Source organism: Lycium barbarum, chromosome 2 (genome assembly GCF_019175385.1).
Source record: "Lycium barbarum isolate Lr01 chromosome 2, ASM1917538v2, whole genome shotgun sequence".
Taxonomy (NCBI): domain Eukaryota; kingdom Viridiplantae; phylum Streptophyta; class Magnoliopsida; order Solanales; family Solanaceae; genus Lycium; species Lycium barbarum.
In genome coordinates this window covers 139,339,150-139,627,507 of record NC_083338.1, presented here as the reverse complement: position 1 = coordinate 139,627,507, position 288,358 = coordinate 139,339,150, and the positions used below count along the sequence as shown (strand labels likewise).

At 35.0% G+C, this 288,358-nt stretch overlaps 18 protein-coding genes and 2 long non-coding RNA genes across 51 annotated transcripts; 7 read left to right on the top strand and 13 right to left on the bottom strand.

The window, feature by feature from the left end:
• Positions 1 to 23,016: 23,016 nt before the first annotated feature.
• Positions 23,017 to 24,538, bottom strand: LOC132627597 (zinc-finger homeodomain protein 2). Its single transcript, XM_060343021.1, has 2 exons — positions 23,988 to 24,538; positions 23,017 to 23,918 (listed from the first exon to the last, which is right to left on the bottom strand). The coding sequence occupies exons 1-2, from the start codon at positions 24,199 to 24,201 to the stop codon at positions 23,434 to 23,436; spliced, it is 699 nt and encodes a 232-aa protein (XP_060199004.1). The 5' UTR covers positions 24,202 to 24,538; the 3' UTR covers positions 23,017 to 23,433.
• Positions 24,539 to 27,669: 3,131 nt separating this feature from the next.
• On the bottom strand, positions 27,670 to 30,603 carry LOC132629018 (uncharacterized). The gene is made up of 2 exons (XM_060344763.1): positions 30,151 to 30,603; positions 27,670 to 27,675 (listed from the first exon to the last, which is right to left on the bottom strand). Exons 1-2 carry the CDS (start codon positions 30,601 to 30,603, stop codon positions 27,670 to 27,672), a joined length of 459 nt encoding a protein of 152 aa, XP_060200746.1.
• A 42,221-nt stretch (positions 30,604 to 72,824) lies between these two features.
• On the top strand, positions 72,825 to 78,323 carry LOC132629015 (uncharacterized). Its single transcript, XM_060344762.1, has 13 exons — positions 72,825 to 73,163; positions 73,552 to 74,379; positions 74,613 to 74,622; positions 74,858 to 74,867; positions 75,043 to 75,418; positions 75,513 to 75,617; positions 75,705 to 75,830; positions 76,175 to 76,306; positions 76,385 to 76,911; positions 77,007 to 77,154; positions 77,339 to 77,637; positions 77,785 to 77,979; positions 78,098 to 78,323. The coding sequence occupies exons 1-13, from the start codon at positions 72,825 to 72,827 to the stop codon at positions 78,321 to 78,323; spliced, it is 3,321 nt and encodes a 1,106-aa protein (XP_060200745.1).
• Positions 78,324 to 78,520: 197 nt separating this feature from the next.
• Positions 78,521 to 80,608, bottom strand: LOC132629014 (uncharacterized). The gene is made up of 4 exons (XM_060344761.1): positions 80,004 to 80,608; positions 79,167 to 79,720; positions 79,030 to 79,088; positions 78,521 to 78,955 (listed from the first exon to the last, which is right to left on the bottom strand). The coding sequence occupies exons 1-4, from the start codon at positions 80,606 to 80,608 to the stop codon at positions 78,521 to 78,523; spliced, it is 1,653 nt and encodes a 550-aa protein (XP_060200744.1).
• A 3,831-nt stretch (positions 80,609 to 84,439) lies between these two features.
• LOC132627596 (transport inhibitor response 1-like protein) lies at positions 84,440 to 87,952 on the top strand. Its single transcript, XM_060343020.1, has 3 exons — positions 84,440 to 85,337; positions 85,678 to 86,176; positions 86,455 to 87,952. The coding sequence occupies exons 1-3, from the start codon at positions 84,760 to 84,762 to the stop codon at positions 87,217 to 87,219; spliced, it is 1,842 nt and encodes a 613-aa protein (XP_060199003.1). The 5' UTR covers positions 84,440 to 84,759; the 3' UTR covers positions 87,220 to 87,952.
• A 4,931-nt stretch (positions 87,953 to 92,883) lies between these two features.
• Positions 92,884 to 103,790, bottom strand: LOC132627594 (uncharacterized). Of its 27 annotated transcripts, none has more exons than XM_060343010.1 (6): positions 103,415 to 103,790; positions 100,130 to 100,213; positions 98,779 to 98,889; positions 96,003 to 96,096; positions 94,880 to 94,967; positions 92,884 to 93,591 (listed from the first exon to the last, which is right to left on the bottom strand). In XM_060343010.1, exons 1-5 carry the CDS (start codon positions 103,429 to 103,431, stop codon positions 94,881 to 94,883), a joined length of 393 nt encoding a protein of 130 aa, XP_060198993.1. In that variant the 5' UTR covers positions 103,432 to 103,790; the 3' UTR covers positions 92,884 to 93,591; position 94,880. The 27 variants fall into 27 exon arrangements, 11 of the variants coding, with proteins under 11 accessions (XP_060198993.1, XP_060198995.1, XP_060198991.1 ...); XR_009577914.1 differs by having other exon boundaries at positions 92,898 to 93,591; positions 94,880 to 95,047; XR_009577913.1 differs by lacking the exon at positions 92,884 to 93,591 and adding an exon at positions 94,455 to 94,720 and having other exon boundaries at positions 94,880 to 95,047.
• Positions 103,791 to 104,690: 900 nt separating this feature from the next.
• On the bottom strand, positions 104,691 to 114,858 carry LOC132627592 (uncharacterized). Of its 3 annotated transcripts, XM_060343004.1 has the most exons (8): positions 114,574 to 114,844; positions 110,233 to 110,311; positions 106,631 to 106,891; positions 106,438 to 106,536; positions 106,080 to 106,121; positions 105,770 to 105,899; positions 104,930 to 105,031; positions 104,691 to 104,830 (listed from the first exon to the last, which is right to left on the bottom strand). In XM_060343004.1, exons 1-8 carry the CDS (start codon positions 114,612 to 114,614, stop codon positions 104,757 to 104,759), a joined length of 828 nt encoding a protein of 275 aa, XP_060198987.1. In that variant the 5' UTR covers positions 114,615 to 114,844; the 3' UTR covers positions 104,691 to 104,756. The 3 variants fall into 3 exon arrangements, with proteins under 3 accessions (XP_060198987.1, XP_060198988.1, XP_060198990.1); XM_060343005.1 differs by lacking the exons at positions 110,233 to 110,311; positions 114,574 to 114,844 and adding an exon at positions 107,155 to 107,289; XM_060343007.1 differs by lacking the exon at positions 104,691 to 104,830 and having other exon boundaries at positions 104,925 to 105,062; positions 114,574 to 114,858.
• A 1,113-nt stretch (positions 114,859 to 115,971) lies between these two features.
• On the bottom strand, positions 115,972 to 121,372 carry LOC132627591 (rhodanese-like domain-containing protein 6). Its single transcript, XM_060343003.1, has 7 exons — positions 120,987 to 121,372; positions 120,748 to 120,846; positions 120,291 to 120,332; positions 119,962 to 120,091; positions 117,473 to 117,574; positions 117,318 to 117,378; positions 115,972 to 116,429 (listed from the first exon to the last, which is right to left on the bottom strand). The coding sequence occupies exons 1-7, from the start codon at positions 121,233 to 121,235 to the stop codon at positions 116,309 to 116,311; spliced, it is 804 nt and encodes a 267-aa protein (XP_060198986.1). The 5' UTR covers positions 121,236 to 121,372; the 3' UTR covers positions 115,972 to 116,308.
• A 13,486-nt stretch (positions 121,373 to 134,858) lies between these two features.
• On the top strand, positions 134,859 to 146,041 carry LOC132627588 (bet1-like protein At4g14600). Its single transcript, XM_060343002.1, has 4 exons — positions 134,859 to 135,045; positions 135,941 to 136,064; positions 144,684 to 144,740; positions 145,578 to 146,041. The coding sequence occupies exons 1-4, from the start codon at positions 134,987 to 134,989 to the stop codon at positions 145,737 to 145,739; spliced, it is 402 nt and encodes a 133-aa protein (XP_060198985.1). The 5' UTR covers positions 134,859 to 134,986; the 3' UTR covers positions 145,740 to 146,041.
• A 1,752-nt stretch (positions 146,042 to 147,793) lies between these two features.
• On the bottom strand, positions 147,794 to 148,640 carry LOC132629013 (uncharacterized). The gene is made up of 2 exons (XM_060344760.1): positions 147,867 to 148,640; positions 147,794 to 147,811 (listed from the first exon to the last, which is right to left on the bottom strand). The coding sequence occupies exons 1-2, from the start codon at positions 148,638 to 148,640 to the stop codon at positions 147,794 to 147,796; spliced, it is 792 nt and encodes a 263-aa protein (XP_060200743.1).
• Positions 148,641 to 153,940: 5,300 nt separating this feature from the next.
• Positions 153,941 to 155,791, top strand: LOC132627590 (uncharacterized). The gene is made up of 3 exons (XR_009577911.1): positions 153,941 to 154,390; positions 154,556 to 154,611; positions 155,325 to 155,791. It is a non-coding gene; the product is annotated as an uncharacterized LOC132627590 (long non-coding RNA).
• A 37-nt stretch (positions 155,792 to 155,828) lies between these two features.
• LOC132627587 (uncharacterized) lies at positions 155,829 to 157,593 on the bottom strand. Its single transcript, XM_060343001.1, has 2 exons — positions 156,418 to 157,593; positions 155,829 to 156,271 (listed from the first exon to the last, which is right to left on the bottom strand). The coding sequence occupies exons 1-2, from the start codon at positions 157,435 to 157,437 to the stop codon at positions 155,870 to 155,872; spliced, it is 1,422 nt and encodes a 473-aa protein (XP_060198984.1). The 5' UTR covers positions 157,438 to 157,593; the 3' UTR covers positions 155,829 to 155,869.
• Positions 157,594 to 159,459: 1,866 nt separating this feature from the next.
• Positions 159,460 to 174,307, top strand: LOC132622932 (small ribosomal subunit protein eS21y-like). Of its 3 annotated transcripts, XM_060337641.1 has the most exons (5): positions 159,460 to 159,541; positions 171,578 to 171,664; positions 172,865 to 172,959; positions 173,073 to 173,205; positions 173,938 to 174,303. In XM_060337641.1, the coding sequence occupies exons 3-5, from the start codon at positions 172,910 to 172,912 to the stop codon at positions 174,001 to 174,003; spliced, it is 249 nt and encodes an 82-aa protein (XP_060193624.1). In that variant the 5' UTR covers positions 159,460 to 159,541; positions 171,578 to 171,664; positions 172,865 to 172,909; the 3' UTR covers positions 174,004 to 174,303. The 3 variants fall into 3 exon arrangements, with proteins under 3 accessions (XP_060193624.1, XP_060193616.1, XP_060193610.1); XM_060337633.1 differs by lacking the exon at positions 171,578 to 171,664 and having other exon boundaries at positions 159,478 to 159,541; positions 173,938 to 174,302; XM_060337627.1 differs by lacking the exon at positions 159,460 to 159,541 and having other exon boundaries at positions 170,976 to 171,664; positions 173,938 to 174,307.
• On the top strand, positions 159,830 to 170,161 carry LOC132622927 (uncharacterized). The gene is made up of 3 exons (XR_009576045.1): positions 159,830 to 160,302; positions 166,494 to 166,544; positions 170,049 to 170,161. It is a non-coding gene; the product is annotated as an uncharacterized LOC132622927 (long non-coding RNA).
• A 1,018-nt stretch (positions 174,308 to 175,325) lies between the features above and the next one.
• LOC132629012 (vegetative cell wall protein gp1-like) lies at positions 175,326 to 176,246 on the bottom strand. Its single transcript, XM_060344759.1, has one exon. It carries the CDS (start codon positions 176,244 to 176,246, stop codon positions 175,326 to 175,328), a length of 921 nt encoding a protein of 306 aa, XP_060200742.1.
• Positions 176,247 to 182,699: 6,453 nt separating this feature from the next.
• LOC132622919 (purine permease 1-like) lies at positions 182,700 to 185,221 on the bottom strand. The gene is made up of 2 exons (XM_060337608.1): positions 184,420 to 185,221; positions 182,700 to 183,113 (listed from the first exon to the last, which is right to left on the bottom strand). Exons 1-2 carry the CDS (start codon positions 185,131 to 185,133, stop codon positions 182,790 to 182,792), a joined length of 1,038 nt encoding a protein of 345 aa, XP_060193591.1. The 5' UTR covers positions 185,134 to 185,221; the 3' UTR covers positions 182,700 to 182,789.
• Positions 185,222 to 198,456: 13,235 nt separating this feature from the next.
• LOC132627586 (purine permease 1-like) lies at positions 198,457 to 202,686 on the bottom strand. Its single transcript, XM_060343000.1, has 2 exons — positions 201,895 to 202,686; positions 198,457 to 199,000 (listed from the first exon to the last, which is right to left on the bottom strand). The coding sequence occupies exons 1-2, from the start codon at positions 202,579 to 202,581 to the stop codon at positions 198,629 to 198,631; spliced, it is 1,059 nt and encodes a 352-aa protein (XP_060198983.1). The 5' UTR covers positions 202,582 to 202,686; the 3' UTR covers positions 198,457 to 198,628.
• Positions 202,687 to 230,575: 27,889 nt separating this feature from the next.
• On the bottom strand, positions 230,576 to 233,176 carry LOC132627585 (purine permease 3-like; the record flags this gene model as incomplete). The annotated part of the gene is made up of 2 exons (XM_060342999.1): positions 230,576 to 231,088; positions 232,397 to 233,176. Coding segments are annotated over 2 exons (1,152 nt in total), but the record flags the coding sequence as incomplete, so codon positions are not given.
• An 11,513-nt stretch (positions 233,177 to 244,689) lies between these two features.
• LOC132629011 (uncharacterized) lies at positions 244,690 to 245,820 on the bottom strand. The gene has a single exon (XM_060344758.1). The coding sequence runs from the start codon at positions 245,818 to 245,820 to the stop codon at positions 244,690 to 244,692; it is 1,131 nt and encodes a 376-aa protein (XP_060200741.1).
• A 13,001-nt stretch (positions 245,821 to 258,821) lies between these two features.
• Positions 258,822 to 262,748, top strand: LOC132627584 (protein DETOXIFICATION 27-like). Of its 2 annotated transcripts, none has more exons than XM_060342998.1 (8): positions 258,822 to 259,420; positions 260,190 to 260,731; positions 260,832 to 260,918; positions 261,004 to 261,060; positions 261,309 to 261,547; positions 261,790 to 261,908; positions 262,040 to 262,130; positions 262,214 to 262,748. In XM_060342998.1, exons 1-7 carry the CDS (start codon positions 259,106 to 259,108, stop codon positions 262,124 to 262,126), a joined length of 1,446 nt encoding a protein of 481 aa, XP_060198981.1. In that variant the 5' UTR covers positions 258,822 to 259,105; the 3' UTR covers positions 262,127 to 262,130; positions 262,214 to 262,748. The 2 variants fall into 2 exon arrangements, with proteins under 2 accessions (XP_060198981.1, XP_060198980.1); XM_060342997.1 differs by having other exon boundaries at positions 258,840 to 259,420; positions 262,413 to 262,748.
• The last annotated feature ends 25,610 nt before the right edge of the window (positions 262,749 to 288,358 follow it).

Here is a 288,358-nt window from a genome sequence, read left to right as displayed (position 1 = left end):
AGGCAAAAAAAGAGACTTTTTCTTAACGACGGAAGTAATATTTAACAAAAAATCTAATAAAGCGCAAAATTGCTCAATTTCAAACAGTAAAAGTAATTTGATCGTTTTTCTATTTTCTGTAACTGAACTACTTTAGTTATTTCCTCTTATTTAATTTGGAACACAAGCTAGCCTTTGTGACACACGTTTCTTGTTTATTAGTACTACGCAATTGATTGACCTTTTCTTCTTTAATTTTATTTTGTTTCATTTGTAATTCCCACAACTGAAACCACATTCACATGTCAAATAAAAAACCGTCCCCATTAGTCTTTTTGTGTCGTGTGAGATATAATGTACGTAAGATTTATGAGTATTCTCTTTGTTTCTTGGCTTACTCTATACATACAGGTATATAACTGGTAGCAGCTTGATTCTTCCAGAGTTGTCGTAGCTATTGAACACTTTCATCGTGTAATTATTTTGATCAAATGTGGCAAATCATTGCAAAATTCTACGAGAGAAACGTGTTTGATTTAATTTCGGGGAGGTGAGAATATATGTTTGATTCTCTGATTGGTGCATTCATTCTGCCAAATTCTTACTAGCTAGTTGACCTCCAATCTATTGTAGTTTCAAAGAGGCAATTTTTATCAACAACACTTTCTTTTTTTATTAATAATAATTGAGAAACAGGTCAAATTTATTCTTGTATTATATGAAATGAAACAACTTTGGCATCCATTAAACTTTTAGTTTAACATTACCCATGGTTAGGAATTATATCACTACTAAAAACAAGCTATTTAGCTACTTGGGCTTACCGAGGGACAAATTTCATGTTGCTATTCCGAGGGACTTTACCACGGCGTCCCTCGAAAAAGTCAAATATTTAATTTTTAATTATTTTTTAAAGATACCGAGGGACATCTATCTGTAAATTATGCGACTTTTTTAAAGTCAACATTTAATTGACTATACTGAGGGACTCTCTCGGTACATAATAAAAAAAAATAATCTAAGAGAGACCCCCCTTAATATAAATATAAATATTTTGAATTTCTTTTTTTCTGTACCGAGGGACACCGTCAGTATATTAATAAAAAATAAATGAAAATTAAATAAAATGTACCGAGGGAGTCTCTCGATAGAGTAGATATAATTATTTTGAGTTTTCTTCTTGAAATTGCCGAGGACGTCTCAAGGTAAATTAAATATGTAAAATTGAGTATTTAATAAATAATTATTTTATATTTTTTTAAACAAATAATAGCGATGGTGTCAATTGGTAAGTCCTTCGGTAATTGTTTAAAGGTGTTTTTCTTCCTTTTTTCAGTTATATTACCTTTCTAGACTTATCCTAAGAAAATTAAGTAGTACCACTTATTTATTGTACTGAGTAAAAGTGTATAGTGATAGCACTCTAAAGAATGTTATAAGTGATAAGTTTAAAAAGTGATAGTATAAATATAGGTGTTTTTAGTGGCATCCTTAATAAAAGTTAATGATTATTTAGCTTATAAATTGACAATGGTTAAAGTGTGTTGTATTAGAGGTATTGTTAAGTAATGTTAGTGATTGATAAGTCTATTACATAATAATTCCTGTAAGTAGAAGGATATTAGTGGTATTCTTAAGTAATATTACCGATTGATTAACTTATAAATTGATAATTACACTAAGCAGTAGTGCATTAGTGGTATCTTTAAGAAATATAATTGATTGATTAGCCTATATGCCAATAATTACAGTAAGTGAAATTGTATTTGTGATATTCTATTATGTTACAACTACTTAATGAGTCTGAATGATTATTAAAGATATGTAACAAAGTCTTAATATCATTAACATGTCGATTAAATTTTTTCTATAAAGATGGCAGCTCACCGCTTCCTCCATTTAATTATCGCTACAGCTACGGCTTCCCCCATCATTATCAGTTATTGTCACTGACCACCATTATTAACTATCACTACTCACAACCACCGTCATTGTCAATTACTATAATCAACGTACAATGCCACTAGTCATTATTTACAATCATCACCCACCAACCACCATTTTTACAACAACCATCATTCATGACTACCTGCAATCACCACAATCAGTCACCACTATATATCGTCAATCACCGTCATCATTCACCACTATGTATCTTCAATTACCGTCATCATTTACCAACATTATTAGCTATCACTATCAATCGCCACCACCAACTACTACCATCAACTTCTACTACCAGCATTCATTACCACTAGCTACTACCTGCAGTACCACCATTAGCCGACACCATGGTCAAGTCACACCCACAAGACCACCTCTAGTCATTGCCACTACCAACCTTCATATAATATTTTAAGAAATATTTTATTGATAAAATATTAGATTAATTTTGTATTGTATTAAATTTCATACTAATTTTTTTAAAATAAAGACATATTTTACACATTCATATGTCATAAAGCAAACAGTCTTAACCTCTTAATAATGTAGTATTCAGACCTTAACACAATAACTTAATATTCATATGTGTATTTAGATTCAAACATATAATTCTTAATGCATATTTAATATTATGATGTGCGTTCAGATTCTGACGTCTTAATCTTAATAAAAACAAATGAGGCCTTAGTTATTATGAGAAAACAATATTATGAAAAAAATTGTATAAGTTTAGTGATTCTTGTTTTGTTTGGAGATAATTTGATTTGACATTTCCAAACAAAATTTTATTTTTCACTCTTTGATGATAAATTCATCTTTTATTAAAACAATCTCAATTTTGTCTTAACAAATGTATAAAATATCTTTTGTTAAGTTAAAATTTTATTCAACTGGTGGTTCGATCTAAAATAGGCTAATTTAAGTTCTATATTTTTTAAAGTGATTTTTTTTTGCAAGTTTTCTACAGAATTCTATGGATATTATCTAAATTTAATTTTTTTATTTACTTATTATCTAAAAGATTATAAATAGTTTAAAGATTATAAACAAAAAAAAAACTAAGGCCAAAACAAAAAATACTTAGGCGCCAGAACAAAGTGAAGCTAAAAAAAAGTTGAAAAAAAAAAAAAAAACTTAAAGGAAACTTGCAAACAGCAGGAAACTTAGGCTCCAGAAATTTAGCAAAAAGAAAGATCAGAACTTTTAACCTAGGTTTTGTTCAATTTGTAAGCTGACCCATTCCATTTCCACCAAATTTAACTTTTCCTTTTCACGAAACCAACTGGAAAAAAACGAAAAAAAAAAAAAAAAAGACAAGGCACCACTTCAATTACGAACTGAGGGAAGCTAAGAGACAAGGCAGCATATTTAATTGGCATTTAGAAGCTTTTCTCTGAGAAACCCCTTGTTTTTAATTCGTCCAATTATTTCATAAAATTTTACAATTAAATTGGTTATTGTGGTCACAACTAAGGTACTATGGTTATATCCACTTTTCCCCCTCATTTGGATTGTGGAAAATTGGTTGCAATAGCTTATTAGAGCTATGCAAATGTTAGTAATATGAAAATCAGTTATTTGAAAATCTTTTGTATTATTTTACGTAGGAATTATTTACTTATCTAAAGGGGTTTAGAGTTTTTATGTTGCTCCTGCCGCTTCTCTCTCTATGGTGTTGTTATGTAGCTCTTGACTGTTGGTGTTGTTACTTGCTGTGTTTTTCTGCTTTCTTTTTATGTATTTTCTTCCACTATGATTTAAATAATAACATAAAGGATACTATAATGTAGTACAGTACTTATATAAATACAGTGACTTGCACTAAAGTATAATAATAGAACTCCTTTTTCTTTTAAATAAAAAATAAAATAAAGATATGATCTACTATTGTTTTGATGAATTTTTTTATAGTCTATATAGTATCAACAAAAATGGGAAAATTTCAAGAGTACATCTTTGTTCATATATGATCACTCTTGTCTAGATGAGTTATTTTTACTGGTGCTGCTTATAGTTCTTTTGTTTTTTCCTAATTTTAAAAATAAAATATATTTTGAAAAGCCTAAAACACTATTTATTTAGAAACGGAAGGATCATCTATTTTGAAAACAGTATGTCAACTGTCCATCGTGTAATCTTTTTAATATTAACTATGCATGAAATTCTATATTGAATTTGGTTTATTTACTAGATCACTAAAGTTGTGTATTAGATGTAGAATTATCCTATGCATCGTAAACTATTGATGTGAATTTGTTATTTGTACATGTAAATGGAAAAGGAACATTGTAGATGGATGTATGATAGGGTGTTACCTAATCGGCGAGGGTTGAGGGATGAATTTAAGCAAAGCGTTAAGGGGTTATTAATCAAGCAAATTTATTTTGTCAAAAGGATGGGACAATTAGGTGTCCTTGTGCAGATTGCAATTGTATAAAGTGGTTAAAATTGGAAGATTTTAGGGCTGATCTTTGTTGTAAGGGTTTTATGGACGACTATTATGTTTGGACTAGTCATGGAGAAATTGAGGGTAGTGCCAGTAATATTTGCAATCATAATTTTGTTGTTGGTGAAAGTAGTCAAGATCTTAGATTGCATGAAATGGTTACTCTTGGGATGTACAATGAGGGTAACAACCAACAACCTGTTGATCAACCTCCCAATGAAGAGGCACATCGTTTTTATGCACAATTAGAGTCTGCTAGTCGTCCATTTTGCGAAGGCATGTCGCACTCTGCGTTGTTTGTTGCGGTTAGACTGCTAAGTATTAAATTGGGTATGAATATTTCTATAGCTGGCATGAACGCTATGATTGGGCTTATGAAAGAACTTAACCCGAACTTAGACATACCCGATGATTACTATAAAGCAAAAAAAATTAGTTTCTAAATTAGGTCTCTCGTCTATGAAAATTGAATGTTGTGAAAAAGGTTGCATGTTGTATTATGGGGATGATGTAGATTTAGAGAATTGCAAAGTTTGTGGAATAATTCTTGTACTTCCTGTCTAACTTGAAGTTATACAGGAAAATTGGCAAATGTAAACGGTTTGTGAAATAAAAGAATAGGATTGAGAGATCTATATGTGAGGCCTATCTCGCTGCGGAAACCTCTCACTTCTCTTCTTCTTATTTTGAGAAACATGTTACGTGTTTGAGAAATAGGCTAACTTGAAACGATCAAGGTGAGAATGATCCTTTGGCCCCGCCAACATCCATATTCAATCGACCGGGGGGGTTCTAAAACTACTAAAAGAAGACTTCTAACTGATATGGAGAAAAAGTCAGCCACAACACCTGTATTGTTGAATTTCCCGGAAGTTCAACCATATTATAAGTAGGTTTCAAATTATATTATTGAGTTTTTCAGAATAATCCATACTAATATGTCACTGACAAGCGTTAAATGTGTTGGACAGTTTGTTCGTGGGTATGTATGGTTATGCTCCTGTTTATTCCGAGTTTAGCGAGTGGTTCAAATGTTAAATCTTATGTATGTGTTAACTTATAAAATTCAACTACATTTCATTTTTTATAAACTATAAATATTTGCTAACTTTTTACCACTAGGTCCATGATCCAAATAATGGCATAGCTGACCAATTTCTGAAAGATATAGCTTGGGGACCAAGCCCTTATGTCGAAACGATGAAAAAATACAATGTCAATGATTACAAATTCCGTACTGAAGAAAGCTCCAAGCATTATAAAAGCAATAACAGCGGAGTCTGGGTTAAAAGGGACACTAACAATCAGGATGGAGATATTGATTATTATGGTGTGCTCCAAGAGATTTTAGAGCTAGAGTATCCTGGTTGGCCATACAAAAAGTTGATACTTTTTTGTTGTAAGTGGTTTGACCCAACACCAAAAACTGGTATAAGGATAGACCCACATTACAAAATTGTTGAAGTCAAGCATACAAGGCAGTATGGAAGCTATGATCCTTTTATCATTGCACAAAATGTTAAGCAAGTGTATTATGCTCCTTATCCGTTGTGTAGGGATAAATCGGATTGGTGGATGGTTATTAAGATAAATCCTGTGGGTCGTGTGGAAGTCGAGAATACTTTAAATGTTGCATACCAAAATAACATATCGAGTGTTCAAGAAACAATGGACAGAGAATTAGAAAATGAATTGGAGCACCCTGACCAAATATATGAAGAAATTGATCTAGAAGAAGGAACTTCCATGGCAAATAAAGAGGAAGAATTATCTGTTGACAACGAGTACTCGTCTTATGAGGAAGATTTCGCTGACAGTAGTGACATGAGTGAAGAGGAAAAATTACCTATTGAAAATGAAATAAACGGGGAGGAAGAAATAAGCGATGAGGAAGAATTGTCTGTTGAAAATGAAATAAGCGAGGAGGATTAATTCATTCATTCCTTTTTAGCTCTAGTTTTTTATAGTAATCATTTATTTAACTCCTAAATAGAAAAATGCTATAGTCAGGCAGTAACATACAGTGAGCATATGATATTACTCTTCTATACTCTTTTTGTACATTATGGGAGAAGATGAAAAATCCACTCCAATAAAAACAAACTTAATCCTCATTATTTTAGTTTTAAAAATCTCATTATGCAATAATTATCTAATTTATGTTCTAACAATCTCAGTTTGCACATGGCATCAGGTGATAAAAATGAGCGACATCAGAATAGTAGTTTGTGTGGGAAGAATAATACTCAGAGTAAATGGAAATCAACAGTGTCTACATCAAGTCAATCTCCTTCTTCCATCCCACCGTTGCATCCTACTTCACAGGGCCTTACTGTTGGGTGTGGAATTGGCCAAACAAGTCAATTCTTTTGTTCACATAGTCGTGATGTAAGCGCTTACCTTATGATAGTCGTGATGTAAGCGCTTACCTCATCATAGGAAATTCATTCCTATAAATAGGTAGCTTATGGTTCATTTGTAAAACACACCAAATTGAAGAAGACAACACATCCCAAAGAGAGAGAAAAATCTAAGAGAAATACTCTTAGTGAAAGGCCTAAGTAAGTGAAGGTCTTTGAGAGAATTTTCTGTGGTAAAATTCTTGAGTGTAATTGGGATTGGGGTTGTGAGGTTGAGTGTTGTAAACACTTGTAATATTTCTTCTTTAATAAGATCTGCAGCAGCAACGTGGACGTAGCTCTCACATTGAGGGTGAACCACTATAAATCTGTGTGTGTGCTATTTATTCTTCGCTTACATCACGGCGTAAGTAGGTTCTGTTTAAGGAGGTTGGTATTTAAGTGGTCCAGCTGTGACCCTCCAATCTTTCCTGGGAACCTGCTTACAAAGGTCGGATTTGGGATTCAAATCCTAACAACTGGTATCAGAGCAACAGGTTGTGTTGTGATTTAGAAACGATGGGAGGCGAAGATGGTACGACGCACGGCATCGGTAAATTCGATGGTACAGACTTTGCGTTCTGGAGAATGCAAATTGAAGATTATTTATATGGCAGAAAGCTTCATGAACCTCTGAGTCCGAAACCAGAGGAGATGAAGCAAGCAGATTGGAATTTCCTCGACAGACAAGTTCTGGGAGTCATTCGGCTGACGCTGTCGAAGAACGTTGCTCACAACGTGGCAAAAGAGAAGACCACCGCAGATATGATGAAGGTATTGTCTGACATGTATGAGAAACCTTCGGCAAATAATAAGGTATTTCTCATGAAGAAACTATTTCATCTAACGATGATGGAAAATGCTCATGTTGCTGCACACGTAAATGAATTCAATACCATTGTAAATCAATTGTCATCGGTAAAAATTGACTTCGATGATGAAGTACAAGCTCTAATTTTGTTGGCATCCCTACCAAATAGTTGGGAGCCAATGAGAGCAGCGGTTAGTAATTCTGTCGGCAGTGACAAACTAAAGTTCAACGATGTTAGGGATCGTATCCTTGCTGAGGAGGTGCGCAGGACAGATTCGGGAGAGGCATCGACGAGTTCTGCTTTTAATGTTGAAAACAGAAGCAGAAATTATGACAGAAACTACAACCGAAATAGGGGCAGATCGAAGTCAAGGAATAGCAGGGGTGAATCCAGACCAGGACGAACACATGAGTGTTGGAACTGTGGAAAACCAGGTCACTTCAAGAAGAACTGCAGGGCGCCAAAGAAGGAGGACAACAAGGGGGCTGGAATCAACGCTGCTACGGAAGACATTGGCGATGCGTTGTTGCTATCGGTTGACAGCCCGATAGACTCTTGGGTGCTTGACTCAGGAGCGTCCTTTCATACCACCCCACATCATGATATAATGACAAACTACGTGGCTGGGAATCTCGGCAAAGTTTATTTAGCCGATGGAGAGCCGCTAGACGTTGTTGGCACGGGAGACATTAATTTGAAGATGTCAAATGGATCCTCATGGAAGATTACAAAAGTTAGACATGTTCCAAAGCTGATGCGAAACCTGATTTCAGTAGGTCAGCTTGATGATGAGGGATATGATCTCAACTTTGGTAATGGGTCTTGGAAGGTGGCGAAAGGTGCTATGGTAGTTGGCCGAGGACAGAAGATTGGCACTCTCTACATGACGGATAACTGTCGTGATATTGTTGCTGTGGTTGACAACACAAAGAAGACAGATTTGTGGCATTGTCGGCTTGGGCATATCAGCCAGAAGGGGATGAAGCTGTTGGTGACAAATGGCTTAATTCCGGAGCTGAAGACGGTGGACCTTTATACGTGTGAGAGTTGCATTCTCGGAAAACAAAAGCGAGTAAGCTTCTCAAGTGCAGGCAGAGAGTTGAAGGTCGAAAAGCTGGAATTGGTGCACACAGACGTGTGGGGACCTACCACTGTACCCTCCCTTGGAGGATCACACTACTACGTGACCTTCATTGATGATTCAACCAGGAAGGTATGGGTTTATTTTATGAAAAATAAATCCGATGTGTTTAGTGTATTCAAAAGATGGAAAGCCATGGTCGAGAATGAAACAAACCTCAAGTTGAAGTGTTTGAGGTCCGATAACGGCGGAGAATACACTGATGGTGATTTCAAACGGTACTGTGCCGATAATGGGATCAAGATGATGAAGACTATTCCTGGAACGCCGCAACAGAATGGAGTAGCCGAAAGAATGAACCGAACGTTGAACGAGCGTGCTCGGAGTATGAGAATACACTCTGGACTGCCCAAGACATTCTGGGCAGATGCAGTCAATACCGCGGCCTTCTTAATTAACCGAGGACCGTCAGTTCCCTTGGATTTCAAAATTCCAGAAGAAGTCTGGAGTGGCAAGAAGGTAAATCTTTCATTTCTGAAAGTGTTCGGTTGCTTATCATATGTTCATAATGATGATACGGCTAGAAGCAAGCTTGATCCAAAATCAAAGAAGTGTTACTTTATTGGCTATGGTGACACCGAGCTTGGGTACCGATTTTGGGATGAACAAAATCGGAAGATCATCCGAAGCAGGAATGTTGTCTTTAACGAAGAGGTACTGTACAAAGACAAGCTGCAAAAGAATTCAGAATGTCAGGACAAGGAATCGTCAAATAGTCGATTTGAGGGACTTTCCGGCACCTGAGCCGCAGCCAGGTACAACCGAGGCAGAGGAACAAACAATCCGAGAAGATGCTGATGAAAGTGCTGATTCTGAAACAAATGAACAGACGCCAATCACAGAGCTGCGTAGATCATCCAGGATCAGGAAGCCGCTTCACAGGTACTCTCCATCCCTCAACTACATTCTACTCACTGATAGAGGGGAGCCGGAATGTTATGAAGAAGCAATGCAAGTCGATGAATCGACTAAGTGGGAGCTGGCAATGAAGGATGAAATGGATTCACTATCGGCAAATCATACATGGGAATTATCCGAGTTGCCAAAGGATAAAAAGGCATTGCAAAACAAATGGGTTTATCGGATAAAGGAAGAACCCAATGGAAGCAAGCGTTATAAAGCAAGGCTGGTTGCAAAGGGATTTCAACAGAAAGAAGGCATTGACTATACGGAGATCTTCTCTCCCGTAGTCAAGATGGTGACTATCAGAACTGTTCTTGGGCTGGTAGCAAAGGAAAATCTACATCTGCAACAGATGGACGTGAAAACTGCATTTCTTCACGGTGATCTAGACGAGAAAATCTACATGCGACAGCCGGAGGGATTCAAAATCAAAGGAAAGGACAATCTGGTGTGCAAACTTCAAAAGAGTCCGTACGGACTAAAACAGGCTCCAAGACAGTGGTATTTAAAGTTTGACAGCTTTATGAAGAAAGCTGATTTTTCAAGGTGCGAGGCAGATCACTGCTGTACATGATACTGCTACTCTATGTCGACGACATGCTAATCGTAGGAGCAAACCTACAGGAGATTGATCGGTTGAAAAAAGGGTTATCGGAAGAGTTTGCAATGAAGGATTTGGGAGCTACAAAGCAAATCCTTGGGATGAGAATCGACCAAAGCAAGGAGGGCATCAAACTCTCACAAGAAGAATATGTGAGGAAAGTTATCAAAAGGTTTAACATGCATGATGCCAAGCCAGTCAGCACTCCCTTGGCTGGACACTTTCGGTTGTCAAAGGATCAGTCGCCGACAACCGAGGATGAGAAGAAGCAGATGGACAAGATACCTTATGCATCTGCAATCGGTAGTCTTATGTATGCAATGATATGTACAAGGCCAGACATTGCACATGCAGTGGGAGTTGTCAGCCGATTTATGAGCAATCCGGGAAAGCAACACCGGGAGGCTGTGAAGTGGATATTCAGATATCTGAAAGGCAGCTCGAGTTCAGCTCTGTATTTCCGAAAATCAAAAACAGGATTGCAAGGGTATGTTGATGCTGACAACGGTGGTGATATTGATAGCAGAAAGAGCACATCCGGGTATGTTTACACCTTCGGAGGTACTGCAATCTCTTGGCTTTCCAAGTTGCAAAAGATAGTAGCTCTCTCTAGTTGTGAGGCTGAGTACGTTGCTGTGACGGAGGCCACAAAGGAAATGATGTGGCTACAATCTTTTCTGCGGGAATTGGATCAGGACCACGAGGGAAGTGTGCTATATTGTGATAGCCAAAGTGCCATTCATTTGGCAAAGAACCCGGTCTACCATGCTCGAACGAAGCACATACAACTCCGGTACCATTTCATTAGATCAGCTTTGGAAGATGGAGCGCTAGTGCTTGAGAAGATCGCAGGGAGTCAAAATCCAGCAGACATGCTGACAAAGGCAGTGACGATACACAAACTGAAGCTATGCTCAGCTTCAGTTGGCCTGCACGAAGTATGAAACTAGGAAAGTGCTGCTGCATCGATCAAAGTGTGAAGACAAATTAAAATTAGTCTTCAAGTGGGAGATTTGTTGGGTGTGGAATTGGCCAAACAAGTCAATTCTTTTGTTCACATAGTCGTGATGTAAGCGCTTACCTTATGATAGTCGTGATGTAAGCGCTTACCTCATCATAGGAAATTCATTCCTATAAATAGGTAGCTTATGGTTCATTTGTAAAACACACCAAATTGAAGAAGACAACACATCCCAAAGAGAGAGAAAAATCTAAGAGAAATACTCTTAGTGAAAGGCCTAAGTAAGTGAAGGTCTTTGAGAGAATTTTCTGTGGTAAAATTCTTGAGTGTAATTGGGATTGGGGTTGTGAGGTTGAGTGTTGTAAACACTTGTAATATTTCTTCTTTAATAAGATCTGCAGCAGCAACGTGGACGTAGCTCTCACATTGAGGGTGAACCACTATAAATCTGTGTGTGTGCTATTTATTCTTCGCTTACATCACGGCGTAAGTAGGTTCTGTCTAAGGAGGTTGGTATTTAAGTGGTCCAGCTGTGACCCTCCAATCTTTCCTGGGAACCTGCTTACAAAGGTCGGATTTGGGATTCAAATCCTAACACTTACTACTAAGAGTAAAGGGAAATCAACCGTGTTTACATCGATTTCATTTCATTCTTTTATTCCACCAGTGCATCCTCCTTCACAGGGCTCGTCATTATTTTCACATTCTTTCTATATTACTGTACCTCCCCAAGGATATAGCTAGATGCCTCCTCCGAGCTATAGCTCGATGCCTCCACAGAGTTATCTCAGGATTTCAACTACTGCCTCTTTCTACAATATGCCTCCCCCAGGTTGTTCCGCGATGCCTCCTTCTCATATACCTCCACGTAGTATGCATTCAGCTTACCTCGCTACCATAGAACAACGTCCATCTCTAGAGGCTACTCGATCAGCCAGTCCACGCCTTTTTAAGCTAAATATTGGATCGAGTAATTCTAAGGCATCTCCTAGCCCTTCTTCGACTCCGTCTTCAGTTGATGGTCCAAATCTTCCATCACCTGGAAAGTTAGATCATCAACGGAGGATGCGCATCACTGCTGATGGAGAAGGGTTAGCTTATTCTTTTATTATATTCTAATTCCTCTATTATTTTATAATTTTTGAATTAATAATTTTAAATGCTTTAAAATTGTTGTCTTGCAGGTTTTATCCCTCCAGGCCAGCTGCAAATGCAATTTCAACAGTGATCCAGAAACTTTATAATGGTACCTTCGCGACGTGGGGTGAAGTGCCATCTCATGTGCAACAGGCGATCTTTAATGAGTTTATGGTATGTACACTTTGAATCACAAAATGGATTAAATGAGTTTTCTTCTCTAAAGATGGATTGTGGATGAGCTATTGTTGCATTTACTAGATGCTCTACAATGTGGTTCTCTAATCAGTGTACTTCAAAGAAAACAACACCCCGTGATGAAAACAGTTTGGAACTGAATTTAAGGAAAATTACCAGTAATTGAGTTGTGTTGGCTAGAATGGATACTAGACATGTCAGCATAAGGTGAAAAATCAGATTTGAAGTTATGTGCTAATTCTAAAATATCTTAAAGCACCATGTTGCTAATTCTAAAAATCAGATTCTGATAAATGAGATCCCAATAAACACAATACTTTAGGTGGTTTGCAAAATGTATTATCTGTAATATTTATTATGTTCAACTCACATTTCTGTTGAGAGTTGGTCTCTTCCAGAAGTTCTACTGCATAAAAGGTGCTGGCGTCAGTTGATTTGATGTTTGTTACTATTTTGTTTGCAGAAAAAGTGTACATGGAACCCTGTCGAGGATCATGTTATTAGAAGCAATTTTACAAAGAAGGCGAGTGGTCGATTGTCAAACATTTTTTCTGACGCTCTAAGAAATGGTCTAAAGCCTGGCTGGCTTGGGGCAGATTACTGGGAAGAGCTTATACGATACTAGAATATGCCGGAGTTTCAAAAGAAGAGCGCCCAAACAAAGGCAGCTCGAAACTCTATGAAGGGTGGCTCATTGCACACTTGTGGTTCAATGTCCATGGGGACAGTTAGGAGGAAATTGGTAATTATTTAAACATTTAGATGGTAGCAAATTCAAATAATGACTTAATCAACATTAACTATATTTATTTCATTTGCAGAAAGCTTCCCTTGGTAGACCACCCACACGTCATGAGGTATGAAAGGAGACCCATACGAATATCGAAGACGGAAAAGAAGTTTGGGTTGAGCCACGGGCAGAGGATACCTATGTAAGCTATAAACTTAGAATATATTTGACTAGTGCTATTGTTTTTATGGTTAATAGTAAGACTCAACTTCTTAATTTTTAGTTTTCTCTTCATGTTATTCCCTCTTAAGTTCATATATATAATCTCTTAGTGATATTATCTTGGATAAACTTTTGTAGTTTTTCTGGTTGGTTATTGATGTTTGCTTACTGGATAACATTTAGTTCTAGTGATTACAATTGTTATTGTTCATGGGGCTGATTTGCATAAATTAACAACACTTGTGTATAATGTTCGTATCTACATTAAATCAAATCAAGCCGAGCAAGTTTTCGATTTATTAAGTCGGTTTGACTCGATTTACCGGTTCGGATTGGGTTTTCGATCTCATTTGAGCACCCTTACTCGTGTACATTAGCAGCTGCAATAAAAATGAAGGAAATGGCCGAGTTGAAACATTAAAATAACTATTGAAGTTTGAGAATCTTCAAGAAATAATACACAACCACATTAATATTTGACATTTGTTGAGTTCTCACATTGGTGGGTGAAATCTTTGTGTGTGCATTATTATGTAGTTAAGTTTTGCATTTGCTATTTGTTTTAGGTTATTCAGGGTGTTAAGATTGAAGTTTGATATTTTTTGAGATGATATCTTTCTGCCCAATATTAGTTTTGAACAATAGAAGAGCTACTCCAGCATTGAAGATATGCCCTTTGGTTTCTCTATTGCTGAATATAATAATGTAACTTCTCCTTTTGCTTGCTTTGGCTATTTGTACAGTCAAGCTAAAGATTAAAATAACTCATTTGTCCAAGTTTGGGCCTTTAATCTATAAGTTACCTTTAACAAGTGAATTTATGGGGTACATTTCCACACATATATAAGTTGCTCTTTCTTTTCCTTTTCTAAAGAGCTTAGGACTGTGCTTCTTGAATACTCGTGTTTCGGATGATTGTTATCACATGGCAAATCATGCTATATAATAATTTTTTTGTATACCACACTCATTTAGCTAGATAGGTGTCTGCTTTGTTGCATTTTTTAGGTTATGCCATATAAATGGAGCTAAAGACACTTTTTCATGTTCACTACATTTAAATCTCGTTCTTTCCCCCAGTAAAAAACATTTAGATCTCTTTCTATCATAAGACATACTTGTTCGTTCCTGAAAAGCCAGACTGTCACAGTACTACTCCTGGTGTCATAGTTTACTAAATATAAATGATCTTACCTGACTGATTTTACAATATTCCCTAAATCTGCACAATCTCTAAAAGAACTTCTTGTTTTGACATTAAGCACCATCCTGTTCGAAATTAATTGCTCATTTGTGCAATTTTCTACTGAGAGGATATCTGGTATTACTTGATATTGAAACTGCACAATTATCTTTTGTATCCAGTTTTGCAACCCTCTGTGTGGAACCTTCTGGGGTTGATCCAAACCAAATGTTATCGGCTTGTTTATATATTAAATTTTACTTTTAATGTAGAATCGGTATAATCAATCGATGAAGGAGCTCATTAGGAGTCAGCCGACCAATGATCAAGGCAATCCAATCATGCCATCGGAGGAACAAACTGTCTCCTGTTGGTTGGACGTGGCTGGCGGCGTCTATAAGGGAAGAGCGTATGGCTTTTGCTCTGAGAAGAACTTTCACCGCCTCCAGTGTGGATTGTAAGGTATAAGGAGTTCTGCCACTGTGTCAAATGGGCAGCTTGAGGAGATGCGACACGAGCTTCGGGAACTTGCTAGGAATTATGAGGAGGAACAGAATAAAAGGTTGGCAGAGGAGCGACGTCGGATAATACTTGAGTCAGACATCAAAGAACTCAAGGCCCACATGTGTAACTTGATCAGGTTGCCCCGTTCTCCGCCCCGAGCCCCGATCATGATGATGGAGAGGATGTAGAGGATCTAGGGCATGGAGACGATGAGGATTATAAGAATAGAGAGCATGGAGACGCTGAAATGGATTATTAATTAGGTGTCAATTGTTAGTTTTGTTCTAACTTATGTTATTTTGGATTGTTTCAAGTCTAGTGGGAAGCTTTTGATATATGTTTGCATAACGTCAAAGTTGGTTGGATTCGTACGAGGTTTTTTGGCTTAATTTTAATGTTTGAATTATTTCGGAGTATTTTTACTATTGTTTTGATGGCTATTATCAGTTGCGTTTCCGTTTCTATTGAATTAGCTATTGAAATCTTTTATATAGCAGGTGGTGCAGTAAAAAAATAGACACTGCTTGCCAAAATAATATCAGAAATACCGAGGGACTTACCGATAGAGTCCCTCGGTAACAAGTGTAATTGCAAATCTCAGATTTCCAGGTTGCTGATGGACGTCCCTCGTTATTTTTCAAATATCAAATTACTTTTTCTTTAGCTTACCGATGGACATTTCTCAGTAAACTGGAAAATATAATTGTTAAATATTTATATTTATCGAGGGTCGTCCCTCGGTGTATTTAAAATTTTAATTTAATTAATTTTAATATACTGATGGATGTCCCTCGTTAAATAATATATAATAATATATCAATATTATATATATATATATATTAAGTACCGAGAGTCGTCTCTCGGTATATTTAATTTGCCTGAATATTAAGGAATGAAAGTACCGAGGGAGCTATGAGGGAATCCTTCGATATTTGCCGAGAGTGTCCCTCGGTATTATTTACCAAGGGTCAAAATTACCCAAAGGCCTAGTACCGATGGCGTCCCTCAGTAAATCCTAGTTAATGATGGACGTCCCTCGGTAAATTTCATAGGTAAATCATGAATTTTTAGTAGCGCAACAGTCTTGTTTTTGTGAGAGAATAGGAAGTCCTAGGTACACAATCAGCGGGGAAAAGATACAATGAATCTGATTAAACTTTAGAATAGTACTTTAGAATAGTTTTTGATAAGTAATTGGAAGGAACATATATATGAAGGTTCGACAAATAATAAATTGTCTTTTAAGAGCCCACTTCTGTGCAGATGTCAATGGACTGAATCGTAAAAGGTTCAAATTCGCGTGGATTAGACCAATCAAATAACCTTGACTTGTGAGAGGGTTAAGGTTCAAATCATGCATTTAATTAGGAATGACTCCGAAGTTCCATCATATGATGTAACCCCTCCTATGATCTCTTATCATACCTTCTGTTGATCTCTTATCATACCTTCTGTTGATCTCTTATAATAGCACTTTTATAACAAATCAAAAGTTGAGCGATAAATTTGGAACTTTTTCCTTAAAGAATTTGAACATGTGAAGTCCACTCATTTTATATGAAGCGTTGTTAATGAAAATGTCAAATATGAAATGATTTGCTAACGATAAAGTACCGGAAAAAAAAAACAAAAGTGAAATAGAGTGTAAAATTGAGTAATTTCAAATAATACATGATAAATTTAAACCTTTTCCTTTAAAATTGAAGAAAACTTTTCCTTGAAAAGCCTAACTTATACTATTAATTAGCATTGACTACCTTCCCCATCCTTTAAAAAAGCAAAAGCATATTTTACACGCATATAATCATTTGAATCAGAGTCAAATTTGGCACGCGTTACAATCAAATATTGTCGGTAACTTAACAGTGCAAATTCTTGGCTTGCAAGTCTAGCTAGCATTCTGGTTTAGAGTCAAATATTGGCCCAACACACTTGGTCATCCATGATTTTTTTTTTTTTTTTTGGGGTGGGGGGGGGGGGGGTGATTGGACCACCTCTGTACCTTTAGTTCAGACCCCGTCATTAAAATCCAAATTGTGGCAGCTCGAAGTTTAAAAGAAACTAAAATCTAAATAGACGCCTACCCAATGCTTAAACTAGAAATGATCGGTGAATATACAATATAAGTATAATTTATGTATAAAATGTGTATAACCATATATATAATTTATGTATCCTGGCTTGCAAAAGTAAATGGTTAATTCAACAGACTTCGTTATAATTGATGAAACTTCGAAAAATGTACTGGCTGCAACTTAATGATAATGTCATTAGTTTAATTTATGTCTACTGGTAATATATGGAGTAATTTTTTATACATGCAAGGCCACAATATTTATTATTATTATTTTTTTAAAATATATATATATTTTTATTACATAGGGGGTAGGGGAAGGAGAAATAGAGAATTACAATGTGGGGATTCGAACCCTCACCAACAAAGTGAAAATTCAGGTAGTCAACCAACTGAGCTATTGGATCCCTACAACCACAATATTTATTAGAACTATGTATATTACGCCTAATTTTGAAGATTTAGACAGCATGGTAAATAATTTATTATTATAAACACCAAATTCAAATGGTGAAAATAATTTCTTTTTTAAAAAATATAAAATAAATTGACATATTTCCAAAGAACTAATGTGCTTCTTCGATTTTTGCGTTACTGTTCATAAGTAATTGAACGGACAAATAAAGGTTTTGGACTAACAAATTGTTTTGGGCCCATTCAATTTCCAAACTTGTTGAGAGGTCAATGGAGTGAATTTTGGAAGAATATGTAGCATGAAAACAGTTGGATTTAGTTGAAATTTGGTGTGATAATTAGATGATGTACCGACCAAATTAAACTAGGGTTCTTGATGTTAGGAGGATTAGGTCAAATCATGGATCTTAGTTTTAAATCCAAATTAACTCCATCACATGATGTAACCTCCTATACATACAATCTCTTAATCTCAGAACTAGTCACATTCTTTGGTTTAAATTAAATCAAAATCCCTTTCTATCAAGTATCATCACATGAGGTATCCCTCTGTCTCTGTGAAGTAAACCTGATTAGACTTCTAGGACTAACAATGTAAAACATGTGAAAGATATTGTATTCAATATAGAGCCTATTAGCCATAAGTTAGGTATTTAATATAAGTGTTAAAGTATATGAAAAGTAAAAGAGATAGCGTCCAAATTTTGCCCATGAATTTTTTAGTTCAAAATTTCATCCGTTAATAATTGAGGTCAAATCTATTACAAAGGTAGTAGAAGTACTACATATATTCTTATTGACTAACAACATAACTTATCAACGGGTGGACTTTTTCTACAAGGGATAAAACGGTCAAATTTGTCCTTAAAGTATGCAAAATGATCAAGATCTGCCCCGAGCATTGCGAATAAACCAGATTTGGTACAATATTTTTTTTCTCAATCACCATCCCTCTATACCCATCATCACCATAACAATTAATTATCTTCACTCTTAAAAACACAACTTGAAGACCACTGTTACTCCACCACAGAAAGAAAACGTCATGTACAAGGGGACTGAGGGGGTGAGAGAATAGGAAGTCTTAGGTACACAATCAGCGGGGTAAAGATCCAATGAATCTGATTAAACTTTAGAATAGTTTTTGATAAGTCATTGGAAGGAACATATATATGAAGGTTTGACAAATAATAAATTGTCTTTTCAGAACCCAATTATGGGCAGAGGTCAATGGATTGAATCGTAGAAGGTTCAAATTCGTGTGGATTAGACCAATCAAATAACGTCGATTGGTGAGAGGCTTAAGGTGCATTTAATTAGGAATGACTTTGACGTTCCATCATATGATGTAACCCCTCCTACGATCTCTTATCATACCTTCTGTTAATTTCAGAACCTAACGTTTTCTTTTCTTTTGGTTCAGATCAATAAACTAAACCTATATTGACTAGCGTGGTTAACAAAAATAAAATAAAGTTTTTAAATACATTACTAGTATATTGCACCTTGTATTTGCACAGCTCAAGTAATCTAACTTTAATTTAATTACAACATAAAGTGAAGATATATATGTGATAAAAACTTATTTAGAAGACATATGTCTGTTTCCTCTTACAGAGTCATTCTTTATCCAATTTTATGAACAGATTGCCCTTCAGGCTTCAAATATCAAGAAAATATATCACAATCTCTGAGAAAGTGCAATGTGGTGTATTGAAAGTAAAGTAATGTTTTTGGGGAATCAAGTAGATGCTAAGATCATTTACTAGCAGATGAGAAGAGTGTAGCCGAAGATTTATTTTTTCGTGCAAACCATAATTTACCCAATTTCCGTAAGACGATGTAGAAATAAATCATGGACGTTTCCAATCAAATTGGTGGGGTGTGGGTGGGGGGGGGGGGGGGTGGAGAAGAGAGCATCAATTGTGGAATTAAAAAGAAGGGAAAAGGGTCAAATTTGTCCCTCTACTATGGGAAAATGATCAAATATATCCTCCGTTGTAATATTGGCACAAAGATACCCCTGTTGTTAGTGAAATGATTCAAATATACCCCTCATTCGTTAGGGTTGTCCAAGCTGGACACCCAATCCCCCATGGCACTAACTTTTTGATGAGGTGGACGCCATGTGCATGTCACCTCACCGCCCTAACTCATATTACCCCTCCCTACACTTCTTCTTCCCCCACTAGAACCTCCTCCCCCTCCACCACCATTTCCACCAGTCCACCTTCAACACCATGACCACAACCATTTTCACGACCAATAATAAATTTTCATCAAACACTAGAAATTTCTGTAATTTGGCCTGTTTTTGTTTTGTTGAAATTATTATGTTCAGTGGAAGTTAAATTGTGTGTACTCTTTAGTGCTAATTTAGTTAGAAAATTATGTGGTATATCTTTTCCACAGAAAGTAAATGATTACGTTAGTCATATGGACAACTGCATCAAGTTTCAAACAGATAAAGAAAAAAAGGAAATGGTCAACTAGACTACAATCTCAAATTCAGTTTCTGTACAAACTGGGTTATAACATTAATTAAGGGGTTTAAATTATAGAAAAATTATCGAAAAGTGGATTGATGGTGGTGGAGGGAGAGGAGGTGCTAGTGGGGAAGAAGAAGTGGAGAGAGGGGTCAAACAAGTTGGGGAGGTGAGGTGGCATGCCCCATGGCGTCCATCTCATCAAAAAGTTAGTGTCATAGGAGATTGAGCGTCCACCTTGAACAACCCTAACGGAGGATGGTATATTTGAACCATTTTACTAACAACCGGGGTATTGTTGTGCCAATATTACAACAAAGGATATATTTGATCCTTTTCACATAGTACAGGGGCAAATTTGACCCAAAAAAAATCAATTTAGCCGCGTTTTAATTTATGTGTCTTATTGTTACAGCGTCACTTTCTAAATTTAGTTATTCTGTAAATTCAATGTCCTATATGGTATGTTTAAGATCACAAGATTTAAAGTGCGGTACTTTTTTAGCAAATCGACTCAAACAAAAAAACTGACTTCATTTCTATGATCCAAATTCATTTTAAGCTTCCGTAAAAAACCTAAAAGGTCTAGAGAATCGCGATTATTTACAGTTCATTGATGCTTCTAAATTTGTCATAATCCGTCGTGTGACTTGCTTCTTTGAGTTAGTAGCTTCTAAGTAGTAATTTTATGTCTGTTTCCCATTAAATGGTACTGACACTTCTAACTAAATTTGTCAAAACGGTATTAATTAAGAATCCAAAAGTAGAGAAATAAAAGCAATAACTAAATCTACTTTATTTCTTTTTCCTTTTGTGGCAGATCATCCCAACCAGACGGAAAAATAAAAGAGCATCATTATCCTAAAGACACCAAATTCACATGACCAACAGGTACTTTACTTGAAAACGTTATAGAAAATAGTTTGATGAAATTGGTTAATGGGGTTCATAAAAGGACACATATTGCAGACTAAGCATTATAAAGATTATGGAGATGATGAAAAGATATTGGACAGGACACAGTATATTGAAAGATGACCACATATTAGAAATGGAAATGAGCTGTAATATTATTGATCTCTCAGAAAACAAAAATCATTATTGTCTGTTTTGGGTATATGATGAGATATGGGGAAGAAATAAAGTGCCCCACATGTTTATACTGAAACAGAATAAAGCAACATGAGACCGAGCTTGTGATAATTTTTCCGACAGTTTCTTGACTAGACCAGTCTTTCTCCAACATAATATTGAACTGCCTCATTTCATCCATCCATGATCCATGTTATAGTTCAACTCCTGCCCACACTTTTTATTGACAATAGTGGTGTCTCGTTTAGAAATGGTTCCAAGATTTAAACATTATGAGTTCGAGTTCGAAATAATATAATAATTCATTTACACCCATGAGTGTGGCATAATGATTAATGAAGTGGTTGCGAATCATGAGGTATCAAGTTTAATTTGCACAATTATCTGGTGCTAGTGTGAGATAGCAAGTATGCAGTGAAATTAATCAAGGTGTATTTAAGCTATTCCGAACACCACGATTATGGAAGAAAAAAAAAAAGAAGATAAAACCATGACTTATTCAATTTATTTGATTCGAAATATATTACATTTATACTTATTAGTGAAACTTCTAAAAATATATACTAGATTATGAGCGAAATTACTATCTAGTCCCGTAACTGATGCACGACATGTCTACATCTGCTTATGGTATCCCAAGCTTTCCAGCATCCCGACTATTTATTGTCTCCTACTAGTACATGTACTGGATAACTCTGATCTTTCAGGTTCGGTTCTTCTTAGTTGGGTTGGGCGGGTTATGTTCGATCAGAAATGCAGTTTAGGTAAAACTCCCACTCACAACTTCTCTTCTTCTAGCAACTCGATCCCCCCTCTCCCCCCCACCCAAGACAACCTCGTTATCGTGGGGTACAATTACACAGATACATAGTTGATAGTTCATATAGGATGTCAAATGATATTCACATACATGTTAGGATGTACGGAAGTATTTAGGTGCTGTTGCTGGTTGACTGGTTCATGCATGTTTTGGATTGTAGGGATCAGAAGTAGAGTGGTGTTGTTGCTGGTTCATGCAAGTGTGTGTATATATTGAATATAAGCACAAGTTAGGGAAGATTCTAATTCTTATTTTTTTATGAATAAAATATCTGGAGTTGATTAAAGAACATATATATAAGACGTGCCATAAATGTGATTAAATTTTTAACTACCAAATTAAATGCATGAAAGAAGCCAATAATTCTAAGATACCAATTCAAAATAGGAGCATACTTCAAGACCAACCATGACCCTAATAAAGACAATACTACTAATTCAAGAAATTTCTCTGTTATTGATGAAGTAGTAATTGTTACATGAAGGTACAATTTGGTGTGCATTGAAGAACTAGTAGTAGCGTTACATGCTATGTTTACAATTTGCAGCCTAGGCCAGCAGCTTTAGTAACGGATTCTTTAATTCAACTTAGAATATACAAATATTCTTCAAGAGTATGAGAAACAAATTAAAATGCGGATGCAAATGAAGGTGGAAGTTGAGAGGTAGGGAAATTAATGTAACACACAAAAACAAAAGCTTTGAAGAGTGCTAAAAGTAATTAAGGCACCCGCCCGCAATGGAGCATGTGAAGAAGAGAACACATTGACAGATGGGAAAACAAACTGTAACCTTTGCATGTTCAACACGTACCATTTCTTCTTCCACGATTTCTTCCTTCACAAATCTGATCATATATCATAATAATAATAATAACAACACACTAGCTATATATAGCTGATGTATCAAAACGTCAAAAAGAACACAGCTTCAGCCTTCATTTTACAAGAAATAATAAATAAGTATGAAGATTAATCAACACTCAAAGATGCATATCTTATAACTTAATAATGGTGCTAGCAAGTAGCAATGGTTGAATTACTTGCAAGATCGAACTCATCATTGCACATAATTAAGATACCCAATAACACGTAAAAAAATTCGAACTCGAAGTGGACAAATACGGAAAGAAAATGATTAAATAAAGAAGAACCAAGCTGACTAACGTAACAATGTCTAGCTAGTAGGAACCCTAAACAAGTTACTCATCAAAATGTTAAAATCTCGTACAACAAATCCTTGGCTGATGATCTAATTAATTAAACTAAGCTGCCGTCTTCCAATTTTCCTCCTAGCTCCATCAAATAGATACATGCTTTAATCTCTTTTACCATACAAAAGGTGAAAAGCAAAAGCATATATAGTGAAGAAATTCTTTTGTTATTTTTTTAGGGTTTTTTACCAAGAGTGTGCTTGTTGTTGTGCATCCAAACTTTGAAAACATGGCGTTTGACATTTGTCTCTCTACAAAACTGCTGCACTAATGTCTCATCTTGCTTCTGCATACGCCAACCCAATCTCTCAGCAAATGACAACATTTTATCCTTTTGGTCTGCTGTGAATTTTGTCCTAAACCTCTTTCTTGAACCACCTACCCCACCACTACCCCCACCCCCACTACTGCTCGGGTTCGACATATCTTCGTCGTCCCTAGAAGTTGATGGCAGTGCCAACGGTCTTTGATGGGGTGGTGGGGTGACGTGTAGGTACCCGGAGGGGTGGTGGGGGGTACGGTAGGATGAAAAGGGAGAAAATTGGGGGTGGTGGGTGAGGTGGGGTGGTGGGGTGTGGTGAAACACCTCACCTTCTGCCTCCTTCCTGTGGAAATTTCGGTGGCAATTACAAGCCGCACATTTCAAAGCATCCATGGTACCTGTCGAGACATAATATAAATGAAAATAAAATAATAATTTAAGCTTTTAGATGAGATGATGAGGTGTACCTTCTTCACCGGCCGGCATGAATTCGCCACATCCATCAAGGGCGTGGCTACCTATGCCGACCGCGTGGTTCTTCAAGCACTCTCTGTACCTAACACTATTTTTTCTGACAATACTAGTCGAAACGCCTTCATCTCTAACTGAATTATTTCCTGGTATTTGATAAGTTTCCGCAGCCGCGGCAATTTCTTGTTCCTGCTCCTCGTCAAATTCCATCTTTGATTCTCTTTCTTCTCAACCGCCTTCCTCCCACCTACACTTCTTTTTCCTTTTTACACTATATGTGTTGTGTAATTTTTTGTAATTTGACTATGTAAAAAAATCTACATCATCTCAACTCAAGAAAAAACAGATCTAAAGTGGGGTTGTATTATATAAGAGAATTTTGACAGTGAGAGGAGGAGACAAAGGGAGAGAAAAGAGAGAAGAGGGAAAATGATTAGTGATGAGAAAGATGAAGATCAGTGAGAAGATAAGAGAGAGGAGGGTGTGGACATCAATTACCCAACTCTGCAAAATTAAAGAAAAAAAGATGGTCACTTTTAACTTGATTCTTGATGACATAATTCTCTTTCTCTCTCTTAAAACCCTAATATTAGAAAGTAACAATTGCTATTAATATTACTCATTCGTCTCATTTTAAATGTCATCTTAATTCTTTTTATGCTCATTAAAAAAAAGTTACTAATAAATACAAATAAGTTATGCTTATTTATTAGATAGTTTTTGATAGTTAAACAGCATTAACAAATAACTATTTTAGTTGGATAAATTGTCAATTTTAAGTTGAATTTTTAAAATGATACTAATTATTTGGAGATTATTTTTTGAGCTAAAATGACAGTTAAAATAATGAGATGAGAGTAGCTTTTTAACCTTTTTTTTTTTTTTTTTTTGGAGGTGATTAGTGGAGTTTTACTGCAGTAAAACATGTGATCCCTGGGGTGAGAGCATCAAACGTGAATGCTCCTCAATGGCAATTATCAGAACAAAAATAATTTTGGCAAAGGGAGGTAAAAGCGAAAGGATTCTGAAATTACTTTACAGTATGCACGAGAATGGAAATAAGATGGCGTGTCTGCTCAGTATTTCTGGTTAGTGACGTCTTGTACACCTGCAAAAAGCCTGTTTCTATGGAAAATTTAATTTTCTCTAACAAAAACAATCTTTAATTTAGATGGCCTAAAGTTTGAAATAGTATAATTAATTTAGACAAAGTTCTCTACCATTTATACATGTGGTCCGGATTTTGTGTTTTTTTGGGTGTCACTGTTTAAGTTAATATATGAGTCAAAGTACATTTATGTCAACCTAAACAAAATATACCATTACCTCATGCTTTATTAAAATAAAAAATAAGCATTAATTCGCTAAGAACAGGAATATCTCATGTAAAAGATTGTTATCCGCTGAACTAATGTAATCTGATTGATTCTAAATTACTCATGACTGTCCATTTTAAGCATCACTAAGTACTTATTAAGGTAAACATTCATCTAGTTTCGAAGTAATCTGATATATGTAACTTGTAAGCAAGTACTAATTCTATACTAATTTAAAGAAGTTAAGTTTCCTTAATTAGTAATTCAAATAACGTCATACATTATCGCACCACATATGCAGCAATGGTACCGAATATTTACTAAGACTCCGACACAAAAGCAATATCGTCTATGAGAAGTTGAAAAATAAATGGAGACAAAAAAATCAAGTGTTTTCTTTTTGTCTGTCTAACTTGTAGTAGTAGATAGAGTTATTTGATAAGAAAATTAAAATCAACAAGAATGGACAATGTAGTCCTCTCCTAAGCAGAGGCGAATCTGACCTTAAAGCTATAAGTTCATCGTGAATTTGGCATTTTCTTTCAAATTTTATAATTGTATTAACACATTTACAATTTTTTATAAATATTTTATTGTAAAAATAAACATTATTAATATAAATATACATTATTATAAAAATTCATAAATTTTAAATTCTAAATTTATCTCTAGCCGAGGCAAAGTACAAAAGGAAAGAAATGGTGGTTGAGAATGAGGAAACAAATCAAAGAAAGTGAAACGGTGGGAAGAGAGGGAACTTGTCGGCATTTCTGGTAGCTGCTTCCATCACCCACACACTATGACGCCACCACCTTCCTATTTTTAGCAATCTTATTACTAAGATAAGGGGGGGGGGGGGGGGGGGGGGGAAGACCTCAAAATAATGCAGAACGCTGCATCGCGGACACTACAGTGATGACATAATTGTCGATAATAAAACTAATTTAACAATCCAAGTTCAAAGTAATAGGTAATAAATTAGTGTAAATACATTGATAAAGAATATGTGTACTGGTGATTAGGTTCAGACAGAGTTCTTACTAAGCGTTTGGCCATAGATTCCAAATAATTTTCACTTTATTTGAAATTTATTGAATTGGAGATGAAGATGGAGTTGTGTTTAATTATACGTTTTACAAAAAATATTTGAAATACTATTCATGTTTGAATGTAATTAAATACAACTTTAAAAGTAAAAAGTTGAAAGAGATTAATTCCGTGATTATTCTCATTGATTGAATTGGTAAATATACCATAGTTACAATGTCCTATTAGGATACAAAATATACTAACCTAAATTAGAAGATTTACAAAATATTCTTTGACTACATATTTACATTATTTATCACACCCCCGCAGTCGAAACGGGAGGTTTACGAACGCTGAGACTGTCCAGAAAATCCTCAAATAAGACCTATGGCAGTCCTTTAGTGAAAATATCGGCGAGCTGATATCGGGACGGAACATGAAGGACACGTACGTGGCCGCGCGCCACCTTCTCACGAACAAAATGGATATCCATCTCAATGTGCTTGGTGCGCTGATGTTGGACTGGATTTCTTGACAGGTAAATGGCACTGACATTATCACAATAAACCAAAGTAGCCTTAGGGACCGGACAATGTAGCTCCAAGAGTAGGTTACGTATCCAGCATGATTCAGAGACAACATTAGCAACCCCCCTATATTCTGCTTCCGCACTGGAGCGGGAAAGAGTAGGTTGGCGTTTTGATGACCAAGATATCAAATTATCTCCCAAAAACACGCAATAACCCGACGTTGAACGTCGTGTGTCAGGACATCCCCCCAATCAGCATCAGTATACGAAATCAAATCAGTAACTGAAGATGGGTAGAGATGCAAACCATGATCAAGAGTACCCTGAATATACCGAATAATCCGTTTAAGAGCAAGCATATGCGTATCTCGTGGAGCATGCATATGAAGAAAAATCTGCTGCACGGCATAAGAAATATCCGGTGTGGTGAAGGTTAGATATTGAAGAGCACCTGCAAGACTCCGGAAATGAGTGGGATCTTCACAAAGATCGCCAGAAGCGGCACTAACCTTCAGTTTAGTGTCAACCGGAGTGAAAGAAGGCTTACACGATGACATTCCTGCACGTTCAATAATCTCTGTAGCAAAACTTTGTTGTGAAAGAAACATACCACCCTTGTGACGGGTCACCGCAATGCCAAGAAAATAATTCAAAGGACCTAAGTCCTTCATAGCAAATTTTGAGCCAAGAAGGTCCATAATAGAACAGCGGAGAGCATCTGAAGAAGCAGTAAGGATAATATCATCCATATATAGCAAGATGTAAGCCAAGTCGTGCCCTTTGCGGTAGATGAAAAAGGAGTGGTCAGACCTGCTATTAGCAAAACCAATTAAATAAACAAAGTCAGCAAATCTTTTATACCAAGCTCGTGGTGCTTGTTTAAGCCCATATAAGGACTTGCGCAACAAACACACATAATCGGGATGAGATGGGTCTCTAAAACCCATTGGCTGATGCATATATACTGTCTCCTTGAGCTCGCCATGAAGAAACGCATTTTTGACATCCAACTGATGAATGGGCCAATGCTTAGATAGAGCTAGACTTAAGACAGTGCGGATCGTTGCAAGCTTTACGACCGGACTGAAAGTCTCTCCACAATCAATGCCAACCTGCTGTGTTTTTCCATCACCTACAAGACGGGCTTTATGCCTCTCAAAATCACCATAAGACTTTTCTTTATGAGTAAAAATCCACGTAGACCGAATAACATTCACATTAGGTGGACGGGGTACTAAATCCCACGTCTTATTTTTAATAAGGGCATCATATTCATCATCCATGGCCAATTTCCAATTCGGGTCACGTAGCGCATCCAACGGTTTTCGAGGTATGGGGGACTTGGTAACCGTCGTATGTAGATTAAATGGGTGCTTGGGCTTAAAAATCCCGCGCTGACTATGAGTGACCATGCGTGTTTGGGTATTGGGCTGCTGGACAGGAGAAGGAATGGCTGAGTTTTGTGGGCTGGTGGGGCAGAGATGCGGGCTGGTCCTGTGTAGAGGAAGAGGCACGCCGCTGCCCAGGTGAGCAGGGGTCGGCGTGGGCCTGATTCGCAGGCAGCCCAGCAGACCGTGGCGTGGGCAGCTGGCCCAGAACAGGCGGAATAGCATCAGGCAGCGGTGGAGGGGGACACGGCAGCGGTGACGGGCTGGTGGCGAGATGACGGACCAAGTACGGGGAAAGGCCATCATCAAGGAAGTCATAAGTGGTGGGAGTTGGAGTGTGGATTTTGGAAAACGGAAATTGAGTCTCATCAAATAAAACGTGACGACAAATAATGATTTTATTTGATGACAAATCAAAACATTTGTAGCCACGATGGTTTGGTGGATATCCCAAAAAGACACATGGAGTTGACCGAGGTTGCAACTTATGAATAGTAGTAGACGGAAAAAGGGGATAACATAAACACCCAAATACTCGGAGATGAGAATAAGATGGTTTCCGTTGGTAAAGGACTTCTAAATATGATTTGTGACCCAATAGCTTACTTGGTAAAATATTAAGGAGATAAGTCGCCATTTGCAATGCATGATGCCAAAAAAAAAATAGAGGAACGGAGGCATGAGCAAGAAGAGTCCGGATGACATTATTTAGTGAACGAATTTTTCTTTCGGCCTTCCCATTTTGAGAGGATGTATGAGGACACGAAAGACGGAAAGACATCCCATTTGACGCACAAAATTTTTCGAATTGACTATTAGCATATTCCCTCCCATTATTGCATTGGACATTCTTGATAGGGCGTTCAAATTGAGTAAGACTATGAGCCTTAAAATCTATGAATTTTGAGTAAACATCAGATTTTCTAGCCAGAGAGAAAGTTCACAAATAGTTGGTAAAATCATCCAAAAACAGAACATAATAACGATGCCCCATAGAACTCAAAATGGGAGAAGTCCACAAATCACTATGAATAATGTCAAACGGAAATAAAGTTTCGGAAATAGAACTAGCAAAGGGCAACTTAACATGTTTACCAAGTACGCAAGAATGACAAATACTAGATGAACTAGAACTATTACATTCAATGCTTTTATTGTGCCTAAGAAAATTCAAAATAGAAGCACCCGGGTGGCCCAAACGATCATGCCAACGTGTAGAAGACAAGGCAGCAAAAGTTGATGGTGAATTGGTGGGATATTTGAAGGTGGATAATGGATAAAGAGCACCCCTACTATGACATCTCATGAGAGCCATCCCCGTCCGAAAATCCTTCACAGAAAACCCATAAGGATCAAATTCAACACTAACAGAGTTATCAGTAGTAAATTTACGAACCGATATTAAATTCTTTATGAGTTTTGGAGCATGAAGGACATTGTTTAAAAATAATGGAGGGTTCGGGGGAGGCAATTTAGCATGACCATAACCTTGAATTGGAATTGAATTACCATTACCAACAACAATGTCAGTGTTATGATTGCTCAAATTAAAATAAGACGGGAGAGTACCTTTCGTGGATGTCATATGGGATGTGGCGCTGGTATCCATATACCAATTTGGATCGGGTTGGCTCAACGTCATCGTGTGCATGGACGATTCAATATCGGTCGGAGTCCACTGCGTTGTTGGGCCGGCTGCCGCATACGCTTGCTGCTGTGGTCGCGAGCCCAAAATTCCAGGTTGGGACATCGACCTTGGGCCAGAAGACGGAGGCTGCCACTGCTGCTGTGGCCGAGCCCACTGCGTGGTGGGATACGGGCAAGGGGGAGCCCATTGAGGCATCCACCCCCATGGCCACGGTGAAGATGTGTGCTGCCACTGCTGCTGCACCGGTACCTGCTGCCTGTCGCCGGAGCCACGACCACCAACGCGACGGCTGCCACTGCCGCCGCCAGAACCACGGCCACCACCTGCCTTTTTCCCGCCGCCAGAACCACGATTCTTGTGGTTATTTTTGCCCCTATGATGGTGGGAATGACTCAAATTTTCCAGAGAGGCAGAGTCATCAAATTCTCGTTGGGAAGCATCCACCATAGCCTTCGGCGAGTCATCATGCATTTCAGCCAACGCCTTTTCCTTAAGACACAAACTCGACCGAGCTTCGGAGAATGGAGGAAGGGGCTTACTTTGACGAATATAAGTGCCCACGTTCTTGTACGCCTCAGTGAGGCCAGCCACCAGTTGAAGAACGAGGCGGTTGTCAGTCACCGGAGCCCCCACACTCTTGAGTTGATTGGCCAGGGTCTTGAGTCGTTGACAATAGGCCGAAGCGTTGGGAAACTCCCGCATCTTGACATGAGAGAAGTCGTGTTCCAAGGCAACGGCACGGGAGTTCTTGTTGTCCTGAAAAAGATTACGGAGGCGATCCCAGGCCTCCTTTGCCGAGAGATCTTCTTCGATGATCGTATGCAATAAATCAGTGGAGATGGTTGCATACACCCATTGAAGTACCGTGGCATCCAAAGTGGACCATAACTCCTTTTCGTCGTCGGTGGAAGGATCTTTGTCCTTTCCGGTTGGGAGGATGTGGGAAAGGACACGGTGAGACCGGGCATGAAGCTTGAACAATTCAGCCCAAGCCGAATAATGATCCGTTTCCATCTCAAGAGTGATCGGAATGTGATTCTTGATGTTGGAGACAGCCAAAGCAGGGTGGAATTTGGTGTCTGCCATGGATGGAAGGCAAGAAAAGAGGACGGAAAAATAGAAGAGGAAGGAGGAGACTAGGGCAGCGGAAGAGGAGGTTGTAGAGAAGGAAGAGAAACCCTAGCTTCTGATACCATGAAAGAGATTAATTCCGTAATTATTCTCATTGATTGAATTGGTAAATATACCATAGTTACAATGTCCTATTAGGATACAAAATATACTAACCTAAATTAGAAGATTTACAAAATATTCTTTGACTGCATATTTACATTATTTATCAAAAGTAGATTGCAATATGTTTTCCAAACTTGAAATACAACTTCAAGTTAAATTTGAATATGTTTATGACCAAACACTGATTTCGAAATACAGTGAAAATTTTATTCCAGAAAAAGTAAATATGGTCAAAACGGGTCCTTAATTAATTATATTGGACTGAATATGCAGTATCTCCTAAATAAATAGACCAACATGGTTTTAAGAAAATAAACAAGAAAAAAGAAAAAAAAAAAAAAAGGAGAACACATTCATGGAAATTCTCCAAATGGTTGACCTTAATATAACTATATTGTCCAGTATTTTCGGTATTGGGAATTACATTTGACAGCCTGCACTTCTTAAATTTCTTTACGTCAATGTATGTTAGATGAGGACGCCCTTGTCTTTTTTTTTTTTTTTTTTAATCAAAAATACCATTAGGTGACTAAATTTTGTTAACAATAAAAAGGAAAGAACAAAAATATGCAGTTAGAGGACATAAAAGGTATACTCTCAAATTTCTACATTACGAATTTGTGTACTTAAATCATGCATGTTTACAATTAGATCTATGTACTTAAATGTATTTACTTATTCTTTTTTCCTCTATCTGTTTAAATTTCGAAAAATTACTGTTTAAGTGACAGTGGTGACAAAGGATCAAGTGTACCAATCAATAAAAACGCGGATGGGTTGAAACCTGTCCAACAACTGATCACTAATAATCTGAAATAAGAGTCCGTAACTGTTGCATCAATTTTTTTGTGTCATTTCCCATGTATTTTAGTGGACTGAACTTTCTTTTTCATTTCACAATTACATCATTATCTCCAATTTATTCACCACTATTCTTTTAAAAAACCAACATACATAGTGTAATATAACAAGTGGGGTCTTGGGAGGGTAGAATGTGCGCACACCTTATTTTTATCTTGGTTGGTAAGAGGTTATTTCCTTTAAACCCTCGACGCAAGTAAAGCAAAAATACTGTAATACGAAAACATAAGCAATCTTCTTTTCTCGTCCAAAAAGTTTAATATCACTTTCTTATATCAAATTAGGACATTTTATTACTCTCTTCGTTCTAATTTTTGTAGAACCGTTTGAGTAGGCAAAAAAAAAAAAAAATTGAAACTTTGTGGTCAAAAAGTAGTCTTAAAACTTTGTGTGCTACAATATAAAAAGGTAACGTTTTTATTTCGGAATTAAAAAGAAAAATACAATATGAATAGGGACAGAAAGAAGTAGTATATTATAGTAAAACTTATACAAATAACCACCTTTTAACAGCTTCTAACAAGTTATAGCTATAAGTTGAAGATTTACAATTCGTAGCTGCTTTTGGCTGTATTTCAGTTGTATCTTGTGTTTTTTAAATACAGCGTGGCTGTTGAATAAAAAAAAGGCTATATTTATGGCAATAAAAATCTTTTTCAAATTATATGGTAATTTGTATTAATGGTTCCATGATTCACGCAAACCACATGAGGCGCCATTACAGCTAATGTCTCTCTATCAAAATCACTTCATTCAAAAGTTTTTTGCTGGTTTTTTTGTATTCGGTTGTATTTCACGTTTTTGAAATACACGAAAATACAAAATTTGACAGAGTAAAAATAGGCTGTATTTATGGAACATATTCTCTTCTTTTATTTTAAATGGTAAGTCAAATTAAATCAACCATGTATCACGCATAACGACTGAAGTTCCATAACAACCCATGTTTCTCTCTCCAAATTACTCCATTCCAAATTTTTAGAAATACTTCCAAATACAGAAAAATATACACTGGAATACAATGAAATATGGTTGATTATTTAAGAAATATAAAATTGTAGTATGCGTATATACAATGGAATACAATGAAATGTATTAGAAGTTGTTTTGTAAATTAGAAATACATTGAAATATAGCGAAATATACTGAAACAGTACACAGAAATATACTGAAACAGTACATTAAAATATAGCGAAATACACAGAAATATACTGAAACACCACAATCACAAACCCTACCGAACCACCACAACAACTGGAAAAACCCTCCTCCTTCCTCCGCTGCCTTTCTTCCGATTCACCATCCTGCTTTACTCCAAAAACCCTATCGAACCACCACAACAAACTGGAAAAAACCTCCTCCTTCCTCCGCCGCCTTTCTTCGATCCACCACTGTCCTCCTCCACTCCAAAAACCATACCAAACCACCACCAAAAACCATTAATACATAAAGCATATGGAGTTCAGATCTGAAGAACTAGAACCTTAAGATTTTTTACGAGTTTGGAGATGGAGATGGTAGTAATAGTGGTGGTGGTAGTGGTGGCTCCGGTGAAACCCACTTTTCCCTCTTTTTCAGATCTGAGTGTATTCTCATATTTGGGGTCGTTCCACCACCGTCGCTGCCACCTCATCATCATCAACAACAGGAGCAATGGCAGCGGCATCGACGACTTTAGTAGCCGCCGGAGTAAAGTCATGGTTGTTATTCGACTATGAAGCAGCAACAACGATGTTGCTACAGTTTCTACGAGCTTTAACGCTCAGTTGCCTCACGAAGTTTGGCTGAAGGAGAAGAGAGGTCGGAGATCGAGAAAAGGAGGGAGAGAGGCGGCAGTGAGGGGAAGGGGAGAGAGGAGAGAGAATTTTTTTTAGGGTTTGGAGAAGATGATAAATCTTAAATATGTAGTGAGGGAGAATAGAGAGGTACATGTATTTCAAAAGTTATTGGACCAATTATGAAATGTAATTTTGGAAAATAAAGCTACAAAAATTAAATAAAAAACAAGGTAGTTATTATTCATAAATAAGTCTTAGAGATAGCTATGGCAAGTAAATTTTCCTATATTATACCGTTGCAAATGCCCTTTCCATCACAATTTGTGACAGGTCTCACAAAATGTAAGATCAATTACTTTAATATTAACGATATGTGATATTGTAGACTCCTTTTCATGTCCACCATAAGATGGTATTTGAGTTTGCACATACAGCGATACGCATTTTAGCTAATGTGTTACATTTGTATTAATTGAAAAAATATGTGCTAAAGTAACGAATGAAAAACTAGTTTAATACGTCAAAGTTCTAAAATTTTGATAATAGTACGTAGTAACAGATTTGAATTCTTGAAAGTTGGATTGAAAGTGATGGCTTAAATGAAACAAAATGCTGCATAAGTTGAAATAAATACCATAAAAAATGTGATCGAAGAAGTATTTGAAAAATCAAACAATTCCTAATTCTTTGACTGTGATTTCTCAAGTACTGTTGATATTTTAACAACCATTCTAATACTTATATTTTACAAAAAACAAAGGAAGTGACTGTATAATTTTTCTTTATTTTTTTATTTCAGGCTTTCTTTTTTGATGGCGTGGAGGTGGGGTTAGAGTAAAGGGGAACATGGATTGTGACTAGACGTAAAAAGCAGACCTGGGAACTTCTGACTTTTTATCTCCATTTTCGTCCCTCTTTTCTTGCCAGCCTCCCCATTCCCCCAATTTTATTTTCAATTTCTTTTCATTAGTTTGCCTACAGCTATGTTCGTTGTATTCTTCTTGTCTTCATTACTCCATAAGATATGGTGCTACATTATTTAATGCTCCTTTCATGTGTAGTATCACAAAAGAAAAGTGATATTTCAAATTATATATTACCTCTATTTCAATTTATGTAACAACAGGTTCTCCTTAGCCCAGTTGAAAAGAATGACAATATTTAAAATTTGGAAATGATTTTTAACTTAAACTTCTCATTTGCGCTTCATATATAAAAACTTTTACCATCACACAAATATTATTACTCATATTTATTATGATAACAAGTTTCAGGAGTCTTATCATTTATTTATTTTTTTAACTTTATGCACATCCAAATTTTGCTATAGAAATTAAAATAGAAGAACTACCACATAAGAAAATTTAGGGAATAAAAGGAGAAAAGGTAATTGTTTTGGAGCCGAGATCATAATTGTTGTGAATGGGGTAATTGGGAACTTTTTTATTTACATATTAGTCCCTGAGGTAATAACATTTCTATTGTAGTCCTTAGCTTTTCTTTATATTCTGTACCAAGGCTTTGTAAGAACCATGTTGAATGAGAAATCAATTTTATCCTTCTTTTTTTCTCTGTTTCTTTTCCTTGATTTTCCTTAGTTAATTTTCATGGCTTTTCCCATTTGGGAATCGCAACAATTGGTATCAAAGCCAACGTTTCTCGGCCCCAATTCCGCAGCGATGCTCCATCGCTTTTATTGTCATTCACCGCGAAGCTTAGCTACTGCATCCATTCCCGAGGTCTATATCCATGGTTTACCAATTCCATGTGACGTTCAAACAAGCAGTAGGGAGCAGCAGATTCCGTCAGATCTGTATGCACATGGAGGCTTCATTAACCCACATGCATCAGATGTGGAAGGGAGTGGGTTCCAAGCCGGCCAAGCAAATATTGCTTCAATTAACCCAGTTGATGCATATGCACATGGAGAACTCAGCTCGTACATACCGAGTCACAATTATGAATTTACCACAAACACAATTATTGGTGGCCAGTTTATTGATATCATTTCGCAACGACAGAATCTGTATTCGACAACCACAAACTCGATTACGGGTGATGAAATTGTCAGTAGCTGTCAATATTAGGATAATCTTTATCCAGGGTGGAAGTTTAATGTCACTACTGGTCAGTGGCATCAGCTGGATACATACAATTCAGGGGTAAGTGCAAATTCTGTTTCTTCTTGTACTATTTCTAAAGAAACATTAGAGGTCCCTTACTTGCGGCAAATTAGTCACCTTTTTGTTGAGAATCTAGCCGTGGGTGATACCAAAGAAAGTGTCACCTTGCCTTCAATCCCGATAACTGATGTTATTCAGAATGAAGTAAATGAACAAGCTACTCATTATGAGGACCGCCTGTTTGATAAATGTTCTCACAGAACAGTAGATATTTTTCAAAAGCTCCCAAACAATGGAGGTGACCTAATGAATAGGGGCCAAGAGTGTCGAGTGTCCAATGAGACTAAAAAAAATTATCACTAATGAGATTTTGTTTGAAGAATTTGGAAAACCCGAAGAGGAGAAATTAGAAGATAATGGATATCAAGTGCTCGATCAAATTCTTCGGTCATATGGAATTAATGGGACGGATATGCAATGGGATGAAAGTGAAGGAGATGAGCCTATGGAGCTTGAAGATGGTGTGGACGAGTTGGAGGTATCTTACCAACATATCGAGGTTAATCATGAAATTAGTTATGCACGTGTGGATGAGTCGGAAGAACCTTATCTACCTATTCTAATGGGGGTTCAACCCAGAGAAACTGGCCTCACAAAAGTCATTACGACAGAGGTGGAATCCGACACTGAAGCAGGAGACTCAAGCTATGTGGCCAAGGCGTTTGACAAGAGATCCCCAGCAAATGAAATCCAGTCACTTAAACCATTCATTTATAACCAGTCGCTCTTCACTTATCTTAGATACCAGGAGTTGTTAGTGTTGACTGCCACTAAAAATAAGCTTCAGACTCAAAACAATCATACTCTGAGAGTAACTTTTGAACAACCAAGAAAGAAAGAAGTGACGCGTATAATTAATGATAACATCTGGTGGCTACAATATGACTTTGGCTTGTATAATGGCAATTTGCTTGACACTGAGCAAATAAGATAACAGTTGGTTCATGTCCCTTCTAAAAATTGTATGCACAGCACCTTCGGGAGATGTTTCATGAAGCATGACGTGATCATTCTTGGTTTTCAACTTCAAAAGATTGTGAGAAAGGATATAGTTAATCCTGAATTTTATTCACTTGCTCTACATGAAAATGCTCTTGCTCATTTGATACATGACACAGTCTTTAATATCAACATTATCGTAGTAGATACTAGAGATTCTGTATTTCTTCAGAGAGATCCAAATCATGTTTCATCATTGAACTACATTGCTCGAGGTGAAAAGTTACAAGGGGTAATGAAAGTTTCTATAGAAATGCAGATGCAACCTAAAGGGGTATTAGTGGTGAAAAATGAATCTAACATGGATGATGTTGAGCTTGGATTGGAAAGTTCTCTCATGGCTTGCAATGAGATTTCAGACCCATCTTTGGCTTGTTTTGGCAATTGCGACAACCAAGTGATTGTTAGGGGTAGTGTGTTCGTTGAATCTGCATTATATGAGGTTATATTAGACTATATTCATGGTTGTAGTTGGTTTGATACAGGGTAGAGTTTGAAGAGGCTCAGATTTCGTGATCACAATGTGTTTGCACCTACAAATCTCTTTTCGCATGCCATTTGGGATACTGTTAAGCTGAGGCTTTTGCTTAAACCGAGTTCTTCTATAGCGGAACTTGGGATATCATTGACAGATGGGGATCAACATACACTCGAAGAATCTTTTGATGGGATTAAGAAGGTGTTCGTTGGACGGCAGATTATTGAGGATAACGCTGAAAGTTTAAACGAGAAAATGTCTTATTTCTGGTGTAAACTGAAGGAGGTAGTTGGCAAAACTGATGGTCAAGATGACCAGAAGGTAGTTGGTATTGCTATTAAGGTAACTGACTTGTATTGTCACAACATTAGTTTCATTAGCACTTCATCCAGTTATTTGAAAGATGACAATGGTGTTGCAACTCTATTGATTTATAGTCCTCAAAAGAAAATTAATGAAATAATGATGGTCTTTGATCTCAGATATGACACTTACAATGAACTTTTTAATCAGTTCAACGATGGTGATTTCGCGTGGCTCTCTACCTTTTATGTTATCTATATTGATTGTGATGAGTTTGAGATGATGCTTGAGACACCAGCGATTCTGATTATATTTCAAGATGGACATGTCAGGATGTGTGTAATTGAAAAGAAGAATAGCTATGGTGTTGTGGTGAGTAGTATATTTCTTAATTGCGATGGTGCAGTGTTAAAATTGAAGAGAGTGGGCAAATTGGCAAGTTTGTTTAAATTTTCAAGGATTATTCAGAATGAATTGAATGGTGCAGCTAGTCTTCCTATGCCAATTTGCAAAGTTGCAATGGTCCAACAATATTACAATAATGCAAGGTGTGTTTGTAATGATACAAAGTGCACGACAACCTTAAATGAGATTGAAATACAACTTCTACCTATTTCTTTGTTGCTGGTTATTGCTTTGTCCACTGAGAGTAGCAGTGCAGTTGTCTGGGTATTTACTGCTCATATTCATCATAGAAGTGAGCAGCAGATAACATTGTTGGAAGAAGCTAATACTGATGCTTTTCAATATGGTCTTCCTTGCAAATATATTGGTAAAACGCTAGCTCCTTAGCAGTGGTCTGTTGTGCAGAAGTAAACCATAGGTTTGTTACTTCCTTGACTAATGAATTCGAACAAAAATTGGAGACGGCAATTTTGATTTTTGATCCTGGAGGTGGTACTTTGGATTGGTCACTTTATGCGGTTTTTGAGAACATACCAATCTTAGGGTTGGGGTGCTCAAAAGCTACATGAGACCAAATTTGTTGCACTTATCTCCACTTCAACTATATATCTCAGTGGTGAAGTTTATGTAGCTACCACCTATGTGTTAGGCAAGAAAGCTGGTGAGAGGAATATTTTCATCTTTGATCCTGGAGGGAGAACAACTTATGCTGTGTTCTAGTTGAAGACGTTGTAATCCTACATAGATGCATGGAATTTCTTCTTTGGTTACACTGCAGATAGAAGCCCACCGGTTTGCTGCATTTCAGTCACAAGCTCGCAGTTTTCATGAGCACCATTTCTAGTTTTTCATTTCAACCTTGAGGTCAAGGTTCTTTTAAAAGGGGGATGGAACGTTGTGAATGGGGTAATTGGGAACTTTTTTTATTTACATATTAGTCCCTGAGATAATAACATTTCTATTGTAGTCCTTAGCTTTCCTTTATATTTCGTACCAAGGCTTTGTAAGAACCATGTTGAATGAGAAATCAATTTTATCCTTTCTTTTTCTCTGTTTCTTTTCCTTGATTTTCCTTAGTTAATTTTCATGGCTTTTCCCGTTTGGGAATCGCAACAATAATTTAGAATACTCTAAATTGAAAAAGGGTTCAAGTTAATTATGAAGTGAAGAAAGAAAAAAATATGAAATAAGATAAACAGGACGAAATGAATTGTAAGATTCGTTGTTGGATATTTTTATATTGGTGGATTCATAGGCCTAAAAATGATAAAGAGCTTGAGCCAACTAATTCAAAAGAAAATAAAGAATTTCGTACTTATCATAGGGCAGCTAAAAAATGAATGATAGCAGGATACCTGTAGATAGTTATAGGATTATTCTTTTACATTTCTTGTCAAACTAAATAATATATAAGAATTCATGTATAACATATAATCTCAATCAATGAAAAGGAAAATTTCATGAATCTAACATGATATAAGAACCTCTCACAACTATTTAGGATTCCAGCTTCTTTTTTTCTTCGGCCTTTCATATTTAATTCAAATCCTTCATAGCTCTCTTTTAATCAATGAGGGAAATTCCAATGTTGCAGTTGATATTACAGACGCTTCATATCCTTTTTATCTTCACTCATTTAACTCACATGGAATGGTTTCACTCATTTAGCTCGCATGGAATGGTGTTAGTCAAATTAGTTTTTGTTGAAAAACAATTATGGTTGTTGGTGCAAAGTCAATTTTCAACCACAAGAAGATTTGCTTCATCGATACAATCAATCAAGAAACTCAATCTGACAAAATTTCTTTAACGAACTTTTTAAAAACTAGTTGATAGTGTTCTTTACTCCAAACCAACAAAGGATATCAAAGCAAAATTGGAAGCTCGGTTAGGTCAATGTGATGGAACCTGGTTACATCAGCTCCAAAAGAAATTAAATGAACTTGTTCATGAAAGCTCATACATGGAAAATTATTATGCTATACATAAAAAAGATCTAAATCACTTCAGAATGGGAGATTGATCCAGTACTTAATGGATCTGAATGAGACATATAAACTTGATAAAAAGCAATAATCTCATGATGAACTCTCTTCCCAATGACACATAAGATTATACACTCTTGATTCAAGATGAAAAGAAAAAAGAGGGCCGGTCTCATGAGATCTATGCCGGACATCGGAATCAAACGAAGGTCGAAGGACCATTCGATTCATTACGGGGCATAACTGCGTACCTCTACAGAGATCTGTCGTTAACTATTTGACTAGGACACATCCAATTTAAAATGTAATCCCAACCACCTTGAATTCATATTAGAGGGCATCCTGCTGAATTTGTATTCCCCACAATCTAACAACAATTCTATCAGAAATTTTGGAGATGAAAAATTCCAGGACAAATTTACTAGGAAGAAGAATAATTTATTCAGCAGTTATTTAGAAAATTAGGACACACAATTGGCAAATGTTATAGGATTATTGATTTTCAGTATATTAAGTTCATTAAGACCAAGAAATTTTAAGAAACTCCTCGCGGTAATGCTTCCATGACAAATAACAATGCAGGACATTGATTAGTTAATGGGTGGGTGTGGGGCCCGGGGGGGTGTAGTGGAGATAAATTCAGGAAAAGGAATCACGTTGGAGCAATACTCTCAACCAGGGGCGGAGCTACATAGGGCCCACGGGGTTATCTGAGCCTCTTTCGGTGGAAAAAAATACTGTTTATACGTGATTAAAATTATTTTTTATGTATATATTGTAGATATTGAGCCACCTTTAGCTTCTTCGTATTTTTTTTTTTATATTTTGAACTCTCTTAATGAAAATCCTTGTACGGCAGGCACGGCTCTCAACTATTTCAATATGTGAAGATTGGTCAACACGTTGAACAAATGTCTGAGGCAACTACTATTGTAAGGTGTGCAGGTACAGTGCTATCAGAACTTAATGCTATTTATTATTTCTCTGTTTTTCATCATAAATCCTGAATTACAGATTCAGACTTCAGAGGCATCAAATATATGACCTCTGATTTCTTTGTTTGTCAACATATTAACTCTTCTTATTTCTAAATTTTCCGATTTATACAAGGTGAAGGGTTAGAAAGTATGAGAATGTACACATGATTTTACCAGAATTAACCGTCTCTAATGTCTTACTTGTACGAAACGTTTCATTCACTTTATTATTTGTTCATAAGCTCGATAAATACTTCAAATTTACTTATTATTCACTGTCTATGATACTATCTTACAGGTCAATGATAGTTGGTGAGAAAGATGAATTTATAAAGACGCGGAGTCAGGATTCGAAGCTTGTGGGTTCAGGGTTCTAATTCTTTAAAGTTACTGGGTTCTTAAATAATTATTTATATATATTTGACAAAAAATTTAATATAAATATATGGATCGGATAAAAATTACTGGGTTCGGCCGAACCCACACCCAAAGGGCTGGCTCTGCCCCTGAATTTATATATGTCGCTTCCCAAATCTATCTCTTTTAGCTTAAAGTTTGAGAATGAGAAATTTTTTTCTTTCTACGATTTTTCAGTTTATTCATGTTTATGGAAAAACAGTATCTACTTTATTTTTTCTTTCAGTCATTTCCTAAGGATGCAAGCATATGAGATGGTACAATTGCCTTGGACTGAAATTTCCATCCTCATATTTTCCTTTTGCATAGAATATGATTGTATTAACTAACACTAATATGGGCTTTTAAATCACACCATCCAATAATGGCACCAACGGTGCAAGGCAACACAATGAGTATATACTATATAGTATATGTGTGTCTATTTGTTCCATAGGCTACTAAGCATCAAACACAAACATCCTTCTCTGAAACCAAACTTAATGAAGAGCTCAAAACCCCTATAGCAGGGCACTTCTCTTCTTCACCAAATAGAAAACGGAAAAGGGCCAAAATTACCCCTGAACTTTGGGAAATAGTTTATTCATACCCTTCATTATACTTTAGGGCCAATTATACCCTTACCGTTATACTATAGGGTCAATTATACACTTATGTCTAACGGCTGCCACATGGCATCATCCCAACCCTTCAAAATTATTTTACCCTCAAATAATTTTTTACCCGCTAAAATAACCCAACCCGTCCCGGTTTTTTTTTCCAGCCAAACTGATACAGATATTTTTTTTTTTGCTGAAAAAATTATCCGTATTAGTTTTGCTGGAAAAAAAAATAATTCGGGTCGGGTTGAGTTATTTTAGTGGGTAAAAAATTATTTGAGTGTAAAATAATTTTGAAGGGTTGGGATGATGCCACGTGGCAACCGTTAGACATAAGGGTATAATTAACCCCACAGTATAACGGTAAGGGTATAATTAGCCCTAAAGTATAACGAAGGGTATGGATGAACTATTTTTCAAAGTTCGGGGGTAATTTTGACCCTTTTCCGAATAGAAAAACTATTGCTACAATTCAAGGCTTGTCTTTTGTATTTATTATTTGTTTAATCATCAAATTGAATTGGATGAATCACATTAATAGAGATTAAATTTGACACCTCTACCGCTCTAATACGTGTAATGGACAGATATTGGATGCTATATTTGACTACCCATTTAGTCTAAAAGATTTGCTAGCTATTTCGCGTGGCTACACTCCTTGTAATGATCATTCTATGAGTCGGTTATTGGTTACACTTACACCGTTAAGGAAATTGAACAAATTGATACCCGCGGCCCAAACCAATAACTCATTAGTCATATAAGTCTAAATTGTACGGGCAATTCGCAGAATTGCCCTTCTTTTGGGGTGGTCTTTAAATTTTGCTCCTCATATTTGAAATCTTTAAATTTTGCCCTTCGCTAAATTTCATGGGTTTCAGGTTCGAACCCCCACACAGTCAAAATTTTAAAAAAAAATCGCAAGGCAGAGTTTAAATTTCGCTATGCCCCCATCGGCATACACTTGTGAAGGAATTAGCAAAGTTATGCCGGACCCGGCATACTTATGCCTTATGGGCAGACTTGGCATAAGTATGTCAGTTCCGGCATAACTTTGATAATTCCTTCACAAGTTTATGCCGGATCCGGCATAAAAGTTTGCTCATTAAAAGTATGCCCCCATCGGCATAAACTTGTTCAGGAATTACCAAACTTATGCCGATGGGGGCATACTTATGCCTTATGGGCAAACTTTGCCTTGAAGCATATATATGTATTTTTTTTTTAACTTTTCAAGGTAAACCTTTAGTAATGCCTTAACTAAAAGTGTGCCCATAAAACATAACTAAAAGTATGTCCCATAAGGCGTAAGTTTTCCTTAAGGCATAACTAAAAGTTTGCCTTATAAGGCAAAGTTTAAATTTTGAAATTTGCCCATTAAAAGTATGCCCCCATCGGCATAAACTTGTTCAGGAATTACCAAACTTATGCCGATGGGGGCATACTTATGCCTTATGGGCAAACTTTGCCTTGAAGCACATATATGTATTTTTTTTTAACTTTTCAAGGTAAACCTTTAGTAATGCCTTAAATAAAAGTGTGCCCATAAAACATAACTAAAAGTATGCCCCATAAGGCGTAAGTTTTCCTTAAGGCATAACTAAAAGTTTGCCTTACAAGGCAAAGTTTAAATTTTGTATGCCCCCTCCGGCAGACTTTTAGTTATGTTTAACTAAAAGTATGCCGAAGGGGGCAGACTTTGCCTTGAGGGGCAGACTTTTAGTTATGCCGGATCCGGCATAACTTTAACTTTTTCTTAAAGATTGTATGCTGGATCCGGCATACACTCCCCCAGTCCTGCCTTGCGAAATTATTTTTTTATTTTATACCTGAGCGGCGGTTCGAACCCAGAACTTCATGTATTCGCTCATCTTTCCAAGCAAAGGGCAAAATTTAAAGACCACAAATATGAAGGACAAAATTTAAAGACCACAAATTTGAGGGGCAAAATTTGAAGACCACCCCAAACGAAGGGCAATCCGTGCAAAAAAATGAAATTGTACTCAAACCGTTATCCGATAACCCAATATCAGTAAATTAATTACATATTTTGGGGTCAAATTATCAGTACGGTTCAATTTTGAATAGCTTTATGACAAGTTCACCTTCTCTTAAGGCGAGTCCGGAACATAAATGACCCAATAAAAAACGAATTGAACTAAAATACCTCAAGAAAAAAAAAATGTTACCAAAGTTCCTTAAACGCGTCTTTTTTATGCGTTATGTAAAAATGTGTTAACGTTTCCCGTTTACATCTGTTACACGAGCTTTTAAAAAAATTATAAAACAAAAAAAACTACATAACGCAGCAAAATGTTGCGCTATGCTGACACATAATTTAGTGGTTTAAGAATAGGTTGTGTTATGATAATTAACCAAACTTGTCTACTTCTATTCTAATTATCACTTTTTTAGTTTTACTTTTAATATCCTATAGAAGTTTGTTAAATTTAATATTCTAAATATTAGTTAAAGTTTTAAATGTTACTACAGTTTTATCCAACATTGAAAGACATTTTCAAGAAATTTTTAATTTTCAAAGGGCATAAAAGGCGATCAACATTTTGAGGATATTTTTATCGTTCAATATTTTAGCGTTACAACATTCATGTTAATTAGTTTTAGTAATTTTTATAAACTAAAAGAAAGTAAGACACTTAAATTGGTGTGGAGGGGATATTATTTTTCTTAAGCATAAGCTAAATCTTATAGTATTTTTTTTTTACCATAACTATAATTATTTTCCATAAAAGAAAGTAATACACTCAAATTGATACCGAAGAGATATTGTTGTTCCTAAGCATAAGCTAGGTATTATATTTTTGCTATCTTAGAAATGATTGTAATTATTTGTAAATACTATATTTTTCGGTTGCCCTAAAAAATAATTATAATTATTTTCTAAAATGAAAAGTATGACACTTAAATTGATATGAAGGTGATATTATTTTTAGTAAGCATGATCTAAGTCTTATATTTTTGGTTGTCTTAGAAATGATTATGATTATTAAAAAAAAAAAAATGTAAGACACTTAAAATTGATACTAAGATGATATTATTTTCTTAAGCATAAGCTAAAATTTACATGTTTGTTTAATCTTAAAAAATAATTATAATTATTTTTTATAACAAAAGTAAGACATTTAAATTGACACCGAGAGATATTATTTTTTCAAAGTATAAGCTAAGTGTTATATTTTTGTTGTCATAGAAAATGATTTTATTTTCTAAATTTATATCTTCGATTGTTTTAAAAAATGATAATTTACGATTTTTAATCATTTCAATTATAAGCCATTGCATGAACTCATATTCAATTATGAATTAACCCCTCATACGACAATTCACCATTTCCTAAGATTTGCGCGGCTCCACCTCATGGATTCAGTCATTTAGTGAAATTTTGGACACATGGGCGAAGTCAGAGGCGCTAGCGATTCATCAATATTCTCTTAGTTTAAAATTATACCGCATGTGTATAGTGGCGGAGTCAGAATTTTCATGCAGAGGATTCAAAAATTCTAAAAGGTAAATACACGAAGAAGTCAGGGGGTTCAACATCTACTATATATACATAATAAAATAATTTTATCTTTGAAAATACACTGTAATTTTTCTCCGAACCCCCTCGAGCTAATGTGGCTCCGCCCCTGCATGTGTAACCTTAAAATTATGTCACTCTATATACATACAGTCAGTCTTCTCTATAACAGTCATTTACTATACAATAATAGACTTTTCTTTTTAATTAATTGATTTTTCATGTTATGTTATATTATATGTTCTCTACAACAACATTTGAGCATAGCAGCTAAAAGATATTCAGACAAACGACGTCGTTATAGAAAGTTTTTACTGTATAAGGAATGTTGAATCCCATTGGTTCATATTTTGAATTTCATTTGTAAAAATTCTGCTTATATTGACATATATATATGATGTCTTTTGATTTCAATATGGGAATGGATTATATTTACCCCCTATCATATTTCTCTACTCAACAACCAGTATATATTGCCGGCCTAACCCACTGAGGAACAGAAAATTAATATGATGAGGTCTAACTGTTACCCTAAGCTTGATCAAAGATTCATAGTAACAAAATCACCTAGGATAATTTCTTACAAAAAGGAACTTAATTCTAAGAAGAGGCAGAACATGAAATACTACTCTTAATTAATTACTTCTCAGTCACATATTATAAGTGTACAGAAGCTTTCAAAAATTAGATGGACAATAAAATTGCAAAGCTAGGGACAATGCAGCACAAGCAATTTAAGAGCCAACTGCTATACATGCATTTCAAATTATTAAAGGTTTACTGCTCCACAGAGATCAACATTGCCTACTAAGATAATATTAAGAGGTCTAATAGGTCAAGACATATTCGGATCTTACGTAGACTATGATGCATTTCATTATAGAAACCAGGTTCCCAGTAGTAGCTTCATTGTGTCTGGTAATCAAGTGGTTATCCCTGTAAAAAGCTACTCTCCATCTTTATTTACGTGAGGTCGTTAAAAAATTTACGATTTTTACACTACGTACACAACAACCTAACAAAGCTCATATGAACAATAACTTTTTTCTATTTTTTGTAATTTTTGGCCGATATGTGGTGTATAATCACTGTATATATAATTTGTGAAAATTAGGCTGTATAGATTATAAAACAGATTATACATTATTTTACACTTGGTATAACTAACTATACACTGACGACTGCTCAACCTGCTACGACTATGCGGGTGAAAACTTTCTTAATTGACAGGTTGAAAATGTTAAGATCCCAAAATTTTATTCTACTATATAATTACGTTGGGATTGGAATGTGACCAGCTAACCGTCTGTGATGGCACCTTTTAAAACATAACCGTTTTCTTTAAAACTATTCAAATTTAAATAAATTGTTAAGACTTGGCGAGTAAATATTTCTATCCGTCTACTGAAAATATTAAGATACCAAAATTTTATTCTATAGAACTTTAGAGTAGGAATGGCATTTGTGATGGCACCAAATTAAACTGGTGTTGATATTAAACTTTAGACTTGCGCTGATGATGCTCCATCTTCTTCACGTATACACTTTTATGCTTTACATATATAGATTTTTGATGTGTTTCTAAATTATCTATGCATCAAGTACGATAGATAAAATAATTATACAGCATCATGAGAACTCAAACTCTGAAAAATTGATCTAACACATTTTATCATTGGTATCAAATTCCTATAGCTGATACATGTAATAGTAATAAATTTTCATGCTTTTTGAATTTCATTTAAAATGTACATCATATTTTACCACTCCCACGCACTAAAATTTAAAAAGTCAGCACCATTTTTTGATGGATCACACAAAGGCTGCCTGAATCCAAACCTCTGGGCTTAACCCATAATTTCCAAGTTCAAATACAATGTTGTTTGGCCCATGAAAATTGGGCAGAATGGACTTCTTTTGCCCTTCAAATCCCGCAGGTCTCAATTGACATAAATATACAACCCGTAAATAAAATTGGCATGTTTGTGACCAAATATTTTATTTAGCCATGAAACCTAAAAGAAATGGCATTGAATAGCCATTTGTGTATTCTGCCGGCTTAAAAATAGGGAGGGAATATTTCTTCCTCCCTAATGCCACACTATTCACTCCCCCCAAAAAAGGGGAATGAATATCTTTTAATATATTTGATTAAAATCTCTTATCAATTGTAAAAAAAAAAAAAAGTATATATATATATACTTAAAGGTTTTTTTTTTTTGGGACAACCACCATAGGTGGGGGTTGGTTAGGTTATCCCCGTCCTTTTCATTTCATCGAGCCACAGAGTGAAGAGGTGGGATAAATTCCCAATCCTCTTACGAGTTACATGGAGGATGAATATTTCATCAATGTACAAGAAGATCCCTGCCCATGTCTTAGAGACATTGCCAAGTCCTATACTAAAATTGGAGAGATTCTCCAGAGCTAAGTTAGTAGCAGAAATGCTAATATAAAGAACTAGAAAGGACATCGTGTACAAATTGCAGTTTCTAGGCAAAAGAGAAGTCCTTGGCATAAGGCTTGATTCAGCACATCCCTTATATTTTGCTGATACTTGAAGGTTATCCAATTCATAGGTTGATATTTTTATTCTTTTTTATACATAATAAATATACGTTGTTTAGAAGTATAATAATTAGAATGTATACATAGTACTTTACATTATATATAAAAATGTACACATGATACTTTATACTATATAACATAATGTATACATGGTACTTCACAATATATATCAGAATGTATACATGGTACTTTTCTTCTCTATCGAATTCCCAGAATGTATACATGGTAATGTATATTAGAATGTATACATGGTACTTCACAACATATATCAGAATGTATACATGGTACTCTTCTTTTCTATCGAATTCCCAGAATGTATACATGGTACTTTATTTTAAAATATATTGCATCAGAATGTATACACGGTACTTCATAATATATATACCTAAATGTATACATAGTACTTCACAATATATATATCAGAATGTATACATGGTACATCACAATATGACAAATTAAAATACTCTGACTCAGCAAAACGTTCAAAATCTATATCAATTTTTTTCGGTAATTTTGGAGATGGAAAAATACATAAACCCCCCCCCCCCCAACGTATACTCGGATTAATTATGACGCACCCAACCTTTGCGGGGGACCTATTACCCCCCCCCCCCCGGCCTTATTTTTTCTGTATTTTTGTACCTATTTTGGCTGACGTGGCACCAAAAAAAAATTAATAGCGAGTGAAAGCGGTAAAAATAGTTTTTATATTTAATAAAAAATAATTTTTAAAAAATTATTTATATTTTATCCTCTCACCCACCCACCCACACCCTCCCTTTCTTCCACATTTCAATTGTTAAAGCTACTAATTGCAATTTATTTTTCTCTTTCTTCTTCTTTCTCCTTTTTCTCTTTCTTCTTCTTTCTCCTCAACCACCCTCACCGCCTGCTGCCATGATTGAACATAGCCCAGTTCGTGAAATCATGGGCAGTTCGTGCAATTTCTACATTGTTGTTAAATTCCCTTCCCCATGAATTTTCATGAAATTTAACAAATGGCAAGACGAACGGGTTGGACAATTTCCATGAAATTTAACAAAACAATAATTTCCATTGTTGTTAAATCCCAGCCCATGATTGAACATAGCCCAGAAAGGAAGAAATTGCACAATTTGTCCTTCAAATGGGTGGGGCAAGACGAGCGGATTTTGGGGGGGGGGGGGGAGAGGGGGCAGGGGGCGGCCTGAAATAACGAAGAAGAAGGGGGGTTTATGATGAAATTGAATGTGTGTGTTAATGGAGGAAGAAAATGAGTTGAAGAAAATGGGTTGAATGTTTCTTGAAAATAAGCTTTTTATGATTGATGATTAAATTGAATGTGTGTGTTAATGGAGGAAGAAAATGGGTTGAATGTGTGTGTGTGTTAATGGAGGAAGAAAATGGGTTGAATGTGTGTGTGTGTTAATGGAGGAAGAAAATGGGTTGAATGTGTATATGTGTTAATGGAGGAAGAAAATGAGTTGAATGTGTGTGTGTGTTAATGGAGGAAGAAAATGGGTTGATGGATTTCTTGAAATGAAGAAGAATGAAGAAGAAGAGTTTAGTGATGAAGAAGACAAAATTAATGGTTTAATGGTTAATTAGTGTAAAAATAATTAATAGAAGAAAAATCAAATGAAAAAAAGAAAGGAAAAGTGACAATGACGTGGCACCAATGTGGCGGAGAGTGTGCAACACTCTCCACTGTGTAACTAGGCATCAATTTTTTTTTTTGCCACGTCAGTCAAAAAAAGGTACAAAAATATATAAAAAATAAGGCCAGGGGGTAATAGGTCGTCCGCAAAGGTTGAGTGCGTCATAATTAATCCAAGTATACGTTGAGGGGGGATTTTATGTATTTTCCCTTTTGGAGATTATCGGTATTAAGGGGGAAATTAAATATCTATATAGATTTTCTGATATGCTACTAAAATAGATGGAGAGATTAGCGTGTAGTGTGACTTATTTAAGGATAATAACATTAAAAGAAGAGAGAGAAAATCAGTTATAGATCCTATTTTTTGGTGAACGAATTGGCTGGATAATGCCAAACATTTTAAGGGAAATACATATTTGGTTATGAGATGTCAATTTAAAAACATGTAGGCTTTTTTATGCCAACTAGTAGCCCAGGTTGTTATGCCATGCCAATTTCCCATTTTGCCCTTCAAATGGGCTGGGCCTTCGACAGTAAAATTTATGGCGAGGGGGGACCATTTTGTTTTTGCACGGATTGACCTTCTTTTGGGATGTTCTTTAATTTTAGTCCCTCAAATTGGTGGTCTTTAATTTTATCCTTCACCTAATACCCCGAGGTTCTAGGTTCGAATCTCAGTTCAGTAAAAAGAGAAAAAAAAATCGCAAGGTAGAGGTTTGGATTCACAAGGTAGAATTTTGCCAGAAGTTAAGGTAGAGTTTTGCAGCTTTGCGATTTTTTTTTTTTTAATTTTTGACTGAGCGGGGGTTCGAACCCGAAACCAAGGGGTTCTAACGAAGGGGAAAAATTAAGGACCACCGATTTAATGGATAAAAATTAAAGACCATCCCAAAACAAGGGCATTCCTGCGAATTGACAGAAGTTATTTAGTCATGCTGCATGCGGGACATAACTTGTGAATATTATGATGCGAAAATATAAACTTATATTTCACAAAAAAAAGTTATTTGTTATGAGAGACAAAAATTGAAAGACCATCACAAAATGGGGCATAACTGCCAATAAACCCTTATTTTCAGAAATTCATCTCTTCCTTTAGTTCAAATTTTTAGAGCATCAGATAGTATGTTATTTCCCTCAAATAAAACATTTAATTGAAAATTTATTGTAATAGACTCCTATTTATTTCTTTGTTTCTCTTTCTTGATTTTAAGAAATTGAGGATTAAGAAAAGGTGGTCGAAAAATCTGAAGCCACACTTTAGAAATTTGTTCTACATTACCCATAACCAGTATAGTGGTTATGTGATTTTTATTTTATTTTTTCCCAGTATAGTGGTTGTGTGAATTGACACCACTATAATTTTATCTTCAAAAATTACTTAACGACTATGCTTTGATAGCAACACTAACACTATAAAGTGGACATATGAATATCTGATTTCTTGGAATTGCCAAATTCCCAAATAAAGCAACTTCCAAGTATTGTGATTTGCAAGCTGGCTAACTGCTGGATAGCCCAGACCAGAATTTGTGTTTTTGTTGTTGGCCCAATACCAAGGTTTGTCATGGAAAATAATGGAGATTTTGGATTTTCTGGTGGACTGCTAAATTGCATTTTGTCTATTGCCTTTGCTAATTTTTAAATGATTGGATTTAAATACAATTGAAAGTTATTTAACCTGTAATAGCATGTCAATTATTATTTTATATGATTTATCAATTAAGGGGTCGTTTGGTACTTTGGTTACTGAGATAAGGGGATTATCGCAATATAAAATGTGAGACTAATTTTGTTCAGTGTTTGGTTGTGGTATATATTAAAATCATGGGATTACCTAGCTCATATAGAAGGTAACATTATCTATCTTGATTATAATTCCAAAATTATAATCCTGAGATAACCTCTAGGTTTGAATCAAACGACTTGTTAATGATTATTAAGCAGTTTATCTATAAATGACTTGATTGTATGAATATTCTTTTCACTTCCTTCATAGAATTAATTAAATTTGTTTCTTTAGTGAGTGGGGAATTTTTAGAAAGTGTAAGTAAGTTTTCATTTAAAGCATTCTCCACTTTTTAGAACTTCACCTGCCAGAAATCTGTCTTTTCATTGTCTTTTGGTAGCAATATATAGCTCCCTTTTTTAACTAGCCTGATAGCCTAAAAAAAGCTTACTCTAAACACCTAAAGCACCAGTAAAATCAATGCCTTCTTTTGTCTTCAATTTTCCCCACTTTTGTGCTTTAATTTCTGATCAACTTTTTCTCTTTCTTCAACTTTCTATTGTTTGGCAGTGAGGAAAAAAAAACAAGGAATATAAAAGAAAAATTCTCACAATGATAAGCCAGTGAGTGGTCGTTTGGTTTAAGGTATAACATGAGTTATGCCGGTATTAATTTTTATACCACGTTTGGTATAAGGTATAGATTTATCCCGGGATTATTTTATACCTTGTACCAAACGTGGTATAAAAATTAGTGCTGGAATAACTCAACTTATACCTTCTTAACCCACTTATACTGGTATTATTTTATACCATCTTTCAGATGGTATAAAATAATACCAACAGATGGTATAAATTAGTCCCGGGATTGTAATCCCGGGACTATTTTGACCTCAAACCAAACGACCACTGAGAGTATTGAATGAAAAGAAAAAGAAAAACTAAAACAGTGCTTAATTAATTAAGATTTGAAGTCAATAATCGCAATTTGCGCATGACTGAGACAGGATATTAGGGTACTGTATTTTCTTATAAGCTTATAATTAGTATGCTCATAATGCTAAGTGGCTAATTATATTAGGAAATGATGACAAGAGAATCAGGACCATTTCTTTATCTGGTTTTTACAGTACCACTTTTCTTTCTTGTCTTGAATTAAAAGTAGAGTTGACAAAGCTTTCACCTCATGATCCTTAAAGTTTATCACTAATTTGGAGAGACTATACTCTTCCTAATAGGTTAATTTTTTTTGTTACTCTTGTCATTTCTTTTCCTTAATTTAGTATCATCTCTTTTCCTTAATTTAGTTTACTCTACGCATAACAGTTGCTTAAATTCTTCAACTTTTAACCTGCTATCACAATTAAATTACTCTTAACTGTTCATATGGCTAGTCTGAAACCCATACAAAAGAACAAATAATTGAATTAATAGTTTTAACTTATATATACTGACATTGTAAATAATTTTCATTTTATCATTGTTTTTTAACCTATTTCAATATGAAACTTGCCTCATTTAACAGCTTACTAATCCTACTAGTTATGAACCGTTACTTGTCGCTATCTTTTAGATAAATTGATAGTTTAAAATTCTTTACACTATCATCACACTGCTAAAAAATATAAATTTTCGACAGATTTCGTCAAAATTATCAGAAACATTTTGGATGGACGTTTGGTCAAAAATCTCATAATTCTGATGGCATTATGACGGAAATATCTGTTGAAACTTGGTAATTTTTTAACAGTGTCGTTTATAGAATTTAGACTCATTAATTAAATATATAGACGTTGATTCGTCTCTGTCTCTTGCTATATAGGAGTAGTAGTTAGACCCTTGCATGATGTTGAAGAAGCAGTAAAATATAATAGAAAACACAATCATGTCAAAGAATTACATGCTTGTAAGTGAAGTGGGATCAATGATAACCTTGCCATTGTTCCCTTTTAATATATTATTAGTAGAACAAGAAGCCGCAACATTAATTGCATATCTTTTTCTGAAATTTTGATTTGAAACCAACTACAATTTCTTTACGAGCTGATAAGATACCATGATTAATGAGATAATCATATTATAGTTACAAGTTTCATTTCTTATCAAACTTTTGGGAATTTTTTCCCACATCAAATTAATTATCAAATAGCAGCCACTCTTTGATTCTTAAATGGCCCACGTAATATTGCTCGAAGATTTATCTAGGCCTGGTTATCGTTTGGGGAAAGATCATGGATGCCCCCTTAAATAAAAAAAATTACCCGCCCTCATCTCCATTATTTTCATGCTCCCCAAAAAAGTTAAAGATATTTATCCGAGATGCCCCCAGTTATGATACCAATATGGTATATAAATATACTGAGATGGTATCATGGAAGATGCTTCAGTCTTTCTTTTAGTCTTCCGTGATACTATCATGGTATATAAATATACTGAGATGGTATCATGAAAGATGCTTCAGTCCTTCTCTTAATTCTCCATGATACCATCATGGTATATAAATATACTGAGACGGTATTATGAATCATCATGTTCATTTATTAAAAATGACACACTTTTTTCGAAAAAAACCCTCTATGATACCATCGTCTTATATACATACTAGCAAACTATGCCCGTGCGATGCACGAAGTCTAACATGATTAATTTAGTTACTCACTTTAGTTAGTCTTTATGGTTTGTATATTTTGCAAAGGATACTGCGATTCTCCTTAGTGAGCATCTATATATTTTTTTTTCTTTCCTCTTATTTTTCCTCATAATTTCTCAATTGTTGTTAAAATTTATTTTACGGAAAAAGTCCAAAAATACCCTCGAACTATTGAAAATGGTGCAAAAATACCCTCTATCCACCTTTCAGCCTCCAAATACCCTTACCATCCACCTATTGGGTCTAAAATACCCTTATTGCTAACAGAATCTTTTCATTAAACACGTGACATTTTTTTATTGGTTGGCTTATAAAATTAATTAAACTAATTAACTTTTGCAATATTGACCGGATAACCCAAGTGCCCCCCAACCCCCGACTCGACCCCCCCCCCCCCCCCCGCGTGCAAAAAACTAATTTTTTTTTAAAAAAGTTGACTTTTTTTTTGCACCCCCCCCCCCGACGCAAAAAAAAATTAATATTTTTGAAAAAAAAAAGTTTTGACCTTTTTTTTGGGTTTTTTGCACCCCCCCCCCCCAAAGCCCGCACCCTACGCCCCCCTCCCCTCCCAGCTAAAAGAATTCCACCCCGCACCTCCCCCCCCCCCCCCCGGCAAAAAAATAAAAGCTTTTTATTTTGTGGAATGAACCATTTCCTTTCTTTTCGTGGAAAGAAATTATGTTCAAGTAAGCAAATATGTCAAAAAAATAATTTTTTGGGAGGGGGTGGGTGGGGGTTAGGGTGCGGGGTGGGGTGCAAAAAATGGATTTTTTTGACATATTTGCTTACTTGAACATAATTTCTTTCCACGAAAAGAAAGGAAATGGTTCATTCCACAAAATAAAAAGCTTTTATTTTTTTTGGGGGGGGGGGGGGGGGGGGGAGGGTGCGGGGTGGAATTTTTTTAGCTGGGAGGGGAGGGGGGCGTAGGGTGCGGGGTTTGGGGGGTGGGGGAGGGGGAGGGTGCGGGGTGGAAAAAAAAAGTTGACTTTTATTTTCAGCTGGGAGGGGGGGCATAGTGTGAGGGGTTTGGAGGGGGGGGGGTGCAAAAAATCCAAAACAAAACGTCAAAATTTTTTTTTTCAAAAATATTAATTTTTTTTTGCATCGGGTGGGGGGGGGGTAGGGGTGCGGGGGAGGGGTAGGGTGCGGGGTGGAATTTTTTTAGCTGGGAGGGGAGGGGGGGCGTAGGGTGCGAGGTTTGGGGGGTGGGGGGAGGGGGCGTAGGGTGCGGGGTTTGGGGGGAGGGGGGCGTAGGGTGCGGGGTTTGGGGGGAGGGGGGCGTAGGGTGCGGGGTTTGGGGGTGGGGGGCGTGGGAGGGTGCGGGGTGGAAAAAACAAGTCTAACTTTTTTTTTTCAGCTGGGAGGAGGGGGGCGTAGGGTGCGGGGTTTGGGGGGGGGGTGCAAAAAACCCCAAAAAAAAAAACGTCAAAACTTTTTTTTTCAAAAATATTAATTTTTTTTGCGTCGGGGGGGGGGGGGGGGAGGGTGCGGGGTGGGGTGCAAAAAAAAAAGTCAACTTTTTTTTCAAAAAAAAAAAATTTTGCACGGGGGGGGGGGAAGGCGGTCAGGTTGGGGGTTGGGGGGGCACTTGGGTTATCCGGTCAATATTGCAAAAGTTAATTAGTTTAATTAATTTTATAAGCCAACCAATAAAAAAATGCCACGTGTTTAATGAAAAGATTCTGTTAGCAATAAGGGTATTTTAGACCCAATAGGTGGATGGTAAGGATATTTGGAGGCTGAAAGGTGGATGGATGGTATTTTTGCACCATTTTCAATAGTTCGAGGGTATTTTTGGCCCTTTTCTGTTTATTTTATTTTGGTTATGTCTGCCTCTTTTTATATTTAGTAAGTTGACAATTCAAATATTCTACATGTCAAATTAATAATCACAAGATTCAAAAGATATTTTATTATATTATACACCTTTTAAATTTAGAACCACAAGATTCAAACGTCTATCTTTATTTCTTAAACTTCGTGTCTAATCAAACGTAGACACTTAAATTGAGACAGAGGGAGTATATGCCAAATGAAGGAAATGAAAGGACAACTGAGACACTGCAGACACGTGGGGACTTAAAAAGTGAACACACATGAGGTAGTATTAATGTTAAATTTCTGAAATGTACACATATTAGTCCCGGCTTAAAGTATAATTTCAGTTGCTTTTTCTACAACTTATTGTTGCTATGTTCGTCCACCTTGGGCGTTTGTTGTTAAATAAATAAGGTGTCTTATTTTGGTTATGTCCGCCTCTTTTTATATTTAGTATGTTGACAATGCAAATATCCTACATGTCAAGTTTATAATCACAAGATTCAAAGGATATTTTATTATATTATATACATTTTTAATTTAGAACCACAAGATTTGAAAGTCTATCTTTATTTCTTAAACGTCGTGTCTAGTCAAACGTAGACACTTAAATTGAGACAGAGGGAGTATATGCCAACTGAAGGAAATGAAAGGACAATTAAGACACTACGGACCAGTGGGGACTTAAAAAGTAAGCACACAAGAGGTAGAATTAATGTTCAACTTCTGAAATGTACACATGTTAGTCCCTGCTTAGAGTTCAATTTATGTTGCTTTTTGTACAACTTATTGTTGATATGTTCGTCCACCTTGGGCGTTTATATATAATAAGAAAAATATAGAATAGAAAAATAGACATATATTTTTAGTAATGTGGCGAAAAATAGACATATATATTTAGTAATATGGCCAAGTAAATATGAGACGAAGGGAGTACTTCATTTATTAGTCTCAAAGAATGTGAAAAGTCAAGTATAGTAATGTGGCCAAGTAATAAGGGACAGGGGGAGTATTTTTTTTTTTTTTTGGGGGAACCACCCAGATCCAAAATCAGATCCTGGGCGGTATTTTATTAATTGCAAAACAAAGTACAATGAGGGGGGACTTAAACCTTACCCCTATCAGTATGAAACTGGACGTTCCCAGCTTTATGCATGCTTATGTACAGAGCCTATGTGCACTAAATGATGCATGACTCTTCTACACAAGGAACTATAACCTATATGAATACTAAAATATGCATGTTGCCCATGTACAGTTTCCACCCCTCACTTATTTTTAGTTAGTGTTCAATGGAAACTGTATTACAATAGTTCTACTAATGCATCCTACTCTACCTTATTAAGCTACAAAGTTCATGAGGGGTCGAAATAGAAATGAGTACTGTTTTGAGGTTTGCTTCTAATGCTTGGCAGCCCCCATCTATCTATGTTGATGATGCATCTCACAGATTTAGGCAACTCCTGAAAGCTGTTGAAGACCATGGTGTCATTGGTATTGTGGCTCAGTTGGGCAAGCTTGTCTGCGACTTGATTTGCCTCTCTTAGACAGTGTTTTGTTTGTATCTGATGATGGTTTAACAACCTTTGTATCTAGTTCACTATTGGGCTGATGTTCCAAGGGGATTTGATTTTACTTTGAATAGCCTGAATCAATAGTAGAGAATCTGCTTCCACTATTATGTTGCTCCAACCATTAGTCAAACATAACTCAATACCAAACTGCAGAGCTTTAGCTTCAGCCCAGTTGTTTGTTCCCTTGCCCAAGTTAATAGTATATGCAACTAATAGAAGCCCTTTGTCTGTTCTAATAATCCCCCCCACCCCCACAATCATCTCCTCTACAGCTTCTATCACTGTTTAGTTTAATCAAACTAGGAGGAGGTGGATACGATTTAACCATTTGGTATTTCATCATTGTGGACTTACTATTTAGTCCAGAGGAAACTAAGTTGTAATGATCTGCATAAGATGAGAAGTTATATTTTCCATAGACTGGCTGAAACTGAAGTTTATGAAGCTGAATCTGATATTGCATCTTGCCTTCCATATCTTCCAGCAAACAATCTGAGGTAAAATTCCTTTAACTAGTTTAGCTACTGGATTCTTAGCCTGCATTGTCCAGCAGTTTACCATAATTTGCCTTAATGGGATTTCATGAACTTTGATACCTAGAGGTCGACATGTTCCTATCCATAGATCTTGAGCCAGTTTACTTTGGCCAAACAGGTGTTTCACTGTCTCTATCTTGTGAACTGAGCAACAACAGCATATTGATGGTCCATGTATCTTGAATCTACCAATATTGTCATTTGTGGACAACCTATTTTTTATTACCCTCCAGAAGTGGAAGTTAGTTTTGAGGGTGATATTCTTGTTCCAAGTTCTTTTGTCATGCCAATCTCCTACAGCCTTTTTCCTGAGCAGATTCCAAGCTGAGGAAATAGAGAATCTGCCTTCTAGATTTGGGATCCATATAGCTTTGTCTTCTCTACCATGAGTGAAGTTGACAGTAACATTTTGGATGGCCAACCTCACTGCCTAAGGGACTCTATACCCTACTCTATTCCAATGCCAAGTACCATTATCATGAACTTCATTAAGCTTTATGTTGTTGGGGATCATATCATCAGGGAGGAGTTTATATAGTGCACCCTCCCTGGTCCAGTTGTCAAACCAAAAGGACACCTGTCCCTGTCCTATTTGTCAAGTGATGTTATTCTCCATTTGAGATATGATCCTGCACATGGCTCTCCAGGTTTGTGATTGCACCCCTGTAACTTTCCTAATAACTAGATTGGACCTGGTGCAGTATTTTGCCATTATGTAGTCTTTCCAAAGAGACTTTTTAGTTCTTATACTCCAGCATTGTTTAGCAATAAAGGATTTGCTGACATCTCTCAGGCATCTAAAGCCTACCTCACCCTCTTCACAGGGTAGGCACATGCTTTCCCATTTCGACCAATGATACTTATTTACATTCTCATTGTTGTTCCAAAGAAATTTGGCAATTGTAGCCTCAATTTTCTCAAAGGTTCCTTTAGAAGGCTTCATGGCAGCCAGTAGATGAACAGGCATTGCCAACAAAACATGTTTGATCAGGGTGATCTTACCCCCCATGGATAGAAATTTCGAATGCCAACTATGAATCCTTCTTGTAATGGACTGGACGATTTCAGAGAAGAAAATAATCTTCATTCTTCCAACCAAGAGGGGGCAGCCAAGGTATTTTATAGGCCATTCTTTTTTGGTCATCCTAGTGAGGTGAGTTACTCTATGCATCAGATCCATGTTAGCCTTAGGGGAGAATGCTACACAGCTTTTGTGTTTATTGATTATCTGACCTGAAACATTTTCATAAACAGTCTAGTATCTTCAAAAAATTTCTAATATCAGCTGGCTTACCTGAAGTGAACAGTATTATGTCATCTGCAAAAGCCAAGTGAGTCATGATTGAGCCTTTATTGGGTCTGTAATAACCTGTAAAGTTTTCATCTAGGACAAGATTGTTAAGCATTCTCGAAATCAGTTCTGCACATATGATAAAAAGGGCAGGTGACAAGGGGTCACCCTGCCTTAAGCCTCTGTTGGATTTCAAAAAGCTATTTCTAGTTCCATTTAAGACTATGGAATACCAGTTATTGGAAACATGCCTATAAATGATATCTATCCATTGTTCATTAAAACCAAATTTTCTCATTATTCTATAGAGGTAAGGCCAAGCTACTCTATCATAGGCTTTGGCCATGTCTAATTTTAAAACAATATTACCGTGTAAGTTGGGTTTAGAGATATCTTGAACCAGTTCTTGGGCAAGTAGAATATTATCAGTGATGGATCTACCTTGCACAAAACCACTCTGGTTTGGAGATATTATAGTAGGTAAAATTTTGCCTATTCTTAAAGAACGTGAAAAGTCAAAAGTAAACAAATAAAAGTGCACGAAGGAAAATAAATATGTGTCAGAGAATTAAAATTGAAGTGCATACATGTATACATGAGAAGAGAATAAATATTCAGCAAGAACGTGAAAAGTCAAAAGTGAATAAATAAAAGTGCACGGAGAAAAATAAATATGTGTCAGAGAATTAAAATTGAAGTGCATACATGTATACATGAGAAGAGAATAAATATTCAGCAAGAACGTGAAAAGTCAAAAGTGAACAAGTAAAAGTGCACGGAGGAAATAAATATGCGTCAAAGAATTAAAATTGAAGTGCATACGTGTACACATGAGAATAAATATTCAGTACCATGACATATGTCCACGTGTAATTTATTAATTCTTAAAGAAGGTGAAAAGTCAAAAGTAAATAAGTAAATGTGCACGGAGGAAATAAATTTATGTAGGAGAATTAAAATTGAACTGCATACTTCTATACATGAGAGGAGAATAAATATACAGCAAAAACATGAAAAGTCAAAAGTGAACAAGTAAAAGTGCATGGAGGAAATAAATGTGTAGGAGAATTAAAATTGAATTACATACGTCTATACATGAGAAGAGAATAAATATTAAGTGTTATAACATATGTCCACGTGGGATTAAAAAAAAGTTGGTTAAAGTGTACAAGTTATATAGCTTTTGATACAAGCATTCATCCGTGTACAATTTATAAAGCTTTTGGTACAAGCCGTCAGCTGTGTTAGTCCCTCTTCCACACTTATATATAATAGAAATACCGTGATGGTATCATGAAGGACTGCTTCAGCCCATCAATGAGACACTCCTCAGAACCATGGTACCATCCTGGTATATAAATATACTGAGATGGTATCATGGAAGATTACTTGAGTCCTTCTCTTAATCATTCATGATACCATCGTCATATATAAATATACTGTGATGGTATCACAGAGCTGAAGGGGTTTGGCCAAGGGGTATGCCGGGTAAATACTTTCAGCCTATGGGGGTAGAAGCGAAAATAGTTTGGGAGGGTGCATGAGCGGGTAAAATTTTTGTATTTTGGGGGCAATTAGTGATGTTTTCCCTTATCGTTTTGCCAATTTATTTAAGGATAACAAATTCTTTTTTCTTCGGTCAGATTTAATCTAACGAAAAAAACCAAGACATGAACGTTACAAGCCAAAGGTTTTGAAACAAGAAGGACTCGCAGGAAGTTTAATTTGGTTACACTGGATAATATAAATTTTATTTTGTTGTAGTATTTGATATTCTTTAAGAAGTGTACACACGATATAACATAATCTAATTCTTGAAGTTCTCCTATTAGAAGAAAGGGCTGGTATAGATTTTTACTGTTTTATCACATTCCTATTTAAAATATAGGGCGTTCGATCGATATGTTCATGAAATGACTAGGAATTTTTTTACTGTTGCTTTTGTTTGTTGAATGATCTTGGTTAACTTTTTGCTTAGTGCCGATCATATGCAGTGTAGAAGAAAGGTCAAAAGAAAGAAAAGAAATCATGCGTTAGTAGTCATCAATTCTAAGATCTTCCACTTACAAGAGTCAATAAGTCACATTTTATTCCTTAATATCGAAAGAAGATATTTGTGTAGGATAAGTCTAAAACTGCACTTTGTGGAATTGGATTGCACCGATTAAATTCAAAAGTTTTACCAATTCTGAGTGAGATCATTAATAAATAATATAGTAAAAACTTGCTCATATCGAATGTTTACAATATATCAATATGTATGCCTTATATTTGTATATCGACTTCTAGCATTTAATCAGGGCGGATAAATATTTATCATTATAATATCCGGTCGATCCCCTGATAATTAAGTTATAACTATGTTTGTAGACTTATTGCAAGCCATTATATAGGAATAAGTCCTTCAAAGGGATTTGATGTGACATCGATCCATATTCCTTAATTGAAGAGTTCCATTGAAAGCATGGTGATTTCACAACCCTAATAATTTGATGGCTTTGGGTAGAATTTGTTATTCACTATAGTTTACGCGATGAGAATAATCGCATGAGGCCTTGCCATCTTCCCAATTCTTTAAGCAAAAGTGAAGCAATTTTTTATTTATACTCAAAACATATTCCTTTCCTTCTTCCCATGTGAGATAAAAATCCATTCATTCACCATTCCCACCTAACCCAAAGATCATGAGATCAAACCCAGTCACATAAAAACAACGACAACAGAATTCAAATAGGAAAATCCTTGAGATTCATAGTGTATTTCCACATTTGAAATCTGAGACAATGAAGAGACTACTAAGGTTTTGGAAATTGACATGTCATAGATTAACCTTTGAATTTTAATATTGGAACCATGTCATATTCCCTGTTTTCTCTTAGATTAATTGGTGAAATTGGACTAGGTAGTTTGTTTGAGATAGAGCAAAATGTGACGTTTGTCAAGTATCAAAGTAAATGATAACCCTATTCGTATCCTTTTTCTCAATAACTAACATATTTCGAGAAATTAAACGTAAAGCATGTTTTGAGACAATTGATAATAAGTTACACGAGTTTATCTTGCTGTGATTTTCTTAAAGAGTTACATATGATGGACAAGTTTGCAGTATATTTGTATTTCATATGTTTAATGAAACATCTATTGTCTGTGTAAGAAATTAAAGATGTAACTCAAAGCATGAACACCAAATATTAGATCGAGAATTTTGTGTACCTTTTCGTCGAAATTACAGAAAATCGCACTATGTTTCACTAGGAAACGGACCTTGTTCCGCGAACTAAATTTCTACAATTGTGTTTTATAAGCTTTATTGCTCGTCTTTAAAGTTGTACACATAATTATTATTTCCTTAGTTTACATATTCCAGATTCAACAGCCCTCTAGGACAACTATGTTTTTCTTAAAGACTAATTAGAGTCAGTATGGTCCTTGTGAATTTGATTGAGTTTTGAGATTTTGGTCATAAATATTACTAATACTAGTTATGTGAGGCCCGGGAAGATATAAAAGTAGATATTTTAACTAAAGAAATATAATTTGTGTTAGTACAAGTGTACAACAACAATAACAACCACCATATACCCATTGTAGTCCCACAAGTGGGTAGTTATATGAAAGCAAAATTTGCATTCCACTCCTTTAATATTTTAACTTCCATTTTGATGAAATTATTTACTTCAAATCAAATGTGGAGGCAGAATTTGACATTTATAACTTATGTATCCTAATTTTCTGAAGTTATTTAGCTCTAAATAAATAATCTATACATAGTTAATGAACTATTAAGACAAATACATAATTTAACTTGTCCAGCGGATGGAGCTGCTCCTCTCTTAATTAGGAATTAGGAGTTCGGCCCGGGCCCAAACTCAAGATATAAAAGTAGATATTTTAACTAAAGAAATATGATTTGTGTTAGTACAAGTATACAACAACAACAACAACAACCATATACCCATGGGTAGTTATATGAAAGCAAAATTTTCATTCCACTCCTTTAATATTTTAACTTCCATTTTGATGAAATTATTTACTTCAAATCAAATGTGGAGCTAGAATTTGACATTTATAACTTATGTATCCTAATTTTCTGAAGTTATTTAGTTCTAAATAAATAATCTATACATAGTTAATGAACTTTTAAGACAAATACATAATTTAGCTTGTGCAGCGGATTGAGCTGCTCCTCTCTTAATTAGGGATTAGGGGTTCGAACATGGATATGGAAAAAATCTTTGGAGGAAGCGCTCCCCCCGAAGAGGCGCGATACAGTGCGAATTATCTGGATTAATTGGGATCAAATGCGGATATCGAGCACCAACCAGAAAACCAAAGAACATGAAAAATGAGGTAGGAGGTTCGATAGCTTTTCAAAAGTAGACCTTAAAAACAAAAAACAAAAAAATTGACTTAAATAAATAAGATTAGGACCTAAAAGTAATTAATTAAAAAGTTTTAAAAAAAATGGAAATTATTGTGAGGACTACAAAAGTCCCCAATAGCTTTTGAAAAGTAGACCTTAAAAACAAAAAACAAAAAAATTGACTTAAATAAATAAGACTAGGACCTAAAAATAATTAATTAAAAAGTTTTAAAATAATTGAGAAATTATTGTGAGGACTACAAAAGTCCACACATTTGCTCTTATACATAATAGTAATCTTAACTTGCTTAAACTATATTGAAGGTTGAGTGTGGGGATTATTGGGATTAAAGACCCGTTAAGTGATTGGGCTTTAAATTAAAGTGGTGTGAATGAGAATTGGAGGGAAATGAGTGCAAAGGCACTTTGTCCTACATAGGAGAGGGAAAGCATTTGTTATGTGCTTATATAGAGAGAGACACTTCTTCTAGCTCTTAAAGAGTTGAGAAGAAGGTCTCCCCTCGCGCCGTGATCGTCGCTCGACTTTGGATTTGGATTTGGTTAAATGATCTGATTGATTGAACAACTTTTTGAACCAAATTTATTTAATTCATTTTTTCATTTCTGATATTAATTTTCACAGAAAATATTAATTTAAATTCGAACAGGCACCATACCTATTCTGAACAGGTATTCCCGCCCAGAAAAATGGCTATAAACAGAGGCAATGCCTTATTTTCTGCACTGAAAACATTTTGCATACTTTTCTGCAAAAAAAAAATTATATAGAGTCTTGCTGTGATTTATTGCCCAATTTGAGATCGACAAAGTCGTAGACGTTTGAGGTACTGCTACTTCTGCGACAGGTATATCTGTTTTATCCTGGAAGAAACTAATCTATAACCTCAGGTACAGTAGAGGGATAAAATTCCTTAAGGAGACACAGGGATATCCGTTTGAGGTACCGCTACTTCTGACTTTAACATTTTTTTTTTCTTTCTTCGAAACAGAATCTGGTTTTAATAATTTACTACTTTGAACACAGTTTGCTAACAAGCTTCAGGAATTTAATTTATAGATATTTATGTGTTCATCTCCGTTCTGTTTTGAAGATTAAAACCTTCCTGGTTTTCTACTCCTAGCGTTGGAGACTAAAAATCTTCAGATTTTCTACTCCGCTTTTGAGATTAAAGTTTTCGTAACTTTCTACTCATTTGTCCCCTCGATTTGAAAAATATAAAAACCTTCATCGAATAATTAAAGTTTGGGTTTCAGTTCGAAGATATAAAAACTTGACTGATTTATTAAAGTTTGTGCATTCAGTTTGAAGATATAAAACTTCACCGATTTTGTTAATCCTGTTTGTGCTTTTCAACAGAAATGGGAGCCAAACTCCAAATATGAATGCTACTGCTACTGCCATACCAACCCCGCAATTGGCTCTACGAGCAATGTTGCTTCCTCCAGTCTAGTTGTACTGGAACCGGCTCCGACAGATAAGCCCGAAAAATTCATCGGGATTGATTTCAAAAGATATTATTTTATTTAACTACTTTAAGCCTTCAAAAGTTTATTAAGGAGGAAGTTCCGATTTTGCCGAAATCAACACATGATAATGAACGTTTTGTTGTAACTGAGGCTTGGAAGCACTCAGATTTTTTGTGCAAGAATTATATTCTTAGCGGACTAAAGGATGATCTTTACAACGTCTATAATAATGTGGGAACTTCGAAAGAACTATGGGATGCATTGGAAAAAAAATATAAAACTGAGAATGCCGGATTGAAGAAGTTTAGAGCGGCCTAGTTTCTGGACTACAAAATGGTAGATGACAAGTCTGTTTTTACTCATGTTCAAGAGTTGCAGGTTATCATCCACAATCTCCTTGCTGAAAGTATAAGTCTAATTAATACTTCAGTCAAAAGTATTAAGTGTGTCGTTATTTATATATTATTTGTTGTAGTTTTAGTGATTAACGGGGCGTTTCAATTTGCGGCAGTAATAGAGAAGTTTCCCTCTTTATGAAAGGACTTCCAAAATTAGTTGAACGAGAGTAGATGACACCGGAAGATTTGATCGTCCAGTTGAGAATCGAGGAAGATAACAAGGCAGTAGAAAGGATAGCTAACAGAAGATCAGCAATAGGGGGAGCACATATTATTGAAAGTGCTCAAATGAATCCGGAAAAGAGAAAAAAGGCGTCGGGACTAAGGCAACAAGAAGAAATTCAAGCGAAACTGTCACAATTGTGGGAAAATCGAACACAAAGCTGCATATTATCATGCTCCGAAGAAGGAAAAGAATAAGGGTCAAACTAATATGATTGAAACAGATGAGGGAGTTGATGACTTGGATGCTATGTTGTCTGAGTGCAACCAAGTGGGAAATCCTAAAGAGTGGTGGATTGATTCTGGCACCCTTGTCATATTTGTGCTGTTAGAGAAGCATTTGCTTCATATGCTCCCGCCGGATCCGACGAGATCATTTTTATGGGAAATTCTGCAACGGCCAAGATTGAAGGTTATGGAAAGATATTTCTGAAGTTTGCCTCTGGCAAGGTGGTGACTCTCAACAACGTCTGTCATGTTCCTGAAATTAGGAAAAACTCAGTCTCTACCGGACTTCTAGTGAAGAATGGTTTTAAGTGTGTTTATGTTTCAGACAAAGTTGTAATAAGTAAGAACGAGATGTACAAAGGGCCTTTACAAACTGAATGTAATGGTCGTTGATAATAATAAGATTTCAGTTTCGTGTTACTTACTTGAGTCAAATGATTTATGGCATTCACGTTTAGGACATGTCAATTATAGGACCTTGCGTAAAATGATTAGTTTGGACGTATTGCCTAAGTTTGAATGCAATCAATCAAAATGTTCAATCTGTGTTGAATCTAAGTATGTTAAATATCCTTATAAGTTAGTTCAAAGGAATTCAAGTCGTTTAGACTTAATCCATATACATATTTGTGACATGAAGTCAATCCCATCTCATGGTGGAAAGAAGTATTTCACAGCTTTTATTGACGATTGTACGCGATATTACTACGTTTATTTACTTAATGGTAAGAATAAACCAAATGAAGCATTCAGGCAATGCAAAAGTAAAGTTGAGACACACTTAACAAAAAGATTAAAATGTTAAGGAGTGATAGATGCGGCGAATATGAATCTTCTTTTAAATAAATATGTTTGGAATATGACATTATTCATCAAAAGACTGCCCCTTACTCGCCACAATCCAACGGAATTGCCGAAAGGAAAAGTAGAAAACTAAAAGAGATAATAAATGCCCTGTTAATAAGTTCTTGTTTACTCCTGAACTTGTGAGGGGAAGCTATCCTAACAGTTAGCCGAACGAATACTCAATCGAGTGCCCCATAGCAAAACACAATCTATTCCATATGAAAATTGGAAAGGAAGGAAGCCCAATTTGGAATACTTCAAAGTGTGGGGGTGTTTGGCTAAAGTCCAAGTTCCTAAACCCAAAAGGATAAAAATAGGACCTAAAACCGTTGATTGTGTTTTCATAAGATATGCCACAAATAGTAAAGCATATCCATTTATGGTTCGCAAATAAGAAATCTTGACATTCACGTGAATATGGTAATTGAATCAGATAATGCCCACTCATTTGAAATATACATCCGTATAAAAGGGAATGTGAGTCGTCTAGCAAAAGATCCAAACGACCTCGGGAAGAAACAAAGGAGAATATTCCTGGTGAGAATAATCCAAGACATAGCAAATGTCAAAGAACATATACTTCCTTTGGACCAGATTATCTAACATTTTTATTGGAAAATGAGCCTTGAACTTTCAACGAAGCTATGTCTTCATGGGAAGCTCAATTTTGAAAAGAGGCAATCAATAGTGAGATAGAATCTATATTGAACAACCATACTTAGGAATTGGTTGATCTTCCTCCAGGAAACAAACCCTTAGGTTCCAAATGGATTTTCAAACGGAAAATGAGAACTGATGGCACTATTGATAAATATAAGGCCAGACTAGTTGTTAAAGGGTTTAGACAATGGGAAGGTCTTGATTACTTTGATACATACTCGCCGGTAACGAGGATTACATCTATTTGGGTGTTAGTAGCATTAGCCACCGTGTACGGTCTTGGAATCCATCAAATGGATGTAAAAACAGTCTTCTTAAAAGGAGATTTGGAGGAAGAATTCTACATGGAACAACCCAAAGGGTTTCTAGTTCCCCGGAAAGATAAGAAAGTGTGTCGACTTGTTAAGTCTCTTTACGGACTAAAATAAGCACCCAAACAATGGCATGCAAAATTTGACCATACAATGCTGTCAAATGGAATCAAGATAAATGAGTGTGATAAATGTGTCTACATTAATAACACGCAAAACCACGTAGTCATTGTTTGTTTGTACGTGGATGATATGTTGATAATGAGTAACGACATTGCTAACATAAATGCCACTGAGCGCATGCTTGCTAGTAAGTTTGATATGAAAGACTTAGGAGTTGCTGATTTAGTTTTGGGAATTAAAATCTATAAGACTCCTCAAGGTCTAGCATTATCTCAATCTCATTATATTGAAAAGGTACTTGAAAAGTTCAAGTATTTGAACTTTAAAATTGCAAAGACACCAATTGATGTGAACTTTGCTCTTGCTAAGAATAAATGTGAAGGTTATTCTCAATTGGATTATGCCAGAGTGTTGGGAAGTTTGATGTATATCATGAACTGTACGCGACCTGATATTGGGTGTGCTATAAGTAAACTGAGTCGCTACACTAGTAATCCTGACCAAAATCATTGGCTGGCCATGAAATGAGTTTTGGGGTACTTGAAACGTACTCAAAACTTTTTTTTTGCATTATAACAGGTACCTTGCAGTTATTGAAGGATACAATTATGCAAATTGGATAATCGGATCAACTGAAACTAAATCCACAAGTGGATACGTTTTTACCATGAGTGGAGGAGCAGTGTCTTGGAAGTCTTCCAAACAAATATGTTTTGCCCGCTCTATAATGGAGTCTAAGTTTATAGCTCTAGACAAAGCCGGTGAAGAAGCTGAATAGCTCTGAAATTTCTTAGAAGACATTCTGTTTTGTCCTAAACCGTTGGCTCCCATATGCATACATTGCGATAGCCAAGCGACAATAGGAACAGCCAAGAACGTCAGCATACCGAAAACTCTCGTCACATACGACGAAGACATAATACCGTTAGACAACTACTCCATAGTGGAATTATCACAATTGATTGTGTTAAGTCAAGAGATAATGTGTCGGATCCACTAACTAAAGGACTAACTAGAGAGGTGGTTGAAAAATTATCGAGGGGAATGATACTACGCCCTAGGACAAGTCATCGTGGCGGTAACTCCACCTAGAAGACTGGGGATCCCAAGATCTAGGTTCAAAGAGATCAAACAAAGTCATCGATGACGGTTCAACATTGTCAAAATAACTTTTTTTTGTCCATTTTCGTGATGAGACAATGGTCATTACCAGGATGAACGGGATGACACATTTAGGAATTACCTATGTAAGTGTGAAGTGGAAGCCGCTTCAACGAGAATTCTGTAAGGCCGATTGTCTACGCACTTATGAACCAGACAATGTTCATGGCTGAAACGAAAAAAAACAATGAGAATCAAAGACAGTTAAAAGGTTAATTGTGTGACATACGGTTGTCTAGGTATACACCAAAGCTCGACGGTTCAAAGATATCAAATCTACCTATAGACCGAATATATCCGACATATATTCACTATGAAGTTCAAAAAGAAATCTACTTATCCAGATACAATTAATCCTTGCTTACAAATCACACAGTTTTTCTTTATTCATGTTTTTCATAATATAGTCATTCTCCATTCATGTGGGAGATTGTTGGGAAAAAGACCCATTAAGTGGTTGGGCTTTAAATTAAAGTGGTGAATGAGAAATCGAGGGAAATAAAAATGGAGGTAAATGAGTGCAAAGGCACTTTTTGTAAATGCACTTTATCCTGCATAGGTGAGGGAAAGCATTTGTTACGTGCTTATATAGATAGATAGTTCTTCTAACTCTTAAAGAGTTGAGAAGAAGGTCTCCCCTCGCGCTGTCGTCATCGCTCGACTTTGGTCAAATCATTTGATAGATAATCTTTTTAAACCAAATTTATTTAATTCATTTTTCCATTTCTGATATTAATTTTTGCGGAAAATAATAAAGAATTCCCAGCTATCATTTTTTTATTTTTCATTTTCCGAAAAGGCAAGGCATTTCCTAACAAGCACCATACCTATTCTGAACAGGTATTTCCGCCCAGAACAGTGACTATATAAACAGAGGCAATGCCTCATTTTCTGCACTGAATTTTATTAGCATTCTGCATACTTTTCAGCAAACAAAATTATATCAAGTCTTACTGTGATTTGTTGCCCAATTTGAGTTCGACGAAGTCGTAGACGTTTGAGGTACCGCTACTTCTGCGACAGGTATATCCGTTTTATCCTGGGAGGAAGTAATTCATAACCTCGGGTACAATGAGGGGATTAAATTTCTCAAGGCACACATTGAATTCTGATGTCTCGGATATTATCTAATTTCTGCCTTTAGCCTTTTTAAAATAGAAGCTGATTTTAGTAATATACTACTTTGAACACAGTTTGCTAATAGTTTTATCAGAATAGAAAGAGTTGAATGATTATTAGTAATTGTGACTGAATTAATCATTTTATAATGCTCATACAAAAAGGGAAGAGTTCATTAGGCTAAATAAAAAAAAAATATGGTGAAAAACAAAAAAATTAAGGGCCCAACGACCATGAATTATTTTCACTTTTTACCGGAAAACGTTTTTACTTTATTAGAAAATCAACTTTTGACCATGGAAATTCTAAATACAATATATTTGGAATTTGAGAAATACCAAAAAACTGGTTTTCACCTTTTCACTTTCAATACAGTGAAACAACTAAATATTATTTGCAAAAACTATAACCAAACATAACTTTTTCTTCCACTCCAACTTCAACATACTAAGGCCCCGTTTGTCCATAGATACCAAAAAAAAAAAATCACTTTTTTTTTGGAATTTTGGAGTTGAAGTTGGAGTTAGAGTTGTGTTTGGCCATAATTTTTAAAATTGTAGTTTTTGGTGAAATGTAATTGTAAAAAAGTGAAAAAAGTGAATTTTTTTGAAAAATAAGTTTTTGATATTCCGGAATACAACTTCAAGTTGTATTTGGAATTCTCATGGCCAAACGCTGATTCAGGAAAAAAGTGAAAAAAAATTTGGAATAAAGTGAATAATTCTTATGGCCAAACGGGGGCTAAGTAGGCGTTTGACCATAAGAATTATTCACTTTATTCCGTTTTTTTTTCCACTTTTTAAAACTTGTTTTTCAATTTTTTTCACTTTTTTACAACTGTATTTCACCAAAAATTATAATTTCAAAAACTGTGACCAAACACAACTCCAACTCCAAAATTCTAAAAAAAAGTGATTTTTTTTTGGGTTTCTATGAGCAAACGGACCTAAATAAAGTGAAAAGCATTTGATTTTAATGGCGAAACGCCTACTAATTAAACAGTTGAATCCAAAACAGGACACATAGAAAACGCTAATATTATAGCATGCTTGCAAGAAAAGGTCACATTCAGTTAACAATCCACCATTTTTTTTTTTTTTCTCACCGTTTCTGCTGTCTCCTTTATTTAATTTTCTTGTACTAATAGTAATTTCTTTTGGATCCGAATAGTATGCATTATATTCTTCTTCTGCCTAACATAATGTGAAAAGGAAGCAACCGTACGATATAGAAAAAGATTATAAGCGAATCAAATGCAGTCAAAAACTTTTTTCCTACCCCACATAAATGGCGCGTGCAGAACACATTTCCTATTTCTCAATTTTGGAGTGGTATCTGACTTTGAATAAGATTATTAAAGTACATAGTAAAGTAACAATAATAGATAAGATTATTTATTAAAGTTATAAATATGTCGATTATTACTATTTTCTTGGGGGTGGGGTACGGAAAATCCTATGAGTTAAGTCAAAATAACAAAATCAGATCATTACAAAAACAATTAAGCTTCTGAGAATAAAGTTTAATTATCATCGACGATAATTTTTACTATTATGCACTGTTGTCTCGTGGGAGTAATAATAATAATAATAAATCATCACTTTTTTTACACCTTACTCTTTTTTTAATTTCTTTTTGTACTATATGATTTTGTATTCTAGGATTTCAAAATAATTTCATGTAATTTTGATATTTTCTCTTCAAGTGTTGCTCGTATGATTACAGCAACAAAATATTACTCCTTAATTTTCACTAAAAATCTTGTTTATGTGATTTCAAGTCTTTTTAAAATACTTGGTTAGTTATTTATAAGTATTTCATCAGAAATATTTAGAAGATAGAAATTAAAAAAAAAAAATGTTACATTTTTTTATGAGATCACCATTCTAATCAGAAATTTTGGGTTCGAGCAATTAGAATATAGAAACCCTTATCACAAAAAAATGAGATCAAATACTGATTATTTCAAGGAAAATTTACTGGACATAACTACCTCTAAGACTTATTTATTAATAATAGCTACCTTTTATTTTATTTATTGTTAATAGCTTAAATTAATTTCAAAATTACCGGTTGTAACTGATCTACAAGCGTCTCTGTATTTCCCTAAAGTTACGGCCCATGTTCCCCAATAACTCCCAATCTCTTCTCTTTTCAAATTAATTTCTCTCCCATCTTCAATATCTTCAACCGTATTATACGCCCATTATCTATCATCATTATTATCACGATTCCATCTTCCTTAATCGTTACCCACACAGTGTAGGTAACGAATTTTAATAATTTATTAGAATTTTTTTACTTTCTTTGTTATATTTCTCTATATTTATTCTTATATTTCATCGTTTTCTTTGTTTCTTTTTCATTCCTTTTTTTTTTTTTCTATTTTCAGCCATTGTTAGAGTCTTTAAAACAAGATCTAATTATCCATTTTAATGGCGGAAAAAGATACTCCAAGTAGGAATACTCGAGGTAGTCCTCATGCTTATGATGGTCCTAGTTTCTCTTTGGGATTTTCACAACAACAACTTCCAATTGCAGGAGAATTTGCTAAAATTGCTGCTGAGAAAAGAAGCAAGAAGATTCATGACCCATCAAGGATGCGTCAACTTCCTCCAACTGAAGTTCCAAAACAGAGCAAGCCAAAAGATGACGTACCAGTAAAAAAAGGTTCTAAAGTTGCTCAACAAAATAAGAGAAAAGTAACCAAGCCTTCTTTAGACGTTAAGGGTAAAAATGTTGTTAAAGATGTAGATCTGGAAGAGGATGAACAGGTATTGATGAAATTTTTCGATTTTGTTGTTTTGTATTTCACTATATTTCTGTATATTTCGACATAATTGGCTATGCAATTCAGTATATTTCCGTGTATTTAATAAAATCTATATGTGCATCAACTGTAATTTACATCATATACAACATAACTGTGGAAGTTGTTTTTCGTGGTTAATTGTATTTCATTATATTTCTATGTATTTTCACAAGTACATATGTTTACTATTCTGTACTTATTGATTTTAAAAGATGTGTTAGTTGTGTTATACAATTTTTTTTTTTTGTGTGTATATTTTTCTTGGATATGCAATTCAGTATATTTCTTGTGTGTGTCTATGTTTTATACAATTGTTTCAGCCTTAACTTAGTGTTGCATTTTTATTTTAGGATCCTAAATTCTATGTTAGGAGTCATCCTGAAGAGGCTCCATCGATGCAACGGTACACTAATATCGAGGTGTTCAAAGATATCAAGAGTAAGCTAACTGTTGCACAGTTAGAGATCTTTTCCAAGACAATATTTGGGAAATTCCTCGGAATGCATCACCTGGAGGTTCAAGCACAAATTTTTAGGTCCTTCATGGTAAGAGAGCTCAAGGAGAGCACTTCTGATTGCTTTACAATTGATATAAATGGTACCGTATTGAGATTTACCATGAAAGAATTTGCCCTTATGAGCGGGCTAAATTGTGTAGCCGATGAAGGTGAATTTACATACGATGAGGAAAAATCGAATAGGATTATGGATGATTATTTTGGTGGAACTAGGAGTAAAGTAAAAAGATTGGAGTTCATTGATTGCTTTAAGAATAAGTGTTGGGGAGATAATGATGAGAACGCTGTTAAGTTTGCAATTTTGTTTTTTATAAATACATACATCTTTTGCGGTGAGCCTAGGAAAACGAATATACCAAGGGTTCATTTTGAAGTGGTTGAGGATGGAAGGTATGTAGATTATCCATGGGGCAAAGAAGCTTTTAACGAGTTGATTAGAAGCATCAGCAAGAAGTATTCTGCCACAACACAGTATTATAGGATCCATGGGATGCCACTGGCTATGCAAGTTTGGCTTTATGAGTGTTGTTCAAGAGTTCCATCGTATCTCGCTATTAAATCCGGAAATTCCATTCCAAGAATGTTGAATTGGAGGTCCATCGACAGTCAGCCCAAATATAATATTTTGATGAAAGACATTTTTAGAGACGGCAAACAGTCGGTAATATTCGAACACTCTAACTTATTTTTATGTTTTTTCATAACATTTTATTTTGCAATTATGCCTTACTGATTTTAGTTTGTACTCCACTGTTCTACTGTCGTATTTATTGCTTTTCTGTTGGTTTTTTTCCTGGTTTTTTGTATTTCACTATATTTCGGTGTATTTCCTTTTGCATTTTCACCATACTTTTTAAATTTCACTATATTTCTTTGTATTTCCGTGTTTTTCAGTGTTCAAAATGTAAGTGTGAATAGTTTTATAACACACTAATTAAATATTTATTTCACACTAATTAAATACTGATTAAATACTGATTTTAGTTTGTACTCCACTGTTCTACTGTCGTATTATTACTTTTCTGCTGGTTTTTTTTCCTGGTTTTTTGTATTTCACTATATTTCGGTGTATTTCCTTTTGCATTTTCACCATACTTTTTAAATTTCACTATATTTCTGTGTATTTCTATGTTTTTCAGTGTTCAAAATGTAAGTGTGAATAGTTTTATAACACACTAATTAAATATTTATTTCTTTCTTCTTCAGAGCTATACATTTGCAAATACAATCCCCACTAGCAGTGAGTTGGAGAGCCTCCAATTGCCCGATGTTGTTGTCTGTCGAGATACAGTAGACAAAAATGTCTTAGTTGATGCCAATGAAGGTACCCAAGTCACAGATATGCAGTGGATGACTTTGATGATTTCAGTACTACTCCCCCCCACCTTTCTAAGGGCAAACAGCAACAACGGACGAATCAGACAGATTCTCCACCTTCAAAGAGACGCAGACAACTTCATACAACAGCTTCCACATCTAAGAAACAACAAATCCACACCGAACCACAGACAACTGTGAAGAAGAATCACAAGGATCAAAAGGTTGCTCAAAAACCTATTTTACAGAAGTCTGCTTCACCAAAGTTGAATGAACAAATGAATAGACCCCAAAACACCACAGTCCTACGTGATGTCCCTACTAGTTCCATGAAAGAGGAAATGCAATTGCTAAGGAAAGATTTTCAAGTTTTCAAGGAATCAGTAAGTGTTTTTAGTTACGAAACAAAAAATATTTTGGTGTATTTAATTTACTGTTTCTAAACAAATTGAAATACTATTTTTGTTTAAATATTAGGTCATTGGTGAGTTCACAAGTGAGTTGTCCAAGCTTCGAACTTTCATGGATGACAACTTCAAGAAGCTATTTGAAGCAATCAAGGTGAACAATTCTGCGGACAAGGTAAACGTGTGAAATAGAAATTGAACTAACATTTTTAGACTCTTATTGCGAAATACAATTTATATTAATTCATTTTTTTATGTGAAGGCTGCCGATAGTGAGGCGCCGGAGCATCAAACTGATGCTGGGCTACAGTTAACACCTGAAGAAAACTTACGACATGATTCTATCATTCAAACATCTCCTCCGAAACATGATGATGAGTCAATTAAGGTAAAATGAGTTTGTGACGTGAAATCCATCTTTTAAAGTTATGTTGTTGTGCATTGTATGCACAAAAAAGTATATGGTTGCCATGTTCCAGTATTAAATTTTAAAGTTATGTTTTCCTCGGTATTTTCTATTTTACAAACTTTCGTATTTTATGGCGATTCGTTTGTATTTCACTGGTACAATTGTCTATTTTACAAACTTTTTTTTTTTTGTATTTCTATGTATTTCCACCCCCACAGAATCAATCTAATCCTGGCCCTATTTCTGTGTATTTAGTAATTCTCCAACCTTATATTTTTATGTTATGATTTTGTTTTAAATTTTGATTTTTTCTTATTCAAAAGGGTGTTGGACCAAAGTTACATGAGGAAGTTCCGGAAATTGTAGTAACCGCCGGAAATTTAAGAGCAGATACACGTAAAGCTTCATCTGAAGAGATTAATCGGGCGGACGAAGGATCTTTCAATTCAACAGAGGTAAATTTTACATTCAATCTTATAGATCTTTTCAAGATACTGCTATACTTAACATTTATTAAATCTCCTTTTTTTTAGGGAACGGTCGCAGAGATGCTCATTGAGTTACCTCTAAAAACTCGTGTACCAGAAGCAGGTGCGGGAATACAACCCGGGGACATCACTGATCATTCAATTTTAGAGACTCCACACAGGTTCGATGAGAACATTACTAAGTCACAATGGTTGATCCCTGACGAAATGTTACCAAGCCAAATAGGTTCGTCAGGATTATCTGTGTTTCATCAAACTGGTCACAAAGGATTTGTTATGTCAGTAATGTCTGCTGATAAAGGAATACAACAACCCGTGATTAATGCGGAAGTTGTAATTGCTCAACCAGATGTTATTCCAACTAGGATAGTCAAACCTAGTAAATACTTCAGTTCACCTTACATGACCAATTACGGCTCTGCAGAAGCTTCTGTTCAAGACCCCACACCTTCCATATTTGAAAAGAAGCATCCATTTGTTGAAGATCCAATTAATGGCCCGCGAAATACTTCGCTTATTCAACAATACCGGAATTGGCTTGAACGGGATCTACTTCTAAGGCATGATAAAAAGTAAGTTTGAACGTATTTACCTTTTTAATTTATATATTCATTCTTTCAGCAAAGTAAACTGTTCAAAATGAAAATAACTGATTGTTGTTATTTAGAAAGGGTAAGGAAAGCCGTTACAAAAAGAATAAGCAAGCTTTGGATCCAGATGACATCAATTTTGGCTTCAATTTTGGTGTGTTACATGTTGACGACAAAAACTGGTTCTATCTCTTATCGATGAATGGACAGTCTTGGAATGATGAGGTGCTATATTTCCCATTCCCTCTTTTCCCATATTTCTCTATATTTCTCTATATTTCCCATATTTCTCGATATTTCTTCTGTGTATTTCTCTATATTTCCTGCATCTTGACTGCATATTTTTCTGCATAAGGTTATTTCATTTTTTTAACCAGTATCCATTAGACTAATTTCATTTTTTTTACAGCATATTGATGTCATTTTTTACTACTTGCGGAAGAAAGGCAAGTACGACAAGGATAACAGATTCAAATTCACAACTGTTGACTGTATGTTCTTCTCCAAAATTGATGAAATTCATCGTGCATATGCTAATCCGGAGGGGAACAGTAGTGTTGCCAGTTCGGAGAACGAAATATGCGAGTACATTAACGGGCATAGGATGCTAGCTAATGTGCCATGGCATACAGTTGATTGTGTTCTCATCCCTGTCAACATCAAAGAGGAAAATCACTGGATCTTGATTATAGTGCCATTCACTGACAGGTATTTCTACTCTTTTTAAAAAAAAAAAAATTCATTAAATCTGCATATCTCCCTGTACGTTCCTCGTATTTCTATCCTACAAGGTCCGTATGAAATTTAATTTACCAACCTGTTAACCGAGCTGATGTAATATTCTTTTACGTGCAGGCGTCTGTACATCTACAACTCATACCGAGCTGCTGGTCATGATGCTGTTGTTAGAAGAGAAATACACAAGATAGCTACCCTATTGCCACATCATCTATATTTGTCTGGATTTTATGAGAAAAAAAAGGCATCGATTGGATTAACCACCCATCATACAAGGGCAAACAACAGACTGATGACTTTCATGTCATGTATGTGAACGACCTGCCACAACAAGCCTCTGGCAGCATGTATGTCTTTCAACATCAGAGTTCCATTTTTTTTTTTTTCAAAATTCTCAACCAATAATCATTTTTATTTTTTATTTTTTCAGGGATTGTGGTGTGTATGTTGCCGTATTTGCTGAATACTTTTGTTCTGGACGAGGCGTTCCATCTGAAATTGATGCAGAAACACTACGTAATAGATACGGGGCATTACTATGGGAATACGGATGGCAAAAGGCTGATTTGAATGCCTTCAGTGACAATGAACTGCCGCCAAGACCAGTTAGGCCTGCCATAGATTACAACGCGGTCGACACAGTAGTTGTTAATTAGTCCACTAGGTTTTAATGTTCAATCGTTTTTTTCTACATGCTGAAATATATTGAAATATATGTAGGCAGACTTCAACAAAATAAACAGTAACATACCGTCATACGTAGAGATTTACATTCGTTTATTGATAATAATTGCTGGAATGCTTTCCCAAGTGTTGTGAATGTGTATGTACCGTTCCTCCTATTAGTGCAATTCTATCTCCCAAACATCTTCCTCACTTCTTCAAGAAAATCGAAAACCGGCAACTCTCTTGCTGCTACCAATTTTCCATTAATACATTCGGCTATATTTGACGTCATTGTCCATCCTCTGTTAACGGGTGAATACAGTCGAGCCCACTTTTCCCTTCCAGCATCCTCCAAGTACTCTTTTACCCGAAAATCAACCTTCTCAATCTTCTCCATCAGCTTATCAAACTCAGCCTGTGTGTATGCTTTTGCAAGTGCATAGAATACAGGACTCAATACTTCACCATTCGACTTGTATTTCGTGGTCACATTTTTCCATAAATGCCATATGCACGCCAAATGTGGCACAGTTGGATACACTCTACTCACCGCCTTAATGATGCTCTCATGTCTGTCTGATACAACACACATGTTATCCCTATTCCCATAAGCTTGTTTGAACTGCTCAAAGAACCAGGTCCAAGACTTATCGTTCTCTCAATCTATCACACCATACGCCAATGGTAGAATATTACCTGCACATACATGTTTTTGTGTATTATTACAGTGAAATATAGCATAAAGCATATTGGAACTACATTAGAAATATAATGAAATACAACGAAATATACCAAAAACAGAAAAAAATGTATTTAAACATTTTGGCATCTACCTGCACCATCCAACGTGCTGGCTGATACAAAAGTACCGTTATATGTAGTTTTAAGGTGGGAACCATCTACTACAACTATTGGTCTACAACACTCGAAGCCTTTTATGAACGCTTTAAGTGCTATAAACAAATACAAGAACTCGTTTTGTTGTGATTTGTGTATTCTCACATGTGATCCAGGGTATGTTTTATCCAATATGTAGACATATCCCGGTAACTTCTTGTATGATTCTGTTGGTTCCCCTCTTAATTCATTCATTGCCTTTTCTCTAGCCCTCCAGGCCGTCATATAAGAAACATCAACGCCATACTCATTTTTTACGTCGTCTACTATATCACCAGGTGTATATTTCCTCTTGTGATTTGCTATTTTTGGCTTAACAACTGACGCACCAATCAACCAACTTGTTGCTTGCCTTTGGGAATACACTTTGTCCTTCAATGGACACGTATGTTCGTCATGAAAAGATCTCACTCTGAACATTTCAGAGTTCGCTATACTTGAAGCTCTGAATTTCCAACGACAATCAGTTGAACAACATACCAGAGTGTAACTACATAAACCAATACAAGAAAAGAACAATCAGATTGAAGTTTCAAACACATACAACATCCTAAATACATTGTCTATATATACTGAAATGGTTAGATAATGGAATTAAATAATTCAAACAGTTCGTATTTCACTGTATTTAATTAAATCCAACTGAAATGTAATGGCAATACAACAGTTTACGTCACTGTATTTCAATGCATTTCTTAGTATATTTCACTATATTTCATATATATTTCATAGTATATTTCAATGTATTTCATATTTTTAGGTGACTAACATACCTTACGACATTCGACCTCTCTGTCCTGAAATTGAATCTTTTGCGAATTGCATAATTCGCCATAACATTCTTCAGAGTGTCCTTATCTTTGTAGATTTGATCAACAAAAACATCTTTATGTTCCTTGTTCGAAATTATCAAGTCATCGTTGTTTTGAAATAAAACAACAACCTTAGCACAATCCGACGCATCCAAATCATTTGAATCAACTACGTTTATAGCATACATATAATCATTAAATTCAAGTTGAAACATATCGTCTCCAACTGCAGATTCGCCGGACATAAAATTCTCAAGATCATTATCAGTTATGCTAACACACAACAGATATGCTTCAAATCCCCTGTTTTCTCTCTTAAGCTCAACATACACCCTTACACCCATATTGTTGCGTATTTCAATTGGCATGTTGTCTCCTTCAACAGCATATTTTATTGATATCGTTTTCCTGCTAATATCAACACCTAACTGAATTGCTATAGTTTCAACCAAATCACCGTATGAACAATAATCTTTGAAGACAACTGCGTCTAGTTTGTAATCAACAAAGCAATTATGTTCATTCCAAAAACCGGAGTGTCTGATCACTGTTGTTATGCTTGACATGTTTCGTTTTGATAATTCAACAAAACTAGAAGAACAGTGACTGCATTGGAAAAAAAAAATCATCGTTCCAATCACAGAAAATTGAATAAAAAAAAAATCACACAAATCATTGAAAATTTGAAACATACCTTTTGTAGAATCTGAAATACAAATCTGATCTTCACTAAAATTCCATATATACACTCGTCCTTATCTTATTGAGTGTATTTCAACTTGATTTTGAAGAATTCGAATGTAGAAAACAGAGCTCAAAGAGATTCTTCTGTAGTTGGATCTTTTTAGATCTTCAGTATTTTTTTGAATTAAAAAAGTTTTGATTGTGATAAAGGTGGAGAGAGATACGTAATCTGTTATGGAAGAACATTCATTACGCGTGATTAATGGGCAGATTTTAACTGAATCCCTGAATTAAAAAAAAAAAAATCCATAAATACGGCCTGATTTTACTCAGCAGTGTCGGACGTTCTGTGTATTTCACTATATTTCAAAAAAATGAAATACACGCGTTTCAACTAAAAAATCAGCTACGCTTAGTAAATAACAATTTTATAGCTATTTCTTGTTACAAGCTACTAAAAGGTAGCTATTTATGTAAGTTTTACTTATTTCAAAGGGGTTAAGGAAAGAATTTACTGAGGTCGTTCAAAGTAAGTATACAATATGAGAACACAACAACAACAACATACCTAGTGAATCTCACAGCGTTGGGGTCTGAGAAGGGTAGAGTGTACGCAGATCTTATCCCCACCTTAGGTAGGGAGGCTGTTTCTGGAAGACCCTCGGCTCAAGAAAAAATATAAGAAAAGTCAGATATGGACAAACAAATCAAAACAATTATGAAAATGAAAACAGTAAAAGTAAATAATTTCTTAATCTAAGTGGATGGTGTAGTCCACTTGCATTTTGATAGCGTAGGGTTTAAATTCAACACTTCCTTTTTCCTTTCTTGTTTCTTGTGTAAATTTCCTTGGAAAGGAAGTGAAAATTGCAGTAAACAATCCATGGTGTTAAATAATTTTGCACTTCTACCCATAAATAGCATCTGGTCGAGAACATGTAAGCAAAAACTATTTTTATTTTATTTTTTCCTTCTTTTTCCGGTGAATTATTAGTTGTCTTCTATAAAGAAAAGGAAGGAAAAAATGCTTTTGAGGGTTACTTGTCCCATTTTCATCAACTCATTTTCATCGGATTGTGTAAAATCCTTGGTTCTTTTACATTTATTGACTTTGTTTCTCGCAAAAACTAAGAGAGTGTTTGGATTGAATTATTTTAAGTGATTATTGGCTTTTAAATTTTTTATTTTATTTTTTGTGATGTTTGAGAAAGATAAAAAATATTTTTAAGCACTTAATTTTAGTCTGAAAAATGACAAAAATAAGTCAAAAGTCAAAAATTGTGTATTCTCAACTTATGATTTTTGGCTTATAAATTACTTTTAAAAAGCTAATCTAAACGCTTCAGGTCCTTTGACTTATTGAAGACAACTTAAAGATTCAAAGTAAAACATAATACTAAGGCCCTGTTTGGACATGGGTTAAAACTATGTTTGGACATGTAATTTAGATATTTTAAGGAATATTTTCTCTTATAGACATAAAAACTTACAAGTTGTGAAAACTATCAAAACATTCTTATACAATCTTAACAAATGAGCAAGTCGTAGTCCAATAAAAAAGAAAATTTAACATGAATAGTAATGTAACTACTCTTTAACATAATCTTCCCACATGGTATGGACAATCTCTTCACGCTGAGCATGTATTTTTAGATCAGATGATCGAGAAGACGAACCAACATTGTTACTTTGAGATTGGTAAATGATTGATGGGGGTAATTGCTAAAAATATCTATCAACTTATGGGTCTTTTTTACAAAATATAAACTTATGGGTTAAATTTTATATTTAAGAAGTTGAAACCATGATTTCAAACCATGAGTGAAAACGCACGTCCAAACGCTGTTTGAAACCAACAACAACAAACCCAGTATAATCCCACCATGTGGGGTCTGGAGAGGGTAGAGTGTACGCAGACCTAACCCCCACCTAGAAAGGTAGGGCGGCTGTTTCCGAAAGACCCTCGGCTCAAGAAGAGAACAAGAGAGGAGAAACAAGCCCCATAAGTTGAAAACGCATGGCCAAACCCCTACTACAGTTTTTCAAGAATTAAAAAACTAACCAAACACACAGTTTTCTCAAATAGAAAACTAAACTAAAATTAAATCCAAACGACAATAATTTTTTTACAAAAAAAAGAATATTCTTCAAAAATTATTTCAAATATGCCGTTTTTCCTAAAATTATTTGAGATTCGTTGTTTTTTCCAAATTCCACGTAAATTATTGGAGTCGTCAAAGTTAATTACCACAATAGTATTTATTGACCTTCTCAAAATAACGGATATATAGATGTAAATCGATAATTGAACATGTGAAGATGTAAAATCTAGTACACAAAAGTATTACATAAATTAGTACTCACTCCATTTCAGTTTATGTGAATTTATCTCTTTTTTAGTCCATTTAAAAAAGAATGATGCATTTCTAAATTTTGAAACAATTTAAGTTAAACTTTCTTTTGTACTTAATGAAAAATTTTAGAGCCTCACAAATGTTATCCAAGTTAAAAAATATAAGTTTCAAAAGTCTTTGTTTCGTTTTTAAAATCATTCCCGTCAAATAAGTTCGCATAAGTTGAAACAAAGAAAATATTATTTAGGATTAAAATAATTTTCCAATGCACAAATCTAACTTTATTGGGTATCGCCTATTGTACATTTTGAATTTCAATTATGTCATGGAAACTACTACTACCTCAAATTTGAAAATAACAAAATCATAGTGGCCCTAAAGGCAAATAGCCAAAAGACAAAGGGGTTCCTCTCAGTTTCTCACCAAACAAGCTTTGGCATTAACCCCCAACATGTATACAACATATGATCAAGACGTATGCTTTGAAAAATCTACAAGTTTGCTTTTTTCGAAAATTAAATGCAACATTAGATATTCAAAATAAAATACCTAATAAAGTAGTATTCCAAAAGTCATAATAGAAAAGCTAATCAAAAACAAATTTTTTCAAAATTAACATAAAATCAAATATAACAACAATGACATACCAAATATAATTTCCACAAGTAGGGTCTGGAGAGGATGAATTGTATTTGGTTTTACCTCTACCTTGTGAAGGTAGAAAGACTGTTTCCCCGATACTCTCGGCTCAACTAACGCATATCAAAATCAAGTATGAAAAAAAAATACAGTAGGAGCTATTCTAAAAATAAAGGAATAAAGGAGAAAGGAACAGTAGCAATAACAACTAATATGGTAAACAAAAAGCAAACAAAACAACAGGTAATATTTAGATCGAAGAATAAGATAATATAACAATATTGATAAGACAAAGCTCGACTATTTGAAAATAATTTTTCCAAATAGTAAAGAATATTCTTCAAAATTATTTCAAAACATGCAATTTTTGCAAAAAACATTTTTCAATTTTCTTTTCCTCTAAAAACCAAGGGAACAACACCAAAATCCAAAAGAAATGGCAAAAGAAAAAGACAAAAGCATGTCTTAAAGAAAAAGCCCCCTCAAATAATGAAGGAGCAGATGTGTGGTGAGCCATTGGATTTTGCAGGCTTACCATTTTCCTTCAAAGAAAGCCATTGGAGAATCCCAATGCTACCACCCACCCCACCCCCATAGTTCTACTACTTCATCTCTTCAGCCTAGCTAAAAAACCCTTTTTTCATCTTCCTCAATCCTTCCCAGATCTCAAAAAAAAAAAAAAAAATTTTTTTTATTAAGGATGAGGTTTTTTTTTTTTTTTTTTTTTTTTTTTGTGTGTATAAATAAATTATATTCATTTCAAGATTTCAGAGAAACTCAACACTTCCCATAAATCTACCACCCACGTCACCCCGCAATACCCCCCACCCCCATAGTACTACTACTACTACACTCTATTAAGCCTTAAAAAACCCTTCCTTTTCATATTCCTCAACCCCTTCCTAGATCTATAAAAAAAAAAATAAAATTGGTTTTATTATTTTGTTTATAAATAAATTATTCATTTCATTTGAAGATTTCAAAGAAACTCAACTCAACACAACAAAACACTTCCCACAAATCTAAGACCCACCCCTCACATGAGTGGTGGTGGTAGCAGTGAGACTATGTCTGAAGATGAGGACCACCACCGTCCTTCAGATCTCACGACCACCGGGAAATCAAGAAACTGTTGCTCAAACGCCGCCGTGAACGGCGGCGCGTTTCCAGATCAAGTTCTTGAAAATGTCTTAGAAAACGTTCTCTGTTTCCTTACACATCGACGTGACCGTAACTCTGCTTCCCTTGTTAGTAAATCTTGGTATAGAGCTGAAGCACTTACCAGATCCGAAATCTTTATTGGTAACTGTTATGCTGTCTCTCCGGTTCGGGTAACCACCCGGTTTAAACGGGTTACTTCTGTGGTTATTAAAGGGAAACCTAGGTTTGCTGATTTTAGTTTGTTGCCACCTGATTGGGGTGCAAACTTCAGTCCTTGGGGGAATGTTTTGGGTGAGTCGTACCGGGGCCTTGAGAAGTTGTACCTTAAAAGGATGAGTGTATCTGATGATGATCTTGCTTTGCTTGCTCGTTGTTTTCCTAGTTTCAAAGAGCTTGTTCTTGTTTGTTGTGAAGGTTTTGGTACTAGTGGACTTGCTATTGTTGCACGTGATTGCAGGTTAGTAAGATCTGTGTTTTTTTTTTTTTTTTGGCATACCCTTTTTTGTAAAGTTTTGATTTTTATGGAAATTTAGAGCTTAACTAGTAGTGTGTGTGTATATATATATATTATGTTATTTGAATTTGTGCTGGTGTTTGTATTAGTTATGTGATTGGGTTATTGTTTAACTGTTTAATTTCTGCATTTGGAACTTAAATGATGTTTCTTGAGGTCACACTTGGCATTAAAGTTGTAATCTTTGAGTTTGGATGTAGTGACTTGTTGTATTGGACTTGTGAGATATGGGTGTTGCTAGTAGTGTGATTTGCTTGTGTATAATGGAAGGTTTTTACTGCAGGCAAATTAGAGTGCTTGATCTGATTGAGTCTGAGGTATCGGACGATGAAGTGGACTGGATTTCCTACTTCCCTGAGAACAAGACCTGTTTGGAGTCATTGACCTTTGATTGTGTTGAATGCCCCATTGATTTCGAGGCGTTGGAGAGGCTAGTAATCAGGTCACCTAGTTTGAAGAGACTAAGGTTGAATCGATTTGTTTCTATCGCCCAACTGTACCGGTTGATGGTTCGAGCCCCACAGCTTACCAATCTTGGAACAGGCTCATTTGGCAACTCATTGGTCAATGATGAACCTGATCCTGATTATGCTTCGGCATTTGCTGCCTGCAAATCCATTGTTTGTCTCTCTGGTTTCAGGGAAATTGTTCCAGAATATCTGCCTGCAATCTATCCAGTTTGTGGAAATCTGACCTCTCTTAATTTCAGCTTTGCTGCCAACATTAATACTGAACAATTCAAATCTGTCATTAGCTGCTGCCATAAGCTCCAAGTATTGTGGGTATGTGGTTTGAATTAGGTTAATGTTCTTTTTAGGGCCTTTTCATTTTTGGCCTTTTGGCCGAAATTAATTATGGGCTAGCCAAATTATCCAATACCTATACACTGCTTATGTATATTATATGTATATAATACATATATTTATACTTAATATACAAAACATATACTTTTGCTGGCTATTATTCTATTGAGCGGTCCAAAAATGTAATTATCCCTTCTTTTGTAGAGTGATGGCACTCTGTAATATCATTATATTAAGCTCAAGTTTTGATCTTTCAGGTATTTGATTCTGTATGTGATGAAGGACTTGAGGCAGTTGCTGCGACATGTAAGGATCTGCGGGAGATTCGGGTTTTCCCTATCGAAGCTCGGGAAGATGCAGACGCCCCTGTTTCTGAAGTAGGTCTCCTTGCAATTTCCGAGGGTTGCAGTAAACTTCAGTCCATCTTATATTTCTGCCAAAGAATGACAAATGCAGCTGTTATAGCTATGTCAAAGAACTGCCCAGACCTTGTGGTATTCCGACTATGCATTATGGGGCGACACTTGCCTGACCATGTTACTCGTGAACCAATGGATGAAGGATTTGGGGCTATTGTCAAGAACTGTAAGAAGCTTACTAGACTCGCTGTATCTGGTTTACTGACTGATAAGGCTTTCAGTTACATTGGACAATACGGGAAACTAGTCCGAACGTTATCAGTTGCTTTTGCTGGAAACAGCGACCTGGCTCTTAAGTATGTGCTTGAGGGCTGCCCTAAGTTGCAGAAGTTAGAGATCAGGGATTGCCCATTTGGAGATTTGGCATTGCGTTCTGGTTTACACCACTATTACAACATGAGGTTCCTTTGGCTGTCATCTTGTAGAGTAACTCTAGAAGGTTGTCAGGAGATTGCTCGCCAATTACCCCGTCTAGTAGTGGAAGTGATTGGTTCGGATGATGAAGAAGGGAGTGAGACTAGTGAGCATGTCAATACATTGTACATGTATCGGTCTCTTGATGGACCAAGGGCTGATGTACCATCATTTGTGCAAATACTGTGACCTTTTTAGAAGATAGAATTTAATTGGGGCCTCTAAGAATGATTAACTATTTTCTTGGGAAGAGATGAGATGCTCTCCCGAAATCTGCCATATGAACGTGCAAATCGAAAACAAATGGTGCACCACTTGCAAAGACAGTGAGCAATCTATACCATATTCAATGCTAGTCTCCATGGATGTCAGTGTATATGGTTCAGTACAGAGATTGGTTTATCCAGCAAAGCAGTCGAGAAGACAAATGTTGTTGTATCAGTAATCTTTTCTATTCACTTTTCTTTTTCTTCATATTCATGGAGCCCTTTCAATTAGCAAGTGGAGTGGTTGCTAAGGCCACAGTAATGGTAGATATTCCAAATCGCATACTGGCAGGGATCACATTGCAGCTCAATGAGGAGAACTGGGCTATTCAGAATCAACAAACACATGGAATACACATGCATGCTCGGTCGGGGTACTGGATCGTCATTTCATACAATTGAGCCCCTTCTTATTTTTTGTTTCATTGTTAGTTTTAGAGTTGAAGCGTTTTTAGTTGGTGATTAGCCTAATGCTCAGAAGGATACCGGAGTTGATATCTCTCCATCTCGCTTTCTAGAAATATTTGTTCTTTTCCAGGATGTGTTGTTCTTAGCACCTGACTGTTGAATTTATTATTGTTGTTATTGTTAGAAGAAATGTGAGATGGGTAATAAATGCCAAATATGCATGGACCAGAATGCTACTAGTTTGTGTATGTCTTGCCTTTTCTTTATGTGGAATGATCAGCTTGATAGTGAGAAGACCATAAATGATGTGTGGAAAGCCTTGTGCAAGTACAAAATGGAGGACCCTCTCTCCCTCTCCTTCACACTCCCTCTCTTTGTGGGATCCATTTATGAGTCTTATCCTCTCTACCTTTCCAGCCTGATGAATACCCCTTATTTTTTCTCTGGAGGAGCCCTTGTAGTGGAGAGGAAAGGATAGGACAGCACATCCCTTATATTTTGCTGATGCACCTTTTATGATAATTCATTCATTGAACAAAATCTGATTTTTTTTTGGATAAGAGTCTTGAGGAGCCTGCTGTGTTATCTGCATACTGTTCATATGCTGCAGCATTCTCGATCTGTATTGAGTAGGAATTCAAAGTGGGACCAATCACTAACGGATTGGTTTGACTTGATGATTTGTCACCACCCCTTTTATTTGAGTTTCAAGAAAGGGAAACTCAAAAGAGTTCCAACGTTTTTGTGTGTGTGTGTATTTCTTCTGGATGACTGGTGTGTAATAATGAGGAGAAATCAGCCTTCCATGCTGATATTTTTTCTCTAGCAGGGATATGGTTAAAAAGCAAATCCTATTTATCAAAGTGGGATCTGAGTATGCAAATTGAACAAGTGATGGGAAGCAAGACTTGCCTTTTCTTTTTGTCTAAACATTTGTAGGATAAGTGGACCATCACACCATTTTTGTTTTTCCTACTTGCTTCTCAAAATTTTATAGACCTTCTACTCTTATTCACAAGTCAAACTTTGTTCTTGATCTTTCACTAAGCAAGATATGATACATGAGTATTACTATAGCTTATTTGGAAATTGACTATCAATCCTTTGAAGGAGTAAAAGAGCACTATTTACTTGTCAATCATGGGTTCATTAGGAGGATTTTATTCTGTGTTTTTAGAATGGTTTGCTTTTCACTTTCAGAAAGAGAAAAAAAAAAAAAAAAGGTTCTCAGGCCTTGGGAGGAAAAAAAAGTGACTACAGTGCAAGAGAAATACATGGAAAGTGACCTAACAATAAGGACAGGCTCAAGTATCTTTCAATCTTGATTCTTGGCCATCCTAAGCGTTTGAAGACTACTTCTGATGGACACATCTGACATAATTAATTAGTATGGACAACTTAATAAACACAAAAATATAGTAGTTGGTCACTCAAACTTTCACGTTATTGCGCTAAAGTCATTAAACTATTTAATTGTACCGAACTTTATTTAACTTTACCAAACTATCATTGAAGTCACTAAAATATCTGTTATAATAAAAAAAAAATTATTCAATTTTGCCTAATTATCACAGAAAATAATTAAAAGAAAATATAAAACATTTAATATGATATACCTTAGCAAAATTAAATGACTTTTTGGTTATGAAATACTTGTTTAGTGACTTGAATGCAACAAAATAAAAGATGAATGACAATTTATGTACAACTAAGAAAAAAGAAGAAATAGAAAGCAATCAGTAAGAGGTTCACTAGACACTGACAGAGCAAATTAGGTAAGACACATACATCAAAGTGCTTAAGCTACAAAGTTGAGGTCCTTTAGCAAATTTGGTCCAAATCATCTGAAAAGGGTGGACCCCTACTAGACTGATCATTGAGTTTGGTGGGCCACGTGTACGGTATGGGAGGTGGAATACATTAATGCAACCCCTCTTACCTTTCTTATGCATAAAGATGTATTAAATTCAGTAATCATCTTTAATTACTTAATTAATACTACTTCTGAGTTCTGAGCATCACTCACAATCACAAATGAAACACTGTTTCATGTCCCGTTTGGCCAATGATCTCGTCAGCGCCATACGCGCTTCTTTCAATTGTACTATTCACATAGCTGTTTGTACCTTTTTTTTTTTTTGTCAAATACGACGGAGGTAATAGTAACAAATAGAGTAAATGAAAACCAATTATATTTTATGTGATGCACTTTGATTAGATGTAATTTTTTTTAAAAAAAGAAAGATCTTTAAAGCTTTTAGCCTAGAATAAGTAATAGACATTTATGTAGCTATATAATAGAGTTCATCACATTAACAAATTGTTGGATGGTTGTTAATTTAAGTACAATATTTGGTTTGAATTTTACTTAATTTTTATTGTATCGTATTGTGAAATTTGTTATCGTGCAACGATGAAATATATCATTTTACGTAACGATTAATTTTATGTGATCGCATTATAATTGTTTTTTCTTATCTTGCATTTACTTATTACTCGTATTTGATAATCTTATTTTATTGTTTGCCTTACTTTTTTTTTTCTTGATACTATTGTAAGCTTATTATTCAAATTGCTCAGATTACTGGTGTGTGACAATTATAATACGACAAGAAATAATACTCTTCTTAAGAAAATACTAACTCCTAGACAAAAATAGTTAATTTGACTAAACTATCTCTAATTGAATAAGTATTGAGATTTATTTACTTAACACTTAATAAGGTAAATCTAAAAAAATAAGATTAATTTTTTTTTGATTTGATAAATGGACACTCTTTTTGAATAATAAAATAAAGATTACGTGGACACTTTTTTTTTAATCGGAGGAGTATAATCTATCCAATAGTTAGATTTATCTCGAATCAGTCTTTGTTAACGTAGAATAATGGAATTGAGGGGGGTGGGTGGTGTTCGAAAATTAAAAGTCGGTGAATCCAAAAGAGGGATTAGGGGTTTATGCACAACTTTTGTCTGTTTAAGCACATTAATGGCTGAACTAAGCACGAGGTCAACCACTAAAGTATATGCTCTTTCCTCTCTTCGTGCTCCTCCACTTTCTTCATTTATTTTCCACACTTCATTTTTCTATTTAATGCATACGTGTGTTCTTCTGTTTGTTTTCCCTTTCTTAAAATAAAATGATATCTTATCCTATTTTGTTTTTAAAAAGGCTGTCCCATTTAACTTTCTAATATTTAGACTCGTATGGAGTCCGCATAAAAATAATCTGATTATTATTAGTTTTTTCTTTGAATAGTGGAATGAAGTGAAAGGTATATAAATGATGCATAATATAATCGATCCAACTAATTTGAATTTGAGACATATAATTGATTGATTTGATATGTCACATGTGGAAGAACAATAAATTTGTTAGATGCCGCTCAATTACATAATATTGAAAGTTTAAAGTTTTATAGGGAGAAACATAAATAAATAAATTTTGCAGCAATCAACAGGTAAATGTTAAAATCTTGAGTTTGAAATAAATTCGTTGGGAGATACCACACCAGCAATATATTCTACTAATATATAGGTAGATCTAAATATTTTGGAGCCACTGAGACTTTGTGCTTGTTAGTTCGGCCTGCCTTCTGATCGGATCACACACTTTTTTTTTTTTTTTTTTTTAAAAAAAACAGATCAGATTGATGGGCAATTAATTTTACAAAATGTTTGTGTCTTGAATAAAAAAATTATTTTCTTCTTTCCCCTATTTCTAAAAAGAAATTTGTTTGTCCACTATAGAAGACATGAATTATATTTACTTAGATTTCTTGTCATGCTTGCGTGTGATGGATCATGTGAACGAGTAAGATGTTGTCCTTTTGTTTTAAGAAAGAAATAGAAATATAACAAACGCTTTCTTGGAAAAGTTGGCATGAACTTGAAATTCACTATACAAACAAAAGCGGAAGCCTAATTTTTGACTTAAGTGATATACTCATTTGAATGCCTATCCACCCCACCTGAGAGTGAGCAGGGTGGGGATTTAGTGGGCGGGCCATGATTTTATCAAGAGGATTTAAAATTTAAAGAAGTAAAATATACGAAAAGATTAAGGAGATTCAACATCTATTACGTATAAAGACCGAACCGAAAATTTTAGTTTATGATAACATTGATATATATATACAATATAATTATCCAACGAATAAGGTTCAGATAAATCCCCCTGCGCCTCTCTGGCTCCGCCTTGGGTGGGGTTATTCTCTCATATTATAGTCACATGAATTGGTTTGACAAGCAAAGGTCTCTAACCTAGATGTTACCAAACATCACATGATAAAGAAAAGACTCAGAAGACAAAAGGCCAACTCATAAGGTAAGCATCAATATTGTGTGTCTCTGTGTGTGCTTTTGTTTTTGTTTCTTTGTATGTTTTTATCTATCTATTTATTTATTTAGTTTCCCCTAATGATTTCCTGCGACTTCAGAAAACATGTTTACTTCCGAATACATGAATCCTTGTGGTTTCTTAAAAAGATTAGTTGTACAAAGAAAACAGCCTATAATGTCAACAAGTTATTGCTCTAGAAGGCCTATTTGTAATTGTATGCATGACCTAACTCGACACTTTCTAAAGTTTTACTCACTTTTTCAATTGTGACTCTGATGTTGTTAAGGTAATATCTCACTTAGGGGTCATTTGGTAGCGTGTATAAAAATAATACTTCTATTAATAATATTGAGATTGGTTATACTGACATTATTTTTTGTCGATTATTTGGATTGTTGTATTAAATAACATGTATTACATATTTTCTAAATAGTACTGAATAGGCATAGTATTGTTAATGGCATGGTTTACTATATAGTATAAGAATAGTACTTAATAGGGTGTATAATTAATATAGTTATTAGTTATACATAGGTTGAAAACACTACCAAATAAGAGATTAAATAATATCAAAACTAATACCAATATTATTTTCTCTAATACCTCCTTAAACTCACTTCCCAGCTGCAGGAATTAGGAAAAAGTGGTTTAACATTGAAATTAAAAGCTCAATTTGTAATTTTATTTGCAGTTTTCTTTTTGGACTATCTACGAGATACTAAGTTATAATTAATTGTAAAGAAAATGGTAAACATACGACAATCCTTTCAGAGGGAACCACACTTTCCAAGTTCTGCAAGTGAGGAACTTTGAGGGGAGTAATCTCAAATAAACAAAATAAAAAAGTCTCAAATAAAACCTAGAAAATGGCTCGAGATATTACCAAGTTAAATCAATTGACTTGACACAAAATGGCACCATGCGATGTGTAGTAGAATCAGTCCTTAAAGACAAGAGCCACTGATGTTCAAAGAAAAAAACTAGTGTCACACCACACTTGGTTGAAATTATTTTGATTCGTGACTACTTAGCTAACTCTTTGCAGGTCCAATCAGGTATTTTATTCTGGTCTAGCCATATTCTCAGCCCTCAGGTACACACTATACCTGCAAATTCTTGGGCGGGCCAGTTTCTATGCTCCCTCTCAATGACACGTGTAAAAGAAATCATGAATTCATCTAGTCAATGGTTTGCAATTTGAATTTTTTTTGGTGGGGTAGGGGTCGATGGGTTTCCTCAAACGCGAATCTTGAGCGAGTTTTGCGGCTTACATTCAACTCGAACTATATCTATAAATGCAAAACTGAAATATATACATTCAATAAGTTCATAATCATTCTGAACTCACTAACTCTAAATTCTGGATTGGCCTTTGTATTTCCTCATATAATAAACTCCTAATTTCCTCATGGGTTGATTAAATCAAATCTATAATAAAAGTTCGTAACTATGAAAGGTTCAAGATTCAGTCATATTGAGGTAACGTTGGTCAATGCCAGTGATGGTCTCCAAAAAATCACTCTAATTCTTTTTCTTTTCTCTTTCCTATAAAGAAAAGACGAAAAAAAAAGTTTAATCCCAACATGTTCACCCACTACTGAAATGATAAACACAAAGCACAGCCTCTAAAAACTCATTGATGATATAAAACTTTGAGCAAAGATGATGCATTGATTTCGAGTGAGAAAAAGAAGGGAATCTTCTAATCATTTCAACTTTAGAACTCAAAAGAAAGTAAAAGAAAACTTCTCCCTCCCCCCAACTTTCCCTTTAGTACTTGTCATTCTCTGATGTATAAATGTATGGTGCAGTGGCTTTCAATTCCAATTCTAATCCACAAAAATAACCTGAAAATTGAAAAATCTGCAGATATCTTTAAATAATTCTTTCAAGGAGAATGAAAACATATCCTCTGGAGAAAAAAGTGGTCTGGTCACTCTCCATCAAGATGGCCTTTCAGAAAAAGGAAAGAATCAAAGTTTTGAGGTTCAAGTGGTCAAAAAAACTTTGAAAAGAAATCCCTCAAGTATTTTCTTGGTGGTCCCAATTCAGCCTTACACTCTTTTAAATTTCAAGTAATTGCGATATGTACAAACATACAATATTAATCAACAAGAATCTATAAAAGAAACACTCCCAAAATTCTTAGCTATAGGTCTACCTAGTTGAAATGATGTTAAGCATAGCCAGAATCTTGATCAAATACATGCAAGGCTTTGCTTTCAAGCTTTTTTTATATGTACCATATTCTTGACTAAAAAATGTATAATCACCAAGTCAAACTTTAATTAGTGCACATCTCTAGAACCTAGAGTATAGTAGAGTATGGAGTCATTACTTAGAAGAGGAACAAATATGTCATATCCTCCTTGAGCCATCCATCCCACTCAAACCAACCAAAGAAGAAATGATTTAATTAAAGTACTAAACAAGCAAACATAATAGCAAGTCTACATCATCCACATGGGGCAATTTCTAAAGAAGTGAAACAAGAAAGTGAAAAATTCATCATGTTTTGATCCGTTAACCATGACCAAGCAACATTATGCAATCAATAATTTGCCTTTCGGTTTAGTCTATAAAAACATGATTGCCCGATAACTATCTCCAGGATGGTTTGAACTAAGCATCAGAGTTAATGACGACACACTGATGCTGGCGACTCCAAATTGTCCTACATAATCAGCTTATTTACAAAAGGAACAATCGTCATGAAGCATTTAAATATTTTCTTATCAAACTCTGCATATTCAAAGACTTATATAACTCCTTTGAAAAAGAAAAAGAGGACTTATCTAACTCAATTATGAAGTGAATAGAACAAAAAATTTACCCTAGGAACTCCATGTTGTCTCCCTTTCACTGAAACATCTCTCGACATGCAAGATGATGACATACAATTTAACCCGAGGAAACATTGTCTGCAACTCCCACCTCAAATGCATCAGACAACATAGATCTTGATGCCACTCTGTTGAATTTAGCATCTATATTCTTGTTTCTGTTGTACAAGAGAGTTCACCCATAACATGGAGATGCAAATAGAAACTTTAAGATGATCTCAAATTTAAAAATAGACAAATAAATATAATAACTCCTCCTCAATCCCAAACAAGTCGGGGTCAGCTATATGAATACTCACGGACCACGTTACTCGATATAAACCCATCTCAGGCCAATATGATACAAAATAATCACAGAAAAATAAAAAGTACAAGAAGTTCATTATATTCTATGAACATAAAATACATTCGTAAGGGTAAACAACTCCTAGAAAAGCATAGGACGTAGAGTAGAAGTGTTAATATGATCAAAACATATTCTCAACTAATAGGTATCACCTATACAGATCTTTTTCTTTCATTGTGTCCTATTTTTCGCTAAATCTGCATGGATCCCAAGAGATTGTAGGTCTTTTGAGACAACTTCATTCCAAGTGATTTTAGGCCTACCTCGTTCCCTTTTAAGACCTTCGCTCACCATGGTTTCACATGATATATTGACCCGCGCCTATGGTGGTTGACATAAGACATGACCAAATCATCTCAAGCGACCTTATCTTATTTTATCCTCGATGTGTGCTACTTGAACCTTCATGCGAATGTGACCGCTTTAATTTTGTCTAGTCTTGTATGACCGCACATCTTACATTATATTCTTTGAGCATGCACTACTTGAGGAACATTGATTTTAGTTAACAGTGGACATATTCACGAATGATGCAGAAGTCATTTGTGATTTAGGAGAAGATGCTCAGCCACAATCAGTATTGATGAATTTCTGTCCATCACCTTATGTACCTACCCCCATGTAAACACGTAATTATACCTACGTATATGCAGTATGCACAAATCAAATTTTGAAAGATAACACAACTTTATCAATCACCATAGTGTACACTTGCCTTTACAAATAGTAGAAGTCAAGTCATAAAAGAAAAGGATAGTCGACATTACATGTTCATTCCGAATGCCGACAATACCAGTCAGGAAGTTAATTGATTTATTCTCCCACTTGCAAATTGGCAGCCTCCTCAAAATGACATAATACCTGAAATGCGTAGAATTTAAAACCAAATCTTTATCAAGGCTGAGAGTTCCACTTTGGGGGGATTCTTACCTATTGCAAGCAATCCAAAATTTCATAAGGCTCTAAAGAAAGAAAGAACTGTATAAAACCAGCAGTAGATATTCATAAATAATAAAACTAGTCTCTAAGGCTGAAAAAACTTTTCACTGATGTGGATCTAAATAGCTTGGAAGTGAAAAAGTTACCTCAGTGAATCCAGGCTATCTATTCTCTACTTGTTCTTACAAGTGGTGGTTTACATTGTCTTGTGGTAGACTGGTAGTTATCCAACCCTCTAGCCATTAAACATAATACTGACTGTAAATTTTCTAAATACTACAAATGATGCATCTAATTAGCTGCAATAAAATACTGATACCTCATACGACTCTTACTACAAAGGAATTTAGAGTGCAAAGGCAGGTAGAATATGTAGATACTGAAATATTTTATAATTAATTCATGACATGTAGGACTCTCGGAAATCTATTATGAACTTTATCAAAATAAAAATGTATCCTATTTGCTCTTTTTCTTTTTATTTTCTTCTTAATTGCAACACCTTCTGTAACATCCCGTAAATCCGAATTAGGTATGAATGTATGAATCTAGTATAAAGGTGATATTTTAGCTATACGAATCTATTTGGGATGAACTCGGGTGATAAACAGTCGTTTTGAAGTCAAACAAAAAAGTGAAGGTCTTAAGGCCTTCTAAATTCGTCTAAGTCTAGGATAGTCTGTACTTATGGCCTGTTTTCGGGTACTTGCGTTAGGAATTTATGAAAACTTCCTTCTTGAAAGTTGTAGCCCTTTGAAATACCTTTCCAACGGTATTATGGGGGTCAAGGGGACATCTGTACAAAAAGTTATGGCCATTTTACTGAAGGAGTACAGAGCAGTCCGTTCACTGATCATGTTATACGAACTACTTATACAGCCCATAAAATTTTATACGGACCGTATAAGTCGTCCGTACTTCACGAAACCTCAATCCGACGTTCTGTTTTGTGCCATGATAAAATATGGTCATATTATACGGACCGCGTAACTTTATACGGACCGTATAATATGTCCATATAATTTCCGCCTCACTTTTGTATAAATTCAAGCCTTGAGTTCTTTTATTTAATTATTCACAATTCCAAGCCCTACCAACAATCCAAAACATCAAGGTAAGTCAATCCAAACCCTTCCAACTCAATTCTAACATATACTCTAATAATCTAAGCAAGAAATCATTGTTCCTAAACTAGGGTTTTCAAGAAAACTCATCTCAAGGTTCAAGAATTCAAGATTTTGGAAATCTTCTTCAAAGTTAAAATCTTTAATTCAAGTTTGGAGCATTACTAGGTATGTAGAGTTACTATCTACGTGTGGGAACATCATCGTTCTTCCCCACGCCTCATAATCCATAAATTATGATTCTTTACAAAAACTAGGGTTTCTATACCATGCTCATGATAACCGTAGGTCTATGTCCATGATTATATTATGTATGAATTGTTATAGTTCCATCATTGAGTTCTTAATATTTCTTTATGATTATTAAGAATCGTCCGCAATCTATGAAAACCCCATATATCTCATTCCATGGGTTCATGCATGCTAGTTTATTATATTATGCTATTTTCAAGAAAATACTATACATGTTTTACAAGTTCATGCAAGCAAGCTATAATTTATGATATCCATGTACCAGCAAGCTATATTCATGAAAACCATGGGCAGCAAGTGCCACTTATTTTACATGTTCATGTTTTTGGGAGTTGCTTTAATTACCGACAAGGGCTTTAGATAGCCTAAAACTACGTAGCCACCGTAGGATGAGGATCGCTCCACTCATGTCCCGGACGATCTCTCATAATGACTGGATCCTTTCATATTTTATTAAATCTCATGTTCCCTGGCAAGGACCGAGTGTTCTGCTGGCGGAATGCATGCACCAGACCATGGATCGGTTATAAGTTATTGCTCTCCCTACTTATGATATTTTTACCATGTTATATATATGTATGTATTCATGTTCATGACCAGGTTTCAGTTTCACTTCTTATCATTATTATTTTATGTCTCATGTTATTTCATTCAGTTGCTTTATATACCAATACATTCAAAGTGCTGACGTCCCCTTTCTATTGCTTGGGGGCCTGCATTTCATGATGCAGGTACTGATTTACAGGACGACGTATGTGCTTAGTAGGACAGCACTCGTATCAGCTTATTGGTGAGCCCCATCTCATTCGGGGTTTAGTCAACTCTTTGTTTTATAATTAGTTATGCATCTAAGGTATGTTGGGGGCCTTGTCCCAGCAAGCATGTTTTCCGGTCAGACTCATGATAGAGATTTCATAGACTAGACAAGTCAGTTATGTTATGTCAGACTTTCGGAGTCGTATAGCCATTTTTTGGCTCAAACAAGTATTTTTATTAAGTATTATGACTTATTACGTTTTATAAAGGCTCATCATGCATTCACGTTATATTCCGCTCATGTTATGCCTCATGATGATTCAACAAGCCATGTGGTTCGCTCGGTCACATGCAGTAAGGCACCGAGTGCCGTGTTTCGCCCAGGCCATGATTCGGGGCGTGACACCTTCTATGGTTATATTTTACACACATCAACCCTTTGCATAAGACTGATATTATCTTAAAATCTTACCAAATCTGTTTTATGAATATGTTTGCCCCACTTGATGAAAATTCTAGATCCACGCCTAGTTTATTTCTTCTCCTTTTTGCAGTTCTGTTCCACGTACATTTGTCAACAAACCTGGTGACATTGCACTTAACAGGTTTAAATCTCATTTTCCTTAAAAGCTAGCCAATTTTTCATAATTATCAACTAAATCAGGAAAAAAAATCTACAGCTATTAGTTTCAATGATTATCCCTCTAAGGGTTCATTTCATGTGGTGAGAAGATAATATGTGTATTGATATGCAACTGTATTATGATCTTGGGATTATTAGTATAGTTGATTCTGCTAGATTAGAGATGGGATAATGGTGTATAAAGTACCGGCTTGTTATGGGATTTATTATTAGTACAGCTGACTATTTAGTTTTCTAGATTACAGATAGATACATGGTGTATAAAGCACTAGCTTGCGATTGGATTTACTTGTATCTGTTATTGTCTCTGCAATATATTTTGACCAGTTAAACAACGTGAAAGTAGTAAACTTATTAATTTGGAATTGTCTCCGAATAAAGCAGTACACTAAAAGTAGATAGTCTGCATCAAAGTATAATTTTCCGCAAAAGACGCCCACTCTTCTATACAAACAAGAACCTCATGGGTGCAAACAAGAAACTAGAAAAGAGGCTATTCCTCAACATGTATACAGTCATTTTTGGCTCTATCCGAAGCTCTCCCCGCTCCTAACAATATGAAGGTGAAAGCTGAGTAGCAAAAGAGTAATTGCAAGTGTGTAAGTGGCATCCAAATGACAGCTAAGTGGCTCTAAGACCTTCTCCAGCACCTTGCAACCCCATCTTTAATTACCCTCAACCTTTGCATGCAATTCTTCCCCATCTTATTGCATATTTTCCAGCCCCATTACTGAACCAGGAAGAAGACAGGAATGAAAATGGGTAAGGCAAACAGAAAGGTTGCTAGAAGTAGGGAGCAGAATTTTGGAGTACATGAGTGGTTGCAATGTCTGGTGAAGGATTATGAAGGATATGAGGGATGGGTATAGGCAAAAGGGGGTGGAAGACTGGAACCTATGGGGTTCTTAAAGATTGGTTTATGATAGTACTGATTACTGAAAGGGCCAGATTGTCTCCTTTAAACAAATTAAAGAGCAGTCAAGTCCAATAATCCAGGGTTTGAAATTAAGCAATAACTTGATGACCAAAAGTGCAAGTTGTCCTTCTGAAAATTCTTTTATCAACACCTACCAATTGTCCCAGCTCAACTTGATCTAGTAGTTCAAAGTTATTTCTAGCTCCCTTTCTAACTGGATTCCTATAATGAGTAATCATTTAAAAGATAGACAACTGTACATACTTGTTACGTGCTCGAATTGTATCTTTTAAAATCATGATTTTTCGTTTCTGCTGAGACTCTTGAAGGGCACTTTTGAAGCTACATCTGCATTAAAAGGCTAATGTAATGAGAAGTTGGCATAACACTCATTCTTTCCTCCAGCTGAGAACGCATGAATGCTTTAGTCCATTTCTCAATTTTTCAAAACAAGAAATAGAAATGAAACACCAAGGTCACAGATGTTCTATATCTGCACTAATACTTGACGAAGCAAGATGTCATAATGCAATAAGAGACCACAAGAGAAGGAATAAGAGCATGCAGTGAATGGAGGACTAAGAAGACAAATTGCATGGAAAAAGCTCGCTCTACTCATATAAATTAAGGAATTAGGAGTACCCATATAGACACATTTTGCATAATTGTTTTTTATCAAACTACCAATGAAATGAAACATTTACGTTCATGAGATCAACAACCCGAGATCCATGAAACCAGAAACCTAGGGGAAAGTGTTTCTAGAACAAAGTGGACCTTGGTAGGACCAACAGTCCAAACTTGGTTGATTTATGCAATCTAGGTACGCAATGGATGCTTTAGAAGGTGAAATTATAGGTATGGAAGAATTTTTCCTAAACAAACAGGCCTAGATAACCAGCTCAGTCGTATTGCTGCCACTGCAGATCAGGCAAACAAAATCGGTAAAGTAGGCACAAAAATTTGCTTATCAAGCACAATATGAGCCAAAACCTTTTCTACTGTGGGTTCAGAATAACATGCATCACATGGAAAAACTAAGGACAAAGAACAAATGCCCTAGAATTATAGTATAAGATAGTTGAGTCAATATATTGGATTGCTGGTTGTGCATGCTGCATTCACTGTCACAAAAAATAACTGATGGAAGCCTTGTATGTAAGAATTTAATGCAGCAGAAACTGTTGAAATTGAAACTGGTATATTAGAATCATATGCGCAAAATGAGAACATGGATACGCAAGAAACAGGCACACACTTTGTTGACTGCCAATTCGTAATTAGCTCCGACCCTGAGGTATGATGATTTGAATTGAATGAACTACTCATTTCCAAATATTCAAACTGCTAGCTTTGGCCCTTCAAAAATATGTTTGTACATAAAAGGGTTTGTCTTTTGCCGCTTTGTAAATTTTTGATACACCTATGAGGTTCCAGTTAGTATAGATAGTTGTATGTCTTTCAAAAAGAACCATGTTTTTATAAGTTATATACTTTTGGGGTACCGCATCTGTTCCTGAAGATTTCCAATACGTTGATACAACCATCATCTTATTGTTATTTAAAAAGCAACAACACCTCAACTACTAGCTCTGAAATTTCATGCTTGCATAGAGACCTACTAGACAATATGAAAAATACTCAAAATGCCGTAGTCTTGCAGCTAACCAAAGCAAGAATTATTTATATTGTCGACGAATCGGGAACTAGTGATAGAAGATGTTGCAAGAAGTATCAAGTAGCATGGTAAACATCTGATCCATCACAGAGAAAGTAGCCAGTGTATTACTGAGAATTTTTAAAGAGTCATGTCATAATATTCCTCATCTTCACCTCCTAGTTGCTTCCTACTAAAGCTTTTTCTTTTTTAATGTTTTTCTTCTAAAGCTTACACAGTGCATTTGACTGTTTCAAAAAGAATAAGTGAAATTGAGGAGCATGTAAGAAAATACGAAAGAGAAGAAATTGTCAGTTGTTGTTGCTAAAAATTAAGTCTACACCATTTTAGCAAGCGTCTTTCAAACCTAAAACAATTTGCTAACAAACATATTAAGTTACACCAAAATGAGTTTTGTCAAAGGACTTGAAAATTGAAATAGTTTGAATCTCTCACCTTAACCTCTTGGCTTGAGGGCTCTTTAAGAAACATGCAGATGATAAGCTCAAAATCTTGCTTAAACCGAGTAATAACCAATGTAAATATAGCTCATGGACATGCAAGGGGTGGGGTGAAGTAGGGGACCATTATTGAATTTAGTGATAGAGATTAGGAAAAGAAACCGAGGTGAGCAAATCGAAACTACGACAGCTACACTCTAGGTCAAGCTGGAATGGGAGCCAGTTAGTTAAATTTGAATGTAGATTTCGGTTTGGTGAGACCATTTTCAGTTAACATAGGAAATTGCCAGATAGAACATAAGAAGCATCGGACATGTGTTGCAGAAGGTGATGGGCATAGGCTTGCAAATATGGAGTAATTCGCCATGGGAAGAGTCAGAAACTTAGAATTATGTAACTATTGTTAGCTTAAAAGTAATACAGTATCATGCAAATATAGGCAGCAAGTGATAATTTGCAGGGCTTTAGAAATGCAGTAGTTCTAATAAACATTGAGGATTTTTAGAAGATCCTTCCTCTAGGACTATATTGAGTTATTCACGGCTGGGAAAGGTAACAACAATCACACCTCGATCCCAAACAAGTTAAGGTCGGCTATATGAATTCTCTATATCCATTCCTTTGGATTTGGGCTGTTTCACTCTACCAATCAATTGTTTGTCTTAAAGACAAATTAGATATTCTCCAATTCTTTCACCTATCCCTACACTGTCATACATTTTCTAAACAAATTCAAAAGACTCTTATCAAATACTTGATCTTTTTTCTTTTATAACTGTGGTGTCTGGGCAAGCTTGTGCACAACCTTAACTAATTTCACGGGATACCTGCCACCTCCCACCAGTGACTCTGTCCTAGAGGCGAATCTAGGATTTCTAGAACATGGTTGCACCACTAAAATGGGAGGAACAAAAAAGGTATTTAGGGGGATTCGATCCCTAATCCTTGGATAAATAACTCAGCATTCAACTAAGTGCACCATTCAACCCTTTTGGACCATGAGTGCCAACAGATAATATTGGATCAATTCTAGAAAAAATGTCCATAAAATATCTATTTTTGCTGAGGCGATCATGGGTTCACGTGCCCCCTTTTTTACGCCTAAATGCTCTGTCCACCGCGACTAGGACAGATGAGAAGAAATCAACTAATGTTTTGTCAATTTGAACCTCAGACCTCATGGTTCTCGACCCACTTCATTGACCACTAGGCCGCACCCTTGGGTGCTTATCAAATACTTTGATCAATACAGAAGACTCTTTTAAGTCCTTTTAACAAACAAAGCTACCCATCCCCCAGCACCACACAAAAACACATACATACACACAGAAGGGGAAATTCAACTAAGTTGTGGGCATTGCCATTAGTGATTTACATTAGTGAAAGCGTGAAATAGAATGCCATTATAGAACGGTTGAACAAAGGAAGTACCTTGAGCCTAGCAGCATTGCACCTCACGCGGTAAAGTGGGTATGTTTCTTTTCAACTTCTTTTTTGGCTTTCCACTTTATTGCATAAGACTACTTATAGGATGAGAAGTGGCAATTGAGCCCTCGTAAGTATTGCATAACTTAGGCCCAGTTTGTTCACAGATACAAAAAAAAAAAAATTGAAGTTGGAGTTGTATTTGGCCATAGTTTTTGAAATTGTAGTTTTTGGTGAAATGTGATTATAAAAAAGTGAAGAAAATTTGAAAAACAAGTCTTTTGAGTTTTTGATATTCCGGAATACAACTTCAAGTTGTATTCGGAATTTTTATGGCCAAACGCTGATTCCAGAAAAAAGTTAAATTTTTTTATGGCCAAAGGGCACCTTAATTTAATTTAGAGTATTGAAAAAATATAGTTCAAAAGAAACATGGATATTCAATTTTAAATAGCAGAAGAGTAATGTATTATTCGTACTAAAATAGTCATGTATGTCCTTCAAAAGATTATAAGACGAATTACATTTCTGATATTTCTTTGAAAATCCATATAAAAACGTCAAGTTTGAGACATTAATCCTATCTTTCACGGACAAATTCATATTGAAAGAAATAGTCAAGGTGCGAGCATCATTATTGAGAAAAATCAAAGTGGATTGATTGAGTTTGCTAAAGATTTCCCATTAACATATGTACTACAGTACTAGGATGCATTCTTATTTGCTTACCATTTCTTCTTTACTTTCAAGAGACGTAAATAAGCCTTCTCCATTTTAATTTAAACGATCAATCTCTTGTATATATTTGTGAAAAGAATGACGTTTCTTGCCATCTATAGCGTTGTTGACTTTTCCTTCTTAAACATTGACCCTTTTGATTAAATCTCTAGAATCTATATACTAAAATACAGTGAAATGATCCACTAATAAGAAATAACTTTCTTTTTCCCATTCGAACACAACTTGGTAGGAAGCGTTGCCTTCGAAGGAAAAAAAAAAAAGATCTGATTATCAATATGTTACATGTAAGACAGTAAGAGAGTGCCTATTGGTCAATGTGATGTATACAGCCAATATTTCACTTTGAGTTTAAGCAAATAATGGAAAATGAACCAAGATTCTCTTTAACCAAAAGAAATACATCAAGGATCTAAAATAATCGAATGCACCGCTGTAAATACAATAGCATGGCGATAGTTCTGTAACCTTTCTAATAAGGCCTAATATTTTTCTTCCAACGGCGTAAAACACTAATTATTAGAAGAAATTTATTTTTAAAAAATAAAAAAAAAAAGAGGAAAAAATTATTTCCCAAACGAGGAGCTACTCCAAAAAGAAGAAGGTTTTATCAAACTTGTTCACTTGCTAATTCTGCTTGCACCTTCTCAATGAAACTAATCATGGACTCTAATCCTTTCTCATCTGAAAAAAGAAAGAAGATGGTATTTATCAATATTGTTAAACAACATTGAATATAACATTAAATGAAGTTGAGTTTATAAAAAAATTTCAGAGGCTTACCAAATCTTGGTATAGTGTGGCCTCTAGGATGATGGATCGCCAGTGGATCAACATATGATTCCAAGAGTTCCATCCCATACTTCTTTAGGTAGTCTCGCTCACCTAAAAATATCCATTAATAGCCCCTGAATACCTATTCTCCATTGTTGTTTTTATCCACAATCAATCAGGGAAAAAAAAACGTTTTTCTTTTTCCTTTGTTCTTTAAACTGCTTTGGTGTGTGGGTGGTCCATGATTACGATTTTAAAATCTTTTTAATTTGTTTTTTTAATGTACCAAACAAAAGTGAGAGCGGTCCATGAATAGTAGGGAAACGGATGATAAAAGGGGAGGGACTTTGATGGGAATAAAACTTTGCACCTAAGTGATAAGTGGGAAGAACGTTTTTAAGGCTGCACATATTTTTCCTGAGTTTAACTTCAATATATTGATAGTGTGAAAAATTAAATTTTACATCTTATTAGAACACTTAAAAAATCATTACAGTAACTGTCCATAATAAGTGATTGATAGTCTGAAAACAAGAGATGTAACTTGTGCTTAAAAAAAGATTAGGTGTATATAATTAGATCAGAATTTTTTACATGTTGTTGGCTATAGTAACATGTTGAAGTTCGGCAACTAAACCCCGCAGTCTGCATTTTTCAGCTAATACAAGTTTAATAAGTCAATTAAAAAAACTCATAACTGCAACTATTGATTATGGTGGCTCGTCATTCTTCTGACTATCAGTATCACATCCAGTTTATAGAGCTAGCTTGAATCATACTACCGTGTACTTTAAAACAACCAAAGAAAAAAACATACACGTATTGATAATTTGTAGGGACAGAAAGTACCTAAGAAGTGAACGGAGGGGCATGTAATTGCTGATGAATAAGCTTTTTCAGCCAGTGGTTTATTCTGCAATTTTGCACCACTAATTATTATAAGATATTTTATTTTGGGCACCTTCGTAAGTCCCACTCCCTGCCAAGATCACACCATATAATCATCAATAACCATCATAAGCTAATAATAATATTATTATGATTCAAATTGTGACATATTGATCACTAACGGTCTCTCGAGACGATCAACATTTTTATTTTACACACAAAAGAAGACATCAACGATATGGGGAAAACATTTCTAATGCCTAGTCTTTACCTTGTCCTGCAACCCAGGCAATGCTCCAGAGAGAATTGCCCCCTGAATTGTATCATAAGAGAAAGATACTCAGAATCAGATTGTGCAAATTTTCTATAAAGATACATGTATCACAAATTGGAAAGTGAAAAAAGAAAAGGAAAAGTACTTAAAAGAGTCAACTGTCAAAGTCATTCAGAATCAAGAAGAAATGCAGAAAAGGAAGAGGAGAGAAAAATTATATGGTAACTTCTTAAAATAGATTTTTCCCTCAAACAAAATCAATATCGAATTCTTCCAAAATAAACCCAAAAAAACTGTACCAAATTTATATCCAAACATCCAATAAAGAAAAAGGGAAAAAGGAAATTAAACATACCTGGGAGAAACCAAGAAGACCGTCGAAAGGTCCATGCTTAATCATGCATTCTTCTATGTATGCAAGACAATTATCAAAATTCTGATACTCTTTGGAATCCTGTATCGAAAAACAACAAACAGTTTATAAAATAAAGTAAAAATAAAAGTCATTTTCTTTTCTTTCGAAGTTGGTAAGAACTTAAGGCTGCAACCTTATTGAACTGGTACCATTCGTAATACGGAGGGTCAAAGATTCCCTCAACTTCAGATTTGCCTTGAGAGGGGAAAGGTGCATCAACAAATGCAAGATCCAATTTTTCCACAACTTGAGTTGGCCATTTATCAAGAATTTGTTTCTTCAGAATTGCACCACTTGTTCGAAATCCATGAAGGCAAAGAAATCTGGGTTTCCTCTGATTGATGTTGTTGTTGGTCATGGCAGTACCTTCAATTTCCATGGTGGCTTGTGACATCTGGAAAGGGATATTCATGTGAATGAGTGAGGTGATGTTCTTTTGTTTTAAGAAAAAGAACAAAATTGGCTATACAAACAAAAGCAGAAGCCTAATTTTTGACTCAAGTGATATACTTATTTGAATACCTCTTCACCCCACCTGGAGTGAGGGTAGGGTCAGTGGTGATATCAGGATTAAGAGGGTTCACAGTATTAGAAAATAAACACACGATGCAAGGAAATTCAATATTTGCTACATATACATAAAGAAAAACTTTTGACCTTATATATACAGTGTAATTTTTCGCCGATGAATTCAAATAAACCCCTTGCACCAGTAGTGAATCTAGAACATAGTTTATGGATTCACGGAAATCCAATAGCTTTTGCGTAGACCCTGAATTTTATTAAGAAATCCATTATATATCTACAAATATGTGACTGTGAACTCAATTAATATTGTAAATTACTTTTGGATAGCTATAGGAATCTATAAACTTCAAATTTTGAATCGTTACGTCTCTCTAGCTCTGCCCCGTGTGGGTCTATTCTCTCATATTCTAGTCACATGAATTGGTTTGACAAGCAAAAGGCTCTAATGAATATGAAGTTCGAGAAGAAGACAGTTCAAAGGGTAGCTTAAACTTCAATTATTTTCATTAATACATTTGTCTCATTGTGATGAAGAGGTATATACACCACTCATACATGTGGTCCTAGTATTTCACAAGGCCAACAAACAGAAGTGTGTGAACTATTGCATGGCCACGAGTTACTCTTATGCTTCTGGTGAATTGGATGTTGCAGTATTAATCCATTTTGAGGACCTAGATGCATGCATCCAGGAATCTTTCTGAGATCCTTTCCATGGGCATATTTAACTGCTACAATCTTCTGATGGAATCACAGTTAATTAGGCCTCTGGAACACTTTTTCTTCCGGCAGTACTGTAATTCTTTCTTTCGTTTCTCTACTTATATTCAATCATTGTTCTTTCTCTCCCATTTGCTTCAGCAATTACCTAAAATTAAATGAGTAAATGTCTCGAAAGGCAACCCATGTGAAAAATTATGTAGGAAAAGTCATTCCATTTTATTTTGTATTAATAAAATAACTCAACCTAGGCTTTTTCTCTTATAAAATCACTCAACCAAATTTTGCACAAGAAAATATGACATGGCAAAATAAATTAATTTTTATGCCATATAGACATGGGCCCCACATATAAAACAAAATTAAAGAAGATCCATATCTTACACCCAACTCACCCACCAACAAATCAAAATGGATCTTCATCTAAATCGAGTATTATTTCAGCAGATCTCATGATTATTCAATTTGGAACAACTGGTGATAGTATCATCTTTGTAGTTTTCTGCCCTTCGATTATCTGTTACTATTTGTTGTCTCTTGTACTTCGTTTATCGTATTAGTTTGCTGCAGTTATTGTTACTTTTCTTCATAATGCTTATTTATATTATTTTGCCATGGCTTCTTTGCTTTCGTCAATTCTTATCTGACCGTTTTTGTCATGTTTTTTCTTGAGACGGGGGTCTTTTGGAAACAGCCTCTCCACCCCCAAGGTAGCGTTAAGGTCTGCATACACTCTACCCTCCCCAGACCCCACTAGTGAGATTACACTCGGTATGTTGTTGGTGGTGATTATGAAAACTCATCTATGTAGGAAACCCAAGCTTTCTTTTCAGTTTTGTTTTATTGCGAGGGGGTTGAGGTTAAGCTTCAGAGGACTATACTGAAATCGCGATACTAGATTATGCAGTATTGGTTGAAGTATATGTTATTTCGATAACATCTATAAAGGTACAAGTGAAATATAAACATAAAAGAAAACTATCTCTCCTTCAACTAATGACCTAAATCGATCTTTGTGCCCAAAGATACTATTAGTTGTTAAATTATTGATGAGGAGACGAGTTCAAGGATTTTATTAGACGTTATCATCATAAACATCAGCAATAAGCCAGTAAAACATTCTTCCATGTAAATGGGGTAGAGGAACCAAGTATAAATACTTGGTGTTTTAGAGAAGTGATAATCTCAACCCCCTCCCAATGAAACAAAACCAAAAAGAAAGCTTGGTTTTCCTACAAAGATGAGTTTTCATAATCACCGGCTGTTCCAAATTGAATAATCCTGTTAAAATAATAAAGGCTTTAGATGAAGACCCATTTTGATTTGTGGGTGGATGGGTCGGGTGTAAGATATGGGTCTTCTGTAATTTTGTTTTATTTGTGGGATTCATGTTTACATGGCATAAAAATTAATTTATTTTGCCATGTCAGATTTTTTTATAACAAATTTGGTTGAGTGATTTTATAAAAGAATAGTCCTAAGTTGAGTAATTTTTTTGATACAAAACAAAATTGAAAGTCTTTAGCTACATAATTCCTCATAGTTGAGTGACCTTTTGAGATATTTACTCAAAATTAAATTGAAAAAAAAGAATAGCTCAAATTAATCTTTGTGAGGAAGACAATATTTAACAACATCCTGGCATGTTTGGTAAATTATCAGAGAGTGGTGTATGGTTTGATGCACCATATTTAACAATATGGAGGAGAGAACTGAGTAACAAAAGAGTAATCACCACTCACCATTGAGTAATTGGCTCTAAGACCTTCCCCTGCACCTTGCAACCCGATATTTAATTACACCTCAACCTTTGCATGCAAATCTTCCCCATATTGCACGTGCTGCAGCCCCATTTCTGAACCAGGGGGAAGGCAGGAAAGAAATGCAGTGTGCAAGGCAGACGGCAAAATTGCTAGAAGTAGGAAGCAGAGTTTAGGAGTACCATAAGGGATTACAAGATAAGATGAAGGATTATCAAGGATATAAGGGATTGAGCAAAAGAAAAAGGGGCTGGAAGACTCCGGAACCTATGGGATTGTTAAAGATTGGTTGATTACATCACTGGAAAGACCAAATTGTCTCCTTTTAAATAAATTAAACATCAGCCACGCGCAATAATCCAGGGAAAATTGAAATTAGCAATAACTTGAAGAGCAAAAGTGCAAGTATTCCTAAAAATTTTCTTATCAACACCTACAAATTGTACCAGCTCAACTAGATCTTGTAGTTGAAAACTATTTCTAATTCCCTTTTAATTGAAGGGGAGCATTGGTGTAACCAGTAAAGTTGCTGCCATGTGATCAGGAGGTCACGGGTTGAAGCCGTGGAAACAGTCTCTTGCAGAAATATAGGATAAGGTTGTGTATCATAGACCCTTGTGGTCCGGCCCTTCCCCGGACCGGGGAGCTTAGTGCACCGGGCTACCCTTTTCTAACTGAATTCTTATAGTAAAGAGTAGTCATTTAAAGGATGGAGAAGCATACATACTTGTGCTGGATTTGTAGTTTTCAAAATGGTGACTTTAGTTTTATGCTGAGACTCCTGAAGGGCACCTTTGGAGCTACATCTGCATTAAAAAGCAAATGTTCTTAATCGGACCAAAGGGAAGTTGGTAGACCACTTGAAGACTTGAACCACCAAGGAATCAGATGTTTATATCTGCATTAATACTTGTCCAAGGAAGAGATCATAATATTTGTAAGAGACCACAAGAGGAGAAAATAGAGCAAGCATGAATGAAGGACTAGAGACAAGTTGCATACAGAGTAAACCTACCATACTCATAATTTAGGAGTCCACATATAGCCACATTTTGCGTAAAATTTTGATCAAATTACCAATGAAAAACACACATCACACACACACAGAGAGAGAGAGTCTAGTGGGAAGAATTCTGGAGCCAAGTTGACTGGGGTTGGACCAACAGTCTAAACTTGGTTGATTTATGCAATGTATGAGAGCAATGGATACTTTAGAAAGTGAAATATAATTATGAAAAAGTTTTTTTCCTAGACCAACTAGGCCAGATAACCAGCCCAATCCTATTGTTGTAACTGGAAATTAGACAGTTCAGGGTTTGTCATTGTAACTGGAAATTAGACAGTTCAGGGTTTGTCATAGTGTTGGTGAACAATAATTGTTGACCAAAATGGGTAAATGGAGACAAAAAACAAAAAACAAAAAATTGCGCATCAAGCACAATATGAGCCAAAACCTTTTCTACCGTGGGTTCAGCATAGCATGCATCACATGTATAACTGAGGACAAAGAGCAAATGCCTTAAGATTTTATTATAGAATAGTCGAGTCAATAGATTGGATTGCTGGATGTGCGTGTTGTATTCACTTTCACAAAAAATAACTGATAGAATCCTTCTCTATATGAATTTAAGGAAGCAGAAGCTGTTGAAATTGAAACTGGATATTAGAATCATATGCACGAAATGAGGACATGGATATTCAAGAAAACATGCACACACTTTATTGACTGCCAATTACCTAAGTGGCCTCAACCTTAGGGTATATTAATTTGGCAAGGAATTCTTTGTTGAATTGACTGAATTACTCGTTTGTCCCAATAGGCAGCTGCTAGCTTTGGCCCCCTTCAAAGATATGTTTGTACATATAAGGGTTTGTCTTTTGTTCCTGGTAAATTTTGGTACATCAATGAGGTTCCAGTTAGTATAGATGGTTGTATGTCCTTCATAGAGAACCATGTTTTTGTACAGGTTCTCTAGTTTTTGCATACCATTTCTATACATACAGATTTCCCTACATTGATACAATTATTATATCATTCTTTTTTGAAAAACAACAACATTCAACTAGTTCTGAAATTCCATGCTTGGAAGGAGACCTACTAGACAATATGAATATAATTCAAAATGTCAATCCTGCAGCAAAGCCAAAGCCAGAATTATTTTTATTGTGCGACAAATTGGAAACTAGTGATAGACGACATTGCAACAAGCATCAACTAGCAGGATAAACATCGGACCCATCACAGAGAAAGTAGCCTGTATATTACTGCTTTACTGAGAATTTAAACAGTAATACTCCCTTCATTTCAATTTGTTTGTCTTTTTTTTTTTTTTTTTTTGAGAAACTGGTACTGTTTTCAATTTGTTTATCGTACTTTCCTTTTTAGTCTGTTTAAAAAAGAATGCATCTTTCCTTTTTTTGGCAACTCTTTAATTTTAAATTTTCACATGGCATGTTTAAAACCACAAGATTAAAGGACATTTTGGTAGATTCTACATATCTTTAGTTAAGATTCAAAAGTCTTCTTTACTTTCTTAAACTTTGTGCCAAGTCAAAACCAGACAAACAAATTGAAACGGAGGGAGTATCATAATATTCCTCCTCTCCACATCCATATGAATCATTTAATCTTGTATCATAGGATTAAGATGCCTATTCTTACACAATGTTGAGCTCATAATTAAATGACCATAGAGCCTACATTCACATATCCACTAAAAGCAAAAGAAACACAACAAACAGTTGATTCCTACTAAGCTTTCTTTTTATATTTTTCTTCTACACTTGCATTTTGTGCTAGTTGACTATTTCAAAGAGCATACGTGAAATTGAGGAATATGAAAGAGAAGAAATTATCAGCTGCTGTTCTTGAAAGTCAGGTCTCGATCATTTCAGCATGAGTCTTTCAAACCAATAAGAATTTGCTAAGACATGGGGTGAAGTAAGGTAAGTGGTAAGTTATACCAATGAGTTTTGCTGAAGGACTTGAAATAGTCTGAATTTGATCTTAACCTCTTCGCTCGAGGGCTCTTTAAGAGACATGCTGATGATAAGCTCGAAATCTTTCTTAAACCAATTAACAACCAATGTGAATATAGCTTATGAACATGCAGGGGGTGGAGTGAGGTAGGGACCATTATTGAATTTAGTGATAGAGATTTGGAAAAGAAACTGTAAGGGAGGAAATCATAACTCCGACAACTACACCCTAGGTCAAGCTGGAATGAGAGCCAATTAGATAATTCGAATATAGATTTCGGTTTTGGAGAGACCATTTTCAGATAACATAGGAAATTGCCGGATAGAACAGAAGAAGCATCGTGCATGTTTTGCAGAAGCCGATGGGCATAGGCTTGCCAATATGGAGTAATTCGCCATGGGAAGTGTGGGAAGGTTTAGAAACTTAGAATTATGTAACTATTGCTAGCTTAAAAGTAATATCGTATCATGCAAATATGGGCAGCAACTGATAACTTGCAGGGCTTCAGCAATAGTTCTAATAAGAAGGAATTTTAGAATATCCTTCCTCTAGGACCTGTTCTCACAGCTGGGAAAGGTAACAACAACTACACCTCGAGCCCAAACTAGCTAAGGAGTAAGGTCCGCTATATGAATCCTCTATATACATTCCATTGTATTTGGGCCGTTTCATTCTACCACTCAATTCTTTGTCTTTTAAGACAAATTAGAGATTCTCTGAATCTTGCACCTATCCCTACACTGTCATAAGATCTCTAAACAAACTTAAAAGACTCTTATCAAATACGGGATCTAACATAAATCTGTGAATACCGACTATCTTAATCTAACCAGTCCATATTGCCTATATGGATTATTTGCTTTCTATCATGTTATGTTCTTCATAAAGTTCATACGGATTTCAAGAAATTGGAGGTCCATTGACACAACTTCCTTTTATGTGTTGTTAAGTCTACCTCGTGCCGTTTTATCACCTTCAATCATCATGATAATTCTAAAATGAAGTCCATTTCAACTTTCCTCTTAACAACACAATGTCCACCAGAAGCAAATTTGAACCACATGATGTACAGAAGACTCTTAAGTACTCTTAACAATCAAAGCTACTCCTCCCCTGCACCACACAAACAAAAACATACACACACACAAAAATGCACAGCCCCCTATTCGTTCATTTCACCTTAGTTGCTAATACTTGTGGGTATTACCATTATACAACGTTTCAATTTGTTTGATTGTAGTCTTAAACTAAACGGAAAAGGGCCAAAATTACCCCTGAACTTTGGGAAATAATTCATCCATACCCTTCGTTATACTTTAGGGTCAATTATACCCTTAACATTATACTATGGGGTCAATTATATCCTTATGTCTAACAGCTGGTACGTGGCATCGTACCAGCCCTTCAAAATTATTTTCCCCTCAAATAATTTTTTACCCACTAAAATAACCCAACCCGATCCGAATTTTTTTTTCCAGTCAAGGGGTAATGGGTTGGGTCTGTATCACTTTGGCTGGAAAAAAAAATTCGAATCGGGTCGGATTGGGTTATTTTAGTGGGTAAAAAATTATTTGAGGAAAAAATAATTTTGAAGGATTGAGATAATGTCACATGGCAGCTGTTAGACATAAGGGTATAATTGACCTCGTAGTATAACGGTAAGAGTATAATTAGCCCTAAAATATAACAAAGGGTATGATTGAACTATTTTTCAAAATTCAGGAGAAATTTTAGCCCTTTTCCGTAAATTAAATATTTGTAGAATGTAACTTTTAGGGATCCTTTGGCAGGAGAGATAGGATGGGATGGGATGGTATTATTAGTCCAATGGGATTAGAATTATCTCATATTTGGTTGGTAATTATCCCACCCAATTCTATTTATATGGGATAAAAAGTGGGATAAGTAATCCTATATACAGGTGGGATAAGTTATCCATCTTATCCCACCCAATCTCATTTACATGGGATAACTTATACATCTACCAAAAGCGGTTAAATATGTTATGTACAAAGTTTAAAAGAGGTAAAAAAAATCGAAAAAGTAAGACAAATAAATTAAAACGACGGAAAGGAAATTAAAAAGTACGTCGAGCCATAGTGCCACAGCCTAGCGGCATTGGAACTCATTACCCCTCACACAGTAAACGGGTTGCAGTTATGTTTCTCTTTAAAGAAAGATGCTTCTGACTTAATTGCAAAAGAGTACGTATACAACACAAGAAGTGTTAATTGAGCCCTTGTAACTTTAAGCAACTCGATAAATTGCGACTCTCAATACTTGGATTGAAATTCCAAATCAACCCACTGTGGTCGTTATTCCTTTTGAACGTGAATAGGGGATTCATTGCTCCTCTCGTCTTTTCGGGCAAATGCTATGTTTAATTATGCCCACCCACCTAGACAAGCTCGGAATTAATGCAGTCCAAAATCCTCTTTCATTGCACTATTCATTTAAGTCTCAAATTATTTTAGCTTGATATAATATAGATTTTTGAAAACTAATTATCTTTCAAATCAAATTTTAATATCAATAAATAACTCAATTTTTAGAATTTGAGTTTTTAATTACGATAATGATGACCTATATTAAAAAATTATATTTTACCATTTAAAGGAGTATTCTTGACTATAAATTAGATCCAAAAATATCAATTAATTATATGTATCCAATCAAATCCATCAAATTAGGTGAGTACATTAATAATGTCAATTAATTTCGTTTTTAAATTAATGCAAATAGAATTTTATTGTCAAGTGGCTTGTTCATATTACGTCGTTTGGCTTAATATCAAGCTAGACTATCCTCCTTTTGATATAACATAGATTTTTGAAAACTAATTATCTTTCAAATCAAATTTTAATATCAATCAATAACTCAATTTTTAGAAGATATCTTTGAGTTTTTAATTACGATAATGATAACCTATATTAAAAAAATTATATCTTACCATTCAAAGGAGTATTATTGATTATAAATTAGATCCAAAAATATCGATTAATTATATTTCTCCAATCAAATCCACCAAAGTAGGTGCATAATTTAATGATGTCAATTAATTTCTTTTAAATTAATACAAATAGAATTTGTTGTCAAGTAACTTGTTCATATTACGTAACTTGGCTTTATATCAAGCTAAACTGCCCTCATTTTAATATAGTAGAGATAGATATAGATGTGAACATTCAATTTTAATTAGAAGACTAACTCATTATTATTAGTAATAAAAATCCCTTATGTTAATTTAAGATGTTAGACGAATTACATTTCTAATATTGTTTACCCCGGATTTGGATAATCAATTAAAATTGTAGGTGAGATATAGGATATGTGATTATATCTTGAACTTATTTGATGGAGAAAAGAAATATATGAATACGCTATAAAGGAGCAACTGATGATCAATGGTTTGCTATAGACCCGTGTATCTACTAATACATAAGCGTTATTTGATTTAAGAAACGTAAGAAATTAGCACAACAAATATGGATCGAATCTGATGTTTGAGAGGGAGATTTATATATATTTTACTATTACAAGAGTTCTTGATATCAAGGAGCCAACCCCTTAAGAGGAGGACAATGCCCCTTATTTATAGTAGTGCCCCATGGGCTTCATACAACATGAACAATAAAATAATAATAAAAAAGCTCTGAGTTGGGTTAGGTTGACCGTACGATCTGACACCCGTACGATTGGCAGTTGAACATGGCAGGACGTCATCGACGCGTGGCAACCGCGCAACGAATCTCCCGGACCACTGGCCACGATCAAACGGACTAACGGCCTCGACCAAACGGACCAATGGCAACGATCAACCCGGTCATAGGGGAACCGGACCAAATGACGCCCTTCCTTTGCTTCGGTCCAAACATTCCCCCGGTTCAGGACGAGAGCCTTCATGCAGGTTCTTGTTCCTTTCTTCCTTCGGTCTTTGATCCCACCTGTTTAACATATATCCGATTTTTACCGTATACAAATATTTCTTTGAATATTCAAATCAAGACATTAAGTTTGAGACATTAATTATATTTTTTATCGTGTAAATTCAGATTGAATGAAATAGCTGAGGAGCACACTGGTCCAGAACCATCATTATCGGGGGGAAATCAAATTGGATTGACTAATTTTGCTAAAGATCACTCATTGACATGTATACTAGGAGGCAAATTTCTTTTTTGCCTAACATATCTACTTTTCTTTCAAACTAAGAAAGTAAATAAACCTTTATCATTTTAATTTAGAAATCCCTGCCTTGTACATTTGTAAAAAGTTTACGTTTCTTGCCAAGTATTCCATATCGTTATTAACATTACGCGATATAACGTTCCATATCATTCCATTTCCCTTTTCAACAGTGACCCCTTTGCTTGCACTCTACAATCTACATCTTAAAATACAATGGAATGATCCGATAATCAGAAATAACTTTCCTTTTCCCACTTACATGCAACTACATAGGAAGCTTTACCTTTTCTAAAAGAAAATATAATAATGATCCGATTATCATACATGTAAGAGGGTGCCTAATGGTCATGTGATGTATTGCCAATATTTTGACTTCGAGTTTAAGCAAATAATAGTAAATGAACAACGATTCTCTTTAACCAAGAGAAACATATCAAGGATCTAAAAAAATCGAATGACACTCCGCCATAAATACAATAGCATGGCCATAGTTCTGTAACCTTTCTAATAAGGCCTACTATTTTTCTTCCTACATCGTGAAAAACCAATTATGCGAATCAATTTTTTTATTTTTTTTAAAAAGGAAGAAATATTTCCCAACGAGGAGCTACCACAAAAACTATGGCTTTCTTAAACTTGTTTACTTGCTAATCTCTGCTTGCACCTTCCCAATGAAACTAAGCATGCTCTCTAATCCTTTCTCATCTGAAAAAAGAAGAACGTGGTATTTGTCAATGTTGTTAAACAATACTGAATATGACATTAATGAAGTTGAGTTAATAATAATTAAGAGGCTTACCAAATCTTGGTATAGTGTGGCCTCTAGGATGATGAATCACCACTGGATCAGCACATGATTCCAAGAGTTCTATCCCATACTTCTTGAGGTAGTCTTGCTCACCTGCAATATCCATTAATAGCCCGTGAATACGTATTCTTCATTTTTATTTAATCCACAATCATTCAGGGGAAAAAAAAATCTTCTTTTTCCTTTTACTTGAATAGTGAGGAAAGGGATGATAGAAGGGAGTTGATGGGAAAACTCTGCACCTAAGTAATGCAAGTGAAAGAACGAGCGTGTTATAAGTGGGAAGAACACTTTCAAGTTCAATACATTGATATTGATAGTGTGATAAATTAAATTTTACACATTATTAGTCGTTATATTACTAAAAAATGTTTATAGATAACTGTCAATAATAAGTATAATTAATAGTTTAAAAATCAGATATGTAACAATAAGAATTCTATGTCTCAGTCTCAAACGGTATGGAACTTACTACAACAACAACATGTTAAAATACATTTTGAGTTTAAAAAGTTTATTATAGTGTATTTAATTAGATCCGAATTTCTACATGGCGGCTATAATGACATGTTGTAGTTCGGCACCTGAATCCCACAAAAAAAGGCATGTTGAAGTCGTTAACGGCCTGTTTGAAAAGCCACCCAGGTAATTGGAATTGGGTGTAATTGAGTGTAATTACACAGTTAGGTGGCAACTGGGTGTAATTGAGAGGGTGTAATTACACTCTCCAATTCTCGGGGGGAGGGGGAGTTGAGAATTGGGTGTAATTACACCCTGTAATTTTAGTTTATTTCTTTTTAATTTTATTTTAATTTCTTTTCTTTTTAAATTTATTTTTTATTTCTATTATGTATTTTATTTTTTATTTTATTTTAATTTCTTTTATTTTCTAATTTATTTTTTTATTTCTATTATTTAATTTCTTTTTTATTTTTACTTTTTAATATTTGTATTTTTTAAAATATATTTTTATTTTTATATAATTTATATTTCATTTCCTTTCTTCTCATTCCCAACCTTTACTTCTTGTGGTTCCGTGTAATTGCTCGTATTTTTTTAGTTTTTTTATTTTATTCATTTAGCATAACTGTGTTAATATTCTAATTTTTTTAAACTACATCTCTTAATATTAGAAAGAATGAGTCATTAATAAACTTGACATATAATAAGTGACGTTATTAAAGTAGAATTTCGTTGTGAATGAGGTTATAGACTTATATTTTCCCTTTCTTTTGAATTATAGGAGTATTTACTTATTACGTTGAAACTTACTTATGTAATGTTGGAATTTTACATAAGAGTATTATGTTAAAAAAGTTCTTTTGGATTTTGAATTTAGGTTATATTTTCGATTTTAAAAATATTTGCTTTAGTACTATTGATTTGTTATTTCACATTGCATGTTGTTTATTTTTCACTTACATTTGATAGAATTATAATCAAACATTTGAATAGTGTTATGGCATTATATTTATAAATATTCTTTTTTTGTCAATCATCCAATCCCATAATGTTTCACAAAAAAGGTATGCTTTTAAGCTTTATAATCAATTAAAATTAAAATATTATTAATTTGAAATTATATATCAATTATTTTCTACAATATCAGTTACAAATATATGATTATTAATTAACATACTTTCAAGAAACAATGTATTATTAAATAACTAATTTAATATAATTTACAAAGGCACATATTTTTTATAATTAAATTTTATTTTTAAATTAAACTAACGGTGTAATTACACTTGTGCAATTAAACAGCACGCTTGTAATTACACTGTAATTACATTATGACAAATAAACAGGTCGTTATAACTACAATACTGGGTAATTACTTGACTTTGTAATTACTAGGGTAGTAATTACACCAATTCCAATTACTAGGTGGCGTTCCAAACAGGCTCTAAATAAGTCTTGATTTCTCAGCCAAAGCTTAACAAGTCAATTAAAATAGCTCATAACTGCAATCAATTATGGCGGCTTTCTTCTTGCCACTTGTATCACATATAGTACAAAGAGCTAGAGTTGATTTCTCCAACTATTGAATATGACATCGGAACTTATTGTATAACAATTCCTTTATGCTAAGGCATATATCCTATTGGAACCTCTAACAATATCGTCGACCCGAATGTGATGAAATCAAAGACCGAAAATTCACGTATAATTGATATAATTAAGCTAAAGGTTGGAACTATGCACTGTGTTTCATGACATGCTTTTAAAATTACCTAATTTGAATCGTTCTACTAATTTCTTAACAAAACATAATTTATCCGAGTCGCCCCAAATTGACGAGAAACTATAGTTGACTTGTCCTAGTTTGTTAAACAAGCATTATAAAGAACCAAATGTGTAGTTTAATTTGCACCCCACGTTTTGAAAGAAATAACTAAAAGAATCATACTACGTGTACTGCAAAACAACCAAAGAATAAAACATACAACGTGTTGAACAATTGTAGGGATAGAAAGTACCTAAGACGTGAACGGAGGGGCATGTAATTGCTGACGAATAAGCTTTTTCGGCCACTGATTTATTCTGGAATTTAGCACCTCCTATTATTATCAGATATTTTATTTTAGGCACCTTTGCAAGTCCCACTCCCTGCCAAAATCACACCATTTAATTAATTATTAACCATCATAGGCGGGGAAAGTTTAATTGAACACCAATAGTTATAATATTATGATTCGAATTGTAACATCTTGACCATTGACTGGCTCTCAAGATGATCAGCATTTTCATTTTACACACTAAAAGAGCTAAACAAAAGAAAATCTAACTTTTATTGCCTAGTGTTTACCTTATCCTGCAACCCAGACAAAGCTCCAGAAAGAATTGCCCCCTGAATTGTATCAAAAGACCGAGATACCCAGAATCAGATTGTCGACATTTTCTATTAGGATGCATGTATCACAAATTTGAAATGTCAAAAAAAAAAGAGAGAAGTACTTAAAAGAGTCAACAGATCAAAGTCACACAGGATCAAAAAGAAAGAGAAAAAATAAACAAAACAATATGGTAACTCCTTAAAAGCTTCGACCGTTGACCGGAATAATAGTGTACACGTTTGCTTTCTAGAAACAATTTTGTTCATGACAAACATGCTTTCCCGTACAAAAAAAAAAAAGATTTTTTTCCCTCTAACAAAAACCAAAACCAAATTCTTCCAAAATAAACCCAAAAGAGATATTACCAAATTTATATCCAAACATCCAAAAAAAAAAAAAAAAAAAACTGGAAAAAAGATTAGAACATACCTGGGAGAAACCAAGAAGACCGTCGAAAGGTCCATGCTTAATCATGCACTCTTCTATGTATGCAAGACATTCATCAAAATTCTCATACACCGTAAACTCCTGGATTGAAAAACAATACCAGAAAATTAAGTGATTAATTTTCATTAGAAAATGCGTAAGAATTAAGCCTGCAACCGTAAAAAGCAAGAAAGAAATAAAATACACAGGGAAAAACAGAAGAAGAAAAAAAAAAAGAGGACCTTATTGAATTGGAACCATTCATAATAAGGAGGGTCAAAGATTCCTTCAACTTCAGATTTGCCTTGACAAGGAAAAGGCGCATCAACAAAAACAAGGTCCAATTTATCCACAACTTGAGTTGGCCATTTATCAAGAATTTGTTTCTTCAGAATTGCACCACTTGTTCGAAATCCATGAAGGCAAAGAAATCTTGGTTTCCTCTCATGATTGGTGTTGTTGTTGGTCTTGGCATCACCTTCACTTCCCATTGTGGCAAAATGTTATTGTTGTTGTTTCAGAAACTAAAAAGACTCTGTTTCCTAGATTTTACAGAAATGTTCCGCAAGTATTGGAGGTATATATAGAGAGTGAAGGCCAAACGAAGTTTGTTAGGCGTGGGTTAAAGGGAACGCGTAGTGTGATGAGTTGTCCACGGGATTTTAGGGAATAACAACAATTGGATGTTGCGTGGACGATGATGTCAAGGATAGCAATTTATTTCTACTAGCTACCAACAAATATGGTGATATTAATGGAATCTTTTCATAGTTATAAAAATCTCAGATTTTGAAATAAGAAAATACAAAAAAAATTGTTAAGAATCTGACTTCAAGCTTAGGTCTTTTTTTAATTAAATTTAAAAAAAAAAAAAAAATAACTTCTAGGTGCCGGCAAAGAAAAGGGCTAGCTTTTTAGCTAATCATAATCAGATGCAGAGTCAGAATTTAAACTCTATGGATTCAAGCTTTTAAGGTTTTTAGCATTGAACTCATTATATTTTTAAGTTATAGATTCATGTTCACTATTTTTCGTAACTTTAATAGATTTTTACACAAAATTTATGCTCCGCGTCGAAAGCTATGAGTCCAATTGAACCCATACATACAATGGATGGTACGTTCGCCCTGATCATAATCAGTGCAAATTTATGATAAAATATGTCATGCACTTATTAATTAGATGTATACAAAAGGTTTTAACCTAGTATTAAGTTATATGCACCTCTTATAGGGGATAGCTTTTCATTTTTTTCAAGGTTATTGATTAACGATTGTATAGAAAATTACTTATATTTGTCTTTTTAGTAATTTGATGATATAAATCTTTTTTATGGCACATAGAACTTATACTCAGAAATATTATCCCTAGTCCCCACTCTAAACAACTTATAAGTAATCGTTAGTGAAAGCATATGAGCAAATCTCACTTGTTGCACTCGGATTTGCTCTGTTTTGACATTTTCCTTCTTTCTTTCTTTTTTTTTTCGAAGTATTCATGTATACAATGTTTTTGTTCTTCAATCCACGTGATGACTAGAACATAACAAATAAAAATACAATGAAATGAAGGGACTAAACAAATGACAATGACAATAATGAAGAAGACATTTGATTAGATTTCGTTGTTTTCACGTAGTTTCGTGCAATTTTCTATTTTTTTCACGTCTATATAAATTTAGTTGTTCCACTATTAATGTAATGAAATTGAAGTTCTGGAAATACTTCAAATAGTTATTGCAGGGGACCCAATTAGGATGGGGAAAGAAACGTGATGTTTGACTTTGAAATTTTTTCTTTTTTTCGACTTTCAACATTAGCTCACAGTTTGTATGTGTCACTGCTTAGCCACCCTAACGTCGCCTAGCTCAACTTTATGTATAAACTAGACGGTAGTACGCGTCCAACACTTTAAATTATAATTTATCTATGTGTATATAATTATGTTTGGATAGTGATAATATATGTATATTTCATATTACTAATAAATATACATAAGTTTGCGCTGTTTATATATATATATATATATATATTATGTTCAAAACACTATTCATATAACATTATAGTTTGTGCTCCGTATTTAAAAATTTATTATATTAGTGTTTGTTACGAATACAAAGTTTGCAAAATTTTATTAATACTTTTTAAAAGAGAAGACTTGTTTAAAAGGAAACTATTTTCCTCTCTTTGAGACAAAACAATAGTAATTTTTAAGTATCAGTTGATACTTTGAATTTTAATTCGATTATTTTAAAGGTGTAAAATATTCGATTGTTAATGTATGTAGATTGGACCTAATCAATACTTATTATTTTTTACCAATTTTTGATTTGGATAATTGTAATTCAAATTATTAAATTAATTTTATATGTTTAAAACGAAACAAAGTAGAAATTTAATTTTCTATGTAAACGAAGAACTACTATTTTTTAATTTTTGGTGACTATTCTCGGTTTAGCTCATTTTACTTGTCATGTTATTTTTTGCACGGTTTTTAAAGAAATGTCAATTAGAATTATAATTTGACTAATTTACCTTATTTATTATTTGATCTCCATTTAATATTATTTTTTCTTTTATGACATTAATCTCTTTTTACATTTATTAGAGTAAGAATAAAAATGAAAAATTAATTAAATTCTCTCTTATTTTTAAATATAAATATTTTAAGTATATTTATTTTCGTAAACATAACAAATAAATGACATGGTGGAATATCAAATACAACAGTTAAATATCTAGATTAGATCTCAGGCTAATATAAGAAAAGAAATGAAATTGTATGGTTTGGCTACTTTAACCTTTTGAAGAAAAACAATAATATGGGGTCTACATTTTTTGTTGTACAATAATTTCATTTGCTCTCACTAATGGGTTGATACGCATGTGGCAATGAATCTATCATTATTGACTTAATGGGGATACTTTGAGAATTACATGAATATTGTTTAATTTTTTAATATGGAGTGCCCTTTTTTTTTAGATTGCTTGTTTTTTTTTAATATGGGGTCCACTTTTTTTTTTTAACATGAGCTTGGAGGTGGTGGGGTTCACTTTTTTTTTTTTTTTTTAAGACGAAACCACTTTGGATTTTATAGTGTATTTGTGTGTATGTTGTTGTGTACAATTGTAAAGATTTATGTATTGGGTAGTGACAGCATATATATTTTATATTGCTAATAAACATATCTAAATTTACATCGTCGATGCATATATATAGATGAATATTAATACATATACACAAATGTTATTTGTTTATTAAGTGGAATTATGTGAGCATGATAAAATAGTGAAAAGTAAAAGGAGTGTAAAAGAGACACGTGACCAAAAACATAATTAATACCTGCCACTTGAGATGACATCATCTGTTGTGATGCAATTTTTATGAGCAGGGGCAAAATTGGAAAAGTATGGATATATTTAATACTAAGCTACAGTAAGATTCTCCTTTTAACTAATGAAAATGGCCAGTGCTTTGACCAAATTTCCCTTGGCTGCCCTTGGTTGATGATCCACTTCTTCAACTCATGCTTTTATATAATTTAATTTTTAAAAGGAAATTTATCTATTATAAATTAAAAACTGAAAAAATGGAAGAAATTGCCCGAATTGTCCTTCAAATGGGCTGGTCAATTTGCTGTCTTAAGCATACTTTCCAATTTATCATTGCCTTTTTGGTACATCTGCCCCCTTGTGGATGACCTTTTTGCTTCACTTCATTTTTTCATTGCTCCTTCTTTGCTTTGTTTTTAGGTTTTCTTTTCTTCTACTCCCTTGTTTCAATTTATGTGTTTTTTTTAGTCTATGTCAAAATGAATGACCTATTTCCTAATTTAAAAATAAATTTACTTTATGAATGATTTACAGCCACACAAATATTCAAGACTTATTTTGAACCACAAGTTTCAAAAGTCTTCCATCTTTCTTAAATGTTATGCCCAGTCAAATGGGTTCACATAAATTGAAACGGAGAGAATATTGTATATAACTGTCCAAGTGGGACGAACACAGTAATGAATGCATATACCAAAAGCTATATAAATTGTACACTTTAATCAACTATTTTTTTATCTCGCGCAGACATATGTCATATTACTGAATATTTATTCTCTTCTCATGTATACACGTCTGCACTTCAATTTTAATTCTCCGACATATTTATTTCCTCTGTGCACTTTTACTTGTTCACCTTTGACTTTTCAAGTTCTTTAATATGGGATTCACTTTTTTTTTTTGACATTGTTTTTTTTTAATATGGGATTCACTTTTTTTTTTAATATTGTGTTTAATATGGGGCCCACACTTTTTTTTTAATGGACTGACGACGAAAAAGTGAGCCAACCGGCTCTTCTATATAGTAGAAAAATAAAAGTGTATTACTGTATTTTTCTCTTACAAGATATTATTACATGACGAAGTGAACACTGTGTTCAATTCTCATTGTTCACTAGACAGAAGATTTGGTCTGTACACATACCTATTGACTAAAAAACACTCGCCAATGTATATTTTCTGTCATTTGAATTTAATAATAAGGTAAAAGGCATTTGATTTCGGTTGCTTCAACCCTATGCTGATATAGCAACAATATTTGTAAGGTAAAACTAGGACTCGTCTTTAGAGAAGGCAACATCTTAACACATCTGCTCGAAAGGGGGTTAAAATATTACCAAACTAATATTTCGATGCATAACTATTGGAAGTGATCACGTGCCATACACATGCTAATCTAATGATGTAATTAATTGGTAGTTAGTTATTAGTGGTCCCACATTAATTAGTAGTTAGTTAGTTTGTTAAGTTGGTTAGACAAGTATATGTAGTGGATTCCTCCTTCTCTTTCTTTAGTTGAATGAAATGGAACCAGAAAATTCTCAATTCCCTTTCAACTCTGTCAATCATACATCTTAAATACCTCAATTTAACATGGTATCAGAGCAGGTTGCGAAACCCTAGAATTGACGACCATTGAAGCTCAAAGTTGAAGAACTTCGAAGAACAATCAAAGAACAATGACTAACAATCAAAATCGAACCATTGATTCTCTGCAATCGCAATCATCGAATGGAATAACAGCTGTAGAACATGGTCATCCTTTGTATATGCATCCATCATACACATCGGGATGTGTTCTAGCACCGGTGAAACTCATCGGATCGGAAAACTATGGAGTATGGAGTCGAGCCATGCGAATTTCTCTCTTAGCTAAGAAGAAGCTAGGTTTTGTGACTGGAACGTGCACAAAGGAGTCATTTGATGAATCGCTTCATGAACAATGGGAGACAGTCAATGCGATTGTCCTTTCATTGATCATGAACACAGTATCGGAAAGTCTACTCAGTGGTATTGTTTATGTAACAGATGCGCATTTGGTTTGGGAAGATTTGAAAGAGAGTTTTGATAAAGTGAATCGTATGCGAATTTTTCAAGTGCACACAGCAATTGCGAATCTCAAACAAGGAACTAATCCAGTGTCGGTGTATTTTTCTAAGTTGAAGGAACTGTAGAGTGAGTCTGATTTGATAGCTCCTTCTCCGAATTGTGGTTGTCCAAAGTCCAAGGACTACATTGAGTACCTACAACAGCAAAGATTAATGCAGTTTTTGAGTGGCTTAAATGAGTCATATGATCAGGCCAAGAGGCAAATTCTGATGAAGTCTAATGCACCAACTGTGAATCAAGCTTATGCCTTGATAGTGCAAGATGAAAGTCAACAGGCAAATGCTGAGAAATCTAATCCAATAGCAATGCAAGTTAAGAAAAATGATAACTACAAGGGATGAGGCTCCATGTATTGTGAGAACTGCCACATGAGAAATCATACAAAGAATGATTGTTATAAAATCATTGGATATCCTTCAGAAAGAGATAACAAACATAACAGAAAAATAGAAGGAAACTATGAAGGGTACATGAAGGACAACAACCACCGTGAAGGATGGAGAAAGGATAGATACAGCAGAGACAACAATGAGGGATGGAGAAGAGAGACACATGCTGCAGTTGCTAACAATGCAGACTTTGCTCAAATGAATTATGCAGGTGAAACTGACAATTGAAGCCAGTATGCTGATGATAATAGGAGAGGTGATGGTAAAAGTGGCCACTATGCTTCAGAAGAACAGTACAAGCAGCACACCAACATGTATGGCAAGGACTCTGAAGAATATCAAGCTCATATGACAGGTATTGTAACTTGTTTGATGTCTCAGTTAGCAAAGTGTGAGTGGATAGTTGATTTTGGTGCTTATCACCATGTTACTAATGAACATACATAGTACACATGCTAGTAAGGGGCTAAGAATGCACTTGCCAAATGGAAGCACAATTCCAATCACACATACCGGATGTACTGAATTGTTTGGAAAGGAGAAAATATCAAATGTGCTATTTGTACCTGATTTTAAGTACAATCTGTTGTCAGTGTCAAAATTGACTAAGGAACTATGTTGCTCAGTCAACTTTTTCCCTGATCACTGTATCTTTCAGGATATGTACAGTGGCAGGGTGAAGGGGATTAGTAGATTACAAGGAGGATTGTACATCTTTCAAGGACTAGATGAAGATCACGCTAAGCAGAGAAGAAGTTTAAAGCAAGTTTATCTAGCAAATGCTTATGAGAGATGCAGTTTATGGCATAGAAGACTAGACCATCCTTCTATCTCCACTATGAAGACTATGGTAGAATTCAAAAATAAGATTGATGACAATGTTCATAACAACTGTAAGATTTGTCCCTTAGCAAAACAGACTAGAATGCAATTTCCCTTAAGCATTTCTAGAGCTGATAAGCCTTTTGAGTTGATTCATTTAGATTTGTGGGGTCCTTATATAACTCCTACATTTGATAAAAGAAACTATTTTCTCACTATTGTTGATGATCACACAAGGTATACTTGGATTTATCTATTGCAATTGAAGACTGAAGTAATTGTTGTTTTGAAACAGTTTGTTGCATATGTTAACACTCAGTTTAACTGTAGAATCAAAACTATTAGGTCTGGCAATGGTACTAATTTTTTTAATTCACAATGCTGTGAGTTGTTACATGGCTTAGGCATAGTTCATCAAAGTAGTTACCCCTATACACCCCAACAGAATGGGGTGGTTGAAAGGAAGCATAGGCAGATTTTAGAAATGGCTAGGGCAGTCAAGTTTCAAGCTCACTTTCCTATTAAGTATTGGGGTTTTTGTGTCAAGGTTGCAGTTTATCTCATGAATAGGTTACCATCAATTGTTTTGAAAGGTCAGACTCCTTATGAATTACTGTTCCACAAGAAGGCTTCCCTTGATCACCTGAGAATAATTGGATGCTTGTGTTTTATCACTACATTACCTAGATCAAACAAGTTTGCTTCTAGAGACAAAGCAGTTGTATTCATGGGATTCTCAGAGACACAAAAGGGTTATATTGTAATTGACTTATCCACTAACAAGTTTTCTGTTAGCAGGGATGTGGTGTTTAGAGAAACTGAGTTTCCCTTTATCACCATCTCAAATTCAGGTGCTGACACCTTTCTTCAACTATGTCCAGCTCCTTCATCTTATGATACTCAGGATCATGCTTGTCTTCACCTGTCTCCAACATTAGGAGCAAGGGGGCCACCCTCACCTGACAATGGAGCTAATAGACATATCATAGAGACTGAAGACCATGTTGTTGCTCCCACAATCACATCAGACACACCAAAGGTAGCAAATGCACCAGAACTAATGCAAAGAGTGGTTGAGCCACCTGAAACTGTTCCTGATCATGCAAGATCATACCAGACTTAGCTGAAAAAATTCCATTGCAGGATGTTGTTGCTCCTCCTGTTATTGATAGTGAAAGACCAACTAGGATGACTAAGCAGCCTGGATAGTTAAATGACTATATTACCAATGCTAGTCATGATGGAACTAGCACCTATCCTATAGATAAATATGTGTCATATGCAGCAACATCAAACCAATATAAAGGCTATTTGACCAAGTTCTCTAATCTGTCTGAACCTAGAAATTTTAAGGAGGCTTCAAGAGATGGAAAGTGGATAGAAGCCATGAAGCAGACGATCAAGGCTCTAGAAGATAACCATACTTGGAAGATTGTTGATCTTCCAAATGGGAATAATGCAGTAGGTTCCAAATGGGTATATAGGATCAAGTATAAGGCAAATGGAGATGTTGAAAGATTCAAGGCAAGACTAGTGGCAAAAGGGTATAGCCAAAAGGAAGGTCTTGACTATCATGAGACCTTCTCTCCAGTGGACAAAATGATCACTGTGAGATCAGTGATTGCACTAGCAGCATCAAAAGGATGAAAACTTCATCAAATGGATGTATACAATGCATTCTTGCAAGGAGACCTTTATGAAGAAGTATATATGGACTTACCAGAGGGATTCAAGAGACAGAGGGAGATTAAGGTATGCAAACTACTAAAATCATTATATGGTTTGAAGCAGGCATCAAGGCAATGGAACATAAAGTTGACTGATGCCTTGGTAGCTGCAGGGTTCACACAAAGTCCACATGACTACTCACTCTTTACAAAGAGATCAGGTGTTAATATTGTGATAATCCTAGTACATGTAGATGACTTACTCATCACTGGGAATAGCAGTGTTCTTATAGGAGAGGCCAAGAGAATTTTGCATCATGATTTTAGAGTCAAGGACCTGGGGGAACTTAAATACTTCCTTGGAATAGAAGTTTTGAGGTCACAACCTGGTATTGTCCTTAATCAAAAGAAGTCCATACTGGAGCTTATACCAAAAATGGGCCTAGCAGGCACAAGACCAGCTGCCACACCACTAGAGGTTGGAAACAAGCTAACAACTGTGGAATATGACAGAATTGCTGAAGTCAAGGGTGATGAGATCTTAGAAGATGATTCAAAGTATCAAAGGTTAATAGGGAAACTCCTATATGTCACCATTACAAGACCAGATATTAGCTTTGCAGTTCAGACATTGAGCCAGTTTATGCAAGAACCAAAAGTGTCACATTGGGAGGCAGCTATTAGAGTAGTCAAGTACCTCAAAAATGCACCAGGATAGGGTCTTATATTTAGATCACAATATACACGAGAATTGACATGCTGGTGTGACTCAGATTGGGCAGCATGCCCAAACACAAGAAGGTCCATCACAAGTTATGCAGTGAAGTTTGGTGAGTCATTGATCTCCTGGAAGTCAAAAAAACAACAAACAGTGTCCAAAAGCTCAGCTGAAGCTGAGTATAGGAGCATGGCAGCAGTTGTAGTAGAAGTCACTTGGTTGCTGGGCTTGTTCAAGGAGCTAGGAGTACAAATACATCAACCAGTGACAATTTGGAGTGATAGTAAGGCAGCAATCCAGTTAGCAGCAAATCCAGTATATCATGAGCGTACTAAACACATAGAGATTGATTGTCACTTCATAAGAGACAAAATAAATGAGGGAACAATCAAGATTGAGTTCGTAGGAATAGATGATCAACAAGCAGACCTGATGACAAATGGGCTAAGCAGGCAGCAACACTTATATTTGATGAACAAGTTAGGAGTGTTGGATATTCTGCACCCTACAACTTGAGGGGGAGTATTGGAAGTGATCACGTGCCCTACACGTGCTAATTTAATGATGTAATTAGTTGGTAGTTAGTTATTAGTGGTCCCACATTAATTAGTAGTTAGTTAGTTTGTTAAGTTGGTTAGACAAGTATATGTAGTGGATTCCTCCTTCTCTTTCTTTAGTTGAATGAAATGGAACCAAAAAATTTCCAATTCCCTCTCAACTCTGTCATGAACAATTGTTATGTTTTACGCCTACCTAGCATGTTATTTGCCTTGTACGCCTGGAGTACAATGTGCATTTGGATTGTCTTTCCCAAACTTCTAAGAGCCTATTTTCCATTTTATCATAATTTAAGTGATTGACTAAATTTATATTGCAAGTTATGTTGTGTGTAATCAAAAGTTTGGTGCTTTAGAATATCATTATTTATTAGGTACGTATGTTATTGTGCGTGGATTGTAGTTTCAGTCTTAGCACGTTCCGCCTTTAATATTCTACATCTAATTTATCTTTATATTATATTTTACAAATATATTTTGAATTGCTTAAATTAGGCTTCTCTCCTTGTAGCATGTAGCCCATTTTAGGGTTGGCATGTGCTATTACTTTTGTTAGCATATCGGGTTCAGTTCCATTTAAGTTCAAAATAAAAAGAGTGCCCTTCTAAAGTTAACAGATTAGAATACTCCTTCGAGGAATGTTCTAAAAGATATTTTCCAAGTTGATTGGCAAAATTTTTTTGAAAAATATATTACCTAGGAAAACAAGTTTTTTTAAAATAAGAAAAATGACTTTCCTAATGGGAATAAGGAAAACAAGTTACACATGTTAAGGGAGAATGAGGTACTCAAATGTGTAGAGTTGAGTGATATCTAGATTTCTCCTTACAAAGCTTTTATTATGGTTGTTATATAGTATATTTTTTTTATCAACGTCCGTCATTAAATGGAGGTGTTAGGCATCTAGGTCGTCATTAAATGGAGGAGTTAGGTCGGGTTCAAATCAATTGTTGTTACACGTGTTTAAAATTCCAACTAAAGAAGGGGAAGTGGTTGAAATTTGAGAAGGGGAGAACTTCATCTACAAATCTTATGAGTTCGTGATGCATTAAAATCGTCGAGGCTTGACTTGATATACAATGCATTCAGTTAAGCCAAATGGTAGGTCAATCTCAATAGTACGTTATGCCAAATGAGTGGATTGATACGTTCCAAGAATTTATGCAATGACCCAACTTATTTTCCACTCTTAATTTAAAATTAAACAAATTTATTATTATGCTATTCAAAAGGTGAAAGGGTAGTTATTTCCTAAATTCGAAAGTTTAGGGGTTAAAGTATACTCGCATAAGAAGTATTTACAAAAAATCTATTTGTATGTGTTATTATTTCTAAAACTAGTGAATTTGTCCAAGCTTCACGCGGTTGAGAAAAAAATTAAAATATTATTAAACAATCATTGTATTGGATAAAATTTTATTAAAAATCTTAATTTCAATAATACTTCTTATTACACAAAGTACTGAGTAACACCTTCTTTTTTTCTTGACGACATAAACTGATCAGTAATCAAATAAGGAGTCTCGTCAAAAAATTAAATCCATAAAGTTACGGTCTTGAGATAGCTTATGTAAAAATTGCACTTCCTAACAATTGAAAACTACAAATGGTAAATTTAACTTAATTCTTATAAAGAACATCAAAGTTACATCTAACTTTCCCACTCTTCCACTTTCATAGACAAACAAAGTGAGGTGACCTTTGTGAGTTTCTGGCTGTTTTCGTCATCGCCCTACTAAACGAAAGAAGTCACTATCAAATTGCTATTTGAGAAAAAGAGAATATCATGCAAATGAAGATTAAAAAACGTTCAGACGTAGTAGTTAAGCTCGTGCATTCCTTGGAAAACTGAAGATAGTTGTGTTTGTAAGCCAATTGAATTATGAATAAGTGGATAACGAAAAATACAACCCTATAAAATGCTAAAAGTTTTTATAAGTGGGTAATGACAAATATAACCCTATAAAATGGGGGGACAATATCACAATGAAAATGCTATTATTATGAAAAATATATTAATTTAAACTTCTGATTACACCAGGTATGTTGTTGTTGCTGTATATTTAATTTAAACTTAAAAAGAATGATTAGTTTAGCAAGCTACATTTTTTTTAATAAAACATGATGTGGAAATTTGAGTAATTAAGATGTGGAAGTTAAAAGTCACTGATAATATAAAACAGACTTCAACTTTCATGTTTTTTTTGTCACCTTTTTTTTTTTCTAACTCGCTAGATAATTATCAGAAATAACTAAACATGAAATTAGTGAAGTTGATCAATATGATTTTGTAGATAATGTACAATAAAAATAATACAACAATATAATAAGACTTGTAAAAGAAGGAATTGAGTTAAATCATCATATTCCTTTTTAATCTTACTAAACAATCTTTTGAATTGAACAGAGTTTACAATGATCTTCATAAATTTCTTACTTTAACTGCCTAATAAACATCTCCTGATATGAAAATCCACTAAAGCAAAACCATGAAGATATAAAGATAAAAAGCACCTCAACCCATCAAGTTCTTCATTTTCCAACTCAAAGATAGAAACATACCCAATTTCATTTTCTGTCCCCTTCATTGCCACTGAAAGATGCTTCGCCGTAGAGTTTCCACAAACTAATGAAGATATAAAGATAAAAAGCACCTCAAACCGTCTAGCTCTTCATTTTTCAACTCAAAACAGAAACAAAACTCAATTTCATTTCTTGTCCCTTTTGTTGCTACTGAAAGATGTTACTCAATAGAATTTCTGGTCTTCATCTCCTCTCCCTCTACTAAATATTTAAAGCTGTAATTAGCACGAAAAATATAATTGATTAGTATCCATTATCAAGTTTTACATATATTTTGAAAGCTTGGAAGGGGCCATGCTATGACCTTCGAACACCGACAAATGACGCCCTGCCTTCATAGGAATGAGTAGTTGAAACTTGAAGAGCAACTCCTTCTTCCTTGTAAATAATCTTCAACATAAACGATTGACCCAATATTATTACAGAGTGGTATACAATTTAACAATAGCTTCAAAAGTAAGTTTAACAGTATCTTCAAAACCAAAATAATTAAAATCCAATAAATTCACACACAGGTCCCCGCAAAAAATAAAACATACCTAAATCAGTAAAATACGTGAGATTGTAAACCATAAGAGAAAGAAAGAAATGTCAGAAACTAACAATTTAATCACATCTGTTTTCCAATTTTCAGTAATTCAAATAGGAAAAATTAAAGCACAACATTAGTAGATATCAATTAATATAGGTGACAAAAACAGGAAATGAGTGATGATTAATACTCTAACGTTAAGCATTTCTAGTTGGAAATGGTCTCAAATACCTATAAAAATTACGTTGGAAAAAGTATCCAAATACATATCAAAGATATAAACTCTGCCTAAAATAAAGAAAGTAAGAAAAGAAAGAGTCGACAACAGTGAATTGCAAGTTTAAACACCTGGAAACTTCAAAGAAAATGGAGCAGTAATGGATTACATAAAGAGGAGAAGGTCATAACTCATAAGAGTTATTAATAGAGGACTGAACGTATTTAGGTCTGGAGGTTACAAATGATATAAGGTGTAATTACTTATAAATTCTAGAGGCAACTGATGGGATTTATGTTAAGGTGCGACTGATTGAATTTTAAGATAAATGGGAAAAGGCGATGTGCCCCTCAAATTTTAAGCATTATTTTACTGACCCTTGACCTTCCTTAGATTCATCACTAATTGTACATTTTAAGAAAATAAGAGCGTGGTTTTTGAATTATTTAATATACAACACATTATTAATTTTAAAAGGAGGAAAAATTCCAAAAAAAAAAAAAGGGAGAAAAAATATAAATGATTTTATAGATCATAGAGAGATGTCACATCACTCTGTTTATGTCTAACTTTAACATAAACAGTTATGATTTTATTTTATTCCTGAATAGAAGTGCATAAACCGTTATAAATGAAATAATTTTTGTTTGAGTTGGTTAAAATGATTTAAATGGTGATCAGATCTGATTGAGGAAAAATAAAAGCTACATAAGCCGATAAGCGTCACGTAGGTAATTTTATGTTGCAATATGGAGACCTAACGGAGTAGGAATAAATATGATTTTTTTAGAATATAACAGTAAAAATATATTAAAAAAGTATAATGAAGGTAAATATAACTTATTTGTTAGACTATAAGAGCAAATATGACCATTTTCCTCAAAAATTGGTTGAATTGTATATCTCATAAATTGGTTTTCTGATCCTTTTCCGTATGAGACACAGAAGTAATCCCACGCCGAATAATCAAATTTGACCCTTTTTCCGTATTTGATGAAGATGTACAGCTTCATCCTACGTGGCCACGTATCATTGGCTGAGCATACAATTCAACCCAATAGTTAACTGCCAACTGGCCATGAGGGTGCACAACTCGTATTACGTGGCAAATCAGTGGCTGTTGGATCCATAATCGAACGGTGAATATGCACTCACAACGTCATCTTACACCAAATGGAAAAAAGATAGTAACAGGCTGTGACTCACAGCTAATGGAAAAATTCTACTTCAAAAAATTCGAAAATACTTTGCCTGTAAACTTGTTAAATTCAAGTTATTCTTAAATCTAGGGTTTCGAAATTTACTCAAATTTTTCAATGGCTTCTAGTTCTCATAGAGGTGGTGATTTCTACGGTGGTGCTTCATACAGATCCAGGTATAATCTATCTAGGGTTAATTATATATGTGATATATATTTGTTGAATTCGGTGGAATCACCAGTCATTGTTACTGCAATTTGGAAATAAAACTTAAACAAGATGAAACTAAAGACCATTAGGGAACTGCGTAATACGTTTTACTTAGATATCTTTCTCATATTTCTTCAATCTCCTCATACGCTTCTTGTTCCACTTGTATTTAATTTGAAATGGATTAGACAGCTTGTTGAATTGGACTTTATCATCTGCTAAATTGCAATTCGTTATTCTTCTAATTGCGTTCACAATTTGAATTGTTATTTAAAAGTGTTTATGTAACTGAAAAAATCACCAAAACATAAACTAATTTGCAGAAAATTAACAAATATACACTTTTGTTTTTTTGCATTTTTTTGGTTTAAATTTGAGATGTTTTTTGTGGTCCTAGTTCTTGAAAGAATGTAATTAGTAAAAAAGAAGAAATGAAAGGAAGACTGAATTTGATTGAGAATAATAATAGGTATATAAAGTTCGAAGAATACAAATATTCTTACTAGAAACAAAGGGTTCATAGTTTTTCAAGGATAAATCTTTTTTTTTTTTTTTATATACTTTTAGTCATGGCAGAATATGTTAATTTGTACCCTACATCAACTGTGTTCATTCACAGCTTAATTAACTCTGATTCAATATATGCCATTGCTTGTGATGCTTCTTGGAAAGATCAGAAGCAGAGTGAGGTCAAATTTGTAATAATTCCCTATCGAAAGTACGATTTGCATTTGCGAAATTTGAAACAATTTGCAAAAAGTATAACCTATTATGCAGAAAATTAACAAATATGCACTTTTTTGAAATTTTTGGTTTATATTTGAGAAATTAAGATTTTCTTTTTTGTGTTTGACTGATCAGAGATGGATTGAGTACAAGGCAAGCAGGTGGTTCAGATGAAATACAGTTACGGATTGATCCGATGCACGGAGACCTAGACGACGAGATCACAGGTCTTCGCAAGCAAGTAAAACAGCTCAGAAATGTATGTTTCTCTACTGCCTTGTCTTGGTTTTCAATTTTCATTTTGTTGGAGAATAGCTTTTGCGTAACTGGTCTCTATCTTTGAGATTTATGTAAATGTCAAGTTTGGTGATGTGTTATGTGTTACAACACTGATAATATTATTTATTTAGCAAACCAGTATGAAACTTGCTAGGCTTAGAGGCACGTAAACACGCTTCTTCAAGATATTCTAGTTCCCCTGAGGTATACTTTGCATAAAAGCGCATTGCGTAGGAACTTAAAAGTATGGGTTAAGTATTTTTCTTCACTTGTTGGTTCGATGGAATCAATTGCTAGATTAAAAAGATATAAAGTTCGGCTGAGTATGGAGCAAGTACTGACTTATTTCTGGTCAGCAGTCTAGAATCAAGGTGACACTATTCTTGTGGTAAATCCCACGCAAAGCACAACCTTTAGCTTTCGTTGCCTCCAAAGATACCATTTTTCCGTCAGTTTCAACTTGAGTGTCTTCACTCTCTGTAATCTTGATTTTTTTTTCTTTTTTGTCCCTTTTCTGGTGTTTATTAATGGTGGGTGGGTAGTGTAATTGGAGTATCTATTACTCCATCTGTGGGAGCATTTATTTTGATCTTCTTGGATCCACAAAAACATGTCCTGTTCTTTCATGTTTTGCTCTCTTACCCTCCTAAAATTCTTTTCTGCCTTTGCTTCTGATAATCTGCTAACATTAAGGGTTGTAGAAAACAAGCTGTTTTTACTCGATGGAGTTATGTTGGACCGCTCCCTTCTTGTAAGTCCTCTGTGTGTGTGAGAGAGAACTCCTTGTCATTAGGGGTTTCTTGAGATCCAATGTCTGTTGTTGTAAGGATCGTGGTCTTTTTTTCCTTCTTTTTGATTGATTTTTTCTGAATATTTTGTTATTTACTTTCTCTCTTTTACCTTCCCATGGGTATTCTCTTCCTTTTATCCTTTCGTTTTTTTTTTTTTTGTTCATGTGTTTTGCTTGCATGCAGTTTTTTGATGGTATTGGTCAAACACAAAAAGAAAAAAAAATGCTTGACATAAGCATTAAGCTTCAATGTGGTATATTTTCATGGATTATATTGCTGTGTTGCACATTTTCTTCTGAAAGAAATAGACAATCCTTTTATGGTCTAAATCTTATCCTTTTCAGTTTTTCAGCGTGGCATTATTTCTCTGTCTCATAAATTGGTTTTCTTTGTTTACTTTTATTCTGTTACAGTTGGAAAAGGAATATTAGAAAAGGACAGGTTAAGGAGAAAAAATAATGGTTGAGCTTTACAAGACTAGGTAAATAACACATCGGTTCATCTGTGGTGGTCTGTTTGTTTCATTAACTCACTCAACTGTTTGGCCTGCTGAAAAGAATTCATCTTTCACATTTGTATCAGGAAAATGCTACTTCAGCCTGCTGTGTTATTCTTTACTGTTTAAGTATGAGCGTAGCAAATTACATTAGCATTAAGTAAATTTGGCCTGATACTGCATTATGGGTTGTGTGTGAGATATTTCTTTTGAGTCGAGGGTCTATCGGAAACAGCCTCTATACCCCATAAAGGTGGGATAAGGTCTGCGTACATCCTACCCTCCTCAGACTCCACTTGTGGAATTATACCGGATATTACTACTAATATATAAGCGGCTAAGGAGAGCAGCTTAGGGTCCTCCGAGAGTATGTTGGTAAATTCAGGTGAAAACCACCTGCTTAGGAGAGCTGTCACTTTAGTTTAACGCCCGCTATTCCATTTTCCCCTCTGTTGACACTTTCTTACGGAGCTTTCAATGTCTGCTTCTGCTTTTGCTTCGCTTCGCCTTTCACTTTCCTCTTTCACTGCTCGGTTTATCTGCCTTCCTTCCCAGTTTATGTACATTATTCCCTCTATAGGTAAGTTTTTCCCCTGTTTTACCCTTTGTTTATTTGTCTTTTTTTTTGTTTGTTATCGCTGTTATTTAGGTTTAACCTGGTGTTATATATATATATATATATATTTATCCTTTTTGTACATGTATTTGCTAAGTGTTCTACACTTCCACAAGTGAAGCATTCTAATTTATTTTTATAATTCCTTTATGTTCGATATTTTCTTACATGCCTATTTCTATCTAAATAAGGTTTTCTAGCTGCTGATTTTCGAAGATAATATTTCTTTCTATTATATTGAGGATAATTTCTATTATACTGCGTTCTGTATTTTTTATGCTTTTTCTTTTTATAATTGTCTTTATCATAGCTTTGAGTAGTGTAAACTACGCTTTTACAAATGAATCTATTACTCCTAGTATATGGTTATTCTCTTAATTTCTTAATATACTCGATGGATTAACCTGTAAATTCCTAGGTGTTTAAGTAGCTTTAATAAAGTAGTAGCTTCATAAAGTAATGGGACGACTCAGCAAACGGACAAAATTATAAAGTATCTTTTGAAAAGTTTCACGTGACGATGGGGCCCCCAGAGCACCCGGCTGAACTCAAAAGATTCTTCAAAATCCAGGAGCTGCATGATAAGAAAGCTTTCGATCTCGGCTTGCATTTCTTTGGTTTGGAAGTTCCAGAATGTTGTCTGTGGATTTCTATAACAAAGGAAAGCCTGGAATTGAACTCTATGAGATCGAATCTGGGTTGAAGAAGGTCCCAAGGGTTCGGTTGTTCGCCGATTCAAGATTCACATCTTTGTTGAAAGAATTTCTTTTGTAATTCCTTACATAAGGATTTAGAAAATACCGGATCGCCGCCTACACAAGCAAATTGTCTTCTTTTTATGGTGTAAGGGTCGGCAACAGCTCCTTTGAATCTTTCCTAATCCGCTTTCTTTTTTTCTTATGCCTTGGGAGCCCAGTCTTTAGGAGAAGCAGCTGCATCTTGACTTTCTAGTAGAGTCCACGTTGGGCTACACCCTCTCTAGACAAACGATTTGATTCAAGCCTCTATCTGCTTATTGGATTGGTAGGTACAGTCTGTCAGCTAATTCAACAATGTCAGCTATTGCCCTTGGGCTTGATTCCATTTTTGCTTTCAGCAAGTAGGCGACGCGCCCGCTTCTTCCTTGAGATTCGATCTCATAGAGTTCAATTCCAGGCTTTCCTTTGTTATAGAAATCCACAGACAACATTCTGGAACTTCCAAACCAAAGAAATGCAAGCCGAGATCGAGAGCTTTCTTATCATGCGATTTTGAAGAATCTTTTGAGTTCAGCCGGGTGCTCTTGGGGCCCCATCGTCACGTGAAACTTTTCAAAACATACTTTATAATTTTGTCCGTTTGCTGAGTCGTCCCATTACTTTATGAAGCTACTACTTAATTAAAGCTACTTTAATAAAGTCTGGTCTTCTTTTTCTGAATTGTCCTTCTCAACTTTCCACCAAAAGTCTACAAAAAGTCTTCTTTCTTTAATGTCATTGTCTCATCTTCCTTTATCTTTCTGATAAATGATGCCAAAATGTCTTCAAATGTCATTGTCTCTTCTTTAATGTCATTGTCTTCTTTTCACTGAATGATGCCACTAAAGTCTTTCTTCAAATGTCTTTTTCAATGCTTTTTCCTTTCATCTTTCCTAAAATGTCTTTCTTTGTTTTCTGTAGCACTTTTATTTTTTGTCTTCTTGTAACCAGTGTTTTCAATCGTCTTCTTTCACTTAGGCTCACTAATGTAAGTGTCTAAATTGTGTAGAGCAATTGAATCAAAACTCATGCCTGAGTCTACATCATTTGGATCTTGCGAGTCTTGAAATGCACTGTCTTGAAAATTATTATCATCTCTTTTGAAATCTGAACTATGGACTGGTGACATCCCTTGATTTGGAGATAAGTTCGGACTAGGATTTTTCACTATATGTTTATCTTGTTCTTTTGTCTGGAATTTTTTTTCAAGTGTTTCTTTTACTATAGTTTCTATTTTTTCATTCTTTTTTTTTTTTGTAAGTGTGCTTTTCTTTGTAGAAGCCGCTCCCTGCGTAAGTGTCTTTGATAGTCTCCGTCTTGTTTGGAGAGATGAACCTCCCTCATCTTCACTTTTTGGCAAAGTGACAGCCATCAACGGATTTGATGAGTCTTTACCGGCTACCGTTTGAACCGGACTAGCTGTATCCTTACCAGATACAGTGGGTCTGACAGCATTCATTGGGGAATGCACACCCGTCTCATCCATTTTTGTCTGAGATGGAGAAAAGTTTTAGACTCTATTAAAGACATAAGAAAACCTCTTTTTAAAGGATTTAATGATTTCACTGAAGCATTAGACTATGCTAGAGGAGTATTGGGTCCAAACTACTATATTTCTCCAGCCCTCAGACAAAACCCAGACAAAATCCCTCAGTACAATGTACAAAAAGACACAGATAAAATAATTTTTTGTGATCACTGTTCTACTATGACTGAAGTAGTCAAGAGATTAAATCATCAGAAAGAGACATTGGTTCAAGAAAAAATGAAACTCTTGGATCAAGTGAAGACATTAGAACAAAGATTACAGGCGGTTAAGTTCGAATTGGTGCAATCTCAGTGTTCTCCATCTCAGACAAAAATGGATGAGACGGGTGTGCATTCCCCAATGAATGCAGTCAGACCCACTGTATCTGGTAAGGATACAGCTAGTTCGGTTCAAACGGTAGCCGGTAAAGACTCATCAAATCCATTGATGGCTGTCACTTTGCCAAAAAGTGAAGATGAGGGAGGTTCATCTCTCCAAACAAGACGGAGACTACCAAAGACACTTACGCAGGGAGCGGCTTCTACAAAGAAAAGCACACTTGCAAAAAAGAACAATGAAAAAATAGAAACTATAGTAAAAGAGAGACTAGAAATTTTTTTCCAGACAAAAGAACAAGATAAACATATAGTGAAAAATCCTAGTCCGGAATTATCTCCAAATCAAGGGATGTCACCAGTCCATAGTTCAGATTTCGAAGGAGATGATATTAATTTTCAAGACAGTGCATTTCAAGACTCGCAAGATCCAAATGATGTAGACTCAGGCATGAGTTTTGATTCAATTGCTCTACACAATTTAGACACTTAGATTAGTGAGCCTAAGTGAAAGAAGACGATTGAAAACATTGGTTACAAGAAGACAAAAAATAAAAGTGCTACAGAAAACAAAGAAAGACATTTCAGGAAAGATGAAAGGAAAAAGCATTGAAAAAGACATTTGAAGAAAGACTTTAGTGACATCATTCAGTGAAAAGAAGACAATGACATTAAAGAAGAGACAATGACATTTGAAGACATTTTGGCATCATTTCTCAGAAAGATAAAGGAAGATGAGACAATGACATTAAAAAAAGAAGACTTTTTGTAGACTTTTGGTGGAAAGTTGAAAAGGACAATTCAGAAAAAGAAGACCGTATTAATCGTATGAGAACACTACCCTTTGTTAGACAAATAGCTATTAATCATTGATATTTATATAGAGATATAAAGAAAAGACGAGAATATCGACAAGTAGAAAAAGCCTTAAGTACATATTTAGAAATAATAAATTCAGAAACATTGTCATCACTAATAAACAATAGACTCTTACAAAGTCAGATTAACGAAAGTTTGTAAAATAAAAATTCCGTTAGGATAATAAACAAAATTAGAAAAATAGATACATTAAAAAATCTATTATTATTTCTAATATTAATGAGATTATAGTAATATTTTGTTGCAGAGCTATTTGATCTGATTTAGCGTTAGGTATATAATCTTTATAGTCTGCTGGTAACGGTATAGACTTTTTCTAAGCATAAGTAGTTGGTTTCATATTAAGAAATTTTTAAACGATTATATATATACACACACACACACCTTGTGTTAATTTTTAATTTAAAGATGTTTTCAATTTTTCATGATAGATTTAGCTTTCCTTTTGTCTAAAATTTTAGGCTAATTGGTGATATATTATTACGCTTCTGTTTTGTGTTTTCCGTTTTGCTCTTTTAATCGTTTAATCTTATATTTCAGTTGTTTCGACTTGCATTAGAGGTGTTTGCAAAATTGTCCAAAAGAAACTGCGATGGTTTAGTAGTCTGCTAAACTGCAAAGGGGGATTACGAATTTCTTCTCTGGTTTCGTTTCGAGTGAGATATAGTATTCTGCTAAACTGAAAAAGGGGATTACCAATTTCTTCTCTGCTTTTGTTTTTTCAAGTTGCACATACAATTCTGTTTGTTTTCCCTTTTTCTGTGACATGGTAAGTGATTTTGTTGTTTTTTTAGCATCTAACACAAACATGAGATTAGAGGTAAAATTTTGTTAATTAATCTGAAACCAGATGCGCAACACATTGATGCTCCCATGGTTTCCATAACAGTTAACTTTTTTATCTTTCCATAGAGATAACAGTTAAGTCACTATCAAAACCATAACCAAAAGAACGAAAGATACCATCCATTTTCTCTCTACAGGCTAAATGACCAATACAACATAAAAGTATTGGGATAGCCTAAGGTAACTGCAATATCTATGCCCTTAGATATTTAATAAGCTGCTATTGAGTAATCAGTTTGCTTCTTTTTTTTCTATTTTATAAATTTGTTAGTAAATCAAATAACTTAATTTACTGAGACCGAATACTCACTTGCTGTCTCCAACTTTTAGAACCCCATTCTTTTCAAGTTAATGATACTTACTGTCAAAATAATGTTTACTTCCAAGCAGGGTGGAAAGTCATATTAATTGGTGGTGCTTAATACTTCGTTTTGAAAGGTATTGCGTGACTTTTCTTGTTATGCTATTCTTGGAATGGGAAAGGCTCACTACCAACTTGGAGACCAAACTGATACTCTTAGGAAATGCCGAATTATGAAGTTGGCATAATGTGCTTGAAGATGCCTAACATTTGACGAATTAAGGAGTGCCTATAATGTACTTCAACACGTGTAGCATTTCGTTACTTAAAATATTATATACCGATAGTATTTAACTTAGGCTGAACTAGATCACTGTAGTATGTCATTTTGTCCTCATATTGTACATAAAAAAAACTGTTATGCGCATGTTGTGCACAAAGTCTTTTGTCATGGTTATCAGTGTTGTTATCGATCTATATTTTTGTTTCTTCTTTCCCCTTCTTTGATTAACATCATTTCAAAATATGGTTCACCTGTCACAAAACAGAGGAAAATGTAGAGTAGATTATGACTGAAGGTAACATAGAATTTTTCCTATGCTGTTGTTTTTCGAATAGCTAAGGCTCACTACTAGACTAGACAAATGATGAATACAAATATGGTTCTGCTGTACCTGGAGATGCATATGTTTTCTATCGTTCATACATTATATCTATTATAGCTGGTTAAGATTGAATTGGATAGCGCAAGAACAGTGCATAGCCTCTCTTTCACAAATATTTTACACTTGATATACAAGTCTCTTTCCTAACATGTTGAGCTCGTGCATAGCACGGGCTAACCACACTAGTGTTGTAATAACCTAGAAGCAAGGTTGTACCTATCAAAAAAAAAAAACTAGAAGCAAGGTTGTACCTATTAAAAAAAAAAAAACCTGGAAGCCACGTTGTGTCTTGATAATTGTAATTATAACCTAGAAGCAAGGTTATAACCCAGAAGCAAGGTTATAACCCAGCTTTGAATCCCATGACTCCTTGTTTTAGTGATTATTAGTGTCTACCTTTTAATTTCTGGTATGGGCCTAGATTGATGCTCTATCATGCTGACATACTTCAATCCAGTCTTTGAGATTGATGCTAGAGAGCTATCTCTGCTTATATCTAGGTTGTAAATCCTTCCTAGTGAAGTCTGAATATTGGTGGACAAGTGTCATGCTATCCATATAATGATATAGTCCATTCATGACTGGCTCAGACAGAGGTTATCATTCCTATAGCCTGCATATTACTTCATAAGATGGGACCAACAATCTTAAGCCTAGATCCCACCTTTTGTCGTCTAAATCAACTTGGCTAAAGCAGATACTGATTTCTGAATTTGGTCTCAGCACTGAGGTTATATCTTTCACCTTTGCATTGATGTAATACAACTTGCCATTTGTCATAGTCCACTGCCGACCTATTCTTCTTCATCTCCTCGCTATCTAGTGTGTACATTGATGCCTGGACCACACTAATAACCAAGAGCTGCAAATCGTACCAAAAAGACATGGCTGGTACTTTGATCCTTCTCTGTCTCAAGTTCTAGTTGGATCCAACGTGCTTCTCACTGTTGCAGTCCGGCAGTCAATTGTTGAGGTATTAGGTGGGACCACTTCTTGAGCTGATAATCAAAGAAGATGGGAAGAAAATTTAACCATTTGATTGTCATCACATATGTGGATAGATCAAAGACTATGATCTCTCTACCTCCTACTCTCCTTTTTTTTTTTTTTGGTTTCTAGCACTGGCACTGGTTATTGGCCTCCACATGCATCTGCAGCAAAGGTGACGTGCAATATCTTTGACTGAAATTTCAAACAGGACTAAAGTTTTGTAATTCTAATTGAACATTGCTTTGGGTGTAAGTCTTGTAGGAGATCCTGAAGATCTTTATACATTATGTCCTTATTCGATGTATCTTTTCCAGTCTCTCGTTTGTTGGCTCTACGTTATATCATATTGTCACGGTTTCAGGTTTCTACTCCTATTTACCTTTTTGCTAGTACTTATAAATATTTCATGTTGCAGGTAGCACAAGAAATTGATTCGGAAGCAAAGTATCAGAATGATTTTATTAACCAACTGGTATGCCGTGAACTTGTTCTCCCCTTTTCTGAGTATGTTTGACATTCTTTAAGACATTTTAGTCACTTCTCCCCACATATATATATATATATATATATATATGTCATATGCCTTGACAATTAAATTTTTGTATATTAGAGCTTTTTGGTATTTGTTTTCCTATTATTGGATACAATCTAACATGAGGAAAACAAATTATAGTTAACCTTATAAAGGAGGAAAAAGTTTCCAACTGCTAACCTTTATTTACAGCCCTCATGACCCTTATTCTCTTTCACCTTTTCTCCCTCTATACTCTGAGAATTGCAATTGTTATTACTATAATTCTTTTATAATGACAGTGTACTTGTAACCTTACTTTGCTTTTCCTTAGGTATTACCTTGCCAGCCTGCCTGAATGGCTTCATTGCTTTATGCTTTCTCAATTTTTTTGAAATTATGTCCTTGTTAGATCTCCATCAATTGGCTATGATAAGCCCAAACATGATTATATTTTTCCTTTTTTTTTTCCCTTTGGTCCTGAGGGTAATGTGTGCGGAGAATTTGGCAAAACTGTTATATTCAACTGATTCTAAATCTGAATGATGTATTTCTAGGAGCTATCCCTTCTAGCAAACTAAATTGCTGGAACATTGGATTGCTTCAAGCCGTTAGAACTTAGAAGAATAGAAGTACTAAACGTCCTAGAGTTGGCTTGGCATTGTTTAGTGTTGATTGGTCAGTCTGTCTGGGATTCTCATGATGTATGCTTATCTTATTGATTATGGAATCTTTCTTACTTTTAATTTACATAACTTGTCATTTCCTTAAAACCTTAACACTTCCCTTTTATCACAGCAAATGACATTGATCAAAGCTCAAGCAGGAGTAAAGAACAACATGAGACGGTTGAACAGGAGTGTCATCTCGGAAGGATCAAACCATGTGATGCATGTGGTTCTTTTTGCACTATTTTGCTTCTTTGTGATATATTGGTTGGCCAAGTTTTCCCGGAAATAAGGGCAACCTTATCTTTCTATGCCGGTTTACTGTTTCCTGGCTGAGGTCTGATGAAGACACACAATCTATTCAAACCATCAAACAAATACTAAGCAGTGGCAGATTTTTGGTGATTGGGGGAACAAGGGTACAACTGTAGAAACTCCGAACATTAGTCTTATGTAAAGTTTCCTAATCTGTAGAAGCACTGTGGGATGCTATTAGTTTATCCTTTTTCTTTTAATTTAATTTTTCTTTGTAATACTTGCAATCTGACAATGACAGTTGTGTGCTTATCTGAGAAAATTGTGATTATGGTGCAACGAAGTATGTTGTATTATTCTTTTGTTAAAACAGCAGAGTCTGTTTTGCAGATGATGTCTGGCAAAACAGTGTATACATATGATTATAACTCTTATAAAATCTACCCTTTAGTTGTGCTATTCAATGCTTCAACAATAAGCTAGCAGGCACATGCTTTTGAATCAAGTTGTTGCTTTGCTTGATCTACAGAGGCTTGCTCCACCTTGCTTAGCCTGACTTGATCAATGACTCTTCTTGACCATTCTGCAAAATAGGTTTCGTTATGTCCAACCATGCCATCTTTATGAAAATGAAAGCACTGCCCCCGATCTTGCGGGGATGGACACTCCTCGCCTATTGGATCCCACCATGCACCCTGATGTTTCATCCCTGATAGGTTCGCCATCCAGTGGTGAGCATACTGGCCTACGCCAGCATTCTCTTTCCATCCTTTCGGGAAGAATTCCATTACGTTGCTCTTACCGTCCATGAAGAGCATATTTGTTAATTGAGCTCCATGTGGAGACGCAACAATGTCAGTGTTGGTCATCACCAGTGTTTTAAAAGGCGTTTTCGGGGCGAGCCCCGGGGCGAGCCTCGATGCGAGGCGTACCTAAATTGCCCCGAGGCTATGGTGGGAGGCGAAAGTATCGAAAGGCGTACGCCCAGCAATTCGGGGCGTACGCCTGGGCGTTCGGGGCGTACGCCTGGGCGTTCGGGGCGTACGCCCGGGCGTTCGGGGCGTACGCCCGGGCGTTTAGGGCGTAAGCCCAGAATTTTTTTTCAAACTAAAACGAAATTTGTTAAATAAGTCCTTAGTATAATGCCCAAATTCTCAAAAGTCAACATGTAATTACTCAAATGTTTTAAAAAGGAACTGAAATATTAAATTTAAAAGTCAAGACTTTTTTTTATTGCTAGAATGCCTAATATATGTTCTTTTCCAACTATTTATCTTGTCTTCTACTATCTCAAAAAAGTAACGAGCAGTCACTTGTACTTGTAAGTAGCGTATAATAGATTGTTCTAATTAGTTTTTTTTGTGGGGGTAGAGCATATATATATATATATATATATATATATATATATATATATAGACGTATAATATATTGTTCTAATTATTTTTTTTTTTGTGGTGGAGCATATATATATATCTCTTGAGTTCAGCCGGTGCTCTTTGGGCCCCATCGTCACGTGAACTTTTATATATATATATATATATATATATATATATATATATATATATATCACTTATTTATAGTTTTCTTCATTTTTTACGCTATTTCACCTATTTAAAAGTATTGATTATAATTATATTATTTTATAAAATATTAAAAATTAAAACCCCATGGGGCTTACGCCCCGTGCCTCGGGGCTTACGCCTCACTGAGGCAGACGTAAAACGCCCCGCCTTACGCCTTCGCCTTTTAAAACACTGGTCATCACTTTCACCTGATAAAGGACGTTGGTGTTATGTGAATCTTGCTGGTGGAAGTTTCTTGGTAAGCTTTAGTCGTATATTTCATTCTGTAAAGTACTATTGCTCCATTGAAATTTTCTGGTCTAATTACGGAATACTGGTAGGAAGAAGGGAAAAATATGTACCTGGTCGCAGAAAGATAGATCTTCCGACTGAACTACGTGAAGAATGCAGCCGTCGACTCGGGAACATTCTTTTGCAAATATATCAGTCACAGCAGTTGCATTCTTGAACGAGCGGGAACCTCTTCTCATGAGCAGTGTCAGTCTTATAATTGGAAATCCTCTTTCATTCATCTCTCTACCTTTGCCTGCAGGATTAAGGCCACAATAACTCCTAGCCTTGCAGCGCAGCTGGTTGGACACCTTCAGCTTATTCTCCTGCTTCATTTGGCCTAGATCATGCCTCATGACAATGGCTTTCTCAAAACAGTAAGGTACACCTCCTTTATCAAATCCTTCCACCTTTACTTCACCGAAATTAGCTTGCATAAGTTGTTGAACCCAATAGCCCATTTTAAATCTCAGTTCTCCCCAGTGGAATAGCACCCATCTTTCTGGCTTTAAACACTCATTTTTCATTGACCATCTTACAAGAGGAGCCATGGCACAGATTCCATGCCAAAGATTGTCATGGTTGTAATATGTGTCCGATACAAATGTCAAGCCTTCCAGTAGAATAGCTGAGTCTGGAAGACTTCCTCGCCATGCCAAAGCATATGAATTCTTTGTGCCATCCCTAATATCCCGCCCTTTAAAGCAAAGAAGCCGACCTTTGGATGCCTCGGAAGGGAAATATAAGTGTTCTGTTTCATTTTCTTCGACTATGTCGTTCAAGGAGCTCATAAACCAGGTGTGGCCATCTCTGGCTGTTTCTCCAAATCTAAGGTCCTTGAGGGGGAGGAAAGTTACAGAGTCTTTGAGTTCTGCATTCATGGTTTCGATGACATCGGAGTAATCTTCTTGGGAAAGAAAAGCCCTTATTTGGGACCTTGCTGATAAAGAGAACTCAAAAGGGGATGAATACTGGGTATGGAAAAGGATGATAACCAGGAACAAGGAGGAAACTAAGATACTGATGAATTTTGTGGAGAAGCATTTGCTCTTGCTTTGAGTGCATGACTGGAGATGATCTTCCATTTTCATGCGTTTTGCTCGACAGGAATCTTCTTAACTAGCAGAAGAGAAGCATAGAGAAAGACTATTCTCTTACTTTTAGAATAATCTAGTCTCGAGATTGGAAGTTAATCTATTTAAATGACCGGTTGACATAAAACTAGTAGTAACCATGTTAGAAATTCCTAGTCAGGTGATAAGCACAGCATTCAAGATTTAGAAAAGCAATTTTTAAATTACAAAAATGTATGCTCTATGAATAATTTAGTTGAACGAAGGGTCTAAAGGTCAGAAATGTAGCCATGTTTCCCGGTAGTTTTACTGTTTCTTAGTACTTTATAGTTTCATCAAAATTGCATTAAATGCTTCAAGACTAAGAAACAATTTTATACTTGGGGATCCGCCTTCCATGGCCCTTATCAAGATCTATGCAGTATCCCATAAGTTTCAGTGAGTAAATCCATCAGCGCAGTTGGATTGGTCTGTCGAGGAAAACGGCTATAAGTGTTACAATTTCGTTAGTCCCAAATAAGTTAGGGTCGGCCATATGAATTCTCACTGATCGTGTTTCTCCAGTTAAGCTCAACAAAATGGCTATAAATGTTAAAGGAAAAAATAACTCATGCACATATCAGACGTTGGGATTTGTTGCAACTCCAGGAAGAAGAAGATAGCATGGGAGCTTTTATTGAGGGTTATTAATGATGAATGCAAAATTGGTGTGCATTATTCCACTTGTCCACCACATTCATTTAGAAATCAAACGAAATTGTTTATCACGTCAAAAGGAGAAAAAGAAAAGGAAAATAATTTAAATAATTTTAGATGGGAAGGTAGTTTTACCTTTTAAAATTTAAGGGCGAACTGAACTAACTAAAGAATTAACATAGCACAAGCAACTTTTTATTTAATATGAGCTCAGTTGATGGACATGACATGAAAGAACAAAATATAGGGTGTGTTCGATACGAAGGAATTTTTTTTTGAAAAAACGTTTTCAAGAAATTAAGTTATTTCCTGGCAACCAAACATCAAATAATATTTCACTTGAAGAAAACATCCACTAAATGGGAAAAATGACTTTCTTTGCTAATATTTTCTCCGACTGTTCATTTAGATTCAACAGTGAGGCAGTGTTCTTAAAAGAATATTTTCCCGAAAGCTTAATAATAACACTTTCTCTTTGTATGAATTTTTTCATCGTTTAAAATTTTTTGACTCATTGTCAAACTGGCCACATATTTGGCTTTAAAAGGCACTCATGTTGGTCAAGAAAATTTATAAATTTAAGATCTATAATAAAATCATTATAATGCTGGAAGTATTTGATAAAACTGCTATGTATTTACTATAGTACTACTGTATTTGTTTTTCATTAAAGTCCTTATACACCGTCAAAGAATTTGATGGAATGTATAACATCTCTGATCTCTCTGCCTCGAGTTGAAGTCGCGCCAATGAAAAAAATTCTGATTTGGAAGCTCCCTTACATTAATTATATGCCGCGAAAATCTGGATCATGGAAACAGTAAATTTCAAATACCAAATGGTATATATATAAAATGAAATTTTACTTCAATTTCATTCTGCTGTACTTTGTTTTTCTCTGTGTGTGTGCACACACATATTGCTTCTCCATTTCATGGCCTTTGCTTTTGTATAATACCAACTTTAGTGTATCTAGAAATCCTTGTTGTCTCTGTAATCTTATGTGATATATAAGTCATACTTCTTGTTCATCTATTAAAAATTTGTGTTGGATAAGATTTTTTGTGTTGACTGTATAGCTTAATAGATATGGTGCTAAATCTATTAAGCTATACAGTCTTCTCCTTGAAGCATCAATTCACATGTGTGACTATCTCTATCTTTTTTTGTTATTCAACTTTCTCTTTGTGTTAAAGTAGCATGCTTTTAGTTACCCCTGTTTAGATGGTTGTTGTATTGTTTTCTATGAGTAGGATTTTAACGTTCAATTTTCCGCATCTGTCCAATAATGCCCTGTTGTTAATTATCTTCTGATTAATCAAAAGATGACGGTTTAGAGTGTTACAGCTCCGTCCTGAGTGATAATCTTTGTACTCGCAATGGGAAATTTTTTCATTGGTGACTAATTTGGAGTTTTGTCTGAGAAGATAAAAAGCTAAAATTTCTCCTTCCATCCCAAAGGTATGATCGTGTAAGCTTACATGTTTCAATTCTTTAAAGTTAAACAATGAGGATATCTTTTTGTCATCAAGCCCACTTTATATTGACACTTAAGTAATGTTATTTCCATCTAAACAAGCGTGTAAATTTAGTTGATCTTTTAATATCCAAGTGATTCAAATTTGCGGTACATGAAATAATCTCCAAATATTTCATTTGATTCAAACTTGTGTTATGTGGAATGCGATGGTTGTATTGTAATTACTTTTAGTTATGGATGCTTTAGCAATTTTCAGAATACTTGTATATTTCAATTTATCATGGAAGTGTGAGTCTCCTAATGAAGCCTCGCTACACATGAAAATATGTAGAACGAGGAGGGACAAAACACGGACCTTTACATCCCCAGGAAGTGGTATGAATTTGTAACTTCCCAACACTTCGTTATGATTCAGGTGCCCCTGTTCATCTAATTAATGAAGATGTAATGTTCGGTTGTCCTAGATAATTAACGTGTACTATATTTGGGTTTATTCGAGCCCAAGTTTGTTGTTTGTTATTTCTGAATATCATGTGAAAGGAATTTTACCTTCAGATTGTCCGAGTCACCAAACAGTTATAGTTTTCTATGTCTCTCAAATTACTTGGAGTAGACTATTGATAGTGCAACTTCAAATATTCATGCCAAATGTCTTCATATGTGGGTGCGAACTGCGAAGTAGTTGCTTATTACATGGCTCACTAGCTTGAGGTGTGGTACCAATTATGGATTGGCATTTCAGCGGTCTTCATGCTAATGCTTCTTTGTGTGAGTTACTTGTAGCATATCTGTTTTAGTTATCTTGTTTTTGGTGAAAGGCTGTTTTTCTTGTGTCGTTCTTCTTTCTTGTTACTCCTTCTGTTCTTAATGGGAATGTGGGAATTAAAAACTTACTAAATATAGTTTTTTTTTTTTGGAAACAAACTGGAACAGAAAGTCAGGCACATAAATTGAAATTGAAGGAGTATTAGTTTAATGCTAACTTGACTTTATACTGTTAAGAAATTTTTTGGAGGTGGTGAATCATCTAGAGCTGTTTGAATCATTTAGCATGCTACATGAGCCATTTCTTCAGTTGCTATTTACTTATCACTAAATTTGTGTTTCGTGGACTCACACCAGTATGTACCCTATAGGCAATAGGGATGTGCATATCTGCTAAGAGTTAAGTTTTGTATCCTAACGATGTAAGAAGTACTTACGTACGCAGGGTATTTAAAAGATAATTACAGATAATTCTTTTTAATAAGCAGTGATTGGTAACCTGTACTACAACATATTACACTACATGTTATAACAGAATTTTACCCTATCACTGTAAAACTTATAATCCATTTGCTAATATTATCATTCTTCCATTTGCTCGTGGAGAGACTTTAACTATCTTCAAGCGTGTTTTCTACCCTCTAAGACTAGCAAGTTTTACATTGGTTTTCTTATAATATTGTTATCAGTGTTCTAAACTTAGGTCATGGATCCGTATCAGAAATTTTTTACTACTGTAAGATCCATTACAAATTGATAAACGACTACACATTGTATAACACACTCGAAAACTTCTGACGAATCCACTATTTAAATTTTAATATTAATTATTTTCCTCATTATGTTAAAGACTGATACGGTCACTATGCAGTTTAATGCATCAGTTTTGATTCTTTAATATTGCAAACATAGTACCTAGTTAAGGAAGCAATAACTCTTTAATTCGTCTTTCATATTGATGTTCTTAAATGGAATTTTAGGAAAACAAAGATATCCTAATATCAATACACTTCATTTATACAGTGATCCAAAGTGTTGGTCTAGCTATGCGGAGGGTTATCTTTTAACTGGCTTAGCAATTGATGGAGAATGGGGAACGGAAATTAAGATTTAGTGTGTTACTTTAATCGATCATATCTTTTTGGATAGAGAAAAATGTTATTTCACTCTTTGGCTTTACATTTTCCCCAGTAAGACAGTGTGTTAACAATGCTCAACTGTCAAAATATACTGGTTCCCCCTGAGGTACACTGCGCGTAAAGTGCATTGCCTAGGAGCTTAAAAGCCTGGTCTAATTATTTTTCTTCACCTGTTATGGAATCAATCATTAGATTAAAAAGATTGACTTGGACTTATTTCTGGTCACCACTCTAGAAGCAAGGTTGTGTTTTCATAATAAATTCTAAACAGCTTTGAAGCCCATGAGTGATGAGTCCTTGTTCTATTAGGTATCTCTGCCTCATTTTTGTTATGGGCCTATATTGATACTCTATCATGCTGAGACACTGTTATCAGGTCTTTGAGGTGGATGCTAACGAGACATCACCGCTCATATCTAGGTTGTAAATCCTTCCTAGTCAAATCTGAAAATTGGTAGACAAGTGTCATGTTATCCATATAGTTCATTCATGACTGGCTCACAGTGGGTGGGCATGGTACGGTATTTGAAACTTTGGTTCGGTAACTTCGATTTTCGGTTTCTAAAAATACCATACCATTACCATACCAAAATAATTCGGTATGATTCGGTATTTCTAAGTTCGATATCGGTACGGTAATTCGGTAACCATAGGTTGTTTGACTTCAACTTACACATATACTCATATAATAAAGGATTATGAATTCGACTTTTCAAGGAACGTCTCAATTATATTAAACTAACACCTTACACATGTAGACATATTCAAAAGAAAGTACAAATAATTTTCTTCGTTATTCAATTACACAAAAATGACATTTGAATCGCGATAGAGTGGTCGAAGTTACAAAGTCTAAACAGCATTAACCAAAATTAAGTATAATCTTTAGTCCTGTACAATTTTACATCAAAAATTCCATTTAGTGACATCCAAAATCTAACTTGAATGAGATGTATTTTTTTTTGTACAAAAACTGGTCAATATATTTAATAGTATTAAATATCATATATATATGGATTGTATAAGTAGTATAAACTTCGGTATGGTATACGGTATCTCGGTATTCTTTTTATAAATATCGAATACCGTACCGAATACCAAATAATATTAAAATGCATACCAATACCATACAAAATACCGTAATATAGAAACCGCGGTATTAAAAATTTTGATTTCGGTATATACCGTACCATGCCCACCCCTAGCTCAGACAGAGCTTATCATGATGAGACCAATAATCTTAAGCCTAAATCTCACCTTTTGTGGTCTAAATCAACTTGGTTAAAAAAATACTGATTTCTGAATTTGGGCTTAGACTGAGGTTATATCTTCCACCTCTGCATTGATGTAATATAACTTCCCATTTGTCATCTACTGTGTACGTTGATGCCTGGACCCACGATAATACTGAAGAGCTGCAAATGGTACCAAAAGACATGGCTAGGGCCTTGATCCTTCTCTGTCCCCATTGAAGTTGGATCCAATGTCTGCCTAAGCCCAATGTTGAGGTATTAGTAAGGAGCACTTCCTGACTTGATCTTTATTTGAAGAAGAAAGTAAGAAAACCTAACACTGGTTGTTGGCCTCCACATTCACAGTAGCATAGGTGTATTAGTTGCGATCGTAGACTGAATTTTCAAACAGCACTGAAGTTATATTTCTAATTGAACATTTCTTTGGGGGTAAGTCCTGTAGGAGTCCCAGAACATTTTTATACTATATGTTCCTCATAGGTGCATCCAAACTCTCATTTGTTGGTCCTACTTATTATATCACCTTTATCAGGGTTTCAGATTCCTATTCCTACTTGCCATTTTGTTGATACTTATAACTATTTCATGTTGCAGTTAGACAAGAAATTGACTCAGAAGAAAAGTTTCCAGATGATTTATTTAACCAACTGGTATGCGATGAATTTGTTCTGCTTTTCTCCGAATATGTTTGACATTCTTTTAGATCTTTCCAGTCAGTTTTCTATATAATTCGTGTACCTTAACTAATGAGCTTTTGTATGTTAGAATTCTTTTGGCGTTTATTTTTCTAGTGCTGGATAACAATCTAACATGAGCCACGAACATAGGAGAAAAGGGCAAAAAAAATATATTTATAGATAAGGGCAAAGTTTCCAATTGCTAACCTGCATTTAGAGCCCTCGTCCCCCCCTTTTTTTTTCTTTCGCTTTTTCGTGTGGATTCTCTACTGCTTTGAAAGATACGTCCTTGCTAGATCCCCATGACTCCATCAACTGACCATTATCGGCCTAAACCTATTGCCATTTTCTTTATTCTTTTCCCTGCCCTTGAGGGTAAAGTGTGCAGAGTTATTTGTCAACTAATTGTATATATTTTAAATTTGAGTGATGTATTTCTAAGAGTTATCCCTTCTAGCAAACTGCTGCAATTTTATATTGCTTCAACCCGTCAGAGTCAGTAAACTCTCCTAGAGTTAGTGGAAAAAGTTTATAAACATGTTGGTTGGTCGGTCTGTCTGAGATTCTCATGATGTATTCTTATTTTATTGATTATGTAATCATTCTTACTTGTAAGTTCTATGACTTTCCTATTTCTTTTAAAAGTTACACTTACCCTTTATCACTGCAAATGACATTGATCAAAGGTCAACAGGGATGAAGAACGACATGAGACGATTGAACAGGAGCATCATCCAGGAAGGATCAAACCATGTGATGCATGTCTATTTTGCTTCTTTGTGATATACTTGTTGTCCAAGTTTTCACTTAGATTAGGGCAATCCTATCTTTCTGTGCCGTTTTGCTGTTTTCTGGTGCAAGTTTGATGAAGATGAGAGAAACACACAAAAGTCATCATACAAATGCTAAGCAGTGGTTGCTTTTTAGGTATTGGGGGCGGCAAGGATGCAACTGTAGAAACTCCGAATATGTTGCTATGTAAAGTTTCCTAATCTGTAGAAGCACTGAGGGTTGCAATTTGTTTATCCTTTTCTTTGTAATACCTGCTATATGACAATGATTATTTGTGTGTTTATCTAAGAAAAAAGTGATCATTGTGTGATGGAGGATGCTCAATATTTCAATTTCCTAGCACAGGAGCCTGTTTTGCAGGCAAAACAGTTTATACATTTGATTTTAACTCTTATAAAGTCTAACCATTGATGGTGCTATTTAATACTTCAGCAGTAGGCTAGCATACACATGCTTTTGAATCATGTTTTTGCTTGTTTATTTGATCTGCAGAGCCTTGCTCCAGCTTAATTAGCCTAACTTGATCGATGACTCTTCTAGCCCATTCTGCAAAATAGGTCTCGTTGTGTCCAACCATGCCATCTTTATGAAAAGAAAAGCACTTCCACCGATCCTGCGGGGATGGGCACTCCTCGCCAAATGGATCCCACCATGCACCCTGATGTTTCATCCCTGATTGATTAGCCATCCAGTGGTAAGCATATTGGCCTGAGCCAGCATACTCTAACCATCCTTTTGGGTAGAATTCCATCACACTGCTCTCGCGATCCATGAAGAGCATATTCGTTAACTGTGCTCCACACGGAGACGCGACTATGTCAGTGTTGGTCAGCACGTTCACCTGATATAGGACATTAGTGTTATTTCAGTGGTTGCCTGGATAACTACTCCAAGTAGGGTAATGTCAATCTTGCTGATTCAAGTTTCTTGGTAAGCTTTTCTGGAGTAATTACTGAATACTAATGGAAGAAAGGGAAAAATGTGTACCTGGTCGCAGAAAGATAGATCTCCTGACTGAACTACGTGCAGAATGCAGCCTTCGACTTGGGCACATTCCTTTGCAAATACATCTGTCACAGCAGTTGCATTCTTGAACGACCGGGAACCTCTTCTCATAAGCAGAGTAAGTCTTATTATTGGAAATCCTCTTTCATTCATCTCTCTACCTTTGCCTGCAGGATTAAGGCCACAGTAACTCCTAGCCTTGCAGCGCAACAGGTCGAACATCTTCAGCTTGTTCTCCTGCCCCATTTGACTTATCTCATGCCTCACCACAATCGCTTTCTCAAAACAGTAAGGTACATCTCCTCCATCAAATCCTTCCACCTTAACTTCACCGAAATTAGCTTGCATAAGTTCTTGCACCCAAGATCCCATTCTTAATCTCAGTTCTCCCCAGTGGAATAGCACCCATCTTGCTGGCTTCAAACACTCGTTTTTCATTGACCATCTTACGAAAGGAGCCACTGCACATAATCCATGCCACAGATTTTTGTGGTCGTAATACGTGTAGGATACAAATGTTAGGCCTTCCAGTAGAATAGCAGAATCTGGAAGACTTTCTCGCCATGCCAAAGCATATGAATTCTTTGTGCCATCCTTAGTATCCCGTCCCTTAAAGCAAAGAAGCCGTCCTTTAGATGCCTTAGAAGGGAAATACAAGTGTTCTGCTTCATTTTCCTCGTGTGTGTCGTTCAAAGAGCTCATAAACCATGTGTTGCCTTTCGTGGCTGTTTCTCTAAATCTAAGGTCCTGGAGGGGGAGGAAAGTGACAGAATCTTTGAGTTTCGCAGTCATGGTTTCGATGACATTGGAGTTATCCTCTTGGGAAAGAAAAGCCCGCCTTTGGGACCTTGCTGACAAGGAGAAATCAAAAGGTGATGAATACTGGATATGGAAAAGGATGACAACTAGAAATAAGGAGAAAAAGAAGATGCTGATGAATTTTAAGGTTAAACATTTCTTCGTGCTTCGAGTGCATGACTTGAGATGATGTTCCATTTTCATTGAGTTTTGCTTGATAGGAATCTTCTTAACCGGCAAAGAGAAGCATCAAAAGACTATTTCTCTGGTTTTTAGGAGTAAATCATGTGTCAAGATTAGAAGTTAATCTATATTATAACCAGCTGACATATAACATAGGTAGTAATTAGCAATTCCTAATTAAGTGACAAGCACAGTATGCAAGAACTAAAGAAACAATTTTCAAGTTATAGATGTATGTTCAGTGAATATTTTAGTTGAAGGGAGAGCACATTCAGGGTCTAAGGTCAGAGAAGGAGCCATGTTTTGCGTTAGTTTTGTTGTTTTTCAGTACTTTTTTCTAGTTTCGTCAACCTTACATTAAATTCTTCACAGCCAAAAAAATAATTTATATACTTGGGCATCCACCTTCTATGGCACTAGTCAAGATGCTAAGAGTATCTTAATTTCCATAAGTTTCGGACAGGAGCTCTATTCGAGAATCTGTGTACTGCAAAATAATTTAATTAATGACGAAATTGGTATTGAAGATTCGACTTGTCAGCCACATTCATTTAGGAGTCATTGTGTTTTGTGTTACAACTTGTAAAGCAGACGAGCTCTCTGCGTTTTGGGGACATCTGTAGGAAACAGACCTTTAATAGTAGTTAATTTTTACCTTTTAATTTCTTCAATCAAATTACATATGTTAGCACCTATCAGTGCTATGTGTACCTAAGTCGGTAAAGACTTTGCAACGCAGTTCGATTGATTCATTGGCTCCGTCTTTATCGAAAGTTGATAACTTTTTGTCATACTTAATATTTGGTACTCTCTCTATAGTTACTATTAATAGCTTGCTGGAATGCCTTGGATACAGTAAGCGGCAAACCATCCAAAAAGAAAATAATATAATAATAGGCTAAATACATATGTAGTCCTGAACTAAGGGTTGCACCTATTGAACACATGAATTCGAATCAAATAATGTCTATTAGACACACAACTGACATAGCACATTATATGTATCATTTGGAGCGCATAAAAGGACCAACAACAACGACAATAATAAATATTCAGTGTAATCCCACAAGTGGGGTCGGGAGAGGATAGAGTGTATGCAGACCTTACACCTACTTCGGGAGGTAGAGAGGTCGTTTCCAATAGATCTTCAGCTCAAGAAAAAGCAAATGAAAGGAGTTCGGAAAAGGAAATAATGGAAGTGAAGAAGTCACGACAAAATACTATAGAAAGCATGACAAATCATTCTGAAAAAGGAACCGTAACTACAACAAAATAAATACAATTATCGAAGTACAAAAAACAATCGATAGTAATAGAAATCGAAAGAGAAGATTATTTTCCTTCTATGTCCTTCTTCCTTTCTCCGTCCACACGACCATTGCCAGCATAAACCGTGCCTCCTCTACCACAGTGCATATCAACCCAATACTAGTAGATGAAAGAGGAGTTTCTACGTGAACATTTTTAATAGTGGTTTCTCCTCCAACAGTTAATTAACTAGCACAGATTATTGAATAAGAGTTCCTCCTCGGAAACTAGTGTTAATAGTTGATCATTTAGTCAACAAGGTAAATATAACTTTTTTATGAACAAGGGTAGATTTGGCCCAACTTTGTAATATAGAACAAATTTCAATCATTTCACATAGTTCATAGTCAAATCTAGACCTCTTGTAATATATTATGAATTTCTTATTTTTTATACTAATTTTGTTTTATTGTTTTACTTAAATATTTTAATCACTTAGTTAAATGAACGTTCCTTTGGGAGAGATGCTTATTATGGTTTTTAATTTTAAAAAAACAGAAACAACATTATTATATACGTGCAAAATTTTCATAATATAAGAGGTGTAACATTTGATGTTTAAAAATATATTTATATCTGCAATTATGTCAATATTAAAAGAGCTTCACTATAATGTGCGGTTGTTAAAAGTCCTGTAAGAGAAATTCTTAACTACCCGGGTTGGATGGGTCAAGGATCGGGTTTCGTAATTGCGCCAAACAAGTGGGGTTATTTAAGTCAATTTTAGCTGATTTAGGAATTTTGCTATAAACATTTTACTTCTTTACTTCTTTTCCTCCAAGCATATTCCTTGGTGTCGTCTTTGTCTGTCTGACAGGTACAACCTAGTTGTCGCTCTATACCCTTTATTGCTTCGCCTTTTCATAGCCTTGTTTTAGTATCATAACGTTATATCCCGTATTTTTATACGTCGAGTTATTCACAAAAGAATCGACTCAAGTTAAAGACGGGATCATTTTCAGGCACGAAGTAGAAATCTTTAATTTCCGGTTTCTATTAGAACATGAATTGTTTATAAATTTTACTTAGTGTAAAAAATATTAATGGAAAGTTGGGATTAATTTACCATGATTAGATTATTAAGTGGGGATTAATGATTAATTAATCTAATTATCAAAAAGTGGGCCCCACGACACGTGGCGAGATTTGGTTGGACTTGAATAAAGATGGACACATGTCATGAAAATTGACACATGTCCACTTTGTAAAGATAATATATAAGTATAAGTGGATGACTAAGTCATCACATATTTCACAAATTAATCTTGCAAATTAGGTCTTAGAGAGAGGGGCTCTCAAGCTTAGAGAGAGAGAAGTTCTCGGCGCCACTATTCACGGCGGCGCCACTGTTCACGGCGGCGCCACTGTTCACGGCACCACTATTCACGGCGGCACACTGTTCACGCGTGCACTGTTCACGGCCAGCCTTGTTTAAAAAAATAAAATAAAAAAATTGATTAAATCTCCAAGGTGATTTAAATGTCCCAAAGGAAGCGGCAAGTTAGGATTTAAATTGAAGAAAGAAGAGGCGGTGCAATTGGTGCAAGCGAGTGTAGAATTTGCTCCGATTAAATTAAGGTAAGATCTTCTCACTTTATGGTATAGTTGGATTAATGGTGTGGTAATGGAAAAATTAAAATTGTATGAAGTGGAATTGGAAGTAAGAAAATTGCATGATTAAGTGTTGGTGTTGAAATGGACAGAATTGAAGTTGTTTAAGTTAGAAATTGGTTCGATTGTGGTTGTTGTTATTATCGTTGTGAATTATGTGTTAAAAGTAAAAGGTTATGTATGTTGATGTTGAATTATAAATTGAGCCGTGTAAGGGGGGTATTTTGAGTAAGAATAATGAATTGATTTTAGTAGCATTATGGAGGAAATTAAATGGTTAAATTTAAAGTTGTGTTGTTTTATGGACATGTTGTTATCCTTGCTGAATTGAAAGGATTGAGGGTATGATTATGTTCATATGATTATTGTTGTTATTATCATGGATTATGTGATGAGAATGAAGGAATTTAATGGTTAGAGTTGGAGTTAAATTTGTTGTGGGTTGTTGTAAGGATTATAGAGATAATAATGTGGTTTACTTGCATATGAATAGATGATGTGGTGTCGTGTGGCTGCTGTGGTATTTCCCTGAAATTTGCTGGAAGGATTGTTGACACCCAATTTTGTCACGCATCTCCTCCGAAATACCTATTTATACTTCTGGTATTTCGAGAAATTAAAAAATATGCATTTAAGTTTTACTATAATTATTAGTCTTTTATTAACGCCCACGTTTTATTTATTCTTCTGCAGTTTATTATTATCATTATTATTATTATTATTGTTATTATTATTATTATTATTATTCTTAAATTATCATTTTTATTATTAATTGTCATTAATTATTATTTCTTGTTATTTCCATTATCATTATCATTATCATTATTATTATTAATTACTAATCATTATTATCAGCGTTATTTGTTATCAATTATTAATCATCATTATCATCGTTATTTTTTATTATTAATTATTATCATTATTTTATCAATAATTGTTATTTATTATTATTATTAACATAATTATTATTTCTTATTATTATTATCATTATTATTTTATTATTACCCCATTATTGTTATTATTATTAATTTATTATCATTTTTTTTTATCAATGTTTGTTATTTACCATTATTATTATATCTATTATCACCATTATCATCAACATTATCATTATTACCATTATCATTGTTATTTAGCAGTATTACTACCGCTATTTATTTGCTACTATTATTTAGTATTATTGAAACTTGCATTTCTCGACATTTCTACCAACTTCCTCACACACATCGCATTTATTTAGCACATTTAAATGATAGCGTTTGTTATTAAATATTATTGCACGGTCATTTGCAACATCATATAATTTTTTACCCGGGTCTTTTTATAATTACATATTTCTGTATTAGGTGATATTCTGGCACCCTTAATACATCGTTAATCAAAATGTGTCTCTTATTCAAATTTAGAAGCCAAACTATTTCTTGCACTCAGTCCGTATTTTGACTTACTGGACCCCAAATCAAAGTCCGATTAATTCCTAATATTTTTGGACTAGACCATATTTTTTATCTCAATTTTTAGATCAGTCCATATTTAGTTTACCAATCCATTCTTTTAAATACCCAGTCTAAAATTTGACCCGGTCCACAAATGGACCGGGTCCAATTCATTTTTTTCAGCAAAATGAGGAAGGGTTTCCCCTTCATCTCCTCATTCTTTCCGCCTCCATCTCCCTTTCTCCCTTTTCTCCTTCTTTTTCGCCTTCTTCTTCTCACCATCGCCTCCTCTCCTCTCCTCTCCTCTCCTCTCTCTTCTTCCACGCTCTCTCCCACTCACCCCTGTCCCCCGCGTTCTCTGTCACCCACTCACCCCTGTTCCCCGCTTCCTCTCTCTCCTACGCCCCCTCTAAAACCCTATAAATGGGTGGCGAATTGATTCGGAAAAAGGAGGCAGAACAGCAACAAGAGAGGGAAACAACGGCAACGAGGGGAGAGAAAAGGAAAAAAGGACAGCAACAAAAGGGGGATTCAGGGTTTTGAGGAGGGAGACGAGATCAGAAAAGGGAGACAAAAAAAAACAAACAAGAACAGATCGAAAAAAATAGGGGATTCTTCAGCTTGTAGAGGGACCGAGTCCTTGCTCTCCATTCTTAATTTATCATTCGACTCATCAAAAAGAATACGAAATTTCAGTCCCTTTGATAACCTTAACCCCTCTTGGAAAATCTATTCTCAATTACTGTATTTGGGAATACATATTCAATATATTAGGTGGCTTACTCTTTCAATTCTACTGCTGCTTTAAAATCGAGCGTAGATTCGAGGCTTCGATATCCCAGTCCATTGCGCGCAAAACAGGTAAACTTCGATATAATTGTCACTCGTGATCTTTAATTTCTGCTTGTTTAAGATTTTTAGTTTACTCTGCTGTATGTTCAGTGGTTATGTAATTTCGCTGTCGTCGTGTTGTTTGTTTGATGTTTGGATGCTGTTAGGATAGAATAACGATCGTTAAGATGAAATTTGAAAGATGTCTGTTAGTTTGGATGTTCAGACTTGAATTTCCAGGACTTAACTTACTTTAAAACCGAATATACATAGGATATACGGTTGGGTTATCAAGATAAGAAGAGGGCATACATCCGATATACATTTGATATACACACCGTGTTGTGTATATCTCAAGTATATCGTGTATGTGGTTAAAACAGGTCGGTAAACTTTAAACTTCAATATTTCCTCTGTTTCTTTCACTGGGAATGCGAAATGAATCTGCTCGTTTGAAATAAAAGCCTGAATTAGAGTTTCTGTTTCCCAGTGTAAAATCATGTCTTCGGAGCACATTACTATTATATGTTTGAGGCTTGATATTTGTTGTGCTGATATCGAGCATTTCCTTTGTCGATCCTCTTGTCTCGTTATGAAGTTCAAGAGAGGATTCCTCTGTGTGGTTTAGATGTAGCGAAACGACTATATAGTATGCCTATGTTGTTCATTGGCCTCATTTAGTCCCAAATCCTTATTTTGTATTCAGCTGCTGTTAAAACAATTGATGCTGTTAAAATATCTTATTCCTTTTTCATGATCAGTTCTGGAAAATGAAGTTGTTGATCCCTTGTTTGTCCTCTATTCGAAAATGAAGTTTGGTAATATTTTAAGATTAATCTCTCCCTACAACTTGCTGAAATCTGATTTCTGAATTTGTTTAAATGGCAATGGAGAATCTCCGCTTTAGAAAGATTGTTACTCGAAGCTGGTTTCTTCCCTTTAGAAAACCAGTTGAACTAAAAGGGATTTCGGCCTCCATCTACAATGATTTTTCTCCCATAGTTGTTTAGGTTTAAATTTGTACCCTCACCCTATTTGTGCATCCCATGTGAAATTGTCAAAGTCAATACGTTGAGTTCTTATTTGCAACTTGAGTGCACTTATGCCATGACAATGTGTTTTGTCCCATGCTATATTTGTGTACATCAACTCTGCTCGCCCAGTTTTACATCTTCTGTCCTTCTACTATAAACTGCTACTTTTTTTCCTCTTTGGTTTTAAGGCATCACCTCTTATACTAAGTGTCACGTTGTTAAGTATTGTCATTTGTATGTGTTGCCTTTTATCCCCTTTTTCTTTCTTTCATCTAAGTTCGGCTGCTGCCTTCATATTTCTGTGTTTGAATTGCTTGTTGATGGTCTTTTGTGTTCTGGTCATTTTTAACCTTAAAATGGCTAACCGTGATTTAAATAACTCTGTTTAAATTGTACGACCGGCGCTAATAATTTGTTGATTGTGGCAGTTTCTCTCTGTTATAACTAAGAATCGGATCATTTTTATGAAGACCAATACTTCAGCCATCATGCTTACATATGTACATACGGCCCAACAAAAAATGAACATACGTCACATTGGATAAAAATATGGTTGTTGCTATATACGGCTGCCTGTTACTATTGTTGTTTACTACAATAAACCATCGATAGTTCGGTGTTTATTTGGTTGAATCATTGCTGCCTTATATCGCTTTGGCTAGACATTGTGTTGGTTTGTCGCTCAGTTGCTCGTGTGGCTGTTGAGATTCCTTTGTGGACATTTAATCCGAACATGGACCCATTATATTCGTTTAACTTCTTTTCCCATTACTTGTTTAAATTAGTCACGTATTAGTCGAAAACTATTAGCCTATTTTTAGATTTGCATCATATATGTCGAGTTTTATGGATTATACACTAATCCCTTTTATTTTTTTTGTGCATGACCATCTCGTATACGACTTCGAGGGATTCATCCTTCCCCGCATTCGGTATTGGGCCAAGGCCCAACGAAATTTTTCTCTCGAGTCAGCCCACTTGCGACAAAATAATAAAAAGGAATTTCTGGGCCAAGCCCAATAGCAGCAGCAGATCTACAGTGATCGGTCAAAATGGGCCAATTCATTTAATTTCATATCGCTGGGCTGAAGCCCAACAGCAACGTGTAGCAGCAGTCCATGAAAAAATGGATTAATCCCATTTAATTTTACTTCGTGCTTTAGTTTTATTTTATGCTTAACTTGTATGGTTTTGACTAACACTTTATCTTACTCTTGTTTCTATTTGGCTTAGATGAATTATAAGAAAATTAGTATAGATAAGTTTCGGGAATAACGGGTGGTTAATTCAAAGAATACCAAATGGTTAATCCCTTAAGATTGCATCCTTTTTTTGTTAGATTATTCATAATATCTACAATATCTACTTTATTAGAATAGTAGAATTTCAAATAACATGACCACATATTTTAGTTAAGAAATTTAAAACATTACATATTTTGACACTAATGCTAATTCATTTGAGAAATAAAAAAGGCGAGCTAATTCAACAAAACAACCTTTTCATTTTTAAGTTCTTTTTTGCAACATTCAAAAATACATATCGAAATACGTATTTATCTAGAACAACTTTTAAAATTTTATTAAATAACTTTTTAAATTTTAGTCATTTCCTTCCAATATAAATATTACATGTCCATTTTTTGAACTAAATTCTTTTTGCAACTATTATTTTTCTAAAAATCTTATTTTATGTAAATTATTATGTTTTCGTATAAGTATTACTTTTAAACAATACTATTATACTATCGTCTAAAACTTAACAACATTTATAAATCGTATTTTTTCAAAATAGCGTTAAAAGTACTCTTTTATACAAATTATTATTATTTTACAAGTTCTATTTTAAATAGCATTCTTACATATTTATCTATAACTTTAGCCATACTTACACATCTACTTTCTTTTTCTATAATACTATATTTACACCTAGCCTAATTAAATTTTAGTCCGGTCGGTTAACCATTGTTAATGGGTCTTAAAGGATGCCTAATACCTTCCCTTTAGACTAATTGAACCCTTACCTGGAATCTTAAGTTTCGCAGACCTTAAACAGAGTTAACTTTAAACATAACTTTAATAAACTTTAGGTGTCCTAATTCACCATAAATAATTAGGTGGCGACTCCTTAAAACAAACACAAAAAAACAAGAATCACCAATACGTCTAACTCTAATTTTAACTCTCCCGGGTTAAAAAGAGGTGTGACAAGGATTGCATGAAATAAGGTATAAGAAGTGTATATGGGTTGCTTGGTGTATTGTAAGCGTTCGTTAGAATTTCGGGCATCGTTATGTTATAGTTGGGGGCTGTTTTGATATATTGTTGTTCTTGTTGAAATTGGTTGTAGGTTGTTATGAGAGATTATGTGATTTTTACGTAATTTTTATGCAATTATGAAAGTAAGATGCTAAATGTGAACTTTGGTAGTTGTTGATGAATTTGGAAGAAAACAATGCAATTTGGTAGTTCCGTTGTATTTGTAGAAGTTCGGATGGAATATGGAGTTGGCGGGATTAATTGAATCCTTGAGTATTGTTTGAAATACTATTGAAATATGTTTGAATAATCTTGAATTAGTTAATGGATATGGAAAATGTTGATATTAGTTTGGAATTGTGGAGTTGGAATGGAAGGGTTGTATTATGTAGAAAAGAAGACTAGTTGTGTTAGAATGTGTTTGGTTGTGGTTGTTGGTATTGTTGTGTTGTTGTTGTTGATATTTTGGGCCGAGATGATTCTCGGGGATGTGGAATTTATAGGGGAAATGCTGCCAAAATTTCGGTAGACAAATATGGATTTAAATTTGAATTCTTAAAAACTTGAAACTCATATTTGGCAACTATGACCAATTGTAGATTTTGGACGAAACGGGAGTTGAGTTTGGACGAGCGTAAGACGCAAGTAAGGTATGTAAAGCTATCCCGATTCTTCTTTTGACATGTCCTAGGTGTACTAGGATCGTGTTACATCCCGTATTTTCGTACGTCGGAAAGCGTGCGAGTTAGATGACACTAGTAACGAAAATGAGGTTATCCTCCCAAGCTTATGGGTGGTTGTAGTGATGGTACAGACGTGTTATAAATATTTGAAGTGTATTAAAAATAATTTCTATTTAAGTTAATTGAGATTAAGAAATTAATTATACGGATATTTGATTAAATATTGGAATAAAGTGAGACAGTACGAAATTAATAATGGTACTAATTATAATTAAGTGGATATGTATAAGTCAAGAACATAGTTTTTGTTAATGCACACGTGTAAAGGAAAAATGAGTCATTACACTACACTTTAATATTCATCCTTACCAAACAAATTACACAGAATCCAAAACACAAATGTATGACACCATTTTTGATAGCCAACGTCCAAGAACATAAAATGTGCACAAAGAATAAGCAATTTTAGTAGTTGATTTTTTTCCGGATATGGAAGCTGTTATATTCCATATTTTTTTTTACATTGGAGTATTTTTAAGCGAATCGGCATAGGTTAAGGACGGGATTATTTTGGGATATGAAATAGAGACTTTTAATTCTCAATTTTAATTAGTGCACGAGTATTTATAAGTTTCAATTAGTATGAAAATATTAATGGAGATTAGGGATTAATTAACTATAATTAGATTATTAAGTGGTAAATATTTAAGTGAGTTGGGAGGCAAATGAATTAACGTGAGAAATTTTAGGGGCCATGATTTCCAGATGTGGACCTAATATGGATTGGTTACGTTTTCAGATTTAGTGTACAAGATAAATGTTTGGCATGTGTATTATTTTATTCACATGGAAGGGACACAGCATCATTTGAAATTGTCAAGGAAAGTTGCATGCGCATTAAAAGGTGTAGTGGCCGTGTGGGCCCCACCCGATTTTCGTTTAACAAAAAAATATAATAAATAACTATAATAATAAAACAAAGTTGAAATAGTTAGTCCCCATGGGGGAAAGCACGTGAAGAGCAATTGGAACGCATATACATAGAGTTAAAGATGAGCATTCATTTTATATTCTTGCAAAGTTGGTTTTAAAGAAAGAAAAACAAATCACAAGTGGATGACACATAAGAGAAGCACGTGGAAGGCTCAAGGGCTGCATGTAAAAGTATGTTTTGATGAATAATTTAGTTCATCATAAGTCCACTTACTCTAAGCTAAGTATTAGAAAGAGAAACAAAAAAAAAAAAAAGCCAAGAGAGAGACTCTCGGCCATAGCTGGTCAGAATTGGAGCTCTCCAATTTGACTCAAAAAATATTTTTTCCAAAGTGTTCCAATCCTTAGGAAGGTGCATAGCAACGTGGAGTAGCCATTGGAGCAACAAGAACAATTATTAGTTCAGTTCACAAACTCTAGCTAAGCTAAGAAGCCAATTTGTTAAGGTAAGGACTGCTCGTTTTTTTTTTTTCATGTTTTAGTAAGGATTTAAACGTATGGTAGATGAGTAAATATAAATTGCATGTATGAAATTATGAATGTTGGTGTTGGAATGTTGTTGAAGCCATGGGGGCTGTTTTAAGGTGATTTGGATATGTTGTGCATGTGTAAATGTGAATTGCATGTATAAAATTGTGTGTTGATGTTGATGCATTGTGGAAGCCGTAGGGGGCTGCTTGGTGTGGAATAATGGACTGATTTTATTTAGTAATTATGGTTATTGCTATCATAGATTGCATGGTAAAAAGAATGAAAAGAATTGGAAGGTTAAAAGTGTAGATTGTTGTTGGAGATGAATTAGTAAGTAGAAAATGTGTTGGAATGGTTTTGTTGCATATATAAGAATTTTGGATTGAATATGGAAGTTGATGGAATTGTTGAATATTGAATATATAGCTTGGAATACTTTTGGTTTATGTTTGAATGGTCTTATATTAGTATGTGAATATGAAAATATTGATATTGGGTTGTAAGTGCAAAGTTGGATTTGGAATTGTCGCATTATTTGGAAAATAAGACTATTTACGCTAGAATGCGTTCCAAGTCGATTATTGATGTTGTATATATTGTTGTTGGTGTGGTGGTTGTTGTTTTAGCCGAGTTTTAACCTCGGGGATGATATATATATAGGGGAGATGCTGCCCAAATTTTTATAGACAAGAATTGCTTAAGGTTGAAATTTTAAGTCTTATGAATAGTAAATTGGTAAATGTGACCATTTGTAGGTTTTGGACGAAACGGAATTTGAGTCTTGGCAAGCGTAAAGGCCAAGAAAGGTATGTAAAGCTATCCCGATTCTTCTCTTGGCATGTCCTAGTTGTACTAGGATTGGAATTACGCTTTGGGGAATATTCTGTCCATCGGAATCCGCGATTGAAATTGTCGCATTTTTGTTCAATAGGATTGAACTCCTTAAGTATACTTTGTTGGAAAATTATGCAAATTTCCCCAAATTGCCTAGAAAGTTATGGAATGCCCTAGGATCTTTGTAGGTGACTTCATAAGCCTAAAAATACGTAATTTGAGCCCACCGCTTCATTTATTCCGAGGTGGGCCCACTATTTCCGATTTTACCCTTTTTGTATTTTGGACTGGTCTTCGAGCAGCTTTTAAAGAAAACGTTTTAACTACTCCTCTAACTATTAATTATAAATTATTTTAAATATTCTGTTAAGTTTTATAAGTTGTTTTGAAACTTGGAAATGATTTCAGAAAGATTATGCATCCGTAATCCATTATGACATCCGAAATATGCTTACTATAGTTCTGTCCAGTTTTATCATTTCGATTTGTTATTCCATATGCTTCATTGAGTCTCTGGAGATAGATGGTATTTTTATTGCATTTAGTTTCTCACTACTCTGTTCGTGGATGCCTCAATGTTTCCCACACTGAGCCCGGGCCAGGATATGTTCTCAAGCGTCTTCCACTGCATTGTTCGCCGTGCCTCGATGTGAGGGGGCAGGTATATATGTACATGGGTTGTGGAGTATGTTGTGCCATGTACACTATTCTGATATGATATGATCTGATATGACCATTGATATGTTATGCTATGTTACGGGGTCATTCCCCTTTTCCGATCCTTATGTGTTGTGGCACCAGCGTCGGGGGGTGGCCACGTTCTGTCTGCCGAGTCCCTTGGCAGGGGCCGGGTGTGATATGGCATATGTTTCTGTACACACTCTTCATGTTTTGAAAATGTGCATTTGATACTTTGTATATCACACTCACTTTTCTGTACGTGCTGTTTCGGTTATGATTTTGTTCCGTAATGGGACCAGGTATGACATACGTTTTATGCAAATACTACTTATGCTTTATGATCAGCATTTTTGCTAATTTGGATATTCCGTTCATTTTTTGTATCTTCTGCTTCGATTATGACTTTGTTTACTACGTTCCGTGCTTTACATACTCAGTACATATTTCGTACTGACCCCCTTTCTTCGGTGGCTGCGTTTTCATGCCGCGCAGGTACTAACGACAGATTTGCTGACCCGCCTGTTTAGGACATCTATTATGCTATTCTGGAGCGCTCTTTTGTTCAGAGCCTATACCTTGGTACAGTCTGCTGCTGTTGTATATATATGTATGCTATTCAGGGGTATGACGGGGCCCTGTCCCGTCATATGATTTTGTTATGTTCTGTAGAGGTCTGTAGACATACATGTGGGTTCTGTATATGTTTTGGGTTGTTATGATCTGTGATGGCCTTATCGGCTTCCACGTACAAAATCTGTTCATCTGTGATATTTAATAGCACCAACTAACTTCCATCTTGATGTTTTCTGCTAATATGCTGGTTTGGGGTATTGGGTACGTTTGGGTGTCCAGCACGGACACTAGTCGCGGCCTACGGGGTTGGGTCGTGACAGATCGGATTTGAGTCTCGAAAAGTATTCTGTTCATCGGAATCCGCATTTGAAAATATCCCTTTTTCATTCAATGGAATTGAACCCTATAAGTATGCTTTATTGAAAGAATTGTGTAAACTTCCGCAAATTGTCTAGAAAATTATGGAATGTCCCCAGGACCTCCGTAGATGATTCTATAAGCTTAATATATGTAATTTGGGCCCTACTATTCCCGCTTTGTCCTTTATGGTACTATTGTCTTATTTTCAAGTAATATAAAATGAAATGTTTTAACTACTCCTCTAGCTATGAAACAAAAATTGTTTTAAATATTCCGTTAAGTCTTATAAATTGTTTTGGAACTTGGAAACGATCTCAGAAAGATTATGCCTCTGTAACCCATGATAACATCTGAAATTCACTTACTATGATTCCGTCCGATTTCATTGCTTTGATTTGTCATTCGATATGCCTCATTGAGTCTCTGGAAATATATATGGTATTTTATTGCATTTAGTTTCTCACTACTCCATTCGTGGATGTCTCAATGTTTCCCACACTGAGCCCGGGCCAGGATATGTTCTCAAGCGTCTTCCACTGCATTGTTCGCCGTGCCTCAATGTGAGGGGGCAGGTATATATGTACATGGGTTGTGGAGTATGCTGTGCCATGTACACTATTCTGATATGATATGATATGATCTGATATGGCCATTTGATATGTTATGCTATGTTACGGGGTCATTCCCCTTTTCTGATCCTTATGTGTTGTGGCACCAGCGTCGGGGGGTGGCCACGTTCTGTCTTCCGAGTCCCTTGGCACGGGTCGGATATGATATGGCATATGTTTCTGTACACACTCCTCATGTTTTGAAAATATGCATTTGATACTCTGGACATCACACTCACTTTTCTGTACGTTCTGTTTCGGTTATGATTTTGTTCCGTAATGGGACCAGGTATGACCTATGTTTTCTGCAAATACTATTTATGCTTTATGATCAGTATTTTGCTACTCTGGCTATTCCGTTCATCTTCTGTATCTTCTGCTTCGATTATGACTTGTTTACTACGTTTTGTGCTTTACATACTCAGTACATACTTCGTACTGACCCCCTTTCTTCGGGGGCTGCGTTTTCATGCCGCGCAGGTACTAACGACAGATTTGCTGACCCGCCTGTCTAGGACATCTATTCTGCTATTCTGGAGCGCTCTTTTGTCCAGAGCCTATACCTTGGTACAGTCTGCTGCTGTTGTATTTATGTACGCTATTCAGGGGTACGACGAGGCCCTGTCCCGTCTTATGATTCTGTTATGTTCTGTAGAGGTCTGTAGACATATATGTGGGTTCTGCATATGATTTGGGTTGGTATGATCTGTGACAGCCTGATCGGCTTCCTTGTGCTTTATCCGTTCATCTGTGATAATTAATAACGCCAATTGACTTTTACATTTAAATATTCTGCTTATACGCTGGTTTGGGTTATTGGGTACGTCCGAGTGTCCAGCACGGACACTAGTCGCGGCCTACGGGGTTGGGTCGTGACACATAATGTCTCATGCCAATTTTCGTAGTCTATAGAGTTCCTTGATGTCTCTGTAATATTTTGGATATATAATTTAATGTTCGTGTAATCAAACGTTATGTCCCACATCGGTATAATATGTGGTGATGTGGGAGTTTAAATAACTTTGGGCTGTCTCACCTTAATAGTTAATTTTTGGGGTGTGAGTTAGGTTTCAGGTTGTGATATGTGATTGAAAATAGAATTTTCTGTATAACTGATTTAGCTACATGAGTGATGCTTTATCTTACATGTGTGACTAATTTGCATCTTCGCTTACCAAAAAAATATGTTACTATTTTCATCCTTTTTTGTTGCTTCGACTTGTTGATTGTGTTAGAGGAGTAGGCTTTGCATTTAGAGAATGATCTGAGTAGGGTCTTAACTTCAATCTTATCTTCCTACTCAAAAGATAATGCGATGCATAATGTCACTCACAATCTGAACTTTTCTTGAAAGGTGACTAAACTGTAGTTTTTTTTTTTTTTGTGAAGATAAATGACAGAATTCCTCCTTCCATCCCAATATATGATCATTTAACCTTACATTTTCAGTTATTCAAATTTGACAAATGAGGTTATCTTTTTGTTATCAAGCCAACTTTGTATTCACACTTCCACACCTATTGTATTTCCGTCTATTGATCTCTTAATCTCCAAGTGAGTCAAACATTTGAATTCATACTTGTATCATGTGGAGTTGGGTGGGAGAAGTTTAATTAGTTTTGCTTTTGTGGATGCCTTTGAATATGCTTAAATACTTCTGGATTACAGTTCATTCTAGAAGACTGAGTGGCCTAATGTAGGCTCGCTACACATGAAAAAGAACGCTGTTTTGTTCTTTTTAATTTGCTTTCCCTTTTAAACCCCCAGGAGCTTTCCACTTCTAAAGTCCATTTGTGTAAAGCCATTGTCAATATGCAGAACGACGAGGGACAAAACATGGACCTTTACATCCCCAGGAAGTGGTATGCATTTGTTACTTCCTAACACTTATGGATTAGATTCAGCATCTCCATCTATTTAATGAAGATGTATATTAGGTTGTCCTATATAATTAACGTACTATATTTGGATGCAGCTCTGCCACTAATAGGCTGATCACTTCCAAGGATCATGCATCTGTCCAGCTTAACGTTGGGCATTTGGATGAGTTTGGCCGATACACTGGCCAGTTCACCACTTATGCTCTCTGTGGATTTATCAGTGCCCAGGTAATGTTCTTACTTTTGAATATCATTTTAAAGTAATTTTAGCTTTGGATTGTTCTGAGTCATGCCGAACAGTTCGTTTTCTGTCTCTTTTGAATTACTTGAGTTTTCTGAGAGAACTATTGATTGTGCCTCGTGAGCTTTAAAACTGCATACCATATCTTTGTATGTGTGGGCAAAATTGTTATGGTTTACATGACTTACTAGGCTGATGTGTGAGTACCTATCACGCCTCTAGATGTTGCATGATGTACTGGCAGTACGTTTTTGTTGTTTTTCTCTTCCCATTCTTCTTTCAGCGAAACTGAACTGAAACTGAAACTGTAAATTGAGCATCGATAACGAGTTATGATATACTTTAAAAGCAGTATTAGCTCTTTGCATGTATTGCCATATTGGTGGCTGGCATTCTGCTAGCTTATTATCCGTTGTCAAAAACTTGTTACAGAAAGAGAGATGCTTCTCTCACTTAAATTTTTAGAGCTATGATTTGGGCATATGATTATATGATTCTTCTTTGGCAGAAGTATTATCTTTGGATCTTGTTGTTGTGTTTTCAAGTCAATTCTTCTTTGATAGAATTATTATCTTGGGATCTTGTTGTTGTGTTTTTAAGTCAATTGTTCTTTGGTATTATTATCTTTGGATCTTGTTGTGGTGGTTTATCTTGTTGTTTCTCGACATTCATCATTTGTGTGCTGTTACTGCAATTGACTTGAAAACACTTCTTTGCAGGGAGACGCCGATAGTGCTCTTGATAGGCTGTGGCAGAAGAAGAAAGCTGAAGTTGGACAACGATGAGAGTTTTCTGTCCGCTGTTACCATTCTAAAAAAATGAGTGTCTTCTATATTATTTTTGTATTACCAGCAGTTCTTTGTTGGTTTTAGTGGCTTGTTCTGTTTTATGGTTAAAGTTCATTATCAGACAAATGGAACTTGCTTTTTAGTATTTTAGTACAGTAACTCGATTTTCTACTGTTAAAGGAATATTTTGGAGATTGGGAACAATATGTGAGCTGTTTTAATCATTTAGCTTTGCTTCATGAGCCATTTCTTTCAGTTGCTATTTACTTGGCAACAAACTTGTGTTCTCTGGAACTGGCTCTATTATATATATATATATATATATTTTTGGGTGTTTTTATTGTATACCCTCTTTTATTTTTAATGATGGCAGTGTCTGAGGCAGTTTTTTTTTATCTCCGCTATTTCATTGGGTACTTACTACCCCCAATAACATATGTACTAGGTAACTCTTAGGCAGATGGGATGAAAGGTTGTACGTCCTCTTATTTTCCTCATAGATGAAAAGATTTTGTTCTCCAATATGCTTTTGGCATCCGATATGTTTCATACATCCCACCAACACATGTATCGAGTTATTCTGGGGCATGCTAAATTCATACGTCGTTTGCTCTTGTATGCGCATCTTGTAATTCTTAATCTGCGATGCAGGTAGGATTCAGATGAGTATATTTTGGTCCCTCGCCGTGTAAAGAAAACTAAGCAGTTAAAAATCATCAAATATAGATATTATCCACTAAAAAATAGATATCCAGATGGATATTATGGATATCCATATTATCAATATCTGTTTTTCTCCTTGTTATTTTTATGAGTTCTTGCTTTGGGAGTGTAAGCTTATTTTGACTTTTAGTTTAGCCTTCTAGCATGATTTTTAGCTTGGTGAATCCATTTTTTGTGTGTTTAATATATATGCAAGGAGACTTGGAGCAACTAGCAAGCTATGTCATATTAGAACATTCGTGAAAGGTTGAAGTGCACCTATTTAAACAGGAAATCTTTAATCACCTTTAAGCAAAAAAAAACTTTAATCATCTACAGAAGACTGGGACAATCTTATTAAATTCTTTACGTACAGAATTTGCATGACATCAAACGCCGTTTAAAATAAAGCAGAGATAAATCTCAAATACCATAAATCCCCTGCGTTTTCTTATTTTGCGAAATTAAATTAGTTCTCTCGCAGTTTAGATCACTGGATATAACATGGCACATTAAAGAAATGCATAACAAGAACATAGAAGAAAAGGCATACAAGACAGAAATATTAACACAATATTCAAAATTTACAGCGTAATATGTATCGGCGTTTTGAGATATCAAGAAGAAGCTGCAGTTGGGACCATGACGCGCTTCTTTTTCTTATATAAGCAAAAGAGAGCAACAGCAAATGCTAGGAGGAAGATACCCCCTATTGATACGCCTACCGCAATAATTGTTGTGTGCTTTCCGCCTCCCCCTGATGGCGGAGCAACATCAATACTATTACTAGATGGTGGAGGAGGAAAAGTACTCGAAGGAATAGTCGGTGTGGGAAGCGGTGTTAATGCCGAAGGAGGTGAACTTAATGGCGATAGCGAAGGGACTTTACCACCTTCTGAAGGTAGTGATGAAGGTGCTAGCCTTTGTGATTGCGAGTTTTGTGGTGGCGTAGAAGATGGTATTCCTGGTGAATAAGATGAAGATTGCGAGGTATTTGATGGTGAAGAAGTTGATGAAGGTGGAATCTTGGAATTGTTTGGTGGTGAACCTGGAGTTTGTGGTGGTGAACCTGGAGTTTGTGGTGTTGAAATAGGATTATTGGAAGTGTTTGGTGGTGAACTCGGAGTTTGTGAAGGTGAAAGAGGACTGTTGGAAGTCTTTGGTGGTGAACTCGGAATTTGTGGTGGTGGAAGAGGACCTGGAGGAGAAGACGTTGGTGGTTGTGGTTGGTTGCCAGGACCACTCGGAGGAGGAGCGGAGACGGATCCAGGATTTGAACTTGATGAGGGAGGGGGCGGAGGAACTAGTTGTGGTGGCAATGTTGGTGGTGAGGGTGGGATTTTTCCACCTTGTTGATCAGGAGGTTTTACAGGCGGTGTATCATTACTACCACCAGGAGGCGTTAAATTTGGCGGTGGAGCTATAGGAATCGTCACTGGGGGAGGTGGAGATTTCGGATCATGAGACGGCAGACTTGGTGGAGGTGGAGGTGGAGAACAATAAGTATAAGCCGTTGCAATGCGATAACGAGATGGCATTTTTAACTTCACTTATAGCTTAATTTGATGGGAGGCGGCATGTCCAATATGTGACTATATGTAGTGAACTAAATTTAGTATCATACATTTCGTTTAAAAAACTCTCAAAACTTTCGTAAAAATGATTAAACATCAGCACTTTAATGTTTGTCCTAACGTAATATGACTCTAGAATAATTGATAGTATGACTTGCTATAACATTGTTATTTCTGCTAATGAACGTGGGGTTGGTATCACTTATCATGATCATGGAGGCTGAAGCGCAGCAAAGCCAGCTTAAAACAGTAATAATATGCTCGTGCAGCAATTTAAAATCACTAATGACCCTTGCATTGTCGACATGTCTATTTATTTATAGTTGCTCTGTACCGAGACAGGACAAAGTTTTGGTAACAAATTTAGCTTATACTTGCTATATATATTTTAGCTGGTAACCAAATCTGACATAGAATATAACGAAACTGAGTTGGTCCATTTGCCATATTCTCTGATAATGTAACCCAAGCTGTACTGGTTTGCTCCTCTTTTATTTTCGGTTGATGAAAACTTGTTTATTTATATGGAAAAGGGTCAAATATGTCTCTCTACTCTATTTTATTATTGAACTTAATCCCCGTTATACTTTTTCGCCATACATACCCCTACCGTCCGGTAAAATTCTAAATATACCCTTAGTTTGATTGAGACGCCACGTGGCGTCGTCTGAGAGGAAGAACCAACCCAACATAAAAATACCCGTACCGGCCCATAACCTGTCGGATCCCCACTCCAAATTAAAAACCTCTCTCATCAGTAAAAATGGAGAAAATCTAATGCTCAACTTCCACGGGGAACGACCATCCAAACAGGGTGTTAATAAACAACACAAATGTTGCTGGAAAACAATCAAACAGTCGGTCAATTCGTCACTCGTTTGTTGCTACACATGAACAATGCGTTTTCTCTCATCCTTTGTTTTCCGGAAACAGGGAAAATGGCCGTCAATTCCAAAGTACTATCAAGTTTCGATTTCAAAGTTCCAATGCCAGAAATCCCATTCACCAAGGAACCCAACAACTCTTTTACTTGGAAATCTTGTTTAACGAAGCCAAAATCAGTAGTTAATCTAAGATCTTAGCTCAACAAAACAGACCCAATCAACTTCAGTAGAATAATTTAGCACTTCGACAATTGTTTTAAGAACCCGACAATCGGAGTTCGAGTTTTTTAATTTTACCCAGCTCTTTATATCAATTGCTAGCACAATTCCAACACAAAAGAGCAGCTCCAAACAATCAAACCAATTCGTAATTTCAAGCACCGAGTTCACCACTAATTTTCAGTTCTTGTTTTGTTACTGATTCGATTACATGAGCAACAACGAGGTTACTCATTGCTCTTGTCCCTCTTCTATGCAACAAACCCATTCCTTGAATGCATGTGGCAAGAAAATCAGTTTCTGTTTTTTTTATGGGGTTCTAAATTGAGAGAGTGAAAACGAGAGATGAAAAAATAAGAGGGGAAATGGGTCGGGCGGGTCTTGGGTTTTATTCGGATGGGGTTTCTAGTTTGTTGATTGGGTTGTTTAATTAAAGGCTGCCACGTGGCGTCTCCGTTAGAATGAGGGATAGATTTAGAACTTTGATGGACGGTAGGGGTATATGTATGGCGAAAAAGTATAACGGGGGATTAACTTCAACAATAAAATAAAGTAGAGGGGTGTATTTGACCCTTTTATGTTATTTAGAAATAGGCATTCTAAAACATTAATCCAATTACTGGTACACCATAAAATAAATATAAATGTAAGTCATATCCCAAATATTCCCACATCGATAGCTAAAGAAAGATATTTCCTAGTTATAACTGAATGTGAGCAAACACAACTTGCCGAGCTTGGTAACGTAGGCTTGTAACCGCAGTGAGGGCATTAATCTGGTGGAATGTTGGGCTGGTCACTTAGCTCCGCTCATGAAGCGGGGTGGAATGCGTGAAGTCTGGTTTTACAGACGAGACCTTTTTTTTTTTTTTGGGTTAAATGCTAAACAGACCTTCTTACTGCACATCTACTAATATAGGACATGAAAATATTTTTCTCAAACAATAAGGTTGAGGAGGTTTCTTAATTCTCTAAGAAGATAGACAATTTTTTATTAATCATTCGTCAAGAGTAATGGATAAAGAATCGGATGTATACCTCAATATTTTATTTTATGCTAAACAAACCTCCTTTTTTTGGTTAAATGCTAAACATACCTTCATACTGCACAACTACTAATATAGGACACAAAAATATTTTTCTCAAACAATAATTTTGAGGAAGTTTCTTAATTCTCTAAGAAGATAGATAATTTTTTATTAATCATTCGTCAAGAGTAATAGATAAAGAATCGTCTTTTGAAATCCGATTAATGAAGGGTATCATGGTAGGAGGTAATTCGATGTATACCTCAATATTTTATTTTATGTTGAGCAGACCTCCTTTTTTTGGTTAAATGCTAAACATACCTTCATACTGCACAACTTCTAATTTAGGACATGAAAATATTTTTCTCAAACAGTAAGGTTGAGGAAGTTTCTTAATTCTCTAAGAAGATAGACAATTTTTTATTAATCATTCATCAAGAGTAATGAATAAAGAATCTTCTTTTGAAATCCGATTAATGAAGAGTATCATGGTAGGAGGTAATTCAGAAAGAATATGAGGTATTACAAATAGACAGCCTCAAATGTAAGTTTGTGACCAGTTTGTGACCATGTATATTATTCTCAATTAGCAGAAAGAAACACTAATAGTGTTGCTACTTGTGACCATCATAATAAAGGGGAGGAGTGTTTGCCCAATAGTGTGTACATGATTTTACCCAAGCAATATCGTATACAGTCAACAACTCAACTTATAAGTTAGTTTGAGCCTGAAATTATTGTAGTTTGTGAACAAGTTATATTGAGACTATAATACGAAGATTAAATAATGAAAAAACTTGTCTAATTGTTATATTTTAATTACATAATATATTGAACATGTTTTCGATTCAAATAACCATTTTAACTTCTATCAACAAAGAGTTCGTCTATAAGGATTAAAGAGCGATTTTCTTTACTTTTTACTCCATAAAGGCCTTACTATCATCCCCAGTCCCCACGATGAGTTATCTTTTCCTTTTAAAACTCCCACAACAATGAGAATACTGGGTCATAAAACTGGAGGAAACTCTACATGTTTTTATAAAATTATGAAATAAATTAATGCTTTTAACATTTTTTCTATTCAAAGACTTAGAGTTTAGTTTTATCTTATCCCCAAGAGAAATCTGCTAGTTAAGTCCTTGCTAACTTTCTCTGTTGCTATATGGGAGAAAATTTTGAAGTGGTAAGACATTGATAGGAAAGCAATAAACTGGAAAAATGAGTTAACACAGGCAATATAGATATGCTAAGGAGAGGAATGTTAAAGCTGAAATTTACAGAATGACACTGGCAAGCTGCGTATACCATATTTGACACGAAAGTAACTGAAATATCTTTAAATATATCACAAGAAGTTCTGAGATAATTATCAGGCTGAATGTACAAAAGATACATTGCAGCGGAAGACTTAAAGCTAGCCTAATTAAGAAACTTGAAACTCTTAGGGTGTGTTCGGTTTGTTAAAAATTTTCGAAAACATTTTCTTTAGGAAAACAAATTCCTTAAAAATAGGAAAAATGACTTCCCTAATCAAAGTAGGAAAACAAGTCTACAAGTGACATTTCACCAACTATCCTACCACCACCCAACCCACCCCCCAACCACCAAACCCCAACTACTCCCACAACCCCACGCATCACCCCCACCCCTCCAAAAAAAATTATTTTTTCCTTAAAAAAGTTTTAAAAAGTTTTTTTTTTTTTTGGGTTTTTACATAACGCACCCCCACGACCCCCCCCCCCCCCCCCCCCGCGCCAAAAAAAAGATTAATTTAAAAAAAAACATTTTGAAAAGTATATATTTTTTTGGTTTTCTACGACACCCAACCCCCTCCCCCCCCCCCCCCAACCCAACAACCCACCACCCTCTCCAAAAAAAATATTATTATTTAAAAAAAAAAAAACTTTGAAAAGCTTTTTTTTTTTATTTTCTACACCCCCTCTCGAATTTTCTAGTTCATATTTAATTTTACCATTTTATTATAAAAATGGAAAGTTTGCGTTGTTAGTGTGGGGTGGGTGGTGGGGGTAGGTTGTGGGTGGTAAGAAAAAATTTCCCTTTTTTTTTTTTAAATTTTTTTAATAAAAGTAACATAAAATATATGATATAGAAAATTTGGGAGGGGGTGGTGGGTGGGAGGGTTTGATGGAGCAGTGGGGTGGGGTTGGGGTGGGTGGTGGTGGTGGGGTAGGGGTAGGTAAAGATGAAGTGCGTTTGAAGGTGGTAGTTTGGTGGGGGTGGGATTTGGTTGGGGGTACAGTAGGTGTGAGGGTTGGTGTGGTATGGGGTGGTGGGTTTAGAGTGGGGTTGGTGGGGCTTGGGTGGGTATTTTTTGAAAAATGTTTTCTACCAACCAACCGAACATGAGAAAATAGGTACGAATTCACTTATTTTCCACTACCCAACCGAACATGAGAAAATAAGTACGAATTCACTTATTTTCCACTACCCAACTGAACATGATAAAACTAAGTAGAAATGCACTTACTTTCCAAGAACATATTTTCCAGGAAAGTTCCTCCGTACCGAACACACCCTTAATTTTATCCTTAGCTAGCTCACACAGTTATAGGTGATCGAATGTTTGTAGTTGATGGTGATTAGCACATTTGGAATAAAGATAAATACAAACCATTTTCCAATTGTCCCACATCGACAGCTAAAGAAAGATCTTTCCTAGTTATAAGTGAATGTGATTGGATGCTGCTCACCGAGCTTGGTGACATGGGCTTGTAACCCAAGTGGGAGCATTAATGTGGTGGTATGCCGGCCGGCCCGGGCTTCATGGAGGCATGGGTCAGTTGGCCCTTAAAGCGGGGCAGACTGCGTGAGGCTGGTTTGACGGAGCAACGAATAGCTCTTGCTCTATGCAGTGAAAGGATAACGGGTCTGTGCTCACTAAGTTTAACAAAAATTGCGAATTGCCTTTCTTTTGGGGTGGTCTTTAAATTTTGCCCTTCGGCTAAACCCCATGGGTTCCAGGTTCGAACCCCCACACAGTCAAAATTTTAAAAAAAATTCGCAAGGCAGAGTTTAAATTTCGCTATGCCCCCATCGGCATACACCTGTGAAGGAATTACCAAAGTTATGCCGGATCTGGCATACTTATGCCTTATGAGCAGACTTGGCATAAGTATGCCGGGTCTGGCATAAAAGTTTGCCCATTAAAAGTATGCTCCTACCGGCATAAACTTGTGAAGGAATTACCAAAGTTATGCCAGACCCGGCATACTTATGCCTTATGGGCAGACTTGGCATAAGTATGCCAGGTCCGACATAACTTTGGTAATTCCTTCACAAGTTTATACCTGTGGGGGCATACTTTTAATGGGTAAACTTTTATAGTATGCCACATAAGGTGGAATTTTTCCTTAAGGCATAACTAAAAGTTTTCCTTATAAGGCAAAGTCTATACCTTAAGAAAAAGTTCTGCCTTATGGGACATACTTTTGGTTATGCCTTAATTAAAAGTCTACCCCATAAGACATAGTTTCTTAAGGAAAAGTTTTGTCCCACAAGGCATAACTAAACTATGCCTTGAGGAAAACTTATGCCCCCTCCGGCATAACTTTAGTTTTTCCTTAAGGACTTTATGCCGGATCCGGCATACACTCCCCCCAGCCCTGTCTTGCGAAATCATTTTTTATTTTATGCCTGAGTAGGGGTTCGAACCCAAAACTTCAGGTATCCAAGCGAAGGGCAAAATTTAAAGACCACAAATATGAGGGGCAAAATTTAAAGACCACCCCAAAAGAAGGGCAATCCGTGCAAAAAAATGCAACAAAAACCTGATGGACTGCTTCAAGTAAACCACCACTGTTATTTTGTTGCTATAGATGGGCTTGGCCCTGTCTATTCAATAGTATATCTATTCAATATTTTTGCATGACTTTTTATTGAAGAATTAATCCAAACGTCTGTGCTCACTAAGTTCAACAAAAGCCTGATGGACTGCTTCAAGTAAACCACCACTGTTATTTTGTTGCTATAGATGGGACCTGTCTATTCAATAGTATATCTATTCAATATTTTTGCATGACTTTTTTTATTGAAGAATTAATCTAAACAACCACTCGTCCAATTGTTTAAATTGAAAATAGTCGGCTGATATATGATTCAGGTACAACGTGTATATTTGTATATAAATCAGTGTATAAATCATGTATATCCGTGAGAACCGGCCGACTACTTGTGTAAAAGTTTCTGTGTTAGTTCATGCTGGTATTTTTTTTATTTTATGCTAAACAGACCTTGACACTGCACACTAGTAACTACTAAGATAGGACAACAAAGTAGAAATTATTCATTACATTATACAAAAGAAAAGTACTTGATTTACCAATATATCAGAGTACCGGTGAGGTTTGAGACATTTATGTTTGGGGAATTTGATTCTCCTCTTTGTTCTTCTGGCTCTGTTTCATTTCACCATAGAAGTATGAAACAAATCCCCAAAGAGAGAGGAATATAGCAAGCCCCTTTGTAGCTTGAAATCTTTCATGATACAAAAGCACACCTAATACTTCTATGAGTGGAAGTAAGAAAGCAATTAAAATTCCACATAGCAAAGATGAACCGTATTGGACTACTCCAACGATTCCCAGTGTCGAAAATTGCCAAATAATGGCACTCCATACTAGTACTAAATAATATTTAGCTTCTCCTAGCTCAAATTGGCTTGCCTCCCTCGAAATCGCCTGCAAAATTTGCATTGTGAGAATTTCCGAAAACACTTCATGTTTGGTATGTAAATTGATTCGCGCATGATAGTACTGAGCATTTGGATTTTGGAACATGGGTAATAAGATGGGGCTCTAACATTGAGTAAACAATGAATAGACTTACTGTAATACTATGAAAAGAAATTAACATTGGGCTTAACCCGACTTCAAAATTGATTTACTTATATTTCAAAAAGAAATAGAGAACAAATAATTTCTTCCTTCTATCATTCTATGCCGATCATCAGATATGTCGTTATAATGAATAAAAGAAGAAAGAATTATATAATTAAGTTGCCAAACAAGAGATACATATCTTTTATAATTGCCAAACATATTGTAGAGAACGATTATAATTACTAAGTATAATAAAGAAATGTTTTCAAACATAATCCACCTTCTGCATTGATGTCTGAGTTATATGTTTTTATGATCCTACAGTTTGTTGATTCTTATTCCAAAATATCCATCTCTTTGTTCTTTAAACTAGCCAGGAAAAAATTAAGGCGACTTGCTTGAAGATGAATAACAAATTTTACAATTTTAACACGATAAATCGTATCCTTTTTTACCCTCTTCTCTGTAAATATTTAACACGACATATAGTTAGGTAACACTCATATACCAAAATTATAACGAGTACAAATGTTCAATGTTTATTTCTTATTTGCAAAAATAAAAGATATATATATGTTCCTTTTCGCTTTCTAAGAGCCTAACTAATTAAAAATAGTACTAGTTGTTCACTAATCCCTACCTTCCAGCTTATGTAACCTGTTCTCCACTTCTCCTTTTCAATATGTTCCAAAGATGACATACTTTTAAATTGGAAAATATTTAATTTCATATTTCTTATTTTAACCTAACGAGAAACTTCTATGACCACACAAATGTTAAGTTTCAGAAGTTCTATAACAACACAAATATTATTACATATTTAATATCATAAGTTTCAAAAGTTTTTATTTCTTTCTAAACTCTGTATCAATTCAAATTATGTCATATTAATTAAAACAGAGGGAGAGGGAGAGGGAGTACAATTCATCTCTTCGGTCTTCTATTGAAAGATTTAGTAGTAAAGACCTCCTTAACTCCAGTAGATGATAAACAAGTAGCCAACACACATGTCAGAGTAAATAAAATACACATACATTTCGTAAAATTTTGAGTATCCAAACCCTCACAAATTTTTCTAGAATCTTAAAAGTATTGATTTAGTTCTTAGTATTCTCTGCCATAATTTAGTTAATGAAAAAAAGACACTAGATGGAACTTGCGGTACCTGAAAATCCTTGTTAATAATCATTCCCACAGTGCAAAAAGCAGAACCGAAAATGTTAAGGATCATCTGAATCTCCAAGACCATAGTATAAGTAACAGTTTTCTGAGCCTTCAAATAAATCAACTCCAGTAAAGGCAACGCAAGCCCTGTAGACGCCGCAGCTAAAAGTGTCATTACAAACCCCAAAACATACTGTTTAGTTGACTCTCCTGATGGTCTATCACTGTCCGCTCCAAGAGCCAAAGTTCCAGCTCCAACAATCAATAAAACAACCGCATTCGCCGAATACGCTGTCAACGTCTGCTTCACTATGAAAAAAGCAAACACTACAGTGAATCCGAGTTGCGCTGCATAAATAACGTTTGAAGTAGAAACGGGAAGTTTCGCAGGTCCCCATGCGAAAAGATAGCCAGCGAGTCCAACAAGGATGCCTAAGGCAGCCGATGCAGTGAACTCCTGACGAGTTATCATGAAAAGATTGGTATCAGAGTCTTGGGTTTTACGACGGAAAAAATAGGCGATAATGAGGACAATGAGAAAAATTGGCCATCCAATGCATGCTAACCAACTAGAAAGCCAAATTCTTTGGCCACCGTGGAGGAAGTAGAGGCGTGAGATTAAAGGGCCACCACAGTAGCCTATGCCGAGAGTGATACAGTTGAGTACTAGAATAAGGTTTCTCCATTTGCTAGTACTGCTGCTTTGATTGTCCATTTCCAATTTTCTTGAGCTTTGTCAATAATGAGATATGTATATGAACTAGAGCTTCTTGTTGTTTGCAGAATAGATATGTAGTTCATATACACAAGCAGGGGCGGATGGAGCATTATAATTTGGGGTTCAATTGAACCTCAAATTTTCGACGCGGTGTACAAATTTATATGTAAAAATTTACTAAATTTAAAATAAATAGTAGATATGAACTCATAACTTTAAAAATATAATGATTCAATGCTAAAAAATTTAAAAGGTTGAACTCCAAGAGTTTAAATTCTAGATCCGCTTTTGTAAACAAGCAATAATTTAGAGGATCTGTAAATGATTGAGGGTGTCGTCAATGATCAAGGCCTATATTATATGCCACCATACTTTTGGCTTTAGCTGTTTGTTCTCAAAATATTTTGTCACTCGACTGTACCGCCATAAGCAGAATTTGTCCTTTATCCACCTTTATTTTCTTTTTAACGCCAATATTTGTTGAAAGAACCATTCTCTTCATTTATTTATTTTTGTAGAATAGACCATGATGGGCCTCATGCAATTATTGTTTTTTTTTTTTCTCATTCGTGTGCGGTACACGTATTGGAGCCCAACTATATCCGGATTCGCGCTGCGTAAGGCCTCATTAAACGCTCCCTACTATAGATTTTTCCATATCCAGGGGTCGAATCCGAGACCTTTGGTTAAGAGAGGAGCAGCCTCATCTGGTGCACCGCATCCTTTGGTAATTCATGCAATTATTGTTATAATAGTATGAACTACTTCTTCCTCCTCCTCTTAATCTGTTTTCAATTTATTTATTCTTCAATTCTAAATTTCACATACTGATGCAACTAGTTTAGCGTTATGGATTAGCATCGATCAAAGGCTGTTTTTAACCTTGTAAATTTTCTCAACTAATTAAGAATCAGATTCTTTAAGAAAAACAAAGGATCATTTAACATGTTATTCCTTCTCTGAATTTCCTTTTGGGGACAAGGATGCCAGCAGTAAATTTATATCAAGCAATTGATTAGAATCTCTAACAAAGCACTTTGCCTTACCATCGCAATCAAAAAAGGAACATATCCGGTAAAGGGACTTCAGAAATAGTAAAACAGCCGATTTTAGTCTAAAATTTGGTGTGAAGTACAAGCATAAATTTCTGAAGTTCGAATTCATGTCAACTTTGTCTGAAATTTCCGTCAATCTGAAGTTGATTTTGAAGTGGCTAAAATTATAAAAATTGTGAATCTCGACTATGTCTTACATGGGTTATATCATGTGCACTTCCCCTTTATAACATGGAGTGTGTATTATTTCCTTTCCCTCATTTTAGCGAAAGCGTTGGATTAAGACACGAAATTCACGAATGACTTTTGACATGTGAGCATAATATATGCAAAGTATCAAAATAAACCTTTATAAGAGTGATCGTGAGAGTTCACATGTCTTTTCTTTTTATCTCTCTTCGTAAAAATCACAATTAAATTATTTGTGAAAGTTTCAAATTAAATATATCAAGGGGATCCTAACAAAACATGTCAATAGGGATATAATGGTAATGCAAAGTTTAAAATCAAGAAAAATATGTTATTGTTTTTGGGATAAATTAAAAAGGAACGTAAAATATATAGATAGATATTCAAAGTTGTCACTCTAGGCTTCATTTATTTGCACTTAATGAAGATCTTAATTTTGATGATTTAAATCTCATTCATCAAGTCCGTTTGTCTGTTAGGTTTGAATCTCAATCATTCTAATCTTAACCACAAAGTGCATTTGTTTTTATGTTACAACCATTTAATTGTTTTGAATACATCTAAATGATTAAGATATATATGTGACAAGCTTAATATTATTAAGATGTCTATTCAAGGATTTCTATAGATGGCAGTTCACAAAAATTCCATCTTCCATCTATTCATTGCTACCACCATCATTCACCATTATCAACTATTGTTGTCGCCGCCCATCATAATCAACTATCACCATCCACCACCCACCATAATCACCATTCTCAGTCACAACTACCACCGCTATTAACCACTACAATCAGTCATCACCATCATTTATAATCATCACCACCAACCATCACTATCACAACAATAACCAATAGTCACTACCGATAATCACCACCATCAGTCATTACTGATTACTACTCCCTTCGTCCCATAATAAGTCACCTTAGCCAAAAATAATTGTCTCATAATAAGTGTCACCTTAGGAAATCAAGACATGAATTGACTAGTTTTTTTCAACTCTACCCTTAGACAAAAACTTACAAATTAAAGTAACATCCAAATGATGATTGGAAAAGCCACATAGTAACTTGTTATTGTTGGATTTCCAATGTCAAAAGAATTACTACTCATGCATGCTCTGATCAAGAGGAAAAAATAATTTATTTTTATTATACAGGGGTAATTTAGTAAACTTCACATTGCATTATTGGTTTATTAATATTGTGTTTTTGGCTAAGGTGACACTTATTATGGGATGGAGGGAGTATCATCCATCACAACTATTAGCTGCCATCACCAACTACCATCAACTACTATTATCAGTCACCATCTCCAGTAGCGACCATCCACAACACCACCATTAGCTAACACCAATCAACACCCATAACCACTATTGCTAGCCATCACCACCGCCAACCGCCATATAAATTTGTTGAAAATATTTTATTGATATAGTATTAGATTAATTCGTATTTTATTAAAATTTATATTTATTATTTTTTTAATATTCGGATATTAATATAATATCTTAATGTTGCATATTCAGATTCAAATGTCTTAATCTTAATAAAAACAAAGGGTCAAAATCATTTTCACCCCCAACTTTGCTTTAAGAATCAACCTCCCCCCTCAATGTTGAACAATAGACATTCTCCCTCCTTTATCCTATGCAATATCTATTTTACCCTTGTTATTTTCAATCCTCCATTTATGAAATATATTTTTATATTATATATAATATTTTTTTTAGCCTAGGTATTTATAGATTCTAATTTAAAATCATTAATATAAGTACAATAATCTTTTATGAATTCGTCACAAAACCTAATGCTAGTTTGTATGATAGTTATTTCAATATTATATGTATTAAGTATGTATATATGTATGTACATGCATGTGTGTGTATATTTAAGTTTCACTTTTCTATTATTCTCTTGTTTATTCAAGTTTAGGTTGTCATTAACAGAATATTTCTTAAATTATGATTTAAAATTCATTTGCAATATAAATAAGTTTAAAAAATTGTCTTTTTTCTATTAATTTTTTTTTGTATTACCTGCATTGATATATTTTTAAATTTATTATTAACAGATTTTAGAGTTTTGATTATTATTAATAAAATTAACTTTTTTTATTCTGTTAATTTATTTCATTATAGAACATCATTAACTTAAATACTCAATTAGTATTTCTCATTTTTTTTTCTTTGCCTAGAAGGTAATATTTATTTTTATGGGAAATTTGATCCATAGATTTAAGAAAACGAAAATTGTTATGATTTTAAAGAACTAAAAAAAGAGTACAAAAGCTGATAATGCAAGGATAAAATAGGCATTTAGCTAGGAATGTCCTCGGATCCACTCGCAGTTTATACAATTTAGCGTAGTCTTTTTTTTCTTTAAAAAAGACACTATTTTCTTGAAAACCAAACAACAGATACATTTAGGGGTGGGCATAAACACCGAAAACTGAAAAATCGGACTGAACCGAATGGATTCGGTATTTTGATTTTCGGTGTTTCGGTTCGGTTTCGATTTTTTTAAATAACAAATTCGGTGTTCGGTTTCAGATCACCGGTTTTTCGGTTAAACCGAAATTTTACAACATGATTTTTACAACTGAAATTGTTTTCATGTTTTGTTGCTGCTGCTAATGCTTGTTTATGGCAGCATCCATAAGCTACTGATTTTGTAAAGTTTAAGGCTGCTGCTACTGCTATTGCTACTGCTTGTTTAAGTTTGGCTTTAAAATTTTCATCCAACACGTCACCAAAATTACCGAGGCATTAGATTGAGTCATCTTAATTTAAATTCACTTGCTCTGTGATGCCTTGCTTAAGGCTAATCTAGTCCTAAAAGAAGCACATTATTTGGTGGTATATCTCCTCCTCTACAAGGGTATTGAAGGTGATTAGCATCAAACTTGAATATACCTGCTTAATACGGTCTAATCTTGGCTTAAATAACTAAAGAAAAGATAGAATGTGTTTTAAATTGGAAGTAAGAAGTAATTACTTCAAACTGTTTTTATCTTGGACTTCTAACTATTTTTACAAGCAGAAACCGAATTAGAAAAACCGAAACTAAATCGAACTAATTCAGTGTGGTGTTCGGTGTCCACTTTAAAAAAACCGAAGAACCGAACGCCCACCCCTAAATACATTTTTCTCAATGTAAAGCAGATCCAATAACAACTTTTAACCCCAACAGAACCCAAAACATTGGAGCCCAACTTTCTCTCTCTTTGCTCTTCAAACTGTGCTTCGTTCTTCTCTCTCTCTCTCTCTTTTTTTTTTCTTTTTCTTTTCGGTTTTACAATCAAAAATCAAATGGGAAGTAATTAAAAGAGTGTTTAGCTAATAACTTTAGTTCTCACATTAATGGTACACCATAAAATAAAGAAACTTTTTACATGGTGTAGCTAACATATAAGAGGTATTTAAATATAATAACTACACTTTAATTTTATTACAAATCGTAGCTATAAGGTATATGTATTTACAGCCCGTAGCTATAAAAGTGTATGTATTTGATTCATCTATATACATATATATTTGACTGACTGTATTTTGACAAAGTAGAGATATTTGACTGTATGTGTTGTTTGACTGATCTATATACATATATTTTTGATTGATTGTCTATTGAATGCACCCGAATACACGTAAAAAAAGGTAAAATATACTACAAATTGTAATTACAAAATAATAGCTACGGTTGATTAGAAGTCTAGATGCTATAGCTATTTATTTAAGTTATTCTAATAAATACATTAGCAAATCATGAGCTTGCTGAGCTTGGTAGTAACTCAAAAGCCGGGGGCAATAGTGTGGTAGATTGTTTGGCTGATCCAGAAGGTGGAGCTTTGTGGCCTATGTTCTGGCCTGCCCTCTGCAAGCGCAGAGTTGGACTATTTGGCCCAAGTGAAGGCATGGGTTGCTTGGCACCTAAAGTGGACCATACTGCATGAGGCGGTTTCACGTAACAACGAACAGCTAGCGGGTCATACACCCAACCGCTTTAGTTTAAAATAGTAATCCGAGTTCCGTCTCAATTTATATGATATATTTTGACTAGATATGAAGTTTAAGAAAGAAAAATGAAAGTTTCAAGTTAAATTATTTTTAAATATAAAAATGTATCATTCTTTTTCGGACAGACTAAAAAGGAAAGTGTATCAGATAAATTGGGACAGAGGGAGTATATATGTACATATATAATTCATGTATAATATGTATATAATTAGTGTATAAATTATGTATATCAGCTAAAAAAAGTAACCGGTGAATTCTGAGGACTATTTGTATAAGATACTGGTTTTATTTCATAGTATTTTTTTATTTTATGCTAAACAGACCTTGATACTGCAAAATTACTAACATCGGACATCAAAGTAGAGATTATTCAATGACATTATACAAAATAAACGTACATTGGTTTACCAATAAATCAGACAAATAAAGTCTGCGTCATATCTTGTTGGGGAATTGGATCCTCCTCTTTCTTCTGGCTGTTCTTCATTTCACCATAGAAGTATGAAACAAATCCCCAAAGAGAGAGAAGTATAGCTATCCCCTTTGTAGCTTGAAATGTTTCATGATATAAAAGCACACTTAATAGTTCTGTGAGTGGAAGTAACAAAGCAATTAAAATTCCACATAGCAAAGATGAACCGTATTTGACAAAAATGGCGGAATTGATGTTTTGTCAGATTTACGTTTTTGCAGATATGTGTTCTTCAAATACCGCCGGAGCATGGCATGAACTCGCAAAAGAAGACGTCGGATTTGGGGTTACTATTAATCGATCGCAATTGAGATTCTCCTTTTCGGAGTCGTCAGTCCATACTTTAACAACAGTAACAGAGAACCGGGACGAGGGGAAGAGAAGGGTGGGGAAATTTAGCTAAAAACTTTAATTCAGTTCATAGACAATGACTAAGCCTCAAGTAAGAATATAAGTTATTCTAAAAACCCATTCAAGAAGGGAATCCAGTTAGCAAAGTTGAGAACTTTTCGGCAACTTAAGCCAATCCAACAATAAAATCACAAAAATGTAGATCCCAAGTCAAATAGGAAACAAACACAGTGGTATTCAAAATGAACCAAAAACCTTCTGGATTAACAGAAAGGTCTTTAGAATCGAGAATTCGACAGTAAAACAGATCTCATGCTCGAAAAAGAATAGCAATGATTCAAAAAGATAAACTTTATAGGCGGTGGAGTTCTCGGAGGAACAGAAAATGGAAAAAGGGGAAGGGAGGGTGGGGGCGGATCTGTTCCGTATGAAACAGAGAAAAGAAAAAAGGGAAAGGGTGGGCTTTTAATTTTTTCATATCTAGTATATTTCGTAATTATGTTGGTATGTTTTTTAAATAAGGAAAACTATCCTTAAGTTTTGTAATAGAGAGTCTTAATTGGTATTTTTATGTCATTTTTCCTATTTTAAATAGATCAGAATCATTCTCAACGAGTCCATAAGAAGTGATCCTATTTTTTTCATCCGGTCCGGATAAAGACCAAAGATCTTGAGCGATCGATCCGGCAGAACAACTCAAAAGATAAAGAAGTATCGTAATTTGAGATGTCTTGGTTCAAATAAATATTTTGGGCTAATGCAATCAGATTTATTGCTTAAGTCCAAAATGTATGAATTTAATTGAAAGACCAATTCAATTGGACTAGTCTATTTTGTTGGACTTCACATGGTGAGCCACACCATTAGCCCGTCCATGCCATGTGTCGAATGATGTGGCACACCAAATCAAGTCAAGGACTAATAAAATCGTGTCACACGCATAAGTGACGTTGCATGTCAAGTCAATATATGAACCAATCAAATGTCGTCAAATGTTCAAATGACATGGTTCAACCAATTATATATAGATACTCTCTCTCCTGCAACTATTAATAGGGGTCTTCTTAAGGCCAAAAGGCATCAAGAAAAATAGACAGAGAAGCTCTCTTCTTCTAGGGTGATCTGCATGTCTTCGGCATACTTATAAGAAGTCTTCATTTGCTAGTGAGCCACAAATTTCCATACCTCCACGTCTGCGATCAAACCTTGGCTCCGCATTCATGGTGAAATCACAGCAACAAGTAATCCATCGATTCAAGAATAAGCAAAGCCCTTGATTTGATTATCGTGAACAGAAGAATCAGAGGATTACATCTTTTTTATTTAACATTTCATAAAGATTGTAACCTCTATACAAATCATTGAAATCAAATATCATTACTTTTAGCAATGTTTCTTGTCTTGATTATTATTTTTCAGGAACGATAATTAGCCTTTACAAATTTGACACGCCCAATGGGACGTAATCTGCCTTCATCTCTTCTCTCACAAATCAGATCTATAAAATCAAGAGCCACAAAACCGCAAAGATGGAAACTCCATTTTATAGGTACTTCAAGTCTTGTCTTTGAGTTTCGGCAAGTCTACACTCTGACAAGCCTTGAAGTAGGGGGCATTTGTAAACAACGAAATTTTACCGGATTTAAGAGAAGACTCTACAAGACGAGTCCAATCCATCTTCGAACTTTAAGGTCCGTTAGAGTTTCTTGTTCTTTACCCGAAACCCTAGCTCATGTCTATATAAAGCGACACATATTCCCTTGAAAAGACATCTCGAATATCCAATAAAATCCAGGATATTCACAAAAAGAGATCGAGATATATCACGAATATAGGCATATCTCGAACATCTGATAAATTCATGGGTATTGACAAAGAGATCAAGACATCAAATATTGTCTTTCAACTCGAAATACCGAAGCTGCCTAGCGTTCTTGGAGATAAAATACAGAGTCCGGAGCCAAAATGGCTTATTTTTGCAGCCATTAGACTAAAATAGGCTGTCTTTTTTTTTTATACCACAATGGGTATTTCGTTGGTTATCCAACGAAATACCCACACTAGGCACTTGTCACGCCCCAAAACCCACCCTAGACGTGACCGGCATCCGACGTCATGAACAACATCGGAAGAACCTAACAACACAATAATAATACTTGAACCCGCCAGGTTCAACATTCGCCTCCAACATTTTATAAAATAAAGGTAAACAAATCATGCATATAAGAACTAAATCAGCGGAAGTCTTTAGTTATCTATACTAGTCAAACATAACAACGTGCCCGAGAGTTAATCAATAACTCAATAACTACCCACAAATGTATACTAGGGAGCTTCTAAGACAAATGAGTAATAGTCTGAATCATCGGGACGCAGCCCGGACAACTAATATAATGAATAAGTAAATCAACAGGGTGTCCCACGAATGAATATGTGGGCTCACCAAATCAGCCGCAACAACAAGTCCTTCCTAAACGCCTGGAGTATCAAGAACCTGCTCTTCTCCGTTACCTAACATACCATAAAAAAACAATGGTATGCCTGAGTACTTCGTACTCAGTGAGTGCCTCGGGGACAATGAATAATACAAAAATTAAGTAAAATAATACATGAAGAAATCAATCTTGAGAATCATATGAAACCAACGTAAGATCAGTTATTCTTCAAATATGCCTTTTTAATCAATTAAGATAGTCATCAACAATTCCATAAGAGAATAAGAATGTCACACATGCCAATACAGGCCCAAGAATCAAGCATATCGCGCATACCGCACCACACCGGAACATATAATTCTCGGTGGCTATCCTTCCTCCCGAATAGCTAGGCATAAATCACACCGGACTATGTAGTACGCGGTGGCTATCCTTCCTCCCGAATAGCTAGGCATAAATCACACCCCGGGTAGTGAACCCAGCGGTGGCCACTCTTCCTCCCGAATGACTAGGCAATGACACACTAGGATCCATAGTGGCTACCCTTCCTCCCGAGTAGCTAGGCCAAACACAACAACAAAATTCATAGCGTAGAAGCCGATTCACAATTTGTCTCAAAGTAGTCACACCATCAAATAGCATTAAAGTTCATTATGCCATTACGAAAATCCATAATTTCATAGATAATCTTGAAAACGTTTCCACTTCTTTAAACAAGATTCCTTTGTCATAGTTCCTTTGTAAAATCATCAATACCAAAAATTAACCATCATCACTGATCATCTCTTATAGAAGAAAATGATTCATAATATCACATACATATATAGGGTTCGTTACAATCTAGATTTAATGTGGGCTTGTCCCCTCACGCACATTAACCATTAATCAAAACATGTAATAAATTTCAAGAGTGTAAAACCAATTCATCATATCATTCAAAACATGCTTTTATAAAGAATCAATCTTTCAAGAGAGTTTGCAAAAGAGACATATAAATTACCTTTATATTCAAAAAAGATTTTATCTTTAAAGAGACATACAAATCACAATAAGATTTTTAAAAGGGAGACATACCTTAATTTGTTAAAAAAAGTTTAACAATTCACTTTTCTAATGAAGAACACCCAAACCCTAGCTTGAATCACTTTGGAAGGAATTATGTTGCAAACCCTAGTTTTTTGTCACAATAATCATGTTAGAAAGGGATTAGGAAATTGAATTCAACCTAGAATCATGGTAACACTTACCTTGTATGTTTATTGAGGCTTGGGACTTGTTCTTATTGACTTTAGGGTAATTTTTCGTGAATGGGGTGCTGGGGAAATAAACCCCAAACCTTAAATATAACTTAAAACGCGTAAACCCGAGTTTTGACCCGAATCTGACCCGATTCGCGATTAGTCCGCGATGCGGGACCATCGCGCAATGTTCTGCAGCTCAATACTCAGACTTGCGCGATCGGTCCGCGATGCGGGGACATCGCACGCGCTGCCACGCGCCTGAAAAGGCGGCGTGTGTCGGTTCTGCACAGTGTTCGGTAAAATGGACATAAATTCTTGTACGTATCTCCGTTTGGGCTGGACGACCTACCGTTGGAAAGATATTTCAAAGGGATACAACTTTCATGAAGGAAGTTTTTCCAAATTCACAACACATTTTCATGAAAATCGCCCAGAAGACAGATCTACCAAAACTTAGGCGAATTTAAGAGGCCTTAAGAACTTCACTAATTGGTTTGACTTCAAAACGACCATCTCCCACCCGAATTCATCAAGAATGGATTCATATAGATAAAATATCATCTTAATACTAGAATTTTATATATTCATCAAGAATGGATTCATATAGATAAAATATCATCTTAATACTAGAATTTTATATATTCACACCTACACTTGTAGCGAAATGCAACAATTTTTTTTTTTTTTTTTTTTGCATTTCGTGAGTTAATCAACGAAATGCAACAATTTTTTTTTTCTTTGCATTACGTGAATAAAAAAACGAAATAGGAAATTATATAAATATATATATATATTTCATATACCAATGAAATAAGATAAATATATATATATATATATATATATTTTTTTGTATTTCATTTATATAAAAACGAAATAGAAAAATAATTATTTTTTTCGTTTATATACCAATGAAATAGGAATACATATATATATATATATTATTTCTTTTATTTTATTTGAAATATGAATTTTTTTTTTTATTTCATTCATATCAAAACGAAATTGGAAAATATATATATATATATATATATATATATTTGGTATTTCGTTTATTAAAAAACGAAATGTGAATTTTTTTTTATTTCGTTCATATCAAAACGAAATTGGAAAATATATATATATATATATTTGCATTTCGTTGGTATATCTGCGAAATAGTAAAAAAAAAAATTGTATTTCGTTTAATAAAAAACGAAATATGAAAATAATTTTTTTTGTATTTTTGTATTTCGTTTATATAAAAAAATAGGAAAATAATTTTATTTTCATTTCGTTTATATAAAAACGAAATAGGAATACATATACTAATGAAATAGGATATATATATATATATATATATTATTTCTTTTATTTTATTTGAAATATGAATTTTTTTTTATTTCATTCATATCAAAACGAAATTGGAATATATATATATATATTTGGTATTTCGTTTATTAAAAAACGAAATGTGAATTTTTTTTTTATTTCGTTCATATCAAAACGAAATTGGAATATATATATATATATATATAATTTTTCTATAACGCAGTAAAACAGTACCAATTTGTTTTTTCTATAACGCAGTAAAATACTGCGTTATAGAAACAGTATAAAAAAAAAAAAAAATTGGCCAACTTTATTTTTTGCAACACTTAGTGTTTTTCTCCATACCTTGACCAATCATTAGTCGTGTGTCAAGACTCCGAAACGTCAATATTTTATATAAAACCTGATATTTTTTTCTGCGTACAGTAATGTAGGCCCAATACATCAAGGATACGTAGACGTTCGGATCGTCATTTTAGGTGTTGAAAAGGTGGCCGAAGTAAGTTTTGTTTGAAAAAACTTAGTGTTTGACTGTAAGGTTATTTTAGTCAATGTTATATGTCGAGAAAATTAGTCAGCTTTATTTTCAAAAATTGAAACCGCAGAAGTGAAATTGACATTCACAGCTACATTACCCCGGGATTTTTACGTTGAAATCTATTGCGTATCATCATCTTATAAGTACATAAAACTGAAAATTTCAGGCCAATTTGGGGGAAAATCAAAATTGAATGGGATAAAAGGCGTTTTTTTAAAAATCGGCTCGGCTCCGCATAGATCTCGAAAAAATACGCAATTTCAAAAAAAAAAAACCGCGTAAAACAGACGTCCGAGCGCAAAGTTATGACCATCTAAAGTTTGACGACTTTACAACTAGTTTTTCTCCCTATATCTTTTAGAATTATATTTATATTCAAAATAAAGTTATGTCTTGACTTTACAACTATTTGTTTTTTTGTTTATTAAAAAACGAAATAAGATTTATTTTTTATTTCGTTCATCTAAAAACGAAATATGAAAATAATTTTTTTTGTATTTTTGTATTTTGTTTATATAAAAAAATAGGAAAATAATTTTATATATAAAAACGAAATAGGAATACATATACCAATGAAATAGGATAAATATATATATATATATATATATATATATATATATATATATATATATATATATTTTGTATTTCATTTATATAAAAACGAAATTGGAAAATATTATTTTTTTTATATGAATATATATTTTGTTGGTATATAAACGAAAAAAATAATTATTTTCCTATTTCGTTTTTATATAAATGAAATACAAAATATATGTATATATATATATATATATTTATCCTATTTCATTGGTATATGTATTCCTATTTCGTTTTTATATAAACGAAATGAAAATAAAATTATTTTCCTATTTTTTTATATAAACGAAATACAAAAATACAAAAAAAATTATTTTCATATTTCGTTTTTTAATAAACGAAATACAAAATTTTGTTTTTACTATTTCGTAGATATACCAACGAAATGCAAAATATATATATATATATTCCAATTTCGTTTTTATATGAACGAAATTAATTTTTTTTTATCCTATTTCGTTTTTTAATACACGAAATGCAAATATATATATATATATATATATAATTTCCTATTTAGTTTGTTTATTCACGAAATGCAAAAAAAAAATACATATTTCGTTGATTAATTCACGAAATGTAAAAAACAATAAAAAAAAATTGTTGCATTTCGTTGATTAACTCACGAAATGCAACAAAAAATTCCGGCTATGAACAGTGCCTTGTGTGGGTATTTCGTTGGATAACCAACGAAATACCCATTGTGGTATAAAAAAAAAAAGGCAGCCTATTTTGGTCTAATGACTGCAAAAATAAGCCATTTTTGCTCCGGACTCATAAAATACATCTCAACGAGATCCAAATCATCCTACGTTCAAGAAATACGCTACTAGCAGACCTCGAACTACGAAAAAAATTTAAGAGCAAAGAATCAAGGAATAAACAAAATTGTATATGCACTGTTTATTACAAAGTATTCCTATTTTTTCATATTTTGTTTGTCATTGCAGTTTATTTTTCGTACATCAAAATTTGTTGCAAGCTACATATAATCAATTTCGGCTTCAAATACATTTCTTTCATCTTCAACTCAAGTATTGTCCAACACCTACTTAGACGTGCTTTACAAACAAAACTGAACTCTTTGCTTTTATGTTTTCTCATGCTTCATGGCACTTTGCGTTGCAGAGGGAAAAAGGTAGTCGGTAGTTCATATTAAACACGTTTGTGTATCTGGTAATTGTGGGTAACCAATAAATTCTAGAGTTTTATCTTTTGAAAACAGAATTTTGCATCTGTCGTTTGCACATAATAATTTCATATAATAAAAGAAACTAAATGGGCCATAGCTCTGCTACACAACATGTGCCGTTTGGTCCATATCTAATTGTTGGGATATTTGGCTCTCGGTTTTCTTCAGCTTCATCTTCTTCTCCTTCTTACTTTGCTCATATTCACCATAAAAGTACGAAACAAATCCCCATAGAGCTAAGAAAATAGCAACTCCTTTTTCAGCTTGAAATTTTTCGCGGAATAAAATTACAGCTAAGACTTCAGTAACAGGAAGTAAGAAAGCGCCTATAATTCCAGAGAGCAAAGACGAAGAATAAAAGATTACTCCAACTAATCCCAATAGCGCAAATTGCCAAATAATGGCACACCATACTAGTACCATATAGTACTTAACTTCTCCAATGGCATAACGACTTGCTTCCCTTGGAATCGCCTGTCAAAATCATTCGTTAATATGTTTTGGCTATTATTGATTCTTCTTATCTAAATTGAATAAATTAACTTTATGTATGGTATAGAATGGCTTAAGGAAAGAAGAGCAAGTAGAATTGAAAGCACAAACCAAATGAATTTGTTCTCGATCTTATTACGTTTGACTATAAAGTATACACAAAAGGGATTTATTCTCTTTCCTTTTTAAAACTTTTCTTAGTGGAAGTATCTACGTACTAATAGTTTTCTAAAATTTGCTCTTGCCTTTTAACCTTTTAGGACTTGTTGCAACTTTATTGGGAAAAAAAAGAGGAATTAATTTTGTCAATCCATGTTGAGGTGTATCATGGAATTAGATACTCCATCTGCATTTGAGTGTATGCACGTGAAACTTCTATTACTACAAAACGCAAATTTCCCATGTCCCGTGGAAAATTGACTCATCTTTAAGAAAATTTTCAAAGAAAAGTTAGTCGAAGATCCGTCGAAAATGTTTCGAATGAGTCAATTTCTAGCAGTTCCATCGGAAATTTTGTTAGAAATCCCTTATTTTTAGTTGTGTACGTGGAATAAGATTACTTTCTGAAATAAAGTATTGCAGCTCTAAAATCTTGCCCATTTTAGGTACTCCCCTAAGAAGATAAGAACGAAGGTACTATAGAGTTTGTAAACAACTCCAATTTAAGATGGTTGGCGGTAGGCCGATGTCATCTTCTAACATACGTGTGAGGATAAATATAGCATTGCTATGAGGAAACGTACAAAGTCTAGACAAAAGAAAAGAGTAGACAATAATGGTAGAATATTGGATTTATCAAAAATCGCTTTCTTCTTTTAGGTAGAAGATTTTGATTTTTACCGAAATAAGTGAGGAATACGATTATGACCCCAGAAATAAGTAAATAGGTCTCTTTTTTTCTGTCTCTAATAGGGTAAACAAGTCTATTACCTGCGGAGTACTTTTTTTTTTTTTAATGCTAAAAGACTTTGCATACGAAATCAACTCGAGAAAATGTAGGAGATTCTATCTTTATTTTAAGGGAAAAGGGTCAAATATATCCCTTTATTTTAATTTATTGACAAATTTTACCCTCCGTTAGTTAAAGTAATCAAATATATTCCTTCGTTAGCCAAAGTACCCAGATATACCCCTGAATGGATGAAAAATCTCAAATCAGCGAAAATTACCCATGCCCCATCACTTAGATCCGACCAACAAAATTATTCCCTCCCCCCCCCACGCCACCCCACACACACGCCCCTACGCGACCTAAACTACTCAGTCCCGAGTTCTGATCATAATCTGGTTTTAGTTCATGTGTTGAAACCAATTGTTTAGCTCATTTATGGTTATGTCTTGAAACCATATTTTGAGTTTTAGTTTGAGACAGTTTTGAGAGATGTTTTGGTTTGAGTTTGGTTCAGTTTTGTGCAAATTTTTCTAACAGGTTTTGTCCAATTTTTGATGTTTATAGAAAATCCCAATTATGTCTTCTTGTACTACTACTACAAACTTTCCAACCGAACTCCCACATATTCATTCTAGGAAACATGATGTTTTCCCCAAAAATCAAGTACTAGGAACTCTCTGTTTCCCTTCCAAGAAATACGCCACCTAGGTTTCACTGCTCAAACTAGTAGTCAAACTAATTTTCTCTCTGCAATGGATGAAAATTGTAAATTGAAAATTAGTTCAACTGATATCTCAGATGGGTATGGTAAAGAATTGGAAATTGCTGAGGTACCGAGTATTTTAGGTAGTTTAGGCCGCATAGAGGGGTATATTACGAAGGGCGTGGGGGGAGAGAATAATTTTGTGGATCGGGCCGGATTTAAGTGATGGGATATGGGTAATTTTAGTTAAATGATTAATTTTGGCTGATTTGAAATTTTCCATCCATTCAAAAGTATATCTGTGTACTTTAGCTAATGAAGGGGTATATTTTACTACTTTGATTAAATGAAAGCAAAATTAGCCAATAAACTAAAATAAAGCGATATATTTGACCCTTTTCCTTGATTTTAATATACAGGCAAAAAAAAAAAAAAACTATATAGACAGCTAGAAAAGGTGAGGCTGGCCAGACAGAACATAGGCTGAACACTATTACTCCGTACTCCAATTATTTAACGAGTCAAATAGTAACTTGCTTTTAACATAGTTTTTACTTATATTTTTAAATAATATATTTAAAAGAGTTGCAACTTGTGTTAATCTATCTTACTCGGATTCTTTAAAGATATTGATGAGCGGGTGTCGGATCCTCTCAAAGTAGTGTATTTTTGAAGAATTCGACACGAGTGCAGCATCATTTTTGAAGAATCCGAGCAACTTAGGTAGTAATTGTATTCGAGTTTTTAAAGTGTGAACTTTTTCCTAAAAGATAAAAATTAACACTTACCCAAATTAAGCCAAAAGATTTTTTTTTTTAAATCAATCTTTGTAGCGCGCACTTACATTCTTTTTGAAAGAGACAAATTAATACTATTCGTTTCGTTTCGTTTCGTTTCAATTGTAAACCCATCTGATTAAACATAAAATTTGAAATATTGAAATTTATGTTCTTAATGTGTTATATAAAGGATAAAACAGAATTATAGTTTAAGTTAGGTTGGCGAAGGCCCTACCGTGTAAATATATTCGATTAGCGGACGAGACAAACTACCGACTCTTCTCTCATTGGATCTCACAGTACTGAGAGCACAACCAAAAATAGGACGGAGTAAATAACACTCAAATGATTGAAAATGAATTATTATCTTACAAGTTTCAAAACCAGATAAGAAAAACATATTTTCCTGATATAAAAATGCTCCTACAACAGTTGGAAACTTAAATCTACCGCAGAAAAAGCCTTTTTCCCGATTAAATTCTGTAAAGAAAAGGAAATTTACCTGGAAATCCTTGTTAATAATCATTCCAACAGTGCAAAACACAGTAGCAGAAACACCAATAACCATCTGAATCTCCAACACAGTAGTATACGTAACAGCTCTCTTAGCCTTCATATAAATCAACTCAATTAACGGCAACATTAACCCATAAAACACTGCACCAATAAACGTCATAACAAACCCCAACACATAATCCTTTCCAGACTCACCCTCAGGTCTATCACCATTAGCTCTTAAAGCTAACGTGGCAGCACCAGCAATCAACAAAACCACTGAATTCGTCGAATACGCTGTTAATTTCTGCTTAACAATAAGCACTGCAAATAACGCAGTAAACGCTAGTTGAGTTGCGTTAATTAAAGTCGAAGTTGAAACAGGTAATTTAGCTGGGCCCCATGAGTTTAAATAACCGTCAAGACCAGCGATTATTCCGACACCAGCCGATGATATCAACTCTTGTCGTGTTATAAAGACGATTTTAGCCTCAGGTCCTTCGATTTTCCTTCGTTGAAAGTAAGCCAGGGCTAGGGGTATTAATATAATTGGACAACCAACTGTTTGTAACATACTGGGTATCCAAATTCTTTGACCACCATGAATGAAGTAGAGACGAGAGATTAAAGGGCCACCACAGTAGCCTATTGAGAGGAGCGTTATGTTGAAGATTAGTAGGATAAGTTTCTTCATTTTTGAGATGTTTGTTGTGTGTTTTGGGTTTCCAACTTTTGTTTTTTGCTTATGTTAGATGTATAATTGTGGGAAGGGGAGGTCCATGGTAGACCATTTATAACAATCGTAAAATATTCCCCAAACCCCGATTAATGCCGTTTTAATAACAGGTTAAATCTCGAGTATTTTTCCTTTTGCGTCATTTTTTTTCTATAGTGGATTATATATTTTACTAGTATATCACTTCCTCTGTCTTGTGTCACTTTCAAATTTCGAGATTCAAATTTTTAAATTTTGATTATGAATTTAGATATAGAGCCTTTAAAGTTTTTAAAATAAAAATAATGTATCTGAAAATTACGTAAAAATGTTATAAATTAAAATAATTGATATTAAAATAATTAGAGGACATGAAAAAATTGTGATAAAAATTTTTATTTGACTCTTAAAATCGAAACAATGTCACTATATTGAAACCGAGGGAGTACTTATGAGCGGAGCTAGGTAGAGAGGCGCGGTCATCTCAAAATAATATAATTTTTTATATACATATAAATTATTGAATCCCTTGATAATATGAGTAATGATTCTAGCATACTGACAAAAGATGGTTCAACACTAGCTTTAGGTCATAGATCAGATTCCAATTGTGATAATATACGCTATCTTTAGTTATATTTTATCTTTAATTTAATATTATTATTTAGAAATTAATCTAATTTATCTTAATCTATATATTAATTAATATCATAAATATAATATTATATTGTCAAGTTATTAAGATCTAACTAAATATAATAGTATTTCATATTTTATAATAAGTGAATCTGGTAGCTTAGAAAATAAAACATTAGGTTACTTCGTATATATTAGGTTAGAGTACACGATAGTGTACTAGGTCAGTGGCGGATGCATAGCATTCTAGGTGGGGTTCAATTAAACCTCTATTTTGATGGGAAGCATAAATTTATGTGTAAAAATTTATCAAAATTGCAGTAAATACTAGTAGATATGAACCCATAACTTTTAAAATACAATAAATTAAGCTAAAAATCTTGAAGGTTGAGCCCATAATATTTAAATCCGGTACTAAGTTATTTGTTATTCTAGGTCAAGGTCCATGATAGTGTAGAGGCTTTACCGTGCAAGTATAAGGAGGTTACATTCCATATTTATTGTCTTATGTATGCCTTTAATTAACAGTTAGATTATAAGATTTTTGTTTATTTCATTAATTTAAGGGTAATGTCACAACCTTTCTGTGACTGTGGTCCCAACCTATCAACAAGTGCTTCTTACCTAACTTATTCTTTTCCAAGCATTCTTTCCCTACTCTGATATAATATGGCTGCTCACGGTGGATATACATAACTCTCCAATTTTGACTCTTAGTATGAATACAACTTACTCTACTTTTCTTTAATTTGTTCATTTTTTCGAATATTAGGAGGTAGGGGTTTGAAGAAAAATGAAGATATATACTTACTGATAAGAAAGAAAACAAGATTATTAATTAAATACCAAGATGCAAAAGTAGAAAAGGCCAATTAAAATAAACTAAAGCCAAGGGAAAAAGGACAGCTAGCCTTTTTGGTATTGTGAATACTTTTTTTCTTGTATTATTGATAGTTGATAAGCATGAGGTTGTATATTGATACTTTTCTTTATAGTAAGGTATGGTTCGTAGAATAGAGAATTATAGGCTTATAGGCGAAGAAAATGCTAAAGTGAGGAACTTTCGCATGTGAAATTAAGAACTAAAATTTGATGATCTGTCGATCGGTCTTCAACTACCATACGCGAAAGACAAACCGAATATTGTATAAAGGACGTACGTTCACTTTTTTTTTTTTTTTTTTTTTTTCTCTTTTCTTTCTTTTCTTCTCAAGTTTCAACCCCTCTAGTCTAACATGTTAGTGTGACTGGAAATTACAGTAATTTAACCGGGGCGGATTTAAGTAAGTCCGAAGGGTGTCACGTGACACTGCTTCGTTGAATTCTTTTACTAGATATCCATCTATAAAAAAATAAATAAAACGAACTTAAAGGTCAAATTAATAAAGTGACACTGCTTCTACACAAAATTGTGCGCTGGTCTGTTGGTTAGGCGCTACGATTTTGGGGCTGAGGTCGCGAGTTCGAACTAGCTCATTCTACCCTAAATTTATTAATATGATTTGAGTTGTCTTTTTATAATATGATATCATTATAGTTTTTATTTAGTTGCTCACTCTTTTACATGGTGACACTATTTATGAAAAATTCTGCGTACGCCACTAATACTAAATCAACTAGCCTAACATATATAAGAAAGTACAAATACAATTGCCTGCCTAATGAAAATTTTTGTGAAACGTACGATCATTTCTTTTATTATACTAAAGTGAAACAAGTTTTGAGTAGTGATAGAATCTTTATTTGAACCATTTGATATCTGACATCTGTTAGTTCGACTAATTCACATCCGTGTTGCATATGACCTATCAAAGAGAAAAACACTCCCGATTAGATGAGATAATCTGTGTGCCATTATTTGACAGTTAATTAGTAAGAAATCACTCAAAGGTAGAAAATATCACTGTTCTGATATAAGGCGTGTTTGGTATGGAGGAAAACATATGTTTGCTAGGTAAATCGTTGAGACAAGAGTAAATCTAGTTTCGTGAGTATGCTCTAATAGGGGGCACAGAGTCTCTATAGATCCCAATGTTTTGGAAAACATTTTTTCTAGAAAAGCAAGTCCTTAAAAATTTGAAAAAATGACTTTCCTAATTAAATTAGGGAAAACAACTTTTATAAGTGATATTCCACACTGATTATCTCCTCAACACCCTTCAATACGCCCCCAACCCACCCCCACCCCCACCCCCATAGCCTCGATCGCCACCAGCCCACACTCGGCCCCTACGTCCCACCCCCATGCCCCATAGTGTTTGAAACTTAGAATAGATTGTATACAAATTCATTTGGTCAGCACAATATTTTTTGCTTGCTTACTAAACACTAAAGTAATATTTAAATATAAAACTACTTATTTTTTAGAAAATCATTTTCCTGAGTATCAAACACACCCATAAACTTAACATCTTAAGTCAAATCAGCTTTACTTACGGTCAAACGGATGCTATAGGGGCCCGTTTGGATATGATTTGAAATCAGATTGATTTGAAGTTGAAGTTTTGTTTAGACATCCAGTTTGGATTTCTTAAGTTATATTTTTTTTAATAAATATGAAAACACCACAAATTGTGAAAACTATCAAAACTTCCCCTATTTAATTATACAATCTTACCAAATGAGAAAATTTTAGTTTATAACAAAATTAATACGGTACTAGAAGACATTTATGAAAAATACAACATCTATTGATATAAACTCAGTTCAATTAAAAGGAAAATTGAACAAAAGTTGTAATGAAACTACTCTTTTTAAGGGAAAAGGGTCATATATACCTTAGCTAACTCTATCCTCCATTAGAGATAGTGAACAAAAATACTCCTGCCTTCTTCAAAGTTCACAGTTATACCCTATTTTGGATGAAAACACCCAAATCTTCTTAAATTATCCAATTTCAAAAAAATTATTCACTCCCTTTATTGACCTGACCCGACCCGTCTATCATCATCATCAACAACAAGCTTCACCTTCATCTTCTTTCGTGGAGAAAAAGAAAGAAGCAAACCCATAACTTTCTTCCTTCCTCCTTTTTCTTAGGTATTTTCAAGAATTATAAACATTTAGCAAATACACACCAACACTCTCTCATAAGCCTTAATACAACTCAAATATGGTGATCAAGAATCACAGTTCTCGTATCTTAACAGAACCATATGACTCAAAAATCAAGTCACCTACAACAAAATTTCCATTAAAGAATCAAACTTTTTCAAAAACCTAATTCAAAATGGAGCAAAATTAATAACAAACCCATCACTTGCTTCCTCCCTCCTTTTTCATAGGTACTTTCAAGAAAGAAATTCAGTGTTTTCTTTTCAAATTTAGCTAAGTTTTAGTAGTTATGTGTGAATCCAACGCTGCTTTCCTTAATTAAGTAAGAGCGGAATATGTTGGCGTTTTCACATTAGCTACTTTAATTAATTGTGATTCCCAGATGGAAAGTCTTTATGTACTTTGATTTGGGTTCCATTTTGCTTTTATGACTTAAATTATTCATTACAGTTTTCCTTTTTCTGGTTTCCTCATATATTTGCAGTGACCAGCGTTTTCAATATATACTGAGAATTGTTCAGTTTATATCAAGGGAAACTCGTCGTTGATTTTCAATCTTCCTGTTGAGTTCCTATCTTGCCTAACGTAAGAATTCTCATCTTTTTGCTAAATATTCAGTTATGGATGTGTTTTTGCTTCTTTCTTTATTTATTCATGAAAGATGATTCAGGTGAAGCTTGATGATGATAGGAGGGTAGGTCGGGTCAATAGAGGGACTGGATAATATTTTTTGAAATAGGATAATTTAAGAAGATTTGAAGGTTCATCAAAATAGGAGTGTAATTGTGAACTTTGAAGACGGTAGGAGTATTTTTGTTCACTATCGCTAACGGAGGGTAAAGTTAGCTAACAAAATAAAGTAGAGGGGCATATTTGACCCTTTTCCCTCTTTTTAATATATAATCCTTCATATGGTACGAATAATCTTTTCACGTAGAGCATGTAATATTTCTGATATGATGATCGAGAAGATAAACCAACATTGTTACTTTGTGTTAAGTTTTACATTTAAAAAAATATATCTACCATCTTAAGGATTTTTTTATACAAAATCTAAACTTATGGATCAAGTTTGACATTTAAAAATTGAAATAATGATTTGGAATCTCAAATCCTACTTTTTGAAGAATTTGAGATTTAAAATCATGATATAAAATTGAAATTGAAATTTAGGGCAAATTTCATCAATAAACATTGGTTTAAAATTAAAATATAAAATCATGATTTCAAATCGGAAAGTGAAACATAAGGGAGGAATTTTTCAACGTAATACATGCCATTATCCAACTAGTTATGACCTGGCAATTGAAATATTTTATCCGCAAGCAGTCATCTACAGTAGTACGGACTACTTGATTCTGAAGGCATCAAATCAATTATGATTGATCAATTTCTGATCAGATAATTTTGTTCCAAACTTTAACGTCACATTTCAAGGAGGAATTTCACAAGTTGCTAAACCAAAGTCACACTTGGCGGCCCTCTTTTTTTTTTTCTTAGCAACTTGCAAACAATAATCTTACTTTATTGCATGTTAATATTTGTATCATGTTATAAAACTATATATAATTGTAAATAAATAAGAGAAGCTAATCAATAACTTTGTAAAGAGGAGGGAGAAATTGTATTATCATCTTTTCTTGATGTTGCAAATGAGAAGACATAACTCCTTATTTATAGAAGAAGTTTGTCTCTCAATCTACAATATACAACTTGTACAACTAAGATATACAACTAATATACAACTTTCTACAACTAAGATACAACTTGCAAGTGCAAGTTGTATTTATCACTTAATGTGCAAGTGGTATAATTTACACTTAATAATACATTCAACTATCAATCTTGTAAAATAGTTCATAACATATCACAAAATTTAGGAAAACTTTGAAATTCAACTTTAAATAATTATTAAGAGTTAAAATAATGTTTGAAAGAGTACTATTTAAATTCTAAATAAATTGTTCCAGCTACCATTGACAAATTTTCTTTACCAAAAAGCCCGTTGCTATCTCAACACACAACTCCACTTCCACAAACATTTTTCCAACTTCTAACTTCAAATATTTTTTTATGTCCAAGAGTACTACTCCGAAGTCCAAACACACAGTAGCTACATAATTTTAGTGACGCTGAAGCCACTATTTAGGTCAAAATCAGCTATAGAGTCCGTTTGGATTAGCTTATAAATTGCTTATAAGCTGTTTTCAGTTTTTTTGAGTGTTTGGCTGGCCAGCTTAAAGTCATTTTGTGCTTAAAATAAGCTCAAAAAAATAATTGGGCCCATTTGACTTAGCTTATTTAAAGAAGCTTTGTAACGACCCATTTGGTCGTTTAACACTTTTAGACCTAGTATTCCTAAAACACCCTTTCCGTGGTCTTATTTTAGTGTTTATAGCTTGCGGTAATGGGTGACTCGGTTATTTAATTGACGGGGAAACATTTGAATATTTATTTATTTATTTATCGTGTGTGAATAGTTTATTCATAGGAATATTATTTGCACCCATATAAGGTATAAGTTGGTAAATATAGTACTTGATGGAGTGGATAATTTTTAAAGTAGACAAATAGTTAGGGAATTAAGGAAGTTACTGTGAAAACAAATTGGACTAGGCCCACATATATTTTAATATCCTTATCACATAACTCATGAAGAGAATGAATTAAGTTGGTAGGGTTTTCTATTTCTGAGTCTCAGTACAAAATAAGATAGTTTCTTACGGCATCAGAAGAGAATTCCTTTTCTCACAGTGGACGACAAGTTATAAAAATTAAGCAGGTACGTTTATGTTACGTTTTGCTCTTGGTATTCATTTATTTGTGTAATCATTAGGTAATGGTGATGGCAAAGATTATTCGTTAATAATCAAATGGTTTCCTACAGTACGAAAATGTTGGTCACATGATTAAATATTTTGTTTTGTTAATGATTAATTCAACATAGGAAAACGTAAGGGTCAATTGTTAAACAGTTAATAGTGGAAGTTGATGAGATTGCTTTGTTGGTAAAGAATCTTTCTTTATATTATTAAATTGGCACTTGTACTTTTGCACTTGGTTTTAAATGGAAGATTCTGACAATTTAGGAAGGGAAATAGAAGTCAAAAGGTATACTTTTGGTTTACTGTAACAACTTATTTCATACTACTCAGTTTTCAAAATTTTCTTTCTAGTTCATGGTATTTGAATTGTGGGGAGTGAGATGTTAATTTTCAGTTAAGATTTTGGGATAATTGAAGGTTTTGAGTCCTAGTCCTAATATATATATATTGCAAACCTCTATATGCGTTTTTAACTGTTACTACTTAGTACGTAGTGCTATAGCAGGAGCTATGTTCGCTCAAAATTTCTAATGGGACAAAAGTTTGTCAATGTATATAAAGTATGTTATAATTGCAATAGTGCTTATACGTAAGGTCACACTGCAGGGAATGTTCTTATTCTTTTTGTGGTTAATTTGACAAGATAGATTCTCAACATAAGAGTACTGTTGCAGTGGTCTCCTCGAATATTAAGTAGACCGGTTTAACTAAACTTATTTAAATGGATAACTAATTACATGGACTCTTTAAAGCATCTTGATGAGAATTTATGAATTGTGAGCTTATTTGTGGATGGAATTGTAATTTATTAACATAGAATATTTAATCGTTAGATTTCGATCGTTCGGAAGCGTTCCGGAAGGGTAAAGCTCAAGTTTGATTGTTCGTGGCTCTCGTTCGGCTTCGAGGTAGGTTATGGCTTACCTTTTTTGTTAGACTTCGATTAGCGAAACATATGTATAGTTAGATACTGTCGGAGAAAGCATGTACGCTTTCGGGTACGAAGTTGGGATGGACTAGGTTGGTATTGTTGACTGATCTGTTGGCTTGTAGCCTTATATGGTTGTGTTGTGACTTGATTGGAAGTGATGATAAGGAAAAGAGTACACGAGGCCCGAGGTCCTTACCGGGATCGTGAGAGTACACGAGGCCCGAGGTTCTTACCGGGATCGTGAGAGTAAACGAGGTCCGAGGTCCTTACCGGGATCGTGAGAGTGGTACATGGACTTCGCGAGTCCCCCATGGGTCATGGCTGTTGGGCGATGATCTACACCGCCATAGCATGTGTGTACGGGCATTGCATTGCATTGTATTGTATTGCCTTGCGTTGCGTATTCATTCTTCATATAATTCTTTTATGCCTTGGATTCCGTATATGTCTTTCTATATTTAGACTGATAGAGTGGATTGTGATTTCTACTTGTACTTGATTGCGAGCATGTCTATCTTTCAGTTTCTTATTGTGTATAGTTAGCTAGTTGTTGTCGGTCTATGATACCTACCAGTACTTGTGTTTGTACTGACCCTACCTTACTGCATTCTTTTTTTAGTGCAGAGTACGAGATCGGTACCACTTCTGCACCTCGACATTGATCCCGAGGCTATCTGCGGAGTTTCCTAGGGTGAGCTTATTGGACGAATCCGCCACCCCTGGGACTCTTTCTTTACTACTTGTCTTACTTTTATCCTTAGACGGTATTTCTCGTTTTTGAGACCCATGTATTATTTAGACACGTTGATTAGTGGCTCTTGTACTATTTCTGACCATTTTCCTTGGGTGGTATTTAGAATTGAGAATTTCGTACTTGGTATTCATAATATATGTTATAATCTTCATTAATTTCGTTTTATTTAGTAATTATTGTTATATAACTGATTAAGGGAAGGGTTCTCCTACCGAGGTGGGATATGGTAGGTGCCCGCACGACTTAGCGGCATTTGGGTCGTGACAAGTTGGTATCAGAGCCCAGGTTACCCGGTCTATAAGTACAAGAGCATGCCTAGTAGAGTCTTGTGGATGGGTACGATGAGCTCCGTACTTATCTGCAAGAGGCTATAAGGCATTTAGGAAACCTCAATTTTCTTGATTCTTTCGTGCTACTTTATTCTGATTGGTATCTGGAACACTTGAAGTATCTGATTCCTCTCTATTCTCTCTCAGATGGTGATGAATACACGAGCTGGTCATGCGAAGGATGTTGAGCCCGAGCCCGTTGTTGTGGCCGGTACTCGAGGTAGAGGTCGAGGACGAGCTAGGGGTCGTGTCCGTGCTAGAGGTCGCGGTGCTGCACCAGCCAGGGACAGGGTTCCTACAGCTGGACAGAGACGGGCGCCCTCGCTATCTCCTGAGCGTGAGCCCGAGGTTGAGGAGCATGATAGGGGAGGTTTGGGGCCATCCCAGACCCACCCCGAGTATATGTCAGACCCAGCGGTTCAGGATACGTTGGCCCGTATTCTTCTTCATTTGGAGGGCCAACGGACTGCTGGGGGTGCTGGTACTGGAGGTTCTCACACTCATGCTGGTCTGCACACTCCGGAGCAGGGACAAACTCATGGGATGCAGCCTGCCGCTTCTATGGCCCCGCGTATGGATGGATTTCGTCCCCCGAGGGCATTCCTAGGCTAGTTGCTTTACAGACATTGACTCATCGTGATCAGGAGCTCATTTGGAGGTTCCTGAAGATGGAGCCGCCCAGGTTTCACGGCACTCGGGATGAGGACGCATACGAGTTTATTGTAGATATGCATGAACGTCTATACCGGATGGGTATTGTGGAGACCCATGGAGTTGACTACACTACATTCCAGCTTCGCGATGATGCGAAGACTTGGTGGAGGTCTTATGTGGAGAGTAGGCCAGTTGGTTCGCCTCCTCTCACTTGGGCTCAGTTTCATCAGGTTTTTCTTGAAAAGTATGTACCTCGCCCCTTGAGAGAGCAGCGTAAGGAGGAGTTTACTCGCCTGTGATCTCAGGTACTATTTCTGTTCGTCGTCGGCCGGCTTCGGTTTTATTTGATCCAGGTACTATTTCTGTTCGTCGTCGGCCGACTTCGGTTTTATTTTATCCAGGTTCTACTTATTCGTATGTGTCTACTTATCACTCTGTGGGTTGGGACTTGACTTGTGACCATCTTGACTTGCCTATATATGTGTCTACTCCGGTTGGAGATTCTGTGTTGGTTGATAGAGTCTATCGAAATTGTCTAGTTACTTTCATGAGGTATGACATATGGGTAGATTTGATGATCCTGGACATGTTAGACTTTGACATTATATTAGGCATGACTTGGTTATCTCCATATCACGCCATCTTGGACTGTCATGCCAAGACTATTACGTTGGCCATGCTCGGGATTCACAGATTAGAGTGGAGGGGTACTCCTAGCCTTGCCCCGAGAAAAAATATTTCCTACCTTCGTGCGAAGAAGCTAGTGGATAAGGGTTGCTTAGCTTACTTAGCGCATGTTCGTGATACTGTACCAGTGGTTTGTGAGTTTGCGGAGGTGTTTCCTGCTGATTTGCCAGGTATGCCGCCCGATCGTGATATCGATTTTTGTATAGATTTGGAGCCTGGCACCCGTCATATCTCTATTGCACCTTATAGGATGGCGCCGGCTGAGTTGAAAGAATTGAAGGAGAAACTTCAGGATCTTCTGAACAAGGGATTCATTAGACCGAGTGTCTCCCCTTGGGGTGCTCATGTGCTATTTGTGAAGAAGAAAGATAGTACCATGAGGATGTGTATTGACTACCGACAGCTGAACAAGGTGACCATTAGCAACAAGTACCCTATTCCTCGCATCGATGATCTATTTGACCAGCTTCAGGGTGCTTCTGTGTTTTCAAAGATTGACTTGAGATCAGGCTACCATCAGTTGAAGATTCGAGCCGAAGATATTCCTAAGACGGCCTTTAGGACTCGTTATGGTCACTACGAGTTCCTTGTGATGTCTTTCGGGCTTACAAATGCCCTGACAGCTTTTATGACTTTAATGAATGGCATTTTTAAGACATACTTAGATTCCTTCGTTATTGTCCTCATTGATGACATTCTGGTGTACTCAAAGAGCCGGGAGGAGCATGAGCAACACTTGAGGATTGTCCTTGGTTTGTTGAAAGAAAAGGAGCTTTATGCAAAATTTTCTAAGTGTGAATTTTGGATGGAGTCGGTGGCATTCCTGGGCCATATTGTGATGAAGGAGGGGATCATGGTTGATCCCAAAAGGATCGAGGCAGTTAGAGATTGGCCTAGGCCCACGACCGTGATCGAGATTCGTAGCTTTGTGGGGTTGGCCAGCTATTATCGTCAGTTTGTGAAGGGGTTTCCTGCTATTGCGTCACCTATGACAAGATTGACCCAGAAGGAGGTTCCCTTCCAGTGGTCTGATGGTTGCGAGGAGATCTTTCAAAAGCTCAAGGCTTTGTTGACTGCGGCTCCGATTTTGGCACTGCCCGTAGAGGGCAATGACTACTCTGTTTATTGTGATGCATCCCGTATTGGTTTGGGCACTGTGTTGATGCAGGAGGGTCAGGTCATCGCCTATGCCTCAAGACAGTTGAAGGTTCATGAGAGAAACTACCCTACGCATGACTTAGAGTTGTTGGCAGTAGTCTTTGCCTTGAAGATCTGGAGGCATTATTTATATGGGGTCTGTTGTGAGGTGTTCACTAATCATCGTAGTTTGCAGCATGTGTTTACGCAGAGAGATCTAAATTCCAGGCAGCGTAGATGGATGGAGCTCCTGAAAGATTATGATATTACCATACTTTACCATCCGGGTAAGGCGAATGTGGTAGCAGATGCCTTGAGTCGCAAGGCGGTAAGTATGGGTAGCTTGGCGAGATTTGCGGTGTCTGAGCGTCCCTTAGCCATGGAGGTTCAGACTCTAGCTAACCGTCTTGTCCGATTGGATCTTTCACATTCGGGTCGGGTATTTGCTTGTCTTGAGGCGAGATCGTCTCTCTTGGAAGAGATTAAAACTAGACAGTTTGAGGATCCTCAGTTGTGTAAGATTCGTGACAAGGTGTTGCGAGGCGAGGCCAAAGAGGCTGTGCTCGATGGTGAGGGGGTTCTGAGGATGAAGGGACGGCTATACGTTCCTCGGGTCGGTGATTTCATTCACGTGATACTAAAGGAGGCTCATAACTCCCGCTATTCTATTCATCCAGGTGCTACCAAGATGTATTGTGATTTGAGGCAACACTATTGCTGGGGTCGAATGAAGCGTGATGTTGCAGACTTTGTGGTTCGATGTGGAAATTGTCAACAGGTTAAGTATGAGCACTAGAGACCCGGTGGCGTGCTTCAGAGGATGCCCATTCCCGAGTGGAAGTGGGAGAGGATATCCATGGACTTTGTTGTGGGTCTTCCGAAGACCTTAGGCAAGTTTGACTCCATATGGATCATTGTGGATAGGTTGACCAAGTCAGCACATTTCATCCCAGTTCAGGTTACTTATAATGCGGAGAGGTTGGCCAAGATCTACATTCGTGAGATAGTGCGGTTGCACGGAGTTCCTATTTCTATTATCTCAGATCGAGACACTCAATTTACTTCCCATTTCTGGCAGACCTTGCAAGCAGAATTGGGTACTCAGTTGGATCTTAGTACTGCATTTCATCCCCAGACGGACGGACAGTCCGAAAGGACTATCCAGGTGCTTGAGGACATGTTGAGAGCTTGCGTTATCGATTTCGGTGGTCATTGGAACCAATTTTTGCCTTTGGCTGAGTTCGCGTACAACAATAGTTACCATTCCAGTATCGACATGGCACCGTTTGAGGCCTTGTATGGGAGGAGGTGTCGTTCTCCTATCGGGTGGTTTGATGCATTTGAGATTCGACCATGGGGTACAGATCTATTGAGAGAATCATTGGATAAAGTGAAGATTATTTAGGAAAAGCTTCGAGCAGCCCAAAGTAGACAAAAGATGTATGCGGATCGGAAGGTCCGAGATATGGCGTTTATGGTGGGGGAGCAAGTCTTGTTGAAGGTTTCACCCATGAAGGGTGTCATGAGATTTGGGAAGAGGGGTAAGTTGAGTCCCAGGTATATCGGCCCATTGAGATCCTTCGTCGTATTGGCGAGGTTGCATATGAGTTGGCCTTGCCACCAGGCTTGTCAAGTGTCCATCCAGTTTTTCATATGAGGAAGAGCCTATAGCAATATTAGATAGGCAGGTTAGAAAGTTGCGGACCAAAGAAATAGCCTCCGTGAAAGTTCAATGGAAGGATCGTCCGGTGGAGGAAGCTACTTGGGAGACCGAGGCAGATATACAGAGTAGATACCCTCAGTTATTTGGCGGTTCAGGTATTACCTCTCACCAAGTTTCTTTTGTTCGCTCGAGGATGAGCGATTGCTTGATTGGTATCTGATGTAACGACTCATTTGGTCGTTTAGCACTTTTAGACCTAGTATTCCTAAAACACCCTTTCCGTGGTCTTATTTTAGTTTTTATAGCTTGCGGTAATGGGTGACTCGGTTATTTAATTGACGGGGAAACATTTGAATATTTATTTATTTATTTATCGTGTGTGAATAGTTTATTCATAGGAATATTATTTGCACCCATATAAGGTATAAGTTGGTAAATATAGTACTTGATGGAGTGGATAATTTTTAAAGTAGACAAATAGTTAGGGAATTAAGGAAGTTACTGTGAAAACAAATTGGACTAGGCCCACATATATTTTAATATCCTTATCACATAACCCATGAAGAGAATGAATTAAGTTGGTAGGGTTTTCTATTTCTGAGTCTCAGTAAAAAATAAGATAGTTTCTTACGGCATCAGAAGAGAATTACTTTTCTCACAGTGGACGACAAGTTATAAAAATTAAGCAGGTACGTTTATGTTACGTTTTGCTCTTGGTATTCATTTATTTGTGTAATCATTAGGTAATGGTGATGGCAAAGATTATTCGTTAATAATCAAATGGTTTCCTACAGTACGAAAATGTTGGTCACATGATTAAATATTTTGTTTTGTTAATGATTAATTCAACATAGGGAAACGTAAGGGTCAATTGTTAAACAGTTAATAGTGGAAGTTGGTGAGATTTCTTTGTTGGTAAAGAATCTTTCTTTATATTATTAAATTGGCACTTGTACTTTTGCACTTGGTTTTAAATGGAAGATTCTCACAATTTAGGAAGGGAAATAGAAGTCAAAAGATATACTTTTGGTTTACTGTAACAACTTATTTCATACTACTCAGTTTTCAAAATTTTCTTTCTAGTTCATGGTATTTGAATTGTGGGGAGTGAGATGTTAATTTTCAGTTAAGATTTTGGGGGTAATTGAAGGTTTTGAGTCCTAGTTCTAATATATATATATTGCAAACCTCTATATGCGTTTTTAACTGTTACTACTTAGTACGTAGTGCTATAGCAGGAGCTATGTTCGCTCAAAATTTCTAATGGGACAAAAGTTTGTCAATGTATATAAAGTATGTTATAATTGCAATAGTGCTTATACGTAAGGTCACACTGCAGGGAATGTTCTTATTCTTTTTGTGGTTAATTTGACAAGATAGTTTCTCAACATAAGAGTACTGTTGCAGTGGTCTCCTCGAATATTAAGTAGACCGGTTTAACTAAACTTATTTAAATGGTGTTGACACCAATTTTGTCCCGCCTCTCCTACGAAATACCTAGTTACGCTTCTAATATTTTGGGAAAATTAATATATATATATATATATATATATATATATATATTATTTTACTATAATTATTAGCCTCTTATCAATACCGGCGTTTTATTATTCTATTACAGTTACTAATTATGATTATTATTATTAGTATTATTATTATGATTCACAATTTTTATCATTTCGGCATTTTTGCCAGCTTACGCACACGCATCGCATTTATCTTTGCATAATTAAATAATAGTGTTTATTTACTGTGGATTTTCGAAATATTATTGCACGACTATTACAACGCCATTTTTTATCTGAACGCTAATAATTGCATATTTTATATTAAATAATATTTTGATACAAGTTATTTAAATAGGTCTTTTATTTAAATATAGTATCCCAATCAACTCATATTATATTCGGACCAATTCACAAAACCAGTTCACATTTTAATTCAACCAGCCCATTCTTTTAATTCACCCCAGCCCAAATAATTAACCAAACATTCCGGACCAGCCCATTCTTTTAATTTTTTGGCCAGCCCATTCATTTAATACCCAGTCCAAAAAGAAATTGACCCGGCCCATAAATTTTCGGACCCGGATCGTTCAAAACAAAGGAAACCCTTCACCTTTTCCCTCATTTTTTCTCCCACCATCGCCGCACACCCCTTTCGCCCCATTCCCTCCCTTCTCCTTCACTTTCTCTCCCTTCCCCTCTCCATCTCCGCCCCGATCTCATCTCCCCTTCCCACGTTACTTCTGACACCCTCCCACGTTACTTCTGACACCCTCCACTACACCTCTGCCGCCCCATTTCTCTTTGTCGCCTCACGCCACTGGCACCCCACGCTTCACTGCCAACTCCCACGTTTCCACTACCCTTGTTCCCCACGCGTCTCTCTTTTCATTCAACACAACGCAAAAACAAAGCTCTATAAAAGAAAGGCGTTTTGAATGGTTTGGTGAGGATTTTTCCGGATCGTTAAGAACCCCCCAAGAAATATTACTCATAGCCGTTTCGAAATCTGTGAAAAATAAGAGTTATTTCAATCCCTTTGGAATACCCGAAAATACAGTCTTTAATCGTTCAAATTCTCTTTTGATATCAGTTTCAATTTCCTCGATATTACCTCAAAAAAAAAAAACTAAATCCATTCTATTTTGCTCGTTCGAGTATAAGTACCGAGATTTCGGAGTTTGTGTTATTTCGAGTGTAGATCGGAGATTCAAGGCCTCACTTCGCTGCACCCGAAGAAGGTCAGTAAACCTTCTTCCTTTAATTTATTTTAGTATTTTGCGTGTTTTGGTACAATCTGTGTTTGTGTGTTAATTAATATCTGTGTTAGTGTTTGTTTAGTTTAGCTGAGCTTAGTCTTAGTTAATGTAGCATAGCATCAATTAATCATGTAGTTAGTTTAAGAATCATACATGTTAGATTTGTTCATTTATTGACTTGTTCTATGCGTTAGTATAGTCATAAATCCAGTCAGTAATCACATTCGTCTTCTCTTTGTCTTTAATTCTGTAGAAGTCGAAATATAGTCGTTTTGTTGTTCTTAGCATTCTTTGGAGTTCGATGGTTCGAATCTGCCTACACTTCAGTTTCTATAAACAAGCATGAAATAGTTGTGGCAATCTATTAACGTTTAAAGAAAATGATCGTTTAGTTTGGTGAATACCCGAATAGTAGTGTCGCTTGTCTAAAAATCTGTTTGAGAGATCCCTTGGGGGATTATTTTATCACGTAAAATCAAGTATTTAAAATGGCTAGAATAAATCATAACCTCAAAACAAATGTCCTGATTTGTTGGTAGTTAATACTAGTCTATACATATAGGTTCGAATAATCATTTTGTTTCTGTTAGTTTGAATCTGTCTACATTCCATATATATATATATTTTACCATTAAGGCTGCAGCTATAGATGGCTTGAATCGTGCTTTATCCTTCCTTCATGTCTTCAAAACCAGTTCTAGGATGGATCAATGTTAAGATGTTTGTGTCAAATAGTTGTTTTCTACTTTCATTTGGATATGAGCATGAAACATTATTTGTTTGAGGGCATTGAAAGGTTAGCGTTGTCCCTGTTTTAGTTAGCTTAAATAAAATGGTTGATAACATAGCTACTGCTAATAAGATTTCCTAAAGCCCTACTATAAAATCCATTTAGACCTTATGATTGAAAATATCATGCCTTGGCTGAAGATTGGGTTAAGTAGAGGTTAAGCTAACAACTGATTTATTGGCTTTCTTTTTTGTTTAAACCTTTTTTTTGTGAATGTGAATAGGCGTAGGCTCAAATCTGAATCTTTCATTGAAAACTTAGTTCCCATGTTCATTTAGTTTAGAATTGGTGGTGGTTTAGTTAGCCAAATCCTTAAAATAGTTTACTTCCTACCTTACAAAATATTTTCATCTTTTATTTTCAATCCCTTTTTCCTTTAAGAAAACAGGAGAATGAATTTGCGTGGGCTAAGTTGTTTTCCTTGGGATTTTTGATCAAAATTAGGTGTTGCGTTCCTTGTTTAAAGTTTTAATCTTTTTCTTTAGAAAACACAGGTTGTGCTTTAACTAATAAGTGGAAACTTAGTTTTAACAGTTGGTACAAACTTAGAGGGGTGGCTCTGAGATTAGTGTTTTACTTCTATTTTGAGGATTGAACCCTGTTTGTTTCCTCTTTAACTAATAGGAAATTATAATTTAAACAAGTAAAGTCTCTTCTTTTCCTTGAATCAACTGCTTTGCCCTTCCTTTTTTTTTACTGACTGCTTCTCTTCACTAGGATTCTGCATTTAAAAGCCTGGTTATATAATTCATTACCAATTGATAATGCTTGAAATTGGTGCAGGATATGAACCATTTATATGTATAAGTCCAGACTGTGTTGTGTCCCAATATAAATGTTTGAAAGATCTCTCTCGTGTTTGCCGTGTTCTGTTTCTAAGATATGAATTCATTTATCACCTTAGCTAAAACTAGAGTGTAATGACTTCAAGGATAGAGTCACGAGCTTGAATGCGAAAATTCATTAAGCTACTTAGTGTTAACAAACTCGATGGATTGGTCTTATTTAAAGTTGTTCTTTTTTTATTTTATTTTTATTTATTTAAAGTTGTGCAATCTTTCCTGCTTACTTATATATAAGGTTGACCTTTGAAACACCATATGACTATGCTGGAAAATGTATCTTTTTTTTTCATTTAGGCCCGAACTTGTTATTTGCCTCATTAGAGTGGCTTAACTTTTGGGTACATGGTCATGTTACCTTAATAAAAAGGGGGTGCAGATCCGTGTGAAACGCCATGATGATTTTATGCTTATTTGAATTCGTATATGTTGATGCATCTAATACATCCCTATAAATTGTGTATACACGAAATATACTTAAAATACAGATTATATATCATCTACTGATCTATTTTGAGCTTATATCTTTTTACATGTTTTACCATATTCGTTGAGTGTATACTAATCTTTTCCCTTTTATCTTTCGCATGAAACTCACATACGAGTCCTGGGACTCATTCTTCTCCTGCATGCGTTGTTGGGCTAAAAGCCCAACGAAATCATCTCGAGTCATTTCCCATCAGGCCAATCTGCAATATCAATATATAAAATTTATTGGGCCAAAGCCCAATAACATGCATAGTGTGCAGCAGCTGGGCTGGGAAGATGGGCCAGATCCATTCAACTTTCTTCCCCTCTACTTTATTTTATTGTTGCGTATTTGATTGGTTTTGTATGACTAACCTTATCTTATTTTATTAACTTAGATGAATCCTAATGTTTGAGTAGATTTAGTTTTAGTGATGGGTAGATAATTTAAGGCAATTAATGATTAATTCACTTTCCGAATAATTGATTCTAAAAAATAGCATGATTTCCTATTTTGAATTAAAAGAATTGTGTTTTATCTTTCTATCCTAGAAATTCCAAGAAGTCACTAATATGTGAATATAAACTCAAGCATATTTTTTCTAAATAACTCTTCAAGTTTGAATCAATCACGTCTATTTTTTAGCCGAGCATAATTAAATTAAAAAAGAGAAAGAAACTCATCATCTTTGCATTTTATTTTTAAAACAAGTCTAGATTTTCCACACTATTATACTGATATAACGTCATTTTATTCCAAGTTAAATTGGTTAGGTTTTCTCTTAAAAGCTTCTATTTATATACAAATCGTTATATTTTGCAAGTCTCATTTTTACAATAAAAATTATTAATTTTAGCTTAACAACATTTATAAGTTTTATTTTTGTGGACTACTATGCATTTCTAAATAGCATCATTATGTCTTCCTTTTAAAACCTCAATAATATTTCCAACCTATTTTTCTTTAGATTTAAGCATTATAGTTAATCTTAATTAATTAACCTAAGTTTGGTCGGATAACCGTAAGTTAACGGATTCTAAAGGATGCCTAACCCCTTCCCTTTAGGATAATATAGAGCCCTTACCTAGAATCACACTGGTTAAGCAGACTATTAACGGAGGTTTAGTTTTAACTTTACCTTAGTTAACATTTAGATGTCCTAATTCATCGTTAAATTAATTAGGTGGCGACTCTTTAAATAAAACAAATAGGAATCACCAATATGTCATACTCCTAATTTCAACCCCGGTTAAAATGGGGTGCGACAAATGGATAACTAATTACATGGACTCTTTAAAGCATCTTGATGAGAATTTATGAATTTTGAGCCTATTTGTGGATGGAATTGTAATTTATTAACATAGAATATTTAATCGTTAGATTTCGATCGTTCGAAAGCGTTCTGGAAGGGTAAAGCTCAAGTTTGATTGTTCGTGGCTCTCGTTCGGCTTCGAGGTAGGTTATGGCTTACCTTTTTGGTTAGACTTCGATTAGCGAAACATATGAATAGTTAGATACTATCGGAGAAAGCATGTACGCTTTCGGGTACGAAGTTGGGATGGACTAGGTTGGTATTGTTGACTGATATGTTGGCTTGTAGCCTTATATGGTTGTGTTGTGACTTGATTGGAAGTGATGATAAGGAAAAGAGTACACGAGGCCCGAGGTCCTTACCGGGATCGTGAGAGTACACGAGGCCCGAGGTTCTTACCGGGATCGTGAGAGTAAACGAGGCCCGAGGTCCTTACCGGGATCGTGAGAGTGGTACATGGACTTCGCGAGTCCCCCATGGGTCATGGCTGTTGGGCGATGATCTACACCGCCATAGCATGTGTGTACGGGCATTGCATTGTATTGTATTGTATTGCCTTGCGTTGCGTATTCATTCTTCATATCATTCTTTTATGACTTGGATTCAGTATATGTCTTTCTATATTTAGACTGATATAGTGGATTGTGATTTCTACTTGTACTTGATTGCGAGCATGTCTATATTTCAGTTTCTTACTGTGTATATGTTAGCTAGTTGTTGTCGGCCTATGATACCTACCAGTACTTGTGTTTGTACTGACCCTACCTTGCTGCATCCTTTTTTTAGTGCAGAGTACGAGATCGGTACCACTTCTGCACCTCGACATTGATCCCGAGGCTATCTGTGGAGTTTCCTAGGGTGAGCTTATTGGACGAATCCGCCACCCCTGGGACTCTTTCTTTACTACTTGTCTTACTTTTATCCTTAGATGGTATTTCTAGTTTTTGAGACTCATGTATTATTCAGACACGTTGATCGGTGACTCTTGTACTATTTCTGACCATTTTCCTTGGGTGGTATTTAAAATTGAGAATTTCGCACTTGGTATTCATAATATATGTTATACTCTTCATTAATTTCGTTTTATTTAGTAATTATTGTTATATAACTGATTAAGGGAAGGTTTTCCTACCGAGGTGGGATATGGTAGGTGCCCGCCCGACTTAACGGCATTTGGGTCGTGACAAACTTATAAGCTGAAAACAACTTATAAGCCAAAAAAAATAAGTTAGACTACCCCAACTTATTTTTTTTAGCTTATAAGCTGCAAACAGCTTATAAACATAAGCCCATCCAAACAGGCTCATAGTAATTGGTAGTACAAATTTATGCTCTTATCAAAGTAGTTGTATTTTATTTCACATTAGTCATATATAAAATACGCATAGGTGCATGAGTAAGTTGATCATTGGATAAGTTTTAAGAGTCAAATTGACTGTTGGAATTAAGTTTGAGTGTCTATTTATGTATTTTGTCTTTTCTTTTCAACTATCAATGAGAACTTGTTTGTGCACCCAACTATATTTGAATCCATATATTTTCTTATCCCATACTATGTCACACAATTTTTTTAGTCTAACCCGAAAAGAATAACACGTTTCTCTTCTTGACAACAATTTAGTTTTAGAATTGTCATTTTATCCTTAAAGACATGACTTGTTGGGACCAACATGATATAAATGTTACTAGATGGCCTATGCCCGTGTTGCGCACGGGCCCAACACTTTAGATTATAGTGTATCTATGTATATGTAGTTGTCTTTGAATAGTGATTATATATTATATTAGTGTTTGCTATGAATACAAAATCTGCACTTTTTTTTTGACATTGTTTGTTTTTTTTTAATATGAGATTCGCTTTTTTTTATATTGCTTGATTTTGTTTCACTTTTTTTTTATATTGCTTGATTTTATCAATATGGGATACTATGTTAAAAATACGTTTAATATAACATTATAGTTTGTGCTCCGTATTTAAAACTTTATTATATTAGTGTTTACTACGAATACAAAGTCTGCACTTTTTTTTTATATTGTTTGTTTCTTTTAATATGCGATTCGCTTTTTTTTTTTTTTTTTTTTATATTGCTTGATTTTGTTAACATGGGGTTCGCTTTTTTTTCCCCTGAGTTTGGAGATGGTGGGTTTCACTTTTTGTACTTTTTTTTTTTAATATTGGTTAGGTTTTTTTTTTTTTTTTTTTTTTTTTTTAATATTGGTTGGTGTTTAATATGGTGGCATGAAAAACTTCTATTTTTTAATTTTTAGTAAATATTTTTGCTTAACTCATTTTACCTATCATGTTATTCTTTATACGGTTTTTTAAGGAAGCGTCAATTAGAATTATAATTTCACTAATTTACCTTATTAATTATTTGATCTCCATTTAATATTATTTTTTCTTTTATGACATTAATCTTTTTTCACATTTATTAGAATAAGAAAAAAATGAAAAATTAATTAAATTCTATCTTATTTTAATATATAAGTATCTTAAGTATGTTGCTGTACAATAATTTCATTTGCTTCCACTAATGAGTTGATATGCATGTGGCAATGTCCATCATTATTGATTTAATTGTTTGATTTTCTAAGATTTTTTTTTAACATTGTTTGTTTTTTAATATGGGATTCATTTGTTTTTAATATTGCTTGATTTTGTTAATATGGGGTCCACTTTTTTTTTCCCGTGAGTTTGGATGTGGTGGGTTCCACTAATATGGGACCCACAATTTTTTTTAACATTGTTTATTTTTTTAATATGGGATTCACTTTATTTTTTTAATATTGCTTGATTTTATTAATATGGGGTTCACTTTTTTTTCCCGTGAGTTTGGATGTGGTGGGTTCCACTTTTTTTTTTTTTTTTAATACTGGTTGGTGTTTAATATGGGGCCCACATTTTTTTTTTATAATATTAGTTGTTGTTTAATATATATGGGGCTCATAATTTTTTATTTTTTATTTTAGTTGTTGTTTAATATATATGGGGCCCACAATTTCTTTTTGGTTGTTGTTTAATATATATGGGTCCCACAATTTCTTTTTGGTTGTTGTTTAATATATATGGGTCCCACAATTTGTTTTATGGGGCCCACAACGGACGACGAAAAAGGAGGTCAACCGGCTCTTCTATATAGTTAGAAATATGGGATGCACTTTTTTTTTTTCCATGAGTTTGAACGTGGTGGGTTTCACTTTTTATTTTTTATTTTTTTTATTACCGCTTGGTGTTTAATATGGGGTACGCATGTGGCAATGAATCCATCAGGCTATATGAGCCCACAATGTTTTTTTTCAAAAATTGGAAAACAGATTTAATATATAAGTATTTTAAGTATGTTGTTGTACAATACTTTCATTTGCTCTCACTAATGGGTTGATACGCATGTGACAATAAATCCATCATTATTGATTTAATTGTTTGATTTTCTAAGCACTTTTTTTTAACATTATTTGTTTTTTTAATATGGGATTCACATTTTTTTTAATATTGCTTGATTTTGGTCATATGGGATCCACTTTTTTTTTCCCGTTAGTTTGGATGTGGTGGGTTCCACTTTTTTTTCTTTTTTTTAATTACTGGTTGGTGTTTAATATGGGGTCCACAATTTTTTTTAAAATATTAATAGTTGTTTAAAATATGAGGGCCCACAATTTTTTTGGGCCCACAAACGGACGACGAAAAAGTGCCCCAAACCCACCTTTCTATATAGTAGTAATAATATGGGATGCACTTTTTTTTTTCCGTGAGTTTGGACATGGTGGGTTTCACTTTGTTTTTTTTTTTTAATTACTGGTCGGTGTTTAATATGGGGTACGCATGTGGCAATAAATCCATCAGGCTATATGGGCCCACAATTGTTTTTTCAAAAATTGGAAAACGGATTTAATATATAAGTATTTTAAGTATGTTGCTGTACAATAATTTCATTTGCTCCCACTAATGGATTGATACGCATGTGGCAATAAATCCATCATTATTGATTTGATTGTTTGATTTTCTAAGCACTTTTGTATTTTAAGTATGTTGCTGTACCATAATTTCATTTGCTCTGTCTAATGGGTTGTGCCCCAAACCCACCTTTCTATATAGTAGTCAAAAATTGGAAAACGGATTTAATATATAAGTATTTTAAGTATGTTGCTGTACAATAATTTCATTTGCTCCCACTAATGGGTTGATACGCATGTGGCAATAAATCCATCATTATTGATTTAATTGCTTAATTTTCTAAGCACTTTTGTATTTTAAATATGTTGTTGTACAATAATTTCATTTGCTACGTCTAATGGGTTGATACGCATGTGGCAATGAACCCATCATTATTGATTTAATTGTTTGATTTTCTAAGCACTTTTTTTAACATTATTTGTTTTTTTTAATATGAAATTCACTTTTTTTTTTTAATATTGCTTGATTTTGTTAATATGGGATCCACTTTTTTTTTCCCGTGAGTTTGGTGGTGAGTTCTATTTTTTTTTTATTACTGGTTGGTGTTTAATATGGGGTCCATAATTTTTTTTTTTAAATATTAGTAGTTGTTTATAATATGTGGACTCATATTTTTTTTTTGGGCCCACAAACGGACGATGAAAAAGCGTGGTGACTGGCGACAAACTCTATAGAAACTCATGTTTCTATAGAGTAGTAATATTCTTTTATAAAGACAAAGAAACTGTAAATACAGGTAAAAAAATCTTTCTAATTTTTTAAAATGTTTACCAACCCAAATACTTCCATATAAATAAAACCAAGGAAATAATATTTATAAACAAACATCAATTTGGGATGGAAGTGAAAACCTTGTTAGAAGCTCACAATTACCTTAAATCCAAATTAGTGTACTGGCTCAGTTTTGGCAATAAACCGATATCACTTACATAAAATTTTGCTTATGCCGTACGTCATGTGAATACTGTATCCTCCAAAGATTAGTAAAAAAATTATATTTTCGCATCATTTCATAAGTTATATGCTGATTCTTTAAAGAACTTATGCCCTGATAGAAATAAATTGCTCAGGGCAAAAATTAAAGATCAACCCATTTGAAGGGAAAACTGAGCAATTTCTTCTCCCATAAGATGTCCATTTCATTTTTTTTGCGCGGGATTGTCCTTTTGGGGTGGTCTTTAATTTTTGTCCCTCATATTGTTGGTATTTAATTTTTGTCATTCGCTTAAAAAGGTGGCCAAAAATACCACGAGGTTCTGGGTTCGAACCCCCGATCAGTCAAAAAAAAAAAAAAAAACTCACAAGGCAAGGCTTTGCAAAAAGTTGAAGCATAACTAAAAGTTTGCCTTACAAGGCAAAATATGTCGTATCTGGCAGATTTTTTGTTATGTCTTGAGGCAAAGTCTGCTGCATAAGGCATACTTTTTGCAAAGCCTTTCCTTGCGATTTTTTTTAATTTTTTATGACTAAGCCAAGGTTCGAACCCAAAGCCTCAGGGTATTTTAGGCAAAGGGAAAAAAATCAAAGACCAGTAATTTGAGGGGCAAAAGTTAAAGCCCATCCCCGACGAAAGGCGATCGTGCAAATTACCCTTTCTTTTTCTGCTGATAAGGGTGGGCATCCTGACAATTAGAGCCCATTTGGATATTATTTCAAATCAATGATTTCAGATTGATTTAGAGTTTGAAATTTTATTTGGACACACTACAAAAAAGTATAGAAATCACAATAATTTTTTTTATATTTGGCAATAATTTAGTTTTATTGTTGGTAAATGATTTTTTTGTTGCCAATGAATTTAATTTTGTTGTCATAATATTGATAGTTGTTCGAAAAAATACTTTTAGCAATAAAAAAAAAGTTGTTGCACTTCAAATACTGCACTTCAATATTGATAAATGAGAGGCTGGTCATAATTATCTATAAATATTTAATTTAATAGTTGGACTTTAAATATGAGAGTGAAACACTGACTGACGGTGTATTTCAAGTGAAATATTGATTCTTGGCCGCATTTCTTAAATTTTCTAAATTCACAAACTTCCTTTTAAAAAAATAAATTTGTGTCCAAACATTTTATGTATTCATATATAGTTAGTCAGACTTAAATTCATAAAGTAATTTGGATAATATTTTAAAGGGAGAATGACATATATACACATAATAATAGGATGACGATACTTTTCAGTTTACAAAACATAACGATAGATTTATTACAAAACATATACGAAAATTTTCGCTCAAAATTTTGTGTATAAAACTGTATGAAATATGTTTATCTCGCTCAAGACTTAAATATTTCACTCAAAATTTTGTGTATGACATATGTATATCTCGCTCAAGGCTCAAAATTCTGACATTTTTCGTATATGAAAACTGTATAAAAATGGTATGAAATATGTATATAACTATGTAAATTTTGTATTAAGGTTCATGTTAGCATTTTGGAAATTTAAAACAACTACATAACATCGTATACAACTTTCATACAAATTTAATACAACTACAACAACAACATAGAAAACTTAATATACAATTTTCATACAAATTCGACATATAATTATCATACAACTTTAATACAAATTTGAATCTCGCTTTGAAATTTGAAAAAAACCACGCTTCAAATCTCGCGTAGGGCTTCAACTATCAAATTATAAAGTTTTCTCACTGTTAACCCAAGAAACAACCGAACCCAATGAAGGGTCATTGACCAATTCAAAAGTATTTGACAAAAATGGCGGAATTGATGTTTTCTCAGATTTACGTTTTTGCAGATATGTGTTCTTCAAATACCGCCGGAGCATGGCATGAACTCGCAAAAGAAGAAGTCAGATTTAGGGTTACTATTAATCGATCGCAATTGAGATTCTCCTTTTCGGAGTAGTCAGTCCATACTTTAACAGTAACAGAGAAGCGGGACAAGGGGAAGAGAAGGGTGGGGAAATTTAGCTAAAAACTTTAATTCAGTTCATAGACAATGACTAAGCCTCAAGTAAGAATATAAGTTGTTCTAAAAACCCATTCAAGAAGGGAATCCAGTTAACAAAATCACAAAAATGTAGATCCCAAGTCAAATAGGAAACAAACACAGTGGTATTCAAAATGAACCAAAAATCTTCTGGATTAACAGAAAGGTCTTTAGAATCGAGAATTCGACAGTAAAACAGATCTCATGCTCGAAAAAGAACAGCAATGATTCAAACAGATAAACTTTATAGGCGGTGGAGTCCTCGGAGGAATAGAGAACGGAAAAAGGGGAAGGGAGGGTGGGGGCGGATCTGTTCCGTATGAAACAGAGAAAAGGAAAAGGGTGGGCTTTTAATTTTTTCATATCTAGTATATTTCGTAATTTTGTTGGTATGTTTTGTAAATAAGAAAAATTATCCTTAAGTTTTGTAATAGAGAATCTTAATTAGTATTTTTATGTCATTTTTCCTATTTTAAATAGATCAGAATCATTCTCAACGAGTCCATAAGAAGTGATCTCATTTTTTTCATTCGGTCCGGATAAAGACTAAAGATCTTGAGCGACCGATCCGGCAGAACAACTCAAAAGATAAAGAAGTATCGTAATTTGAGATGTCTTGGTTTAAATAAATATTTTGGGCTAATACAATCAGATTTATTGCTTAAGTACAAAATGTATGAATTTAATTGAAAGACCAATTCAATTGGACTAGTCTATTTTGTTGGACTTCACATGATGAGCCACTCCATTAGCCCGTCCATGCCATGTGTCGAATGATGTGGCACACCAAATCAAGTCAAGGACTAATAAAATCGTGTCACACGCATAAGTGACGTTGCATGTCAAGTCAATATATCAACCAATCAAATGTCTTCAAATGTTCAAATGACATGATTTAACCAATTATATATAGATACTCTCTCTCCTGCAACTATTAATAGGGGTCTTCTTAAGGTCAAAAGGCATCAATAAAAATAGATAGAGAAGCTCTCTTCTTCTAGGGTGATCTGCATGTCTTCGGCATACTTATAAGAAGTCTTCAGTTGCTGGTGAGCCGCAAATTTCCATACCTCCACGTCTGCGATCAAACCTTGGCTCCGCATTCATGGTGAAATCACAGCAACAAGTAATCCATCGATTCAAGAATAAGCAAAGCCCTTGATTTGATGATCGTGAAAGAAGAATCAGAGGATTACATCTTTTTTATTTAACATTTCATAAAGATTGTAACCCCCATACAAATCATTGAAATCAAATATTATTACTTTTAGCAATGTTTCTTGTCTTGATTATTATTTTTTAGGAACGATAATTAGTCGTTACAAATTTGACACGCCCAATGGGACGTAATCTGCCTTCATCTCTTCTCTCACAAATCAGATCTATAAAATCAAGAGCCACTAAACCGCAAAGATGGAAACTCCATTTTTATAGGTACTTCAAGTCTTGTCTTTGAGTTTCGGCAAGTCTACACTCTGACAAGCCTTGAAGTAGGAGGCATATGTAAACAACGAAATTTTACCGGATTTATGAGAAGACTCTACAAGACGAGTCCAATCCATCTTCGAACTTTAAGGTCCGTTAGAGTTTCTTGTTCTTTACCCGAAACCCTAGCTCATGTCTATATAAAGCGACACATATTCCCTTGAAAAGACATCTCGAATATCCAATAAAATCCAGGATATTCACAAAGAGAGATCAAGATATATCACGAATATAGGCATATCTTGAACATCTGATAAATTCATGGGTATTGACAAAGAGATCAAGACATCAAATATTGTCTTTCAACTCGAAATACCGAAGCTGCCTAGCGTTCTTGGAGATAAAATACATCTCAACGAGATCCAAATCATCCTACGTTCAAGAAATACGCTACTAGCAGACCTCGAACTACGAAAAAAAATTAGGAGCAAAGAATCAAGGAATAAGCAAAATTGTATATGCACTGTTTATTATAAAGTATTCTTATTTTTTCATATTTTGTTTGTCATTGCAGTTTATTTTTCGTACATCACAATTTGTTGCAAGCTACATATAATCAATTTCGGCTTCAAATACATTTCTTTCATCTTCAACTCAAGTATTGTCCAACACCTACTTAGACGTGCTTTTACAAACAAAACTGAAGTCTTTGCTTTTATGTTTTCTCATGCTTCATGGCACTTTGCGTTGCAGAGGGAAAAAGGTAGTCGGTAGCTCATATTAAACACGTTTGTGTATTTGGTAATTGTGGGTGACCAATAAATTCTAGAGTTTTATCTTTTGAAAACAGAATTTTGCATCTGTCGTTTGCACACAATAATTTCATATAATAAAAGAAACTAAATGGGCCATAACTCTGCTACACAACATGTGCCGTTTGGTCCATATCTAATTGTTGGGATATTTGGCTCTCGGTTTTCTTCAGCTTCATCTTCTTCTCCTTCTTACTTTGCACATATTCACCATAAAAGTACGAAACAAATCCCCATAGAGCTAAGAAAATAGCAATTCCTTTTTCAGCTTGAAATTTTTCGTGGAATAAAATTACAGCTAAGACTTCAGTAACAGGAAGTAAGAAAGCGCCTATAATTCCAGAGAGCAAAGACGAAGAATAAAAGATTACTCCAACTAATCCCAATAGCGCAAATTGCCAAATAATGGCACACCATACTAGTACCATATAGTACTTAACTTCTCCAATGGCATAATGACTTGCTTCCCTTGGAATCGCCTGTCAAAATCAGTCGTTAATATGTTTTGGCTATTATTGATTCTTCTTATCCAAGTTGAACAAATTAACTTTATGCATGGTATAGAATAGCTTAAGCAAAGAAAAGTAAGTAGAATAGAGAGCACAGACCAAATGAATTTGTTCTATTGTTATGTTTGACTAGAAAGTATACGTATACTGATAGAATTTATTCTTTCTCCTTTTTATAACTTTTTCCTAGTGCGAGTATCCAAATGTTGGGATTAGCTTTCTAATATTATTTCTTGCCTTTTTGCAACTTTATTGGCAAAAAAAGAGGAATTCTTGCAATCGATGTTGATGTATAACAGCATAGAAGCTAGACGCGCCATCTGCATTGCATATCGAGTGTATGCAAGCGAAACTACATAGAAACAGAATTACTTTCTGAAATAAAATTTTATTTAACTTTAAAATATTTTTCCTTTATAGGTTATCCCCTAATAAAGAAGCTAAGACTGAAGGTATTAGAGGTTATCTTCAATGTGATGTAAACAAATCCAATTTTAGATGTTCGGCGGTAGGTCGATATCATTTTCAAACATTATTGCGTATGAGGACAAATAATTGCTATGAGGAAACGCAAAAAGTCTAGACAATACAAGAAAGAGTAGACAATAATGGTAAAATATTGGATTTATCAAAAATAGCTTTCTTATTTAAAGTGGAAGATTTTGATTTTTACACAAAATTAGTGAGGAATATGATTATGACCCGAGAAATAATTGCCACGAGGAGAAATACATAAGTCCTTTTATGTCTCTGTAACGAGGGTAAACAAGTCTATTACTACGAAATCAACTCGAGAAAATACAGGAGATTCTATCTTTATTTTAATCTACAGATAAAACAAGACTATATATAAAGCTAGAAAAGGTAAGGCTGGCCAGACATAACATGGGCTGAACTATACTCGAGTTTTTAAAATGCGAATTTTGTTTTTAAAAGGTTAAACATTAATGTCCAAATTAAGACAAAATAAAATTTGATATTCATATTCAAAACACTTTCATTCTTCTTAAACAAATAAATAAATATTATCTTTTTCTTCTTCAACTTATAAGCCAATCCAAACGAGCTCTAAATATTAACCAGACAAACTACCGACTCTTCTCTCGTTGGATGGATCTGACAGGGAAAGCAAAACCAAAAATAGGACGGAGTAAATGACACTCAAAATGATTGAAAATGGATTTAATTTCAAAACCAGATAAGGAAATCATTTTTTTCTGAGATAGTAAACGTTATGCTACAATTAATCAACTCAGTGAAGAAATTAAAGAACATTACCTGGAAATCCTTGTTAATAATCATTCCAACAGTACAAAACACAGTAGCCGAAACACCAATAACCATCTGAATCTCCAACACAGTAGTATACGTAACAGCTCTCTTAGCCTTCATATAAATCAACTCAATTAACGGCAACATTAACCCATAAAACACTGCACCAATAAACGTCATAACAAACCCCAACACATAATCCTTTCCAGACTCACCCTCAGGTCTATCACCATTAGCTCTTAAAGCTAACGTGGCAGCACCAGCAATCAACAAAACCACTGAATTCGTCGAATACGCTGTTAATTTCTGCTTAACAATAAGCACTGCAAATAACGCAGTAAACGCTAGTTGAGTTGCGTTAATTAAAGTCGAAGTTGAAACAGGTAATTTAGCTGGGCCCCATGAGTTTAAATAACCGTCAAGACCAGCGATTATTCCGACACCAGCCGATGATATCAACTCTTGTCGTGTTATAAAGACGATTTTAGCCTCAGGTCCTTCGATTTTCCTTCGTTGGAAATAAGCAAGGACTAGGGGTATTAATATAATTGGACAACCAACTGTTTGTAACATACTGGGTATCCAAATTCTTTGACCACCATGAATGAAGTAGAGACGAGAGATTAAAGGGCCACCACAGTTGCCTATTGAGAGGAGCGTTATGTTGAAGATTAGTAGGATAAGTTTCTTCATTTTTGAGATGTTTGTTGTGTGTTTTGGGTTTCTTGTGTTTCCAGCTTTTGTTTTTATTTGCTTTATGTTAGATGTATAATTGTGGGAAGGGAGTTAACTATTTATAACAATCGTAAAATATTCCCCAAACCCGCGATTAATGCCGTTTAAACAACAGTTTAAAATCTCGTGTATTTTTCCTTTTGCGTCATTTTTTATTATGAATTTTTTACTATATTACTATTATGAGCCCGTTTGGATTGACTTATAAGTTGCTTATAAGCTGTTTTCAGTTTTTTTGAGTGTTTGACTGACTAATTTAAAGTTATTTTGTGCTTAAAATAAGCTCAAAAAAATAATTGGGCCCATTTGACTTAACTTATCTAAAGCAGCTTATAAGCTGAAAACAGCTTATAAGCTAAAAAAAATAAGTTAGACTACCCCAACTTATTTTTTTTAGCTTATAAGCTGTTTTCACCTTATAGACATAAGCCCATCCAAACAGGCTCTATATCACTTTCTCTGTCTCAATTGATGTGATACCGTTGGATTCCGAGAGTCAAACTTTTAAATTTTGATCGCGAATTCGGATATGAAGTCTTTAAAGTTTTTAAAATAAGAATAACATATCCGGAAATTACGTAAAAATATATAAATTAAAATAACTGACAAATTAAATCGGATTATTTAGAAGGCATATGAAAAAATTATGGTAAAAATCCTATTTGACTCTCAAAATTGAAATAATATCACATATATTGAAACAAAGGAAGTACTTATTATAGGCACGAGCTGAGCTAAGTAGACGTAAGGTCATCCCAAAATTATATACATAAATTTTTTATATACATATAAATTATTGAATCCCTTAACATGAGTAATTATGCTAATATACTGACAAAGATGGTTGAACACTAGCTTTAAGTCATAGATCAGATTCCAAGTGTGATAATATACAACTATCTTTAGTTATATTTTATCTTTAATTTTTTTTTATAATATTAGTATATAGAAATTAAACTAATTTAGCTTAATCTATATATTAATTAATATCATAAATATAATATTATATTATCAAGTTATTAAGGTCTAACAAGATATAATATTTCATAATAACTTAATCTGGTTTGGTAGCTTAGAAACTAAGACATTAGGTTACTTATTATATTAGGTTAGAGTACATGATAGCGTACTATAGGTTATTTGTTATATTAGGTTAAGGTACATGATAGTGTAGAGTGTAGAGGCTTTACCGTGCAAGTATATGGAGGTTACATTCCATGATTCCATATTTTATATCCTATGCATGCCTTTAATTAACAGTTGGAGTATACGATTTTGTTTATTTCATTAATTTAAGGTTAATGTGACCTCTCTGTGATTGTGGTCCCATCCTATCAACAAGTGCTTCTTACCTATAGCGTATTTGGATGGGTTTATGCCTATAAGCTGCTAACAACTTATAAGCTAAAAAAAATAAGTTGAGGTAGTTAAACTTATTTTTTTTGGCTTATAAGTTGTTTTTAGCTTATAAGCTGCTTTAGATAAGGTAAATCAAATGGGATCAATTATTTTTTTGAGCTTATTTTAAGCACAAAATGACTTTAAGCTGGCCAGCCAAACACTCAAAAAAACTGAAAACAGCTTATAAGCAACTTATAAGCCAATCCAAACGGGCTCCTAACCTATTCTTGTCCACGCATTCTTTCCTTACTCTTGATATAATAGGGTTGCTCGTGGTGGATATATGAGTATAATGTATAACTCTTCTATTTTGACTTCTCAACATGAACACAACTTACTCTACTTTTCTTCGTTCATTTTTTTCCTAATGGTAGGAAGTAGGGGTTTGAAGAAAAGTGAAGATATTTATATTGATAAGAAAGCAAGTAAGATTATTAATTAAATACCAAGATGCAAAAGTAGTAAAGGCCAACTAAAATAAACTAAAGCCAAGGGAAAAAGAACGGCTAGCCTTTTTTGATATTCTGAATACTTTTTTTCTTGTATTATGGATAGTTGATAAGCATGAGGATGTATATTGATATTTTTGTTGATAGCAAGGAATGGTTCGTAGAATAGAGAATTATAGCCTCATAGGCGAACAAAATGCTAAAGTGAAGAACTTTCACACGTGAAATTAAGTTATAAAATTTGATGATCTCAATCGTTCTTCGACTACAATACGCGAAAGACAAACCGAATATGGTATAAAGGACGTTCAAATTTTTCCTTTTTCTTTCTTTTCTTCTCAAGTTTCGACCCTCTAGTCTAGGGGTGTCAATGGTACGGTTCGGGCGGTTATTTTATAAAATTTATACCATACCAATTTTTCGGTTATCTCATTTTGTAGAACCAATATTAGACTTTCCAAAACCGTCCCATCATATCGGTTTCCCTTCGGTATCGGTATCGGTACGGTTCGGTTAATTTTCAGTTTTTTTTTTTAACAAAACATCATCATGTCATAGTCACTGGTAAAAGTTAAAGACACGATCATGCATACTTCTATAGGACTTTGGCCAAAATTCTAGACATTTTTTACTTTTTAAAAGGTGATAAATAAAGAAAACATGAAAGACGACAAGAATAAAGATTGATCTCACTATTTTACGGTAGTGTAAAATAATGTTAAGCAAAGACAAAAAGTATAATTTATATCGCACAAGGGGGCAAAAATCAATCAAGATGGGACTCAAGAACTGAGAGTACTAAGTAGGGGTGTCAATGATTCGGTTCGGTCAGTTTTTTGCAAAAAATTATACCAAACCAATTTTTCGGTTACTCTACTATATATAACCAAAATTAAACTTTTGAAAACCGTCCCAATGAGATCGGTTTTTCTTCGGTATTGGTACGGTTCGGTTAATTTTAGGTATTTTTTAAAAAATCACCTAATGCAATTCAAAAAACAAGGATTAAAAAGTTATGGAAGAAACAAATTGAAAACACTACATTATTGATGCTCACAAATACAACGACATCTACTTATAACTTATAAGGAACACACTACACAATAAATATGTATATTCGTTACTTCTAAAAGAATATTAAAATTATTAAAAACTAGAACTGTACAATGGATTGGTGGATCTTGCAGGTAGCAAGGCGGCAAACCAACAATTGTATCAAGACATGATAATTGGTGTTTAAAGATTATTTTTATCATAAGAAATTGTTGAAAAGTAGAACTATATAAATTAATTGTCATATAGGTTCCGGTGGCAGTGGAGAAAGAGTAATTGTACTAAAAAAATTAGTTAAAGAATTTGCAATATGAAGTTATATGTAGTTACTACCATTGCTAATTGGAATAAGACCTTTAAAAATTTAGAAAAAATATAAACAAAAAGAAGAGGAGGAAACCAAACCTTTTCTTCTTTTGGAGCAGTTGATGATATTATCGTGTAGTAGTGTTCGAGACTTTATGTATTTTTTTTCAATAGGGTTGACGGGTAGGTTTAAATTTTAGTTATAGTCCTCTCCATTTAAATTCATCCCAAGGACAAAATATCTAAAGCTATGTATTATAAATTATGATATTTAAAATATATTTCTACATATGTATTTTTCGGTTCGGTTCAGTATTTTTTCGATATTTTTTATACAATAAAAATCCACGCTAATTATTCGGTACAGTTATCAATTTATTTTAAAACCTTCGGTTTTATTAAAAAGAACCTAAAAATCGATTCGGTACGGTACGATTCGGTCGGTTCAATCGGTTTTTGAAAAACCACTTACACCCCTACTCTAGTCTAACATGTTAGTGTCACCGGCAATTACAGTAAATCAACTAGCGTAAAACATATATAAGAAAGTACAAATACAGTTGTCTGTCTAATGAATTTTTTTTGTGAAACATACGATCATTTATTTTTTAATACTAAAATGAAACAAGTTTTGAGTAGTGATAGAATCTTTATTTGAACCATATGGTATCCAACATGTGCTGGTTCGACTAATTTAAATTCATGTTATGTATGACACGTTAAAGAGAGAAGCACTCCTGATTAGAATATGAGATAATCTGTGTGCCATTATTTGACAATTAATTAGTAAGAAATCACTCGAAGGTAGAAAATCATTGTTCAGATATAGGGCGTGTTTGGTATGGAGGAAAATATATGTTTGGTAGGTAAATCGTTGAGACAAGAGTGAATCTAGTTTCGGGAGTATGCTCTAATAGGGGGAGTGGAGTTTCTATTGATCACAGTGTTTTGGAAAACATTTTTTCTAAATAAGCAAGTCCTTAAAATTCCGGAAAAATGACTTTCCTAATTAAATCAGGGAAACAAAGTAACTTTTATAAGTGATATTCCACACTGATTATCTCCTCAACACCCTTCAACATGCCCCAACCCACCCCCGCCCCCATAGCCTTCATCGCCACCAGCCCACACCCGGCCCCTACCTCCCACCCTCGCCCCCATAGCCTCCATCGCCACCAGCCCACACCCGGGCCCTACCTCCCACCCCCATGCCCCATAGTGTTTGAAACTTAGAATAGATTGTATACAAATTCTTTTGGTAAGCACAATATTTTTTGCTTGGTCACTAAATAGTAAAAAAATATTTAAATAAAAAACTACTTATTTTTTAGAAAATCATTTTCCTGAGTACCAAACACACCCATAAACTTAACATCTTAAGTCAAATAAGCTTTACTTAGAGTCAAACTGATGCTATAGGGCCCTGTTTGAACATGATTTTGAAATAAGTGATTCAAAATCAGATTGATTTGTTGAAGTTTTGTTTGAACATGCAGTTTGAAATTTTTAAGTTGTATTTTTTTTAATAAACATGAAAACACCACAAGTTGTGTAAACTATCAAAACTTTCCCTATTTTAATTATACAATCTTACCAAATGAGAAAACCTTAGTTCATAACAAAGTTAATATACTATTAGAAGACATTTCTGGAAAATGCAACATCTATTGAACGAACTTTAGTTCAATTAAAAGGAATATTGAACAAAAGTTGTAATGAAACTGTAAGAGAATGTTTTCCTTGATTATTCTGTTCCCTTGAATGGGTGGATATACATGATTTACAACCTAATTGTAGGCTACAAATTAGGAACTAATTTGACTAAATAATTCTAACATATGCTATCCTAAAATAGAAGATTACAAAATATATTTGACTAAATAATTACATAATCTAACACACCCCCGCAGTCGAAGTGGGAGGTTTATGAACGGTTAGACTGTCCCGAAAATCATCAAATAGTACGCGCAGAAGACCTTTGGTGAAGATGTCAGCAATTTGATAACGGGACGGAACATGTAGGACACGAACTTCGCCTCGTCTAACCTTTTCACGAACAAAATGAATGTCCATTTCAATATGCTTGGTACGTTGATGTTGTACCGGATTTCCAGACAAGTAAATGGCACTCACATTATCACAATAGACCAAAGTTGCTTTACGAATAGGACAATTGAGTTCAAGCAACAGATTACGAATCCAACAAGACTCAGAGACAACATTAGCAACCCCTCGGTATTTTGCTTCAACACTTGACTTAGCTACCAAGAAATCAAGTTATCCCCAAGATAGACACAATAACCCGATGTGGAGCGTCGGGTGTCTGGACATCCTCCCCAATCAACATCTGTATATGATAGTAGTGACTGGAGAGAGGACTTGTATAAATGTGTGTCAAAGTCAATCGTACCTCGAATGTAACGCAAAATGCGTTTTAATGCTTCCATAAGCTGGACTTTGGGGTCATGCATAAACAAGCAAACCTGTTGGACGTCGTATGATATGTCAGGCCGAGTGAATGTCAAGTATTGCAAAGCACCTGCCAGACGACGATACTTCGTAGAATCCTCATACGGGGCGCTTGAAGAAGCGCTAAGTTTGCCTTTTGTGTCAACAGGAGTGGGGCAAGGCTTACACTATGACATGCCTGCCCGGTCAAGAATATCCTCTGCATGAGAACTCTGAGACATAAAGAGACTATTTTTGTCTCGGGAGACAGCAATTCCCAAAAAATAGCTCAACGGACCCAAGTCTTTCATTGCAAATTCCGTAGCTAACTTGGACATAATACCGAGTCTGAGAGATTCAGAAGATGCAGTTAGAATAATATCATCCACATATAACAAAATGTAAGCAATATCTTTTCCACGACAATAAGTTAAGAGAGAGTTGTCAGATGTACTATGCGAGAAACCAATGGCTGCCACATATTCAGCAAAACGCTGATACCAAGCCCGTGGTGCCTATTTCAAACCATAAAGAGACTTACGCAAGAGACAGACATGATCAGGACGAGCTGGATCTCGGAATCCCAGTGGCTGATACATATAGACGGTCTCATTCAAATTGCCATGTAAGAAAGCATTCTTTACGTCAAGCTGGTGAATGGGCCAAGAGTGAGATAAAGCAATAGTAAGAACCACACGGATAGTTGCCGGCTTGACCACCGGACTGAAAGTCTCGTCACAATCAACACCTTCCCGTTGAGACCTGCCATCACCTGCAAGACGGGCTTTATGCCTCTCAAAAGAACCATCAGATTTCTTTTTATGCCAAAAAATTCATAAAGACCGAATAATATTAGAAATTGGAGGACGAGGGACCAACTCTCATGTCTTACTATCAATAAGAGCATTATATTCATCTTGCATAGCATTTTTCCAATTCGGGTCATTAAGTGCACCAACGGGATTTCGAGGAATGGGTGAGATGGAATTGTTGGTGACACTTAAGGCTTGATTATGGTATTTCAAGTTATCCCATGTTGACTACGTGTAGTCATGTGATGGACGGGTGGGGGGCTGGCAGGGAGGGTGCTGCTGCCGTGGTGGGGCAGCGTGGGAGAGGGAAGAGGCGGCAGCGGGGGGACTGCCGTGGGGGCCGTGGCAGTGGGCTGAAGGGGCTGGCGGGTAGCTGGGGTAGTGGAGGTGGACTGTTGGGCAGTCGACGATGACGGAGAGGAGGCAGGGGGGGTCGGGTGGTGGGTTGCACGAGAGGGAGGGGGCTGCATTGGCGGAGCAGTGGCCTGGTCATGCAACAATTGGATTCTCAATGGGGAATTATCATCATCCAAAAATTCATATGAGGTAGGAGATGGAGTATTTATTTGTGAAAATGGAAAGGAATTTTCATCAAACCACACATGCCGGGCTATGATTATTTTTCGGCTTGCTAAGTCATAGCATTTGTACCCCCGATTATTGGAAGGATATCCTAGGAAGACACACGGAGTGGACCTAGACTGCAACTTATGAATTTGTGTGGAGGGAAAGAGAGGAAAGCATAGACAGCCAAAGACTCGGAGATGAGAGTAGGATGGATTCTTTTGATAAAGAATGTGAGTGGGTGTCTTATATGCTAAGAGTTTAGAAGGGAGAATATTGTGGAGGTACGTTCCTATGGCAAAGGCGTGATGCCAATAGAAGTAGGGCATAGATGCATGGGCATGGAGTGTACGAACAATATTATTGATGGATTTAATTTTTCGTTCCGCCTTACCATTTTGGGGGGAAGTGTGGGGAATTGAAAGGTTTTGATTTATTTTTCAAACTGAGTGCGAATGAAAGTTCGGAAAGACAAGAAGCAATTATAAATGTTGACACCCAATTTTGTCCCGTTTTCCCCAAAATATTTACGCTTTTGATATTTTGGCAACTTTAAAAATTAATTATTTATATTTTACTATAATTATGAGCTTTTATTAATACCAGCGTTTCATTATCCCATTGCCTTCACCAGCTATTATTATTTTTATTATTATTATTATCATTATTACTATTATTGTTATTATTATTAGTACCGGTATTATTGCAATTCGCATTATAATCTTTTCAGCATTTTTTTACCATCTTATGCACGCGCGTCGCATTTATTTTCGCACAGTTAAATAATAGCATTTATTTATTATTGATTTTCAAAATATTATTGCACGGCTATTACGACGTCATGTGATTTTATTATCTGAGCACTAATAATTACATATTTGATATTAGATAATACTTTAGTACACGCTAGTATATAGTTATTTAAATTTAGAAGCTCAAAAGCAAATATATTTTTTACCCAACCAGCCCAAAACAATATTCTACTCAGCCCACGACCCACCATTCATTAAATCTGCCGAACCGACCCAGCCTATTATCCTTTAACTCGTTGACCCGGCCCAATCTTCTTCCTAAAACCTAAAGAATCACACCATTCTTCAGCCGCCCGCCCCAACGCCCCTCTCTTCTCCCTCTCCTCTCTCTCCTCCATATTCAGCGAAACCCTACCCCTCTTTATCCATATCAGAGGAGTGCATGCTTTATTTCGGGAAAAGATTGGCTTTTATATCAAAAAAGCATAGAATTACAGGTTACTTTCATCTGGATTTTCAACTTTTTCCATTTTTTGCAACTTTGCTCTTTCCTCTTTCTGAGAAATCTGACAGTATCCGTCCAAAATCCCAACATTCGGGTTCAAACGACTCTATTTGACTCGTTTGAAACTCGAAATTAATTGAAATCCCGCCCAAAAAAATTTAGCCTAAAAGCCCTAGTTCATCACTATAAATACGAAGCTCTGCTGCTCATTTTAAGAGGGATTTTTTTGGGGTTTTTTTTTGGGAGCCGCCACCTTTGTTCGAAAAAAAAAAAAACTAAAATTCCTTGCTTTTCTTTTCCGTTATTCGGAATCTGCTGTTGGCTTCTGTTTTTCGCATACAAGGCATACTCGAGTTCGAGCATAGATCTGAAACCCCCCGCACCCCATTTCGCTGCACCCGAAAAAGGTCCGTAATTCTCTTTCTCTTTTACTTTTAGTTCTGTTCCTTATTTTTCAGTTAGTTTTCTATAGATTCCAGCATGTTAGTTAAGGTTTATTTGTCTAAATTTCAATAGGAATATGAGTTTAGTCTGTTTAATGGTTGCTTCAGCTTTGTATGGATGCATATATCTTCGGCGCCTTTGTCAAGCTTATTTCTCTTTTCTTCAAATTTGCAAAGAATGAGCCTTTTAGTACCCGTTGTCTGTTCGAGGATTAGCTCAAAGCATAAGCTGCTAGATGACATGATTTAATTTCAGATTGCATATGAGTTTATTTTTTTTTTAGTTGAATCTGCTCATGTCTTCCATTAAATGGTTAGCCTTTAGTAGTTAAAGAGTATGTTTTCCTGAAGTTATGATCTGAAATGGTTGATAGCGTAGCTGCTAATCTGATTTTCTAAATCTACACTGTAAAGTTCGTTCATTTAGGCCTTACGATTAAAATATCATGCTTTGAAGATTAAGTTATGTAGAGGTTAAGCTAACAGTTGATGTATTGACTTTCCATTTTTGTTTAAACATTGTCAAGTCAGTTGTGTCTCTTCTTATTCTTTTAATTTCTGAAGATATTTAGTCGTATTCATGCTATGAAGTATGCTAGACTAATGTTAAATATCATGAAATATAAGTTTTCAGCAAGCTTCTAGTAGTTGTCGTTATTCATGACTTGTAGCTTGTGTATTAAATTATGCCTATAGGAATTCGCTTGTCTTGCTTGTTTACCTATTACTAGACTCGGATTTTTTTTAAAAATAAATTGGCAAGATTAGAAGCCTAATGTGTGCCTTTCGGACTGGATGCATTGTTTTTAAAATTCGAGAAAGTTTATCATTTTTTTAGTTTCGGAATGTTTCGACTTATATCATTTGCTCAATATGTGCTTGAGAACTCTATGTGTCATTAGCTCAATAGCCTTTATGAACCTCATGATTAATCTTCATCTCTATGGAGTTAATAAATAGTTTAAATGTGGTGAAAACTTGTAGCAACTCAAGCTTACAATCTGTCCTCTTTTCATGTTAAAAGATGATTTCTACATCCAAAGGTCATGCCCTTAATATCAAATAAAAGTAGTCGTGTCCTCTCTTTCTAAAAAGTGAGGACTTTGATAGCAATCTGTGAATTCCATTCATTTTCTGATAAGATAAAGTAGTGTATGGTTTACCATTTTTGTTGAAAAAAAAGAGATTGGATATTTGAAGACTAGAGTATGAATTAGTTAGAACTTTTTGTTGAAATCAGATGTCATCTCGTTTTACTTATTGTGTTTGTTTTCAGATACATATTAAGAATCAGTCCTGTTTGTCTAATCTTTATTTCCCCTTCTTTACATGTACACGTTGGAGCGAATGGAGTCTTAATTCAGGACTCTCTCACAATGTAGTCTCGAAATGAGACTCGGCGCTATTGCTATACCCATGCATGGAGTCGATACGTCCCATATTCTTTAATCACAACACTCGGCGAGAAACAAGCGAAATCGCTAATCGTTTGAGGTTGTCTATGACATCTTTATCATTTTCTCTTCTCCCCTTTCCTTATCATTTATTTTATTTCACTCTTCGTTTTCTTTATGATTGCTAATTTATTGGTATTTTGGATTTGTCTGTGGTTTGAAAGTATGTGTGTAACTTATGATTCACGTAGGATTAGAATGGATAGATTTTTATCATTTAGGATCACCGCTCTGAACATTAAGTACTTATTTTCACCATATAGAGTGCATCATTCATATAATAATGTTTTAAACTTTGTTAGTTATAAGTTATTATTTTGTTTTTTCAAAGCTATTTTCTTAAATTTTAGACCTTAGAATTAATTAACCTAAGTTTGACCGGTTAACCGTAGTTAACCGATCTTAAAGGATGCTTAACCCCTTCCCTTTAGGATAATTAAGAACCCTTACCTAGAATCACATTAGTTAAGTAGATCATTAATCGGAGTTAATTTTGAGCATTTACTTAGTTAAAATAGGTGTCCTAATTCTCCTTTAAAAATAATTAGGTGGCGACTCCTTGAGTTAAATAATATAGGAATCACCAATATGTTGTACTCCGATTTGACCCGATTAAAATGGGGTATAACAATAAACTTGGGACTTTGTTTTGATAGGAAAAGTCCAAAGAAAATTAGTGTAATTGTCAAGAAGTAAAACATAATATCTGTGACATGAAGAGCTAAGAATAGGTGAAGTCCATAAATCACTGTGAACAATGTCAAAGGGCATAGTAGTAGTTGAAAGAGAGTCATAAAAAGGCAATTTAATAAATTTCCCCAGAGGACAAGAATGACAAACATTGTTTCGAGCCTTATTACATTCAATCAAATTACTACTACGTAAAGAACTAAGAATAACATCCCCTGGATGACCTAAACGGGAGTGCCATATATGAGGAAAGATGACACTAAAAGCAGATGGTGCGGAAGACAGGATGACTTGAAAATTTTTGAAGAATGGATAAAGATCACCCGAACTCTCACATCTCATGAGTTTGCTCCCCGTCCGTAAATCCTTCACATAAAAACCAAAAGGATCAAATTCAACAGAAACCATATTATCGATAGTAAATTTACGAACGGAAATAAGGTTTTTGATGAGTTTAGGTGCATGTAAGACATTTTTCAGTTTTAAAGAGCGATTTTGTTGAAGGGATGTATGACCATAACCATGAATTGGAATCATGTTACCATTACCAACAACAATGCCATTATTTTTGCTCAATTGATAATACGACGAGAGAGTACCTTGGGAGTTGGTCATATGAGATGTGGCTTCGGTGTCCATGTACCAATTCTTGTCATCGGGCGGATTCAATGACATTGTGTGCATAGCTTAATCAATATCTGGGGGCGCATACCCAATATGTGATGACGAAGCTGACGAGTAGAACGACTGTGGAGGACGAGGACCAAGAACTCCCTGCTGCGATGGAGCTGGACGCGACTGCTGCCAGCCGCGGGGTTGCTGCCACCCAACCGTGCGGTACGGGCACGGTGGAGTGGCCCACGGCTGTTGCCCCCACGCTGCCCACGGTGGAAAATACCATGACGGGGCAGCGTGTCCCTGCTGCTGTGCCGCGACAGGCTGGTATGCCTGTGCATTGGTGCGGCTGCCCCCGCCGCTGCTTTGTCCATTGCCGCTGCCACCGCGGTTGTTGCGGTTGCCGCCGCTGTGACCGCGGTTATTTTTCTTTGCACGATTCTGCGAATTTCCACGATTGTTGAAATTATTTGCAGAGTTAGTGGGCTGTCCATTTCCTGAGAAATTTTGAGGAGTAACATTGTGGGAAACAAGAGCAGCATTCGAGTTGGAGTCGTGAATGACGTCCTCAGCATGGCTATCCTCCTCAAGCTCAAGCATCGATCGGACAACGTCAAAAGATGGGAGAGGAGTACGGTGTTGCACCGTCGTGCGAAAAGTTTTATATTCCTCCGAGAATCCTCGCAGAAGACGAAGCACAAGTCGTTCGTCGGAAACTTTGTGACCGACGTTGGCGAGATTGTCTGCAAGAAATTTCAGCCTGGTACAGTTTGCTTTCACATTCGGAAAATCCACCAATTTTGTGTTGGTGAATTTTGCATCAAGAGCAAGGGCCCTAGCCGATTTGTTGTCCTGAAAGAGATGAACAAGACGGTCCCAAGCTTCGGCTGCGGTGTCCTCTTGATGAATGATCGTGTTGAGAAGATCATTCGATATCGTACCATATATCCATTGCTGAACAATGTCATCTAGCCGTTCCCATAGGGCCTTAGCAGCAATTTTTTCGGCTGCAGTTGCCGGTGGTGGCATGGTGGGGGAGGGAGGAGGTAGGATGTGGTCAATGACCAAGTTTGCACGACAATGGAGCTTGAAGAGGGTAGCCCAATTATTGTATTGGCTTCCTTCGTAGTCAAGCACAATAGGGATGTATGATTTGATATTGGTGACGGTAATCGCAGGATGCAACTTGGAGGTGTCAGCCATGGAAAAGGGGAGGGGGGAATAGCCGAAGAAGAGAAAAACGAAAAGAGGGGGGGGGGGGGGGGGTCGGCGGCCAAGGGCTAGGGTTTTTAGGAGAACCTAGTCTGATACCATGTAAGAGAATGTTTTCCTTGATTATTTTGTTCCCTTGAATGGGTTGATATACATGATTTACAACCTAATTGTAGGCTACAAATTAGGAACTAATTTGACTAAATAATTCTAACATATGTTATCCTAAAATAGAAGATTACAAAATATATTTGACTAAATAATTACATAATCTAACAGAAACTACTCTTTTTAATATATAATCCTCCCATGTGGTACGAACAATATTTTCACGTCGAGCATGTAATATTTCCGATCAGATGATCGAGAAGACACTACAACACAAGACATCTATTGCCACAGAATACGTTGTAGCTAAAGATGAAATTTTCCGTGGCTAAAACCTTTAGCCACATTTTTTTTTCCGTAGCATTCGTAGCAAAATGTAGCGTAGCTAAAAGTTAGCTACAAACTTTACATGGTCCGTGGCTAAGCACTTGTTCTAATTGCTACGAGTTTTTTTGTGTTGTAGTTGCGAAGGTAGAAAATTCCTACCACAGAAAATATACTTATAGCAAGTGACTTTAATCTTTTGCCACGACGAACAAAATTTGTAGTTGTCTTCATAGTGTAGCCACAAGGTGTTGTATTGTAGGAAAAGATTTAATTTGTTTGCGACACAAATTCAAATTTTATGGCTATTTCTATAGCTTAGTTTCGTGGCAATAGCAGTCATATTTAGTTACGAACTAAACAATTCATAGCTATGAGTTAAAATATTTGCCACAAATATTTTCATATTGTAGCTATGAAGCTGTACCTTTAGCTATGAAATAAATAGCATTATAGCTAAAAAGAACCTTCATTTGCTACGAAAATTGTAAATTTATAGCCATGTTTTGATACGTGGCGATTATATATAGGAGTATATGTCTAGCTACGAACTCCAAAGTTCATAGCTAAAAGTGTATACTTTTTGTCACGAGAGACAAAATTGTAGCAAAAGATTTTCTTCATTTGCTACGGAAATAAAAATGTGTATCCATATTCTCATTTGCGTGGCAATTATATGTACGTTTAGCTACAAATCCAAAATTTCATAGCTACTAATTGAAATATTTGCCACCGACATTGTTAGCCATATAATGTAGCTGAGAATTCATTTTCGACATGAAATTTATAGACAATATCGTAGCAATATATCTTCAATTGTGTAATAAATGCAATATATTAGAAAAAAGATTTAACAAAGGTTCAACAATGTCATCCAAAATAGTGAAACATCACTTTATTCAAACATATTAATATATTTTTGCAAGATAAAAAATAATTCTTCGTGTCCCCATCGATTTTGATGCTTCCATCACTACTCCACAAGCTGCAATAACAATTAAGAAAAGAAATAAGAAAATGATACATTAAAGTATCCGTTTAAAAATTAAGCTTTGTTTCTTAATAAAAATATTTTATAAAAAGATCACATATTTATTGGATTAGTAATATTAAAATATATAAATAAGTTACTTACTGTTAGATTTGCATCATTTGATTGTCGGCCTTGAGCTGCAACCAACATTTGAAATTTTGCTTCCCATTGTTTCTCAAACTCTGCTATCTTATTATCCGCTTCTTTCTTCATTTCTTCAATTTGCTCCTTAGCTTCCCTTTTAACTTCTTCCACACGCTCGTTCGATTCTTTTCTTGTTGATTCTAATTGCTTTATGAGTTGTACCTTCATTGGTCTACTCCCGAAATATTCACTAATAGTTTTTCCTGGGCCATATGCACGAAGATATCCATTTTTTTCTGCCCCAAGTACTTTTTCGAAGATATCATCATCATTTAAAGAAATTTCTCCTTTTTCTTGCTGCTTGTTAGATTGGTCAAATTGATCCTACAATCAAAAAAATCAATCAAACATATATGCAAATATATATTTTAAAGAGATAAAGAAGAAAGCTAACACATAAAGAGATAAAGAGGAAAACTAACACATTGAAATTACAATAGCATCTTGTTGAAAAGCATCAACTTGTTTTCCTTTTTTTCTCTTGTGAGATTCCATGATAACTTCAACACGAGAAGGAGTTTTTTCATCTTTTTTCTTCGTCTGTGAAAATAATAATCATTATCATTAGTTAAATTTCGATAAAGAAATATAATTTTTCTAACTTTGTTCTAAATATTATATGTGTACCATTTCGTGTCTAAGTCTTGCATAACTATTAAACTAATTAATTTAAATACCTGAAAGTCAACATCACTCCAAAGGTTGACCAAATATTTCCATTCATATGTGGTCGCAAGCGAAGTTGATAAGTTGTCTTTGAATCGAACTACTTGCTTTTCATCTTGTGCCTATAGCCTCTGTAGATGTCACTCATATGACCAAGAATTGCGCCTTTTCTTCCCTCCGAAACATTGAAATCAAATTTTTCCTATAAAAAAAAAAATACAATTTTAGTTTATGATCATATGCTCTAATAACTTTTTTTTTTATTCGGCTAATTAATCGGTATTGCATTATAGCCACTGAAGTTACTAGATGTATCAAAACATCTCGTGCAGTTCAAATGCCACAATTTTTAATATATAATTCTCCCACATGGTACGAACAATATTTTCACGTCAAGCATGTAATATTTCCGATCAGATGATTGAGAAGACAAACCAACTTTGTTACTTTGAGTTAAGTTTTACATCTAAAAAAATATATCTACCATCTTATGAATCTTTTTACACAAAATATAAACTTATGGGTCAAACTTGACATTTAAATTGTTTTGAAATAATGATTTGGAATCCCAAATCCTACTTTTTGGAGAATTTGGGATTTGAAATCGTGATATGAATGTCACGCCCCGAACCATGGCCTGGACGTAACACGGCACTCGGTGCCTGACTACACGTTACCGAGCGAACCACATGACTTGCTAAATCATCATGATGCATAACATAAGCGGAATATAACGTGAATGCATGATGAGCCTTTGTAAAACGTAATAATTCATAATACTTAATAAAGTACTTGTTTAAAACATGAGTGAGCCAAAATGGCTATACGACTCCAAATGTCTGACATAACATAACTGACTGGTCTAGTCTATGAAACCTCTATCATGAGTCTGACTGGAAAACATAATTACTGGGACAAGGCCCCCAGCATAACTTTACATGCAAAACTAAACAGAGAAATACAATGTTTAAACCCCGAATGAGATGGAGCTCACCGATAAGCTGGTACGAGTAAATCCTAATGATCAGAAGCGTCGTCCTGTAACTCCGTACCTGCATCGTGAAATACAGGCCCCCGGGCAATAAAAGGGGACGTCAGCACATTGAATGTACTGGTATGTAAAGCAACCGGAAGAAACAACAAGGGACATGGAATAACATGATAAGAACTGAAACTGGAAACTTGGACATGAACATGAGCATGAGTACATATACGTATACATAACATGAGTAAAACATGATAAGTAGGGAGAGCATTTCATAAACCGACATATCATATCATATCATATCACCACGTGGGTACGTGGAGTCTGGTACCTCGCCGGACCAGCAGAGCACCTATACCTTGCCAGGGTATAAGGTAGTAATTTACCACGTGGGTACGTGGAGTCTGGTACCTCGCCGGACCAGCAGAGCCCTCATACCTTGCCTGAGGTAGTAAGGTACCTGATGGATCCATTCAGTGTAAAATTAAGGTATCGTCTTATCTGGGTGGAACGATCCTTGTCCTACGGTGGCTCCGTAGTTTCAGGCTATCTGAGCCTTCTCAGTAATTTGTGCAACTCCCAAAAACATGAACATAATATAGTTGGCTAAAAAGCCCATGAATTTCGTGAATTTACTTGTACTTGTCTTGAAATCATGATTTCACGAAATGACTTGTAAACATGGGTTCATGCAATAATCTTGTAAACATATCCTTGAGTTATGAGTAATACAATAGTTCATAATCATGTATTTGTAGTTGACTTGAAAACATGTTTATGACTTGCAAAATAACTCATGCAGTTTCATATGAACATAATGAGAACACATGAGAAAGAATTCATGATTCATGGATTAAGTTAGGATTCCTAATATCCATAATGGAAGGTTAGGAATACAATAACGAACATAGATACGAAACTCGTGTACATACATACATAATTACGGGCTACCAATATGTTGGGTTTAATGCCCTACGATTTGAACTTCATAGATTTTTCGAAACGGATCATGGGGAAAAACGTAGAGGTTCCCACATGTAGATGGAAGTTATACATACCTTAACCTCCCGCTTTTGAGCGTATCACAATGTCTTTCAATCCCTTCAACTTCAATTTATAGCAATACAAGTCATAGGGATTCTATATTAGCAACCATATCCATGTTTTGTTCATCTAAGCATTTTATCAAACACTTAATAGGCGTGAAGCTTTATAACCCTCATTAATGGTGTTTTCTTCACCAAATCCCCATCCTTTTACTTCTAGCTAATTCTACAATCTCCATTAGATGTAATTAACATCATTTTTCATCAACCATATGAATACAACAATCCCAAGTCAACAATCCAACAATTCTAGCATAATTCATATAATCATCTTCAACAAACCCAATTATTATTCTCCCAAGAATTCATCAATTCACAACTACAAGTGAATAGGGAGTAGAAATATTACCTTTTGGGTAGTCACCACGAAATCAACACCCCCAAGTCCGATCTTTAGCTTAAAATGACGACCACAACTTGGTTGATTTTCTCCTTCTTCTCTCTAGATTCCCTTTTCTCTCACTTCCTCTCTCTAAAATCTGAATTTTTGGAGAAAACGTGGGCTGCTAGGGTTTTATTTTCTATATATACCAAGGGGAAAATGGGTTGACCCAACTTAAAAACGGGTCGGGACTGTTCTGTCTTAAAACGTCCATATCTCCCTATCCCGACGTCGCCTGTGAACCCACAACCTATGGTTGGAAAGGTATTTCAATTATCTACAACTTTCATTCTTTGCGTTTTCCCAAATTCTCAACTTACGATGGGGTTATGGCCTCCCGAAGTCAGGTGACCCGAAACTCAACTGCGGACCAAAACACGCCCATGTTACGGTCCCGTAACACAAGGGACGGACCGTAACGTGGCGTCGTACCTTTTCAAAAATTTCCAGAAAGTTTCTGAAAATTCTCCCTGTGTTACGGTACGCTGTTACGGTCCGTAACACAAGGTACGACCCGTAACACAAGGGACGGACCGTATCTTGGGACCGTATCATGAACGAAATTTCCAGTGAGGTTCTGGAAATTTCGTCTGTGTTACGGCTCACTGTTACGGCCCGTAACACGAGTTACGGTCCGTAACGTCACCGTAACGTAGACGAATTTTCCAGCGAACATGCTTCAGTCAAATAGGCATAACTCTTTGTACAGATGTCCGTTTAATCCCCATAATATACCGTTGGAAAGCTATTCAATAGGGATACAACTTTCATCAAGGAGGTTCTTCCAGATTCGCAATGGATCAAGGAGTTATCGCCGCCCGAAATAAGCCTATCAACCATTTTTGCAAACGCTCAAACCTTCAGTGTTTTCGCTAGACTTCTAATGATATGAGCTTAAACTTAGTTCCAAGATGCGGGGTGTTACAATGAAGTTGAAATTAAAATTTAGGGCAAATTCCATCTACAAATACTGATTTGAAATCAAAATATGAAATCATGATTCCAAATCACATGGTCAAACGCCAAATAGGAAGTTTTAAAAGTAATTCATGCCATTATCCAACTAGTTATGGCCTGGCAATAGTAACATTTTCTCCCTAAGCAGTCATCTATAGTAGTAAGGACTACTTGATTCTGAAGGCATCAAATCAATTATGATTGATCAGTTTCTGATCAGATAATTTTGTTCTAAACTCTAGGTCATTTGGGAATTTTTGATCAAAGTGGTGTCCTTTTATTGACAAATCCAATAAATGGGTTTGTCAGAATTTCTGTGACCAAAATGGTGAAAACGCACTAGTTGTGGAGCATCTTTAGTACACTATTTTCACGTCTAAAGTTAGACTGTTCGTTAAATATAGTTACACTGAAGGTGCTCTGTGATCCATGAGCCTTCAGTGGATATTTCAAACTTTTGGGAAAGGCTCATCCACCTTAGAGAAACTTCAATGAAAATTTTAAAAATAAGAAAATATGAAAAAATGTGACAAGTGAGATAGCCTTTCCAGACCTAAAGGCTCATACATCTGAGAGAGCCTTCACAATTTTCCCATTCCTCTCTATATATGGAGCCGAATACATTGTCATGTATTCATCATTTAATTCGCAATTTTGAATGCTCACCAGTCTGAATTTGGGGGGGGGGGGGGGGGGGGAGTTTGTGATCTTTTTCATTGTCAATTGCTCTTCCCATTGAGTAAATATTTTTTGATAACCGATGTATTTTTGCAAGTCTAAAAATGTCAAATGAATGTCGTGTTAGAGTTGCATTGTATTGAGGCGGTGATATAATATATGAATCTGACACAGTTAAATATAGTTGTGGTGCTCATTCTGTTGTTAAACTTCCATTAAATGTTGAGTACGATTGGTTAGTTAGAAACTTACATATTAGAATGAAAACTAATCTGAATGAGTTAAGGCTTGTTATTTCGGGCAGATGGCCATTTTCCACTGTTCAGGGTAATGCTTGTTATTCTGAAATTCCCATATCTGACAATGAGTTTTTGCAAGATTTTATGAAAAAATTCAACTCTAACATAATGTTCATTTGACATTTTTAAACCTGCAAAAAACATCTGTTATCAGTAAATATTTACTCAATGGGAAGAGCAATTTACAATGAAAAAGATCCATAACCTTTTTTTTCTCCAAATTCAGATTGGTGAGCATTCAAGATTGTGAATTAAATGATGAATATATGACAATGTATTCGGCAAAATATATAGAGGAATCAGAAAATAATGTTGAAGGCTCTCTCGGATGTATGAGCCTTTAGGTCTGGAAAGGCTATCTCACTTATCACATCGGAGCAGAAAATTTTGCCTTTTCAGATTCTCTGATTTTTAAAATTTTCACTGAAGGTTCCCTAAGGTGGATGAGCCTTTCCCAAAAGTTTGAAATATCCACGAAAGGGTCATGGATCACAAAGCACCTTCAGTGTAAATATATTTAACGGGCCGTCTGTTTTTAGACGTGAAAATAGTGTACTGAAGGTGCTTACGACTAGTGTGTTTTCACCATTTTGGTCACAAAAAGTCTGACAAACCCATTTATTGGATTTGTCAATAGAAGGGCGCCATTTTGGTCAAAAAGTCGTCGTTTGGTACGTAGACAAAATTATTCCAGGATTATAATTCTGAGACTAATTTATCCCATCTAGGAGATGGGATAAAATAATCCCAGGATTAATGGGATATCCCATCTTTAAGTTTGAGATGCACTTTATACTTTGTTTGGTACAAGGTATAAATTTATACCTTCTACAAAATATGGTACAAAATTAATCCCATAATTAATGCTGAGATATCCCAACTAATACCGTGTACCAAACGACCCCTAAGGTCACATTTCAAGGAGGAATTTCACAAGTTGCTGAACCAAAGTCACACTTGGCGGCCCTTTTTTTTCTTTTTTTCCTTAGCAACTTGCAAACAATAATCTTACTTTATTTGCATGTTAATGTTTGTATCACAAAATTTCGGAAAACTTTCATTTCGGAAAACTTTCGGGCTAGTTTGGTTGGGAAACAACTTATTCCGGGATTAGTTATTCCATCCTCAAGGTGAGATAAAATAAGGTTACAATTCTGGGATAACTAATCCCGGGATTAGTTATACCGGATTTTTATTCCAACCAAACATGGGATAAGGAGGCACTAAAATTTTATCTCATGACTATTTTTGCTTATCCTTCACACCAAATGACCCCTGAAATTCAACTTTAAATAATTATTAAGAGTTAAAATAATGTTTGAAAGAGTACTATTTGAATTCTAAATAAATTGTTCCAGCTACAACTCCACTTCCACAAACATTTTTCCAACTTCTAACTTCAAATATTTTTTATGTCCCAGAATACTACTCTGAAGTCCAAACACACAGTAGCTACATAATTTTAGTGACGCTGAAGCCACTATTTAGGTCAAAATCAGCTATTGTAATTGGTACAAATTAACACAGGTCTTATGCTCTTACAAACTACAAAGTAGTTGTATTTTATTTCACATTAGTCATATATAAAATACGCATAGGTGCATGAGTAAGTTGATCATTGGATAAGTTTTAAGTGTCAAATTGACTGTTGGAGTCAAGCTTGAGCGTCTGTTTATGTATTTTGTCTTTTCTTTTCAACTATCAATGTAAGACTTTGTTTGTGTACCCAACAATATTTGTATACATATATTTTCTTATCTCATGCTATGTCACATAATTTTTTAGTCTAGCCCGAAAAGAATAACACGTTTCTCTTCTTGACAGCAATTTAGTTTTAGAATTGCAATTTTACACTTAAAGACATGACTTGTTGGGACCAGCATAATATAAATGTTATATTCTTTTATAAAGAGAAAAAAAATGTAAATACAGGTAAAAAATCTTTCTAATTTTTTAAAATGTATGCCAACCCAAATACTTCCATATAAATAAAACGAAGGAAATAATAATTCAAAACAAACATCAATTTAGGATGGAAGTGAAACCTTGTTAGAAGCTCACAATTACCTTAAATGCAAATTAATGTACTGGCTCAGTTTTGGCAATAAACCGATATCACTTACATAAAAAATTTCTTACGCCGTACGTCATGTGAATCCTGTATCCTCCAAAGATCAGTCAAAGAATCCTGTTATGTAACAATTCGTCCACGTTTGTGGTGCAACCTTTTCTTTGTGTAAAAAATTAAAGGGATCAAATATATCTCTCTATTTTAGTTTATTGGCTTATTTTAACTTCCGTTAGCTAAAATAGTCAAATATACTCCTCCGTTAGTCAAAGTATACACATATATCCCTTGAATGGACGAAAATCTCAAGCCAAAATTACTCATTTAACTTATAATACCCATGCCTCAAAAGTTAAACCCGACCCCACCCGACCCAAAAATATAATTTCCCCCACCTTAATATACTCCTCTACGCTTCTATTCTTCAGTTAAAACACAAATCTGTCCAATGATTGGAAGTAGTCCTGTTAATTTCCACAAATCTGTCCAATGATTGGATTGTCAGGATTGGAAGTACTACAGTTAATTTCACTCGGAAGCTGAAGCTATTGCACTGCCACGATACTGATTAGGTGCTTCTTTTTTGGTCAAGTTTAACAAGATGAAGGCGAGCTACGGTTAAAAGGACTGCCAAGTGGGAAAATGATAGTTCTATTTCAAGATTTTTTTATTTTCTTTTAGGCAGAGCATTCAATGACATGAAGAGAATGAGACATGGTGGAAAATTGTCATGTTTGATGAGACATGGTGGAAAATTATCATGTTTAATCATCTGGTGTGTTCTCTATTACAAACTTAAGAGGAACACATATATTCAAAGGAATTATGATCTCCTCCGTTTCCATCCCACTAGATTATACTGTTGCGTGTTTTTTTTTTTTTCTCATCCATAGAGGTTAAAGACAAAGCATTTAAAAAGTAATAGACAGATTTGCATTATTGTTTTCTCACTTTATCAGCTATATTTGACAAATGAAAATGGAAGAGAGAGTCGAGTTAGACTTGAAAAAGTTTTTGGAAGACTACAAGGCCATCAGACCAACAAGTTATTCTTATGCTGATATTAAGAAGATAACAGATGATTTTAATGTAAAGTTAGGAGAAGGAGGTTACGGAATTGTGTTTTGACTGAAGAATAGAAGCGTAGAGGGGTATATTAGGGTGAGGGAAATTATATTTTTTGGTCGGGTCGGGTCTAACTTTGGAGCATGGGTAATTTAAGTTAAATGAGTAATTTTGACTGATTTGGGATTTCCATCCATTCAAGGGGTATATGTGTATACTTTGGCTAACTGAGGGATATATTTGACTACTTTGACTAACAGAGGACAAAGTTAGCCAATAAACTATAATAGCGGAGTATATTAGACCCTTTTCCCAAAATTAGAAGCTTCTTCAGCTAGAACAAAATTCCGATTTCCAAATTTAGGGGTTCCTTTTTTGGTTTCATGTTTAATTTACTTTTTTTTTTCTTTCTTTATTTGGTTCTTGCATTTCGTGTAGCTATAATACTTTATACCATTTATTTTCTGCTAGCATTGGGCGTTGGTTGCCCGCATGTTTGGCTGTTAAATATTTTATAAAATATTTGGAAGTGAATGATATTCCCACTTCCACTTTGCTCTCACAATCTCTAGCATTGGGTCAAAAAAAAGTTTTTGTCTCGTTCTGTTCTACTTTATCTGCCCATTTTTTCAGTGTTTTGGTACATGGTACTTGGAAGAATTACTTTTGATAGTATTATTTTGTGTGAATATTTTACACGTTTTTGTTTTATGTTCGTTTCTGCTTTCTTTTAATTATAGTAATCGTACGTAAGGGTTGACTTTAACGCCTCTTTACTGTAACTAGTTGACCAAGACAATTGATTTATTTTTCCTCCCTTGATTTTTACGTAAAAAGAGTTAACGAATTATAATCAAAATATGTGCACTAAATGTTGAAAAATAAATTAAGACGCAACTTATACTTATTCAAAATAATTCTTAAAAATGCATTTTCATGTAATTCTTTTTTTTTTTTTTTTGGTAATACAACTAATTGATTGAAGATGGTATCATGTAAATTATAGCTAGTACTACAGAAAAGAATTAATATATGAAGACGGAATTAAGTAATCGGATTTGGACTATCATTACACAACGACGAGGAATGTTCTAAATAAATTGAACTATTATTTTCCCTGAAATGAATTGGACATTTCACTTTTCCATTTCCAAATAATTAAAACACGAGGAATATTCTAAGTGAATTGAACTATTATTTTCCCTAAAAGTGAATTGGACATTTCACTTTTCCATTTCCAAATAATTAAACATGAGGAATATTCTTAATGAATTGAATCTATTTTTTCACCTAAAATGAATTGGACATTTCACTTTTCCATTTCCAAATAATTAAAACAAAGAACGATTCGAAGAGATGGACCAAAATGCTAGTACTTGGACAAGAAGGATCTAGGACATTTCTTATCTTTGCATATTCAACTATATATGTTTCCCACTTTCAGTCAATAGGAAGATAAAATTCCACTAATGTAAGTGCAGTAACGGCCAAAGAATATTTCTACAGAAGCACCAATCTCTTCATGCGTTAACGTTATTCACGACAATATGTATAATATAGGGTTCCCTCGTTAGAACAATTGATGAAAACGCTAGTACACAAAAGCATAAAACATTTCCTTTAGTTTTTCGATACATAAACGTTGACAATATACAAAAGAAGAGAAGAATTGTTGAAATTATTCTTGAAGAAATTAATTTCCGTCTAGTATCAATAAATATTTGCCGAGAAAATGTCAAAATAAGTATAGTGCCATATATAGTGAGAGATCAATTGAAATCAAAGTTAAAATAGTAAGGAGAAGGGGATGAATTGACAATCTTACCACCAATGGTTATTAGTCTAGTGCTAGTACTGAAAGTCTTTCACATAATTATGTGTGGTCCGATTCTCATTGTTCCACTTCCTTTCCCTTCCCCTCTCCACGTGTAATAGAAGTTGGAAATAATTCAAGGGAAGAAAAAGAAGGGCTTTCAACACATCTAGCCGCTCGACCAAAAATATTACAATTCCTAGGCGATATACATACTAATTATACACCGAAACACACACACACATATACCGACTATTTTTTTTAAGTAGTGGCTATATTGTGTAAAAATTCCTAACAAGAATATGAACGGAAGACATTGGTAACAAGCCCAAAGAGTATAAGCCCAATAGGTCATTTCTCACTACTATGTGGCCTCATTTCTGATTCCAATATCAGTCTCCACATTTCACACATTTCATGCCATTGCAAATCTATGAACATTACCTTTTTAAAAGTGAATTCATAGTAGTTGAAGAATAATGCTTTGAAAAGTGAATTTAATTGAAGTGAGTTTCTATGTCAGTGTCATTATATGAATTGTAAATTGAGGTATCACGAGTGAATATGATATGAACCAAAAGTGAAATAAAATTAATAAATAAAGCAATTACTGGTTAAATTAATAAATTAAATTATCATAAATAAAGTGGATGAGATACAATGCTTCAAATGCAAAGAGGTACTATAAGTGAAATGCAAAAGTTTGACAAACTTCAAACAAAATGTATTACAAAATCAAAATTCAAACAAAAGTATTTAAAGTTTGGAACTATCAAGCCAAATTTCACACCTTTAACAGTACATCTAGATTTGATCATTAGTCAATCAGATCAAATCTAACGCGTATTTGTAACAATAAAGGTAGATTTGACCCAACTATTTATAAAAGTCAAATTTGAACCATTTCTCGTAGTTTAGGGATAAAGTAACATTTTTCATCTCTTTTTAATTAATGTGTAATTATTGTGGAGAAGGGTGCCTGTTCCAAATATTTCATAATTTTCCCCAGTTTCTATTTTATTATTCTATTCATTTTCCCAATCTAAGCTTGTACTAATTTTATATTTTGCTGTCAAATTGTCGTCTTTCTCAAGTCTCAACTTCCGATCTACAGTTTTTTTTTTTTTTTTTTTGGTAATACAGCTAATTGATTGAAGATGGTATCATGTAAATTATAGCCAGTACTACAGAAAAGAATTAATATACGGAAAAGAGCCAAAATTACCCCTAAACTTTGAGAAATAGTTCATCCATGCCTTTCATTATACTTTGGGGTCAATTATACCTTTACTGTTATACTATGGGGTCAATTATACCCTTATGTTTAACGGCTGTCACGTGACATCATCCCAAGCCTTCAAAATTATTTTTCCCCTCAAATAATTTTTTACCCACTAAATTTGAACCATTTCTCGTAGTTTAGGGATAAAGTAACATTTTTCATCTCTTTTTAATTAATGTGTAATTATTGTGGAGAAGGGTGCCTGTTCCAAATATTTCATAATTTTCCCCAATTTCTATTTTATTATTCTATTCATTTTCCCAATCTAAGCTTGTACTAATTTTATATTTTTCTGTCAAATTGTCGTCTTTCTCAAGTCTCAACTTCCGATCTACAGTATTGTTTTAGTCCGACAATATCGTAAAGATGCTGCAACTCAATAGAAGAATGAACTCAACCATAGCAAATGAGCCCCTTTTACACACAAACACAACAGTCTTGGAGGAAAATCACTTCAAAGACAGAGTAGAGGAAGAATCAAAAGCAGATAATTTAGTGAAACTCACATTTCAAGAATCAAACAAGATATGGGAAATTGCTGGACCTTCCATTTTCAGCCGACTGGCAATGTTCTCTCTAACTGTCATCACTCAGTCCTTTGCTGGTCACTTGGGTACCCGTGACCTGGCTGCCATTTCCATTGCCACCACTCTCTTCATCTCCATTACTTTCGGATTCTTGGTATGTCTTACTTTTTGAAGAAAAACAAATTACTCCAAGTTATATGCATTCATAGTGTAGAATGATTAGTGGTCAAAATGCGTAAATACTTACTTATTTCATTGTACTCCATCTGCCGGACTCCACTTGTTGGGATTATACTGGATATGTTATCGTTGTATTGTACTCCATCTGCCAAACCCCACTTGTTGGGATTATACTGAATATGTTGTTGTATTGTACTCCCTATGTCGCAATTTATGTAACACTTTTCGCTAAACTTTGAAGCTAAATTAAATTGGATCAATTCAATATTTTTATAATTAAAATTTGAATATTCGAAAACTATATGAAAAGTACTATAAATTGGCATTCGTTGTCTATGAAAAAATATACTTTAAAATGTTGGTCAAAGTTTACATGGTTTGAATCTTGAAAAACGAAAAGTGTCACATAAATTGGGAGAGAGGGGGTAATAGAAAGTCACCAAAAGATTGATTTTTTTTGTTAAACGAGAAGTTAAAATAAGAAATAAATAATGAGATAAGCAGAAGTTTAATACATGGGACTGTGTTGCTCGAACTCTCTAAAATTATTGCCACATTCGTGTCAAATCCTTCAAAATATAATGCACTACTTTTGAAGGGACCAATTCCGACCCACACCCGTCGACATATTTGAAGAGTCCGAGCAACATAGATAGAGGAAACTATCATCTACTTTATGTGAATTTTTTGGTTGAAAATATGTTGATGTTGTGGTAGTGTAACTAGTAATGCTGATTGGTCAGCTGGGAATGGCAAGTGCTCTGGAGACACTGTGTGGACAGGCTTATGGGGCGAAGCAATACCCCTTGTTGGGTGTATACTTGCAGCGTTCTTGGGTCGTATTGTTCTTCAGCTCTCTAGTACTATTGCCTCTTTTTGTATTTGCTGAGTCTATATTGGTGCTTCTGGGGCAGCCAGAAGAAGTGGCTAAATTGACTGGAAAGGTTGCAATTTGGCTGATCCCTATGCACTTGAGCTTTCCTTTTCAATTTACCTTGTTAAGGTTCCTGCAGTGCCAGCTAAAAACATCAGTAATTGCTTGGGTATCTGGTGGTACACTTGCTCTTCATATGGTTTTATGTTGGATTTTTCTTTATAAATTGGGATTTGGAATTGTTGGGACTGCCCTCATTCTTGATTTCTCTTGGTGGATTTCTGTGTTGGGCTTTTTCGCTTACATTGTTTCTGGTGGGTGCCCTCATTCTTGGACTGGTTTCTCGACGCAAGCGTTTGTTGGTCTTTGGGATTTCCTTAAACTTGCTGTGGCTTCTAGGGTGATGCTACTGTATGCTTCCTTATTCCTTACTGATCTCTGTTATCAAGAACAGTCACATTGATATATAGATTAATAGTCTTTTAAGGCATAGAAATGTTTGATATTTCAGGTTGGAGAATATTTATTTTAGAGTGCTAGTTATCGTGTCTGGGCACATGAACAATACTGAGGTTGCAGTTGATGCGCTCTCTATCTGGTTCGATTTTTTCATCGTACATTCAGCTTACGTAAATGGTTTTTCTGCTTGATTTTGCAAGTAATTGATGTTCTTTCTTCCTCAGTATTACCATCATCGGGTGGGAATCCATGATTCCACTTGGACTTTTGGCAGCAACAGGGTATGTTCATCAAATAGTTTTGAGTCCATTTCTACTGTCTTATGGGTGTTTTTCTTTTTGGCTGGCCAAAATCAAGAAGCGGAAGGAATAAAATTTAGCTTGTGTATTTAGCTTTTTGCTTCTGGTATATGAATACTTCAATAACAGAAAAGAGCATATCTTATTTCTTGTTTTATGCCATTGAAGTTTCACCGGATATAGTGCCTGTATGTTTCATCAGATGACCCCAAAATTTTCTATAAACACAGGGTACGCGTCGCAAATGAACTTGGAGCTGGAAATGGAAACCGTGCGAAGTTTGCCACAAAAGTTGCATTGTTGAACACTTTAGCATTGGGAATTTTGTTTTGGTTAATTGTTACGGTCTTTCCTGATAAGCTTTCTATGATCTTCACCTCAAGCACTCCTGTCATCAAAATGGTGGGTGGATTTGCATTCTTGTTGGCAACCACAATCCTTTGTAATTGTGTTCAACCAGTTCTTTCAGGTGAGGAATTTAAAAAGGAGTTTAACTTTTTTATATTGTTTTTAACACTATCATGTACTAAACAATAACAGTCCATAACGAGAGGAATTAGTAACCTAACAAGTAAGTTGAGTTATCTGCTAAACCAGTTTATATATACTCTAATAATGTAAATTTACATAACATGGTCAGTGTCTTAAGTAGATTTTATTTCAAACCACTAAATACTGACATTCATATGGAATATGCTACAATGTTTTCAGGCGTAGCAGTTGGATCTGGTTGGCAGGCACATGTGGCATATGTCAACTTAGGCAGCTATTATTTAGTAGGAGTTCCCCTCGGTATCTATTTTGGATGGTCACTAAACTTTGGGTTACCGGTATGTAGTAACAGGAGAACGTAATATTTTAGAATCTATCTCCCGTTATAATATTAACTGTGGTTAAAATGACTACAATCTACTATACTCAAATGTATAGTGGAGATGACATTGATCAAGTAAATTTGCAGGGCTTATGGTACGGTATGATCATGGGGACAGTAGTTCAAACCTTGATTTTAGCGATTATGACCATCAGATGTCAATGGACCATATAAAGAGGTAAAATATCAAACAACATAATTCTCCCTTCTATTTGTTTGTGTAGCTAGAAACCTTTACAATATCTTTCTTGATTCATTAAGGCTCATTACCAGAGAGTCTCACAGGCAAGCGAAAAATTTGGGATCTGCTTATGTGGGAAGATTTATGCTATTTGTTGATGTAACATTTGTGTCGTATAGTATCTTTGTTCCAGTTGCGTTTGTTTTGTTTTCTTTCTTCGTTTAATCATTCCATATCTAAAGCTTACTGATCAGACTAATCTAGATTCTCGTCGAATAGGTCCAAATTCTCCGTACAGAGACAGTAACTCTAATTAGATGGAGCTAGATGCTTATTATCATGTGAACTCTGCAGCAGCCCAACGATGCTCATACTATTTTTTTCCTCTGTTCTTTCTTGGATAAAGGAATGTGGCATAGGAATGAATCAAAAGAACAGAGGATTAGCTCCACTTTTTCAGTATTTAATGTATTCAGAGATTCAGAATTCAATTTTTTTGTATTTTTGTACAACTTCTGGTTTAGTTATGACGTCCATCTGTGAAAGGAATTGTGATCTCTTCTTAGAGAATCAGAACTAAATGAATGAGACAAATGGTTGGTAGTTGATTCTTTAGTTTTGATTATTCTTTTGGTTGAGAACGTTGAAGTAATGGGAAGTTCCTAATGGCTTGTGCCTGTCAAAGGCAAGGTTATCTGTTTGGGGTTATATGTATGGAAATTTAGGTTTTATATAAATGTCCCTAAAGAGCTTTGCTTTATCTTTTCACCCTCAATTTTTTGTTTCTTAGGCCTAGGAGAATAGGGAGGGGAATTTGAATGATATAGACATAATTTCTAAGTATTATTTTAAAGTTATTTCAATTAGCTTCTAAAATTACTTTAGATAATAAGTCGAAATATTACCTGAAAGTTTTACCATCAATAATTTCTCTCGAATTTGAGCAAAATCCCAGTTTATTAGCTTGTTTGGATTGTTGTTACCTACTGTATTGTGTTGTATCGTATTGTTATTTTACCTACAATGTTTGTTTTGATTATTATTTAAATTTTAGTATATCGTGTTAAATTCATCATTATGTATCGCGTCGTTCAGTGGCGGAGCCAGGATTTTTACTAAGGAGGTTCAAAAATATAAAAGAGTAAGAAACGTGGAAGCCAAGGGGTTCAACATCTACTATTTACACATAAAATATAATTTTAACCTTGTGTATACATGGTAATTTTTTGCCGAAGGGGGTTCGGGCGAACACCCTGGCCACCGCTTGGTGCTGCCCCTGGCGTCGTTACCTTATTTCCCCCCTCATTTTGATTTTGCTTATTATTTAATTTTTTTTTTTTATAATAACTCTACCCCGTATTCTAAGTTTATTCTTCATATTGATGATATGTCGCATTATGTAATAAGGGTAAACAAAACAATCTATATAAACATTATATCATTTAAATAATACAATATAATACAATAAGACACAATACACACTATACATTATGAAACTGTGTGTAACAAATCATTCAAACAAGCTGACTGATAGGAGGAAAGTGTTTACTGAACTAATTAGATTCAAATGAATGACAAATCTCATCTAAAAAAAAAATGACCCATTAGATCCAGGGGCGGATGGAGCATAATAATTTGGGGTTCAATTGAACTCCAAACTTTCGATGCGGTGTATAAATTTTTGTGTAAAAATTTATTAAATTTATAATAACTAGTAGATATGAACCCATAACTTTAGAAATATAATGGTTTAATATTAAAAAAAAATTAAAAATTAAACCCAAGAGTTTAAATCCTAGATCCATCTATGGTTAGATCTAATTCTCAAACTGGCACTTCCAATTGTATGGCCAGTGGCCCAGTGGGTTCAGATTAGTGAAATATTGCTAAATTTGAGGAAGTTTTTCCTATAGAGGCCCATAGATCATTTATCATTCAGACAGGCTACATGGTCTAAAACAAAGAGTCCGGAATCAAAATGCCCAAAAAAAAATTATTTTGAATCAAAATACCCCAATAAAAAAAAAAATTACCAAAGTACTCATAGCGCAGTAAAATACTGCGCTATAGCACTAACGGAGACGGAGTCGTTAAGTGCTATAGCGCAGTATTTTACTGCGTTATAGAAAAAAATTATTTTTTTTGGTACTTCTATAACACAGAACCAAACAAAAAAAATTCTTTCTATAACGCAGTAAAATACTGCGTTATAGAAGTACCAATTTTTTTTTTGTATAACGCAGTAAAATACTGCGTTATATAAACAGTACAAAAAAAACAATTGGCCAACTTTATTTTTTGCAACACTTAGTGTTATTTTTCATACTTTAACCAATAATTAGTCGTGTGTCAAGATTCCGAAACGTCAATATTTTATATAGAACCTGATATTTTTTTCTGCGTACAATAATGTAGGCTCAATACATCAAGGATACGTAAACGTTCGGATCGTCATTTTAGGGGTTGAAAAGGTGCCCGAAGTAAGTTTTGTTTGAAAAAACTTAGTGTTTTTTCCATACTTTGACCAATGATTAGTCGTGTGTCAAGACTCCGAAACGTCAATATTTTATATATAACCTGATATTGTTTTCTACGTACAATAATGTAGGCCCAATACATCAAGGATACGTAGACGTTCGGATCGTCATTTTAGGGGTTGAAAAGGTGCCCGAAGTAAATTTTGTTTGATAAAATTTAGTGTTTGACTGTAAGGTTAGTTTAGTCAACTTTATGTGTCGAGAAAATTAGTCAGCTTTATTTTCAAAAATTGAAACCGTAGAAGTGAAATTGACATTCACAGCTACATTCCCCCGGGATTTTTACGTTGAAATTTATTGCGTATCACCATCTTATAAGTAAACAAAACTGAAAATTTCATGCCAATTTGGGGGAAAATCGAAATTGAATGGGATAAAAGGCGTTTTTTTAAAAATCGGCTCGGCCATTTGTCCGCATAGATCTCAAAAAAATACGCAAGTTAAAAAAAAACGCGTAAAACGGACGTCCGAGCGCAAAGTTATGACCATCTAAAGTTTGACGACTTTACAACTAGTTTTTGTCCCTATATTTTTTAGAATTATATTTATATTCAAAATAAAGTTATGTCTTGATTAAAAAATAACACGCTTAAATCAAAATCTTAAAAAATAAAACACCCTAAAGTTTCCAAACAAAACTTACTTCGGGTACCTTTTCAACCCCTAAAATGACTATCCGAACGTCTACGTATCCTTGATGTATTGAGCCTACATTATTGTACGCAGAAAAAAATATCAAGTTCTATATAAAATATTGACGTTTCGGAGTCTTGACACACGACTAATCATTGGTCAAAGTATGGAAAAAACACTAAGTTTTTTCAAACAAAACTTACTTCGGGCACCTTTTCAACCCCTAAAATGACTATCCGAACGTCTACGTATCCTTGATGTATTGGACCTACATTATTGTACGCAGAAAAAAATATTAGGTTCTATATAAAATATTGACGTTTCGGAGTCTTGACACACGACTAATCATTGGTCAAAGTATGGAAAAAACACTAAATTTTTTCAAACAAAACTTACTTCGGGCACCTTTTCAACCCTTAAAATGACGATCCGAACGTCTACGTATCCTTGATGTATTGGGCCTACATTATTGTACGCAGAAAAAAATATTAGGTTCTATATAAAATAATGACGTTTCGGAATCTTGACACACGACTAATTATTGGTCAAAGTATGAAAAATAACACTAAGTGTTGCAAAAAATAAAATTGGCCAATTTTTTTTGTACTGTTTATATAACGCAGTATTTTACTGCGTTATACAAAAAAAAAAAATTGGTACCTCTATAACGCAGTATTTTACTGCGTTATAGAAAGAAAAAAAAAATAGTACTTCTATAACGCAATATTTTACTGCGTTATAGAAGTACAAAAAAAAAAAAAAATCTATAACGCAGTAAAATACTGCGCTATAGCACTTAACGGCTCCGTCTCCGTTAGTGCTATAGCGCAGTATTTTACTGCGCTATGGGTACTTTGGTAACTTTTTTTTTATTGGGGTATTTTGGTTCAAAATTTTTTTTTTTTTTGGCATTTTGGTTCCGGACCCTAAAACAAACCATACATGTGAGTTTATAGCAAGGAGCAAGGGCTACGTAGTCCATATGTCGATAGACGTGTAGTTTTACTTTCAGGGCATATTTAAAGTCGGAAAAGGGCCAAAATTACCCCTGAACTTTGAAAAATAGTTTATTCATACCCTTCGTTATACTTTAGGGCCAATTATACCCTTACAGTTATACTATGGGATCAATTATACCCTTCTGTCTAACTGTTGCCACGTGGCATCATCCCAGCCCTTCAAAATTATTTTACCCTCAAATAATTTTTTACTCACTAAAATAACTCAATCCGACCCGAAATTTGTTTTTTCAGCAAAAATAATACGGATAATTTTTTCAGAAAAAAATATAAAAATTATCCGTATTATTTTTGCTGGAAAAAAAAATTTCAGGTCGGATTGAGTTATTTTAGTGAGTAAAAAATTATTTGAGGGTAAAATAATTTTGAAGGGCTGGGATGATGCCACGTGACAACAGTTAGACAGAAGGGTATAATTGACCGCATAATATAACTGTAAGGGTATAATTGGCCCTAAAGTATAACGAAGGGTATGGATGAACTATTTTTCAAAGTTCAGGGGTAATTTTGGCCCTTTTACGTTTAAAGTAATTGTCAAATGATAACTCCTCATGTAGTCGTTATCTTTATTTTATTAATCCGTATTTAAGTCACATTTGTCATACCTGTTTTGCACATTCTTGGTATTTGCCACTTACACGCACTTCGAACTTCAAACAAAAAATTAGAGTTAAAAGCTTATATGATCATTCAATTTTGGGTAAGTGGTTTTTATAGTCACTCGACTTTATTTTGTTTTTCAAAAGTCACTCAACTTTGGGTAAGTGGCCTCTATAGTTACTCAACTTTGTTTTGTCTTCCAAAGTCACTCAACTTTGAGTAATTGGTTTCCATAGTCACTTAACTTTGGATAATTAGCCTTCATAGCCACTCAACGTTGGTTAATTGATCTCCATAGTCATTTTAGCCGGAAATATAATTTTCGATACATATTTAATGACATGACAGTTATAATTTTTTGTAAATAATATCTTAAAAAATTAATAATTAAATCTATTTATTTAGGATCCAATTCATCATAATTAGTGCATATAATATTAAAATTTAGGATATTATTCATCATTAATACATACAAAATAATTAACTTAGACAATATATCTCAAGTAATACTACAAGACTTAAATAATAATAATAAGAATAAGAATTATTATAAGGAGAAAATCCTAACTCTTAAAATTAGAAATTCAAGACATTGGTTTCTTTTAGTTGGGAGTCACTTCCACTCACGTTCTTACTTAGAATCTTTTCTTTCAATATTTTAGTGGTTATGATTTATTTTGTGTTTATTGGGTCACTTGTTTAATTTGATAGAATTTTATATTCTTAGAATAGTTTTTTTAAATTATTATTTATGCCTTGCAGTATTAATTGAGATATATTGTCTAAGTTCATTATTTTTTTGGATTAAAGATGAATAATATCTTAAACTTTAGTATTACATGCACTAATTATGATGAATTGGATCCTAAATAAATAAATTTAATTATTGATTTTAATTTGTTAAGATATTATTTTTTAAAAATATTATAACTGCAAGTCGCAACGTCACTAAAATGACTATGGAGGCCAATTACCCAAAGTTGAATAAATATTGGAAGACAAAACAAAGTTGAGTGACTCTAGAGGCCATTTATCCAAAGTTGAGTGACTTTTGAAAGACAAAACAAAGTTCAGTGACTATAGAGGCAACTTACCCAAAGTTGAGTGACTTTTGAAAGAAAAAATAAAGTTGAGTGACTCTTATGGCCAATTACCCAAAGTTGAGTGGTCATATAAGCCTTTAACTAAAAAAAACTACATATTTTGGTCAAAGAATCTAAATAGATTTCACATCCATACAGAAAAAGAAGGCAACAAATTGCTAGAAAAGAAAATGGCTACCAAGTTTTGCAGCCTAGAATTTACTTGCTTTTTAGGAAAAAATTTATGATGTGTGAGGCTCCACCCTTTGCTTGACAAGTGGAACTGTGAGTTCCATACAAAACTTTGTTCCCGCCTTTTCCCTATTTCACTCTTTCCAATTATCTTTTGCTCTCTCATCTCTCTCTTTCTCATAGAATGTAAAGCCTTTTCTCTCTCTCAAAAATACTAGTCAATGTAAACATATTTCGTTCTGTTTTTTTCACTAAATTATGGAACTTTTGACTGAATTTCAGTAATGCTCAACTGTTATCAGAATTCTAAATATGTAAAATGCATGTGATATATTGTACATGTGTTTAAGTTGATTGAGGTAATAAAACGTTGAAAGACGATATTTAGCTTCACTCAGATTTATAAAATACAATTTATAAATCATATTTTTAAAATAAAAAAGGACGCCTAGTACACTAAGTTCCCATATAAAAAATATAATTTATTAAAAGCAATTATTGAATAATTTATGTCGTTAACAAAATAATGTAATAAATGGTCGATTAATACTTTAGAAATGCATTAACTATTCCTTATATGTTGTACGCCATTTACAAAATTCACACAATTATGTATTGATAATCGGTCAATTGTCAGTTTCGTACATTTTAGTAGATTAAGGGACCTCATAAGAGAAATAAAAAAGATCTGTTTCTATCTTTATCCATTATTTTTTGATGATTTATGTTGGTTTATTGTTAGCATTAAAATAATGTACTCTCCCCTGCTCAAAAGAAGGGTCCACTTAGCCTTTTCGCACCCCTTAAGAAAATATTAATTCCTAGAAAAAAATTGATATTTTGACTGAATTACCCTTTATTAATAATAAGACTCTTGCCTATTTATTGCCCTGAGTAAATAGGGACAAATTTGAAAAAATAAAGTTAATTCTTTCTTGATTATGTAAGCGTACACTAATTTTGAACTAAAATAAAAGGCTAAGTAAACACTTATTTTGAACGCTATTCTGACATAAAGACTTTTAGTATTTTAGTGATTTTTGTTGTTGTTTTACAAAGTGATTTTTAGATATAGGATTCATAAATTGCATTTCTGAAATGCAATTAATAAATTTGATCTTTGTAATACGATTTAAGCTAACGTCATCTCTCGTATTGTTTGTTACCTCAATTAACTTAAAATGTATGTAAACAACATTTCACAATTCACATATACGTTTTGCATATTTTTAAAACCTTTTAAAAAAAAGCTCTTCCTTTTTTTGTAGCGGGGGGTGAGAACTGGAAGGTAAAATAATAATTAATTTACTATTGAAAACTAATACTCTGTATATGTTGGTTGAACTATGAAATTGTATGGCTCAATTTAGAAGAGAAAATTATAAAACTAAATTTTTTTCGTACCACCTGATACTTTTTTTCTCTTGCTAATTTGTGTGGGGTAGTGGGCAAAATGATAAAGTGAATAGAACAGAATAAAAGAGAGAGGTGCGGCGTAAGTAAAAGTATCGGTAGGACCCATAGAATTCCACTTGTCAAGCAATACAACTTTTAGGGCCTGTTTGGAAAGCCACCCAGGTAATTGGAATTGGGTGTAATTGGGTGTAATTACACAGTTTGGTCTGTTTGTTTGACCAGGTAATTACACAGTTAGGTGGGAATTGGGTGTAATTGACAGGGTGTAATTACACTCTCCAATTCTCAAGGGGGGGGGCTGAGAATTGTGTGTAATTACACCCTGTAATTACAGGGTTACTTTTTAGTCTGTTTATTTTTTTACTTTAATTCATTTTTATTTTTATTTTTTTGATTTTAAATATTTTTTTTATTTCTATTATTTTTATTTCTTTTTTTTTTTTACTTTTTTTTTAAAATGTATTTTTCTTTTTATATTATTTATTTTTCATTTTCTTTCTTTCCATTCCAACCTTTACTTCTTGTGATTCCATGTAATTACTCGTATTTTTTTTATTTTTATTTTATTCATTTAGCATAACCGTGTTATTATTCTAATATTTGAAACTACACCTCTTAATATTGGAAAAAATGAGTTATTAACAAACTTGACATATAACAGGTGACGTTATTAAAGTATAATTTCATTGTGAATGGGGTTATAGACTTATATTTTTCCTTTCTTTTGAATTATTTACTTAAGCTACGTTGGAACTTACTTATGTAATGTTGGAATTTGACATAAGAGTATTATGTTGAACTTTTTCTTTTGGATTTTGAATTTAGGTTATATTTTCAATTTTAAGTTATTTGCTTTCAAATTGCATGTTGTTTATTTTTCACTTACATTTGATGGATTTTTTGTGTCAAACATCTGAATGATGTTATGGCATTATATTTATTAATATTATTTTTTTGTCAAACATCCAATCCATGACGTTCTCACAAAAAAAGTCTTCTTTTAAGTTTTATAATTAAATATTAATTTGAAAAATATATATCAATTATTTTTGTTACAATATTAGTTACAAATATATGATTATTAATTAATATATTTTCAAGAAACAATGTGTTATTAAATAACTAATTTAATATTATTTATAAAGGCAATATTTTTTAAATATTAATTTTAAATTTTTTATAATTAAATTTTATTTTTAAATTAAACTGACTGTGTAATTACACTTGTGCAACCAAACAGCACGCTTGTAATTACACTGTAATTACGTTATGACAAACAAACAGGTCGTTGTAATTACACTACTGTGTAATTACTACCCTAGTAATTACACCAATTCCAATTACCAGGTGGCTTTCCAAACGGGCCTTATTGATTGAGCCTTAGCATGAAAAGCCATTCTTAACAAAAGTGTGTAAAGGATAGAGCAGTTAATGTTGGCCATTGCTTTATACTCTCTCCGTTCCATAATAATTAATTTTTTAAACTCATGTACATTTTTTAAGAAGCTACTCAATTTTAGAAAAGTAGGAATGTTTTTACTAAGTTACTCCTAATTAAGTTTTATTACTTTCTAGAAAAAAGAAAAGATAGTTAGTGAATCTTGACTATTTAAATAAGAGTAATCTTGAAAGAATCTGACCAAAGTCTTCTTGAAATCCTAAAGCACTACTTATTTTGAAAAAAATTAAAATGCATCACTTATTACGGAATGGAGGGAGTATCTTTTTATCAAGTCATGATTACAATCAAAGTTGGCTTTAGAGAAGTAGCCATTTTCGATTTTGCTACTTGTCCGTTCTATTTTATTCTACTTTTGCTTTTAAAATCGTTTACATTTTTTATGCTTATTTTTTTTTTGTTTCTAACATTTTTATTTTATTTTAATGATATTTTCTTATAATAATAAAATGACAAATTTTAAAAAATAATTTCCATATATATAAAAAACAAAAAACAAAAAGACTTGGTAACTAGTCAAGTACTTGTCAAAATTGAAATAGATCAAAGGGTGTGTTTGGGATGAAGGAAAATGTTTTCACAGATATTCTTTTGAAAAATAAATCGTTTTCTTAGTTAATTTCTTGTGTTTGGTATGTAAATAGATATTATCTCAAAAAATATTTATATATAATCTACGCAGCGGTAGGAGTGTGTGGGGTGGTGGGGATAAGGCTAGGAGTGTGGGGTAGGTATCGGAAGTGTTGCAGGGTGAGGAAGAGACAATCAATGTGACACTTGTGAAACTTGTTTTACGTATATTCATTAGGAAAATCATTTTCTCATTCTTAAGGAACTTGCTTTTCTAGATAAAAAGTTCCCAATTTTTTTTTTGACCAGCTAAACATTAAAAAATCAGATAACGCTATCTAGAAAATGTTTTTCAATTTTTTCTTAATCAAATCTTCTGAATTTTTTTTCTAGAAAAATAAGTTTATTAAAAATGGGGAACATTACTTTAGAAATTCAAAGAAAGCTAGCAAGTGTAATTATTTGATTCAGAAATTTTGTACCTAATGGTTGTTTTTTGCTTGAGGATTTGGAGATGATTGTACCCTTCCTGGAAGGTGGTAAAAATCTTAAGGGTGCTCCTTAGGTTGCATTTATTTGTTAGCCTCTGGCAATATTTCACAGTTTATTACAAAAAAAAAAAAAAAAAAAGAAGATTGAGGAGCATGACTTTTCAAAAAACGTAGAAGAAAACCAATTTCATAAGTGGTATTCCACATCAAGTGTTCCTTCCCCATTCAACACACCCTACCCCCACTCCCTAATAGCCCCCTTCTCACAACCCCTAACACAACCTCCACACTCAAAGGGTTTATCTAGATTATATATAAAAAAAATTTGAGACAAAACTTTTTATTTAATTATCAAACATAAAACAATAAGCAGGAAAATTATCTATTTTTAGCAAAACATTTACGTTCCTACCTAACACACCCTAAAGACCAGTGTAATTTTGATTACTTTTGTTGAAACAAAATATGTTGATGAAACTGCAATTGAAGTAATCCAAACAAACAATCCGTGACAATTCAAATTGATAACTGACGTAGGCACGTAGCTGGCTTTAAATTCACTAAAGAAGTGGACTGAGTGAACACTTTAAAACACGAAAAGAATGAAAATCAGTCCAATTACGCGGAATGTAAAAAGTAAGCCTTCATCGAATTTCCCTGTTCATTTTCCTAAAACTCCACCTACAATAGTCAATTGTGAGTACACTAGTTATAAAGAATTGCAGAGGAACAGCTTAGAAGTGGACCTGGTGCAGTCATCACATGGTTAATTAATAAGTTCAAAGCAGCCATTAACTAGTATGGTAACCAATTCGTTTTGAAAAATGGGCAGCTTTTAAAGTATGGCCATAAAACTAAAATAATTTTAATTGTGAGTAAACTTATAGAGAATGGCAGAAGAACAGCTTAGACGTACATATCATGTGTTAATTCACGGTTAGTCATCTTTATTTATTTTTCTTTCTATCTCAAGATTATTCTTACTTAGAGCCTGTTTGGATTGGCTTATAAGTTGCTTATAAGCTATTTTCAGTTTTTTTGAGTGTTTGACTGGTCAGCTTAAAGTCATTTTGTGCTTAAAATAAGTCTAAAAAATTAATTGAGCCCGTTTAACTTAATTTATCTAAAGCAGCTTATAAGCTAAAAACAACTTACAAGCTGCTTTTTTTAAGCCTATCCAAACAGGCTCTTATAGTCCTTCAATCTCAAGATGTTGTGGTCAATTGAAACATAATCCGACTTTTGATTAGTTTATAAAGTACTCCCTCCGTTTACTTTTACTTGTCCACTTTTGACTATGCACATTCCTTAAGAAATAATAAATAAAGTGCATAATTTATCAATATATGCATATTAATTGGTGCATATTTTTATTGGATTTGAAAAATGATTGAAGTGAATATTTAATATTATGGGTAAGATAAGAATGTTGGAAATACTAACAATATTAATCAGTAGAATGAATAACAGGATAGAATCGACTTATCGGATTATCGCTGCGTCGTGGCAAGCCAATGCCTTGAAAGCGATTTCGGCCCGACTCCGGTGCAAATCGTTGTAGCCGCTCGCTTCCCAAATTTTCACAGCACTCCCAAATACTTGCACTAGTGGCTGGAAGTTTGGAGTTAGCTCAAAACGATTGCCCAAAAATAACTTAAGAGAAAGAGAAGAAGAACATGTTTTGGTGTATATGTAATTCACTAAGAAGGTAGTTTTATATAGGCTGAAAATCTTGAAAGAGTCAAAGAGGATTAATAAGCCATTAACGCAGCCATTAAGAGAACTTAATGAGCCATTAACATGGCACATTAAAATCAATAAAAAATCAACCTTTAATACAAAATTGAAGAGGAGATATGATAATTTGTTTATTCTTTGCATTATCACATGGTCATGTCCAACAATCCCCCACTAATGCAAAGATAAAGAGTAAGAACAATTCTAGGCAAAGGTAAGGAACATGTACTTAAGTATTAATATCTTTCGATTTGAATTAACACGTAATGAAATGAGGCAACAACTAATATCCACAAAATTAAGTACTCTTGAACTGAATGGACATAAGTTGAGACCCCCACAACATATAGTGTATTTTTAATTTTAAGCAAACTTCATGATAATAACAATGTGCTTTTATGGCCATGCACTAAAGCTCGGGTCTCATGAATACTCTAGAAAAATAGACCAAGTTTTTCATAAAAGGCGGTCACACCTTTACACTCATGTAGGTGATTCCATCAAGTCTATTCAAATAGACCACCTTAAGGCTATGGAATCATTAAGAGCATAACAAGCTCAACCTTTCTTATATCAAGCAGTGAATCCATTAAGTGCTTCTCAATTTCACCCCACAACGGGTTATGGAAACATTAAGAGTAAAACTCAAGTAAATCCATCAAGTGCTTCTTAGGCACACCCCACAACGGGATATGGATTCAGGGTAAAACTCAACCTTACGAAACACTACCACACACCACAGGGATTGGATATGTAGTTCATATTGATGGCCTATATGGCTTCGTTTGGCCATAAACGGGTATCCACCATATTACCTCAATCATTGACTTTATCCTTATTCCCTTCGACGTTTTAAGGATTATTCTCTTTGTTAAATTTTTGGTTAAAGGATCCGCCAAATTTCTCTCGGACGTTGCAAATTCCAAGCTTCACAATTGCTTGACAACATCATCTCTAACGCAAATGTGGCCTTGTTTTTTCATTGTACACACTACTCTTAGCAAATTTAATTGCCTTCTGTGAGTCACAATATAAAGAAACCGGTTTAGCTTGTTCCCCCACAATGGCACATCTGTCAATATTAGAGCTAAAAATCATAATATTTTTCATGATGAATATTTTTCTCATTTCATTAATCTCCACTATTTTGAGAATAATATTTTATACTCATGAAAATATTTCAACAAATTAATGAAGAAGTTTTAGATAAGATAATTTTACCTTTTCATCTCTTGAATTTGATAAGTAGAAAAGTGTTTTACCTTTTCAACTCACAACAATACTTGTAGAGAATTTCTACTTTTATATCCTCTGATTTTTCAGCTCTCCGTCACTTTGACATCCACAAAAGAGATGTAATATATCTTTCAACCTCTACTAACTGTTTTCTTGAAATCCTATAAGTACGAATGCACTAGTTCAACCAATTCTCTTTTTTCTACTAATGACAGTCTTAAAAAGCCTTTTGTTATGTTCTGCTTTTGCACAAACTGGACACTTAGAAAATTTCACATTCACCGCAGGAATTAAATCCATATCTCTAAGTCTTTTAATAGAAGCAATATTAACATACCTAGCCTACCACGCCACAAATCAATAGACTCAACAGCATAAGTAGAATTGGGAGGACTTCTCATTATTGATGACCTCTGAAAGTCTAGAGAAATTCACATTTTAAGTTATCAAACATACTTCACAAGAAACATTAAAAAAATATCACTCTTTAAAGGATAAATGTTTTCAAAAATGCCAGCATCAATCCTTTATTTCAACTATATTGGTGTGCTCAATTACATCACTACTAACAACAAGAAATTTATGTGCATCACTATTCAACATATCCAATAAACATATAATCATATGTTTTGGAACCTTTTTTTTTTTCCAAGTAACATAACCTTAGTAAGACACTCACACTTGCAAATAAATCAATCAAGCAAATTACTAGCATTTTCATTCGTGACCAAAAACATTTACCACAACTAAATCACGGTGACAATACCCTTTGCCAACAAAATATTTTTTTAATTAAAACAATCATAATATTGTCAAAAGAGATCTTTACTCCAACATTTCCTAATAATTCCGCATTAACCAAATTAGTTCAAATAATAGGAATATCCAACTCCTCAATGAAGATAATATTTTTCCAAATGTGAGTTTGAAAAGAACTTTTTTTTCTAAGAACTTGGGTAATTCTTGAATCAGTTAAATATATAAAATTCTTCTCCTTCAACTTGGGTGAAGAATCTAAATAATTTTAGTTAGCAAAAATGTGCCCAACAACATCAAAAGCTAACACCCAATTTCTTACATTGGCTACAAGATTTACTCGTGAAATGTCTACAAAAAATTTATCATCCATTTTAATGAAATTTAATTTTGTTTAGCCGGATTGTCATTTCTCTCGAAACTAAGTTTACTTTGAGGGGCATAATGGCCTAATTTGCCATCCACAAAACTAACTTTCACAACAATACCAAATTAACCAAGTAATCATGAACAACATCATTATATGTATACATGCTATATCTTTACCAATGAATAAAAAAAAAGATACTAACCTGGCTACTTCAAGAGAAAACTACTTGTTTGAGTGTGCAAATAAAGTACCACGTTGATAGTTGAAAAGAAAAAGAAACTACTTACAAGGTTTTGAATATGAGCCTTTTGGAGAAAACCGTGTGGGCTTAGCCCAAAGCGAACAATATCACATTATGTTAAGAATATCTTTGAGCCGTTTTAGCCCAACAATTGGTATCAAAGCCAATGATTTGGCGGGATGAGTATAAAGATGGCGGAGTGTAGCGTAGGTCCCGCCTTAGTGTCTTTGCCCGTCTATGGGCCGGTTTATGACCTTTACCCATAGCTTTGAAGACATATGCACAACCATTGGGCTTCAGTGACCGTAAATACACTGACGATGTAGGTAGCACACACACATGTTGAATCTCTGACCCGTGAATTATGGTATGAGCCATGTGAAACTTAATTCGAGTGGGAGATTTTTTGGGTGTACGAATAAAGTACCACATTAGTGGCTGAAAAGAAAAATGTGCTACTTATAAGGTGTTGCATGTGAGGCCTTTTGGAGAAAACCGTGTAAGCTTAGCCCAAAATGAATAATTTCACATCATGTTAAAAATATTTTTGAGTCATTTTAGCTCAACACTGCTAAAGAAAGCCCCTGGTAGCATCGATACAAAAATACAATTTCAGCAAATTTTTCTTTCCTTAGGACTACAGTTTTGGCCTTTGTCAGCCGTGAATAAATCATACAAGCTAATGATTACCACAGTCCAACTCCGTGAATAACACACAAACATTATATTCTTCCCCCTATATTTTCTTCAAGAAAACCAGCCCATTAAATCTTGACATGTTATTTAAAAAAAAAAAAAAAGTCATCTCTGAAAACATTACAACCACTTCTAATTCCTAATAGCTCTCTGTCATTTACGGATTTGCTAGCGTTATTGAGATAATAATGCATCTGCTTTTGTTTTTACTGAAAACAACAATAACGGTGAGAGAAATAGGAACTCCATTTTCAATCTGGATCTTGTTTAAAGAAAGAATAAATAAATGAAAAATCTTTTCTGCTGTTAGATTGAACTAAAATAGGAATCCCTCAGTCCAAAGGCTCAAGCGTTGATAAATTCAGGAAGAGTTTGTTTCAAAATTACCAATTTTTTTTTTTCTATTACCGCATTCTTCACAAAGAAAATAGAAGTATTTCACCTCTCATCTCCAGAATATGCATAGGATTAGGCTTAATACCCAGATGGACCCTTAAACTTGACATGTTTTGTAAGGTAGGCATATAAACTTATAAGGTGACCAGATAGACACTTAAACTTACTCAAAGTGTATTTTTCAAGTTTTTCAGTTGTTTTGAAAACAAAAACTATATTTTTCAAACACTCACAATTTTCATGGCCAAACAAGCCCTAAATATATCACAAAATATTTTTTTTTAAATGCAAAAATAAGACAAACGCATATACATGAGACTATAAATGTGCACTTAAACCAATAAATACTCGCTAATCGCAATTTTGCAGCTTTCAATTAACTCGATTTTTTTTTACACTTGAATAATTAAAAAACAATAACTTTAACCAATAAAAATCCTTAAAAAAAGAAATTTCAAATTAAGAAATTTCTTTTTTTTAAGGATTTTCTTCTCGGCTTTACAATTTTCTTAATTTGAAATTTCTTTTACACTTGAAATACTGAACTTAGAAATTTCTTAATTTGAAATTTCCTTTTTTAAGGATTTTTATTGGTTAAAGTTATTGTTTTTTAATTATTCAAGTGTAAAAAAAATTCGAGTTAATTGAAAGTTGCAAAATTGCGATTAGCGAGTATTTATTAATTTAAGTGCACATTTATAGTCTCATGTATATGCGTTTGCCTTATTTTTGCATTTTAAAAAAAATATTTTGTGATATATTTAGGGCTTGTTTGGCCATGAAAATTGTGAGTGTTTGCAAAATATAGTTTATGTTTTCAAAACAACTGAAAAACTTGAAAAATACACTTTGAGTAAGTTTAAGTGTCTATCTGGTCACCTTATAAGTTTATATGCCTATCTTACAAAACATGTCAAGTTTAAGAATAAATAAATGAAAAATCTTTTCTGCTGTTAGATTGAACTAAAATAGGAATCCCTCAGTCCAAAGGCTCAAGCGTTGATAAATTCAGGAAGAGTTTGTTTCAAAATTACCAAATTTTTTTTTTCTATTACCGCATTCTTCACAAAGAAAATAGAAGTATTTCACCTCTCATCTCCAGAATATGCATAGGATTATTTTACCTTTTCATCTACTACTGATCAATATTGCATAAAATAAACGGAAAAGGGTCAAATATACCCTTGTACTATGAGAAAAGGGTCAAATATACCCCTCGTTATACTTTGGGGCCAATTATACCCTTGTTGTTATACTTTAGGGCCAAATATACCCTTCATCCGTTAAAGTTGTCCAAGTTAGACATCGGATCCTACGTGGCTGCTACACATTTAATGAGGTGGATGCCACGTGGCATGTCATCTCAACATCCCTAACCCATTTTATCCTTCCCCTTCTTCCACCACAAAAATTTTCTTCCCCTCCACCACCATTGCTACCATCACCTCAACATATTTATTAACAAACATCACAGAATTCCAACCTTATTTTTTTCCAACAAAATTTAGTATTATCTCAGCACTCAAAACAGTTGAAAAGTCTGATCCAGAAACAAATACGGAAAACAGTGACAAGCTAAACTTTTTAAGCCTTCTCTTTGGCAGCTGTAGCAGCGGCTTGGCCACGAAGACGACCAGTCCTCCTTGCAGCAATAAGACCAACCTTTTGACCAGGTGGGGCATCACGACGAACGGTACTAGCATGACCAATATGTTGATGGTTACCACCACCATGAGGATGCTCCACAGGATTCATAGCAACACCACGAACCTTGGGCCAGCAGTTCCTCTTCAAATGTTAAGGGTGTTGAGGTGGCATGCCATGTGGCATCCACCTCATCAAATGTGTGGCAGCCACGTAGGATTCTGTCACGACCCAACCCCGTAGGCCATGACTGGCGCCCTAGTTGGGCACCCTGACATACCTACCCATATCGAACCTCATACAAACAACATGTATGGCTATAACTGCTATATGCCGTCTCAAACTATATCAAACTGTATTAGACACATTTCAGCGCCAACATATACATATACCTATATCAAAAAGCCGGCAAGGCTATCAAATATGTCAAAAGCCTACAAGGCTGTCAAATGGCACAATGGCCCAAAACACATATACAGAATGCACGCCGACAAGGCTGCCATAAACATATGGAATCATACAACACAACCTGTACAAAGGTAGGCACACGCACCCACAAATACGTCTACAGACCTCTAAACAGACCAACCGGAACATATAGCGGGACAGGGCCCCGCCGTACCCCTGAACGAATATATACATACATAGCGAACAAAAGTATATACCAAAAGTGTATGCTCTGAAATGAGAAGAGCACTCCAAAGGGGATATCCTAAACTGGGGGATCACCGAACTGTGCGTCTGTACCTGCGGGCATGAACGCAGCCCCCGAAGAAAGAGGGTCAGTACGAAATATGTACTGAGTATGCAAAGCAGAATGTACAGAAAGCAAATCTGAGACATAAACGAAATGGAAGTATCAAACATAAGTGCAAATCCAACATATCAAAGTTTGCTTACTGTCAAAAATATGCAAGTCATGCATAAGGTACAGAAGAATATGGTCGCCCGCCCGTCGATGGCGCCATAACACAACATAACACCAGAAAGTCTCAAATCTCCGTACCCCCGTCACATATCACATCACCACATAACGCCATACACAACATAACACCAAATATAGGTGGAACCCGACCCTCTTTTGCGAGCAGCTCGGTGAACCATAAACACAGCATAACTCCGGAGTATATCAAAATGCGCACGATAACAGAACCGGCCCGGGACTCGGCGAAAGGAATAACAGAATGCACGAATAGAGTCGTGAGTAGTCACATGCATAAAATCAATCTCATAAATTCAAACATAAGCAAAATGATCATATTTGAAAATCGAAATAATAGTCTTAACAAATTCTTTCAAAATCTCCCGAATTTCATAAGGGAAGTCGCGGGACCCACGGATGGAATTTTACCCAAGTCGGGGCCCGCTTATGGAAAACATACTCGTTATACGTAATGCAAACTTTTATAAAAATATATTGGAGCAATCCGAGCATTTATGTGAAAGATATGGCATTCGGATATTTCGAAGTTCTTTAAAGTGAAACCTTTTTGCGCAAAATTCGAAAAGCAATTTTTCAAATACATAAAGGTTCATATTTCGTCAAATCATACATAAGAGTGCCAAAGAACATATACGGATCATAACATGCTCGGATTTCGGATTTGGAATTTTTCTTAAGGCTCTAATTTAGCCTATGAAAACTAAGACATGCCAAAAAGAAAGGAAGTTGCCTTACATACCTCGAACGCACTTCCAAGATAGCCAATCTAAGTAAATCCCAATATACGCCTCGGCCCCCCCAAGGTCTACAATTACGCCAACGAATACCAAACATTAGCTAAGGGCACTTAAGCCATTCATTCCAAACTAATCATTAAATTCTACAGAAAATTCGGCAGCACTTCCCCTGTAAATAGGCCATTCCGAGAATTTATCTCGCTCAAAATCAACAACAACAACCACAATAACCAACCTAGTAACATTGATAACCAATTCGAAAGGCAAAACAACATTAATAGCTTTCTTTTACATCTTTCAACAACTTTCCAAATATTCGTTTCGACGGCTTACATTCAAGCCACATTATCGCTCATACATTCGATTATTAACCCAAACCCATACTAACAACATTCAAGAACATTCTAAACAATTCACATAATGTTTCCAACGATCCGAAAATTTTTCCACTGTTGGCCGAAAACAGTCCCCTTTAGCCGAGCAGCCCTCCTTTCATTTTTTCCTCATTTTCAAGTCATGTTTTGCGTCACAATCCACAATATAACGATATGATTTTCATAAAATATACAAATTACGTCAACGCACAATGACTCTCCAATCAGCTCGCACAATCTCAATATTAATCTTAAGTCATTTAAAGCTCATTTCCAAACTAGAATTCGTATCGACGATAACTAAATACCAAACGATAGTAAAGCGATCTTCGACACATTATAAGACTCACATTCGTCCACACCACACATATACATATGTTAATGATTCTTATATATATATATATACGAATTTCATTCAATGCACAAAGTTCTCCAAATCAGTCCGCAACGCTTACTCTGTCAATTTGGGACATTAAATTCTCATTTCCAACCTACAAGTCATCACAACAACCATTACGACGCTAAACGACACTAATTCATTCCTTGCCAAATATTTGGGGGCTATACACGGCTACATTGCACACATATATACATATATTGACGATTTGTATTCTCTTCTCCATTCTACAACAATTTAACATGATACAAGAATAAATTCATCAATTCAATCCACACCCACATACACGGCCAACATACCAAACACACAACCCCACTTCAACATTCCATATTTCATGATTTCTATCCATTTTAGCATACTACAATATGCATACAAGATTCATGTCACGACCCGGCTCGGGGCCGCGACGAGCGCCCGGTGCTAGCCCACCCGAGCACCCTCTTAGCTTACTCTTATACTTCATCTAGGTAAACCACATAATTATACATGCGTTTCCATTCATTCGTCAACTAGTCCCATATGGACAACCGCACATTTATATCATCATAAGCATTTATGCCACATCAATATCCATGGGCCAACGTGGCCGACAAAATGATATACAAAACATGGGCCGACATGGCCGAATATCTCTACCCACATACACATGACTACGAGCCTCTAAAAGTATGACATATCGTATAAGCGGGACAGGACCCCGCTATGCCCATAATTATATACACAAAAGAGTAAGTACCCAAAAGCTACGGCTCCGAAAGAAATGGAGCTATGTTATGCAATCTCTGAATAAGCATCTATGGATCAAGTCTGTCTCCCTGTGCACCTGCGGGCATGACGCAACGTCCACAAACAAAAGGACGTCAGTACGAAAAATGTACTGAGTATGTAAAGCATGATCAACATCAATATAGAAGCATAATAGATAGTATAGGATGGGAGACAGTAATATCATCATCATCATGTCGCTTACTTGCATACATCGTCGTTCGTATCCCATAATAATACTCGTACCATACTTGTGCTTATATTCATATACATGTCCTTATTCGTATTCTTATACATAGTCTTATCACATTCATATTCATTTCATATACATAGCCATATCCTTATATACATACATAGCATACCCGACCATAAGGTTCGGTGTTTCATACATACTTGGCCAACCAAGGCTCAATGTTATTTCCACCTAGCCCTACCAAGGCTTCAGGGTTATCCGTACCATCTGCAGATGTGTGCGCGCATTACGTAATCGTATACATACTTTATACATAGTCATATACATATAGTCTTACCCAGCATCATAAGCTCGGGGTTCATTATAGCCCTTCATAGGCGCATATAAGTATAATAGCCCGTAGGCACCTTTTTCATCATTTTTGATATCATTGTCATTACTATTCTCATCGTTATCATTACATCTACATTATGGACTTACTCGTCATACGAGGAACATAGTATAATCATAGTACATATCAAGGGTCGTGAGCTTATGAGCTCAGAATGTCAACCATGTGAAGGCAACACACTAATATAGAGGAATTTTAGGAATTTGGCCAAGAACCATGCCTTATGAAATAAGGGTTAGCCTTACATACCTTTTCGTCGAATTATTCTACACTTGCACGTACTCCTTCGATGCTCACGTTTCTACCTTCATTAAGGTCATACTATCATTAGAATTGATGTCTAGCATACATGACTAAAGCTAGAGAAAATCAGACAGCATCTCCTTTATTTGTATGACATTCCTCCATAGCATAATTCAACTCCCAAATGTCAATAACATATTCACAATATCATGACAATTGCCATTAATCATTCACATTATCCACATTCTTAATTTACTTCCATTTATCCACATTCATGGTCACAATATCCAACTTTGTCCATTCACATACAATGTCCATTTCGTGGTCTTAACATCATTCATAACACATTTATCACAATACAATAATAATCATGATTCAATTCGAACTACTCCTAAAAAACGTCACTATTCATCATTCATAACCCATTTTGCTATACTCTTCTAATGACCAAGCATTTTAACTCTCAAATACCTTAAACAACATATGAATATCATGAATCTTACCTTAGATGTTGTAGGAACAAGCTTTAATTGATAATACTCCACTTTGAGCAAAACCCTAGTTTTCCTCCATTTGGATTTCTTGACTTTAGATGACCCTTGATGGGTTTCTACCTTGGATTTACTTGTTTAATGTTGTTGATGGATTAATACCCTTGAAAACTTGTATAAAGTTGTAGAGAGATTTTTTAGAGAGAGGAAGAAAATGTGGAAATGATTTTATGAACTTGGTCCCTATTAAATAACCCATTCACTGATCTGTCGGGTCCATTATACGGTCCGTATAATGGTTATACGGTCCGTATAATAGACCGTGAAATGGACCTGCCCTGCACCCCTTCACTGTGACCATTTTACGGTCCGTTAAACGGTCCGTAAAACGGTTTTACGGTCCGTATAACTGACCGTAAAACGTCACCAGTGAGCAAACTTCACTGTGACCATTTGACGGTCCGTTATACGGTCCGTAAAACGGTTTTACGATCCGTATAACTGACCGTAAAACGTCACCAGTGAGAAACCTTCACTGTGACCATTTGACGGTCCATTATACGGTCCGTAAAATATTATACGGTCCGTATAATGGGCTGTATAACCTACCAGTCACTGAACTTAGTTTCGCCACTTCGTTTGACCTCCGATCCTTATGGAACCTTCTTAACACTTGCTCAACACTTCAATACCAATCTAAGGGACATTATAACTCTTCTCTAAGACATCGTCAAGTTCTTGCTAACTCGTTGCTCGTAATTCCTTTCCAATACTCATCAAATGCTCTTGCCTTCTCTTGGCAATCCTCTTCCCTCATTTCTAACATCTTTAAAATTTCAACTAGGGTCATCAAATGTCATTCTCACCAGTTCGTTCACTTGCGTACCAACGGAAAAATTCCGAGGTGTAACATTCTCCCCCCCTTACGAACATTCGTCCTCGAATGTTGAAATGTTCGGGGATTCTATAAAAATTTCGCCAGAGTTTCCCCTATAATATGGCAATACCATCCTGCCACAACGACTCATAATATCAATGCCTCACAGGGCCACAACACATTAGCATAAAAATTTGGCCACACACGACGCAAAAGAATAAAAGGAAAGCATTCATACCTTATGATTTTGACGTCTCATCTTGGACCTCTTCCAAGGGCTGAAATAAATGGGGGTATTTGGATCGCATATTCTCTTCCGCTTCCCATGTCATTTCCTCTCGATTGTTATTTCTCCACAGAACTTTAATTGAGGCCACTTCTTTGTTTCTAAGCCTCCGTACTTGCCTATCTAATATGGCAATGGGTATTTCGTCATAAGTTAACTTCTCTGTCACTTGGATATCATTCACTGGGACGATCCTAGTAGGATCTCCAAGACATTTCCGAAGCATCGAGACATGAAATACTGGATGGACTGACTCCAAATCTGGAGGTAGATCTAGCTCATAGGCCACTTGCCTATTTTGCGCACAATTTCGTATGGCCCAATATACCGGGGACTGAGCTTCCCCTTTTTGCCAAATCTCATCACGCCGTTCATCGGCGACACTTTCAAAAATACCCAATCTTTCACTTCGAACTCTAAGTCTCTTCGACGATTATCCGCATAGGACTTCTGGCGACTTTGAGCCGCTAACAATCGATCTTGTATAAGCTTGACTTTCTCTATTGCTTGCTGGACCAAATCTGACCCTATCAATTTGGCTTCTCCGGTTTCAAACCACCCAACTGGGGATCTACACTTTCGCCCATATAGAGCCTCATACGGTGCCATTTGAATGCTAGAATGATAACTGTTATTGTAAGCAAACTCAACGAGTGGCAATTGGTCATCCCAATTTCCTCCAAAATCTATCATACATGCCCGTAACATATCTTCAAGGGTCTGAATAGTACGTTCAGCCTGCCCGTCGGTCTGTGGGTGAAATGCCGTGCTAAGGCGCACTTGGGTCCCTAGACCCTCTTGGAACGATCTCCAAAACTTGGCTGTAAACTGAGTTCCTCTATCGGAGATAATAGATACCGGAACGCCATGGAGTCTCACTATCTCTTCAAGATAAAGCTTGGCATAATCTTCTGCCATATAGGTCGTTCTGACCGGTATGAAATGCGCGGACTTCGTGAGTCTATCCACGATCACCCATATAGAATCATATTTACGTCGAGAACGGGGTAACCCTGTAATGAAATCCATATTAACCACTTCCCACTTCCAAGTTGGGATTTCTATAGCTTGCAATAAGCCACCCGGCTTTTGGTGTTCTATCTTCACTTGTTGGCAATTAGGACACCGAGCTACGAATTCCGCTACGTCTTTCTTCATCCCATTCCACCAATATATAGTCTTAAGATCATGATACATTTTTGTCACTCCGGGGTGAACGGAGTAACGGGAACAATGAGCTTCTCTCAAAATCTGATGGCGTAGGCCTGCCACATCGGGAACACATAACCTGCCTCGACATCGGATAACTCCGTCTTCCGAAATGTCAAATGATGACTCCTCCTTCTGCTGGAGTGTATCTCTGTACTGCATTAGCATGGGATCCTCAAATTGTCGCTCTTTTACTTCCGCTACTAACGATGAAACTGCTGAATTCTGAATAGTAGCTCCGCTGCTACCTGAGTCCACCACTCGAACTCCTAGGCTAGCTAACTGCTGAAGATCACGGGCCATCTCTTTCTTTTCTGGTCGTACATCACTTAGACTTCCCATCGACCTACGGCTAAGAGCATCAGCCACAACATTTGCCTTTCCGGGGTGGTACAGGATTTCAACATCATAGTCTTTTAGCAACTCTAGCCATCGTCGTTGCCGCAAATTCAACTCTTTCTGCTTGAATATATACTGAAGACTCTTATGATCCGTGTAAATATCCACGTGGACACCATATAAGTAATGTCTCCATATCTTTAAAGCATGGACCACCGCGGCCAATTCTAAGTCATGGGTAGGATAATTCTGTTCATGTTTCCGTAACTGTCTAGAAGCATACGCAATCACCTTACCATTTTGCATCAATACACAGCCTAGCCCGACGCCTGAAGTATCACAATAAATAACATATCCTTCCAATCCCTCTGGAAGTGTCAAGACTGGGCTGAAGTCAATCGGTCTTTCAACTCTTGGAAACTACTCTCGCAAGCATCTGTCCATTGAAACTTAGCTGACTTCTGAGTCAACTTGGTGAGCGGTGCAGAAATAGAAGAGAAACCCTCAACAAATCTTCTGTAATAACCAGCTAAGCCCAAAAAGCTACGAACCTCCGTAGGGGTCGTGGGCCTTGGCCAAGTCTTCACTGCCTCAATCTTTTGGCTATCCACTCGAATACCGTCAGCTGCAACAACGTGGCCCAGAAATGCCACTGAGTTCAACCAAAACTCACATTTGGAAAACTTTGCGAATAACTCTCGAGTTTGAAGAACTCCAAGGACAATACGCAAGTGACCCTCATGTTCTGCCTCGGATCTAGAATACACTAGGATATCGTCGATGAATACTATCACGAATAAATCCAGAAAAGGCCTGAATACATTGTTCATTAAGTCCATAAACACTGCCGGTGCATTAGTTAGCCCAAACGACATTACTCGGAACTCGAAATGGCCATATCTTGTTCTGAAAGTTGTCTTAGGGATATCCTTCTCCCTAACTCTTACTTGGTGATACCGGGACCTTAAATCAATCTTTGAAAACCATTTGGCACCTTGCAATTGATCAAATAAATCATCAATCCTCGGGAGGGGATACTTGTTCTTAATTGTCGCTTTATTCAATTGCCGATAATCAATGCACATTCTCAAAGAGCCATCCTTCTTCCGGACGAACAATACGGGTGCTCCCCACGGGGATGAACTAGGCCTAATGAAGCCTTTTTCAAGCAAGTCTCTTAATTGCTCCTTCAACTCTTTCAACTCTGCGGGAGCCATCCTATAGGGAGGAATAGATATGGGACTAGTGTCTGGCAACACATCAATCGCAAAATCGATCTCTCACTCGGGAGGAAGGCCTGGAAGCTCTTCCGGGAACACATCCGGAAATTCGTTCACTACCGGAACTGACTGAAGAGTCGACGACTCAGCTTCTACATCTTGAACTCGTACTAGGTGGTAGATGCACCCGTTCGTGATCATTTTCCTTGCCTTTAGGTAGGAAATAAACCTACCTTTTGGTGATGCCGCATGACCTTTCCATTCTAAGACTGGTTCTCCCGGAAACTGGAAGCGAACCATTTTCATTCTACAATCAACATTGGCATAAAGGAAGCCAACCAATCCATGCCCATAATGACATCAAAATCTACCATCTCTAGCTCAAGCAAATCAACCACAGTACGACGATCACAAATCACAATCACACAATTCCTATATACTCGTCCAGCTATTACCGAGTCACCCACGGGTGTAGACACCTCAAAAGGTTTGATAGACTCCGGCTCAATTATAAATCGACCGGCAATATATGGAGTAACATATGATAATGTGGAGCCCGGATCAATTAAAGCATATACATCATGAGAGAATACCGATAATATACCTGTGATCACATCAGGAGAAGACTCAAGATCTTGGCGTCCAGCCAAAGCATAAATACGGTGCTGAGGGCCGCTAGTACTGG

Bases quoted from the DNA above. Each gene is read 5' to 3' on its own strand.
- LOC132627597 (XM_060343021.1), bottom strand. From the start codon at position 24,201: ATGGAATTTGACGAGGAGCAGGAACAAGAAATTGCCGCGGCTGCGGAA. The intron at 23,919-23,987 runs GTACACCTCATC...ATGTCTCGACAG, and splicing joins CATGCCGGCCGGTGAAGAAG to GTACCATGGATGCTTTGAAA.
- LOC132629018 (XM_060344763.1), bottom strand. From the start codon at position 30,603: ATGCGGGAGTTTCCCAACGCTTCGGCCTATTGTCAACGACTCAAGACC.
- LOC132629015 (XM_060344762.1), top strand. From the start codon at position 72,825: ATGGCGGAAAAAGATACTCCAAGTAGGAATACTCGAGGTAGTCCTCAT. The intron at 77,638-77,784 runs GTATTTCTACTC...TTTTACGTGCAG, and splicing joins ATAGTGCCATTCACTGACAG to GCGTCTGTACATCTACAACT. The intron at 77,980-78,097 runs GTGAACGACCTG...TTATTTTTTCAG, and splicing joins ATGACTTTCATGTCATGTAT to GGATTGTGGTGTGTATGTTG.
- LOC132629014 (XM_060344761.1), bottom strand. From the start codon at position 80,608: ATGTCAAGCATAACAACAGTGATCAGACACTCCGGTTTTTGGAATGAA. The intron at 79,089-79,166 runs GTAGATGCCAAA...TTTCTAATGTAG, and splicing joins CAGCACGTTGGATGGTGCAG to TTCCAATATGCTTTATGCTA. The intron at 78,956-79,029 runs GTAATATTCTAC...TTCTTTGAGCAG, and splicing joins ACAAAAACATGTATGTGCAG to TTCAAACAAGCTTATGGGAA.
- LOC132627596 (XM_060343020.1), top strand. From the start codon at position 84,760: ATGAGTGGTGGTGGTAGCAGTGAGACTATGTCTGAAGATGAGGACCAC. The intron at 85,338-85,677 runs GTTAGTAAGATC...TTTTTACTGCAG, and splicing joins ATTGTTGCACGTGATTGCAG to GCAAATTAGAGTGCTTGATC. The intron at 86,177-86,454 runs GTATGTGGTTTG...TTGATCTTTCAG, and splicing joins ATAAGCTCCAAGTATTGTGG to GTATTTGATTCTGTATGTGA.
- LOC132627594 (XM_060343010.1), bottom strand. The intron at 96,097-98,778 runs GTAAGATTTTAA...TACGCATTTCAG, and splicing joins ATATTCATAAAACAGATTTG to GTATTATGTCATTTTGAGGA. The intron at 94,968-96,002 runs GTAATGTCGACT...TGGGAGTTGCAG, and splicing joins TCGGCATTCGGAATGAACAT to ACAATGTTTCCTCGGGTTAA.
- LOC132627592 (XM_060343004.1), bottom strand. From the start codon at position 114,614: ATGAGTTCCAATGCCGCTAGGCTGTGGCACTATGGCTCGAC. The intron at 105,900-106,079 runs GTAAAGACTAGG...TGATCTTGGCAG, and splicing joins TGCCTGGGTTGCAGGACAAG to GGAGTGGGACTTACGAAGGT. The intron at 104,831-104,929 runs GTAAGCCTCTGA...TTCTTTTTTCAG, and splicing joins CCACACTATACCAAGATTTG to ATGAGAAAGGATTAGAGTCC.
- LOC132627591 (XM_060343003.1), bottom strand. From the start codon at position 121,235: ATGGGAAGTGAAGGTGATGCCAAGACCAACAACAACACCAATCATGAG. The intron at 120,847-120,986 runs GTCCTCTTTTTT...TTTTCAATCCAG, and splicing joins AATGGTTCCAATTCAATAAG to GAGTTTACGGTGTATGAGAA. The intron at 116,430-117,317 runs GTAAACAAGTTT...TATGTTAAACAG, and splicing joins GTGCAAGCAGAGATTAGCAA to GTGGGATCAAAGACCGAAGG.
- LOC132627588 (XM_060343002.1), top strand. From the start codon at position 134,987: ATGGCTTCTAGTTCTCATAGAGGTGGTGATTTCTACGGTGGTGCTTCA. The intron at 136,065-144,683 runs GTATGTTTCTCT...TTCATGTTGCAG, and splicing joins AAGTAAAACAGCTCAGAAAT to GTAGCACAAGAAATTGATTC. The intron at 144,741-145,577 runs GTATGCCGTGAA...CTTTTATCACAG, and splicing joins ATGATTTTATTAACCAACTG to CAAATGACATTGATCAAAGC.
- LOC132629013 (XM_060344760.1), bottom strand. From the start codon at position 148,640: ATGGAAGATCATCTCCAGTCATGCACTCAAAGCAAGAGCAAATGCTTC.
- LOC132627587 (XM_060343001.1), bottom strand. From the start codon at position 157,437: ATGAAAATGGAACATCATCTCAAGTCATGCACTCGAAGCACGAAGAAA. The intron at 156,272-156,417 runs GTACACATTTTT...GTCCTATATCAG, and splicing joins ATCTATCTTTCTGCGACCAG to GTGAACGTGCTGACCAACAC.
- LOC132622932 (XM_060337627.1), top strand. From the start codon at position 171,377: ATGGGACCAGGTATGACCTATGTTTTCTGCAAATACTATTTATGCTTT. The intron at 171,665-172,864 runs GTACAGTCTGCT...TTAAACCCCCAG, and splicing joins TGTCCAGAGCCTATACCTTG to GAGCTTTCCACTTCTAAAGT. The intron at 172,960-173,072 runs GTATGCATTTGT...ATTTGGATGCAG, and splicing joins CTTTACATCCCCAGGAAGTG to CTCTGCCACTAATAGGCTGA.
- LOC132629012 (XM_060344759.1), bottom strand. From the start codon at position 176,246: ATGCCATCTCGTTATCGCATTGCAACGGCTTATACTTATTGTTCTCCA.
- LOC132622919 (XM_060337608.1), bottom strand. From the start codon at position 185,133: ATGGACAATCAAAGCAGCAGTACTAGCAAATGGAGAAACCTTATTCTA. The intron at 183,114-184,419 runs GTACCGCAAGTT...CAAATTTTGCAG, and splicing joins TTATTAACAAGGATTTTCAG to GCGATTTCGAGGGAGGCAAG.
- LOC132627586 (XM_060343000.1), bottom strand. From the start codon at position 202,581: ATGAAGAAACTTATCCTACTAATCTTCAACATAACGCTCCTCTCAATA. The intron at 199,001-201,894 runs GTAAATTTCCTT...TGATTTTGACAG, and splicing joins TTATTAACAAGGATTTCCAG to GCGATTCCAAGGGAAGCAAG.
- LOC132629011 (XM_060344758.1), bottom strand. From the start codon at position 245,820: ATGGCTGACACCTCCAAGTTGCATCCTGCGATTACCGTCACCAATATC.
- LOC132627584 (XM_060342998.1), top strand. From the start codon at position 259,106: ATGCTGCAACTCAATAGAAGAATGAACTCAACCATAGCAAATGAGCCC. The intron at 261,548-261,789 runs GTGAGGAATTTA...CAATGTTTTCAG, and splicing joins TGTTCAACCAGTTCTTTCAG to GCGTAGCAGTTGGATCTGGT. The intron at 261,909-262,039 runs GTATGTAGTAAC...GTAAATTTGCAG, and splicing joins CACTAAACTTTGGGTTACCG to GGCTTATGGTACGGTATGAT.